Here is a 288358-nt window from a genome sequence, read left to right on the forward strand (position 1 = left end):
ACCAAGAAGTGAGAGATATAGAAGAGCACAAAAAGAAAAGTTCAAGGAAGTCATCAAGTACATGTCTTTCCTATCCAACAACGATAGATGCTAAAAAACCTGAAGAATTTGTTCTCTTCTTTAGGTCTTGGGAGATTGACTTTATGGATTTTAACTAACCTTAGCTGGGTATCTCAACATAACAAGTTTCACATTAAGAGCTGAGCAGTAACCTGCACCCTTTATTGAATATTTATGAAGAATCTGCTGACCAAGTCAGCCACAGCATCCTGTATCTTGTGATGTTCACATTGATTTTCTGTATTTATAGGTACTAGAGAAAAACAAATAAGTCAACTCAAGTGCCCTGGTTACTAGCTCATATCAAATCAGATATACACATACATACAGCAGGTTACTGAAGCAGGTCTAGCTATGTCAGTAATCAGAGAACACGGAGTGTGCCTCCTAACGCTTTGGTCCTGAGCCTGATCCAGAGCTTTAACACTTAAGCATCCCTACCTACTGCTCTAGTGTGGAAATTATCAGGCATCTGTGAACAGTAACCTCAGCTGGAGATGGCAAATGACAACGCAGTAGCAATAAGAAACAGCTTGTTCAGTCATCCATTAGTTGTATCTGACTGGGTGAACACTTGTCTACTCCAGCAGCTGTTTACTTACAAGTCAATGAAAGCATCTGTAACAGCAGTTTTTATGGAAAAGGAGCAGCAGAGAGACTATTCAAGATGGTACTTTTGCTCAAATGTTTCTTATTGCACTCAGAAATCCATTTCTGCCTCACAGTCCAGTTTTACATGACACATCATGCTGAATTAGACATCAAGCACATTAGGTGCGACAGATTTCTTGTGTTCTAAAGTTTCCAAAGAATGAAATGTAATACAGCCTAGGCTTGCTGGCTTAGCAATATAGCTAGGCAATAATTTAACCATACTGACATGTGCATAAAAAATTCAATAATTAGTACCAGTCAGTCCTTCTATCTTTCTTTTTAGAAAAAGACATATAGTTTTTAACCTCCAGAATGCCACTGATTAAGTTACCCTGTTACTTCCCAAAGGTAGCTTCAATTAGAATTCTTCAGAAGTATAAAATGTGGGGCAGATATGAATTCTGCATCCTGGTTCTGCTCAGCTGTTGTGAAACACCACCTGGAGTGCTGTATCCAGCTCTGGGGGTCCCAGCACAGGAAGAACACTGCTGTTGGAGTGAGTCCAGAGTAGGGACACAAAGGTGATTACAGGGATGGAGCACCTTTCCTGTGAGAAAAGGCTGAGAGGATTGAGATTATCAAGCCTCGAGAAGAGAAGGCTTTGGGGTGGCCCAGTTGTGGCCCTCCAGTACCTGAAAGAAGCCAACAAGAAAGAGGGAAAGGGACTTTTACAAGGGCATGTAGTGACAGGACAAGGGAGAGGCGATTCGGACTGACAGAGAGTAGGGAAAAAATCTTTACTGTGAATGTGGTGAGGCACTGGAACAAGTTGCCTAGAGAAGTTTAGGCTGCCCCATTCCTGGAAGTTTTCAAGGCCAGGCTGGATGGGTCTCTGAGCAGCCTAGTGTAGTGAAAGGTGTCCTTGGTCATGGGTCATTGTGGAGGGGCTGGAGGTATATAATCTTCATGTTCTTCTCCAAACCAAACCGCTCTATGATTCTCCACAGAGTTTGTGGAGGAGTTAGCTAAAAAGAAGTACAGTGGGAAGAGAAAGGGAAATCATTAATAATTAAGATTTCAAAGTCAATTAATGAGCTTTAAGCAAATTTACTTTTCACTCTGCCCTTTTAGTCTCCATATTATTTGATTTCTTTGATTACTATAAAATAAAATGAAAAGAAAAACCACATTTTTATTAACATTTTCTGAAATAACTTTGTTAACATAATTCTTCTTTAAAAACCTGTCTTCAGTAGCAATAAGTTTTTATCCAGGCAAACAGATTTATAGTTCTTCTATCAACCTACCTAAAATCTTTACATTAAAAGGAATTCAAAGTTTTTGTTTTGAGAACATTATCTTTGAAAAGAGCTCTGTTTTAACAAGCAAGCAAAAAAGCTTGATCATTGTAGTTTTGTCACTACTTACCAGAAGATGAGAAGCCTGTACAGAATTCCTGTAATGAAATCAATAAAAAGGGGCCAATATATACCCAGTAATTTTAAATAGCCAAGTAGTACACAGACACTTATAATCATCCTCTCTTTTGTGGATCACTTTCATGATGTCTATCTGTCATTAGCAGACATTGCTGGAACATATATAGGCCATAATTTTTGAACAGCCTGAGTGCTCTACAAGTTCTACCAAAAGTAAAAATAAATTTAACAACTGGTCATATCGTCCCTTTTCTGGTTTGCTCTTAGAGATCTGACTAGTTTCTGTGGATCTCATCTTTAAAAAATGGACACAAAGTTTTGCTTTATTAACCAGGTCATTTTGTAGAGACAAAATCAGGACTTGGTGTTACTGTAGGACACAATTACAAAATACCAGGAACAACCTATACAGCACTTGAATTCAAAAGTCCTAGAAAGACAACTTTTTTGGCACTAAGAAATGAGCACTACAGCACATATGCAAACCAGCAGTCTTCTGTACGAGTAACAAATGCATGCAAGCAATCTGATCTTTTTTTCATGTTCCTGATTCTTTTCTCATTACTGTCTCTCTATTTGGTACCCATTCCCAATATTTATTCCTACTTGTAGGCTATTAACTAAGTCAGGGAGGTGACAGACCATAAAGTGAAAGCCCCTCCTCTTCCACAGTATCATAGTCCTAGTCCTTGTCCCATCCATTGTGGCATGGTTTCCTGAGCACTGCTCACCTCAGAAAGATACCAACCAATTCCTTTACTTGATCTTCCTTGTTGCCAGGGTCCAGAAATTACTGTATACCCACCTTTTTATCTTTCCTCCAGTTCATGCTTGTTAACTTTTCTCCCCCATGAAAAGCTGTTGCAACTTGCTACAATTCCTATACTACACCTCTCCTGTGCCTATTTCTCTGCTATGCCTTTCAGTTCTAGGCTAGTTGCTGTCTCCCATAGTTTTTCCACTGGAAAAGCTGCAGTATCAAATGGAAGAGAAGTTGCTATGATATGTGTCTTAAGGACATCAAACAGCAACTAGAGATCCCATCTTTTACCTCTTTTAAGTTTCATAAGTAGAAACAGAAAAATGTGAGCATGGTTATGGAAAATGCTATGCCATTGGTGACATCTCTGATATGAGTTCATCTATTCCTCTGTTTATGAATTCTTTCAGTTACAGGATAATTAGTACACTTCTGGGGTGTTGTGTCTTCTTTGTAAGGAGCATGAAGAAATATCACAGATGTTTTCTAATGAAAAGAATTAGGATTTTATTTTACTTTAATCATCCCTATGTATATTGCCTGTAATATTAAAATATTTTTCAGGATTAAAAAAAAACAAACATCAGAATGGTTTGCAGCAGACAAAGTTTCTCCTTCAGGATGTTTCTGAAACAGATGACATTTGAAACAATTTTGAAAGAGAACAAAGCAATAATGGCTCTAAGTCTTAAATATTTTACCTTCAGACTTTCAAGCTTGTTGCTTCTGCAGGCTTTCAGAGACACTAGGAATGCAGTTTCCCCTAGACAGGAAGAGGATGCCACTAAAAATATGGGATTTGCCAGTGATAAACAGGTTCCTATTAGTTTCTCTTTTGGGGGATAACTAATTCAAAGTTCTTCCTAAAATTAAATGCTCTGTCTGGACTTGGAAGAGGGGAGCAGACTAAAGTATATGTCATGGGGTAAAAAAATTGAGTAGTGTGACTCTAGTGGCTAGAGCCAGGTTGTTTTGTTGGGGTTTTATTTGTTTGTTCGTTGTTTTGTTAATTTGGGTTTTTTTCCATTATTGTTGATTTTTTTTTTTTTAGGCACAGTGGCAGACTTGTATCAGTGATACAGCTATAGAAGCCAAAAATCTCCCATTTTGAAGCTCCTTGTTCCCTTTCTGGCTGGCAGACACTACCTGTTTATTTATGCATAGTGCGTTCCAATGCCCAAAGCCTCATAATCTATTGATAAAAATAGCAAAAGATAGTATTGCTTCAATTTTGATCAAGATTGCAAACAAATCTAACCCAACACAGCATGTTTGTTTCAAGAGAATACCATATCCTAATTCTTGCAAAGATATAATTATGTAAAAACCCTCAATGCATTTTATGTTAGAGCTTATTACTTTATCTTAAGTACTGCCATGATTAAAATTTCATTATCAGCTATCAATTGACCCATCCCTGAACATTTTGTCATATTTAAAAAACATCAACCCTCCTCCAATTCGTCCTCTTCTCTTGAGTTTTGTCAACTGCTGTGTGCCTATTTATAGCTGAAATACCTAATGGGAGTCATTAAAACTTTAACAAATCAAACATTAGCAAAAAAACCACAAAACAGCAATCAAAAAAGCTATAAGCCAACCTCCTCTCTACTCTTTTTTATATAGTTTCCTTTTAAACTCAATAGCAAAGCTGGGACACATACAGGAAATCAATTAATTTGCTACTGACTCTTCGCAGGGATTCATTAGCAGGCAAAGGAAAAGTAGCAGCAGGTATAGGATATGCAATTGCTGCCTGAATCTCTAACAGAGGAATTTGAGCTGACAAAGAAAAATCAGCTTCTAGCTGGGGTTTCCTATGGGGTTTCTGTTCTTGCCTAGTGAACTTTAATAATAGCTAACCAATAGGAAAATAAAGCAGCAGGAGAGGGTATTCCTGTGAGTCAGCTCAATCTCCACTGAAGTGGTAGTCATTGCCTACCTAAATCCCAGACACCACAATGTTCTGGGACTGGGAGGAAAAAAACCAAAATAACAGCAAACTTAAAAAAACAATCCAAGCTGTATAGCATATCCAAAAATTTAGTCATGTCTCATCTCTTCTGTTGCTGAAGCATAGGTAACATCCTGCTACCAAAGTAACTTCCATAAACATGAGTTCTGAGTATTTTAAATTTCTTTCTTTAAGGACAATCTTCAACCCAGACTCAGATTGTTAAATCTTTTGAGAAAACAGAAGAATTCTGAAAAACTTTCAGAGGAATGTACATGCACTTCAGCTGATTCAATCAGCTTCCTCAATGACTCCTAGATAGCTGAAGTCTCCTGTGGCTTTTCTTTAAAATTTGATATAACAAATATGCATTTTCGAGTATGAGATTGGTGTTCAAAGTTGAGATTTTATTAAGCAGAGAAAGTAAAAAAATAAAAAATAAAAAAAAGAAAATCAACTGCCCCTTAGAATGATCATCTTAACACACAGAATAGTTGGTCTTTTTACTTTTGGATTAGAAGTAGTAGACAAAAAAACCACAAAAGAAACTGTTCTCCTGGAAATAGAAATTTGACTGGGTGCATAAAAGGAAAAAGTATTAGACTTAAGAACTATTCAAAATTAGTAGAGACTGGCTTAAGAACATATCCTTCTGAAGCTGCTCAAAAATTTACAGCTGCATCGACACTGGCGATCTTCAAATTGCTGGTACAGGAGGGGATTTTGTGATGAAAAGAGGATATTTTCTCTGCTCCAGGAAAGATATAGGTCTTGTCTAGAAAAGGCTGGGAAAACATATACCAAATATCCTGCTTTGCTATCCAGCAAGCAACAGCTGGCATTATTTTTTCTAAGCTCTCCTCCTTTTTTCATGCAAAAAAGTACAAACAGTGATGGAATATGTGCTATTTAAAATCTAACAGTGCATTGGGATTCAGATTAATATTCTTTTCTTCCTTGCCTAGGAGCATATATAATATTGTGGGTGGTATAGAATTAAGTGACTGACTATTAGTCAGCCTACAATGAAAGGTTATTTCTTCATAATATAGCATTTTATGGCAGCTCCCTACTTCAACTCTGCATCTCAATTGCTTGGTTCACTTCACTAGTCTCTTGTTAGGATGCTCAGGAAGGATACTTGAGCTAAAGTTGCTCTTTGTTTGAATTTATCTTTAGGAAATTTCACAGAATTAATAGAAAGGAGCGCAGCTTCTGAAGAAGGAATCAGCAATTTTCTATATACCCATCCTAGGGTGCTGTATAATTTGTATGTAGACTTAATGACACTGGAGAGGTAGCATCAGTCAAAAATCTTCACTGAAAGAACCTGTTCATTATTCGTGATTGGTTTAATCCAGATAGAACTAGTTATTGCACTACCTTTGTCTCCTACAGTTAGTTTTATACAGTGACTTTATCTGCATTTCTGTTTCCAAAACACACAGGTGCTATTTGTCCTCTTATTGAGGGTCACTAGATAATATTGGTATTCCATTTTTCAATTGTTTTTTCTGGTGAAATTTCTGGTGAAATTTTCCATATTGGCAATATTCTTCAGATAAGGTATTTCAGGAAGCTTAAGACAGAAATCAATCAGTCATGTCTAACAATGAAAATGGGTGCCACTATTTTTCTCATTTAAAAAGTCAAGTCTGTTGAAGTGTGCAGTTTATAGTCTTTAGCATCTCTGCATGTCTGTGCAGACTATAAAATCTGTCCAATGGAAAAATAGAGAGCCCAACAACATTAGCTGTGATATTATCATAGCTTGTATCATAATATATACACATAACAAGAGAGAATTATTACTATTTGCATAACCCTTCATCACTTTTTAGAGTTTTCTGGTCTTTTATTGCTTGGCTTGACAACTTTACTGTCTGAGCATACTGGGTTGGTTTTTTTTCCTAGTAATTACCCCTAATACAAAAAGGATATGGTTTTGAGTTAGCTTGATTTGAACTTAAAACTGTGGAAGAAAATTAACAGGGTTAATCTCGGAGTAATTTTTTTACAGATATATACTCAAAGTCCCATTTCTCTCCATAGCAATATAAAGATGCAGAATTAATGCACTTACAAGAGTCCCACACCAACATTTTCTCCTCAGTGAGGTACACAGTTTTCTGCCTCTTGATCTCCATTCCTTAAAACAAACAAAAAAATCTGTAGTCCTCCACAGTTTTCCTCTTCCATACAGTTTATTGGACTGAAAATCACTCTCCAGTCACTTTATGCTGTATATATACAACCAATTCCTGAAAGTGGAAACTCATAGTTTGTAGATCTTACAAGTGTAAGATTTAACTTGTGTTTTAATGATTTTATTGAAGTTAGTGAATACCAAGCTAGCAATTAGAAGTGTTTATCTGAAAATGTGTGAATTTTCTCCATATACACAAGAAGTCTGCTTTGAAAACTGGGTGTCTTAAGATATCTCAGGCTAAGCCTTAAAATTGGCCTCTTATTTTGAAAGAGCTTGCCTGCAAATAATATCATTCAAAGTCTTTGTTACAGCGTTAATGTCAACACAGTTTTGGAAGTTTAGAATTCAGTGAGTTGGAGCAGTGGAAGACCCAGAAAGACTCATTATAAAACTAGAGATGTTTCTCAGGCATCATGTGCCCTCACCTTTGTGGGTGGCTTACATGAAGAGTAACCAGAAAATATGTTTTTCCGTCTCAGAGAGCAGCAGGGGGTAGAAAAATGGTGAAAGTGAACATCAGATGTATTTTTGAAAGGGAAGATGATAATTGAATAGTACCTCAGGAAGATGAAGCAAGAGATTTAGCAACAAGTTAGTTGGTCAAATTAATTTATCTGCCCAAAGAATAACATGAAAAATAACACTTAAGTACTTAAGTAATTCTAGTTCCCCTGATAAAATACATATCTTGACAAATACTAAATTAAACAATTAATTTATGTAAAACAGGTCTTTTATTTTTCCCCCTAGTGCTCTCATATTTTATTTTATGAGCCCGGTAATATTGTCAAGTGTGTAGTTAATGCAGAGAGATTACACATTTGATCTTAAGTCATATTACAAAACTCATCTAAGAAACTAAGGCCAGGAACACTTTTATATGCCAGGATGCAGGACAGAGCGTGGATTTTAGAGAGCCTCTAGCAGAACACATATATCTGCAATATCTGCAAGTTTGATTTCAGCTCCATGCTTTTCCTATTATAAGGTCAATGATACCAACCAAGTAAATGACTCAGTATGTTTATTTATGAGAGCATTTGACAAGAGAAATAGACCATTAAGTCCACATTGCAATGCACATGTATACAAACCTACCTCAAGTATTACAAAGGCTGTTACAAGGCTGTACAAAAATCTTTGCTGAGGTACCCAGCTCAAGCCGAACAGTTGTGCTTTAGTTGCCACAGACATGAGTGAACTCCTAGCAGCAGATTACTCATGTTACCCATCAGTCAGTCACTTTCCATGAGTTTGAACAAAGGCTCCTGGTTGTTGTCACAGCACTGTTCCACTCTGTAGAGAGCTTTTTGGATAATTAGCTTGCTGAGAAAAGCCACTTCAATGTGATACCGATGGATAAGGATAGGGGAAACAAGCTAGGGATTGTGAAACCAGTGTCCAATCACTGACAAAGGTCATAGTGACCTTCGCTGAAACGGGAAGACGGGGGAGAAAATCGCTTGCCAGAAAATGTAGTTATCCTAGGTAGAGAAGCTAGAAGAATGCAAACATAGAAACAAAATAATCATTAGAGCATAGAAGTAGGTGTGGTTGATCTGTGTTTTAACCAATAATGAGCTCAGCTTTTGCAATATGTATAAGCTTCATTAACACCAATATAAATATGTGTGAGCTTTCAATAAACTTTGGGATTTGCTGTTCATGCATATTGTGTGAGGCATTTCTTCCGCCGTTCACGACACTACTCTGTTAAACTATGCTTTCCTGACTGCTTTCAGATCCAAGAGCTATGCAGCAGGGCAATATGGAATTATAATGATGAGGATATTCTTTGCAAAACTTACTTTCTTCATGCAAACAGATCTGTAATTCAAGCCATAAGCAGTATCTGTCTTCCTCTTCCCAGAGAATTTAACTTTTAATTTTCTTACTGCAGCACATCACTTAAATGCAGAAGTAAATTATTATTTCAAATCCCACACACACTCCACAAAGAACACAGAATCACAAAGAGAAGTACTCAGAACTTCAACAACATCAGATACTTTTTAATCCTTGTTTCCCTTCAGTATATATGTTATGATTCATTTTTAATTACAAGCAACTTATTTTCCACAAGATCCCTGCTTAAATCAGAAACTCAGAAAGGACAGTACATGTTTCCTGGTTGACTAGTCAATATTTTCCTTCCTATTCACCAGTCATTTTTTGACCTTAAATTTTATTTTCTAATTGCCAAGAAGACAGAATTAGTAATTCCCTGAAAAGATTTTTCTATAGTCCTCATTATTCTGGCATCCAAGTACTTCACAAACCTTCCCCCTTGCTGAAAAAACCCAACAAAAACAAACAAACAAAAAAGTAATGGCTACAAAATCTCATGAGATGAAAAAATATCTGTCCTACTTTACAGACCTGGAAATGAGCACAAAATAAATTAAGATGTGTGGAATTTCAGAGTAACAGAATTCAGGCAGGTGTGCATCTGTTCATACACCACTGCACCTTGCCTCTCCATATACAGTCACTTTGAACAGTTTTATCTCCAGCCCTTGCAACAATGTTACCATTACATGAAGATCAGCTTGATTATTCCAACAGACTTTCTGTACAGCAAAATAATTGCACCTGATCATGTCTGACTCCTATGGTTATTTTCCCTGTAAGATTTCGAATAATTAAAGAGAGTCTGACCTTATGGTACAACCTCTCACTGGAAGCACCGGTTTATAATTCCCACCCTAAACTGTACTATTCCCTGCCTCCAAAGACCCGGTAAGCACTAAAAGATCCATCCTGATGGCAAGTTTTCCCTGAATGTTCTAGTAGAAACTCTGTTTTCAAAATTCAAGAAGTACCTTGAGGAAGAAAAAGGAACCAACTTTATTAGTTGGAGGTATTCACCCTTCTCTCTGAGTCTCCTGAAGAAAATGGCCATAAAAGATGGAAGCTAAGTATAGCATAACAAGAGTTTAGAAGCAGCTAAGCATTACTGCTGAATGGCAGGCAGAATCAACACACTGTTTATCAATATTACTAAAGGATTCCTTTTATTCCCCAAAAGGAATAGCCAAAGGCAGTTCTATAGTAAGACCTTATCCCTCTCTGCTTACTCCTAAACAAAGCATGTTTGAGGAGAAGTGAGTTACATCCAGCCTTTTGCTGCCTCAGTGAATAGACAGAAGTCAGGGATGGCACATGCTAGCTAGGTTCTTTCACCAGTTTCCTTCATTTTACAGATATTTTTAGTTTTTCAGCTGCAGTAAGTATGTAGATGCCTTACACCGAATTCATAGATTCACTGTCTGTAAGTAAGGTATCTCACTTCAATTATTTGTACACAATCAAGAGCTATCAGACTCATACACCTTCTTCAGAAGAGAATTAGTCAACATCTAGAACAAAATATTCACTGACTACACAGCCTTTATAGCTAGGCTTCATGCTCCAAGCTCTGAAGACAGAAAAGGTGACTGTGTTAGTTTACTTTCAAAGCATAAGCAATCAGACCATAGGCAAGTCTGAAATATCAGCATCTATATTTCTAGGCAAAAAAAGCCTAGCTAAAAGATGCCAGCATATTCAGCACGACAAAACAAAGTAGCCTTCTTCAATCAATCCAATTATTTAAAAAACTCGTCTAACTCCTAGTCAAATTTTAGCAAATCTTTAGGAGATGCCCACTTTAAAAACCAGTGTTCTTGAGCATTAACCTAGTCACAAACAATTAATTTTCCCCATCTTTTAGGTTAAAACACCTTTGCTTCTGTTCGTCAAGTCAGTCCTCTCTATTGCCCTTGAAATTCAGGATGGAAATGCCAATAACAGTAGATAAATCCTCTAGCCACTGCAATACTAGCAAATATAACAATACCTAGGAGCCTGGACTAGCTAAAGCTAAAGCAAAAGCCTGTTATAAACAGGAGAACAGCACAGGTGTGGCAGTAGCAGAGCTAATGAGCAGCACATGTTTTCAGTTAAAACCCTTAATTTAGAGCCAGGAAAAAAATATCAGGAATGGAGATAACAGTTAATCAATGATCCTGTCAGCTAAGAAATCAAAATCGGAACTCAGTTTTATTGCCAGTGTATTGCTAGGCCAGTACTTACAGGTTTTTTATGAATTCCATGGAGAAAAAATGATGGTTTTAAATTTACATCATCTAGAAAGAATTTCTAAGAGAAACAACAGGATGAAGAAAGTCTTTGAATGGTTGCATAGAGTCATAGTGCTTTACCTGCTACTATATCTTGTTAGCTTATTTTACCTAGAGGCTACAAACAGGATGAGTATAATAGAGACTGAATAAAATTTGTCTTGTATATGCCCATTAATTCTCCTATCTTGGGTTTAACCTGTGCCATTAAATTACATGCCAAAATGATTAGAAGATTATTCATGTGATTGGAAGAGGCTTGGTCTTGTTCCACTGCTGCACAGACAATTATAAGTCCAGCAGATTTCTGCACTCTCACACTACAGCTTCTGATAATGAAGAGAAAGCATGTGGGCAACCCACTGTGGCAGGGAACTTTAAACAGCAATTAATAGGCAATTGCTTCCAGCTTCTTCTTCTGTTTCATCCTCTTAGAGATTGAGAAGAAGGAATGGAGCACAGATTCACAAAGAAACAGGAAAATGTGGAGACAAGACGGAAAAAAAGGGGACAAATAAAATGTGAGAGCCCTCCAAAGCAGGAAGAAGCATCTACACATATATGTCTGTTTGTTTAAAGTATCTCTGTCCTTTCCTGGGGGCTTTCACAGGACAGGTTTTAAAACCTTTTCCTAAGGATGCCAGCATTGCTTCTACAAAGGAACAGGAGATTTTGGAAAACAACCTTTGCATGATGGAAGGAGCATTTTACACCTGGAGACATCCTACTCCTAGGTTCCCTCACTATCACCATGTGGAAAGGACTGCAAAAGTGGAATTGCACCATTGCATAGTCAAACCTCTCCTGTGTTTAAAGAGGCGCCTCAGGAAAGCTCTGCTGAGACAGCCTTGGCTGGGGTCACCCAGCTTGGCAGCGCAGACCCGCTCTGCCTCTGCAGGCATTTGTTGCCTCCTGCTGTCCAGCAGTTGGGACAGCTTCCTAATTTATGGAAGAGTGGCTAATTTCCAAGGTAAACAGGGACAAATTTAGCTTCTAGTGTCAAAGAGGATCACAAATTACAGAAATTAACACCCAAGTCATTATGAGCTACGTGCCCGAGTATTAAATATGATGGTAGAAGAGGTCAAATTACTGCTTTAATGAGTTTCTGGAATGTGGATTCTGCTTGAATGGAGGCTACAGATGCAGTATATGTGAAAGGATTATCTCTCCACTCCCTGATTGCTCAACACTGAGGAGATCCCAGTACATGTCACCATGCCTCTCTGACTGCATTAGCTTTATTAGGAACTAGGCAGAGATATTGGCAGGTCTGCACATTGTTTCATCAGATAACCCATTCTTCATCACTTAAAGAGAGTATTTAAAGCCTACAAAAATTATTTGCATTTCTGTGTCAGAGAAAAGCAGGTGACAAGCTGATGAGAAGCTTATTCTTCATAAATATCCATATGCTTTCTTAATATATTTAGTAGATTTTAAAGGTCCTACATAAGCAAAGGTTGCATTTTCATCAATACTCTAATGCCAAATATGTAGTTGTTCCTTGATTTCTGTCTGAATACTTTTTCTCTTTTGCTAATAATTTCATTAGAAATAGTCTTGGGAGAATCCTCTGGGTTTTTTTTGTTCTGGTCCATAGAAATAAATTGATTTTGTAAAATGGGGCAGAGATGACTGTCTTGCAAGTGTGGCAAATTATTTCTCTAGCTTTAATTTTTACATAAACATATTTTTAGAAAGATGGATTGCTTTTTCTGGGATAGCTTCAAAATATATTAAATGCCATAAATCCTTGTCTGTAGAGATCATATTCAGGAGAGATAGAGTCTAAATGAGTAGATTTTATTAATGCAGAGAAGTTGAAAACAGTCATGACAAAAGATCTTTTAGAAGTGGCTGCAAATGAAATTTTTGTGCAAACTTTTCTCATAACCCCCTTAACCACACATCCAATTCTTATTCAATCCCACTTAGTAAAAATGGAAAGGTTTGCTTTATCCAAAATAAGGCATTTTTCAGATATTAAGCACTCTTGTAGAGTATTAGATGTTTGCTTTTTCTCATCTGGATATTTGCCAGAATACTTCATGCATGTGTTTCTCTAACTAGATAAATAGATCATGACCAATGACTTTAGCTATTAGCCTGAAGATCAATAAAAAGCCACCAGGTAAACAATGAACGTCTGTAGACATTTGTTTTTGTTGTCTGCCAATGTAAGTGTGACTAGTGCATAAATCCTACATACAAGCAAATAATAAATATTATGGCTATGGACTCTAATAAACAAAGACAGTGATAACTATAAGACTTAGTAATTTCAGTCCTGTACACTTTTATTTGATTCTCCCAATGCTCACCTAACTCAGACCATTTTCTTCACCACAATTGCTGGAGGGAATTATAAAATGCAACAACATGCAATTCTGTCTGTTTCAGCACCAGACTCACAATGAAGCTCACAGATCTGATGACCTCAAAAGTTACTTGTGTATGAGATGAAAAGTGTTCCTTTGGTTTTCTGCCATAATAGTGTTAGGTATATGCACACTAAATTCTTTGATCATATGAAATAAGCTATTGGCTCCTTGGTTAATGATAATCATAAGTCCTGCAAAATTTTCTCTGAGCAGAATCTACCTGTTAGATTAGAATTAATCTCAGCAGAATCTCTGAGACTAGCTGCAGAGGCCAACATAAGCTTCTATAGAGTAAAAGATTGCAAGGAATTTTCTTGATTAAAATGAAAATGAATAATTTTGCCAACAACAACAACAGATAAAGGGTATAAAATTTTCTCTCACTTCTAGTTACTTTTCCAGTGTCTTCAAAACACTTCTTCCTTAAATAGTTTATTTTTCCTATTTAGTGCACTTACTAGATTATAATTTTTTATTATTATTATTTATTATGCTGTGCTTTTAAAATGGCTATTTTTAATGCATTAATTGCATTTAAAACAATATTATTAGTTAGCTGGGACAGGATGAACTGCTTTATTTTTCTGTTATTAATTATATTTTCTGTTATGTTCTGCAAATTGCACATTTCAGAATAAATTTTAATTTCACCTCAGGATACCTCTAATATTATCTTAGATTTAAGGTGTGATTTCAACATCAACTCCGTACCTGAAATAAATAAGAACTTTTGGTCTTACTACTACCACCATTGCTACTACTACGAAAATTATTTGGGCCTTATTTTAACTTGTCAGTGCAGCATATTGAGACTTATCTGCATTTGTTCTGCCATGAACTGATGTTAGCTGCAATAACAATCATCTAAAGGTTAAGGCACTACTGCCTAAACTTTTTCAGCTTTACTCTGTGGATATCACACATGGCTAAGGTTTAAGGAACTTAAACAAGAAGTAGGTTTTGTAAATGGGGGCAAGTGAAGGCTGCAGTGCAGCTCTCAAACATTAGCTGTAAACTAATAAACAGAAAATAGCCCTTGGTACAAAAGTTGTAAGAATAAGAGCACATTGACACCTCCAGCAAGGAGCTCCACTTGCTGAAGGGCCTGGAAGGCTGATCCTTTCTGCTTAAGAGAGATGCTGTAGACTTTGGACCCAAAAGCAGTCAGCAGTCAGATTGTATCAGCAATACTCATGATCAACAGAGAAAGGAAGAGAAGCGGCCATCAGGCGGACAGGATGCGAGACCATCCTTAGCAGGGCAAAATAATTTTGAAATGAGGTTAAGCCCACATCTGAAATTTCAGTATTTGTGACTTCTACAAGTGGTTTTAGGTAAGCAGCATATTTTCACGAAAATTAATAGAACCTCAAGAGTGAGTTAATCATCCCAAAGCAGGAATCCTTCACTTACAAATATTCCTGCCTCAAAAGACTGTTGTGGTTTGACACTGGCCCAACACCAGGCACTCACAAGAGTCACTCGCTCACCCTCCGCTAGCACAACTGGGTAGAGGAGAGAAAAAATATTAACAAAGGGTTCATGAGTTAAGATAAGGACAGACCAGGAGAAAAAACTTTAAGGGCAAAAAAGGCTCAACTTAAAGTTGCAAACTGAATTTATTACCAACAGAATCAGAGGAGGATAAGGAGATGTAAAATAACCCCTTAAAACACCTTTTCTCCTCCTGTCCCTTCCTCGTTCCCACTGACAGTACAGGGACATAGGGCATGGGGTTTCTTGGTCAGTTCATCATTGATACTTTCTTCTGCTGCTCTGGGAGAGGAATCCTTCCCCTATGAGGCCATGGGGTCCCTCCCACAGGAGACAGACCTCCGTGAACTTCCCTGGCATGGATCCACTCTCAGGAGCAGCTGCCCTACCGCACCTGCTGCAACGTGAGTCCCTCCCAAGGGCAAACAGTCCTCCCAAAACTGCTGTGGCAGGGTCACTCCTCTATGGGGTGCAGTCCTCCAAGGCCAGGCTCCCCCAGCCTGGAAGCAGGGCCCCTCTCTCCACTGGGTCTCCCACTGAATCACAGCCTCCTCCAGGCATCCACCCACTCTGGCATGAGCGCCTCTTCCACAGGCTCCCACCCGAGCCTGGCCACTGGGAAAAGCTCTCTGTGTCCTCAGTTCAGATAGAAATTTTAAGCTAGCTGTTTCTACATGATTTCATTATCTCAGGGTTTTGGGAAGGAAGGAAACAACATGAGCATTTGCAAGTTTTAGAAATCCTGCAGAAGTTAACAAGCCAGCAGCAGAGCAGAAGTGTGGAGGTGTACTAGGGATGCACAGAAACACACAGTATTTTGCCTAAATCTTATGAAGTGCTGACGTGGGTTTCTCTAGCACTCATGGACTGATTTCACAGTTTATTTATAATGTGAGTTTAGGCCAAATTTATACTGCACTTCAAATAAGCTTCACTATAAGATGAACTCACCAGTTCATTCTGAAAGATAAACTTACCAGTTCTGACTTCAGGTTAAAGTTCCTGGTAGTTACAAATGTTAGAAGCTTTCTTAGTCAAAAGAAATAACATTTGAACTTAGAAAAAGAAAAATATTGGAAATGTTTCTCACATCCTTCCCCAAAAAGCCACCTAACCCATCACTGTTGTGCTACATAAAGAGTAAATTAATATTAGTGACGATATCCAGTTGCATACTTAGATTCCAGCAAACCAGATATGATTGCTCCAGTCCTTGTTCCAATGTTATAGGCAAAGTTCACACAGTGGTTTGGAAATCTTTAGAAAGAAAAGCCACATGGAGAGAAACATTATTACTACTGTTATGCCTTGTTTGGGATGCTTGAGCTCTTTCTGTCAATTCCATTTTTTATTAAAAACCTCAGTTTCGTGTGTATCTAGCACTGAAAAGATACCAAACAATGCGTTTATTATCTGTTATTTATTATCAATGAAAAAATACAGATACCACCTATTTGAGAAAATAATTAGTTGCCTTAAATAACAGTATGAATAACATCTATTCAGAAAAGCCAGTAAAACCACAAAACTTCTGAATATTTTTTCTTTTAAATGCAATCAGAATTAAGTTTTTGTATTACAGACAAAAATACCTTTATTGTCTGACCTTCTAAGTGGCAAGCTTTGTACATTACACCATAATTATGATTCTGGGATGCAAATGATGTGCAGTATTGCCAACTTTCTGCTACTCACAATGTTAATGCTAAATAATAAAGACATCTTTCATAGTAAAGCTAATTTAAAAAAACTTGAAATCAGATGATGATTTCAAAAACTTTATTCAATAAGTATGCAAAAAATGTATGTAATGGGCTATGCCAAAGAAAGAAATTGCTGAACTGAAATGCCCTATCCCCCCAAAAAACAACCAAGAGTAAACATTTGATACTTACAGTCAAACTTATCTATGTATGCCTATGCAGATAGGCCACTTGAATGTGACCTAATTCACATGTTTTATAGACTGAGAAATGGAAGTTTCACTGAGATGCAAATGTTTTACTTCCAGCACCATATTTTCCAGTTTTTCTTCTAAGCACTCTTATGTGAGTTTGGATACTTTGTTCTGATGTGTGTTCATGGGGAAATCAGGGTAAAAAAGTCTATGTATAAAATTACAGGCTTTTTAAAATTTATTTACCGACATCATTAGTAATATAAATGAAATTTCTCTGCACCTACATATTGGCAGCAGCTGCAATTTTTCACCTTTTAAGTGCAGAAGCTAAATGAATAAGCCCACTCAATTTAGCATATAGCTAAAATGCTTCAAGTTGACCCCAGTTCAACCAAGCAGTTTAGTACATGCTAAAATCAATATTCAGCAAAGCATTTAAATACACATTAATCACCAAAGACATAAATAAATTTGAGCATAACTTCTAAGCCTGCATTTGAACACTACCCTTGCAAAGACATTTAGATGCCAAAATATTAATATAATCACCTCCCCAGATTTCCAAAAATGGCTGTCTTGGGAAATTAATTCCCAATTAAATTCTGGAAGTAATTTGCACCTCAGTCATAACAAAGTTACTTACTAGACATCTTGCACTTTACAAAGCTAAGTGAAAGGACCAAAATATAGAGCCTTTACCCTTTTTTTTGTTAAATCATTATTCTCCTTGCAAAAATCTGAATATTTTTTGTAAAGAACAGTGTTCTGCGTACAACAGATATACAGTTGTAATGCCACGAGTCTCAGTTCCTGAGGGAGACTACTGTTTGGCTGTAAGCTGATGAGATTCTTTATAAGGTTTTATAGAAGAGAATGGTGGAGCTCAGATTTTTAATTCCACAAACCTAGCAAGTTGAAAGCTAAGACCTTCCCAAGCAAAAATTTAAGAAAGAAGGGGGGCTTAGTGAATTAGTAAGTGGCAGCTTTGTTAGGTTTATTTGCATTCTGTCAGTAGAATATAAACCTCTCATAATTTAGGAAGGTTTTCCTTTCTTGTAACACCTGTAATTAAACACAAAGTGTTCCTTGGATCTTGTGATGTCCAAAAAGATTCAGTCTTCAAAATTCTCAGTCAAAAAAACAGCACAATATACAACGTGTGGGCATAGCAAGAATCTAGAAGTAATTTTAAAGAATATCTTGTCAAAATGCCTCCTAAGGGGTAAACAGTTCTAAAAAATTTAGAAAGTAATAACTGTCATAGAGAATTCTGTTGAAAAAAATACTATCACTTTCATAAATTAAAAAAAAGGAGGGTGAGGGAAAATAAGAAAATTCAATTCATGATTAAAAATTAGTCAGGGCAAATGTTTTTTTATAGCATTTGTTACAGGAAAATGATTAATCCTTATAGAAAATAAATTTTACAGTAAATGAATTTCTTACCTCCTTCCATCATATGTGGATCTTTTAATTATCTCACATTTCTGAATACTTAGATAAATAATTAGTAGAAAGGTTAAAATTTGTCCCAACCACACAGATAAAACAAATACATTTTAATAGTACCTTGAATAAAAATATGCCAAGAAGAAAACACTGGAGAAACATCTTAAAAGACTAGAAATAATCATAAGTGAAAAAGAGTAAAATGGTTCAAGAGAAAATTGTGACAAGATTTCAAATACTAGACAATCTATATGAATACAGAAACCTGAAGGAAGAGGAGAAAAAGTCATCGATTAAGAGTATTAGGAATAATTGGAAAACAACAGTGGTAACCAAAAACAGAAATGCTGGGAAATGAATTGAGAAGGGTAGGAGTTAGAGGAGTTTTTTTTTAAAATCAACCAACCAAACAAACAAAAAAAAAATAACCACAAACAAACAAACAAAAAAAAAAAACAGAAAAAAAAACCCCAAAAAAAACAAAAAAAAAAAAAAAAAGAGAGAAAATAACACAGAAAAACCCCTCTAAGCACCTTAAGAAAAGAATGCAACATAAAAAAGAGAGAAGAGAGAGAGGATAATGCAGAATATTTAGTAGAGTGAGTAATTGTCTAACAGGAAAAAAACAAAGGAAGTAAATCTCAATTAAACCTGAGCATAATTAATTATTCTGCTTTCCATTTTGTACAAAAGTTCAGTTTAAACTTCTATCCCTTCTCAAAAGCCCAACTAACAATCTGTGTCATGTAAGTGAAACAAGTCTTCATTATTCCCTATAAAAATACTAGAATACACCTGTCAGACGTTGTGTGCAGTGGTTTTCAGAAATTGGTTCTAGGGTATGCTTACAAGCAAAGAAGAACCTTTCTTTTTTTGACATTTTTGTTTTTCAAAAACCATTTAATAATGCAATCAGATTCTAACAGAGGCTCAGAAGTCCATTATACCAACAAGAACACAAGCTGAAGAAGGCACACCAACAAAATCAGAATTAATTTTTTATTTTTTGTACATTTTGTTGTTGCTCCTCTGCGTTGCTTTTGAAGAAGAAAAACAAATGCTTAAATTATGGCTTAGGAGTGTTTACTTCACAGCGTGATGTGTCTGTCACAGAAATTGTGCTTGAAAAAGAGAGAAGTGAGGTTTGAGAGAATAGTGTTTTATACCCATTATGCCCAGCAAGGACTGCTGGATTGGAACATCAGGAAACATCAGGAGGTTATTTTACCTTGTATTGCACAGGCCATGGATTACCAGGGTAACCTACATTACTTGAAATGAACACATCAAACTTTAGGGAATTGAATGGGAATTAGATACCTGTCAGAGGTTCTTTTAAAAATCTCAGTCTGAGAATCAAATCATATGTAACTGTTATAAATAAAGTGAATTACCCCAAAAAGTGACCGTAATTAAAACTGCTGAAAATAATAGTAACATCAATTTTAAAACTTTTTGTTTGCATTTTAACATCACTTGCATTTTTTTGTTTTCAATTCTTGTTCTTTTTTTATCCTTTTTTTCCCCTTCATGTCTGTAGCCTCTCAAGACCAAAAAATCACTGATAAAATCCACTGACTTTGGCCAAGATACTTTTACAGATGGCCACATTCCACTAGGCACTGAGTATGCATGTAATTAATGTTTATTTCTATATTAAGTAGCTTAATATTGAACATCTACTGAAATTCTACTTGCACTAAAATGTTCAGAAATCAACTTGGACTACATACTTAGAACAATGAAATTACCAAACATATTGCCTTTTTTTTTAAGTGATAAATGCTCTTGGCTTGCACTCTATTTCCTACACCTGGGAAGATATATGTCCATTGGTTATCAATTCCTATGAAATTTTCTCTGATGCAGTGCTTTAAAAGAATGGTCACCTACTACTTGTGTTCAAGTAGTTTATATTTCTGGTTTATGTTTCTAGTTGGACTCAGAGGTTACATGGAATGTTTCTGTTTGGATCCGTGCATCTTTCAAAATTGGCACGACTTGAATTATCAGGAATTATAGGATTTGTCTGTAGATATCAACTCTACAAAGTAATTCATATGTTATAAACACTTGATGATGCATTGCAACTATTACAACTATTGCGACACTGACAACTATTCTGTAAGCTGGAAACTGCCTGCACAGAAAAGTTTACACTGTTAGGGTATCACATTTAACCAGGATCTGCAATGTTTCCTAAATTTGTCCTTTTCAATTTTTTTTTCTTCTTCTAAGACCACCTTGTACCCCTTGTAACATCCCTTGAGAATGACCCGATTAAATAACATTATCCCCAAAAATCAGACTAAAATGACAATCTGATTAGTGTATTTTTTAAAATTTTATTTCATTTTATAATATTCACCTGGATTTCTATAGTACTGGAATAATAGTGCCTATTAGAAAGCATGAATTAGAAGTCACAGAAGTTATTAGTAGGCAGTTAATTGGCACATCAACAGTAAAGCTGATTTATTCTGTGAGGATGTTTCCATTTTGACTGCTTCATAAGTCTCAAAAATCCCTACAGAATAAATCAGATTGTTCCCTTGCTGTGGCAACGGAGTTGTATAGATGAAAACAGGTTATCATTCAGCTAGTTAGCTAAAGTGCTTTGTAGCACCATGGACATAACAGAGAACTCATTAAGAGCTGTTTAACTTGCTAGTCCACACTACACATTCTCCTAATCTTGCTGCTAGCAGGATTTGAACTTGCCCAGGTTTTCCTCCCATCAGCTATGTTTTAACATCTGGGTAGCATATCTTACCTGGAGAAATGTTTTTTTTTTTCTTCTATAATGAATGCAGTATCTTTTGAAGAAAAAATGTGTACTAAATAAATGAATAATAGATGGTTTTGGTTTGGGATTCTACTCCCACTTCCTACAAATGTAATTTTTGAAAAAGGAAAGATTTTCAACATAAGTTTGAAACTTAAAGCACAGTTTTTCAGCAAAAATGATGAACTAATCTTCTAACAACAGAAGAATAACATTAGCAGATAGAACAGAAAGCACTTTGGTTATTTAGACTCTTAGTCATAAGCATTCCACTAATCCAAGCACGAGGCATTACAGTGATTCTGTCATTAAAAATTCCCCAGTTTGGGATAACAAACAAAAATATTAGTCTGGTCGTTGTGTTCACGTTCAGCATTGTCATCATCTCTAGAGGGGGTCTGAATGCTTACAGATTTTGTGGAGGCCTTAATGGCAGTGCTGTTGCTGGCCCCTCACCAAGCAAAGAGGAGCTGCCTGCAACAATGGAGGACCTGCTTTTCAACAATACCCTGCCTGAGATGCTTTCAGAAGATGCCATTAAAGGAATTTTGTGTTTTTATATTGTTTTCAAGGCAGAAGAAAATTATTTGATTGAAAGAAAGAGTACTTGCATCTGCTATGGTTCTAAACTTCAACCTCAAGAAGATTTTACAATAAATGATGTATGATACTGGGGTGTGGTGGATTGAGGGGGTGGCAATGAAGCAACAGCATCTCACTAAATGACACCAGCTTTTTATTTAGTAGAAAAATATTTCCATGCAAGACTGAAAGAGACTGTAATTTTGGAGAAAATTTTCTTGTCCAAGGGACACAGTCAAACAATTTTTTTGCTACAAAAATGACGTCTTCAAAAGGCCCTCAGCAATCAGGGCTAAAAAAAGGCTTAGGCACTTGCAGATGTCTCACTACCTGCTCAGTCCATGAAGAATAATGCAAAACCTGGAACTATGTTCATGGATTTACTGTACAGTGTGTGTAACAAATTTGGACCCTTTGCAGAACAATCTCAAAAACAATGGGAAAAACAACCAAGCAGTAAACAGGAAATTTTCTTACACTCAGGTTCCTAAATCAGGATTGCACAGACACAATTTTTTCAATTTAGGATTTTGAGTAAAGGAACATAGCTTGAACTAGTTTTTTTATCTGTTCCAAAATATGGCTGCTCAAAGAACCATTCTGTCAATATTCATGGCACCTGCATTTTACATAATAGTTGAGAGGTTTTAAACACACTCAGGAAGCTGGAAATATGAGACCTAGGCTCTTTTTAGCCTGAGAAGATCCAAAGCCATATTTCCATTTTCAAGTTTAGCTTCTACTAAGTGAGACTCACAGAATTACTTTCCCGATGGCTTCTATCTTTTGGTTTTTTGATGTGAAATTTATAAACTATAATGGGAAGAGGACTCTTGATTTGCCCCATGTTTTATCATTGCATACCTTTTAAAAATATAGCCACTGTGACTTTTTTTGGTGTGGTATGTAAATTTTAAAGGAAGTTTCTTATCTCTGATTTTTAACTTGTGCAGCCTTACTGGCTTTACCTAGAAAATACAAACAGCCAAGGCTCAAAAACTATCAGCTGTATCTGTCTAAACCATACCTGTAAAGTCCTTTCCTTTGTAAAAAAATCAGCAGAGAAAAAAATCAATCTAAAAGCTAAGAATGAACAAGTTTATTAGTTTGTATAAGTGCAACAACAGATAAGAAATCTCTGTTGTGAGATAAAGTGATTGAAAATGAAAAACAAAAATGCAAGCGAGGTAGTAATGGGAAAAATCTTCATTAAAACGGTTAGAGCATGAAGAGTAAGGGTTTCTACTTAAAGAAAAAAATGCATTTAGTTTCTAAGTCATATACTTAACTATAAAGAAACTTTGTAAGGAATTTCCCAATTCACTTTATAGCTACCTGTTTAAAAATAAGAAAGATTATGTTGTAAAACCTATACCAAGATACTTGAAAAAAAAACAATGAATAAAGAAAATATGGTGAAAGATGATACATTTTTCTTCTTACCATGGACTATTTTATGGAAAAAGATTTCCTAACTGTCATGTTTCCTTTAGTTATATATTTGTAATGGTTTAAGAAAATTCATTTGAAGCACACTTCCATTTATGAAAAGTAGTTCTCTATTAATCCTACAAATTATTTTCAGTGTTTGTACACTCTATTAACTTATTAACTTTATATTATAGAACAAAATGTTATATCACAGTGCCAGCAAGACAGATGGATTTGGTAGTTCATGAGAAAATAGAATATATATTTAGGGTGTCCTAAATTTCCCAGCTGAAATTCTAGGGAAAAAAACCTTATTAAAAACTTCCTAATTTGATGTAAAAGAAGAGTAAGATTAAAGTCTTTAGTTCTAAAGTCTTACTTGGGTATTATTTTAAAATAAACCCCAGAAAGATGGATTTATATTCACCAAAAATACACATAATTCTGTGTTTAAAATTCAGTTATAATTCTGCAATCATTAAACTACAGCAGAACTAATCATGAGCTGAAAATGATGCAAGGGATTAAGCACCTCAGTGGATCTGGCTTTAGGAAGGAGACATGTCTCTTTTTTAGAATTACAGTCTCCTTTTAAGCTTCAAATCAACTTCTCTACAGTTTATTTTAGGGTAACTGTTCAGGTAAAACTTTTTTTTCTCTTCAGAAATGAACCAAATAATTTTATGAATTCGTTATTTTAATGACTTTTTAACATTCAGCTCTTTCTTTTTTTTTTCATTTTCACACATTTTAATTTGAAATAACATTGAAATGATGAACCACATTTAATGTGCACAAAAATTCTTCTTAGTCTTGCTACTTGTGTTGATTTGTTGATTTCTATCTAATTTTGGGGTGTTTTTGTTCATTCAGAAAGTCCATCTCTTAAATAGCTTGACTAAATGTGACTAAAAAAGACATGAGCCAAAATGAAATTAGCACCTGAAAAAATTCCTCCAGATCATGGCAGTGAATCGGTAAATCTAATGGAGCTTCAAAGTAAATTAGTAAATATTTTCATTGTACAAGACACCTCTATAAGTATTGAGGCATCAACTCATTAGAACCACATAAAAATTGAGTTTAAATCTTATTAACTCCTTGGCAGATGCCACATCTAATGTCTCTACTCCTGCCAAAACATGAACAGAAAACAAGTTGGGTTTGGACCATAAAAAGCATAAAATACTACACTTAATCCATTATTATTGTGAGTAATTGAAAAATTAAATGGATCAAGATGCACAGTCATGACAATAAAAATGTTTTTTAATATGTTAGTGGAGACATCCATTTGGCAGAAGCAGAGTAGAGATTTTGAGGAAAATAAAGGTAAGATATCTTCCAAGAAAACTGATAATAAAACATTTACATTCCATACTGTTAAAAAGAAAAAAAAATCTAGTAGAATCAGCAGGAAATAGAAATTTGCTTTATCAAATATTATTAGAAGTAAATTGTTTTTTTCCATGACTTGAGTTTTACAAGTATTAAATTTCCTAGATTAGCACTTGGTGAGCATAGTTTTTTATCTTGCACAAGTGAACATTCTTGGTTTGATCTAGTGTACTACCAGTAATGCCTGTAAAGTTTCTTGATCTTGGAAAATTAGAAATGCCGAGTCAGTAGTGTTCTACAGTCAGGTGTAGAACAAACCCAGCACTAAAACTAATCTCAAATATGGGCTAGATTTATCTAAAAATATGCTTAAAGTAATGATTTTCAGTTTAAGAAATTATAGATGTGTGTGTGTGTTTGTGTGTGTAAGAAAAACTTGGGAAATTCATAAATCTTTATTTGGATTCAGGGTATATATATATATAAAATTAATTATTTTTCTATTTATTTATTTACGTAAAACCAGGAACTTAAAATACTAAGAAATTCTCATGGTTGCATATTTAACTACATAAAAGATTTGGTGCTATTGTCTGGATAGAAAGTGTGAGTTTCACATAGCTCTAAACATGTGTAATTTTCTTCTACTGTAAAGATACGGGAGTTCTGTGGAAAATTGTGTACCCTGTAAAAATAAAACTGCTGAAGTTAATCCCTGCCCCAGATGAAAAATGCTCTGTGGTACCACCTACAGTGAAAGTAGAAAATATTCAAAGGAAAAATTAATTTCTCCTCTGTCGCCAAAACATGACATCACATATTATGGACCAAATACTTCAAAAGCATCCAATTTGAAAGATTCAGGGACCCCTCTACTGATTGCACTGGGTTTTGGATTGGGCCCCTAGTATGGCTCATCCTGGTGTGGATGCTCTACTGTGGACTATACATCACACTGTCAGATTTACTCATGCAATTTCAAGTTTACTCAGTGGCAGTGCAGGTGAAAGCACTTCAGAACAGAAATAGAAAGCAATCTCGTAATTCACTGAATACATCATATGGGTAACAGGCCCAAGCCACACTGATTTTGTTTGTGACTTTGTATTTCCTTTTCCAGTTTGCACATTGATATTTACGCTGGATCGTCTTTTAAAATATATATATGAAATATATATAATGTAAGATCAGCATGATAACTTTTATTTAACTGATGTAACTACCAGTTGAATTAATTTTGGTTTTGCAGGGAAAAAATTGAAGGCGATAGATTAATAATTTTGGAATTGCATTGCAAAACCATAACATCCTCATTAAGAACATAATGAAGAACAGACTAGATAACTGAACAATGAGGTGGAAGGAAATTTAGCTCACCTGTCAAACTCAAACTGTTGTGAGCAGTGACACAAAGTTCAGCTGGAGGCTGGTCACTAGTGATGTATTTCAGGGGTTGATACTGGGGCAAATACTGCTTAAATCTTCATTAGCAACCAGGATGCTGGGATAGTGAGTGCTCAGAAAATCTGCAGAGAACACAAAACTGAGAGGAGTGATTGATAACACTACACGGTTATGTAGTATTCAGAAGGACATGGTGAAGCTGAAAACATTAGCAGATGGGAGCCTTATTGAGTCCAACAAAGTGAAAAAGAAAGTCGTACACCATGGATGAATAACTCTATGACTGGGAAGCAGCTCTTAAAAGGACTTGGAGTCAGCATGGACCATTTACTAGAAATACATAAAAGAAGGCCAACAGCATCCTGAGCTTCATTAGGAGAATGAGTGTCACAAGAAGGTGGAGGGAGGTGATCCTTCCTGTCTACCCAGCACTGACCAGGCCAGCAGTGTGTCCAGTTCTGGGTTCCTCCATGTAAGAAAGACATGTTCATACCTGAGCCAGTCCAGGGAAGGATCATGACGTTGAAAAAGGTTTGGAGCACCCGTCATCTGAGAAGTGACTGAAAATGTTGGAATCTTTTAGTTGGAAGACTTGGGGGGACCACATCAATGTGTACAAATATTTTAGCAGGTAGGATGTCAGACACTGAAACAGGCTGCTCAGAGAGGCCTGGAAATATTAAAAAAACCCAACCAGAGCAACTTATTCTATGTCACTCTGCATTGCCCAGGAGAGCTGTGACAGGAGATCTCCTGTGAAGTCTTCCAACCCCAACCTTCCTGTGATTCTGTGGACTTGCTAAGATCAGATAGAGTTTGAAAGGAGCCTTGGTGATTTGTGTCTGGGTTCTTGAACCAAAAGATCATTGAAATAATTAATTTTATTTGCATATTTTATACTACATATAATCCCTCTACTTCAACATCTAAATTCTCTGGGCCAACAACAGATATATTTTAGGTATTTGAGAAGAATACCAAATGAATAAAGGGTGAAATGTTTTACAAAAGAATTGCCATTTTGACTCTAGCACTGCTCTTGATCCCAGCTTTGTCTACAGTCACAAAAATGGCATTGTAGTACTCAGAAAAAATCAGATGAAGACTCCCCAGCTCTTCATATGATACAGACAGCACAAAGAAAATATCACAGTGCATCTGCTCTCTTGGAATTTAATTCTTTAAACACTGACAGTGGAAGAGAGCCCGGCTGGGCTGGGCTGTCCCTGCGGCCCCTGGGAATGGTCAGGGCTGGAGCAGGGAAAAGTGGGAGGAGCAAGGAGTGGCAGAGAAGAGCTACTAGGGACTGACTGCAGTCCCCCATCCTCCATCCCCCTGCTCCAACTTGCTCAGGCTCAAGGAGGGAAATCAGAGATGAAGGAGTGAAGCTGAGCCTTGAAAAGGGATGGGGAATATAGGGAAAAGCGTTTTAGTTCATGTTTGGTTTTCACCATTCAACTTTATTTTTAACTGACAATAAGTTAAATCAATAATCATAAGCCTGAGGTTTGGCCTTTTTGGCCATGACAGTACCATGTTTTTTTTGACAGTACCCTATTTTTACCTGGACCCAGGAGTTTTTCAATGTTAAATTCTTCCCTTGTCCTGTTGAGAATGAGTGACATATCAGCTATCTCAGTGTCTGGCTACCAGCCAATATCAACCCACAAACATTAAAATTACATCTTGAATAAAACTGTGCAGATAGGTGGGCTTGGATGAGGTAAAGTATATTTTCTTCACAGTGTCTGGTATGAGACTGTGTCTTGGATTTCTGCTGAACATAGGGTTGATAATACAGAGATGTTTTTGTTTTGCTGAGCAGGACTTTGACAGAGCCAAGGCCTTTCCTGCTTTTCACACTGTCATGCTCGTGAGGAGATCAGGAGTGCTTGGGAGATTAGGAGGAGACACAACCAGGACAGGTGACCCAAACTGACCGAAGGAATATTCCAGGCTGCATGGCATCATGCTCTGTAAATAAAGGGAGAGAAAGAATGAGGGAGGAAATGACATTTTGGAGTGATGGCATTTGTCTTTCCAAGTTACTGTTACATGTAGGGCCCTGCTCTCCTGGAGATGGCTGAGCACCTGCCTGCCCATGGGAAGAAGTGAACAGTTCTTTGTGTGCATGCACAGCTTTTTCTTTCCTATTAAACTGCTCAATCAGCATCAAATGAGGTAACAAAGGAGTGAATCTTGCTATTTCCCTTTCATCCCTTAACAAATTATATCAGCAAATTGTGTTGAGAAAATTAAGAAATATCAATCCAAAATTCTTTAGCACAGCTTTGCTTGAAAAAATCTTCTTTCCCCAAAGAATTTTTCAGCAAAGAACATATATGTCAAAGTCAGTTTACAGCTTAACCTCAGAAGTGAGATGATGTCTTAGTCTAATTTACCAGCAGGGGAAGGTAACAGAATATACACTAAAGCATCTGAAGACCATGTCTAGTTCAGGGATAGTCCCCACCAGAAGAAACTGTGAACTTAAAATATGGGTAGGTGCAGAAAAATAAAATAGCATAAAGTCTTTCAATACTTCAATAATAACTTGTGTCCCAGGTGAGTCTTCTCATCTCACTAAAGAACAAGAAGATTCATTTAAACTTCTTGCTTTTAGTAAAGGAAACTTTCTGAAAGAGGCCATAATATAAAAATAGCTGGTAAGTAGCTAATGAATCCCTTAAAATGCAGGTAGGAGACATATAATACACACCTTGTAAAGATGCTTCTTGAAAGGTCAGGAGCATATTTATTTTTGAAAGAAGTTTAAAAAGAGCAGTTTAGAAATATACAGATATAAAATATGATTAAAACTAAAAAAGTATTTTTTAAAGTTTAAAAGGTTTTTGGGGTTTTTTTTTCCTGTCCTCTAGGTCCAGAGTTTAACATTTCCTACTTCCTGAGAAGTCATGCAAAACATTTTCTTGCTTTCAAAGCTTACTTCCTCTATGATTAAGCAATCTATTGACTCAAATGTGTGAGACTGAGCACAGGACAATTGGTTTTAGCAACTGTAATTTATCCATTGACCATCTTTATCTAGCAGTGTTTACTGTGAATTGTCGATTGAATTTCATTTATACCAAGTGAAAAGATTGTCTGTGGCAAAATCTTTTTACAAACATGAAAACAGACTAGCAAAGACTGTTAGGGATTTTTTTAGTAGTTTTAGGAGTTTTTTGTCTTTTTTCTTCTTAAATGTGCTTATATGGTATTTTGAAATACAGAATTTGATGGTTTCCATAGTAACATTTTGGGACAGCCAGCCAAGCAGGAAGGCCTTGCTCATCCACCTATGCTTTTAACACAATTCAACCTTCCAAATCACTGGTACAGAATATATACAGATACAGATAGGTGAAATGAAGATAAATGAGTTTGAAAAGGAAAAAAACCAAACTCACAAATAAACCAAAACCAAAGCAATAAAACCCAAACTCAACAAACTCTAGCAGAGCTAGATCCAGATGACAAGTATCCTGTCAGGTAAACAATGTCAAGTAAGCTGAATTATTTTCTCAGTGATATATATTCACCCATCATTTACTAATTGAAAATTGGAAGTACTTCCTTTTTATTTCATGATTCTTGGTAACATATAGACTTATCCTCGGGGAAAGAACAGATGCAAAGAGAATGTTGATCTTAATCAGCATTTAAGTGCTTACATTTGCTTTTTAACTTCATGTTAACACTGGGCAGAAGCTAGCTAGAGCTTCTGTATTTCTATTGGCTTTTTCAAAGTCTCACTTTCAAATGTCTGCTTGTAGCAGAAACTAGGAGCTAATATTTATGGCAGATTTCTTTCCCTACTCTAGCTGCCAGACATCAAACAGAACCTTTAATGCTGATATCAGACTTGCTTCTGAGATTTCCAAATTGATTGCAGACATCCAGAATATTTTTTTGTACTGATTACCTCTGTAGAAACAAAAGCATCTCCAGTTTTACAGTTTCATTTGCAATGTTTTGAATGGTAAACAAGCCTAAAAATAAGAAATAAAAGCAGTGAATTTGTTTTGATGAAAAGAGAGGTTACAATGTTGTTTATGAAATGGAAAGCAAAGTGGCAAAATAAAGTCAGAAGAAAATGAGGCATTTCATGGATAATTGTACAATGCCCAGCTCTAAAGTGGTTTTGTATTAGATTTTACTTTTGTTGTTACCTTCAGTTAATTATTCTAGTAACTTTTTAGCATATAATAGTTAGTTAATTGAATAATTACTTATTCAGTAACCTTTTCAAATCCTGGAAAGAAAATAGCGAGACTAGAAAGGAAAGGCTGAAATGGAAGGCAATATAGTTTAAAAGGAATTTGAAATATGGGAAAAAAAAAACCCTTCTATATATATTTTTTCAGATGCATTTACAAAATTGCAGCATAATCAAATTTCCAGAAATAAAAACAGAAGGGCACCTGTCTGCTTTGGAAAGTACATTGTTGTTCATGTGGTCCTCCTCCATAATAGATTTGAAAGTTATGCAGAATTTTTAAAGGTTCTCCTTTAGAAAAGAAAGTTGAAATGTTTTAAAATCTTGTAGGATTTCTAACTTGAGTTCTGCATTGCTCATCCAAACTTTTTTTTAATTGTTTTTGATTTCACAATGGTAAGATTTCATTCCTCAGTTTTGTAGGCTTATACCATCCAGCTTCTGAACTGTGGATTTCTTCTGTTAGAGTGAACTCCTCTATGGGATGCAATAAAGAGAACTTATGCTATTTACTTTCTTCTTTCTTTCATCCTATTTGTCATAAAAAAAAAAAAGGCAGAATATATCCAAAATAACAGAATTTATTCATTCATTTGTCACTGGTATCAGTCTTTTACCTCATGCACATACACAATGTACCAAATCTAAATCTGCCCAGACTGCACTGCTCCAAAGAACATAGTTTTGAAGAGCTACGCTCACACTTAAATTGCATCTTAGCACATTACTGTAGAACATGAAGAGTGCTCAATCACCTCTATAAACTCATACTCCAACTGTAGAGTGAACACCTCTCTCAGCACTTTTCTAAACTTAGTTTCACTTGGATCAACAAAACCAAGAGCATAGTGTGACTAAGAATAATTTATTTCTATCTCAGAGATTATTATCCTTGTAAGAAAAAAAAATAAAATAAAAAAAAGAAAAAAAGGAGGGGAAAAAACCCAAAAGACAGTGAGAAACTCTATTCAAGGAAGCTTTCTGTCTGGCTACAACATTTTTATGAACTATTGACTGTGCACTAATTTTTAGGTGAGAGTTGTTAAGTCTGAGTGCCTCAGGCCAACTAATTTTCAACAAACTCTCTAGAAAATGTTCATAAATAGAGGTAATGGCTCAAAGATTACTTACTTATTTTCTTCATAAATACGAGCATTATGCCTATGCACTGAATTAGAGGACAAGTTTTTCCCTTGCAGAAAATTTTCTAAAGTACCATGGACAGAGACAGTATTTGCCAGTATTTTAATTTTCAGTGCTGAATAAAAAATTGTAGTAAAATTCTTATAACTTTTAAAATATTTTATCTTTTAATTTATCTTTTATCCAAACACTGCAGTTGTAGGCAGCACTATGTACTGTATTATTACAATATAATAGGCAGTATATTCCCTCTCTGTATGTACATAGATAAGGACAGAGACATATTCAACAACACAAAGCCTCACATGATTAACTGTCAAGATTCATTACCTGCTGCTGATAAAGTCCAGCCTTCATGGGAAGTTTCACTGCTCCTTTACTGCATATTTTTAAGCAATCAAACAGGTCTTCACAACTGACAATGGTCAAAAACCAAAACCACAATAAGCTTCCAGTCCAGGAAGAACAAAATTGGTCAAAACTTAAAATAAAATCCATGGATTTTTAAAGAATTTTTTTTTTCTGCTAATAGTTTTCATGAGCTACCAGAACAAGTCTTTTGTATATCATCTGGGATAAGCACTTGTGGATCAGGTCTTTGGATGTACTTTCATGACTTCTAAGCAATTCCAAAACATTCTGCAATGTTAAATTTCTGACTTCTTTCTGGAGATGTTAGAAATTATGCTGAGGAAGGAGTTCAAAATGTTCCTAAACAGTGCTAAACCCAAGTGAAGAGAGAATATCAACCAAAAAAGCTTATTACATCTCAAAGAATGCAGATGTAAAGCTCCCATGAATTGCTAGAGACATTGAGACAATGCTTACCATTGTTATTCTACCTTATTTTAGACAGAATCACGTTGTTTATCTCAGCAGATAAAAGCCTGAACTTAGAGAATTTTTGTAAGAAAATCTTTACCATCTCATGAACTACCCATTTCACTCATCTTTTTCCTTTATTTGAAATTTAAATTAATTTTAGATTATTTTCTGAGTTCCTTTTCTGACCTGCTCACCTATAATCACAACCTCTATAATACCTTCTAGAAAAAGGGACTTCTTCTGTACTGTGTAACCCTTGATTTCAAATTACTTCCTACTTGCACTGGTTTGGCAAAAGTTTGATCTCAGGATTTGCAGTTCATCAGAGGAAGAAAATAGCCTGTTCTGGGTTTTACTGGGATAGATTTAAATTTCTTCACAGTATGGAGCTCTATTTTAGACTTGTGTTGAAAACAGTGTTGGTAACACATGGATGCTTTAATTGGAGCAGTGATTGCATGGATTGAAGGCCTTTTCTACTTCTCAAACCATCCCACCAGCAAGTAGGCTACAGGTGCACAAAAAGTTGTGAGGAGATCCAGCTGGGACAGCTGACCCCAATGACCAAAGGGGTATTCCATACTGTGTGGCATCATGATCAGTGTACAAAGAGAGAGAAAAAAGAAGGAAGAAGGGGGATGTTCAAAGCGATTCCATTTGTCTTCCAAAGCAACCATGATGCATGATGGAGCCTAACTTTCCTGGAGATGGCTGCACCCCTTCCTGCCCATGGGAAGTGGTGAATGAATCCCCTAGTTTGCTTTACTTTCCCTGTTAAATTGGTTGTATCTCAGCCTATGCGTTCTCTCACTTTTACCCTCTCTATTCATTCCCTTGCCCCACCAAGGGAGTGTGAACAGGCAGCTGTGTGATACTTAGTTAGGGGTTAAACCCTTGCAAGAGCCTTCAACAAGATTCTTGAGCATGTAAAGGAAGTAAATTCCTCAGAGAATTTAACCTTTACAGAAAAATTCTTCAGAGTTCTACTCTGAAGAGCAGGATACTATACCAAGAACATTACATTACAAAATTCATCCCCCTCCAAAATAAACTCCAACTCCCAAACAGAAGATACTATTGGAAAACGTTCTCCTAAACTGAAATATAGAATCTTGGAACATTTAAAGCCTCATTACAGAGGGCAATGTGCACTAAGGTCTCTACTGCAGCTAACGTATATGCAAGCACAACTTCTAAGCTGTCTGGCATAAATTTTAATAATAAGTAGTTGCTGTGGGTAACTGTGCTTTTTAAGCGTTTTCTTTACATTCATAAAGACAATTCCTTGGGACCCTGGGATTAGTACACTTAAAATTGTTTACTAACAGCAATATCATTATGGAGATGGTTGTGGTCCTGTCCTGGACTTTAAAGGATGTAGTTAGAATACACTTGGAGACATGAACATTTAAATGCTTTTCTTATTTCCTAGAAAAATTCCCTAACAACTACACTATTTTATAAAAGTTAAGAATCATACACTTCTCTAACAGTGCCTAAAAGTTAAAACAGATTTAAAACATTTTTATGAGGAAATCAATCATGTCAGTTTATGTTAGAGGTGATTTATTAGCACCTAATACAAACTGAGCTCCAAATTAGAGGGAAAAAATTAACAGAATGGTATTTTTGTATCTCAGTGATATATAAAACTGAAGTGAATGTCAAACACTTTAGTATTGTTCAGGCTGTAGCTGAACAATGTTTCTGAAGCAATATTAGATGTTCTCTGAAAAAGAGCTAGGCTGTTACAAGATACTATAAAATTGTATTGAAATTAAGAGTTTGTGGGATCATAGTTTGAATATCAAGAACTTGAATCATGTCTCAATCTCACTTTAAGCACTAAAAATCTTTACAAACTGTAGAAACCACCTCAGTCGAATCACGGTTCATAATTTATTTACTTAAACTTTTCTTGCCTTTTCGGGAGCTTTAGATTTGACTTTTTAGTTACAGTCACACTGGTAGTCTTCTAATTGGGTCATATTGTCTGAAGTAAGAAATGAAGGTCTAATTATATTGAAAAGATTATAAAAATTTGGTTTCTTTTTCCATAGTAAATGCACTGAGAACCTAATTAAAATGAAAATAATCTGTTTTCAGGATAAAATAGAGAATGTCTTGTGAACCAAAAACATCATTTAGTTAAAATGGAGATTACAAGAGCATGATTTTAAAGATATCATGCTTTTTATTTCTGGAGACCAAAGGTGGAGATTAGATCATATTAAATTGCATAAAAATGTTGCAGTGTTCAGTGCTTTCTCCTGTGTTCAGTCTTTTAATCTGCTCTTAGCCTTAAAGATAGTAATAATGAGAAATGTGATAAACATAAAACTTACTGTTTAAAAATTATACCTTCTTATTCAGTGCATTACTTCTGGGATTATATCTACTCATTTTAATGAAAAAAATAAGCTTTTACTGCTTTTTACTCTTTTTAACACTGAAAAGTTAGAACAGAAAAGAGAAATTTAATCTTGTTCTATAATGGTTATCATAAAAATTGTAAACTGAACTTTAGTCATAAGATTTGCTTTATCAGTTGCTGTACTTCCATCAGGAATGGAGAGAAACATGATACTTGTAAAGTTGACTAAATTGTTCTGATAAAACTAAATGAGGGACCTGATTTGGGGGTTTTTTTGGTTGGTTTTTTTTGGGGGGGGGGTTGGGGGGTTTTTCTTTGTTTGTTTGGTTTTTTTAAATTAAAATACAGCTTAGGAAATAACAAGATTCTTCCAAATCTACTCCACATGTATCACAGAGGAGTATTTTTCACAATACTGTGTACCTTAAGAATATGATGTAAAATCTTTCATGGGTTGAAGATGAAGTGACAGCCAGCAAAAAATCCATGCTGTAGAGAAGGCTACTGAATAATGTTAAGAAAAAAATTAACAAAGCAGCATTCATTAGGTACATTTTGCACTATAATCTAAAAGTTTATGGAAACTTAAAGCACCCTTTTCCTCTCCAGTGAAATGTGTCATTGGTCATGAAAGAAGGACAAAAAAAAAGAGTAAAAATCTGTATCTTTAGCCAAAATATAAAAATCTAAGAGTATGTCATATAATTTCCTCTTTACAAGGGACTTTATATAGGTAGTGATTATTCTATCAAATATTCTGGAATATATAAAAAATTAACCATTTTCATGTAAAAATGTTACATTGATCAGCATTTAGTCTTGTGCTGCATCACAAGGAACTCAGCTAGGGGTATTTTACCAGCATAAGCCTGTAAGTTTACTATGAAAATAGCCAGTTACTTACCCATGTTACTTATACTTACTGAATTTGGGGCAAATATAATACGGAAAAGCCCTAATTTCTTACTGCTCAGAAAGATTTCAAAAGCTTTTGTTATCTGTCTATCTATCTATCTATCTATCTATCTATCTATCTATCTATCCATCTATATCTCCATATCTCTATATCTCTATATCACCTATCTGTATATTCTGTATGTATGTCTTCTATATTTATCATCTGTCTGTCTCTTGTGTATTTCTCCCAATGTTATCTGAGTGCTCAAAAGCATTTAAAACTGTGTCAAATTCATATGTTTGTGTCTTGTCTCATGGTAGTGGTCTTTATTCATCAATCTTACTCAGTTATCATAATTTTGTTTTTTGTGATACACCTACAGATTCTCTTTGAGATATAGGCAGCGATTCACTAGAGACTGTTGGTTCCTATCCTTCACTTAATCAGGGAGGTGCTATTAAGCCAGTCAAGGAGGAGTGATGGCAAAGAGGCAATTTGAACATGCCAAAGAGGCAATTTCATAGAGGGGATTTGATGGAGAAAGACTGAATTAAACACAAAACAAAACAGAAGCAAAAACAACAACCAAAAAAAAAAAACCAAAAACCCACCAAACCCTCACTCACAAACTTGGGGACTTTCAAGAAAGAGGTGGAATTCAAAAAGTATCGACAAGACATTCTTTGAAATGTGGAACAAATGAAGTTGAAGACCCTGAGCAGCTGGGCAGGGAAAACTCTGAAGTGAATCAGAGCAAAAGAGTTTTTTATTTTAATATAAGCAGTGAAAATTTTGATTCTCCTATTTTTTTCTTCATCCATACCTAATCAAATAAATGTCTATACATAGAACAGGCTGTTGTGTTATATACCTATATCACATGCATTCATATTCTTATGCAGGTGTATCTATGCATTCTATGTATATATGCAGTATAACCATTCCCTAACATCAGCACAAAAGTCTAAAAGCAGGGTAATGTGATATTTTGACCATCCCCTAATTCTTTTCTCCATATGTCAATGTAGGACCTTCATGAACTTAGAGAGATGTTACTGCTGGGCCAAGGGGATGAAATGTCTTCCACTGAAGACACTGAGGATAACTCCAAGAGCTCTCTCACATGCTTCAGAGCAGTGCAGAGCAAACCTATAAACCCCAAAACTCCCAAAGGAGTGTTATGTTTTTTCCTTTACAGGTATATAAGTCTTTTTATGTACGCTTTTGGAAAGCAAATTTATTTGTCTAGGAAGAAGTCAACTGGCTGTTCTTTATGACTTGGTAGGCCTTTAGAATGAAGATCTTTTCACCTTCCCAAGTGAAAGAGTGAAGTATTAACCTTATACCAAAAGAAAGACTGTCAGTGACAAAACCACTCCTCCTGACCTTAATTTTCCCCTTCACGCAGATCACCCAGTGCTATCATGTCCCAATTATGCTTCACTTCTAAGATCTGAGAGAATTACAGCACTTGATGACAAGATTACTCTCTGTATTTTTTCTCTAATTAGCATGTATCAAAGTATCCAGAGTCCTTTTGATTTCATATTTTGAGTGATGATAAGTCGGTATTTATTTCTTCTGTACTTTACTGAGGATCTGCACTTCAGGTTGCTAACTGTAGCCACAAGGTTAGTAGTTTCTCCTCATTCACCTCTATCCCTTCTCTCCTTGTTTACAATGAAGGTGATTAGACTGAACACACTTACACAACTCCATTTACCTTCAGTAGTTGAACAAAATGGCTTTATATTTTGTTCAAAGATTGTAGACCATCACTTTCTTCAGGTATGACTGATTAGCAATCTTTTATTTTTGTGTTGTTATCTATGGAAGAAAGGATGGAATAGCACAAATCCTCAATTTGAAATTCCGTTAACAGAGCAGAAGTATCTTCTGATAATTTACCTTTTTTTAAACCAGATGAAAATAAAAAAAAAAATCAACTATTCTCCCTTAGCTTCTTGATTTTAAGTACACTTGGACATACTAAACAACACTTCCAACAGGAATGATAAGGACAACATGGTCCTATGACCGAATATTCAATATTCAATATTTATAAAGGATAGGGTCAAAAGCAAAACTAACTTGAAGTATATCTTCTTGTGCCTGTGCATCTCCCAAAATAAATGCAACTGAGTCAATCCAAAATTATTTATTTTTTTTCTTCTTGAACACTGATCTTCTGTAGATAAAGGAATAAAAAAAAATAAAGTGAATGGCCAGTGGAAGCAAGTTTGGGCAATTTGGGTGGACAATGGAGATGCTGCTCACCATTATAGGGATTCATTTTGCGTGGCCAAAGCTGTTAGATATTAAGCTGGCTGGGTACTGAGGAAGACATCAGAAAAGGCTTTTAAAAATGTCATAGTAGCAAAAGGCAGATCGGAAATACCATTGGAAATTAGCCCTATTCTGTTACTTGACGAGGATGGGCACCTCACAAACAGGGGCACAGACAAAGTAGAGATGTCGAATGCTTCCTTCACCTCAGTCTTCAATACTAGTGATAGCCTATGGGACTCCTGAAACCCTAAACTGGAAGACAATGACAGCAAGAATGATAAATTCCCAGTCAAGCCTGAACTTGTGTGTGATTTTCTGCTGCAGTCTAAGTTTATGAGACCTGATGAGAGTACTCAAAAACCTGGGAGTACTCCCAGGGTACTCAAAAACCTGGTTGCAGTCATTGGAAGAGCTCTCTCAATGATTTTTCAGTGGTCTGGGGAATTTGAAGAGGTTCCAATGACTGGAAACTGGCATATGTCCCAATTTTAAGGAGGGGCAAGATGTTTGGTCCCTGTAACTCCAGGCCTGTTAGTTTCACTTCAGTGACTGTTAAAATCACGGAGAAGGTTATTCTGGGTGATATTGAAAATCAGTGTAGTTATTGGTCACAGCCAGAATGAGTTCATTGGCGACCAGTCCTGCTCAATAAACTTCAATTCTTCTTATGAAAATGTCACCCATCTAGTTGATCTAGGGAAGCCAGTTAATGTCATCTTTTTTGCTTTCCTTCTGAATAAAATTTCAGCATGCAGAGGGATAAACACATCATGAAATGGGTTCTAAAGGTCTTTAGGGCCTATAGAACCTAGTGCTCTTCAATGCTACCTAAATGAGTTGAATGCAGGAAGATACACTAAGTTTGCCAATAAGTTGGAAGGAGCTTCAGACTCCCTGGAAGGTAGAGAGGCTCTACAGAGAGACCTGAACAAATTAGAGGGCTGGGAAATTGAAAAGTGATGGATTCTGCACCTGGGACAGGGTAAACCTGGATGAACATACAGAGCTGGGTGTGAGGACCTGATGCGCGGCACTGCAGAAAGAGACCTGTGGGTCCTGGTCATCAACAAGTTGGATGTGAGTCAGCAGTGTCCTGGCAGCCAGGAGGGACAAGAGTGCCCTGGGGTGCATCAGGTGCAGCATGGTTGACCAGTTGAGGGAGGAGTTGTCCCATTCTACTCTCTCTGGTGCAGCTGCATTTGAAGTATTTTGTGCAGTTTTGGACGCTGCAATATGAGAAAGATATAAAGCTATGGGAGAACATACAAAGGAGGGCTACAGAGATGGTAAAAGGGATAGAGGGGAAGCCATAGGAGGAGTGGCTGAGGTTCTGTCTGGAGGAGAGGAGACTGAGGGGAATTGCAGTCTACAACTTCCTCATGAGGGGAACAGGAGGAGCAGAAACCAATCTCTTCATTCTGAAAAATAGTGACAGTGACATTCTGTAATAGCAGTGAGAGAATCCAAAGGAATGGCCTGAAGTTGTGTCTAGGGATGCTTAAGTTGGACATTTGGAAGAGGTTTCTTCACCCAGAGGGTGAAGTTTGGGCACTGGAACAGATTCCCCAGGGAAGTGGTCACAACGCCAAGCCTGGAGGTGTTCAAGAAACCTTCAAACAATGCTCCCAGGTATAGGGTGTGGCTCTTGGGGTTGTCCTGTGTAGGTCCAGGAGTTGAACTTCAGCGATTCTTGTGGTTCCCTTCCAACTCTAAATGACTCTTTGATTTAAAAGAGAATGTTTTCTTTCTTTTTTGCATCCTTTAACTAACTCCTTTCTCTAATTTTGATTTGAATTAATAAAATATATTTCAGGAAAGACTAAAAGTTCAACATTAAATATAAAAGGACAGCACATTTCAAGATATATTTCAAAATATGTCGTGCCATGTATGACACATTGAAAAGTTTCCAATTTTAATGAAAAGAGGGAAAAATTATGACAGTTTTCATAGTGGAATTTACTACTGTCTGCTACACCACAATGAAGAAAGTAGATAAGGCCATTTAAAAGTAGCTATTAAAATCATCCAGCACCCATAAATGTTGAGCTCTTCATTGAGTTTAAGCCTAAGCAGGCATACAGGAAGTGAAAATTAATTGAGGTTACTAATCACACACTAAAAACCCCTACCATTAACTTGTGAGCACAGAATAAAAAACAGGTTACTGGTTTTGTTTATTTGTGAGACTCTGTGAAGGATGAGTAATTTCCAAAATACTAGAGAATTTAAAAATTAGTTAGAGAGTTGCAAAGAGAGGAAGAAAGATTCTGTAGAATTATAGTCCAGAGAAAAAAATTGCTATGCCTAGAAAAATAGAAGATCTCTTTCTGTAAATAGCTTTTAAACAAAAGAGATATTAGCTGAAGTCATTATGGGTATCTAAAATAATTCAGGTCACAATAATCTACCTTTTTTTTACAATACCATAATATGATGGGTTTTTTTTTAACATGAAAGATGCCATATATCTTGACTTTTATTAGGTTTTTGTCACTGCCTCAGATACATTCTCATAAACAGTCATTGGATGTTTCAAGAACAAACTAGACAAACATCAATCAGCAGTGACAAAGTATAGATCATTCTAGTTTGGACATGGGCTCTTCCTCAGAAGCCACTTTCAAGTCTGTGATCTTAAGTAAAATTGGCTTTCCATATTATTTGCTGTTTACTGTAACTCCACTAGATTCTTACATTATTTATTCTTTAATCATGTGCATTTGAACATCATTACTTCAGCTCCAAAATCCTGATATTTAAAGTCCATGTAAAGACAAAATAAATGTTTTAAATGGTCTTTTAGTTGCTGAGTAAGACAGACACACTGTCCATAGCAATCAGTGGAGTTGGGGATTTTGTTTTGGGGTTCTTTTCTTTGTTTTTTTTTCCTTTAAATTGGCATTAAAAATATTATCTCTTGATATGGGGCTTTAAAAAACACCTACATCAAAAGAGGTACATGAAACTGGAAGAAATATTCTTACACATTAATGAAACATCAAGAAAACATGCTGCATTGATAACATCCAAGTTTCTTACTCATAAAAAAAGGGACAGGACTTCAAAAATTCAGCCATATGTTTAAAACAGAAATCAAAAGTTGTGAGGGAAAGGAAAATGAGAAATCAGACAGCTGGCTTGTCAATTAACATTCATGTTAAAGACAGAATTCTATGATTTTCCATACAAAATGTTAGTTACTTGAAACAACTTGTGGAAAGGGTGTTATGCTTTTGGGGGGAGTGATAAATATATTGGTTTTCCAAACATGGGAAAAGAAGACTAAGAAACTTAAAATTACTCATTTTGACCTTTACTTACAGGAAGAATTTTTGATCATAGAGATTAAATACCTCCTCTTTTGAATGTATGTTTCTTCTGATGAGAGGATGGTAGTTAAAAGACGTGAGTGACGCTTGCAAAAAATCTGCTTTTAAACCTGATTTTATTTTTTGGTCTCAATAACTCTTTTTATATTGAAAAACAGTTTCTTATTTACTTCTATAGCGTGCAACACCTGTAGTTGCCACAAAGAATCAAAAGGGACTTCTGCATGTCCTGCTTGCATGTCTTGCCTTCTTCAAGGAACATTTGAAGTACAGGCCTTTAGAGCCTTTCAAAAAATGTACTTATTGTCAGATTGACTTGCATTGTTTAATTACTACAGGAAGACAGAATATCAGAATATCTGCTTTCTTGTTACTAGGACATAATTATAACTGGATATCTGCAAGGACTATGGCTTTGAAGGAGGCAAAAGTATAGAAGGCTACTCTATTCTACATTTGTTGGGATTGACAACCTGAATGATATTACAAGTTGTATATTCTGTATTGCACAGACTAACAGGACAAAAAACTATGCATGATGGTCTTAAGCTAAAGTGAAAAGGGCATTCCTGATGTACATTTTGGACTATCAAAAGATAGTTCTGCTATGCTAGTAGTGCCAAACTCATATTTTAATTGAGATTGATGTTAAACAAAGGGCTATTCAAAAGAAAAAACCTCCTGGCCTTGATCTGAACCCTTTACCAGGTATGAAAACTTGGAGGACTCCTGATCTCCTTGCCCAAAAGTACAGCCGTCACACTGGCAGGGTAGCTCAGACAAGAAGCACACATCCTGCCAGGTTGTTTTGGGAGTGGGCTGAAGGGCACCAGCAGCCACTGCCTTCTGGATGGGATACACTGCTTGCCAGCAGAGACATATGCTTGTGGTGATTGGCTCAAATCAAAACTGAGGGGTGACAGGCACTGGCGTGCCAGCAGGCAGTGTCATGAGCTGCCTTTGTGACTAAGAGCCAACATGTCCCTGCTGTCCTCTAATCTCAGTATAGGAATAGTACTGGTTCAAGATGTTTGCTGAGCCAGGAGTCAAGATTTTGGCCAATAAGCAATGTAACTTTTCTTCTCACATTGGCCCAAGCTATAAATCCTCATGTCATCTTTCAGGGAGAGAAAAAAAAAAAGAAGAAAATAAGTGTTTCATTCGTGTATTGAAAGCTTTTTATTATTTGTACTTTATTTATCTAAGAATACTTTTGAAGAATATGAATGCTTAAGTTGGCTGAATCTTTACATTTACTAATCTTATGCAGATTGTTGCTTTTTCATTCAGTTTCCTCACTACACAATTTTGTCAGTGCACAGATATTTAAAAGTGTCAGTTCTTTTCTCTTGCAATGTTGGGCTGTTTCAAACTGAATCTTCCGTATAAATAGGAGCTTGTAACAGAACTTTAACTAATGAGCACCAAACTTGCATGTCACTTCTAGAATGTGAAGAAACACAAAGAAGCTAAAAATGCTTTCCCTGGAAGCTAAAAATGACTACTCTTCCATGTCTGTTTCTAAGTAGCTAGTCACTGACAGAGCAGAAAAGGCTGGAGTATTGAATGCAGGGCAAGAGAGCTTACGACTTCTGAAGAGCTGTCACTTTTTTTGTCCTTTTTAGCACAGAGAAAATTATTTCAGCTGTATCTCAAAAAATGTTTAAGAGGAAAAAAACAAAAACAACCACAGAAAAAAAATGCCTAAAGTAAACCAAATATCTAGGGACTACCTAGATTTAAAGTTCTTTAGTATCTGCAATGCAATCTGGTACACAGAGTAAATTTTAACAAATAAGAAGAAATTTCAAAATCTAAGACATTCACAAAATTCATTCCTGACCAAATAAAGATAAATAAGTTTGATAATTTAGCAGATCTGGATGTATCTTTTGTTTGTTTGTTTGTTTGGGTTTTTTAACAGAAAAGAATATAAATGTTACAGAGCATAAATCAGAATGTTAATTCAGTTGTTTTCCACTGGATTCTCTTTCTCTCCTCCCCAATATTTTGCTAGTGGCTGTTTCTTAAGTGCAGTAACAGTAGAAGTCTTACAAACACTTGGAGGTATGATCACTCATCCTAATATTTGAAATGAAAATAACTGACAGACATTTTTATAAAGTTTCCTAAGGAATAAATCACAGGAAAAGAAAAGTTCTTTGCAAAGGCAAAGGATGAAAAATAAATAGATAATAATTTTGTAATCCATTTGTTGGGTAAAAAGTAGAACTCTGTTGTAGTAAACCAGTTTGTTCATTAAATCTCAGATTAAAGGTTTGGAAGGCATAATTTGATATCTCATGATAGTTTAAAAAAATGTGATTGAACTCAGCAAACGCCATCAGCATGGAGAATGCCTTTTGTGACCAAGCAGTAGATCAATGAAAGCATAAATCAGAAGAAAATAAAACCAACAATTTTAATCCACATGTTTTGCAAATGTGATACTAGAAACATTATGAAGAATGACACAGATACTGGAAACCTTGTAGATAAATATACAGAAGCTTCCCGAAATTATATTCATAGTGAGCTTTGTCACTAAAGCAAAAATGTCAAACTTTACTTTGGGCTTTACCAGACAACTTCACCTATTTGTTGTATGTTAAAAATCAATACAACAGTAGTCAACACAAACATATATTTTTAAGGATAAACTTTAGAACAGATTACACATGTCCTAATATGATCAAAATTTCCTATCTGTCCCTGTATTGTCATTATTTGTCACTGCTGTAAAGCGGCAGAAATACTGCCGTAGTAGTAGTACTTGTTGCCTATGCTAAATTGAAATATCCAAACCTGGAACCAGGGTGGATCACAAATGATGTCTGACTGAATTACCACTTACAAGCTATTTAATTTTTTTTAATGTAATCCAAAGGGAAAGTTTCTAGAAGTTCTCTGTGGGCTAGGGAATTGTTAATCAGTCACTAGAAAACATTGAGCAATTTCTCAAATAGATAAATTTTCTGGAATGCAGATTTCAAATGTGCTATGATTTGATTTGGCCTAATCAATCCATAAAAGAGAACTGTTCAAGTACAGGCATCCATGGTAGTGAAAGTCAGTTCCCAGTCTATCATCCCCCTTCTCTACATATGCTTATCCATATAGGTGTGCATGCCTTTCTTTTAATTCTGTGGGATACATTCTAGGATTTTTTTCTCAGCTTCATGCATCAAGAAAGAACTTGTCCTCCACCCTTTTTATCCTTTTGAAAAGGTGCTGAAAACTGGCAGCACATAACTGCCCAAACCTGCTGTCTTTTAATTATATTGCTCCTCAAATGAGCTTAACTCCAGCTTTTAGTAAACTAAACAAGCGCTTCTAAATCCAGATTAAGGTTTGGCTCTGTACAGAGAGGAAAAACAAAGAATGAAAGTTGGTAAAAAAATGCAGAGACACACAAAATCAACAAAGAAAACTGTTCACACTGCATCCATTAATACATGCAGAGTACACATTGTGTACACACAGATACTCTTTGAAGTTGACTTGGCATGTTTCCTTAAATTTTGTCTTGTTTCCACTGTCTTGGTGAGGGAAAACTCAAACAGTGTTTTGTTCTTTTTTTGTTTGTACCTCTGCTAAAGTAAATTTGGAGAGCATAAACCTCACTGGAGTCCCACAGGCGCTAATCAGGTCTTCTAGAACTCTATTCTTATTAATTTCTATTCAGCTCTGATATTGTACACTGCTTAAATGAAAAGTTAGCCAGCAAAGTCAGCAATAGCATGCATCTTAAATCATGAGGGAAAATGATATCAGGTAAACAATTCTTTAGTATACTTATTAGAAGATTAAAAGTTTTGGGGATGAGTTCTGTAAAGTATTTAAAAAGAATTGTTTAGATGAAAGATGGAGAATAATAAGATTGCATTTCCCCATGTAAACAGGATGCAAAGCTTTCTCTTTTTTTCAGCATCTCCAGGACCTCTCAACATTTTGTGCACTTGTTGGTAGAATGAGAAGTGTCTGAAATTACTAGGCAGTTAAGCAGGTTTTCACACAATATTTGTATTCAAAGCTCAGCTTTCTTTTTGCAAGACAAGAAGCAGCAGCATCAGAAGGTCAGTTGTCACAAACATTCCTTTTACAGTATCGCCTAACAACTGTGGACCGTGACTTAAGTACATTTGAGACTGATCTCTTTGAGATACTGACATTTGTTAAAGTAAACCGAAGTTGATACATTTTGTCTGGCAGTGATAACACATCTTTGATTTAAAATTCAATGATTTCCGAAAGAAATTACAAAAGCATTTATTACCTATCAAAAATATATCTTGATTACTAGTAAATAATTTGGCATGACAGTACTCACTAAAGTTAAACATTATTGCAATTAAATGTAAATTTACATTTGTAATAAAATATTAACTTTACCAACTATTTTCCCAATACTTTATTATTCCTTCCTAGTTACAGTTTTTATTACTTTCTTTATACAGTGAAAATAAGCATGATATAAAAATAGCAATCACTTAAGAGCTTCAACATTTCAAAACTCTAATCACTCAGGTATATCACATTCCCAACTTGTGGGTATCCTTTTAGACAAAGTATCTAAAAGAGCTGAAGAGACCTACCAAGCAGTTTTAACTTGTGGGGTACCTATGCAGTCATATTGCTATTTTCTGTTTCTTCCTCTATAAATATTCTACTATGTCCTTTTCAAGTTTTTTTTTAATATCTCAGAAAATTAGTTATACATCTGACAGATCCTCTTGTTGCCTGTTCTCATTGCAATGAAAAAAAGTAAACATAAAATTTTCTAATTATTAGAAAAATGAGAAAACATTAATTTATGATTGGAATACACAGTGAATAAAAGAAAATACTTATGATTTATATAATTCATGTAGTTTGCTAAGAGTGAGAACAAGGAATGTCCAAGCAAAGGTTGTATCTCTTTTCTGTGCTTGACTGCACAGAATGTAATTTTCCCTTATCACCTCAATGAAGTTAAAGCTGACATAGTGGTAAACTCTAACATGATGCTTTAGGCACAACAGGAAGGAAAATTCTAAAAGCAGTGCAAGAGAAGTAAATGTGAGTTTACACAACTCAAACTTGTGAAGTGAATTGAATAAACTTGTGAAGTGACTTGTGATTGATGTTACACACCACCAGAGTGAGCAAAAGAAAATGTAAGAAAAAAATGCTAAGATTTTTTCATAATATCTCATTTTCTTGAGCAAATCAAATGCCATAATCAGAAACTGTATTGACCGGGGAAAAAACATTTTTATCAGAGAATATATAAATTTTTTCATTAACCCACAGAATTTTAATTTTCAGAAAATTTGGGTGTGACTTTATATTGACTTTCTAATTTAATCCAAGTTCATAGAAATACAGGTCATAAACAATCCAGAAAGGTAATTCACTGCTCAAAGAGCTATGTAAGAAAAATAGAGATGAATTTCTCCTTTGCTTTGCATGTCAATGATCATTATTGTCAAATTTACACTACCTTCAAATTAATTGAGAGGAACATAATTTCAAAATCACTGAATTTTGCACCTCTTTGTACAGGGCAATGATTACAGTTTGTGAAACTGTTTTCTTTTATGAGATTTCTAAGATCCAACTCTTTGTTGTAGGTTCTTTCAATATATAAATATGCTGCCTTCTGTAAAAAATTACACTTAGCAACAAAACAGTCTGAGGAACAAATTTTGTTTGCAGTGTTATTCTGACAGCTTGGTCACAATAGAAACTAGAGGGGGTTTCAAGTCCCCAGGGAATGTCTTCTCTCACCTATGGAAAGTTGAAATACTAATGCATGTTCTCTCTGTAGTATAATCTTGACAGGAATTTCACTGAGAAAACAAGAGTTTTTTCTTCTACTGAGGTTCTTAACAAAACAAAGAGTGAAGATATATATTCCTATTCAAACAATAACTCTGAAAAACTATCCTACAGTTCTCCTTAAAAAAAAAAACCCAATCAACCAAAATAACAAACCCTCAAATCCTGTACAGTAGCATTTCTGAAAGGATGTGGCTTGGGTCTTCAATTGCTTGCTTCCTATTTACTCTTTCAAACCTATTTCAGATAGACAATCAGGTGCATAACCTATTTTTTTTTCATCAACCCATCTCTGGATGTGTATATGATTAAGAAAGCAAATTAGGAACTGAATGTCTAAAATGGCATTCAGTTCCTAATGAGTCTAAAATGGACCTTTGCTCTCCTTAAAGAAACCAGCTGAATGAATGGTATAAAGGCATTGGATCTATAATTCTGAGTCAATCTGAAGAATTTGCATAGGACTAAGAAATCAGTACTGCCAGTGCAGTAATGATTTTAGTCTGTATTTGTGATTATTCTCCACAGAGCAAAATATTTGACTATAAATATATAAGAAAGATGGCTTGCAAAATACTTTTATTTAATTGCTGTCATCAATGACATGTTTGCAAATATAATTATTTAAGGTCTTATCTAAGGAAGAAGTTGAACTTGACTTCAGAAAGCAGAAATTATCAAAGCATAGTTGATACTAGATTTTTATATATTCACATAAACCATACTTTTAAAAAGTGTAAATTTATTTTAAAATCTTGCTTGTGTGTAATTTTAATGAATGGATTTCAAATTATCATAAAATATTGAAAATTTCTGAATCCATCAGCAAATTTACTTTCTTAACAGTAAAGCTTTCTCATTATTGATGATGATAACCTATTCCATACCTCAAATGCAGATAATCTGTTCCCTTTGTTTGAAAGACTGTTCTACATATATGCCTCTATTTTAATTTCTGGTCTGAATTTGCAATTATGCTAAGACATGGAATATGATATTAGCACTATTCCTCCTCATAAATCCAAGTCAAAAACTAGTGAGACAAATGAGCAGCACTCAGAAGGCTCTGAAATATCCATAGAGAAGAGGCAAGCTCTCTTGTATGTAATGCTTTATTTATTTTTTGAAGTGGTATAAATCAAATTAAAACAAAGAATAACTTGTAAAAATGTACCCTCAGTTACGATATAAAATATGTTATTAGGTGCTATGTGTGTTCTAAAGCTTGTAAAACAATTTGTTCTAAATCAATTTACTTGGTGGCAAATTATAAAATGAAGTAAATCTTAAGATCCTAAAATTGTTTCATTGAGGTTTTTAAATTAGTGGAAGAAAACCAGAATGATTTGCCAATACACCTCTAGTAAAGGGCAAAATGCTTTATATTGGAAGAATCCAACAGTAGAGAGACAGGGCATTAGACATTAGGTGTAAAAAGGACACTAATGGATGAAGAACAAATTCCATCTGAGTTAGAGCCTCATCAATTAGTTCAACTAGGATGGATCAGGCATCATCCAGAAAAATCCCAATGATAGAAGTAGGACAAATACTTGTTTCTAAAAATGATTGTTTCCCTCTGTCCTCTTAAGGGGAAGAAAAATAAATGAGTAGCTTGAACAGGTCTGCATAGAACAGGTTTCTTTGCAATTTGATATGCATTCTTATGTTTAAAGTTCAAATTAAAACCAATGTGCAGGAGATTAGATGATTGTTGGCAGATTTACTTGTATCAATAGAAAGTCTCAATGATTATTCAACAGCTGATTTATGAATGCCTAAGACTGAATAATTAGTAGAAATCTTTACTCCTCAATGCACATTGCATAAATAGGAAAAAAATCCTATCTTACTTCCTTATGAGAGCTTTTCCATTGACTAAATAATTTCTTGGAGATGTCATCCTTAATGCATCCTCTAAAATGTTATCCTCCCTGTGTTGTGCATTGCCAACTCTTGCAATATGCTTAGAAGTCCCACAGTGATGTAACTTTTTCCTTTTTAATATCAGCAACCGGACTCAAGGGAAGGGATACATGAGAATATTCAGTTACAGTTATTGGGGCAGGGGGAGTGAAGGAGTGAGACATGAAAGTTTTTTTTTTTTTGCTTGCAGAGCTGTTCAGAGAAACCCCCAAAATATCAGTAGCATACATTCAAAACCATTGGAAAATATGTCAGTCAAAAAAGGAACACAGACCCTTTATGCAAAAAATAACAATAAAACTGGCAACTTCACAACTCTGTGTGGATAAACACCTGATTTTTTTTACCAGTCTTGATAGACAGTGTAACAATGGATTTAGTGAGACTGATAAGAAAAGGGTTTTGTGGATTACCTGAGATACCTATGAGTTTGGAAAGTGAATCTTTCTTTTATTCAGGAGAAAGCATAAATTGCAATTTCTCTAAACATGGTGCCTGGGTAAGACTCAGGTGGCCTCTTGCTGAGCCAGAGTACGCCTTCTGACACATTTTGGTGCGGAGGATGTGCTGCCCCTGCTGTGTGGCTGAATCATCCCTGTGACAAGGAGGCACAGAGTCCCCTCCGTGCCTCTGCAGAACAAGAGATGTGTGAGGGCCCAGGAGCAGCAGTGGCCACCAGTGCCAGACAAAATGGCCACTGCTGCACCCAGAGAGCAGCAGCACAGCACGGAGTCACTCTGTTCCAGCTCCACAAGGGGAGCAGACAGCAGCTCCACTAGGGAAGGGGTCAGGTCACTCAAGGAAAGTCTGCAGCCTACAGAGGAGCATGGCCTGGGACAGCCCCTTAGCTCCAGCCCTGAGGAACCTCCCATCCTGTGGCACCTGGGTGCCCTGCTTCCATCTGGCTTCAAGATTTCTTCTGTCCCTGAAAGATGGTGCACAACTAGTTTGACTTGAAACTAGATGAGATTGACTTTCAGTGGAATCTCAGGTTGCTAAATAATTACTGAACTTTGGTTGTCAATAAAAATATGACGCAAGGTTTTGTGCAACAATTTTCCTACAGAGGAAGGATTGTCATGGAAATATTGAATCCTTGGATGCTACAGGCCAAGTTTTACCTTCATCCTCATTCATACCATTTCAAAAATGTATCAGTTACTCTACTGAGTGTGCAATTTTGCTCTGAGTTGTTCAGATAGCATACTTCAGATGATAGATACTTAACCATTCTTCCAATTAAGTTCTAGAAGGGAGTCAGACACTGTCCTTCCATCCTTTCATAAGCACTTAGAGACATAAAATCCATATGCCTTTCACTCACTCTAGTGTTGTACATCACAAGTTTTACACTTCTTTTTACAGTTCCTTTTATACCCAGAACAACCATTTCACTCTGTGTAAAAGCTTGTGGTGTATGTAATGGCAGGATAAACAATTAGAGACTGCGGATGACATATTGTACAAAGGAAGGGAAGAAGCACGGCCTCAATGACTGTGCAGACTAAAGGGAATAATAACAGAGGGAGTGCAGAGAAGAGAAATAAAGGAGGCAAAAACAAGTGCTGGATTTGTTTGGCAGTCTGTTTTCTAAATAGAGTGAACTGACAGAATAAATTGAAAACACAATATTTCCTTTTACTTACTTAAAGCCTGCCTAATGATAGAGAAGCTTACTGTGGCTTAAATTAGACATGTAAACCCAGCATCTCAAAAGTAACCATACACCCAATTTCCTGTGAAATAACTGTTAGATTTTAGTCTCCTTAAGCCTGAGTTCACAAACTGTGAAACAGGGAGAAAATATGAGGCATGAAAAATTTCAATGATCAGTGCTGCATCACTATGATAGTCAAGCTGAACATTTATGTTAATAGATAGTGAGTGTAGAGGGAGGTCTATATAGTCCCTTAAGGGAGCAACTAATACCGAGCTCAAATGGAATTGGCAGGGCTGAACAAAGGCCAGCCAAGGGGAGAAACCAATATGTCTGTCACAGTACATTCCTTCTAGGTCCATGACTTCCAGCATCCACATTTCTGGCAGGATAGGATCCACACAAGTTCATCATAGGAAATCCTGTTAGCAAAATGATAGGCTTGCTTTGCTTCAAGATTGCTTAATTCTTGTTTACAGTTAAATAAGTCCCAGGCTTGGCTACATTCCACTGAAGTGAGATCTAGATAAATAGTGTTATTTTTTACTTAAAAATATTTTATTTTCCCTGTGACAAGGAAAAAAAAAACACTCTATCCCTCTGATTTGAAAACATAGGAAGCAAGATAATTATTATAACATTATTAGAATAGGTGTGTAGCCTGGTTTCCTAAGAAAGTAGTTCTCCCTGAAATCCTTAGGACTTGTTGGTCAATTTTGACCATGTCTAACAGAGATGTAGATGATATGATTTGGTATCATAAAAGTAGAAAACTGCATAGAGAGACTTTTAATAAAGCCTTCAATGAATGGAAGAAAGATGAGTCAAACCAGCTGTTTCTGAGGGACCTTTTTAAAACACATATTTCAAGCATCACTGGTTCTAAATAAACAAACTCTTGACAAACTCTTTCTGTACCCTAGTTTCCATACAGGAATTGTCTGTTATATTAAGCAGACTTGAGTCTTTTTAAACCTTAGAGATCAGTGTAGGAGAAAGCTCTTATAAATACCCAAACCACAGGAAAATTTTAATATAAGTTCATCCTTGTATGCACAACGACGAATCTAACTACAGGACATGAATACTAAATGAATCATTCATAACTTCTGCTCAAATGGAATTACTTTTCTGGTTGTATCTTACTGATGTTTGGTAGTCCTCATCATGCCCTAAGCATTATAGAAAGCACTATGCAAACACAGAACAAAAATCTGTTCCCTTGCCAGAAAACTCACTACCCTGAATAAATGCCTTGCTTTGTCTGAAGGAAATAGGAAAGGGAGTGGGAGAAAGAATGCAAAAGGAGGAGGGGAAATGTTATACATTACTCTGGTTTTTTGCTGTTCTATAAATGATTTTTTTATCTAATTGTCTTTTAGCTGTTTTAAGGTGATAAATATATTTCATTGCAATCAGTTAATTTTCACCTAGTTGTGCTATGACAACAATGATCAGTTCTTGACAGAACCTAATGTACAGCTTTTCTGATGTATAGAACTATAAAATTCAAAATTGACAAATTCATCTCTGGCAGAATTGTGTAAACTTCAACCACAATCCAAATATACTCATGTAAATAGTTGTTTTTAAATAGTCAAAAAAAAAAAGCATTCCACTCTTAAAAAAGAAGAAAATTAGGATTTTGACTGCTTCTTGTGTGAAACAAATTAATTTAGATTAAAATATAAAAATTTTAAAACAGTGTTTAGAAGAACAAAATTTATTTAAGAAATTTACTTGTCCCTCTAAAGATGCCACTGAGTAAAGTGGCAAGAATTATCAGTGTTTAACCAAACACACACATTCATCCCATTAATTTTGAGAACAATTCCAGAGTTATACAAATAGGTTTTAAATTTGCATCACATTGGAAGACATTAATTTTAATACACAGAGGAGGGAAAGCTAAAATTTCAGATTAAATAATTTTAATTATTTTATTTGTTCAAGTTAGGAGCCTCAAAGCTAGTGTCATTGTGACTTTGCTGTTTCTATCCATGTATTTTTTTGCAGAGCCCTAAAGAGATTTCAATTAATCATTCAGGCTCTGGCTACATTAAAGATAACATAGAATTCTTTGAACCAAGAAGACAGTTGTAGTCCATTAGGACAATTATAAAGCTCTGGAAAAAGAACTTTACATCTGGGAAAAATAAACCTCAGTGGGCAGGCAGAGATCTAGCTATGCAGTGTCTTTCTAGAGTTTATTAAAGAAATCCAAAATGTATGATTTCAATAGGGTATGACCATCCAATGGGAATGACCTTGGAATCACTCACCAACTTGTATTTGCCTCTCCATTGTTCTTCCATCAAAGCAGGTAAGAAGCAAAATCAAATAAAAAAAATGGCAACAAATGAAGCAAAACATTTAGTCCTGCTCCTTGCCCTAGCCTCTGATAGAACTCTCTTTCTTAGCAGGAGAAAATGCAGGACCCTGGTCATTTTCCAATTATGTATATTATTATATATACATATAATGGTGAATGAATGGATATATAGTGGTGAATGAATAGATATATACAAAAATTGATGGTCTAACCTCATTTTTTACCAAAAAACCTTTAAAATACTCTTTCTAAAAACTAAAATTGAATAGTTCGGATATTGCTTTGGAATGTTTTGGATGGTTTCAGGGTTTTTCTTAATATTTAAAAAAAAAAAAATTCAAAGCATGAATTTGGGATGTCAGGACTCAGAATGGCAGTTTTTCTTTTATAGCACAAACTCCTAGAAAGTTATTCTGATTTTTAGGAGTAAGTAAAGGACTCAGAAAAATGTCGACAGGTGACTGAACATGATATTTTTCAAAGCTACTTCATTAAAGCTGTGTCAATAAAAATCACAATTTTTTCACTGAAGATTATTGATCCAAAACTCTATACCACCATTTCTGTGCTAATGAAACTGTGATACATACAACAATAAGTGGCAGTGAAATCCCAATAACTTTAGAGAAGCAGTGCTTCAAATTGACACTGGAACTGCTTTCCATTGTGTGGAAATGAATAAGCTGCTATGAAAATGCTCAAATGAAACTTACTGTAGAATATTATTTTTCTCTGTGTCTTTCATTTTCTGGTTAAAAAATACTGCTGCTAAAATAATTAAAATACAAATTTTACTTCAAACTTAGTTTTGAAGCATAGACCAGAAGTTTTATAATTTAAAAGAAGTAATAAAAGAAAAATTTCTGCCTAATTCCATGAATTCTGCTTCAGGACTAAACCAGTATCAGATAAATTAGAAATGTGTACTGCTAAGGAAAAAATTCCAATGGTGTCTTAAATGACATTTTATTTACATTAATAATTTTAGTGGTGTTATTTTTACAAATTGTTATGGTTGGGAGATTTTAGTAATTTCATCTTTTATATATAATCCTTCTCATTTAATGTTCAGAAAAATAAGATTTTAGCCAGGTGCAAGTTAAATATTGAAATAAAAATTAAATTCTTTCCATGAAAATCCATGTTGTCCTATATTTAATTTCATGTTGAATGGGAATGAAAGCAAAATTTAGAACTTTTTGTTTTACAGAAAATATTTGTAACCCATTCCTTTACAAGCTAATGGAAATATTTTACTTTTTACCTTTATAATTCAAAGTGCTACTGCACAGATGTTATTCCAGCAATTTTACAGAACGATTTTAGGTGAAACTGGTTCTTGAAAAATTTTTAATCAAATGAGAATTTTCCATGGGACCTTTATAAACACATATTTCAAGCATCACTGGTTCTATACAAAAGCTTGATAAAGCCCTTTCTGTACTCTATTTTCCATATGGGATTTGTCTCTTACATGAAGCAGAATCACAGATTTCTGTAGAGCTGTGTCATTTTGCATTAAGCAGCTCCTTCCTGGCAGCCATCACAAACATGTGCACACACACCCCTGCAGGTGAGAGTCTGCTTTGTAGGAGGTCTATTTCTAATGCAGAGATTCTGAGGGAGGCAGCACACACAACATCAATTTCATCTTAAGTTTCAGTTTGAAGGATTTTAAAGCCTGCATATTACATTAAAACTGTCAGAAAGTTGCTTCTTCTGGGCCCACAGGTGAGCTAGCAGGTATAGATAAGCAAATAGCAATGAGACATTAGTTCTGAGCGCTTCTGTATGGTCCAAGATTATTCACTCTGATCACTCTGCTTTTTTTTTGTATGATGCAGTTTCCTGCAGGGATTTTGAGATGCAGGTCAAAGTGAGAAAAATCTTTGAAGTATTCAATTTATATGGATGAACCACAGCCAACCAAAATGATTCTTTGACAAGCTGTGTGTAGAATTCATCCTGAAGTGTAAATCATTCCAGAGGGGAAGGATGGATAAACTACTAAATTTTCTTCTTGATATAAAAAATTCAGGGAAAAGGTAGAGAAACAACATTTTAATATAACATGCTCTATCCTTATTTCCTATAAAACTGGGTATCAACACCAAAACCCTGTAGTGGATCTCATAGAATCTACCCATCTATGAAAACAATAATTCCTTTTTATGGAAAAAAACAATGTGAGATCAGCAATGAAATGAAAAAAAATAACTCAGGGTAAATACATAAATTTGAAATGCGCTCAAACTTTTTCAGCTTCAGCATCATTACTAACATAGGTAAAAACACCTAAAAAGTGACCTGTGGTAATCACACACATACCCAGAACATCCTTGGTTTTTTTTTTTTTCCTTCTTAAACCAAGGATTTTTTCTGTCTTAATGCTACAGTAACATCCCTTCACTTACTTTATTAGCATTCCTGAACAGCACTGGGGACTACAGAATGCTGAAAAACTTAAAACACAAATTGGCCAGCAGTGCAGAGATGATTTATAACAGACTTTTAAACTATTTCCAGTAATTCAGCTTAATGGAAGAAAAAGGTATAGATATGCAGTCAGGAAGATAAGTGCTCCTGCTTCTTCTGTGGAATTGGAAACCAGAGAAGAGCTTGAATCAATATGTTTTATTAATCATGTAAGTATCAGAAAAAGGTATATTTTAATATATAGATTTAAACTTGTTTCTATATTTACATTTTCTTTAACTCAAGAAATTAATTAAACGGGAAAAGTGATTGGTAGGAGATGGAGAAATGAGAGTTCAAAGAGTAATAATGAACTGTTGAGATCATCATTCAGAGATGCCACTGATACCAGATATGTTTTAATTAATTGCTTCCGTTTATGTGGTGACATCCAGTGTCTCATTGACAATAAATGGTGACTGATTATGATTAGATGCCATTCTTGCAAAAATTACCTTTAGGAACTGTTATTTTGCAGACTGATTCTAAGGTGTCAGTGCACCAGTGTCTCACAGCTATATTTTATAAACAAGAGACAGTGCTTTCTGGAAATAGAAATTATTATCTCAAATTGAAATTGTTGCAGGTTGGGGGAAAGAGTCCCTCTCTAGTGGAACAGAGAAATAATCTTTCTTTTTTTGCTGGTAACCAAAGCTTTGAGGAATTTACCTAAAATATCTAGTTCTGGATGCTTTTTTTTTTTTTCTTTTTTTTTCTTTTTTTCTTTTTTTTAAATTAAGACTTCTGGGCTGATGTTGGAGTGCTTCTAATATCTTCTGTTCCATTCCAATGAGCAATGACTGAACAATGTCAACATTTTCTGAGCTCAGACAGTGGATGGTTCTGCCTGTTACCTGTGAGTGAGACTGTAGAGCTCCTTATTTTCAGATATGCAAGGAATTAAGAATGCACAATGTGATTTAGACATCAGAGTCTGACTATCAATTAAATTTACCTTTGGAAATAGAGTTCATTAATGCACATTCATATATTTAGACTTTTAGGATGACTGGATGAAATACAGATTATTCATAAAATGCTATTTTCATGTGGTGTTAGTTTCCCAAATCCAATTTCTATTTTATAGTTGATTAATTTTTGATTGTAATAAATGGATCTTGCATTTACTTTAAAAACATAGCTATAAAAATTTGTATTGATCAGTCTCCACTGCTAACAACCAACAGTGAGAATCTCAGCCTAAATAAGTAACCATTCCCTCAGAAATTAGAGAATGAGCAGGGAAGGCAGAAAAGAACAGACTGCTGGGCTCTTAAAGACACGATTTGAAATGTCATTGTTGAGGTTAACCTTGACTTCATCCTTTAACTTCTATGAAAAAGAAAGAATGCATTAAAAATGTAATTAGAATATTATGCACTTGGCTCCATTTTACCCAATGGACTTGGGTAAAATTTTGATGTCCCTTGAGTCAATAACGCCTACTTAATTTCAAGCTATGGTAATAATTTTAATTTATGCAAGTATTCTTAACTACTTACAACAAAGGATGTATACGACAACTGTCAAAGACAAGCAGTCAAATACAGTTCTCCAATTCAGGTTTTCAGACCTGTTATTATTAAAAAACCCCAGCAAATAAACAACAAAAAAACCAAAAAAACCCAAAAAAACCCTACAAAATCCCCTTAAAAACTGTTCTGGTAATTCCCTCTTTTATTAATACAACCGAATTCTTGAAGGTAACATTGATTGTTTGTGTTTGATGATCATGGCATAAATCTTTGGTAAGAATCCACTGAATTATTGATCCAGAGCTGGTATTCTTTGTTATTTTGTTAATATGAACAATAAAGAGCATCAACAATCTTAAGAAAAATTTGTTCTGTCTAGATTTCTTTGGTGCTAACACTGTATATTTAAAGGAATGGGAACTGGATCTTTTCTGTTTGCCCAAAATAATGCATTCTGACAGAAAATATGAATCCATTAAAATAAGTAATTTGAATCCCATGTCTAGATTTAAAAAAAACAAACCTTAATTAGCTCAATAAGGTAAAAGATTGTTGCTTTGAGTTCTCCTTATTAAAATGTTTAAAATTTTAAGTAATGTTTTGAAGTATAACCCAGTAATTAAAACATCTTCTAAATAGATTTTTTAAAATTATTTTAATGACATTTCTTTTAACTGATGTTTCAGATAAAATAATAATGAAGTTCACTATTTTTTATTTATATAACCACTAAGGTTGGTGTACCTGAAATTTCAGAAAAATAAGTTCAGAGAATAGAAAACCTTTTTTGTTAATGCAGCTCTATCTGTAAATTTAAAATTCTACTTAATTCAATTTTAGAACTTCAAATTCTATACGTCTTTTTGTATCACTGGTCAGATTCTTAGCATCCACAAAGGTTCAACAGTACAAGTTGTGTCAAAGTTATGTTCCACATCCTCATAGTCACTTTAAGACTTTGCTTCTGAGATTTATACGGACTTCTGAACACAATAGACAAAGCAAAAGAACTCCACTTCCTTGCTCTGGAATTTATATGGAAAACACATTTGATGAGCAGTTACCTCCACTACTCCATTTACTTCCCACTCCATTATGCAATGCTAGCAGCTGAAGGGAGTAAAGGCAGAAAGCTGGGAAAAGGTGTGAAAGGAAAGTTTTTCTTTTCCCCTTTTTGAAAATAAGTAAACAGCCTCCATTAGACCATAGACAGTAGAAAACTGAGCTTCCATTGTCTCCAGAGCTCTCTTCTCCATGATTTTTCCAGCTTGAGTGAACATTCAGATACTGAGCATTTTCAATGTTTCATAATTTCATAGCAGAAGTGAAATGTGTAGGCCTCTATTTTTTCTCATTTCATTGCTAACCCTCCATAATCTGTTGTCTCTCCATGTACAGTCTATAAGGAGGTCAGGAAAAGCCATTATTGGCTTTTAAAAGCTAGTTGAAAAGTATTAGTTGTTGAAACTTTTTGTATAATGTGAGGGGAAGAAGACATCCTGACTTCCCATGTTTTGTGTCAACATCTGTCAAGCTCTTGAACTACAAAAATGCATGTAAAAAATTACATGAATGCTTATGGCTAACAGATACACATCTTTACCCCTACTTTAATTGAAATTGAAGGAGGACTAACAAGTTATCTCCAACCCAAGTCAAAGATTACCAGTTGATTTGTTCAGAACATTAAACTAACCTATTCAATTTCCTGTTGGTGTTAAAAAAAAAAAAGACATAATAAAATATGAAATTTAAAATTTGCAGCTTATTCAAATAATTCATGGTACCGGATCTCTAACTACTCAAACAAGCCTACTTGCAAACCACTTTTTGGCACTATATATATGCATAAGTAGATTATTTAAGCCATTAAGTCAATCTAAAAGAGGGAGGGAGTAGACGTGTGTTTTCTTGTTCAATGGATCTTACTCACAAATCATCTTTGCATTTAATAATAGCAATATTCTGAGGAAAAGGCCTTTTTAATAAGACTTTGATTTTGTAAATCAACTATAATTTGTATGAAATGCGCATGTCCTTGAATTTCCATTCTTCTTGTGGCAGTAGTCACACAATTTTTAAAAAAGTTGGTTTCCTTGATCATAAAATGATAATGATTCAGAATTGCCACCAAAGTTTTTGAGTCAGAACATTTTGAATTAATTTATATTAACAGCAACAGACTACCTCAACTGCATTTCACAGCAGTCACTGGGATTAAATAATCTTTGACTACAACATCTTGCATCCTCAGTGCTCTTTAGCCTTTACCCATCAGACACACTCTAAAAATCCAAAGCATACATTTTCACATCTATTGAACATCTGGTTAAGTGTTTTTCACAAAGGAAATGCAATTTTTTCTAGCTGGAACTTATGCTGCTACTGCTCTAAGAAAGCAGAAGACTGATACTCATTGTCACATGGCCAAAACACTTGTGTAAGAAAAGCTCTATAAAACAGCTGGTGGTGTAATTTCCTTGGCTATTCATTTTTCAATGTATGATACATTCCTATAACAAGCAAACAAACTAAATAACTCAACAGTAATTAAAACAATGTTAATTATATCTACCAGCAACCTGGCCACCTTCAAATCTTTCCTCAAGCACTAGTGAGTTTACAAATCACAGGATGGTTGAGGTTGGAAGGGATCTCTGGAGATAATCTGTTTCAGCTTGCCTGCTCAAGCAGCGCTGCCAAGAGCCAGTTGTCCAGGACCATGTCCAGACAGCTACTGAAGTCCAGAAATAAATTAGAACATTTCTAGTTTCAGAGGTAGCAGAGGAAGAATCCATGAATTGTGGGTGCTACCAAGGGTGTGAAGAAATCATGGAATAAGGTGATGTTTTTGTGGCATACTTTATGCTACAAAAAAGATGACGTTCACACAAGATTAAATATGTAAAGTGCTATAAAAGTAGATGAGGAGGAGAAAATCTGAGTCTAATAGGGTTAACCCTCTCTGCAAATTTAAAATTTAATTTAAGAGAAAGCCATCACAAAAGTTTCTATGATATTTCTTATCTGCTAGGTTAAAAAAACAAAGATTCAAACCATAAATATATTCTGTAGATGGAATCATAAATAGATTTCCTGGATCTGAAATCACACACACCAATTTTACTATTAACTTTAGCAAAATTACCCCTTTATGTAAAATATTACAAGGTCTTCACTTAAAACATCAGATTTTCTTACATCCGAAAAGAATATTCTTGTCTTGCTATGTGTATGGATATAAACTGGATGGAAAATCAACCTGTCTGTGGTGTAACACCGAGTTCAATGAATTGTTTGGAGTTGTAATTCACAACACATTTTTAGTTAAGTCACTCGTGGAAGACTGGTCGCTCTTCTCTTTGTTTCCCTATCTCAATACCTATGGGGTGCTTCCCTCCTCCTTGCTGCCATCACCTTTACTCCACCAAAACCATAATTGGTTCTGAGACCAATTATGTAATATTCAAAATTAGATTTGGATCTTAAGTCATATAAAAATTATATACAGCTAAAATGAGCTATACCTGTCCATATTTAATTCAAAATGTTGAAATTTTAAATTGCCAATTAAAGACATTAGTGAAAGTCAATACAGCATTATTTTAATGACTCGAAGATAATCCCAGAGCAATCAATTTAGATCAGAATGAGTTTATTGTAAAGTGCCAAAGGTGGGGGAAAAATGCTTCCTTAGCACTACAAAGAAATGATCTCTCAAATGAATAATGCCTGTTCGGAATTTAACTAGATAATGACTTCATTTGCATTTGCTAAGGTGATAAGAAGAATGAAAAGACAGCTCAGAGGGAAATGATGTAAGTGTTAAAAGGTGACATGCAAAAGACACTTACTCAAAGTTCTGGCTTACCAACTGAGTCCATTTTAAAAGGAACACATCTATTAACCCAAGCATCCTGCTGAAAAAAGGGACAAAGCAGAAAAAATATGTAATAGAAAAATACACTACATCACAAGAATCTCTGACATGCACTTCAGAGTGACTGGAGGCTGAACCAATCAGATACATTTCCATTCTTGTTTGTATACAATGAATTTGAAGACTGACTAATAGAACACAAAACTGCTGGGATCTATTTCCATACCTGTTATTGCAGCCTTGCAGAACAGAAATTGTGCTAGTCATGGTCACATCTGCAGAAATAATATTAATTTGAAGCTTGAAAAATAATTTCAGCCATTTGTAGTTGCCCTGGAATTACCGTTCTTTGTATCAAAGGTGAAGATTCATTCTGTTTTCCAGCTTTAGGTTATCACATTTAGTTTTTGAAAGGAAGGTTAAGCACCTGTTTGTCTTCAAGTGTAGAAACTAGATTTTTGAAATACATGAAATTGTGTATGTGCTGTGATCACTTTCACCTCTAAAGCTTTCTAGCTGGTGGGGCATATCCACAAGCACAGTATACTTCTGCTGGTGTTATGTGCTTTGTACTGGTATTTTGTGGACCTGGCTCCACCCTTGAATAGTATGTGAGGAAAATAAGATTTTTCTGAGGATTAGAGTTCTAGTGAATCTGAACCCAATTATTTTTATGGCAAGAGCCTTCCCTGGTTGCAATATTTACAAATACAGTTGTGCTTATTTTTAAATTTGCAAACAGAAAGTACTTATGAGAACTTTGTAGGTTTCAGTTCATTGTCCAAATGTTATTCTGTGTTGTTCTAGCATTTATCAAATTCTAAAACTGGGACAGATTTTTATGCCTTAGGATACCTGTACATATTTTAACATAGGAGCATATTCCCCTTTGTAAGTGAAATAATTTGCCATTTGTGTTGGGTACAGCAAAATTAGTAATAGCTAAGGTGCTAACTCCTTTCTGAAAAGGGGCACCAGCATATGGAAATTAAGAGGTTTTGGAACTGTTGGGGAAAAAAAACAAACCAAAAAGCTCTTGAGTCTCCATGTGAACAAATAGATGCTCCTGAAATGCATTCCACTTCTCACTATCATCCACCCCCAGCCTTCCTCCTTGTCTGCTATCATCATTTAAATAAGATCATAATGATTAGGATAATTTTTTACTCTTATGCTGCTTCTTATTCTTCTCTTCCCCAAGCTCATATTATATTTCAGAAAAGGTATGATATTTATGCTCTTCACATAATGCATTTCTTTTAATCTAAGATCACACTCCTGATTAGTCAAATCATAACCATAGTTTATCATTGCCATTATTATTATTATCATTATCACAAAACAAGACACCAGTTCTTAAATGCTAAAAAACATTGAGGCACCTATTAAAGCAAGGTATTTCTGTTTTGTTTTGTTGGGTTTCTTTTTTCTTTTTCAGACAGAGCATAGGATAAAGGAAAGAAGTAGATATATATATATAGTTAAGTAAAATATTAATATTTTGTCTTTGAAGAAATCTCTCAACAGTCATTGGATATATTTCTAAATCCTTTGACCTCATGATGCAAATATATTTCCTCTGAGGTGTGTATCTCAGAAGGTACTGGAGCTTTTGAGTTTCATTCACTATGTAAGAAACTCTGAGTAGTTACCTTCTATATCCACTTAGATGGTAAAGAAATATTAATGGAGTGTATTAGTTAAAGTGACAATTTTGTCATCTCTTTTATTTCTGAGTTAAATCTGTAAGCAGGGTAAGCAAGAGCATTATTCTGAACACGATGAGAAAAGATGTCCAAGTGTCCTACATATGATGCACCTACCAGTCCTTAGTGAGCCAAGATTAGATGGCCTGAATGAATAGCAAATTGGAAGGCTGGTAATTTCTGCCTCATTTCTGAGTCATTTTTACATTATTCCAGAGCATGCAAACTAAACATTTTATACAGATAATCAAGAAGGCAAAAGAACATTTTTAAGGAGGAGGGGAGGTAAAAACACCTAATTTTTTTTCTACCAAAATGGAAAAAAAAAGATTCAAGAAACTATTCTTACTATTCTTATGGTCAGAAAGTTTTTTTTGGTTTTTGTTTTGTTTTGTTTTGTTTTTGGTTTTTTTTTTTGTGGTTTCATTTGGTTTGGTTTGTGTTTTTGTTGTTATTGTGTTTGGGGGTTTTTTTTGAGATTTTTTGTTGTTTTTTTTTATTATTTTTTGGTTGTTTTTTAATTTATATTTTTTTAAAGAAAGAACATTCATCTAAGACTCATTAGAATCAACAACAAATTTCAAAGTGATGAAAAAAATCAAGCTGAAAGAAATAATAACATGAAACATAAAAAGATGGTTTACACAGTTGAAAGCCAGCCTGGTGGAGAGTGAGACTAATGTCAGCCTGTACTGATCAGAGAAGGAAAGCCAAGGGCATAGCAGGTCCTATCAGAAAGTTACACCATCTGCACATAAAAATAGTATTTTGCAGTGTTTCTTTCTGCAATATCCTTTTCTTCAATAAGGGTACGGTTTTGATCTAACAATATTACCAAATATTGAATTTGCAATGTTTATTAAAATGTGATAATGGGATGTTATAGCATAGAGGAGTCATGGAAGCAGTCTGGTTTATAGTACACATCTACCCATTTCTCTAAATGAAGTTGTCTGATCATGAGGACTTCCCATTGTTTATTTTTTAGTACTGGATGCCATCTGATATATAGGTACATATTGTGCTGATATATATGCTGTGTAAAGTTTGTGACCATCTCAGGTGTCATTTTGATGGGAAAAACAAAAGCTGTATTGGTTTCTGTTTTCTAAAACCCCTTGCTAGGGAAGCACAATGTTGAAGCCTTCTTCTTCCTTAATCTACGTTTCACTTGAGCTCATTTGTCTAAGTTTACTAGCAAGCTGTATACTTTACTCTTTGTTTATTGATATGCAGTTCCACCTCAGAACCTCATTCACTACCTAAGCAAGATAGTGAGAATGTGTTACATGTATTTGTGAGAGACTGAAACACTTTATGGCTTATTTACATGAGAAAGCTGACAAAAAAAATAGTTTTTCCCTTAGCCCCTTTATCTTTGTGGTAAACCCTCAACTCAACACTCAATGGATTTTTTCCTTTTTTTTAATAATTGATCTGTAGTGGGCCAGATTTTTATTTTTCCTCTTTATTGGAACCTGTCAACAGATGAGATAGAGCTGTGTGGAACTATTGAGACTTTCACTGCCATCAAATTGCCTGTATTATCAGTTCATTAACATTTGTTATTTGGGTTTTTTTTAATTGCATGTTGAAAAGACAACTCAGAGGGACTTGTTGGGAGACCAAATATTAGTCAAATCATTTTGCATAATGTTACTGTGATTTTTGCGAAGTTTATTTTGTCTTTTTACAGGAAAAAAAAAAATTCTATGGGAAAACCTTTTACTTCTATTGTATGGATATATAGTTTTGTCTCAACCAAATTTAGCCTGGGAGTGTATACAAATCCCCCATAACCCAGGACCCATATGCCAAATTCACCAAACAAAGTATAAGTGGGCCTGAACAGTGAAACAAATCCTTGTCTCTACAAGGCAGAGTGGTAGAATGGGAAGTGGAGAAGATGGACTGTAAGAACCAGCAGCTGAAACTACCTAATGAAGAGGCAATGTGCTGGAAAGAGAGGAGCCATAGAGATAAATTAGAAGCTGCCCTTTTGAAGTGTTCCCATGTAATAAATTGAATTACAGGAGCATCTGAACCTAAAAAAACCTGGTACATCTCAGAGCTGAGTATGTTTATCTGGGACATGTGTACCTGTTGGGGTTATGCCAAATACAGCTGCCTCAACTGACTCCCAAGGCAATGTGACTTATGAAGAAGTTAGAGATGGTGTTGCCCTATGGCATTCCCATCAGCCATGACCCTGGCCAAAGCAGGGTCTGGAATTCAAGTAAAAAGTCACAGGAAGTTCCCAGTCTGACCTGTATGGGTGTTCACACCAATGTTCAAATATTCAGCTCTATGAGGAATGGGAGGGGCACATTCAGATGGGAAAATGTATTCCCGCTTGAACGTGCGTGATATGGCTGGACTCTGATGTACTACTGAGCTTCCTGCCATGTGTCCTGGGAGGGTTTTACCACATAGTAAAAGATCCAGGGAAAGTAATGGACCCCAAGCACAACCCAAATGGACTGTGCATGGAGTCCAAGCCTTGTCTGAGACTCAAACTGAGAAGCTGGGTTTCATTGTCTTGATCATCAATATGGTTCAGGGTACAACAAAATCATGGTTGAGTCACTTTACTCATATACTAAAAATATAATTACATAGAGAGGGACAACAGTAACTGAAAAGCAGAGAGAGGACAACTGAAGAGCCAGTTCTACCACCTTTGCCCTTTTCAGAATAAGTCTGAATAAATGTGTCTTTCAGCATACTCTAAGTGTCAGTGGAGCTTGATGTCCTGGAAAAATCAGAAGGCAACCTGTAAAGCAAAAATTTGCAATGGACTCAAGGGGAAACCAGTTAGTAGCTTTTTTCACTTTGTAAAAAGCAGGTTTTTAAAACTTTTATTTTGAAATTTTGTTTGGTGTTTTTTGTTGGGTTTTTTTGGGGTTTTTTTTGGAGGCGGGCAGAGGGCTGATTTTAGAGGGCAGGTTTGGTGTGAAATTATCTTTGGTCCAAAATCAACAGCATCAAATGCTTCACTATATTTTCCTATAGGAGTTTCCTTAAAAATAAATATAGGGAAGAACCTATCCATTTCAGACTGTTAAACTGGCTTGACTGGGAAGCATGTGTCATAAATGAGAGTGAAGGTGATGTTGGCAAAATTTGCCACAGTTGACCAATAAATAATTATCTGGGAGATAGAGCACAATATGATGGATCCTCATCATGCATTTTAATTATGGGTTTTAATTGCCTTTTGAATCCTATAAAAGTCAGTGGCCTACAACTCTTTAGCCATTTTATTTCCTATCTGTAAAACTGTGCCAACATTTGTCTAGCTCCTGTCAAACAGTAGAGGACACAGTGTCTTTTACCAGGGGATGAAAAAAATTAAAAAAGCTATTATTAGCATATAATCTTGAGTTTTGTCCTATTAAAAAACTCAACTTGGCAAAAGAGTAACTTAGATTTAACACCTAAGATAAACACAATGAGGATATGAGGATGAGCTAAAAAAAAAAGAAAAATTTGAAATATAAAACTCTATATAATATTGTATATGCAGGTCTCCTTCTAATATTTATTTGTCAGTAATAGAAAAAAACCAAACAACAAAACACAAACAACAAAACCACTGCCCTTTACAGCTGTAAAAAAGAGAAATTAAATATCTTTTTTATTTGATAGACCGTTTGGTACTTTAGATCCAATGGCCCCAAAAATTATTTGTTTATTTAAGGGATTTTTGTTTTTTGAAAGCTCTAGGAAATTAATTTTTTGATGTCAAACATCTAAATTAAACTGACACTTCAAAGATCCTCCAGTTTTACTATGGAATCCCGCAGTTTTACTATGGAACAATTTCTTATTCATTATATGATGAAATACAGTAAGAATTCCTCTGTTTATTAAAAAAAAAGCATGTGTGTGTTTATATAAATTAATCTGTATGGTTTAGAATAACTCTTCCAAAAGCTGATTAAAAATGTTCAGAGGATTTTTCCAGAATTCATTCAAAAACTTAGAATTCAATTTATTAATACTTCCATGAAATGTTATCCCTTATATCTGGAGCTTAGTTGCTGCCCTTTAGTAGCTTGGTCTAACACAGATCTTTCGTTTTGACCCTCAGTGCTTTCTTTCCTCTGAAGTTACCAGCTGTGCTTCTTATCTGCATGTGTCAAATATTCAGCCTGCCTTACTGGAGTAGATGTTAATCATAAATGGAGTTGTTAACTGTGCTGGTGAGGTCAAACTGTCCTCAAGAGGTCATTGAAACTGGAGGAAAGGAGCAAATGAAATAACTGAAGGACAGGCTGTGAGGGTTGGAGTTGTGAAGTCTTTGAAAAGAGAAGGCTCTGGGGAGACCTTTGAGCATTTTCCCATGCCTAACAGGGGCTGACAAGGAAGATGGAGAGGGGCTTTCTACTAGAGCATGCAGTGAAAGGGGTTATGGATTCAAACTGAAAGAGAGTAGGTTTAGCACAGGTATTAGAGGAAATTCTTAATTGTAAGAGTGATGAGGCATTGGAACAGGCTGCCCAGAGAAACTTCCCTGGAAGCTCTCAAAGCCAGGTTGAATCAGATTTTGAGCAGCCTGGTCTAGTGAAAGTTATCCCCCTGGACCTATGGCATGGTTTTATGGTCCCTTTCAACCTAAACCATTCTATTTTGATAACTGTCAGTAACCCTGTGGAAGTGTATTCATCGTTATTAAACACAAACACACAAACAAACAAAAAAACAACCTCCGTTCCCCTCAAAAAAGTTAACATAAAAAGGTGTTTTTCATGACCCATCTTAGAATTTAATGGAAATACTTGGAATTTAAATTCCTGTTGAAGGTGCAGAAGAAAAGAGGACTTCCTGTGTTTCAACAGGAAGTGCAAGAAAAAAATTTCCTTTCCAGAAGCTTTTACAAGGTAGTTTGTTCTCCATGATGTTCATTCTGATTTTAGATTGATGAACTAAAAGAAGTTATGGAGTAAGGCAGAGGACTCACTGCAGTATATAACTGCAGATCGCTCCAGACTGCTCCGTGGCCAGCAGATCTTTTGACAGAAAATCTATTTGCATCTGCTGAGCCCAATCTACAGATAAAGTACTTTAGATTTCAAGCCTTTTTATCTTTCTTTGGATATTCTGCCTTATCTTTTTACTTGTCATGTCACCATTTAATCCACAAGTCAGCAATGACTAAACTAAGGAAATACCTGGGATTTGTTCATATCATCAGTTTTCCAAACCCAGTCCTCTTCCCTTCTCTTCATGCTTGCTCTCACAGTGTGAAACCTCTCATAATCTGTTGCATTGAGAAATTGTATAGGTAATGTCTGGATATTTTAGACAGCTAAATATTTCCCCTTACATGGCACAAAAACAATTTTTTGATAAAAGTTTAGAATTTTTGTAGAGTGATAATATTTTTTAGTTTTGTGTGGTATGTGTGTCCCATTACTCCTAAAAACAAATCCCAGCCAAAATTACTGTAGTCAAATGTACCCATTCTATCTGAAAATGAAATATCTTTTGAAGGAAAATTTTTTTAATAGAAAGTATTATTTTTTAAAATTTAATACATTTAATGGAAAAAAAAAAGATCCCTTTGAGATTATTTCTTTCCTTCTTTTATATAAATTGAAATTTTTGTCCAGTATTTATCTCTCATAGTTTATCATGACACCAAGAGAAAATGCATACAAAATGATTCTCAGTGCAAAATGGAAAGCACAATTGGAAATACAGATAAAGTAGGAATAGAATAATAAAACTAAGTACCTATAGAATATTCCTGTGAAATACCACAAAATAATTTCCCAAACAATATATTTTTGCTATTATTTTCAGCCAAAATATAAGAACAGTAATTTTTCATTTAAGTGCAATCATCTTTCACGTCCAAGCTTTTACTCTAAACAAGTAATTTTTCTCTGAATAAAACATGAAAAGCAGCTAAGAAGTGGTAAAAAGCACACACTCCTCTGATTCTTGGTCTTTTGAATCAACCACTGGTACCTGAAAACCAGGGGCAATAATGTCCATGGTGAGATTACCTTTTGACAGTAGAGAATAGTCACATATCATTTTCCCTTTTAATATAAGGCAACACCCTGGCTGTTTGACCTTTGTTTCCTCAGTTTCTGGTGAATAAATGTTCATACCCATATCCTGTAGATATAATTATATCTTTCTTATATGGACTATCTACATCCAGTACAAATATTAAGTAACTTTTCTTATGACAAAATCATCTATGCTTTATGTATGCTGAGTCAAAACTATATCTCTGGACAGATTAACAGTTGCAAACTTTTATTCCTGGGATCTGCAATAGTCCATGCTGGTCTAGAGGATGAGCATATTTACAGAAATACTCCAGTAATTGAATGGTAAAAACTTTTTGCATTTTTAAAAGCTTAAGTTTCAGCGCTTGTCTTGCAGAGAAAAGCTATCACTCAAATATTTCCTGACCTCCACTGTATGCAAAGGTGAAAGCAAATCTATAACCATAGCCAAAACCCTTATGTTTATTCATAAGTAAACTACTCACAGAATGCTCATTAAATGCAGCCATTACATATTAGGTTGTGATCTCTGGCTCTAGGTTGAAGAGTACATTTTACCTTCCACCCTCCTGTTTTAATTGAACTTAGGAAAAGGATCATAATTTTGTTTAATGTGCTTAAAGTTGAGTAACTGAGAGCATTTCTGAGGCTTGTCAGCACTGAAAAAACATGCACAGTTTTGTCAATTACTGACTGCTAGTATGTCACAAGGAAACCAGCTGCCCCTGTGAACCACAACCTTCTGTCCCAAAAGTGTCTGAGACATTCTGTAAGCAAAGCAGTCTTAAACACAGTCATGGATGTATTTACACAAAGTCACAGACTGTCACTACAGAGAACACAGGAACAGCCTCAAAGACCAGCTTGCATTTCTATTTGCTGCCTCCATGTTTAATTTATCTCCTCTCCTATTTGTGAATGCCTTTTCCTGCAGAGTGCACCTTGGATCATGTACAAGCAGATGCTAATTAGAGGGGTTCTTGTCTCTGCTGTCAGATCCAGGCAATCCTATCTGGCCTTGCAAAGAGGGGCAACTGGGACAGGTCCATATCCATCCCACCAGCACCATGACAGATCATCTGCTAGCAGAGCAGATGGGATTTGTAGATGGCCTGAGTTAAGCTTTATGCTGGCAGTCTGCAGAGGAGACAGAGCCAAAAGACATGCCAAATCCTGACCACAGTCCCAGGTTTGCTTTGTCAGAGAACACAGCAGAGATTAACCTCAGCAGTGTTTTACCTACAAGGATCAAGACAACAGCTGGTAACACACAAGATATGGAATTAATGCAGAAACAAACACACTGAAGCAGTATACCTAGACAGCTTTTCTGGTAAGGGACATTAAAACTAAATCATTACTTAAAGGAAGAAAAATGCATGTTAGCAACAAGCAACAAGCATTATTTGGCTTGACAAGAGAGATTCTTTGCAAGAGCCTTAATGGAGTCTTGTCATTCTGTAAAACAAAGAGTTGTGTTTTGGATGCCTACAGCTCAGCTATTCAGTTTCATCCTTCTTTGAGTGGGTAGTACTTTGAAGCAAAATAGATTTTTTGTTTGCTTGCTTATTTAAAAATCATTGTCAAAATATTCAGAACAGTGTAAAAGTGTTCCCGAAATTGCACATCCACAGGATTGTTCCTACTCCAAAGCAGGTCATAAGTACTCATAAGTGTTTATGCAGTAAAATGTATAATGATCTGTCATTCTGATCTTTTATTTATTAATTTAATATTTGCGTTAAAAAAAATAAATTGACCTCCCTAAGGTATAAATCAATCATTTATTTGGTTGGTTGGTTGGGTTTGTTGTCAGTTTTGTTTTTTTTTGATGTGCTAATGAAATTAAGATATTCAAAGATTTTTTCAGAGCTTACGTAGGATATGCAGGAATCTGTTAGATACTAATGAGATGCAATAAAAGGAAAACCTTGTATTTTTCTTGTGTTTGGTTTTCACTCATAGGTTCACACAGGTACTTTTCATTTTAAAAATATCTATAGGTCTTAATTAACTAAACAGAAACACACCCAATGATATGTCATTGTGTTAGTTTAACCACAATATTTCTAATAACTAGGAAAATACACAGGCAAAAATTATTGGAGTAGTTGAGTGTATTCATGACAGATATGAATTAAAAAAATATTTTATTTATTAAGGAGTCTTGATGTCCTTAGAAAGACATTATCTGATGTTAATGGATACAGTGGAAAGTGTTCTAGAATAAGAGAATATAAATATTTTTACTCTTAGAATGTTTTATCTGTCTTCTACAGAATATGGAATATTGCTTTCCTTACACTGTATTCCCTGATGCATTAAGTAGTTTGCTATTTCCAAGTAATTTCCAATTTCTCTGTTCTGGGGTGTGGCACAGATACACCAAATGAAAACTAAAGGTTTCATTTTGTTAGTTTCTTTATTTTGTGTCTGTGCTTTCTTCCCCAGTGCATATCTTCTTTAACTCTTCCCACGAATACCAAATCAGAAGAGAAGGGTATTTTTTTTATGTTACTTGTTTGTTTAGTCATTATTTATTCTAGCTAAAGGTGTTTCTTTTTAATATGCACCATCTAGAGCTGATTTATTTTTTTTTTCATGCATATCTGTATGCTGTCCTTCTGCTAGCTATTTCTCTGGCTTCATTATCCCACTGAAAGATCAAAAGCAAAATTTTATATGCAAGGGATGTGATACAGAAACATGTTGATCTCACCTCAAGATCACGCCTACCTACTAAAAAAGAGATAAACTGGATCCAAATCTACTATTTTTAACCTGTTTACATACTACCATTCAGACAAGAAAAAAAATACCTATTTTCTTTTCTTAATTCTGAAAACTCACTTTTGTTTTCCTGGTCTTCATGAAAAATGAACCAACATTTAGAAGAACAATCTGTCGTAAACCCAAAATATGAGTCTTGAGTGAAGAGTCCATCCAAGCATATCAAAGGTTGTGTATTTCCATATCCATAGCTTACATTTTTCTACATTAAGCTGCATCAGCAGTTCTACCACTGAGCTATGCAACTGGCCTTCACCTTTAGCACTCCATAACATCTGCTAGTAGCAACAAGTTTCATCATCTGACTATTTCTTTGATATTGAGCAAAGAACCTCCAGGGCATACTCCTGTCGTCTTCACTTGAAAAAAAAATCATTTATTTAAGTCCTTTGTTTCCTATCTTTTAATAAGTTATTTATCCTTGTGGAGACTGGCTCTCTTATCTCATAGCAGCTTAGTTTCTTTAAGAGCCTTTACAGAGGGATTGTGTTGATTGCCTTTGGAAATCAAAGGATGTCATATCAACCTTTGTGCACAGGCTCATTGCTTCCTTCAAAGAACTCCCATAGATTTGGGAGTTCTGTCTGTAAAGAAGACACTAGTTCTATTTTTTTACACTAACTCTTACCAGGTTTTGCAGAAGAAACAAAAGTGACCAACACTTCATTGTGAAGATGCTGGCATCTGCCCTGGAATGCTTTCAAAAATCGGTGCCATATTTACTATCTTCAAGAGGCTGGAAATCAGAATCAGTAACTCACCTGCCACTAATTTCAGTGTCTTCAGGTCTGACAGGAGAACATTGTGGTCCTTATTTACTAGTCTTTAACAAGACAGGAAGTCAAGAGTCAATTACTGGTACATATTTCTTAGGCCATTTCACAGACAGAGTGGAGATGCAGCTGGCAGAGGCTTGGAGGATAACCCTACACCATTCAGCATAGTTTCTGGGAACATTTGAAAAAAATCAAACTCATATCAGCTTTAAACTTTTGTATAGTAAGCTTCTATGGGGCACTTTACTTAATCCTGCATAACAGGCTGCATGAAATTAGCATCGTGTAGTATCATTGGAAAGCTTATTAATAATTTTAAGAGTAGTTTAATGCTAGATCTCAGTGGTAATTCTAATGAGAAACAAGGATAATGTTAATAGAGTTCCACAGGAATCTATTCCTGGCCTTGTTTTATTTTTATCTACAGTTTAAGTAAAAATTTGTAGAATAATAACAATTTTTAATACTGCCAAAATGTGAACTCAAATATCTAGGAAGAAAATCCCACTCCAACAGGTAAAGGTAGAAAACAGCAGCACAACATCAATGAAAAGACTTTAAAAACTAGCTGAAAGTGTTACACTTCAGGTTAACAGCTGAACACAATGTCCAAATAGTCACATCTGAAATTGGAGCTACTTCCTGTGGAAATGTCTGAGAGAAACCCAGCAATTTACTGATTAATTATTTCAGGTTTGACATCAATAATAAAAAAGGGGCCTGTATAACTGGAATTTATTAAAAAATGGCAGAGATGTAAAAAAGTAACATGAGAGACAGAAAAATTGATTTTTAGTGAAAAACTTGGCAAATTCTACTTTCATAGCTTACCCATGAAAAGGTTAAGAGATTTTTTTTTAGCTAAGCCTTGAAGTACCAACCCAGGGAACTTATTTCTGAAAGCAGGTGACTATTTAATTTAGATGCAGGAAAAGAAAATATAATGAAGCACAATAGCTAGAGGCTGATCATAGTCTGACTAGGCAAAATAAAAGGACATATTTTCTCAAGAACATATAACTAATTTTTCATTATTTGAAGGTACTGGATCAAGATCAAATGTCTTTCTATAGCATAGAATCTATGAAATTCAGATAATTTTTACTGTCTTATGCAGAGGTTCATATGGCCCATTTTAGTTTTAAAATGTATACATTTCCAGATATATTGTCTACTTGAAAAAGAAATTATAGCATATGGAAACAGAAGCCTTTAAAGTCACCAATTATACAATTCTAGCAATTATTTTCTTTTTTTTCATTTTCTTTTCCTGCTTTCATACTAGAAGAAAAATTTAAATGAAATCAGTATTGTTTCACTGGAATGTAATTAAGGAAATAAGTAAAATATATATTCTGAATGATTAGAACAACATGTGTTACAGTTCAGATAAAATGCTTTACATAAGGAAAACCTAGTCCTATTTTCATTGCTTGTCTTCTCTACAATTATTTCTGTTTATATCATGCTATTGCCATATGATCCAAACAGGAGAAAATTCTCATTCTGGGTCACAGAAGAGCTCAAAATTAACCCATAGAGAACATAAAGTGCAACACTGTGGCTGTTTTTTATTTGTCTACATTCTTAACAGTGGCTAATAGTTCTTAGGAGCCCTGCCTCAGAAACAAAAAGGTTTTCAAACATTGGAATATTTAGGGAAGTTTCAGGAGATGAAGAAGGCTATTGATAATATGAATTTTATTGGAAAATGTGCACCACTATAGTGCATATTACTTTTTCAAGGGATGTCCTGTTCAAGAATTTTTTTTTGCTGTATCACGAATTTCTATATATATTTAAAACCTCCTTGAGAATTCCATGGAAGAAACTAAGTTACAGGGATAGAGACAACCAATATTTTTTGTAATAAATCTGTGGTTGTTTCAGCCTGCACCAGTGTAGAAGATTTTTTAAATGAAAGCTGAGCTGCTCATTGTTGTGTGTGTATATGTATTCCAAGACTGGATCAACTAGCAACACTGTACAGAACAATGACAGACTTTAATGCTGATAGCTGTTAGATACCATGATATAAAGTGATCCAAAACTCTAAAGCTGTTGTTATGCCTTTCCTGAGCATGCTCTGGCAATGTCATTCATGATAAAGAGATGTCACAGGAGCTGTTCAGGATAAGCACCAGGCAAAACCACATAATGGCAATACAGACCAATAAATAGCAGCTTCCCACTTAGTAATAGCCTCAAACTGGCATGATGCCTTTTAATTAAAATCTTGCATCTTCTGATTTTCCATGGTCTAAAGAAAGTGGCCTTTCACATCCATAACCAGTTGCTCTATTAGTGGATGAATTTGACACACTAGAACAATCGGTGTTTTAACTTTCTCGATCAAACACTTATAGGAAAAAATCTGTCAACAAGAAACATCAACTTTGAAAATTAGAAAGGAGTAAGTCACTTCAACTCCACCCCTAAAAAACAGGAAACACTGGGGAAAAAAGAATTAGCATTTTCATTAGTTTGCCCCAATCTTTTTTCTTGTGTTGACGTTTTTATTTAAGAAAGTTAAAGTTCTCTGTTGATTTTTTTTTAACACATATTTGAGCATTTTCACATGTGCAGATGTGAAAGGTAATTCTGCAAATACATTCAATGAAAATTGGGGTGTGGGCTAAGTGACCTCACCATTGAAGAAGAGCAATAAAGGACAAGATATAAAGAAAAAAATAACTTCAAGATCAATAAGAGTTTGTTGTCTATGAAAATAGGCTATGAAAATAGAGATCTGAAGAATCTTGAAATACACCATTTATTATATAAATGTTCTGGTCAACAGCACAGAAATGGCAGATGTTTTGTGCTTGTGATCTGATAAGTTCTAAACTATGATATCCTTTGGAGCTGAAATAAAAAGCAAAAGGTAGTGGAAAACAAGCTCTCTTTAATTAAAACAGATCTTTGAGAAAAGCATAAATGAAGAGCCCTATGATATCTCATTCTTGTATCAGTCTGTGCTACAGTTTCTATTTTCACAAGCTCCAAAAATTGTGCTCCTTTTTGTAGTTTTATTACTTGGAAAGTTGATAAGGAAACCGCTGTAAGGTTTATACCCAAAATGATAACTACAAATTTATATCTTTCTCCCTTTAATCTGATAGTTTTCTTTCTGTCAATTGTACTACAGGACCTTTTTCTATGAACAATACAAACATGATTTTGGGTTTTCACCAGGTGTCATGGCCTGTAACATGGCAGGCATTGGAATTGCTTCAGCGTAGTTTAGTGCTGGGCAAATGGAGAACATGCAAAGCTCCTTGCTTTTGATACCATACATCACCCTTCACATTTTGCATTCTGGCATAAAATGTTAACCAACCAACAGATGTACCTAGCATTTAATTCGACACTGGTGATAGGATTTGCAATTCTATATACATTGGGCAGATTTTATGTTACAGCATGCTTAAATGTATGTTTAGATTCTGATAAAACTAGTAATTCATATAAACATCAAACTGTTGGAAGATATGGTTAAATATGACCTACCACATATTCCTAATTCAACAGAAATGAAATTAAAAGGTAGGACAACTTGAGTATCCGTTGTCTGTATGATCCAGGACTATTTGCATTAGCTTTGGAGACATCCCACGGACCTGATTTAAATTAAACACCCAGCTTTCACATAACACCATGTAAGCAAGACAAATCTTGACCTCTATTGAACCATTTGTAAAACATTATAATACTTCTCTAAATTGCAGGCTTAAAACAGTGAGACTAATTTACATCTTGGTGCTCCAATATTAGGCCAACAGAAGCCAGAAAAATGTTTGAATATAAATTTGCAATGTAAAAAAAATCTTTTTTATTTTTCTTTTCAGAAAGAAATATTTTTATTACATTGCTCGTCCAGTTCCAAGAAAGAATTAATATTAAATGACAGATACATTTAGCATAACTTTCAAGATTTGACTCTTCTTCCTGTATTTTTCTGACTAAAATGTATCCTTGTTAAAATTTAACTCAGGCATGTGTTTGTACACAGAGTTCACAAAAATAAATAGGTATAAAATAAATAGGTATAAAAATGTGTATTCTAATTGTTCCCTCAGCATGTAGGGTTAGGACTAGATAATAAAATTTCCTTTGCAATTTAAGGTACAGCAAGTGTAAGCAAGGAAGACAACTGCAAAAGTAATTTAAACAAAATCTGCAGTTCTCTAAACAACTATGGAGTGTACACATTAACAACTGCCTCAAGTGGGAGAAACATTGAGTGCTGGAAATGCTGAGAGACTGGCACTATACATTATGTCTGAAAATTACTAAGGGAAAGTTTTGAAGTTAACAAATGAACCCATTTGAAGGGAAATTGGAGCCTATCTATTTCCCCTCAGATGTGGTAATTTAATGGTTTTATAGGGTTCTTGTGTGTATGAGATAGAGAAAGGGGAGGAAAATGTGATCCTTTCAGGGGACTAGGACTTGAAAGATGACAGAGAGGTTTGTACATTAGCTGCAGTTTACTCTCCAAACAAATTTATATAACTGTAAAGAAAGAGTTCTACTTATCTAGTTAGGAAGAAACAAATGCATGTAATAAAATGGTAATTAGTAGATATAATATAATTTGTATTTCATCAAAAATATAACATCTAAATCAATATTTTTAATATTAGTAGGAGGTGTGCCTCTTTCATTTCTGGATAACAACATCATTTTTATTAGTAGAAGAAGGCTCTCTTTAATGTGTGCATCTTAACAATTCCTGTTTTTGCTGAGTTTTTGTTTGTATTTGTAAAGGAAGGGAGTAGAAAGTAAAATCAGTACAATATTAAAGATTTGATTTTGGAAATTACTGTATATTATGCAAATTAATAGAAAATAATTAGGTAGGAAATTAATTTACTTTTCATATTGAAAATGGGCCTAATTCATGGGAAGCCTTCTGAGAAATTATTAGCTTTTATACTAAGCCAGCAGTTCTTTTTTTATATGAATGACATTGCAGAAATAGCCAAAAGCTTTCTTCAACTGAAATGTTAGTTTATGTACAGATACAAGGAATTGAAAACCCTACAGCAGCCAAAATAAAGTGACTTGAGTCAATTCTTTGCTCGCTTAAAACTTACATCAAGGTCCCTAAAATCTGATGAGCTATTTATGTGAAAAAAAGATATGTGATATCTTAGGAGGAGACTGTTCTAGTTGTCTTAATAAAATCTTGTGTTGTATTCTCTAAAATACTATTTGGATATATAAGGATGTAGTTAGGTTTTGGTTCATTTTTTGCCCATTTCCCATGTGGAGCAGAAGTGATTTGGATGTCTGGAAAAGCTTCCAAATTATAGCAAACATATTTACGTCATGTAATGGTTTTGACTGGAGCAGCATTAATCTTGTTTGTAGCAGCCCTAAACTTCAGGTTTGTGACCAACACACTGTTGATAAATGCCAATGTTTTAGCTATTGCTGAACAGTGCTTACCCAGCATCAAGGCTTTTTCCACTTCCCACTCTTCCCCCAACAGTGAGTAGGTTGGGGAAGATAAAAGGCTGAGAGGAAACAGAACTGGGACAGCTGATGTAAATTAACCAAAGGATTAATCCAACAATAAAACCAGCGCTGGTGTTTATTGGAGGTTGACAATGCTCAGAAACTGACTGGGTATGTATTCATCATCTGCTTGTGAGTAATTGCTTTTACATCACTTGGTTTTCTTTTTTTTTGCTTTGTTTAGTCTTTTAAAATAGTAATAATAACAATAATATTAATAACAACAATAAAACTCTGTAACAGTAGAAGTACTTATTTATAGATCATCAAGTAAGACAGTGAGGAAATATCATAAGGATATTGGACTCAACATCTTTTCTGTTACTCCTTTTGCAGGGAAGGTGCAGATGCACAGTCTATTACAGGATGAAGATGATATTGATTGAACTCTTTGAACACTTCTAGAATACTACTATTATTATTAAAGAGGTGGAAAAAGATGCATATCTAATTTGTTGAATTTACATACAACTGTCAGTAAATCATCAGACAATGGGTCAAAATTACAGACATCAGACCAGTTTATTTCAGCTGTAGCACAAACAATTTAAATATGTACCTGGTAAAACTAGGAAGTAGGTGGGCTTTATAATGACTGATATCTGTGGATGTTAGACCGACTAGGAGTGGATGGAGCATTTTCCTCTGTGATTTAGCTTATCTGTAACCATTTGTTATAATAATCTTATGGACACCCCAGCCAGAAAGACCTGATATTGTCTCTGAAATAATTTTAGTGAGCACATACATCATCAGCCACTTAACTGTGTCCTGGCTAGTGACCCTGCACATGAACCAGCAGCAGGACATGGCAGATTCCTGCTGTGCCCGAACCTGACAGCTCTAAATAGGAAATCTGCCAAGCATATCAAGTTAGCGAGTGATTGCTTGCAAGCAAGTGATTAAATTGCAGATTATTTTTATTTGGCAAGAGGAAGAGTAATGAGTCAAAAGTGTTTCTGAGGGATGAGAGAAGTGCAAGCTGGCATATTGTGCTTGATGCAATATGAAGTCACAGGAGCATGATTTAAAGGCAGAATGGGCTGGAATAATTAAACTCCATTTAGAAAAATAGTTTGCTGCTGAAGACTTGAAGGAAATCTCAGCTGCCAAGAGAAGCTTTTGCTGTTTGTGCTTTATCTGCCTGCTTCAAAATGAATCCACTCTGCTCCTTAGTCTCAAAACACAGATATTCTCAAAACACACTCTCAAATGCAGACTTTACAGTGATATATTGCAATGCCTAGTCTTGAATTGTAACTTTTTGAAATAAAGACAAAAATTTATTACTTTAAGGAAAGATTTCTCCCTTCAGTTTTGTAATGAGAAGCAGGGGAGGGAGTTGGAAGAACTTTATTAACTAATATGTAGAGCTAGACAAAAATGTTGATCAAATAAGATTATTATCTAATGGAAATTACTTTCTGTTTCATTACATTTCTCTTTGTGAATATGTTCAGATAGGAATGCTTGATGAAACAGTGAACTTCCATCTAGCATTTTTATGAAATGTCATTAAAAAAACCAGAAAACAGAACTAGTCAGCAAATGAATAGCAAAGATCAAATCAATACAAATCAGAACAAATCAATTACTTGGCTTTCTAATAACAATATCTCAGCAATGTCAATGATGTGATGTGAGATGCTCAGCATGAATGTGACATACTTTTGCAGTGTTTTTCCAGTCCCACTATACAAACCTCCCAGTCATGGTAGCTATGTACTACTTATGACCTAGTTTCCTATTACATGAAGATCTATGAGGTCAACCAGGTTTTTTCCCATCTCAAAGTTCTTTAAGAAACTATCTACTGGCATTCAAACCAACAGATATCCCATTGTCACAATGAAATGTACATCAGGTGACTATTGCTTTTACGTAACTTCAAAAATAAAAGCATACTTGAAATTAAAAAATGAAAAAGCAATTACCTTCCAGTGCAAATTTTAAAATAGACAATATTCTAAAAATAACAGGGCATTTGTTTGCAACCCTTGCCTGCGTTCCAAAGTATTAAGGATTAAAAGAAGTAATCTAATACATCACATGCTGTGAATTATTTATCAGTTTGTAAAAATATATTGTACTATGGACTGGAAATATTTGAATACACTATGTAGCATACATAATATACACACATACATACACTCTCTCTTTTCTTCTCCCAAAAGGAATTTGATTTGTATTCCTTTATGACAAACTAAAATGGATTTCATTGTTTACAATGGTAATTGTTTTGAAATGATCACATACAATCATTTGTTTGGCAGGAAAATGCCCAAAGTACTTTGCTCTCTCTCTGCAGTCACTACCACCACACTCTGCACATAAGAAGGTACACAATGCATTTGTGGGCATATTTGTTTCCAAATAAGGACATAATTTGTAATTCAACTGAAGGACTTACGGGAATTTGAGTATAATGAAATACGACAGAACAAATAGAAAAGTGAATATGTTGGCAACAATCTCTGTTAGTGGATGACTACAAGATTGACTTTCATTTTAAAACACTTCCTTACTCATTCCTGTATAGGTACTACTGTTACAGTTATGTGGAATTAAGCTATTTTAAAATTTCATTCAAAACTATTGAGAGTGGTCTGCATAAAAGTCTGTTGTGCTTCTACCAATTATTTGCACATGCTGCATTGTGAGTATGGGAATAATGCCCAAGCCTTAAGTGAGTCTGAAATTTCATGTTGAGCTGGCTGGCTGTACTGCATTTTTCTTTTTGTTTCCTTTCTACACACAAACACCTTTACTAGTTGGGGTATGTGTGACATGAAGGGAATGGTGCAGCTGAATGTGATGATGTTATTAACATTATCTTGAATGACACATGATAATCCAGCAGTCATACTTAAGAGATACGATCTTTTTTTCATGACACTATCTTATGTCTTTTTTCTAGCAACATTTTTTGGCACAAGACACCCACACAACTATTTCTTCTTCAAGCACCTGCTGAAAGAAATCTACTCCATCTCCCTAGCTATGTCACATATTTACTGCCTCCTAAGAAGCCATGTTTACATGTGAAATATTTGGAAAATAGTCACAGCAAAACCCTCATTTTATCTCAAGGATGTCAAAGCAGCAGTGAAAATACAAATTGAAAATTCGTATTGGCAAAACCCCAGACTCTTCACAAACTGGTGTTTTGTCTTTTCCAGAGAAAGAATTCTAGAGGGTTCATTTTCCCACAGAATATGCTTTTGGAGAAAAAAAAAAAATTAACAAAACAAAACAACAAGAACAGCTAAAAAACCCCAACTAACCAACCAACACACACACACAAAAAATTAGACAACAAAAAAAACACCCTACACAACATTCCACACAACATTTTGTTAGTCTGAAATGTTAAGTTTCCTTGAATTGAAATGCAGTCTTTTATATCTGGATACAGAGAAACATAAGGAATGTTTCAAACATGCAGTAACAGTACTTGGGCTGCCATGTTTCGAGAAAAATCTATTAAGTACAAATATGTTTGGAAATATGCACAGGTTCTGATAGGTAAAAGAAAAAAAAATTTCCATATATACAAAATCCAGCAGTGGAACAGGCTGCTCAGATTGACTGTGTAGTCTCCATTCTTGAAGGTTTACAAGTCCAAACAGGATAAAACCCTGAGCAATCCGGACTGAAATCAATGTTGATGCAGCATTGAGCAGGAGACAAAGTGCCTCACAAAATCCTTTCTAAACCTGAATAAATCTGTGCTCTCTGACACAGAAAACTAAAAGACAGAGACACAAAACTTCCATATACAGACTTGCATTTCTTTCACTCAGGAATGGAGGTTATAATTTAAATGTTCGGTCTATGTTATGGGATGTTCTCTTCTAGCATCATTAAGTCAATACAGAATTACAAAGAAAAACTTAACAACTGGTCTTCTTATAAAATATTTCTTCCTGAAATGTTTGTATGACATAAATTTAAATCTGTTAACTACACATATGTAAAGTAATTACATGTATGTATAATAACGAAATGCATTATTGTACATACCTAATATTTTATCTTGCATATATGCAAACTATGTGTGGTAGTTAATATAAACCTAACATGCCTTAAAAATGTGCTGTAATAATTTGATACTTAGTGACATTATGTTTTCAAAACCCAGATCATATGTCCTTGCAAATAGAATCAGCTGTTTTAGAAAAAACACAATAATTCTTAACATTAGCTCTCATCTTAGAGCAGTGCCAGCTTTCCAGAATTCTGCTCAAGTCTTTCCTGCCTCAGCATTAGCACACACACATACAAATTTAGGCTTAATGTTTATTTTTTTGCCTGCACAGTGCTGGTAGAAACATTAAAGTCCCTCATGCTCTGAAAAGTATAACAGGCCAGATGGAATAGGAGATGGAGACCATGCAGCTGAGCTAGAGCATGAATAAGTAGATCCTGTTTGAACAACTCTGAAAGAACTTATTAATTTCACTTGAGCTAATGTTTTGGAGAGCGCTAACTGTGTCAGGAACAGGATCTAACATGAGATTTGATCTTTTATACATCATTACAAAGAATTTCAGAGGTGTTAGGGATTCCTGTAGGTGAGAGCACCTACTGAGCATATGGAAGTTCTACCTATAGTTACATTTCAGGTCATATACACAGTTTCATTACTATGGATTCAGAAATTGGCAGGAATTTTCAATATATGAGTTTAATTCCAGTCTGAAGAACCTCAGACAAAGGCAAACTATCTACTTCATAAGTAGTTGATATTTTTTAGGTTGCTTTTCCCTTTCTCTTAAATTTTCTCTGTTTTGTAGTGTAAAGCCTACTCACATCCCCATATTTCTCTCAGAACAGACCCTCACAGAATGTTCCCAAAGATTCAACTGACCATGATTCTGCAGATAAATGAGAAGTATATGATCTTTATTTCTTTAAAAGGATGATTCAAGCTAACAGAGTTGATGTTTCCATATGAGGACCACCAAAAAGGAAGTTAATGTGGCTAACTACAGAATGAGGTCACTGCACAGCACAGTCATAAGAATAGCAATACTGTCTTATATTATACCTGACATTGTGGATCCAGTTGTACCATTGAGTAAGGAACTAGCAGAACATTTAAAATACTCTGTAATAAAAAAAAAGTAGTGGTGACAGGAATTGATAGTTACAAGGTTGAAGAGAAGAATAGGTACGCCTAAAAGAGGAAAAATGTTGTACCATAATGCATTAGTATCTGGATAAATGATGTGGAACATCAATGTTATTAATTTTTTTCCAGATTTATAGTAAATAATGCTAAGAAAAAATTAGTCTTACAAAGCTTGAAGAGAATATGTTGTACTTGGTAATGCAGCCTCAGCTGATCTGATAACAGGTAAATCTAAAATCATGTTTGAAAACTAAAAATGAAAATGACATTCACCAGCTAGGCCAGCCTATATTTTGGAAAGCACAAAGAATGAAAAGGCCTTTTGAAAGATGACATATATATTTGACTGAAGATGAGCTGCTGGTGCAGCACAAGGCTATGGTAACAAGGAATGCTGTGAAAGCAAAGAGATGTATAGAGCAGGAAATACTCGATGAAAATGATGACTAGATTTTTCACAAAAGTCACAGATGACAAACATATAGGACACATTTTATGGCTCTTTAGAGGGTTTTGACTGCATGTGTGTCACAGAGCTCCCTTCCTGCCCTTATGGCTACTCCAGGATATAGTGTCTCAGAAACTTCACTCTTTGACTACCTGTGCCAAACCAGCAGAATCTACCATGCTTGGCACATATGCATCCTTGTACCACAAGTATCTGTAAAAAAAGCTGGTTTAAGTGGTGCAGAAAGTGCATATTAGATACTAGCATTACATGCAAAGAGGGAACACAGAACACTACATTTGGCATGTGCAGCACAACACAGCATCCCAGCTACATGATTTTTTTACCTGTATGTTATATAACTGAGCTATGGCTAAGTTTCCTGCCCCCCATATCAGAAATGAGATGAATGGCTGAATGCCTGGGGTCTCCCGTTCACTCTGTGATTTATGCACACTGTGCTGACAGCATATCATGTTTCCCAACCAAACTTTATGACACTGAAGTCCTCTTTGATTCTAGACTTAGCTTTGGAAGTAACTAGTCACATGTAAAATATGCCAAGCTGTATATAACTATTTTCAATTTTATGCACATAAACACTCTTGACTAGTTTGCAGATGTTTGCTCCATACATAATATATTTACTGTCGTTTGTTCATTATGTCTGAGCAACCACCTTCAGTTTAACTCCTGGAAGCGGGATTAATATAAAAGAAATATATATAGAGACTTCTGTACTCTCCTGAACCCCTCCATCCCCCCACTAATAGTCTGATCTTAAAGATCATGTTTATTACGTCCACAATTTTAAAAAGCTACAGACAAATAGAAAACCTCAGTAAAAAAAACCACTATTTGAACAACTTGATGTTTGAAAAAGGTGGTTTGCAGTTTCTGATATATCCAGGGAAAGGGTAAGAGGTGACTTGATTACAGCCTACAATTACTCACAATAAGAAGATTTCTGATTGCAAATAGCCCTTTAATTTAACAAATGAAGCATAACGAGATCCAATATTTGAAGATGGAAGCTGGATGATTGATATTAGACTAGGTGCATATTTTTATCAGTGACTCTAATCAACTATTTGGACTATTTACCTTGGAAAGTACTTGGTTCGTCATCACTGAGAACTTTAAATGAAAATTGTATGTTCCTGAAAGATATGTAATAGCTCAAGCAGAAATTATAGACTTTATGCAGGAAACACTTGAAGGAATTCTGTCTTGTATTATGCTGTAGTTCTGACTAGTTGATTATTATGGCCTCTTCCAGTACTAAAAGTTGAGTGAAATTTAGTTCCATTAAAATCAATATGAATTTTGTGAACTGAAATCAAGATTTTCCTGTCTGAGTTTACACTAGACCACTTTGCACCCTCACTAACGCAATAAAAATACATTCAAATATGAAGAAATCAAATCATATTTAATTGTCTCCAACACTCCTAGGGTGATGAAAAAAGCCTTAAATGTAATACAAATTAGGCATTCCTAACAACTAAAAATTTATACTTTTAGAAACTGGAGTTGAAAGATAGTGCTTAAACTAGTCTCCTACCATGAAGTATGAAGCCCATACTTAAACTTTCCAGGTGTTAAGTGTTGCTGATAATAAGTTAAGGCTGATAAAGCTGTAAATCAATAGAAGGAAGCAACTGCCCCCTCTTTCTTGTGCTTAAAAAACCTGTTGTCTCCCCTGGACAATAAAGAAGCCTTTTTGGAGTATTAAATTGTTCTTTCCTCATTTATAATAAGTGACTCAGCCACTGTGTCAGAAGGCTGTCATAAAAAATGTATGTGGTAGAGCGACATTAATAATTAGATGTATTAGGAAATTTCAATACAAGTTATAGATTTAGGATTTTCGTTACTGCAAGCAAGAAATTATACAGTTAGAAAAAAAGAAAAAAATCAGGGATACAGACAAGCCAATCTCAGTTATACTACATCCCTTATCTTTTGGTATGAAAATAAAAGTATATGCAGTAGACTGAAGAGAATAAAACCCAAATAATTTCATTTCTAAGAGTTATTATACAAAGAAAAATTAAAAGGCAAAGGACTTGCCATTTAAAGAGACCACAGTGCTTAAAAGGATTAGGTATTCTGTCTGGTTTGTGTATTTAGATTTGCAGTAAAGGGAGAGTGGGGCTTGAAATGTTTTATGTTACTAAGTTTACATAGGCTGAATGCCACTGTTAGTGTGGAGCTGGAGCATCAGGTTTATCCATACAACAGGTCACAGGGCAGGGCAGAGTTATTATCTCCCATTCTTGAGGTGAGGACTCATGTGAGAAGAGCCACAAAACCAAATTCCCCAAGGATTTCCACTCCTGACCACCAACTGTATGAAGGTACATCCAGAAGTACCTGTCAGGATGCCAATAGTGTTATGCATCAAAAAACTGAAAAAGAAGCTCTGCCACAGAGGCTGAGATGCCAAACACAGCAATTGTTCAGTGTCAGGACTTGCTGAATATGACTGTCCTTAGAACACAGCATGAATGTCTCACCTCAGCTGCAGGTGCCCTGGAACCAGCAGTGTTGACACATGGAGTGCAGATAAAGAACATCTGATTTAGCCCTCCCTTTCTTTTGTGGTCTGGTAGACAGTAGAGACACAGACAAAGTGGTAGTGTGTCCACCTCCTGCTAAAGGGATGGGGAGCACTGTGGATATCACAGCAATTCGTTCTCAGATGGATTAATGGCCAAATTAATCAGACAGAGAAAAACCAGCTCCCTTATCCAGCTCAAAGGCCATTCATTGGAAGCTCAGCTATTGAACAGATGCATAATGCAGAAGGATGAGGTATATTTTGTGAGAAAAGCAATGTGTGTGTGCCCCTATCTGATAGATTTCAGGGACAGGAATCCTGTGTGGAATGAGGGCCCTGGAGTCTGGGAAAGATAAAATTAATAAACACATCAGTATGGCATTTCCAGCTGCCTATGTACCACCCTGTACAAAGCACATCATCCTGTCTGCAACATCTCCTGTAGCTGCATTCACTTAATCAACCAAGGGAATGTTGCTTTATGTTCAGACTCCTTTTACTTGTTACTTCAGTGCAAAGTTCATAAATCTCTGTCACAGCAAGAATATAAGTGCAGGTTTACTAAATCTGAGGCAGGCGCTCCAGCATCCCAACACATAAAATTTCAATCTTCTTTACAGGCAAAAATAACAGCTTTCATCATGTCCTTTAGGAACAGATTACATGCTAACAGTCCACTGTGAGATTTCTTTTATTGAATTCCCTAATACTCGAAGCACTTTGGTCAAGAAGATAGCAGACTAGACTTTTGTCTCTTTGTGAAGATAAGTCAAATTTTAAAATATAAATAACTTAAAGACATTTGTGTGTATAATCCGGATATCATTCTAAATGTTACATTATTAAAAACCCCTCAAGTAGGAGAGATTAAAAAGTCCTACTGAACTATTACAATGAATATGACTTTCATTTATTATTAAATGGATATTAATAGACTAAAGAGTTGGTAAATACATTTTACATAAAAATCATTTAGTCCTAATAGGGAAAATGGAAAGATTCCATGCTAATTTCTTACTTGAAAAATTCTTCCTTTCACATCTTAGCTGCTTCGCTTCCTTTTACATTGATTTTTGGGTTTCCAGACAATGAGATTATATTTTGAAGCATTCACACAGGAGAGCATAAGGACAAGGCTATAACAAAACAATTAGATTCATACAAATGAGTCTCTAAAGACTTGAGTAAAGCATTATTCTTTGCTCAGAAAGCTATCAAATTTCTTCTTTCACCCATCCATCACATTAGGTGGTGTGGAACAGTTTTAAGAAAGCAGATATAATTTTAGTCCACCAGACAAGAAATAATTCAGACTTTTGAGAACCCTATGTGAAAACACCTTGTTAAGAAGAGAAAAAAATAGTTTCAGTGATGCTGTCAAATGATTCTTAAACAAATCTGTTATGCAGTTGGTCCTGTTAACAACAAAAAATAGACAATGTAACATTAAACATAACAGTAACCTCAATATCAATTACAAGACTAAGGACTCATGACAAACATTTGTTTCAGGATTTTCCGTAATTCAGTACTCATGCACTTGAGCAATAGAAAATGCAGCCAGAATATAAACTATACATAGGAGCTCATCTGGATAAAAATGAGATCCTTAGTTCTTGCACACAAAACTGGACTGTGTGAAGACTCAAATATTTTTATACAAAACCTTAATTTGCCCTTGAAGGCAGAAGATTTCTGGTAGTTCTGCTTTTCCTTGTTCTCTCCCAGAGCCATTAAAGGGAAAAGATGGGGTGGGCAGAAGAAGCTAAGAGGGAAATTGTAAAACTGAGAGAGGTTATTTCCCTAGAACAAAGCCTGTATGAAATATCTGCTTCAAAACCAGAAGATTTCAGACAGACAGGGAACAGAGCATAAAGTGACTACAAGGACAGGAGCCTGCTCTACACTATTTCATATACTGGAAATGCATTAAGCACAGTCCTGAAGAAGTTACCTTAGTAGAGTTTTTTGGGGTTTAGTTTGGGGTTTTTTTTTGCCAATTTACAGCTGTAGATTTCTATACAAACAAACAGGATCAAATGATAATTTTAAAAGAATTGATTTTTTTTTCTTATTGGAGTATTTTACACTAGTCAAATAGTTTTTGTGTTGTTTATTACAATAATAATGAAGTGTATGGATTGAAAAGTATTCAGAGGTCATAGAAATGGTAAGACAAGACATAGGAAACATTCACATTTCCTATATTTCATTATGCCCTCTCTCAGGTGACTGGGTACATTTATGGTGAGGAAACAATACATAAGAAGTAGGATCTCAACAACTGTAGCATCTACCTGGATTCCTAAAAGCAGAAAGGCAGTACCAAAGCTGAAAAGCAGGAATGTAGTTGTACCAGGAATATCCATCGAAGCATAGTCTTGCTCCTCAGCTCCATGAAAAATTAATGTGAAAATTCTATCTCTAATTGTCTTGCACAGATCCTTGGAAAAGTGCACTGAGATGTATATCAGGTGTTTTCACATGTTTTTGAAAGTCACAAATCAAATACTTCAAGGTTTGGGCCTTGTTATTGCCTAGGAATAAAATAAGTAGGAGGCTATATAATACTGGCAAGATCAAGGCAACCCAGGACATGTGTAGGAGCAGAAATGCTGATGTTGGAGGTTATTTGATGTCAAAAGCCCAGGAGGTATTCATTGTTTTCAGACATTTATAGGACTGCTGAATAAGTAAATGGGGACTTGAGAAGCTGGAGTAGGGCTTCAGAAGTCTGTAGGTAGGCTTTACATTATATTTTCATTCCAGCTTGCTAATTTTTCTTTCTATAGCTCAACTTCAATAACTGCAAAAATAGAAGGAGGGACATGACTTGCACTCCCTGATCAAAGAAACTTTGTGTGAGTAGGGCTCATTTATTACAATTACCTCTGCATCACCCTGCCATTTGGTCTTCTGTCTAGGGAAATGTTGGCTGCTTAGCATCAATTTTTGTTTCAGTTTTCTGCTATATCTCAGCACCACCATTACACTGTGCAACTAGTTTTGATGTGTAAGCCAACATATGGCCATTAAACTATTGGCTTCAATTACAAACATAAGGGTTCAGAAGTGTGACTTATTAGCATGAAATTATTAAGTTCCTCTTAGAAAATGTGGCCTCATCTTATCAGTCAAACAAAAATACACACAAAACTAGGCTTACAAGATTTAATTTTCTCAAATGATATCATTTTATTTCATGCATTGCTGTTTTATGGGCACAGTTAAAAACCCTTCCTTTAATAAAAGTGTTATCAAATCTAGATTATTTGATCCTCACACTAAGTGTCTCTTTTGATAGATGCCATACTTTATTTTGTTTTTTTTTTATTTTCTAAAAAAAATAAAGCTTGCAAATCACAGATTCTGAATCTTATTACATATACAAGATGAAGTTTCATGACAATGTGAAGAAAAAAAAAAAAAACCTTTAGAAAGCCCCAACTATTTAGCTATAAATATTACTCTCAGGAAAGGAAATTTGGAAGTACTTTGTTTCTGTGTTGTGGTGAAAACTCACCTAAAGTTTTTCAGTTGCTTGCTTAATGGCGATATACCAAGAATGTTTTTTCCTGTAAGGTCTTGTCATTCTTTCTGTATTCTCTGCAATGAATCTTTCCTGTCAGGTTTACTATTTCCCTTTGCTATTCTCTTTAACATTAGTCATTAAAACACAACTGGGCAAAGTGAGGGGAAACCTACCCTCGGGAAAGACTATTTAGAAAGCACACACCATTCTACCAGAGTAGTTTAAAATGCTGCAGTTATTTTTCCCTGCAAGCTTCCGTGTTTCAGATGATTAAAATAGATTTTTTCAGTATTTGGAGAAAGCAATATATTTCAAAAATAATGGAGAAAGTTCAACAGTACTTTAGAAAACCCTTGAAGCTCAATTCTAAGTTCATAAAATCATAGATAATAGAATGGGAGGGACTAAAACATCACCTAAGTCCTCTGTGTCTCCAAAACTGCATTAGCAATGGTTGCATATTTCTGATAGATGTTGTCCAATCTTCATGTACTTTTGAAAGTATTTGTTACCTTTTCCCATTAAATCACAAGATTTAAAAAACGATCACAATTCAAAAATTAATGTATCAAAAACAATGTATATAAATGTATCAAAATTAATGTATTCAAAAATAATGTATCACACCTTTCTCTATGTGAAATGTTGTTTTTATTTTGATTTATAGCTAATCTTAAGCTCTTCCTCAGTGAATGCATTTAGGAAAATAATTGCCTGTTCCCTCTTCACCGGACACAATGAATTCACATGATGAAGAACATACTAACAAAGATAGTTTGGTGGAAGAGTTACAAGTTAGAAGCAACCTAGCCTGGTGCTCTGAAAAGGAAAAAAGAAAGAAAAATACCTCTTATATTTTTATTTTCTAGTTTTCAAAGAAAACATTTGCATTGTCTGTGACTGAACAAACACTAAAAAAATGGGGCTTGGCATAAATTTTACAGTAGTATGTATTTATGATAGGATTCAAAATAAATTCTAAGAAGAAAAATCACTTGTTTTGATACTAGCAAATTCCAAATCCTTTACAAGCATTTCTGTCTTATAGCAAGACACTTCCTTCTATTTAAAAAATACTTCCCTGAATCAATAATTTTCAATAATGTATCACCAAGAATAGAGGGTTGGTCATACATATGAATGGAAGATGTTTTGTATCAGAAAGAAAATTAAGTGCTGCTTACTTTGCCAGAAATAGCTGCCTCTGCCTTCGCCTCTCCTCCTCGGAAGCAAATTTATTATTGCCATTATTCATTCCTGTATGTTGTCTTAGGGAACACTTTTATGTGGAAATGTCACTTATTTTCAGATGCCAGTAACTTGAATTGCTTTACAATTTCATTAAAAGCCACCATTGCTGCTGGCTGCTCAGCAGACATCTCAGCTAGTAAGCTCTGATGTGCTCTTTACAGCCAAGTTGAGAGGCAGTTTTAACTTGTGCTTTCTACTTGCCCTATAAATAAAACACTTTAAGAGCTAAATGCTCCTGTCTTCTCTTCTTCATTACCAGGCAATGAGTACCTGCCACTTTCAGAGCACTGCAGGACTAAGGACCTTTCCCTTCTTATATTTGTGATATATAAGGTATATATATCAGATATATAAACCTGGCAGGCTGTGGCCATGAGCCTGTACCATGCTCACTTAGGCTTGACGTGTCTCCAGCCCCCCAGACCAACCAGCCTACTCTGGGACACAGAACCCTTTTCCATTCTGCCACACCAGTGTAAAACATTATTTTTTGTCTCTGTTTTAGTGAAAAGGGATGACCAGACATACTTTTGACAGATAGCTTGTTACCTGATTGGTTTCTATGCTAAAATTTATACTAAAATAGACAACATGCTCATTTGGGTTTCAACCTCAATAAAGGTCTTATTAGTTTATATTTGTCATTTTGGAAAGACAAAGACTGTGCCTATTTCCACATGTAATCCAATAGTACACATTCAAGAGTTAGGTTAGACTTCACCCCTAGCTCTACTCAAATAATTATTTTAGGTTATTAATTCATACACTATTGATTTACAGAAAAGGGTATTGACCAAGAGGGAAGAAGACTTCAGGATTATCCAGTATTAATTCCTGTTAGAAATGAAATTGCATTCTTGATGGATTGAAGTTGGGTATAATAGACAAATCAAACACTTCTATTTCTAGATGATGAGGGATGCAGGTGATAAGTCCTGTCAGGAAAATTACCTGAGCAAACGGCAGCCTTGCTAAACTCAATCAGTAGGTTCTTACTCCGATTCTTAAAAGCCTAAGGGTACATGCATACAGGGAAAATAGGAGGCAGTGTGTTTTATTTGTTTGTTTTCTTAATTATTATTTTCTTAATTTTATCACAATTGCTTTAAATAGAAAAATAAAGATTAAAAGGGGTGGAGAGTTTTGGGGTTCTTTTTTTCTCTCTTTAAAGTTCTGTGAACACTATAAGCTGTCAGCAATCCCACTGTGAAAACAAAAAAATCCCGTATCCAGAAAAAAAAATTATTTCCAGATAAAATTATGCAAGATGGACTCATTTTGCAATAAATTATTTCAGCTGTTCTTGCACCTGTCTGAGATAAAATCAATTGATCCTGTGAATCAGCAAACTCTTTCTATGCAGAAACATTGTGTGACTTGGTTGGTCTTCTCTCTATCTGCTAGCTGGTTAAAAGTCTACTAAGCAGCTCAAGTAGTACAAATAAAGAAGGAATCCAGAGTGTTAGCAAAAAAACCTTTATCAGTGGCATACAGCTTGCATTCAGTGTATATAAGCAATGAAAAAAATGGTTGCATGTGTTCATTATACCATAAATTTAATGTATTTGCTTTCTCAGGTTATAAAGAGTATGGTGGCAGATACTGAGAAATGGAAGTGTTAAAGTAGCATCAGTCATTTTCCAATAAATATTATGCCATGCTGTGTCATCCTGGTCTTCCAAAATGTATGTTAAATGGGACAGAGTGAGCAAAAAAATAAAGGGAACAGGGATGAGGACTGTGTTACTAGGAAGGGGACGTTATGGAAAATAGCAATATTAACAACCTGTTCTTACATATATTTCATAATATCATTCTCATTTCTCCTGTTTTATAAATTGCTGACTTGAGCCATGAAATGCTGAAGTGACAATGGCTCAACAACATTCCATTAAGATGTGCATCCAACACAAGTTTAGCAGCTAAATCCATTTTAAGTGACACATTTGTACTGCATGATAAACTGAAAAGAGAACACTGTTAGGGTGCAACTGACAACCCAAGCCATAACCTGAACAAAATCAACAAGGACTGTAAGGACCTTGGGGTTCCAGTGATTTCAAAACCCACAAGTGTCCTTCAGGTATGTAAACAACAAGCAGAAACAGAAGGTAAATATTGGCCTGCTGTTAGACAAGGCAAATTAGTCACTGACAAGGGGGAGCAGCTCTTTGGAAAGTGACCTGGCATGGTCAGAAAAGCTCAGTATGAGTGAACAGTGTGCTGCTGCATCACAGCATTCCAACAGGATGCTGGGCTGCATCAACAAGAGCATCACCAGCAGAGACAGAGAAGTCATTATCCAACTATTCAGTGCTTGTCAGGCCACACCTGGAATAATGTGTTCACTTTTGGTCCCCACTGCTCAAAAAAAGAAGTGGTCTTTTTGGAAAGGGTCCAAAGAAGGACCTCAAAGATGACCAAAGGACTGGGAAGTCTGACATGTGAGATAAGGCTGAGAGAGCTGGGTTTGTTCAGCCTTTAGAAAAGAAGCCTTAGGGTAGATCTTATCACTATGTGCCACTACTTAAAGGGTGACTACAAAGATGGAGACTCCATTTTTACAAGGAGTCATATGGAACAGATGAGGGGCGATGGATTTGAATTACACCTGGGGTAATTCTGATTAGACACAAGAGGACGATTATTCATGGTGAGAACTATCAGCCACGGGAATAATTTCCCCAGGGAAATGGAGGATTGGTTCTCTAATGTGGGATACCCTTCCAGATGGAAGGGTTGTCTTGTCTAGACCATGCTTTTGACAAGAAAGTTTGGAGCAGATGATCCTTGAGGCCCCCTTCCCACCTGGTATTCTATGATTTTATGAAACAGCTCTTTGAGTCAGTGAACTTGATATTTTTAATCACATGCTGTACATTGTCTTTCAGGACAATTTTAAGCCTTAGTGAAGCCGTGTTTTCTGTGACTTTAGGACTATTCCTTTCTGCCAACCTATTTTTAATAAAACATCCATCATTTTGGAAGGCTCCTTGACATGTCTTTGTAAGAATGCCTTTGACATCCCTTTTTAAACTGAACTGTAGATATATTTTATTCATGTTGACATCCCCCTACCTACATACACATTCTAACAACAACTGGCCTCTTTCCACACCTTTTAGTGCAGTTTCTTAGCACCTGCCATTTTTATAGTTGTGCACAAGTTAAGGATTGTCTTTGTTCATTTATATTTGTACACTGCAGGTGAAGATCACCTTACAGTCAGAAATAAAAAATAAGCATGATTATTCTTGGCTTATCGGATACTTCTTTAAGTAAACAAAAATGCACATGAAATAATTGACCCATTTTTCTTCAAGCATATCAGAGCAGACTAGGAACAGCTAGTTGTGAAACAATGTTAACATAAAAGGATAATGAAGATGGATGCAGCACAAACTTTGATTTTGAAGCTGTTCCACAATGTTAACAGTAGAGAAGAGGATCCCTGAAGTTCCCTTTAGATGTTTCTCCAAAGCCAATATACTCAGTAGGCACCATTAAAAGGAAACAGTTTTGCTTGATACAGGAACCTAAAATGGTGCTTTCTGGTGATTATAGCTTGAAATCCTATGTCAAAACCAACAAATATAATATTATATATTCAGTACAATCCAGCTATAAATCAGAAGGGATGTTTGGTTGTAGAGAACATATGCAACATAATCAGCCCCAACGTCTTTTTTTATTTAAAATATTAGGTGTAGATTTGCTAAAAGGTTAAGCACCCGATGAAACTCGAGTGTTTGTATCCACAATACTGAAATATGGAAATTGAAATTTTAACAATGGTGCTTCTTTGCCATGTAACATCTACCACTTATGATGTGCCAGCAAAAAAAAATTCTATCAATATCCTCCTATACCACATACCTTTTTACCACTGAAGAAAAAAACTGGAAAGATATAACATGCCTTAAATCATAAGGAGAATAAGATCGCTTGGCAAATTTTGGAATAATAATAATAATTGGAATTAACTATAAATTTATTCTTTGTAATATATGAAATATTGACATTAGTTAGCATCAAAAAATGTGATAGTGAAATGCAGTTAATATGAGACATCTTGCCCCAATTTTAAAGGAACTCTCTTTAGTATTCCTAAATAAATTCCTGTGGCTATAATATTAAAGAGAGTCTATGTATAACTTATGAGATAGATCACACAGTCTCATTAGAAATCCTTTCATTCTTATTTTGGACTTCCTGCTTACTGTTTTTTTAATTCCATAACATATGTTGCTAAATGTACCTCCTATAGTCATTAAAATTCCTACAGTTATTAAAATTCAACCATGTAGTAGATTTTAATCTATGATTATCCAGACAGAAAATATTAAGAGTCAAGAAAAGAATCTGAATGTCTGTTCTCTGACTTAGATGAGCCCGAGATTCTGAGAGCAGTACCGGGGAAAAAAAAGTACTTTTATCCTTCACAGTGCTGGTCAAAGAACTGAGTCCTTCAATGTGATGTGTATGATGACCTACATCAAAGAAAGTGGGTACAGAAAGCTGATGATTGTTTTTAATCTCCTCAGATTGCTGCTACAGGTCTTAACAATTGCAAGACTAACAAAAAGTTAAAATCAAAAGGCAAAAGTTATAATTTTTCATATTTAATTTTTAAAACTCCAGAGTTTTAATTTTAAAACAACTGAGCTTGTTCCTCAACATTTGACAATTTATTTTGTAATGAAATATCAACAAGAAGGGTAGGAAGAAAATTGTTTTTCTTTAGAAGTAGATCACATGAAAGAATAAAGGAAAAAGTCTTGTACAAAAAATCTACGCAGCAAATTTCTCACTGTTAAAAGAATTCAGGAATATAGAGCATTAGTGATCATGTTCAACAGAATTTCTATTTTAACTGTGAAAAGTTTTAGAAAGTGGCTTAAATAGCAATCTGACTTAAATTTCTGGCAACAGCTGATCCACAGTAGTCATTTCTGCCTACAGGACTAAGAAAACTTTTCAGTACTCTTTTTCTTAAAGAAAGAAAGAAAACAACAATATGAAAAAAACCCAAACCAAATGAGAAGAAAAGTCAGTCTGAGATGGTTAAGTAGAAATAATTGACATGAAAATTTCAGCATCATTTCTATTCAAAAAAAACCATGATAATTTTCCTTTGAAGCTTCAATTTTAGTTTTTGATACCATAAAAGTGTTGTTTATTATAATGATTTCCTGTAATTAATACAGAAAGGTGTTTGTAGTGTGTTTCTCTTTTTTTTTTCTTTTTAAATCAATCAATCCTTTTCTATTGAAATGAATCCTCAAAACAGATTCAATTCATGCCCTGCTAATTAAGAAACAAATTAAGAAAGGACATAGCAGTTATGTGAATATAGAGCAAGAAAAATTATTTGTAATGCTTTCCTCACAAATTTACCTCTCTAAGCCCTAGGAAAAGAGATTGGTATCTCTCATTGGGCATTCCAGGGATGAGAGGTTGCCCTCCCTTGCCCAGGCTTTCCCCGGGGCTGAGGGGCTCAGCCGTGCCCTGCGCTGGGGCCGCTGCAGCCGCTGGCACCGCCTGGGGCCGGCCCGGGCAGCGCTGGGGCACCTCGGCCCCTACAGGTGCAAAAAGCACAAAATAAACACACATTTATTGTCCTGTTCTGCAGGAGATAGGCAATTTTGTAGATGGGTAGATGAAATATTCCTGTATACAGGTTCTCAGAAGAAGAAATCTTGGACCTATTGAAAAAAAAATTGTAAAAAAATAATCTGCATTCAGAATTGCAAAGCGATATTTAGTTTTTCTTTCTTTTAAAGGTAATAAGTTTCTTTTTACTTATTACTCTTATTTCATTATATTACAATATGTTCTCTGTAAAATAACAAAGGCAATGAAGAGACCACATGTCAGAGGAAATCAATAAAGAGGCTCATCACAAAGTCTGTAAATAGAACAAAGTTGTGGGGAAAATATCCCTACCTGAAGAACAAACAGATGCAGCCAGGAACAAAAACAATAGATTTATTAGGATCAACAGTACTACTGCTTGCAATCAATATGCAAATGCAATTTCTGTGCTCAAACAGAAATACTGTGTGGAGCAGAATGCTTATGAACTCATGTGATTAGGCATGGCACGTGAAAAGCTGACCACTTCCATTGCAGGGGCATTAGGAAATGACAGCAGGATATATGCAGGATCCATTCTTGACTCTAAAATCCAGAACATTATCTACATAAAATTAAGCTGAAATTTCAAGGAGTCGGACTCTGATATTCAAACACCATTACTGACACTCACCTCAATAGTAATTTTATCATCTTCCAAGCCATTTGATGGTAATACAATAATATCATTTTTTATTTTCTTCTTCTTTTTTTTTTTCTTCTTCTCTTCCCTGGTGGTTTATTATTGCCAGTATTCACAGAGGCTGAACTTTGCTCTGTAGATATGAAGTCTAAAAGCTTTCATTAAGAATTAAAGAAAAAATAAAGCAAAAAAAGGTTAAGATTATTCTACATCGCAGTGCTTGAGGATTTAACATAAGTGTAGAACATCATGATGCTTATAGAAAAAACTGTGAAGGCTGAAAGCTTAATATCTTTGAACTGACTTAAATAATACACTTACTGAAGGAAGAAGAGGAAAACAACAGATTCTGATTTTCCTTCTGAGAACATACTTCTGTCAGTTGCAGCATAAGATCTAAAACGTCATGTCATATCAGTGATACCCACTTCACCTTCTGTTTCCACAAAGCTTTTCACTCAGGCTTCAGTTGGTGTTTCCCATGAAACACACAAAGTTATTTTTTGTCTGTCTGGCACTGACAAGAGACAATTCAACCTAAGATGTCCAGAGCAGAAATTACAGGGTAGAAAACAAATAGAGCATTTAGAATATTGTATTTTCTTTGGGAACTATAGAAAACCTGCCTAAAACTGAAGGTTATCCACACATTTTTGTAAACTTATTCAACTCAGACAATTTAATCACCTGATGAGCACTTGCCAAGACAGGAGAACACATTTGATATTCCCCTCGTGATGTCTTTGACAGTGCAATCTCTTTTTCCCTTATACCAAGACAGTCCATTGCTCTCTGGGATATTAGGGTCTTCTTCAGTTCTGCATTCATTCCTCTCTGGTTTCTGATGTCTTTTCAATTTTACTGTTGTGTAAATGTTATTTTGAAATCCTCTCAAGCAGAAAGTGCAGCACACAAAGCCTGTAATAACACCATGGCACTATAACTTTGCAATTCCCATAACCATACCTAAGCAGTCCCCTCATCCAAAGGAAAGAATTGTAAAGAAACAAATGCACAAGAAGAATTTATTCATGAAAAATAACGTGTTAAATTTTTATTGAAAGACAGTTTAAGAAATAAAAAAATATAACCTTCTTCCTTTAAAGACAAGAAAAACAGCTGTAAGCATCTAATTCCAAAGAGTTCCATTATCAAGTCAGTTCATTGCTCTGTTCTCAATAATGGCATTAATTATCACAAACCTTAAATGTTCCAGTAACATTCGTCCAGGAACTTAGTATTTATGAAATATAAATATAATTAAAAGGCATATAGGCTATGTTTATAACACAGCTATAAATAATGCTTCATATAAAAATTCTAGAAGTATTTTCTTTTTTGTAGAGTTATCTAAATACCTACTGAGAAAACATATAGAGGAAACAAATATGATAATCTAGTGTAATTTTCATATCTCTTTCTGACAATTTCTATATTATGCCAAATTTGTACTTTGACTAAAGAAGATCACATTATTTAACATAAAAATATAAAAACACTTTGGGGAATAACAGGAGAAATCTGTGTGTTTTGGAGAACATCTTCATTGTCAGTTGTCACAGGCTAACTAATATGTTTGTATGTAAATTATTATTCTTGGACCCATTAGGTCACAGCTGTTCAATAGATATTCAGCTTCTGTGTTTCTGAGGTGAAAAGGAAGCTGTGTGTAGCCAGGAAGCTGTGTGTAGCCAATTTTGACTGATTTATGAATATAAACAAATCACCAGAGATCCCAAAGAATAGACTGTCTCTCCATCCCTACTATAATTTATTAAAAAAAAAAAAAAAGTGTTATTAGGAGGATAGAGAGCAGAAATTTCAAATAACAATGTTTAGCACTGGAAAGCAATATTTAGGCATTGAAATCTATAGATTACATCCAATAAAATACAGATTCTCGTCCACAATTATTTGTATTTCTAGCCCTAAATTGTGAACTCCGATAATTAGTAATTTTAGATGCTGTGTCACAGGAACATAACAGAACAGAACTGCATTTTCAACCTGTCAGACCTGCAGAATTTTATTGCAGCTCAAAGAAATACGGAGGATTGTATTGCAATTGGAGCTAGAAAGGTTCTCACTTTTTAAGACCGAGTGTCTTTGCTGAATAAAAAACCCTACACAGTCGACCTGGTAGCCCATGAATGTATGCAGGACACATTGGCTGGGCTGTCTGGCTTGGAGGAGAGTTCAGCTGTGACCCTGTCTTCCCTCATGTCCTCCTACTGAAAATAAGGGACTAAATTATTTTTGTAACATTGGCCCAACAGCTCCACTCTTCAGAAACACAAAATAATCAATGATCAGGGCACATTTTTAGGAGTAGGAACTTAGTTACAGCTGTTCTGATTTCAAAAGTCATACCCATTTCAAACTGTGCATTTTATTTCTATCAGGTTGTTAGAATTGCAGATCACATACACTGGACTCTGAACTATTTCTTAAATATGTAGTGGGTTGGATGTTAATAATTGTTATTGTCAATTGATCAATCCTATAATAAGAGTAAAAAAAGGCCCTATCTCACTAGGCATACTAAAGGAGAAAAAAAATCTTTTATTTCTCTATTTCCCTAATGAACTTTTTGCAGCAATGACTATATTATGTGATGAAAATTTACACTGGAGCACCCTGAGAGAAAAGGGGGTTAAAATATTTAGAATGTTTGTACTCATTCATAGAGTAAAAACCATAAAATCAGAGCTACCTTAATAAATATTGTGTAAACTCACCTGCTTGTGCATAACAAGCTGGCAATTTGGAATGCTTGCTCCTCTTGAAGCATTTGCACGGTGCATGTATTATAACTTCTTGCTGCAGTACAAGGAACTCTAAATTTCACTATTTTTCCACTTTTATTTTTTAAAACAGAATTAAATGATGCTTTAGAATAAGCAAGTTAGAGTTCATATTCGTAAACATTTCTATGTTTTATTGCCATCCATGTTTCCTGATCTCAACTAGGCAGTAGTTTCCACAATACCTGAATGTCTACAAGGTAAAAAACTATTTTGGAAGGACAAGGCACTGTGTCACATTGCTGTTCCGTGAGGACAAGGAACAGTAAGTCTTCCACCTGCCAACTGGCTTTCAAAGTAAAATTCCCCTGGGGAAGAGGTTAGTGAGGGACATCCCCTATTGCCACAGGAGGCATGCACTTAATTCAGGGTCATTCATTCATCCACTGAAAAGAGGCACAAGAGAGTGGGTGAAAAAAAACCAGGATCTAGCAAACTTGTAGTTTTGGACAGGGATGTCAGAGGGATTTTCACCTCCTTTTGATCCTCTTAATACAGAATATTCCAGGTTTATATTTGAGTTTACTTCCTAGGATCCAAGTCAATTACTTTTATCTATCTCTGTCTTGTAAAGTTCACTACAATTAGTATTACCATATGTGGCAACCAACATTACTACCAACCATGTAAATTACCTGGTAGACCCAAAAGAAGTGAATGGTGTACTACAATAAAAAAAAGAACTTTCCAAAATCAGAAAATAATGACAATAGTTCTCCAACTTCTAATTCTTCACAAAAGCATTCAAACATTATTAAAATTGCTTTCGCTATATGGGGGCTACTGCAACATTTATTCCAGCCACCTTAAACATCCTGAGATTTTTGAAAGAAACTTCCTATTTTTATTATTTTATTCTCAGAATAAGGAAAATACTATGTACAAAATTACCATAGTAATTGGCACAAAATTATCTAGGTCCTTTAGGAGTCTGAATTTCCACTGATCTTGAGGAAAGAATGTAGATACTTTTGAAAACACTGACTAAAATTGTTTTTCCAAAGTCACACAGAATGTCAGAACTAAGGACTCTAGAGTGTTGGCACAATATCTTAACAAGAAGACCATCACATCACTACAAGAACAATCATAATTGCAAATAGATTACAATTCAATTATCTGCAAAATAAAGATTTTACAAAGGAACTGAATTGCAATCAAGTCTACAACATTTTTCTCCCACAACAATCGAGAAAAATGTCATGTGTTTGTATAGAAGTGGAATTTCCCCTTTTAACAGAATACATTATCATTGTCAACTATGTACTTTGGCCAAAACGTTTGAAAGATTTACATAAAGTAACAAAAAAGACAAAAAATATGGAATGTTTATCTGTAAATTAGCTTACTGTGTCAAGGAGATTATGATGAATTATCTACACATAATATTATTCTGCAGGTTTAGGAGAAGGAACACTGAAGCATGAGAAAAGTTGCACTTCTAAATCCAGTTTAAAAGTTATGAAGAAATAGGGCAAAAGCTTTTAAATTGTGGGTGACTCCCTTATGAGGGGAACTGAGGGCCCTGTATGCCAACCAGATCCATCCCACAAGGAAGTAAGAGATATTAGTAGGAGATTCCCTGGACTGGTTTAGCTCTCTGATTATTACCCACTTCTGGTTGCCCAGGTCAGCAGTGACAGTGTTGAGAACTCCTAGGACAATCAAGAAGAACTTCAGAACAACTTTTTGAGGGAACAGGAGCACAGGTGTGTTTTCTCAATCCCTTCAGTAGCAGGGAAGAATGATGAAAGAAACGGAAGAACCCACTGGAAGAATATGTGGCTTAAAGACTGGTGTAATCAATGGAATTTTGGCCTTTTTTTAATCGTGAGGTAGTTTGTATAGCACCAGGCCTGCTATGCAAATGGATGGGTTCATCTGTCTAAAATGGGGAAAGGATCCTATTCCATGAATTGGCAGGGCTGATTGAGAAGGCTTTAAACTAGGTTTGAAGGAGGAAGGAGGTAAGACCAGGCTCACTAGAAATGGGTGGCATTTCAGTGTTGGGGCTGAAATTGGCAGCCCAACTGAAGAGCATCTACACCAATGAACACAGCATGGATAACACACAAGAGGAGCTGGAAGCCATGGTACAGAAGGAAAGCTGTGACACAGTTGCCATCACAGAAACATGGTGGGATGACTCACATGACTACAGTGCTGCAATGGACGGTCACAAGCTCATCAGAAGGGACAGACAAGGAAGAAGAGGCAGTGGGGTGGTTCTGTACATTGGGGAGTTGTTTGAGGGATCCCAAGGACTGTGAAAAAGAGGTTTGAGTTCTGATGGATAAGAATCAGAGGGAAGGACATCAAGGCAGCATCCTGGTGGCCATCTATCACAGACCACTCAAGCAGGATGAAGAGGAAGATGAAGTGTTCCAGGGGTGCCTGGCTGCAGTTTCATGATTGCCAGCCCTTACTCTTATGGGACAATTTAACTTGCAGGATGTCAATTGGAAACTCAACACGCTGGAGATGAAGCAGTTCTAGGCAGATTCTGGAGTGTGGGGAGCTTCCTGACACAGCTGGTGAGTGACCCTGCTGGGGGCTGTGCCCTGCTAGACCTGCTGGTTGAAAACAGAGACGGGCTGGTGGGAGATGTAGGTGGAGGGCATAGCAACCACAAAATGATTGAGTTCTCAATCCTTGCTGAAATAATGAAAGAGTTTAACAAAACCACTGCTTTGGACTTCTGGAGGGTGAACTTTAACCTGCTCAGGGCACTGGTTCAGAGAGTCCCTTAGGAAATCTGAATAACAGAAGGATCTAGCAAGCCTGGAAACACATCAAGAGGGAAATCTTAAAGGTACAGGAACAGGCTGTCCCTGTCTGCCAAAAGATGAGCCTCCAGGTAAGAAAACTGAACTGACTGAACAGGGAGCTTTTTTTGGAACTCAGGGGAAAAAAGAGAGTTTATGACCTTTGGAAAAAGTGACATGCAGCTCCAGAAAACTACAAGGGTCTCTTTAGGTCATGTAGAAAGGAAAATAGAAAAGTTTAAAATTCAGTTAGATCTCAATCTGGGCACTGCTGTGAAAGATAATCATAAGTGGCTTTAAAAATACACCAACAACAGAAGGAGGGTCAAGAAATATCTCCATCCTCTATTAGATGATGGTTGGAACCTTGTCACCTAGGATGAGGAAAAAGCTGACGTGCTTAATGCCTTCTTTACCTCACTCTTCAACAGAAAGCCCAGTTTTCCTCCAGCGAGCTGGTAGACAGGGACAGGGAGCATAATTGAACCCCTGAAATCCAGGAGGAAATAGCTGGTGAACTGCTCAGCCCTTTAGGCACTCACAAGTCTGCGGGATTGGATGTGGTTCATGGCATGACACTGATGGAGTTGATGAAAGAGCTCATCAGGCCTCTCTCCATCATTCATCATCAGTCCTGGCTAGCCAGGGAGGACTGAGAAGACCAGAGGTTGGCTGATGTGATGCCCTCCCACAGGAAGGGTTGGAAGTGGGGTCTGAAGAACTACAGTCCTGAAAGCTTGACCTTAGTGACCAGAAAGGTTATTAACAGATCATCTTTAGTATTGTCATGTGGCAAGCTCAGGACAACCGGGGGATCAGGTCCAGCTTCCATGGATTTAGAAAAATTAATTCCTATTTGACCAACTTGATCTCCTTTTATGACCAGGTGACCCAGCTAGATATAATATGATAGTGTTTATTAGTTTAGTAGATTAAAACTAACTTTGCTTTAAAATGTTGTCCCTACTAAGAATTTTATTATAACAAAAATGTATAATTATTTTAATTATTCTGGGAAGAAAACAAAAAGAAATATTAAAAGAATGCAAATTTTAAAAAAAGAGAGCGAAATAGGACAAGGAGGTGGGATGGAAACCTAAAAAATGCATAATGATGTTTTAAGTGTTACTAATCACGTTCAAATTAGTGCCTGTTAACTTAGCAGGGACATTCACACAATCAACCTTTCCTATAATGAAATTAGAGAAGATGGTGTTTTCTGGCCTTAAGAAAATAAATATTGTTATCCTTATTTGTTCAGTGGTATTCAAATTCCAGCAGCTGGTTTTGTTGAGGGAAACAGGAAACAAATTCTGATCTGAAAAAAATACTTGTAGAACTCATAATTTTCATACAAACACTTACAAAGGATTTCTTCTAAACTGAAAAGACAAATTATAGCAGTAAGCAAGGCAAATCAGCAGTTTTGAATTGTAGTGTTTTGCAAAATTCTCAGGGATAACTTGTAGGGGCAACTGAAATAGATAATGTTTCAGCAGAACACCAGGACCTCCAAATGGGCATAAATCCATTACCTCCCCTGGCTATTTCTGGCTTGCAGTCTTAAGCAGTACTACTACCTGTTGTTTTTTTATTTTTTATTCCTGGTTATAGTTTTTCATGGTGTTCACTAAGCAAAAAATTGTGTTTATTCTTTATTTCTTATCTGAATTCAGTCTGTAAAAAAAATATTCTATCAGTCTGATTTTCATTATAAAACTAATAATAAAATCATTTTTTAGGTTTTTGACTGATTTGTGTTCTTGCTCAAATCACATAAACTGCAATAAATAAACTCTTAAAAAGATGAATATATGTTTCAGAATTTGGCTTCCAGTAGAGGATTTTTTTGATAATGTTACTTCGAACTGATGTAGATAAACTGTTAAATAATTTTACTAATTGTGAAAAAAATGCATATCCCTTTAAGAAAACCACCTTTAAAATGCTAAGTTATTAAATCCAGACAATACCCTGGAACAATCATATTTTTATCATTGTACAAAAAGTTTGTCTTGTCAGCTCTGAAAAATGTTATCATCATGGAGTTTCTCCATGATCCCTTACCTTGTAATTTTATTGTTTGTGAAAAATTGCTTTATATAATCACTTAAAATTATATATTGTCTTGTAGAGAATAAGTCTTCTGTGTAAAATTACTTGCTCAAAACATATGTAGAGTTACGTGCACTTTTTTAAACTGTGTTTTATTTCTCATCACTGCACAGTGAACAAAATTCGCTTTCCACCTAAGGTTATGTTACATGTGGTAGAGGATAAGAATTGTTTGCTAGATTCATCAGTCCTATCATATAGATTTAGAAATAGTACAGTAGAAGGTGGCAGTTTTAAACATACATGGTTAACAGAAAAGTTGGATTCACAACTAGCATTCTATTGTGATGGTGCATAACATGAAAAAAATATAACCAGTTGAGAAAATATTTTTAATTTTAAAACAATCTTAGCTTCCAGTAACATTCTAAGCTTGGTCCATCAAAACTTTCCAACATTGGCCTGTATTTTTTTTTAATATATTTATGTATTGGCCCTTCCAGCTAAAAACAAAACTAAACCAAAGTCCCCCACTCCCCCAGCAAAAACTAACATCCCAAAAATATCCTAAATAATTATTTTCATTTTTTTCATTGTTTGAGTTGGTCCATTCCTCTAAATATTTTATGTTTCAGTGACTTGTTACGTTCTGATGTTATCATATTTTAAATGCATGGCTACAGATATTTAACATCTGAATGGAAAATGGCATATATGGATTCAATAAACAGAGGCACTTCCTGCTCAAAACTAATTTTATTTTATCCTGTAACACTGAAATATTCTGATATAGTACAGACTGAAACTTAGGGATGAGCACAGGTTAACTAAAGGCACAACACAAAACATGCTAAAAAATGCTCATTGACTCTATATTATACACAGATTAAAAATATTGTATTCGTGAGTTCATCAAAGCTATTCAGACCAGCAAAAGATATTAGCAAAAACCCTTTCCTGCTTTCAAAGTAATCAACCAAGATGTGGTACAAATCAACATGTAGTTTGGACTAAATACTTGCTCAAGCACACAGACTCAAGTTTTAGTTGGACTGTCTGGGTCACAGGTTGTAAACACAGGCAGAGCCCCCTTCAGATCCATTCTGGCAGAGTAGCTGTCACATCAGATGAAACATCTGGGAGGGAGAGAAGAGGGTTATGAGCTTCTCCATTTAAGGTTTCCAAGCAGTAGATTGAACCAAGTGACCCGATAGCTATGCTCCTGCTTTTGGGTTTGTATGTATATAAAGCAAGACTTTTACACACAAACAGAAACCAGAGAGCATTGGGAGAAAAAAAGTAGAAAAAGTTGGTTTTAGAGGGAAGAAGAAAATTTAGTATCAGCCAGAAGTAGCAGATGTTATGATGGTTTAAGACAGATCTGTTTCTTCAAAATTCTCCTTGACTCACTTTTATCCCCTTTTGTTTCTCCTTCTATCTCATATCAGGACAACCAAGTTTGCATCCTTCATACTTGTGGTAGTGACAATTCAATTTGCTAGCAATGAAAAACACATCTTGAGACAGATTTGACTACACAGAGTCTTAACCCATCCTTGAAATAGGTGAGGAGCAAAAGGAGAGACTGTGCTTGTCTCTTTTGAGTCTAAAATAATTGATTCAGCTGGGAGAAAGAAATAGGTCACATACTTGGATTTGACAATTCTTTATCAGTCCTATCCACTGATATTAGGAATGTTTTCATTTATTTGTCAGAAAAAAAATATATTCTGTCTCTGGGTTTCATGCCTTGCCTTGGCTTGGGTGTTGTGTAAAACCTTTTGAAGACTCCAGGTAGAGATTCAGTTGAGCATTATGGGTTTATGTTTGTATCATATCAGTTTTGTGAGGATCCCTTCCTCCACACAGAGAATATAAAAGATTCTAATTTTGAAAAGAAGAAGGCAGAAAATGATAGAAACCCTTCCTTACTGCAAAACAGTGAATTTATCAGTGACTCGAATACACTCTCAATGGTCTTTTATGTTTGTTATTTTTCCTCGGTTACCAGGCCCTCACACCCTTCTCCACACACAAAATGTCAGTGTCTGCTTCTTTGACTGTCCATTGAGCATTTGAATAAAGTCACCCTAGGACAGAATGATAACCATTCATCTGACTCTCTGCATGGATTCAAATTTAGGATTATAATGCAGCAATCATCTGCATGGAGTCAATTATTTTAATATTCTCCTCAAGAAAGCTGATAATGGAATCTTTTTTATTTATGTATCTTGAGCAGGACATTTTAGTTTAAGTATCAAAGAAAGATGCCATTGTTAATATTAACCAGAGGCATCTTTATTATTTTATTAAATTTTTGAATTATATTTGCTAGTTCTAATTAGCTGCTTTTATCGTCATAATTTTTAAGGATTTCTATTAGTTCAGGGAGGGAATTTAATTAGAATATGACATTATTTGATACTGCAGGGAGACTTTAGATTCAGTAGTTAAAATTAAATAACATAACCCTAGCCTTTGCAATGTTTTCCAAATTATTTAATTATCCAATTACAGCTTATTTAAGATGTACATGTTATTTACCTTGAGACAGAACTCCCATTGTGGTTTGATTCAGCTGATGGGTTCCAGGTTTGTTCAGACAGTATTTGGACTTTGTGACTTTGGCAATCTTCACTGTTGTCAAATAGGCCTAATAATCTAAATAACAGATCCTACAATGCCCTTACTTTTGTGTATATCCCAGTACTCAAGATTAAATTCAAAGTTTCATATGGTTTCATATGGTTCATGAGCATTTTTACTACACTGCAGTAAAACCTATCTGTTGTCTACCCAACTTGTTTTACTTTCAATCCATCCATTCTTAAGACAATTTTCCAACATCACGGAGAAAATAAATAAAAACAATGTTTGACATTCTACAGTCCTACTTCAGTGAACAATTTAGTGTGCTTTAAAGAGATTGCATTAACTCTCAGCCCTAAAAAGCCCTTAACCACAAAAAAAGTCTATGTTTTTCCTAAAGCTTTCAAATATAGCTCAGTTAAGTAACAAAAGCCAGATGAAAAGCCAGAATCACCCAGTGGGGCAGAAGTCATTGCTTGCGTTATACAAATAGCAAGAGGCCACAGTCTTTCACTCTTTGAACACTCAGAGAATGCACATGTCACTGAGTCCTTATGATAGTTATTCTTTTGTTCTGAAAGGTTTATGAATACACTGTTTTTTTGTAGAGGGAATGTTGCATTGCTTTCCAGTTTCTTTAGGCATGATGCTTCGCTCAAGCATGGCTATAATATTCCTGCAAATCAAAAAAACTCAATGGCCTTTCATAGTAGGCTGAGACTTTGTCCTACGGTTAAATGAGCAACATAACTTGAAGAGAGACAAGGCAAGTAGCTCTCTCCCTGCTCACAAAGGCTTTCTTGATGAAAGAATGAGTGAAAGCTGCAGTTCCTGAATGCTGCTGCTGAAGATGGGCAGTGGGGCATGCAGCTCTAATTATCCTCAACCTACTGTGAGGAATTGCAGCCTGAGGGTGCCATTTCATGTTATTTATAGTTAAGCCTAACTTGTAGTTTGGTTATATCCAGAAAAGGGGATTCCACAGCCACCTCTGGCTTAAAGGCTGAGTACTCTTTATGTACTAACTGTTCCTCATCCCACCTAGGAAGATTCTGCCCCTCAGTGAGCTGTGGGGCTGTCTCTGAAAGCCGTGCTCCTAGCACCAGACTATGACACCCACCTGCAGGGAGATGTCCCAGCCTGGCTGGAGCTGTCCCCAGGACGGGCCTGATGCCTGGGCCTGGGTCTGCCTCGGTGACCCCGGCTGTCCTGCTCCTGGCTGGGGTGCTGGGACAGTCCCTGGCTGGTGAGGCCTGTTATGTACCTAGAAAAATATCTTGATTTTGAAAATCTCTTGACTGTGAAAAAAAATTGCTTGACTGTGAAAAGATTTCAGGGTGCTTGTAAGGCTCTGCTCTGAAATTTCAACCAGTACAGCTGAAAGAGGCAGAAGGAAATAATGGAAATATTTCAACAGATCCAAAAAGAGCACATGAAAACTTATAAAATGAGATTTAAAAACTAAGTTTATTTATATGTTAGTGAGAAAGAAAACAAGGAAATCCTAAGAAAATTTGTGTTTCAGGCAGTAGCCTAAAAAACATTAAATTCAAATTCATTTTAAAAATATAGGCTATAGCTATAGCACTGACCTATAATGCTTTCTCATTTTTTTGAGGTTTGATGTAATGATGAGATCATTCTCATATTTTTGGCCTTTGAACAAAATGAATCTTTCAGTTTTACTTTCTCTGGCCACTCCATTTTGGTGAAAGAAGAAAATTACTACAACTTTCTCATCTGTAAAATGCAGCTCAAGAGCTCCTCACCCTTTTCCTTTGTAAAAAGATGCCATAAAAATTATGGGGTGCAAAATGTTAGTAATAGCAGCACAAAGCTGGAGTTTCACAGGCAAGTTTCTTAAAGCACTCCATTTTTGTGAATATTCAACATTGTTTATTTCCGAGGTAAAACAGAAAGAAACATTTTCCTGCATACATTGCAATCACAATCTGCTATTGTAACCTGCAGTGATATTTGCACTGACACCTGCAAGGGCCTCCCATATCCACTGTGTCCATCTTTGTCTCCCTGTACATGTTCACAACCCAGAGAAACCATGACAAGCAGCTGAAGCTGTACATCTGGAGCTTCACTGACATGAATGGCAGGTTTATGTGCCTGACACATTCCAGAATCACAGTAGGATATCTGAAAAAGTTTCTTTTTTTTTTCCTATCTCAGTACAGGAATAAACAAGAAAAACAGAGAGGAGCTGACCTTGAAGATCATACTCCAACTTGCTCTTTATCACAAAGATCTGAAACAAATAAGTGACAAGGTTTTCCCAGATCTAGTGTTGCAATGTGCCTTATCCTTGGGGTTGTGCTTAAGGCTGCAGTCATACTGATTACAAAGCTTTTGCCCTTATGAGTTTCTCAAAATGGGGGAATGCCTCTCTCATGAGGGAAGATGCAGGAGATTTTTGTTGAAGGTTTGCAGCAGGAGAGCATACTAGCTACATTTCGTGGAGGGAGAGGTTGTAGGATGTGCTTCAGTGATCACCTTTCTTAAAGTCAAAAGAATGAGGTTCTTCTACACTTAGAAAATTAAAAAGAATTAGATGAACTGGGCTGGTCATATGACAAATACCAACTACATGTAAATACACATGCACAAAATGTATACAGGATATGTTTATTTCAACCCTGTACTGCATAGAGCTTCACAGCTGGTGGCAACAGCACAAAGTATCTTTTTACTTTTTCCTTTCAGTTAAAATGCAAGTTGGAGTTTATCTATAATGGAGTAAATACATCCATAGGAAAATTCCTGAGTTGACTGCAATTGCCTCACAGAAGGCAATTGCAAATTTCCTTATTTCTTTCAGTTTTCATTGAAAGTGCTCTGAAAAATACTGTTGCAGAAAAATTAAGTGCAAGTTTCCATGCCTGTATAAATGAATGAACTCAGGTTTTGTGCATATTAATAACTTCTGTTTTATTTTACTGAGATTTTAAAAAGTAAAACGAACATTTATGAGCCCACCAAGAAAGAGAAATGTAGAAGTTACTTTATACATTATAACTAACTGCAACTTGGAGGGGTTAATGATTTAGAACTAGATCTAATAGTCTGTATAAATGCCTACATAGAGAAGGAAATTTTTCATGATTTGTAAGAAATTAGACATGCAGTAAAAATGAATTGTACATTAATTTAAACACCTGCCTTTGACATACTTCTGAGATCGATGTTCTGCTTACTGGCCTTTCCAAACTTCTTTGCAAAGCTAGAACTCAGGCAAAATCATTTCAAGCAGAAATCATTTGCCACAAGAGCTCAGTAAAACATCTTAACAACATAATTTGCTTTATAAAAAAATTCTGCATAAAAAATCTATGACATTTTGGGGTGATGGACCACATTATACAGAAAATAAGTTTGTGAACTGATCTTTTTTCTTATTCTCGCCATGTGGAATTTGTTTCTGATTTGCAATTCTGTAGGGTTATTATGGCAATGACACCAGTTGCAAATATGGAACAGTAATCAAAGATAGCAGTCCTGCAGAATGTCAGGTTAGTCCATTTCTCCCATGTGGGTTGCTCATTGACCCTTTCTCCAGAACTCCAAGTCAACTGCAACTCAAATTGTGATCCAAGATCTTTGGTGCAGGAAGGCAAGGGCAGCTCCATCCCACCTGCAGCAGAGGTAGCATCCAGAAGCAGAGGTAATTCCCACTCTTTCCTCTCTGCTTGCCATGAGAAAGCTAACTGCTTCCCAAACTCTCTTCTTTCTCTTCAAGACAAAAGAAGAGTATTATGTTGCTACATTAAGGACTCAAAGCAATATTTCTGGTACTAAAATACTAGAAAATGCTTAATGACTTTGTTTCCTTCAATATTTCATGCATATTTAAACAACACAAGGCCAAATCTGGTGTGTTGCACAATTTGAAATCAAACTATTAAATCTCTCAGCTATCTTAGCAGATAGCTTAGTAGATTTTTATGAGGTAGAATTAAAACCAGAGTTTATTATATTTATAGCTACAGAACCACAGAATAAGCTCAGTTGGAAGGGACCCATCAGGATCATCGATTCCAAGTCCTACCCAGCATAGCACCATCTCCAAGTGTGACACCATGTACCTGAAGGTATAGCACAAACACCTCTTGAACTCCGTCACGCTTGGTGCTGTGACCACTTCCCTGGTAGCCTGTTCCAGTGCCCAAAGCTCCATTGGCCTGGGAACCTGAAGCCTCAGTTTTCTGCTTTCCCTCTTGCCTAGCAGTTTCTCAGCTATCTGGATTTCCAGAGATTACGAGAAACTCTGGCTCCTGGGAAAGAGCAATACAGCGTGATTAATTCTCCCTCACAAAGAATTACAGCATTTGGCAGTTTTCTTGCAAAGTGGAGTAGAATCAATTTGTTATAATCTCTTTTTATAATCTCTAATAAATATTTCACCTTTTTATTCTGGAGCAGAAACATGTGATGTAAAAATGCACAGCCACTATGAAATATGTTTTGATGTGAATATGTATGAGTCTCTAAAACTGAAGTTTTTTTTCTGGTACTTGTTAGGCACAAATGCCTTCTTAAAGTTAATGGGCACAAACACATTTTATTACACCTAGAGGCTTGTTGTTTTTTGGGTTTTTTTTGTTATGGAAGAAATAAAAATAAAGGTTGGCTCTAGACTCCATATTCTGATTTGGAATTGGAGATGATTAAACAATTTATATTTTGTTATATATAATTTTCTTTATTCTCAAACCCCAGGCATGCTTGAAACACAAACAGCAAAAAAAAGGAGAATTGCATTTCTCACTTTACTAGGCATACAGAAACACACTCATATTATCGTTGGATTCTGGTTCTTTCCTTTAATGAGCATTTTAATAGCTTGCATTTTGAAAGGAAAAAGAAATTTAATTCAGTTTTGTGCAGAACAAGACATTTGTTGTACCCCAGTCCAGCAAAAATACCCCACACTGCAGCCTAACATGCTGTCAAGTTTGTAACTGAATTCGGAGTCATCTCTATTTCCACAAGAATGAGAAAACAGACAAACAAGGTGGTCATAGGACATCCACGTAATGAGTTGTTTCCTATTTGTGCTTTTGTTCAGCACTATTATGGCACTAATACACCGGTTCTGTTTCTGGGAGAAGCTGCAATTCATATTAAAAATTGAATTATTTCACATATAATTTTCAATGGCTTTGTGGGCAGAAATGTCAGAGAAAGGTTTTAGTTTGATCCTAAGAGAAGAAAGACTGTGTGATCAGATTAAAACTCATATTCTGCGTTTCTATCAATATTGAAATGGATTGCAGCATAGCTGTGAAGACTGAGTCTGCTTCAGGCTCAGACTAAGCTCTTAGGTTAGGAAGTAGCAGTTGTTTCAACACAACATTATCTCTCCATGTTAATTTATTTCATTATAGTGATTTATAGGTGATATTGCTTTTGTCTCACCTTGATGGTTTCAAAGACATTATTCACTATCAGACACAGTGCCTTTTGTCCAATTTTCTAAATGTCACTACTAAAAGAAACTATGCAAAACATTTTAATTAATGCTGAATACAATCAAAGTGAAGAGAAAAATGTTCATTGTACTGCTTCAGGAAAAAAAAAAAACCAACAAGTTATATTCAATTAATCTTTCCATGTTCCCGTAACAGTGAATTATAAAAGGTTATTCAAAGAGGGTGATTCCATTTTCATCATTTAGAAGTATCTAATTTTATAATATTTTTACAATATTTTCTCGTCTTTGTGATCTAAGTGTAAAAATTGTGCTTATTTGTTTGCAAGTTCCATATTTTTAGAAGAAAAGTTGAAGGGAAACTATAGTATAGGGAGGAAGTATGAGAGAAAATTCAGGAAGCTAGTCATGCTGGGAATTTTCTAATTACAGTGCTAATAAAGGATTATTGAAATGCTAACATTGTGATAGAGAGACCTTCTGATCTTCATTATCATAATTTTCAGTTCACCTACTATAAATTTTACATAAAGGTGCTGCTAGAATAGTTTATTTTGGTCAGATTATTTTATCTAGGCATTTGTTTGCTAGATTTTCTAGTAATTTATCTGACAGCTCTGGCATTTATGACTCTGTACCTGGGGAAGAATTTCAACATAAGTTTCCCACTACACCAGTGTCAAATTACCTTTATGATGTAACTTTTTATGTTTAGTTCCTATATCCAAACCTATGCTTCTCACTAGAAAATTTTCAGAGCTGTGACTTGAAATGACCCAAATTTACTGTATAAATACACTGAAATGAAAAACCTTGAAGTAGAAGTGCTGCATCCAGTAATCAGAAGGTAATATTTTTCTCCAGACTGTAAAGAGCTTCCATTTTTATTCACTTCACACTTGTAAAATGGAATTCTAAAATATATTACAACCTTGCAACTTTCTCAAAAAATCTTATGTGGAATCTCAGAATCTGCAGATGTAGTAATTATTTTTATTGCCATTATTTGTTCCCTTACGAGAAGAAGTATCTCTTCTAAACTTGGTGTATTAACCTTACAAGTTAGTGCACAAGCTAAAGGTATGATTTCTTTCTCCTTCTTTTTTTTAGTTTGTTTTTTTTACAGCTCCACCTTAGAAACAAGCTCAATGAAGGTCGTATTTGAAGGAATGTTTAGAACTCAACTCATATTTCTTCAGAGAAATTTGAAAATATTTTAGAGGGGGATAGACCAAGTGAATATTCACCTTGAATGAACTTGTGAAGATTGTGCCTTCCTAGCGTTTTACTGAATTTTGAACATGTATAAAACTGTCTCAAACTGAGAAATGGACCAAATGTTATCCTTCCCCACACCTTCTGTAATTCATAATGGTGGAGATGTTAGAGATACAAAAAGTGGTCCTTTAAAACAAAGAAACAAAAAAGAAAAGCCCTGAGGCAAACTTTAAAGGTTAAGCAGCCTTTCTTTCTTCTTTGCTTCATCCTTTGATTGCTAGCTTCTTTATTTATTTGTTTTAACTTCCAAGCTGCTCAGCTGGTGGATGGGCCTCTTAGTGTAGTAGTGATATAAGCCTTCATTCCTGCTTGTAAAAAAGAAATATCCATGGACAATTGAAAATTATCTCTCTGCTGCCATGTCAGTCTCCTAAGACTTCTCATCTGAGAACTGGTATCTGTTTGACAGAGGTATGAAAGTGGTATTTATTGAAGTGTTTAATAATTTCTGCTTGGGAATTATGTATTGTCTCTACACTGCAGGTCCATCCTTCTATGTCTTAGGGTAAATCACCTCTGCATGCAGGAGAAATCCATTCACTTCTTACTCATAATAAATTTTGTCTGTGAAGGAAGACCAAGTCTCAAGCACAATTTAGGCTTCTAAGTTATGCTTCTGTATGTTTACATAATGCAACTGGTATATAAAACTACTTAGAAGAAAAAATCATCTTGCTACTGAGAGGCTGTAAAACCCTTTAGATATGAATTAAATACAGAGAGAATGCCTAGGATAATAAGGATCAACTGAATCTGGGCAGACAATGTGACTCAGAGATACAAAGAGAAAAATAGCTTGGAGCTACTTAATGTGGGGGTCTTAGCCCACACAGAGAAGGCTATTGCCTATGGAACTGAAGGGATAAAGAAAGGAGCAAGATAAAAGAGAAGACACAAAAGGACTGAACTTGTGAGATCCCCCCCAGCACACAGCTTTCCCTGTTAGCAAAGGTGAGTGGCATGTGGAAATGGGCACCAAAGAGACCAAAGCTACCATCATGAATTCCTTTGTTTATATTGACTTCATCAAGCAACTGAAGCTCATGGGGAAAATGGATTCGTACGTTCAGAACAGCAGTTGCCATCTGAAAGGGGAAACATTGCTGAGCTATAAACTCATTCCATACTGCAGACTGGGTACCTGGTGCAGAGATAGGCAATGGAAGTGAAGGCAGGTCACTGCTAGGTATTTAGTGAGACCTCTATTGAATGGATGACAATTTTCTTTTGTTGAGAAGGAACTTACTAGAGATAACTCAGGGCTTTTAATAAGCCATATAAAGTTTCACTCCCACGGTTTTAGATCCTTAGTCCATGTACTCTGAAATATATTCTAGGCTTCATGTTAAAGCATGTACTACACAGAAAAACAATCAATCATTTTCATGCCAATAATTTGCTAAGTAGGATTAGAACTAACCAGTTAAAGATGTGATATTCACAGACATAAGGGTCTGTGTATTCACTGGGAATTGAAATATGTTGCAGCTGGCTTTCACTTACCTAACTAAAAATTGAAGTGTGTCTTACACAGTTCGGACTAAATGTTGAGGGAAGAAGCTAGATTTAAAAAAAAAATAAAAATAATAATTTAAAATAGGAGCAGAATCTAGTAAAAAACAGAGTTCATTTTATTTCAAACATCAATAAAGGAAGATTTTCATTAAATATAGATTACAGGATAGTTTTATTTTAAAAATTTCAACTTTTCTCCTTTGGAATTAAAATAAAGTTAATCGTGTACATTATTTATATTTATATGTGTGAAATATCTGCATATTATTTTAGTCTGCCAGGTAGGGTTCAGGAATGCAAAAATGACTGTATGTGCAATATATTATATAATTTCACATATGAAGAAATTTTCGTATGCATAAATAAAACATTCACTCAGTGAGAAAAGAAATTATATTCTATTGTATTTTGGAAAGAAAGTATTTTAACCTTATTATCTTATTTTATAATGCAATAATTCATACCACAGGGAAAAAACAAAAGCCATACTATAATGTGGATTTTCAAAGAGTTAGTGAGGAGTAGACAAGGCACAAATAGTGAGAACAACAACATGACAAGGAGTTTTGGGAAGGTTTATAGTGGCATCTAGTTTTAAGCATTTATTGTAGAGGAGATAAACTCAACTTATACCTTTAGGGTGTCAATTGCAATACAGTTGGCCAGAATGTTCCCAGATACCTGATTTAAAATGAACTAGGTAAAGATAAAAACAGACAAAGGAATGAGACTGAAGTTAGAAGGCTAGAGGCATAGAACATGACTGAAACACTGCCTGATATTTGTTCAATATTTGTTTGATTGCTATGACAAATGAGATTAAAATTGATGCTTTGCCGGCCAGTGACAATGATATGAAAAAAAAAACCCAACTGTTTCAAAGGAAATATTTGCTATGGTAGTCAATAGCCAGAAAAATCAGTCAAGCCTACAAGAGGAGAAAATAGCACACACATAATGTCATGAAAATTAGTAATGTAATATCAGAAATTGTATTCCTGTGAATTAAATCATTACCTAATTTAGTTTTTTTAATCAATAATTATTCTTTAATAAAAGAAGTCTTTCATATTCTAGAACTTTAAACAAAGTGTTATTATTCTATTCTATAGTTAAACAAGCAGTTTCAGGAAAAGCATTTTGAGTGTTTTCAGACAAATATACACGCTTCTGGGTAACCTGACAACTGAATTCAATGATCTATTAAAGACCATAGGTCTTCTTTTAAAGTAAAACTTAACTGGCAGAAGAACACAGCAAATAGCAAAACTTCCACTAAATTTCTTTCAGAAAATTGCATCTCAGATTCTTTTGGTAACAGGGTGAGGAAAAATGCTACACTCTACACTGTGACTTCATATCTATTATTATAAAGCCTGCCCAAGGTACTCTGAAGGTTCTCTAACAAAAATAATGTGTTAGATTCTCAACAAAAGAATTTTTATGGGTCTATTCATTACCTGATTTAAAGCCTTGCTAAATTAAATGCCCAAATGATATGAAGTTTGTGCTTGCCCATCTCTGTGACGGATGTTTAAATATTATAACCTGTAAGGAAATAAACATATTTTCCTAATTTTGGAATTTACATTTAGCAATATTTTGGTTTTGGGCATTTTCAATAATTTTGTGCTAAGTAATGTTCTTTTCAAGGTGAAGGTGGCAATATCTGGTCTTTTTTCCATGAAATGAGAGCTTGGACCAGACTATGGTAGCATTTTGATGTTCTGCAGAAAACTCCATTACAATGTCTCAGCTTTGCCCTGCTGAACCTGGAGTACTTGCAATAATCAGTGCTCTTCCTAGCCTGTTTAGGTTTTTTTGTTATTGTTGTAGTTGATTTTTTGCTTGGTTGGATTTGGTTTTGGATTTTTTTTTGTGTTTTTTTTTTTTGGGGGGGGGAAGGGGTTGTTTGTTTAAGTTTGGTTTTGGTTTTTTAATTATGAAATAGCAATATTTAGGAAGTAATTTCTGCACTCCTATGTAATCTTTGCAAGCATAGAAAATGTATGTAAAATTATGTAAAGTACTTGTTTGCAGTCACAGTAAAAACTATGAAAACCTCATTTTTCAGGCTGTAGCAGGGATGAAAGCCACAAAATGGTGGCATGGTATCAACTGCAAAATAAGCAACTTGACAGTAGAAATAATAATAATAAAAATTATCAATAATCTTGGTTTTACCCAGAACACTAACAATAAGGAATGTAAAGGTGACTGATCTATTCTATAGCAAGAGAGTCACCAAGGAAAGTTTAGATATTTCCTAAGTGCATTTTGTTGATACTAGGTGCTGAATATAATGTATCTAAAATCCTTTACACATCTTCTTTATTTAATTGATTGATTTATTTACATTGTAAGGAAACAAAGCGGGTGATCTTTTTGTTTGGTTGTTGTTGTTTTTGGGGTTTTTTTTGTCTTTCATGTCTAACAGTAAAAGGAAAGAAATCAACAGAATATTACAGATTTACTTGAGTTTGTCTGGGGACTGAATTTAACACTGTGTTTTTAGAACTTTTTTTGACTTAAAAACCCCTGCTGGCTTTGAGACACCTTCATTTTTTTTGGAAAGTGCTTTATACAGTTGATCAGAAGTTTCCCTCCAGCATGTTAGTTTTTCAAGAAGCTGTTTAAACATCTTCCTTTACACCACACTGGCAACACAGAGGGGATTTAAAATGAAGTAATTTACCTGCAGGTCTAAAACAGATACAAGACAGCTCATAAGCCACTACTCAAGATTCATGAAACCTCAGGATCAGTATCCATTACCCATAAGATTTTTTTCAAATCACACCTAAAGGTATGTTATGCTCTGGTTATTAAAATTATTAGAGAGATACCTCTGCTCCAATTAAGGTGCAAACAAGACTGAAGTCAAGAGTATGGATTTTATTTAACCGTAAATTTGAGGCAGAGAGAAAAATAGAAAGAAATAGAAAAAAAGGGAGAGAGAAAGAGAGTGACAGAGATACAAAGTATAAAATATCACTACTCTCTGGATCCTGAAGGCATTGATCCTCTTCTTCCAGTCTTCTTGGTGGTGAGGGTCCCTCAAAAACATAGAGTCTGTTGGATTAATATACATTCAAGCCAGATGGGAATGCCCAGGTACTTCCCCTGGAGTTGTGTGTGGGGGGGCAAATCTGGCGCTGCCTCTTGCGCCAGACTCTGGATCTGTTGCATCACTTTGTGTCACTATGCAGTGCTCTGGTGCAAGGCCTCAGGAATGAGCAATTTGGGGGATCTCTGATGGATTATGACACCACCTCTGGTGCCCCTCACATGGATGTCCTATATATGTGGCCTTCCTAGGACTGGGGATTCAAGAGCTGAGTTGGTTTGTCTAATGGAGGATGGGTGTCAGCTGCCTCTGACCAGAGGTTATGCCACACACTCCTCCTCACTACTCAGTTTGTGCGGGAGTATGTGCAAACCCAGCCTCAGCAGAGGAGTCTATGGGGTTGGGCTCCCCTACCCCAAACCCAGCCAGGAATGACTTTCAGGACAGCTCCTGGGTTTGGCTTTCTTGTGGTTACATTCTTCTCCTTCAGCCTTGTTTACTTTTCCCTAGACCTAAGATAAACGGATGATAGCATCACCTTTATCTTGTCTCAAGTTCCTTAAACTGCTTAACTCACTTTACAAAGTTCCAGTCAGGAGGTATATTCAGGGAGAGGTGGATGTAGGTGGTCACAGCTTCTTTACGCAGTTTTGCCACAATGGGTAAAAAGTCCTTCAGGACAATGTCTAAGCCATCAACCATAACATTTCACTTTCACAACATATCAGGAAACACAAGAATAATGAGAAAAATACAATCCTTCACTTGTTTGAATGCCTGAAAAAATACTATCAATTATATTCCAAATTCTAATTTTTTGAGTTTCAGAAAAACGTTGGCAAAGGCAAAACAAATAGAAACACTGTAGGCTGTGCTGATTATGGGGTAGAGCTAATTTTCTTCACAGTGATTGGTACAGGGCTGTGTTTTGTATTTTTGTTGAACATGGGATTGATAATACAGAGATTTTGTTGTGGTTGTTGAGCAGGGCTTACAAACAGCAAAGCCTTTTCTGCTTTTTGTAGTGGCATTCTGGAAAGGAAGTTGTGGGGTGCTTGGGAGGTTGGGAGGAGACACAACCAGGACAGATGATCCCAAATGATAAAAGGGATATTTCAGACCATATATCATCATGCTCCATATATAAAAGTGAAAGGAAGAAGAAGGAAGGGGGGATGTTTGGAGTGATGGTATTTGTCTTCCCAGGCCACTGCTGCACCTGATGGGGCCCTGCTCTTCTGGAGATGGCTGAACCATGGCCGCCCATGGGAAATGGGAAATGAATGCCTGGTTTTGCTTTTCCATATTACACTGTCTTTACATCAATCCACGTATTGTCTACCTCTTACCCTTCTGATTCTCTCCCTGATGCCACTAGTGGCAGAGTGAAGGAGCAGCTGAGTGGGCCTTGGTGGGGATAAAACACAACAAAGGCCCATTAACTTTTTACATGAATATACAAGTGACTTGCAGCTTTGGGGGGAAAAAAAGTCAAAACCAAACTTTTATCACAAAATACAAAAACAGATTGATCAAAATACTATATTTTAGTATAGTTCTTACTTTTCTTTACTGAAGTATCCATTATAGTTCTTGCTTTTCTTTACTGAAATACCCATTATCTATAAATAATATATGATGATTTATTTGGATTGCTCCTGAAATTTCAAAAATTAAGTTTCTTTGATATTTTTCTTCTTCATTTACTGATATCTTACTTGAGAGATGGAAACATTTAATAAAAAGATGGAAACATTTAATAATTGTTCAAATATTCATAAAGAATAACATACTAGCCAAACAACTATGCATCATAGTTTAAGTCAGAAAAATATTAACACTAAATGACACTTGACACTGTTTTAATGATCAGAGTTAATTATCAGCCACATTTGAAAATGAAAGAGAATGGAAAAGCTGATGACTTGTTGAATTAAGTTGGATCAGTTCATAAAATCAGTCAACATTCCAGTAAGGGTTGGGCAGCTTGCAAGGGGTTAATATGTTAGCACTTTGAAGTCTAAATTATTTTTAGAAAGTAATATCCATATGGTACCTTGAAGGAAGGCCTAAGCAGTAAACTTTAACTGCTGCCTGAGTCGGCAATCATTTCATAGAGACAAGACACTGCACAAGAAATTGCTCCATAAATAAGATCCCTTACAGAAGAATTAAAATGAAATTCATATTATTGGTCTTCACTAGGAGCCATAAAAAACACAGGACAGCCAGGAAGTGGCACTTGTTTCAAATCACTGTTAGAAGCACCTGAAGGACACTCCTAAAGTCAGCTTGATCAATGATGATTAATGCATTGGTCAAGCTTTCTGTGCAACTGTAATGCATTTGGAAGCCTTGAGGAAATTCATCTGGCAAAAAGAAAATAGGACAGATATGAGATATTCCTACTGCAGAGATTTTTCCAATGACCATTAATCCAGATATGTGGCCTAACTTTCTAAGCAAAGTATCTCTAAATGTGTCATCCCCAAATCTTGTGGGATCTCTCCTCTTCTCATCTCCTTGATACAAGATCTCTGAAATGTGGCCTGTTTTTTGTGGTTTGAAGGGAGATATGTGGTCATACTGTCTGAATGCAACTTATGATGCCCTCTGTCAAATCATGCATTTTGCTAGCAGTGGCAAGAAAGAAACTCCTGTATGATGTTTACATTGGGTCTCTGCTGTGCCTGGATGTGATATTCTGTGATTATGACACAAGGCTGTCAGTACTGGAAAATGTCACAAGAAAGTTTAAAGGTTTGACCTGTAAATCTGATGGGCATGACGGCTGCAGGTAGGTGGAGGTGGGAGGGAGAGAAATTGAAAAGTGTATGTCAGCTATTTGAACGAAGGCTTCTTTATATCATAGAAGAGGCAGGCAGAAAAGAAATAAAATTGCTAGAACCAATGTCAGAAGCCTAAAGTATCCAAACCTGAAAGTAAGAAATGATATATCATTACCTAAAGTGAATTGGATTACTGGAGCCCTTCCACAGAAGTCATGATTTGCTCTCCTTTATAATTTAGCTTTTTTCTTCAGACACTACAAACCATGAGCAAAATATTCTGAAATATTACTCAAATGGCACTTTATGAAAGAGAGTGGTGGATATTCTGCAGGTAGCAGTGACATTGATGGCAATGCATAGCAAAAGAAACCTGAAAATGTTTGAAATTTGTTTAAAATAAAACTTATTTCTAGTTGCTGCTATTTTGAAATATATATTCAGTCAGCTTCATGCCTTTGAAAAGTGACAGAATAATGTCATCAGGACTATCAATCTGCTATTATTGCACACAACAGATATGTGCCTGTCAGCTGCCATAGTTGTGAACTTTAACCACATTCCTTAAGGGAGAGAGGATAGCATTCAAATTGCTTAACTATTTTGTTTCCTGAAGAATATGTTGGGAGGTGTATTGAGAATACAATACCTGATAAAATGGATGACAACAACAATTTTTTTAGGAGCAATGTCTGTCTATTTTTCCATTTGCAGATTATTAGAGAACTCAGCAGCTAGACACAACAGCTCAACCAATTTAAATGTGTTCAAAAATGGTTCACTAAGATGTTTAATTAAAAATTGGTTTGATTTGGTGTTTTCCAATAAGTAAAAATGTACTGTAAGATGTTCATGGGTTTAAACATGTAAACATAATATTCACTAACCATATATCTTTCTGCTTGATTTTTTTTCTTTTTTTTTTTCAAGTGTTTCATTTGAATTCATAGAATCATAGAATGTTTTTGGTAGGAAGGGGCATTAAAGTTTTTCTAGTTCCAATTCTTGTGCCATGGGAAATTCAGGCTCTGGAAGAGCTCTAAAATCCTGCACATAAACTTTTGCTCACAAAGAACTGAAAACATGGATTTCAGCATCCTATGTCTTCCCTGTACTGCAGGTCCTGTTTCTGAATTTAGTAGATAAAGTAAAAAGCAATGAGAAGTCAACTGAATGTTAACATCTTACTCAATGATAAATTGTCTTGGATAGAATTTAAACATACCTTTTAAAGTTTTGTTAAATTAGGACCTAAAATAATTTGGTCTTACTATTAAGTCTGTTAATAAAAACATCAATTAGTGCTATTTCAGCGTAGTCCCTGAAAACTGCTTCATAATTCACACTCTTGAAGAATGCCAGACAGAGTAGGCAGCAATAATTTTCAGTTTCTTTTGCCCTGTAGACTGATTCTGCACTCTTACACAGACTTCTGCAAGGTGCTTGCAGTTGTGTATTAAACAGTCTTGAATCAATAGGCTGGATTTGGACTGACAGCTATGCTATGTATTTCTCCATTAGCTGAGGCTGATTTTAATAGATATATGTACAATAAAAGAAAGCTAAAAACATTAGGAATGCTGCAATTTTATGCCCCATTGAAACACAAACAAAGAATTGTTGTTTACTTAAGTCTTTGTAATGTTGGAATTAAATGTCATTCTGCAACTATATTTCTGTCATTTCACTGATGACACATTAGGACAAGATAGTATCTAAGACTGAAACAAATAACTTAATGATTCAGGGCAAATTTGGTAATTTATATTGAGAGAGTCAAGCTCATTCATGTTCTGAACATTCTTGCAAGATCATTTAATTTCTTGAGAGGAAAACTTTGACATGAATGACAGAGTAGTTAGGATCAAGTATAGATCTCATCATCATGCTTCATTACTTTAAGGCTGGTAAGTACTGTATGAGGTTTCCAAAGTTGGTTTATTTTTCACATTAGTCACAACCATGCTCTTTTCGATATGACAATTAAATAGTCCATTAGTCATTTTATAGGGTATTTATTCACCAGCCAAGAGGAAATTGTTATTCTGCTTTGAGATGAGCTGGGTAATTCCTGACAGATAAAATCAGAAACCTTTTTCACAAATGTGCACGTATCCAGATGCCCACCTTCAATTAATTCCAGCAGCACGGTTTATTACCTTGTCCTTATAGAGTGCTTAAGTACCTGCACAGTAAGTTCCTTTCAGCCCAGTAGCAAATTAGTTACTGGATCACAGAACTTGCCTCTCAGGAAAGGCAGTACGATGTCTAAGGTCAATTAAGTTTAGTTTTAGCATAGCTTACAGATTCACTTTTTAGGTCGCCTAAAATGACACCAATTCACAAAATCAATTCTGATATCTTTAAAGTATTGTTTGAAAGTTGCCTGGCATCCTTTAAAAGAGGTAAAATATTCAAGGTCCTCAGATTTTTGCCTTCTTTGGCCAAGACAAACCCAGCTGTCTATTTGCAAGGTCATAGCTAGCTGATCACAACAAATTAAGCAGACAACTCTGTTGGGGTCTGGAGCATTTCTCTTATGAGGACAGACTGCAGGAGCTGAGGCTGTTAAATCTGGAGAAGAGAAGAATGAGAGGGGATCTCATCAATGAATATAAATATCTCAAAGGCATTTGTCAAGAGTATGGTATCAGACTCTTTTCAATGGTGTCCAGTGACAGCATGAGGAAAAACGGCCACAATGTAAAACACAAGAAATTCCACCTCAACATGAGGAAGAAGTCATTTATATTGAGGGTGGCAGAGCACTGGAACTGGCTGCTCAGTGAGGTCATGAAATCTCCCTTTCTGGAGATACACAAAACCAACCTGGACACATTCCTGTGTAATCTGCTCAAGGTGATTCCGCCTTGGCATGAGGTTTGGACTAGGTTATCCCTAGAGCTCCCTTCCAATCCTAACTGATCTATGATTCTGTGACTTTGTAGGAAGTATCCATTCATACACGTAGACTGTAAATCTGACTGAGGCAGACCATGTTCCAACCTGAAAGCACACAATAACACGTGCGGGGCCTCCTATAGCTACTTCTTTTGCATTGAAAGCCTTTAACTTACTTCATGACTTCAGTGTAACATCAAACATACATGCTAACTCACATGTTTCAATTGTGACTAATGTGTCTGTTTAAACAGTGCTGATCTGAGAGAAAGGGAATGAGGAAAAATAAAATGGCTGCTGTGGAAAAAAGAATACAAAAACTTTACAAATAAAAAATGTTCCAGTAACTTGAATCTTACATGATGCAATTAGGACAGATAAAATAATTCCTTATGATGGGTTGATCTTGGCTGGCTGCCAGTTGTCTCCTCAGCTACTCTCTCACTCCCACTCCTCAACAAAACAAAGGGAGTAAACAATATCGAAAAGCTCAAGAGTCATAATAAAGACAAGGGCACTTATCAAGTACTGTCATGGGCAAAACAGACTTAACACTAGGAAAATTAATCTGACATATTGCCAAGTAAAATAGAGTAGCACAATGAGAAAAGAATGACTAAAACTAAAACACCTTCCTCCCCATAACCTTTTTTCTTCACAGGCTCAACTTCACTCTTCCATTCCTGGTTCCCCTACTTGTTTTCCTGAGAGAGCTGGAGCAGAGTGATGGAGAAGGGAAGCTTGAGGTCATTCCATAGCAGCTCCTCTTTGCTATTCCTTCCTCCTAACACTTTTTGGAAAAATCCAAGGACATGGGCTAGTTATTGACTGTAGCTAATGTGATGTGGTAATGTATGCAATGGAGATGGTTAAAAAGCCAGAGAAGCCTATTTTACTTGGAGATGAGTTTATGCTTTCTTTACCTAGGATAATTATTTATGAAAAGTTCAGAGAAATACTGGAAGAAATATACTTCTCAACAATGGAAACACTTTTGTTCAGTGTTTAAAGGCTGGTCAAGCATTGGAACAGGTTGTAGAAGTGGTTGAGTCACCATCTTTGAAGGTATTAAAAGATGTAAATGTGGCCCTTAAGGACATGGCTTAGTGTCGAACTTGGCAGTAATGGATTAGCAGTTGGACTTGATTGCCTTAGTGGCCTTATCCAACATAAATGTTTTTATGATTGTATGATTAAGAAAGCAGAACAACGTATCTCACCTTAGTCAGGATTCAAAGGTGTTTCTGGTTATTTTAAACCAGATGATGCCCTTGACAGTATTTAATTGGTAGAACTTCCAAAATTATATCCAGGATGTATTTGATAGCAGGATCTAACTCTGCTTTTCCCAGCTGAGAATACAGATATCATATATTCATGTTTGTGATGTCTGTAGGTTCTCATTAAGCCCCTGCTTACTTCCAGGTCTGAACCCAGCACAGAAACCTCATCACATGAGCATTCCCTTACAGTGCTTAGCTGTAGACCAGACACACCACCACTCCCTATGAGAGAAGATACTTTAATCTGATTTTGATATGCTGGCTGGCTGAATTTCTGCCTAGTCACCAGGGGAATAGTTCAAAAAGCTACAAAGTCAGATAGCACTCCTGGAACTGCTGTCAGCCAGTACCTTTGTCTGGGATCCATGAAAACTGCTATGCTAAAGAAGAAATTCAAGATGACCCTGTAATCCCTTCCACTTGAAGAGTGCTGCAAATGGCAGAAACAACACTCAGGAAAGTAAAGAAGTTTTGATAATTTGAGATCCTGGTTTCAGCCCTCCAGCAAAGCTAAGACAACAGGTGCTTTAAAACAACACACCATGCCAGACAGATGTAATATCCCTGAGAACCTGCAATCCACAAATACACTTTTATTAGTAAAACCCATAAGAATAAATCATACCACTAAAACAAAATTATGGATATGTGATTTGTACTTAATGTTAATTTAGTGAATTGGGCCCTTTTAAACATGCATATTTAAATTTGTCTGACTCATTAACCCTAAACTAAATTTTTAAAATATAATATCATAATAAGTTTAAAAATCAGCCATGCCTTATTAGAAGGATGCTCAGTTTCTGAATTAACAGCCCTCTCTTCTTCAAGGTACTAGCAATATTTAGCTGAACTTTTGCCTTGAAACAATCTACAGTAGTTCATATTCATGTTGTGAGAAAATTAGTACATAATTCCACTAGCAGTCACTGGAATTAATCCTCAAAATTTCATCTTAGTGACGTGAAATTCTGTCCTCATGAGTCTGTTGTGTTCCTTGCAGCATTTCATAGATAATTATACTTGATCACTTGATCTACTTTCATGACCTACCGAGTTCCATTCTGTTAACATTTTGGGTTTTTTTTTTCCTTAGACTGTCTGAGTCTCTCCCTGTATTTGCTGCTCCTAGTGTCCTTCTGTCAATCTTCATTTCATATTTTACATGAGCTGCATTCATAAGCTGATGAGCAGAGTTTAGAAAAAACTTAGAAACACATTCAGGATCTTCACATTACTGCTTTGCCCTTGTAGACTAAAGGGTAACATTTGAGAACAGGAACTATAAACAAAGTCAGGAGGAGGGTCTGCCAAATTTATAATGATGTTTTAGCAATGATGCCTGTATCCAAATCCTTTAACAAAATATCAAGAGTAAGCTCTTTATTTTCATCAATGCACCAGTGAAATCAGTGATGAATCCACCCATTACAGCTTGTCCTACAGCCAAGTCTGTTTGCTTGAATCAAACAGAGAGTCGGGTTCCCTGAACTCTGGTCATGCCAATGCTGTGGAATCACTGTGTTAGTTTTGGCTTCATCCCTCAGGGACCATCAGAGATACCATTATTTTAAGCAGCACTTCACTCTTGGGCTAGTCTCTTTAACCATATTAGCTGATTATAGATGGGAACAAAAATGGCAGAACTGAAGACAAATGGATTTTCCTGCATGGCTCATTGTAATGCAGTTCATTTGAATATCTTGCAAGGATGGATGTCAAATAGGTGAAAATATGTAATATAGGGAAATCAAAACTGATTATAAAAGCTGCTGAGGAAATCAGAGTAAGATAGAAGTTGACATGAAAGGTTAATTTAAGCAGTGAGATTGCTTTAAGTCCATTGGTTTAGAATTCATATGTAAGTCCACTGTGCTAAAATAATCTAATAATTGGTTTTCATCTTGTTGCTGTGTGGTCTCTAGTTTGTGCAGACATTGTGAAAATTGCCTTCAGGTAGCTTGGATACCAACCAAAATACCTCTTTTTCTCAGCTTAAGATGGAGCACAAAGCCATTGCATAAACTGTCTGAAAATGGTGCAGCTAAACCATGATGATATCAAGTGCATGCAGCCACACTGAAGAGAACCAGAAAGACTGGAGTTTGGGATGGCAGCACAGTCACCAAGAAATGTCTCCTCCTTTCCTTATAGGTGAGCCTTAGTGGCAGAAAGCACAGTCATGAGGTGAGCACAGAGGGCACAGCTCCTGAGAGTGACACTTCACTACTTGGAAAGTATATCCTACTTGAGGTGCTACTTGATAAACTAAGGTCTTCTAAATCCAAGAGAAATTACAACATGGGCAAATTAATCAATATATTATCTCACTAGCATAAATGTAGTTTTGTTATTTCCATACAGATTTAATCTTTGACTGTACTGTGGACATGCCCTTATTTATTCAGTGGTGACAGTAGTAGCAGAAGTTTTACGTTCGTAAAGTTCCTCTCACAGTCCCACTACTGTAGAAACTTTTGTTATGAGAATTGTGGAACAGCTTTTTTGGAGGTTTGTTTTGGTTTGTTTTGTTTTGTTTTTTTCATTCCAAAGTTTATTGATATTTTGATGGGTTTTTCTTTAAGAATGTCTCATTTTGTGGCTTTGTTATAGATAGAAGATGTGGAGTGGATATTAGATATTAACTTGCCAAAAAGTTGCATTGCTGTGATGGATAGAGGCCAGGGAATATTCTGTTTTAAGCAATTGACTTGATTTGAGGCAAGAAACTGTTCTTTTTTAATAATACTAACAGTGTTATTAGGTTGGACCTGCATTGCCTTAAGTAATATCCATGTGATACTAATTATAAGTAACAAGTCTATAATTACTGGTATCATTAACATTCTGAGTTGAGAGTTTAAAACATACAATGATACCAATACAACTAATAGAATCTGATGTTTCAGAGTACAAACACAATAACAGGTCTTTAATCCAAAGAATTTAACTAGTTAAGAAAAAATGTTATCCTTAAATGCTGTGACAATTTTCTACTTTAAATACTAAGGCTGCAGCAAAATTCATATTCCTTAAGTGCACAATCTAAGTCAAGCACTTTCTTTAATCTGTATTTATTCTGAAACCCATATTCCTCTTAATCCAGTAGCAAAGCCCCCCCAGATTTCAGTGGCTCCAGAATTTTGTTCATATATTGTTTTCCCATTCCTTTTGAAAACTATCAACTCCAGAAGTCCTTGTGCCGTTTCTAAAATTCTAAGTTTATATTTGTTCTCTCTCCACTCTCCTCTATAGTGTCACCATTTAAGTATTGCTGTGTGGTACAGAATGAATGTCAAGTAGTCCCCATTTATAAGGGGTATAGATTTGAAGTGCTAATATGCCAGCTATTGACATTTCTAAAGAATACTACTGATTGATATTCTGCAGCCCAGAAGCATCTTTTAAACACTAGAGGAAAGGGTATACATCAACAGTAGCAGTACTCAAACATAACATTCTGACAACGTGGGATAACAGAGATTATTTCTCCTTCAAGTCAGTGAAAGTTCAGTTTTAAACCTAAGGGTACAGGAGACCTCCGAAGAGTTACTTTCTTAGATTTTAATTTCTCTCACACTGTCCTTTTTTCTACTAGCAGGCAAACATCATCAGCACTGTACATTTTCTGCTGCAGTTATATTGACCCCTAGCATTCTGTATTTGCTAATCTATTGATATTTCCCTTAAGTACTCTCTGAATAACTGTTTTGTCAACCCCATCCTTAAAGGCACACAAAATCCAAACAAATCATCAAATCCAATCAGCAGAACTATGGATAATAACAGAGCTAGTTTCTTCTTGCTGCTAGACTAAGACTGTCATTGCTCCACACCTCCTAAACATAAGACACATATCTGAGAATTGCAGAAAAGATTATTGTAGTAATTTCTTCCTAATCCTGTTTCCTTTCTTCCTATGATGAACTGCCTGGATGCAGCACCTGCCATCACAGACAACCATGTCATATAATCCCTTTCATAAACTTAATCAAGTAATTTAAAAAGTACTTAGGCCTCTTGATCTTGCTATTGCTATTTTGCTGAAAACCATCACAGATCTTTTTGTTAGAATTTGTCTTATATTTTGATCCTTGTTTAATTCAAAGCCATTTTTTTACCCAATTGATCTCTTGCCCAGCATTTTATACTGGTAAATAAGATGAAATGATAAGCATGAAATAGGAAAATAAACTCTTTAAATTAAGAACAGTCAGAGCCATTGTATTCATATTGTGTTATACTAAAGCCTGCTCCTTGAAAACCTGCTGGATAGGATGTCCTCTCTGTTTGTGGGGTCCTGAGATTAGCCTACATATATCTGTCTGTACCATATGGATTTTAAAAGTGTAACCTGTAGAAACACACATGGGACAAGAATCACACATATTTTATACTAAATCAGCTTAGTGGCTTCTGAAGTAGAAATATTTATTCTTGTTCTATAGGAACAACTACACTTAGATTTTCTTGAATCATATCTTATGTTTTCATTGCATTTTTTATAACCATCCTATGAGGAATTAATATATACATATTAATTGAGAATAACTATCTTTTAATAGAATCATTGTTCCCTACTTTTAAAGTACATTATGTCTCTTTTATACAGCTGAATTTTATCTCTTTTCTATTATTCACCTCTTTGAGATTCTCTGTTTACAACTTCACTCTGAGTTGAGGCTTACATTCAGTAAAATGTGTTGCCATCTTATTTTTCTGTCTATTTTATAAGATTTGCCTATCCCTCTCCTTGTTTAAAAATAAGTTTTTATTCATCATCATGTTGAAGGTTTTATGGAAATTCTAATAGATAAGATGACTGCAAAACAGTCCATCTTCTCTAAGAAAGATGTAAGGTCACTCTAATGCTATTTTGCTAACAGTCATGGCAAACATGTCAAGGTTTTTTTCATTTGAGTCAATTCCTAAAATAATTATTTCCTTTTAGATTTATTTTAATTGAATAGCCAAGGTAATTTTAAAAGTCCTGTAGCCGCCTAAGTAATTTTTTTTCATTTCCATTCAAGCAATATAACTACTGAGTATCAATACATTTTTTTTTTCTTCAACCCTTCATTTGTTCCATACTGGCTTCTCAAAAAAAAATCACTATTGTCTAGAAGATAACATAGAATAGAATAGAATGGAATAGAATAAAATAAAACAGAATTTAAAAATTTATTTTGAAAAATACCTCTATGATCATTGGGCTAAGTCATTAACCCAGCACTGCCAAATCTTCCACTAAACTGTCTCCCTGCATGCCATGTCTACACTTCTTTTAAGACCTCCAGCTTGGTGACTCCACCACTTCCCTGGGCAGCATGTTTCAATGTATGACCATCCTTTCCATGAAGAAATTTAATCTAAATTTTATCTAATTTTATTTTATCTTATATTTAAATGAAACTTCTCCTGGATCAACATGACAGTTTCTTCTTGTCCTTTCATTTGCTATATGGGAGAAAAGGCCATCCCCCACCTGGCTACAACCTCTATTTACACAGTTGTAGAGAGCACTAAAGTGTCCCCTCAGCCTCATTTTCTTCAGGCTAAACACCCCCAGCTCCCTCAGCCACTCCTCATCAGACTTGTGCTCCAGACCCTTCACCACCTCTATTGCCCTTCTCTGGACACACTCCAGCACCTCATTGTCCCTCTGGTAGTGAGAGCCCCAGAACCCAACAGAGGATTTGAGTATGGCCTCACAAGTGCTGAAAACAGGGGGATGATAACTGCCCTAGTCCTGCTGGCCACACTGCTTTTGATCCATGCCAAGATGCCACTGGCCTTGGCCACCTGGGCACACACACTAGCTCATGTTCAGCTGACTGTGATGATGCTCAAGATTAACTGCTCCATAACCTTCAAGGTCAGGCTTACAGATTTCTTCTAGATGGGCATCACATTTGTCAACTCAGTCAACTGGAATCTCCCCAGTTAGCCAGGGCTGCAAGTAAATTCTGGTAAGCGGCTCAGTGATCACTTCTGTCAGCTTCCTTGGATGAATCCCATTCATCCCCTCAAAATTGTACATGCCTTCATGGTGCAGCAGGTTGCTGACCTTTTCTGCTTGGATTATAAAGGCTTCATTTTACTCCCTGTCTCTGTCTTCTAGCTCAGGGGCTGGATAACCTGAGAAAAATTTGTCTGACTATTAAAGTCTGAGACAAGGCACTAAGTACCTCAGCCTTTTCTTCATCCTTTCTCAATGTTTCCTCCTCCATCCAATAAAGGATGAAGATTCTCCACGGCCCTCCTTTGGTTGCTGACATATTTGTAGGAAAATTTTTTTATCTGTTATATCAGTAGCCAGATTAGGTTCTAGTTCTTTCACCCTTCTAATTTTCTCTCTACATAACCTCACAAGATCCTTCTGAATAATCCTTCTGAATGAGCCACCCCTTTCTCCAAAAGTCATAAAATAACCTTCAATTTTTTCTTGAATTCAAAACAAAGCTGTCTGTTAAGCCCAGCAAGTCTGCTTTCCCACCAGCTCTTTTTCCGGCACATGCGTCTTTAAGATTTTCTTCTTGAAGAACAGCCAGCCTGGCTGAATTATTTTGCCCTGCAGGACTGCTTTCCAAGGAACTCTGTCAACCAGCCCCCTTAACATGCCAAAGTGTGCCCTCAGGAAATCCAAGGTGACAGTTCTACTGACTCCTGTCCTTACTTCTCAAAGAACCAAAGAACTCTACCATTTCATGATCTCTATGCTCAAGATGGCCTCCAACCATCACATCACCCAGAAGTCTTGTCCTGTTCACAAACCAACAGTCTACTAGGACACCTTCCCCATCTGGCTCACTCAATAGCTGTGTCAGATGTTTTCCCTTCCCTTGAAACCTAAATTCCTCTGAGTTTCAGTAGTTCTGATTTGGAAAAATTCAGTAACAATTCTTTTACAGTTAAGTTGTTAGTATCTAGTCAAGATGATTTCATGATAGCTATTACATACATAATGCTACCAGGGTAAACTTTAATCTGTAGGATAAGGTAGGAATACTATAAATGGTTATCTTACTTAAAAAAAAAAAAAAAAAAAAAGGGCTATAGTCCACTTATTCTTCTACTTGATCTGCTTGTAAAGCTGTTTTATATTTTTCCCATGTTAGAGATATTATCAGCACCTAGTGTTTTATTTAAGTTTTTACAAAGAACTGCATTAGTTTTGATGACCAAGAATATTGAGACAACATTTTTCTAGCACTTTTTTGTCAGCTATATACAGTGGAGAAATAATTACCAATATTGTTGCAATTTTCAGTTGCATTAATCTCTCTAGTAAAATACGAAAGTCTGTATTTATCTTCAACCCTTGAGTCTTGTGAAGAACTCTCAGAAGACCAACAAAATAAAATGGCTTCTCTAATCTTTCTCTAAAGCAGCTTTGATAAAAATAAATTTCTCTTTGCTCCATGCTGTCTGATTCTATTTCTTTACAATTTATCATATCATTAACCAACAATACGATCCTACCTTCCCGGCTTCATTATTCATTCCTGAGTAGCTTTACATAAGCTATAGCTTTAAATAAGGGTGTTGAAGTCATGTTATTAGATACTGTAATCATCAGTAAAAGCACATATATCAATGTTAAGTACACACAGAATGGAAGCTTAGTGGTCAGAACTGGTCAAAATTAATAAAACTTTAAAGGAGTTGTAAGAAAGTAGAGTTTAGGGATGGGAAGGTAAGCATAATCACAGGAAAATAACAATTCAATAATAAAAAAAGTGATGGTCATAAAAGGGTCACTCAAGTACAGCCTATGCAATCCATTAAAAAGAACAAATTCAAAAATTATTTCTATATTGATATGTAGCAGTAGTTTTACAGTTGTAGCTGTTTGTTGCTCACAGACTTTTCCTTAAATCTACCCTCAAATATTTTATAGCCTGGAGTTCATAACAAGAAGTTAGGAAATTAATGGAATTTACCTGACAATACAATAAGTTCTGCATCATAATTTAGACAGGAATTAATAGTATTCTACCACCAAATCATATTTTAATTCAGAACAACCAACATTAAAACAGGAATCACTTGATCAAATGCATTTATTTCTGTGATGCTTAGGCTAATTACCCTAACAACCCAATGACTATCTACAGCATCAGTGTCTCCCAGAGCCTTGGATGGCTCTTCAGACACTTGACATCATTTCAGACCACAAATACAGCCCAGACACACATAAGTTCCAAAACAGATGTTATCAACATTGCATCATCTAATTGTTTAACACCAATAATTTAACCCTCAGCTTGCATTTCCATAACTCAGCTCAGGGCCTGCATTTCCAGGTTCAACTCCTCGATTCTGTTGCCGCCTGCTCTCAACAAGTGCACTTCTGCCATACTTCTGCTGCATCTGCCACTGCTGGCCTGGCATCTCAGGTGGCCTCCTGACTAATGAGGAATGCCAGGGGACAATCTTGCCCCAACTATTCACCTAGGTTCTGGACTAAGATTTTTTAAAGAATACCTACTGCTTTTTTCATTATGCTACCAAAATCAAAATGTTCACTCTAAGTCACCAAGTATTTTCCAGCCTCTAGATAACTTACTGGATGCTCAGGATGTGCTAATGGACATTGCATCATACCTGGTCTAAAATCAACAGCCTAGAAATAATTTGCAGGGCTCTTTTGACTGTAAAATTTATGATTTAGAGGCTAAACCCACAATCTTCACCTTCTCTATGGAGGCACTCAGCAATCTTGCTCAAAACTAACCCATCAACACATCACAGGTTATCCACTCTCCTTAAATAAGAAAGCTAATTCCATCTTGATCTACTTTCAGAAATAATCTGTGCATGGTGCTAAAACATACATTTAAAGGCTAAGAAAAAGCTTTGTAGGCATGCCTATTTAAATTTTCATATTCTTTTCACTTGAAATTTTCTGTTGAGGTAGGCCTTAATCTGGGTCGTAGTCACCTGTGACTTCTGAAAACTTATTCACATATTTTGTGGCCAAGCTCCTTGGTTAGTTACCTTGCTGTACTTGCTGTTTAACTGGATGTTCCAATAAAGCCATAGAATAATTTTCTATAAAATAATATTATACATTATATATTACATATACAATATATATTATATTTAGATCTATGGTTGAAATCCTTTACATGTAAAGAAATGGCAGTAGTGACATTCAGGTTGAAAAGCAGGTGCATCAAATATATTATCACAAACTAGATTATAACATGTGACTTGGTGCCAATAGTGGGCAGTGCGCAGTAGTGATGTCCCTGGACATCAAAGGGAAAATAAGAAAAAGAGATTATATGCCCCACCCTCCAATCCCCCATACTCCATTTTCCACAGAAGAAATAAACTAAAATTTTCTTTCCCTTTCTCCTAAAGAAAATCCCAGTTTTTAAAAACCAACAGAGGCTTCCTCATTTTATTCCAGGATGTACAAATAAGGCCCTTAGTTTCCCCACGTAGTGTTCAGCAAGGGTAATTATCTGAATTTGTACAGGATATGCAAAACATTCTTTTTTTTAATATGGTTAAATTTTCTCTTCTTCTTAGTCATTGCAGCTGCATTTGCAAAGTAAAATAAAGTAATTTCAAAAGGAATGAGAAAACACAAGCTTTTCCCTCCCACTTGTAAGATCAGTTACAGCTTAACTACACTATGCTAGAAAAAATGTCCGAATGACATTTTTCCCATGCAGTACCAATTGTGAACTAATAACTTCTCTGCCAGGAAGTCGGCATACATTTAGGGACACAGGAATTTTTTCTGTATTAAATTAGGCATACTCATAAATTTTAGAAGGAGCAGGCCATATGTTTGAGGATGAAGGAGTACGATGAGTAATTCAGGAAAGACAATATAACTTAGTCTTATTATATTTTTTTCATTTGCTGATTAGCTTAGAGAGCAGGCTTACACTTTGGCCAGATTATATTTGTCTTCGGGCTAATTTGAAGGTATGTAATTGCCTAGCTGGCTTGAGAGCTCAGTACTACAATGGGAGATGAATGTGCTTTTCCTTCAATTTGCATTTTGCAGGAAATGATATAGTTTGTGGTTTGCTTGGGTTTTTTTATTCTTCATGTCAATTTATATGTTACATTTACAGAGAGCTTCAGAATGTTGGTGAATTATTTTTGTGTCAGCTGTTAACTGATCTTTTAGATAGAAGTTATTATCTAAATTACACTGATCTTAAACACTTCTTGTGACACTTTTCTCACATGTGGGGAAAAATATAGCTGAACATATAAGTGAACATATAACTGCTTTATTACAGCAGGAAAAAGAGTGCACAGTGAGTCTTCACATACTTATGATTGACACCATTTAGTGGGTGCTTAGTGCCATATATCCTTTTAAAGTCTCATTCTTCCGCAGAGTTAATGCTCTATTCAAAATTATTGCAAACTCTTTTTATTGCTTAAATATTCAATGGCACCAAAAGTACCTTTGGCTTTTTCATGCCATACACTTATAAGATGAATATGACACTTGAGTCATACTTAAATCTACACTTTAACCATGAAAGATGAAGAAAAGCATGTTAGTTTTGTCAAGATGGTGAATAGTACAGCTGCCTTTGCTTTTTTCCCTTTTTCACACTTGTTTTTTTTTTTCCTTTCATACTTGTCTTTTTTTCCATTTTTCATACTTGTTCTTTGACAAAAATTTAATTAATATTTTTATATAAATTGATATTTATTATATAAACAGAGGGCCCACCCTAAAACACTTTTTCATTGGAAAAAAGCAACAGTAAAACCTTTACAAAATAAAGCCTTCTTTCCAATTTTTTTTCCTTTTTATTCCTTTATGCCACTTATCCATAGCCTGCTGCTTTAAGCCCCACATTACTTACACTGAATTCTTTGAAGTTCCTAAACATTGCATGTGTGTATCACCTGAGCATTCCTATCCTGATAAATTATCTCTATCCTTAATTTCAGTAATGGTCCTACAAATGTCATCAGAGGTCTTTAGAGTACCACCAAAATCCTCATACCTCTCCTCTCCTCTCCTCTCCTCTCCTCTCCTCTCCTCTCCTCTCCTCTCCTCTCCTCTCCTCTCCTCTCCTCTCCTCTCCTCTCCTCTCCTCTCCTCTCCTCTCATTTCAAGGTGTTTCCTTTCATCTATTCTTGTTCACCACACAGGTAACATTTGCAAACATAAATGGATTCAAGTTTAATTCCAGATGCAGTTTAGCATTTGTCATTAATTTCATATAACAGACTCATTTATTCTTAAAATTTATGGTAATTTTGTCATTCAGATTCTGGATGAAGTTAGTGTAACTCTAGAGTAACTGATACAAATTTTAATATTTTCTTTATATTGATAATAAGAACAATAAACCTTTTATGCTAATAATACAATATATAGTCAAAGAGTATTACTAAGTAGCCTGGCAAACTATTTGATTCCTTCAATTTCCATGATTTAAAGGTGGTTTTTTGGCATTTCGTATGGGTCAGGTACTTTATACTATTAATCTTCTGAAATGCTTCTGCAACCTTTACTCCCTGCATGGTTGATATCATTCTTCAGGTTAGCTCACAAGTTTTCGGCACCTTTCTCAGATTACTGAGAATCCATTACTTTTTCAAAATAATTATTTTTAAAATTTAATTGAGGTTCAATTAATAATTTATTTACAATATAGCATGCTCACTTCTAGTATAGGTGAATTCATATATTTCTCCTAGTAACTAGTAAAAGTATATTTATCCCCCTTTAGGTCTTCCTACTTAGTGATTAAATTTATCACTGTCTGCACTTTTTTTCTTCTCCTGCATGTTCTCTTGTGCCAGAGTAACATTATTCCAGCTAATAGCTGACTGTACCTTCACACATCTCCAATAAAGGTGCTTCTAGTGTGCACTTTACTCACTTAGCTTTGACTAAACTCCAAACTTCTTTCAGTGTCTGTTTCTACAAATTCCTGCATATGAGGGTAGATCACTGTATTGCTTTGAGGAGATTGTCCTTAAGAATGAAATCCCTGGGAGGACAAGACCACTCAGGGGAAGCTTCTGGCCAGCTCCCAAGTCTGCTGCCCGGAAGGGTCTTTTTCTGCTACTTATTTACCTCTGTTTACCTCAGAACTTAAATTGTACAATGGCATTTTTGCAGCAGCAAAGAATGCCATCAAACTTAAAATCCATGACCACTTTCCTTTGGCATGAACAGTAGATGCAGCAGGTAAAGTCCTTCACATGATCCAGGACGTGTTATTATTGTAAGGCTATTTTAAAGGAGGCTTGCCCCTCTGTTCTCAAGTGGTAGTCTGTTGCAAATGTTCACAGCCATTGCCCCCTTTTGGCCTCCACTCTGATCACATTATACAAGCTCCCAAATTATCTGTTGCCCATTCCACAGCAGGGTTCTGTACCTTTATGTTGGGCTGACTCTGGCTAGCAGCTAAGTCCCCACCCAGTCACTCACTCACAGGTGGCAGGATAGGAGAGAGGATCAGAAGGGTAAAAGCAAGAAAAACCAGTGGGTTGAGATAAAAGGCAAAGCTGCAAATGCAAGGAGAATGTAAAAAAGAATTCATTCACTACTTCCCATTGTCAGACAGATGTCCACCTATTTCCTAGTTGGGAAAACCAGCAACATAGCCATAAATGTCTCACCTTTCTTCTCCATTCCTTGAGATTTTACTGTTGAGCGTGACATAGCCATAAATGTCTCACCTTTCTTCGCCATTCCTTGAGATTTTACTGTTGATACGGTATGGAATACCCTTTTACACAGTTCAGGTCATTTCTGATGGCTTCATCTGCATCAAAATTCTCATGCATTCCCAGTCTACCCACTGGGGAAGAGTGGAGAAAAGCCTTTGTGCTATGAAACTGCTGTTTAAAAGCAGGTAAAACATTGGCAGGTTATAAACATTTGGAGTCACAATTCTAAAATATAGCACCAGGCAGGCTCTTATGAACCTCTTATACCTCTATCCCAATCAGATTCAGCATATGAGACTACACGAGCTCTGTAACCAGATTTCTCAGATTGTAGCTGTATGGCTCAGCACCAGCACCTATTTTCTCTTTACTTCCCGTGCTGTACATTTTCTACACTGATATTTGAGATATAAATGCAACCATAAGTTGAGGGAGGAATTATGGAAATGTTCCCATCTCCCTCAGCTGGTAAGCAAACTACTTTCTGAAGATGTTCTCATTCCACCTTGCCAGAATCCCAATACAATGCAGTAGCACATCTTCCAATGTCAGGCCGACATTCGATGTGCAGGATGCATCTCTTCCTACTTGAGCCTTCCCCACTAAGAAAACATAACTGGACCCTAATGCCTTTCATTGTGGCACATCTCTCCCCATACCTATATTCCACTCAAGATCTTCCTTGTGGTGTTCCTGTGGATGAGCAATAAATCATTACTTATCATTGTTACATCATACTTAGATAATGTATGTGAACTCCAGTTGTGGATTTTGTGCTAGTCAGTGCATATAAAAAGTTCAAAGCTGAAAGACTGGTTTAAGAGAAGAAAATATGAATAAAGACGGATGGAGAAATAGAAAGAAAAATATAGAGAACAATTATTCACCATGATACAGCCTGATCCATGCACACAGAGCAGCTTGAAACATTGCAAACTCTGTATTTCTTTGTGTGATTTTAGAAGAGTTATGAGAAAATTTTTGAAAGACAATAATACAAAAAAATGCATAGATGGGGCAGCCCCTTCAAAGTGCATGGTGGCATGCATGATAAAAGGAAAGAAATTTCATGGTTGAAATATAGGCATACAGGAACAAGGGTTCCTTTCTATGGCTGAAAGGGGACTGAGAGATGGGCAAACAAGACACTAAGATAGGAATAATAAAGCTGAAGCTTAACTGATTATAGAAGACATATCAGTGAATGGTTCCAGTAGAAGTTTTAATGCCCAGAGTAAAATATCAAGAAATAAAAAATGTTTGCAGCAACATTGTGAGTGAACAAGCATGGAGAAAGTTTTATTTGCTATGGCTGCAGGAAACATTTTAAAAACATTACACAATCAGAAGGAACAGTATGAACAAAAGTTTTAGTTACATGTGTGAAGACAAAAGCCTTTACTGAAGTAATATCACCTTTCTCATCCCTTTCAAATACACTAAAACTTCAAAACAATGTTTGAGGTGAAACAAATGCAGCCTAGAGAGACGGATAGCAATATTTTTAAAGAGATGTGTTGATGTTACATTATCACTAGGTAACTGTTCGGCTGTAGGATAGGAAGTCTATAATTCATGCACATAAACAAAGTACTTTTAGTCACTGTGTGTATTAATATTATGTATTTTATTGATGTCTGATAATCCTACAGTTTGTAGCATTTTGACATATAGTGTAAGATTTAAAAAACCTTGGTGGACTAAATACATAAAGTAGACGTGGTTTTTGTTTGTAAGAATGCAAAATTTGATAATTTCAACTTTGAATTATTTTCAAGAAATATTTCACTAAAGCATTGATAACCAAGTATGTTTTAAAATATTTTTCATATTTCCAAATTCTAGCATCAAGGATCATTTTTTGGGTGAAACATTATGTAGCAGCCTGCAAACTAGCACATTTTTAGTCAGTATTAAAAATTAACATGACTGTCCTTCAAATTAAGTAGGTACATAGTCCTGGGTTCTTCCAAGAAAACTTTAAAATTTTTACTATTATAACTCATTAATAGTAAATATTTTCACTATAGAAAAACCTGGGAAATGACAGAGTTTTGAAAGGTTTGATGCAAAAATAACTACCTACCTATTGGAGGTAGTTGCAAGGGATTACTCCTTTCTATACATTACGATCAACTTCCAGAGTCTTGCACAGCAGAGAGTTTATTTTATTTTTGTAACAATGATGGTTGCTATAGTGGGGAGGCTAGAAGTTCCAGTGTGACTTCTACCTTTTGTGTATATATAGGCTGCTATGGAAGCCCATGCATCAGCAGTCAAGGCTTTTGACTCTTCCACCCCAGAAATCAAGAAACTGAATAAGAGGTAACAAACCCCACAGAGTACTATATGGAATAGAAAGACTTAATAACGTCTCTGTAGACTCTTAAAACCATGGCTATGTGAACGGTGATTTAGAAGCAACCTATCTAAGGAAAACAGAAAATATCCAAGGAAAGTCCAAACTATGAGCTTCCCAGAAGTCAGTGAGCCAGTAAGTATTAGACCTTTGTGAAAAGGGACCTGCACTTATCTGCAGAAATGTAATTTGAAATACTTGTTTTGGTGTGCTTTATCACATTGATGGCTTTTTCAGTAACATTACTGTGTTTATGATCCCTCATGTGACAAGACGCAGAATAGCAAAAAGAAGATGAGGTCTTGGCAACCTAATTCAGAATGTCTGGAGAGTATGAAAACAGCATAAAGCCTCTATTCTAAAGATGATGATTATTTCTGCATTCATAGGCATGGATTTGAATTTAGCTAGCTGGGTAAATATGTTCTGCGCAGATTCTGTATTATGTGTTTTCAATTTAATTTAGGCAGCATTCGGGTGTTGTTACATTTAAGAAAACCTATAAAATATGCTTATGTGCACAAAATTTTTACTTGTGTGTTGGTAAATAGTGTATATTCACTTCCAGCAGCTGCAGAGGCCCCAGCCCAGACAGAAAGGTAATGTTAGCTCTTGCTGAATGAAATTTAGCATTTATAGACCCTGAAGAACAGCCCCTTAATATATTTAATGCATGTCAGTGGAGTTTTGGTGTGGATTTTTAATCGTTTTTAATTTGAAGACTTGTTGTAATATGCTAATACTGGAACAAAATGACAAATGATACCTGTAGCAGCTGCTTTCCTCAGCAGTTGTTCTGAGCTATGGAGATTATTCTGACACACATCACCTCTGTGTCCTCATTTCCACACCCTAGACTAGCAAAATGGTTAGGTGTATATTTGACAATCAGCATCTGCTCAAGTCCTGCTGATTGAACTTGAAAGTTTTCTCTATAAAAGCTGTAGCAAAAATATGATCTGCTTAAGTAACAGTACAAACAGAAATGTTTGGTTTGCTCATATCTCTGAGTACAGACCAATGGCTTTGAGAGTTTCATGTAGGAATCTGAGAGGCACATCTAGGCTGCTTCTGACACCTAGACAACCTAGATTAAATATAAAGTGATTTAGCCCATACAAGATAAAAGAAGACTTATTTAGCTTAATTCAAAGGGGAACTGAGTATGAAAATGTCCTTTACTGAATAGGGACTGATAAAAAACAAACTTCAGAATTAAAAAGAGAGAAATAACACAGATGTCTCCAAGACACTGCAAGGCAGCTGATTATTTGAATTTGGCAAAAAACACTTTAACCTTCTATTTGCACAATCACAATTCACCATTTTAGATTGGTTTTGATAAAGAGGTGGTAACCAGAAAATTTGTTATATGGGTACCATCATCAGGCTGTAGCTAGAGCACTGCTCATCAGCTACTGATTGAAGGGATGCAAGCAAGTGTAATTCTCATGCAATCTTGACCCTCTTGATTGTGTCTCTATTTTGTTTGTGGCACATCTGTGGGGCTGTATAGTAAACTCTCTGGAGAAGGTTTTACTTCAGTTAATATCTATACAACACTCAGAAATATATGTTCTCAGAATAGCTTGGTAGCATAATTTCCAATGTTAATTCTAGGAACAGTGTAGGCAACATTTAAAAAGTTTAATATACAGTTGCTGAACCACTGTATTCCTTGTAACCATGCCCTCTTCTGTTAGATCTACACTACTTTGTACTAGAGATTCATACATGGCATTTTATGAAGTTGCACTTTGCTTTGTCCAGCATTGACTAAGACAGACTGTTCTGCTCCCAATAGTATTTGTAATAGATTTTATTTCAGGAATAGTGAAATTGCTTAAATCCTGGTATTCTCATACGTGACACTGTCTACCATGATATTCTCATAGGCAAGCTCCAGAAGTGTGAGCTGGACAAGTGGATGGTGAAGTGGTTTGAGAACTGGCTGAATGACAAAGCTCAGAGAGTTGTGATCAGTGGAAGTGTCTGGTTTGGAGTTTGTGACTAGTGGTATTGCCTAAGGTTCAGTACTGGGAAAGTGCTGTTTAATGTATTCATCAATGACTTGGATGAAGGGGCAGGTGCTTCCTCAGCAAGTTCACTGATGGCACAAAGCTGGGAGGAGTGGCTGATACCCCAGAGGGCTGTGCAGCCCCTCAGAGGGACAGATCAAAGAGATGGGCAAAGAACAACTGCCTGTAACTCAACAAAGGCAAACACGGGGTCCTGCCCCTGGGGAAGAATAATCATGCCAGGACAGGCTGGGGGCTGACCTGCTGTAGAGCACCTCTGCAGAGAAGGACTTGGGGGTCCTGGCTGACAACCAGCTGTCCACGAGCCAGCAGTGTGTCCCTGTGGCCAGGAGGCCAAAGGTATCCTGGGGTACATTAGGAAGAGCATTGCCAGCAGGTCAATGGTGGTGATCTGGTCCCTCTGCTCAGCCCTGATGAGGCCACCTTTGGAGACCTGTGCCTGGTTCTGGGGTCCTAAGCACAAGAGAGGCAGGAAGCTCTTGGAGAGGGTCCAGCAAAGGACTGTGAAAATTATTAGAGAACAGGAGCATTTCTCTTGCAAGGGAAAGCTGACAGAACTTGGCCTGTTCAGCCTTGAGAAGGGAAAACTGAGAGGGAACCTCTTCAATGTCTATAAGTATCTGAAAGGAGGGTGTCAAGAGGATGGATTCAGGCTCTTCTCAGTGATACCAAGCAACAGGATATGAGGCAACAGGCACAAACTGGAACGCAGGGAGTTCCACTTGAACATGAGGAAGAACTTCTTTTATTTATGGGTGTCAGCGCTAGAACATGGTGCCCAGAGATATTTTGGAGTCTCCTTCTCTGGAGATGCTCAAAGGCCATCTGGACACAACCCTGATTAACATGCTCTAGGAGACCCTGCTCAAGCAGAGAGGCTGAACTGGGTAACCTCTAGTTGTCCCCCCCAACCTTACCCATTCTGTCATTCTGTGGTTCCTGAACAACAGACAAACACCCAACAAAGGCCATGCAGACCCAGCCTCAGTTGCCAGTATTGGAAATTATCCAGGGCAGCACATACTGTGTTGTCAAAGGAGCACCTTTTTCTTGCAGTGGGATTTTCAAAGCTACACTGAGTACATATGACTTTATGAAACATCTTTAAAAAAGCAAAATATCTGCTCCATTCAATTTAGTCAGAAACTCAATGCTCCAAAATTTATTAAATTGTTAGGTTGTGTAAGAAAGAGAGAGAAAGAAATAAGAATCAAAAAACTTCCAGCCTTAAGGTTGCTCCATAGTACTACAAAATATAGAAATATTCTTAGTGTCTGGCTAGTCTAGAACTGATTTAAACTTTTTTTTCTGTCTATTTTGTAGTAAGAATGTATGTGCTAATACTGAATCAACCCAGTATTGCACTCAGATGCAGTAAAATAAGAGCTTCCCCAGGGATGATATGAAATACCTTGTCATGAATGCAAAACTTGCTTATTGGTATAGCCTTGTCTTTTCAGTCAGGAGCTAATTATTGCTCTTGGAATTGAATCATTTCCTCATCTTAGGTAAAATATTCAGCAGTTCATTGTATAAGGTTCTAAAAATTTTGCTACCAGTGTCTACAAATTGATTGTCATAATTATTCAACATCCACCCAAATGTGATGGTTCTTAATACAAAATTTACACAGAAGTAAAGAGAAGAAGCCTAGAGAATGAAATTACTGACTCAAAAATTGATCTCCAAGAAATCAAGAGGATCAAAGTCAGATTAATATTTCATATTCAAATTAAATGTCATGAGCATCAATATGTAAATACTGTTAATAAATCTGTGCATTTCATTTCAAGTTGTGGTATAAGTATTTCTTAGGTTTAACATACTTGATAATTATTTTTAAAAGTACCACTGAAAATATTATTACTACTGTAGCGAAAAAAAAAATCAAATTGTTTTTTTTTTCTGCTCAACTAAGTTTTAAAAATCTCAGTCAACATATAGTTATGAGCATTCTAGTATATGCTGGACTAGTAAAGATGTGCCTTACAATTATGGAGGTCTTGTAATAAATACCTTCTAAAAAAGACATGTTTTGAAAAATAACTGTTTAGTGTACCAATAAAAGCAGTTCAGTAAATGCATATTTGCATATGATAGATCAACTTTTGTCCAGAACTGATCCCCTGAATCTGATAACAGTTGATGCTGTAAATTTACAGGCACGAACCAGAGTTCCATCAAGGGAAAATTGTTGATGCATATTTAAAGGTCCGATTTGACCTCTGCACTTGTTACATTGAGGAGGCAGAACTCTTTCCTGGTCAGAATAAAATCTTCACACTACAGCTTGGGCGTATGTAACCAAAGGGATCATTATGAGCCTATAAGGTAGGTGAAACTTTTATTGTGAAGGAGCGAGTAGAACTGAGGCAATCTAATAAAATTTATCCAAATAAGATAATTCTCCAGATACAGGACACAGAACACCTTTATATTCTGAAAGCAAACCCAATAAAACACAAGTGACTGCTCAATGCTAGAATATTTAACTAAAGCCCATTTAGATATGTGTAATAGAAAAGGAGATAATATAATTTTGTTCAACTCGAGCTACCTCACTGGTTTCCTTTAAACAAAAATACTTCAAGTCTTAGCAAATACCATCACATTTAAAAGTAAAAAATAACAATAGCATATCTGTGCAGAGAATACACAATGATCTTAACTAATGACCAAATAAAAATTAAAAAATAAAAAATATATGACCATTCAAAATTTTGCTAGCCCTGCCTCATACTGTAAACTACAGTTACTATAGTTGAGTAATGCTTGTGTTTGACAGGAAATTAGTTACACACAATGAATGGCAGATGGAAAACAGACCTGAAATGCTGCTCTTAGAAATGGGAAAATAAATTCAGCCATGATGTACTGATATCAAAGTCATTCTTTTGGAAATTTAATGTTAATTCCCTTTTACATTAACAGACTGGCACGAAAACTTTATTAATTCAGAATTATTTTAGCACTTATGCCATCAAATATGTTAGGAGACACAAACAGAAGGATCATTCCTTGGTCAGATAGCTTTGAGCAGTCAGGAAACATCAACTGGACAGTGGGAGCCTACTACATTATTTCTGTTAAATATTAAGATTTTTATATTTTTAATAATGCTTAGTGATTTGTTTCCTCTTCTCCTGAAAATATATTTCTCCAGTGTGGAATAGACAAGCAATGGATACTAGTGCAGATGTTACACTGATGTGTTTGGGTTAGCACGGAGAATTAAAAATTAGTGATAACTGCTTGGACTTTACCAAACAAGACCTCAAATAAATGCATAGTTCCACCTGATTTTCTCAAACTTCCTTGAAATAAAATTTGAAACATCCTACCCCACTGCATTGTCTTAATTTTTCTAAAAATTTCTAAAATTTACTAAAATTTTACTATAAAATTTTGTTGTGCTGCTATTGTTCAATTTTCATAAGGTGTGAAATACAATAAGGTTGAATAAAATATAAAAGCAATAAGAGCAAAGATGAATCACCCAAAATGGCAGGGATGTCTTAAGCCAGATTTTAGTGCCAGAAAAAGTCTGTACATTGTATGGATCAAGGAAGAAAGTTCCTACTGGGGGTCATTTGATGTGTAGACGTCACGTGGTTATCGGTTCCACTCCTACAAGTGATGAATCATAAGATAAAACCAAACAGAAGTTTTCTGGTAAACTGAGGGGGTTTTGCTAAAGGCTAAGGGGGCACTGCTGCCAAAAAATAGGAGGAAGTTGTTTGCCGAGGCTAAGAAGGAGCCATCCCAGAAAATCATCCCTGTATGGAGCCCTAGGGCTCTCGGCTCCTAGGGAAATCTGCCTGAGCCAAGAGAATCCTGTGAAGGAGGAAGAGCGGTGAAGCAAGAAAATGTTCATGGCATTGATTACCTCATATATTTGAGCTATGCCAAAGGTGACATTTTGGCCAAACAAAGACTTTAAAAGAGCATGGATAACTGCTTTCTTTTCTGTATATTTTTTGTATATTCCCAGTGACCAGCTTCCTAGTGTAAGGGAAGCAAAGTGAGGTACAAAACAAAAACAAAGGCACTAGACTGCTTAGTCCACAAGGTCTGTTTTGTCTTGATGGAGTAAGAGAAAGATTTTCGCCTTGTAGAATACATATTTGGCCACAGAGGACAAAACCAGAACTGAAATATATGCAGATGCCTCTCACAAGTCTGATACTGTGGGATTCAAGAAACTCTAATGAACATCCACAGTGGGATCTTTGGCATAACAAATAGGTCATTGAGGATGTTGTCATGGATATCTATGCTGACATGAATTTTGGAAATAGATGTGATGGCAATCAACTAAAAGCAACATATTGTCATTACATCTTCATCTCACTGCAAGACATGTCTAAATGAACTTGATATTCAAAACTGAGCCATTTTAGAAGCAGAGAATGCTCAAGAAGGAGCCAGGAGAGATGAAAGTGTGCTAACATGAGAAGTTGGAAAATTGAAGTTTACACTGTTCTTCAATGTTCTTAAATGTTAAATTGCATCCTGTAAGGATGAGGAATTAGGTATGGGCATTACCTGGTTCATGAAGAAACTTGTCTGTTTTTGATGTCCACATTTTATTGTGCCTGAAAGTAAGTCAGACTACTAGGGAAAGAGTGTGAACATCAAATAAGAAATAAAAATACTTACAATATTATAATTGCTAGTCTTTTGAATTGCTTCTGTTTTTACCAGATAAGGAAATTGGGTTTTGGCAATACCAGGTGCAGATAAGTGAAAATCACATTCAAAGTTTACATTGCAGTTTTTCTTTCTGGTAGATCAAAGTTCTCAGCATTTGGAGATCAATCAGCTACAGTGAAAAGATAAAATATTACCACGGGTTTGTAAAATTTTTGTACCTTTTATGCTTCAAGACAGTATAGAAAATTTACTTTAGGCTAAGTAGAAGATAACGGTGTGGTGAATCAATCAATTCAACATTCCAGTCGAGTGCAAGTAATGCTGCATGTTGGATCATGTGACAAGAGGAATTCACAGGTCAGACTGCACAGTACAGGGAGGGCATGTGGTGGGAAATGTGAATCATGACATGGCATGAGCCAAGGTTCACTTTGGAGACTGCATTCTCTGCTAGCTGCTACACACTGCTTCCCTTTCATGAATTACAGAAAATTTCTCAGTAGGTCAAACTTCTGTGTCTGGAATAGAAGAGGAATTGTAACTGAACTGGAAAAGAATTACCTGAAAATCTTGAAACTCAGCAATATAAAAGAAAACATAGATATGTGAACTGTACATAATGCTGAAGTTAGACAGAACTGAAAATAAGTCTCTGTATGCACAGGCAAAAAAAAAAATCTTGTGTCTTCACTTTTCCCAGTTTATGATACCAAATCATTTTGGTAATTACATTCTGAACAAGTCATCTTTGGGGTGCAAGGAACTGTCCCTTCATTGTTCATTAACAATGGTGCAGGTCAGAGGAAATATACCAAAAAATGCAAAAAATACAGATAACAAAGGTAAATAAAAACCTCGTATGGTTTAATTTAAATTGTCTTAAAATTTGATACAATGAGATTTGTTATAGTTAGAAAATGTTCTATTTTTTTTTGCACACTGAGACCATGGTTCTGTTTGGATGAATACTTCCAAGAAACCTTGGACATTTTCCTGGATTTCCAGTTTCTATAGACATGACCAAGCCACTTTCTCATTTTGCACAATGCTGGCTCATGAAGAAATTCTCACAGAGACTTGACATATCAGACCTGTACAAAACTAATTAAAAAACTAAAGAGCAATTAACAATAACTCAAGCAAAATTTAAAATATATTTTTAGCCTTTACATACGCCTGAACTTTATAGTTCATAGCTCCTGAATTGTGCTGACCTTTCTATAACAGAAAAGGTTTTGTTTTTTTTAATGTAAAGCATGCAGTTTAAATGGAAAATGACCATGAGGAGTTCTTAACATTTTCTTTTCCCTTTCTCTGCTGGGAAAAAGAAAATGTATCACATTCCAGCAGCCACTGAAAAAGAAGGTAAATTATTTTTATAATAGTTTTTCTCTACTTGAGAAAAATATAAAAAACCTGGCTGGTAAAGGAAGCAATACAGAATTGTCCTCTTTTGTTATTGGTCAAATATCTATTTTTTCCTAGGGAATATTGAGAAAAAAACCAAATAAATGGTGATTTTTTTTTGTGTGTGTGTGTAGATATGGCTTGAAAAATATCTTTGAGATGAGCTGAATATCTTTCCCAGCCCCCCACTACTATTGACTAAATCCCCAGTGCCTGTCGTGGGTGCTTTTTTTTTTACATTTAGGAGCTAAGTGTGCTGTTGAAGAGCTGAATACCACCTTATAAGTGTACTCAGTGTTTGTGTACAGGAAGAACTGAAGGTTGACATATTTGTGTCAAGTAACATAAAGCATAATTGGGTTTTCAGGCACAGGCCCTGATAAGACACAGGAAATGAGTTCTGCACAGTGGCACAGACTGTGGTCCACTTCCCCTCAAATGTGGACAGAAAAATGGGTGTCTGTCTGCACCTACTGAAACATAATCATCATAAGCTACTCCACACTTGCTATCTAGAAATTCAGCATACATACAAGACTTTATTGACAGAGACTACATAACAGATTCAGTGCGCTTGCCTCACTGCTTCTCCTGCAGATGTAATCCTTCAGTGCGGCTCATAGTTGTCGTGGGGTGACTTTATGATGCTGAATCGTATCCCCATTTGTCTGTTTAGCGTAGAAATAAGTTTTGCACCTTTAAGACTGGTTCTGAGAGTGAAGCAGGGGTAAAAGGAAGCACACAGTTTGTTTTCAGGAACTGCACTCACTCCTCCTCATTCCTTCTGGGCTGTGTTGTCTTCAGCACAGTCATGTGGGAGAGAGCTCTCCTTTGCTTTTTAGTTAATTTCTCACTAGCTGAGGCAGAGTTTCCTGGACTGTGGTTTTTCTTTTTCTTGGAACTGTTCAAACCTGCTCTGGACTGAAAACCCAGAAAAACACAGGGAGCTCATGCCTATGGCCCACTGGGGCCCAGCACTGGACGGACTGATAAGAGACTGAGTGAGTCGAGCTGCACTCCACAACAAGGACTTTCTGAATTTGCCATCTCTTCAGAACAGCAAGAGATTTTATTGTTTGATAGTATTCATTTAATATACTAAATTTAATATATCAATTAATAATATAATTAATAATATAATTATATGATTATTTATTTTATTTATATTTTAATAACTTGTGTAATTAATATAATTTTATAAAATATTGATATAATATTTATTAGAATGTATTTAATATATTGTAGTTAATATTATTCTTTTTTTATGTTTCTGAATACTTTGCTTGTTAAATAAACTGGGTTTTTTTCCACTTTTCTCCAAATAAATATTTTCCCAGACCAGTAGGGGGAGGGGCTTGAGTCTGCTTTCTGGAGGGACCCTTCTGGAGTTTCCTCCCAAATTTGCCTTAAAGCAGGACAATAGTGAAAGAGGGTTTTCAGATGCTTATTGAATGCTCTGGCTTATAAAATAGCTCGTTTTGTCCCTGTTCCTTGGCTCTGGTTCCTAGAGCCTGCTGCTCAGCTGATGGTGAAGCAGAGAAAGAGATATGTCTCTGCTAACTACAGGTGTTGATATTTGTACCATTATCTGACAGTGGGGCTTTGGCTGATGTGAGAGACTAGCTATGGAACAGGCCACCAGCTGAAGACCAAAGTTCAGGAAGGAAAAGTCAAGGAAAATGAGTATTTTCACTTCACCTCTCCTCTGCCATTTTACAATATCTCCATAAACTCAGCAGAAATTGCAGATGTCTGAAAATATTCTGAGACCAGTGTTGTACTTCTGGGTACAATGAGTACGTATAATTCTTATTGGATGTTTAACCTAGGTAGAGCCTTTTTGCACATGTGCAGAATAGTAGGTCATGGAGTGGCTGATTGAACTGCCAGCTGCCTTTGGCCAGGATGCTGCAGAAAAATAATTTAAAAAATTTTTGGAGAATGTCTCCTGGTGGAAATTTCAGAAAGTCCCTGTCAAAATCCACTGCTAGGTAGTACATGGGTGTTTCATTGTCTGCCTCAATTACCAGCCTGGGTGCAAAATCTTCCTATCCCAGAGATCCCCCTATGCAGCTAGTTACAACTAAAATTAGAATTTCACCTGTACAAGTGTTTGCTGGAGGCTGATTACTGTCTTTTCTTAAGGAGCATTTCAATTATTCAGATGCCTTACTGGCTTACTGTGGAAGCTTCAATTTTTTTCATGAAAAGTGTCATTTAGAATATATGCTATTTATAATTATTTTGTCTGAAGTAAACAAAAAGCATTTCTAAATTTATGCATCTTAAGGTGTTTTATTTTTGTTATGCCTTCTCCAGAACCTTCAGTTGCAAAAGAATTAGAAAGACTAAAGAAAAAAAGGCACAGGATTAATTGCATTTATACATAAAAGGTGCCATTTTTTATTCTGAGATTTGACATTTATGCATTTTAAAAATCAGTCGTTATGTAGAAAAACAGTAGCTTCTCTGCCAATTTTTACTTGAATGAGTTATCATACATGCCAGAGGATAGGAAACTTTATGAACACTTTTTTTTTATGCTGCAGGATGTGTCTTAGAAATTTTGCAAAGATTATGCCATCTGGTTGTCCATTTGCACATTATCAACCATAGAGTTAGGTGGAATAAATGTAGTTTATTCAGACTCACTAGATTCAAACTAAATCAAAAGCTCAATTTGTTTGATCTAGTATAGTAAGATATGTCTGCTGGGATTGATTAAAGTAAAAATACTGAGTGCCACAATCCTAGAGTGTATTTCAACATCAAAGACATTTCATTTAGTTCTTTGAATACAATATGAAGATAACAGATAAAATCATTCTGTAATGCTAAATCCTTCAGACTAAAAATGCCTGTAAATTATTTTACACACATAATAATTCCAGCACACTGGAGTGTCATGGTCTGACAGATTTAGGAATTTTTATTTGAAGTCATTAATAAAATAATGTCCATGACGCAAAAAATACTTTTCAGCATATTTTTTATTAGTACCATAGAATTACAGCACCTATTACCCATGACTGAAAGAGAGTATTTGTTGGAAAAATTATAGATTAATTGTCCAGGAAATATTAATTTCTAAAATACTACTGAAAGTGAAGCAGCTACAACATAACCATTGAAAATCTGATCCATTCTATATTTGACATACTAAATTGTTTTATTTCAAATGTCAAATTCATAATTCTGGAATACTTTCTTCATATGAGCAGCTTTTCAGAACTGGAACTTTCTGAATTAGTTGGGCTTTTAAAAACCTAATGAAGTGGTTCTCAAATTTATCTTTGGAAAGGGTATGTTACTTAGGATGGTATTCACCTCACAAATGCCTAACCACCCAAAAGCTAGTATTGCAACGTGGCTAGATAAATTAAAAAAACATGCAAAAGAAACTCAGAAAATCCACTCACAAAATAGAAATGGGAATTATTGTTTTGGATGCCTTTGAAATTTTGACCTAAAATTTAATTTCTTTTGTTTCTTTTTCAGAGAGTCAAATGTATAAACTATGATTGTGAAAATATTATTTACCTCCTTTTACTTTTAGCAATTCAGGGGATATATACAACTTGAACATCAAAGGTTAAGGGTCTAATTTCTCTTGTGTTTAAAGAGAGGATAATAAAGTCCTGAAACATCTTCTTTCATCCAGCTACCAGATGAGTTTCTATAGGTTGGACTCTACGCTATAATTCTGAAGAATCTTTGCATTATTTTTGGTTTCAACAATTTTTAAATATTGTGTAATCTATTAAAGCCCTCTTTTCACAGAAAGTGTGGAAAGAAAGAGAATGTTTCTCTGCATCACATCTTTGTGGAAAACTGAGAAGTGTGTAAGGCTAAATATGTGCTTAGTACCCAGTGCTTATTTCTTGCATCTATTTTAGGCTTTATGTTGTGATGGTAACTGTCGCAGACATCTTTCATGAAAAATCCTTTCTTAGGATTTTTTTAAAACTGCAGCTTCTCACAAGGAAAAATCCTTTCTTAGGATTTTTCCTTGTGAGAAGCTGCAGTTTCAGCAACCAAAGTAAACAATGGTTATCTGCTGCTGTGGAATGCAACAGGTAGACCTGTGATTGGTCTCCTGTGGATGTTTGGATTTCCTGACCACTCATGGCAGAGCTGGCTCTTGCTCTCTGTCTGAGACACAGATCTTTGTTATTCATTCTTTTCTATTCTTAGCTTAGCTAGCTTTTGAAGAAACCTTTTCCTTTCTATTGCTTTTTAGTATAGTTTTAATGTAACATATATCACAAAATAATAAATCAAGCCTTCTGATCATGGAGTCAAAATTCTCGTCTCTTCTTCATCCTGACAACCCTTGTGACCACGGTCACAGGTAACTATGACAGTTCCGTAGAAAACAGAAACTAGTGACTACTAACTTTACACTCAAAAAATTGAATAATTTTCCTAACTGCATGAACCGCTACATTTGATACATAAACAGTCCATCCCCCTGTGCAGCAAAACAAGCCAGTGGGGAAGAAGACTGGCATGTCTGAACAGAGAGCTTTGGATGGAAAAGATGACTTTTGTCCTTTGGAAGAACAGCTATCACCATTGTGGCAGTACCAGCCTTCGGTTTTTCTGGGTCTGGATTGAAGGCACTTGAGACAGTAATTCGTGTTCGGACTCAACTGTTTATTATATCTTATCAGTAAAATAGTCTCACAACCATGACTTCAGCAGCTTTTCATTAGAAGGCACAAAATGGCTTGTTACAAGGTCTTTTAAGACTAAACTATCTTTTAAGACTAAACTACCTACCTAATTCTTCTCCAATTGAGAACTGACACCCAGATTATTTTCCCTTTTAACCTAATAACTGATCCCAAAGTGCCCACAATACAGATTTTTCTGTCCAATTACAAAATACCACCCAAACCCATGAAGAAGAAGGAAGAAGAAGGAAAGTCAGTGCTCCCCTGGGGGTCAAGACACACCAGAGCAGACAGAGAAATATTCCCAATGCCCTGGGTTTCCACACACCATGATGAATCTTCATCTTTCATTTGATACAGAGAAAATCACAGTGACAAAGAATGAGGAAAAGGCTGAGGTACTTGATTACTTTGACTCAGTCTTCAAGAGTAAGTTGCTGTCAGGGTTCCCAGCTCCCTGAACTGGCAGTCATCCTAGAGAAGAATGAAAAGGTGCAGAACAAAAGTCTCACAATCCAAGGGAAAATGGTTGGAAACTACTACAGCAGTTAGACACACACAGTTCTATGAGACCAGATGGAATATGCACATGGGTACTCAGAACTGGCAAAAGTTCTCAGTGAATTGGTTTCCATAATTTATCAGCAGTCCTATCTAACTGAAGAAGTCTCAGTTGACTGGAGGCTGGAAAATATTATTCCCATCTAGAAGAAGGGCTTGAGGGAAGTTTTGGGAAACTACAGGTCTTTCAGTCTGACCTTGGCTCAGGATAATGCCATGGAGAAGATCACCTGGAGGGCTACGACACAGCATGCACAGGACAAATAGGAGTTCAGGCCCAGGCAGTGTGGATTTATGAAAGACATGTCCTGCTTGCATCCAGTTGGTGGATATTGTTGACCTGGGCTTTAGTGAAGCTTTTGACAATATTTTTGCCTGGAGAAACTGAGTGCTAAAGACTTCAATAGGTGTACACTTTGCTGGGTAAAACCTTGTCTAGATGACAAGGCCCAGAGAGTGGTGGTGAATGGACTGAAATCCAGCTGGTGGCCAGTCACTAGTGGGCCTCCCCAGGGCTCAGTGTTGGGGCCAGTGGTGTGTAATATCTTTACAAATTAACTTAGCAAGGAGATCAAGAAAACCCTCAGTGAGTTTGCAGTCGATGCCACATTGGGCAGGAGTTGATCTGCTGGAGGGTATGAAGGCTCTGCAGAGGGATATGGGCAGGATAGATCTATGGGACAAGCCCAGCTGTATGATGTTAAACAAGGTGAAGTACCCAGTGAAGGACTTCTCTTTGGGTCACAGCCACCCCATGGAGCCCTACAGAGTAGGGACAGAGTAGCTGGAAAGTAGGCTAGGGACAGAGTAGCTGGAAAGTGGTCCAGAGAAAAAAGATCTGTGGGTGTTGTTTGACAGCTGTTTGAACATGAGCCAGTGTGTGCTCAGATGCCAAGAGGGCCAATGGCATCCTGGCCTGTATCACCAATAGTGTTCCCAGCGGGACCAGAGCAGGGATTGTTTCCCTGTACTTGACACTAGTGAGGTACTGGAGGGCATCCAGAGAATGGCAACAGAGCTGGGGAAGGGTCTGGAGCACAAGTCTGATTAGCAGCACCTGAGGGAGCCGGGGGTGCTTAGCCTGAAGAAAAGGAGGCTGAGGGGACATCATATCACTCTCTACCTGAAAAGGTAGGTGGTGGGGCGTGATGGTGGTGGTGGGCGTGGTTGGCTTCTCCCAAGTAGCAAGTAATAAAATAAAAGGAAATGGCCTCAAGTTATTCCAGGAGGGGTTTAGATTGTATATTAAGAAAAAAAATTATTCATAGAAAGGGTGATTAGATGTTGGAATAGGCTTCCCAGGGGAGTGGTTGAGTTACCAGTCCTGGAGGTATTTAAAAGACACATAGATGTGGCACTAAATCATGTCAGGGACACGATTTAGTGGTAGACTTGGCAGTATTAATAGTTGGGCTTGATGACCTTAAGGGTCTTTTCCAACCTAAATTATTATATGGTCCTATGTCAATATTTTTATATGCCACTACTTTCTGAAAACTGCACTTAAGAAACAAAACTGTAGAGAAATATTCCAAGTTTTGGACAGAAAATATTTACTGAGTTTGTTAGTGGTTTAGGACAGGGATGTTTAAAAGCAGATGCCTTTTGAATATAATAATTTCCAATTTTCTATTAAATTGTATGAATGTTAGCCATTAGACATAACCACAACTGCTTTGAAATATGAAAGTATTGAAATACTATTTTAGGGAGGCACTCTTAATAGTATGGGAAATATGTTAATTATGTCTGGCATTGGTTACATTTGAAACTAACTTATTACAATGGTCATATTACAATGCTCTTGTCTCAGTTTATAAGGATTCCCTGCCAATAGGAACAAGAGAACATAGTCTTACACCATGCCAGGGGAGGTTAAAGTTGGACATTAGGAGGAATTTCTTTGCAGAGAGGGAGATTGGACTGGACTGCCCATGAAGGTCATGGAGTCACTGACCCTTATCTAAGGAAAGACTGGATGTGGCACTTAGTGCCATGGTCCAGGTGACATGGTGGTGTCTGGACACAGCTCAGACTCCATGACCTCTGAGGTCTTTTCCTCAACCTAACTGGCTCTGTGATTCTGTGAGTACCCACCTAGCATTGAGCCCACACAGACAGCATGTTTGTACCAACCCAACCTACAGTCTGATTTACACAAAGTTTTATGTCAAATCCTATTTTCAGATTAATCCTTGCTCTTCATGGTGTTGTGTTATTTCACAAAGACAACAGTGCTTTTGAATTTATTAGTCTTAAGAAATGAAGCCTTTCTTTCCACACTCTCCCCTGTTCAAATGAAAATAAATTCAAGTGATGCTGATTCGTCTCTGTCAATGGCTGAGGAAGGGAATGAAAAATCCACTTGCTGACACTTGAATTTATTTAAGACACAGAAGAAATATCCTTATATGCTATTAGCAGTATATCTCTATAAGAATAATTCATCTGAACAGTTTCTCATGGTGAAGTATGCTTTTACATTTTACAGAAGAGGTAATAAAATGATACATCTTTTGTTTTTTATGTCATTTCTCAGAACTTGTAAAATATTTTAATCTAAAATGAACCAACCAACTCTAAACAAGCAAGCAAATAAATTTGCCCACAAGAGAAGAAAATGTTCAAGGTTATTTTAAAATATATATTTTTACTTTTGTAATTCTTCATTTAACTTTAGTCTAGGCTTATGAACAGAGCATTGATCCTGTTTTTGTGAGGCTGTCTTGCGGCGATATCTGTCAGACTCTGCCTTGCATTGGCTGTTCAAGTACAGCCTGCTTGTTGTATGTGAGGCGAGTCAGTTCTGCTGTCTGACATGAAATGGCTTGTATTTCGGGGTTTGAATATGTTGCTTGGATGCTTTGTGGGACACAGCCTAGAAAGGAACAAAGCAAACACTTTGTGCTTTACAGATCTGTGCTTTACAGATCTGTGTGCTGTGTTGTAACTACTTGTTAATGCTCTATAAGAGTAGGTACTTCTTGTTCCAAAGGGAAACAACTGAAGGCTTTAATCTGAAAGACAAAGCAGTGCAGATGTTGAAGACAGCTGATAAAGGCGTCCTGGCTAATGCTGAACTGACCTTGAAAACTTTTCAGTTACCTGCACTGTTATACACTGGTATTAAATAACCTGAAACTGTCCCCCATAAGCCAAATCTTCCTCCATAAACTGGGCAGGAGCAGTCTTGTACATACAGAGGTTGACAATACTGTTGAAGGCTGTACTTCTTTCTGGCACCTGCTAACTCTTACTCTGCCAAGATCAGCAACTACTAGTGTTTGCTGCCATACTTTCTGTGAGCTGCCCTTTAAAAGGGGCTCTTCTCCTTCCTCACAACTTGAGATGATTACAGCTCCCAGTTAAGTGATCTTCCTTGATGCACCACATTAAAATCAGATATGGGTGGGGCTGCTCATTTTTCTGCCTACCTCTCTCAGCTTGCCAGTGAGTATTTTCTGGACTCTTCTAGCACCAAAGGGGTGCAAGTCTTACTGGTCTCACTGCCTTCACAATCAATACAGAGGTTCTCTTTTTGACATTAATTCATGTAGAAGGGAAAGATTAAGCCCACTGAGGAATGTCATGACTAAGCTAACCCACTATAAATACAAAATTCCTATAACTGTAGAAAAAAAATTACAATTTTATAGAATTCTCCACATCCTGAAGTATAAAATTTTGATTCCCATCAAAGGATATTCACTGGAAAAAGTTACCAAGCTTATAATAATTTATCTTAATATACTTAATATATTTTATATCTCTTTTTAGGAAGATGAAGTTGATAAATATGATAGACATTTTGAAGTGTTACATATTTGAATATTGTTTTGTTATGTACACATCATTTCCCTTTAACCACATGGTTCTGAGCCAACACCACAACAATTAGGATCTCAACATGTGGTGACAAAGGACAAATAAGTAAATAATTGAGGTGAAATCATTTTTTTCTAAACGATGATATTTAAAATTTATAATCAGAATCAACAAGGAGCATATCTGGGTATGCAACTGCTCTTCTTGAATACCAAACTGAGTCATATCAGGTGTACTGTATAATACAGCAGATGTCTCACACCTTTAATATAAATAGAGAAAGCACAGTGGACTCTATCCTCTTTGGACTGGAATTCCCAACACTATCTATTGCTAAACAGCTCTATATTAGCTAAGTGAGTTCCATATACATAACATGTGGTTTATTTCAAGATCAATATCCAAGAAAGACAATAGCTTCTTCAAAGGTTAAACAAAACAAGAAAAAAGGTACAAAACTCGATTTGTAAATTAATAAACAAATTAAAGAAAAAGAAAGAAAAAAACACATCACAGCAAAAGACTATGACTGCTAAAATTTGGACATTGTGTCATAAATGTTAAGCAGCTATTATGCAGCTTAAAATAAAAAAATTGCCATGACAGTAAAAAGCAGACTTCCACGCATATGTAATAGGAAGCTGCCTTTCATTAAGAACTGTAATAAACAAGCATGACAATGATCCACACCATAGGCATCATTTAAATGTTTGTCTCATAACATTCCTCATTAGCAAAGAATTTTCATTTACAATTAAAAAGTGTAAGAAGGCTTACTAGTCCTGAATTTACTATCATTCTACTATTTCAGTACCAGAGTTGATAAAGAAGTCTAATATAAAAAAGACAAAGAAAGCTGTCAAACGAATATTTTTCCGTTTTACCAGACGGTGCATGCCTTGCATGTTTAGTGATTTGAATTTTAATAAGAGCAAAGAATATATTTCTAACTACCTGTAAGCTTCAGAATTCTAAAACATATTTGATTTAATATTAATACAGTATGTTTTACCAGATGATTTATTTGATGTACTAAATAATTTATTTAATCCAGTATCTCGCACGAAATACATGACATAGCTACTGTGACAGACAATATATCTAATTCAGTAAGGAAAAATTTTAATTCTACAGCTTCTTTGCTCCTCTGAATTTTCTGAATAAAGATGTATTTTATTGGAGCATTGAGTATTAATTTCAGTTTAAACAATTTCAAATCCAGTATTATGCGTATTAAGAAAAAGTAAACCTATCTCAAGAGTGAAGAGAAAAAAGAGAACATAGTAGTCTTGTAAATGTGCTGGCGTGCAATCCACTTGGCTTCAATATGCTACTCTTGATAAGTGATATTTTTAATTAGGAACATTTCAACAGCTGCTTGTATTCATGAAAATATCAGTAATTTTTAAAGTGCTTTGAATTTATATTCACTTTCTCTTATTGCTCATTAGTTAAAAACAATGTCATGAAGCTGAGGAACAAAAACATTATCATGCATCCATTCACATGTGCTGAATTGGCAAAGATATTTGGTAATTTATCTGTGATCTGAAAACTGTCACCTCAACTGTTTGAAGTATAACTAAGACATAAATGATCCATTTGTAGACATCAGAAATTATGTCAAAAGGCAGATGACAGGTTCTGGCTGCTTTTCAGTAAGATTTTATCAATATATCCTGGTTCTTTGGTGCATTACTTTAGCAAAGTTGCATGGAACGATGCATTTTTAAAGAATTTATATTCTCTAAATTATATTTCTTCCTGAATAACAAAAATTTGCATAACAGATTTTTAAAAAAAAATTGAGATAGTAAGGTGCTGGTCGAGAAACATAAATTTAGAGCATGGAAAACATTCAAGGCAGTAGGAAATGGACTGTAAAGAAATTCTAACTGGGATTAGAAAGTTCAGTTTTGATAAATCACATTCTCCTTTAATGAGGTAGCAAAAAATAAAGCATTTGCTGACTTCTTTTTAAAAGGAGTTTTACTTCAGCCTTTGTGTATTGGCCTGAAATATAGTAACAATACCTTCATGTGTAATTGAGAAAATTGCATCTCAGAATTTTTCAATCACAATTTCTCCTTCAGAACAGCACAATAGTCCAAATATACAGCATCAAATCCTCTCTCCATATAACTCTAAAAAGAATTGGAATTAAGTGGAATGCAAGCTGTTGGATCAATAAATTCATTCCACATCCACAATTGGATACAAGACATTTACTGTATTTTACCTGTGGAACCAGCACATTCAACCTCTGGAGTATATCTGAATTTATTTCTTCCTTCAACTTGATTCCACTAAAAGAAAGGTACATGGAAAGCCTAAGCTTCAGTCTTCATTGATTGGGCTTAAAGATGGAGCACACTCCTAAGAGTGGGTTTGTTGAGGAACTGTTGTTATGCCATCATATTGATATCTATGTAGGTTATACCTAGTGAAGTATCCAATAATAAACACAAAGAAGCAAGATTCAAATCCTCCACTTATATTTTATATAGTGAAAACTGAATGAAATTTTATTCATAATTTATAAGTCAGAGAACTTTTATTAACCTTATAATAGGTTCAAAAAGTAAACAATTTACACAGAAGTCAGGATCTCTCCTGCTGAAGTTGTGTCAAAAAAATTGGATTAAAAAAATTTAATGACTAAAAAAAAATTTTTACAAAAGGGTAAAATCTAGTGCCAAAAGGAGCTCTGAATCTCTGTCATGCTGCCCAGGAAGCTTTCCTAGAAATGCCAAGTCTTGGCTGCCAGTCAGTCTTTTCATTCCGACACATATATTGCACTTCTGTAATTACTAGACCAAATCCTCTCAGGAGAGAAAAGGAGCTGAGTCAGATTTTCCTAATAGCTGAGTGAGTGATTAAATTACTGTACAGAAGAGGGGAAGGGAAATCACAAATGTACCATTGTCTTCTTTCTGCACTTGCTTGCAGGAATATTTAAATACTATCATATTTTAGGCATGAGGTAATACTTTGGCTACTCAATGAAACACTGTTCTGGAGGATGACCATGGAAACCTGAGAAAATTTCATTATAAAAATGAAATATATGAAATCAAGAATTCTTTCTCAATGGTTGTTGGGCAAAGCCTTTTTTATATTCTAGTTTTGGGCACAAGTAACTGAATTGTTATAAAAATCCTACTTAGGCTTCTCTGTTCATTTTCTCCATTAGATCTTGTTAAAGACAGTGATGCAATCAGGCAGCAGCATCTTCCGGTTCATTTAAATATAACTGTAGAAATAATTCTTTAAAACTACTTAGAAAAGGCAGGAAAGCCTCACATATAACAGCTTTTGGAAAATGGTGCTTTTTATAGGCCAGTGGGTTAGCCTGCCAGCTTGCAGTTTCCATCTCATTTAGTGTTATATATTCTTCATGTAACCCTTAATCACAGGCAAATCCACCCAGGCACAGAAACTATCTGATGCTGAAAAAGAATAACATATCCTGCTTAACATGTAAACAAAATCTCCAGAAGATACTCTTAAAAACTTCAGAATTTTTAATAACAATTTTCAAGATTTCAGAAGACTAATGAATGCTTTGAATGTTTGAGTAATGGTTGGCTGACAATGAATGTTACTGAGCTTCCACTTAGTAAGTGAATGATAGTTTTATTTACTTTTATTTCCTGCAATAAAGGAACTGAAATATCTCCATTATTTGGGACAGTAAGAACATACACACAACAACATTGTACAACAATACACATATCTTCTCCTTATTATTTATTAAAAAAAACCTGACAATCCATTTTTCCTCCTTTCAACTAAAAGGGACTTTCTGCATTCAATAATCTCTTCACTAAACATTTGCAAATTGGATGTTTCTATGGACTAGTATAAATGAAATAATCCATTTTACTGTGTAATTGTATTTGATAGGTTATGCTTCACACAGATTTTTCTGTCCTTTAAGCAGTGACTTATACTGTAGAGTTGTTTTTCTGAAATCAATAAGTGAATATGTCAAAAAAATATGACAAAATAATACTTAGCACCAGTAAAGCTTGAAAAAGCTAGCAGATAATGACTAATATATTTATTTCTATGTCAATGCCTGTCTGGAATTAATACATTAAAAATTAAACTTTTTAAATAATAGATACATCAATTTGAAAATAAATGTACTCTGTGTGCTTACTGCTCCTGAGAAAAGGACACTGCTCATTTCTTTCTTTGTATTTTAAGTGTTGCACACTTCTGATGTGGTCTAAGAATTATTTTTTTCTTTACTGAGAGACAGAGACTCCAGCCTCTAGCTGTATAAACTTTTACATTAGCAATGTTAATATTCTGCTACCAAAGCAACTAAGAGAGGATATGCTTTCATTGACATTTCCCTTTGAAGTGAAATCCTAAAGCTTTAATTTTTATTAATGCAAATCCCTGCTAAAAAATACCTTATCTGTGGTCACATATGAGGCACTATAAGATCTAAAGACATCTTTGCTTTCAGACTTCAGTATTAAACAGCTTCTTCCTGCAATCACACCACCTTAGGCTCTGATAATGTTGGCTTTTATAATACAGAATAGGCAGGAACTAACTGCTACTTGAAAAGGAGACTTCCAAATAAAATCCTAAACTTCTGGAAGTTGGTGAAAGAATGATGGAGTGCTTTACAGAATAAGAACCTGCAAAGCACTTAAATTCCAGGAAAACCTCACAAAACAGAAATTTTATAATGGCTGGGATACTGCAAGGTTGACAGAGAAGATAAGGAAATGGTGGTTTCCCAATGAATACATTAGTTGCAAATTCACAATTACATGTCAGAAACTTGTGATGTGTCCTGGCTATTTTTTACTTCTATAAAATAAAAGAAATCCTTCTAATTTCCATATGGTTAAAATAAAAGCATGTAACTGTTATATTTTCAGAAAAATCCTTTTCCCAGGATTACTTCTCCTGGGAATCTGAGAAGACTAAGAGAAAAATGAAAATAATAATTATCTGATTGCTTCTCTCCTGAGTTTTGCTGCTTTGGAATGTGGTTGGAGATTGTTTATCCAACAGGTGGTTGTTTGATTGGTTTCATGTGAATTGTTTTTGCTTAATGAACAATCACAGTCCAGCTGTGTTGGGACTCTGGAAAGGGTCATGAGTTTTCATTATCATTCTTTTTAAACTTCTGTCTCGATCCTTTCTCTATTCTTTAATATAATATAAGTACATAAAATAATAAATTAGCCTTCCAAGAACATGGAGTCAGATTCATCAATTCCTCCTTTGTCCTGGGGACCCCAAAAATACCACAAAAGCAGAGGTCAAAGACCAACAGCTAAATCAACATTATGTAAAGACACAATGCAGTTGTCTAAAGTTGCATTTTGTAGACTAGGGTATAGATGCACTTCCTTCGAGATTCTGTCTGCAATTCTATTTTGTCAGATACAAAAGTTTGCAATTGTTCAGGGCATCTTACCAACATTTTGCAAAAGCCTCTGACCGGCTCACTAATGAGAACTGCTGTTGTTACATTGTTTCTCCACATTTGCCAGTCTAACCTACTAAGCATTCTATTTCTCTGGGACTTTACAAATATTTTAAAATATGAAATATCATATACACATCAAACAATAGAGGCAGATTGAATTTTGGACTCTGGAAATTATGTTTTCTTCCAATTTTATTATATCAGCTGAATTCTGCAATGATCTCTCAGCTGATGTAGACCAGATTAACCCACAGAAGCCTGATCACCCTGAAGGGTGATTGCACATGGCTGGCAGCAACCACCATGTACTTTTCAGTCAGTTTAGAATATGGAAAGACCAAACATTTTCCTGATCTAAAGAACAAAATGGATAAGCCAGTATCTATCCTTCCAGATTAAGAGTTTCCTCTAGCTTGACTATTGCCAGTCTCTGTACTGGAAGCAAGTAAAACTATCACCCACTTGCTCAATGGGAAGTTCAGCAACATAAAGACAAATTAATGCTAACAAATACCTGTTTGTGTAAATTAGTGCTGTAAAACACTAAACTTTTATTCAAAGGATCAGATACATTTAGGCCATCTGAGAGGGCTGGGTCTCTGACAGAACGACATGTTTTATGGTCAGTTGTTGGACACATATATGTGTTTAGTCTCTAACTGAGCTACACAGTTATTCTACATGAAGAAAAGAGAGCAACATGCTTTTTATTCTCTCAAGAGTGATTACAAGGACATTTCCCAGTAAGTTATAGCTTTTCCACAGATGTTGCAGCATTTTGCTCCTCTATGATACACTTTTATACAGTACTTCACAAATGGGAGCTGGAATCTTACAATGTCTAATAAAAAACAAGCTATTTTGAGGAACTTGCTCATGATCTAGTAAGTAGAAACACACTGATCAATATTTCTTTTGTAGGATGTAAAATGTATGCTAAAATTGTCTTCGAAGGAATTGTAATAAATTCAGAATTTTGACAATAACAAAAATCCTCAAGTGACATAGCACATACTATTTCATAAATTACTATTGTTTCTTTTTCCTATTTTTTTATGTATTAATGGAACATGTCTCTTAAACAGTATTGGCTTGATTTTTTTTCTTCATAAAGTATAGGGACTTTCATTTTAGTTAGTGTTGGATCAGGAATGATTGGTCAAATTCTCTTTTTTTTTCAAGAAGAAAAATAAAAGCCAATTTAATTTACCTTATGGGTAAACAGAGATATAAAATTCAACCAAAAAAACCCCAAAACACAACCCAAAGGAAAAAAAATCGAAAACATTGGCATTACTAGAAGCCATGAGCACCCAGCCATGCCTGTAAGGGAAGAGATTCACACACTTGAAATGATCACTGACTGGGGTAGTTCTGCCTTGGCATATTTTCCCAGACTTTTGTGAGATTAATTTTCTGTAGTTCCAGCTTCAGAAATATGCTGTAATGATCCTATTTACAAATTAATCTGCCTCCTGTAAAAACAGAAAGGGTGATTAACAAGAATAGTACCCCTCATCTCTTCCTAAATTAAAAAAAACTCACACACTTGGAAGATTTAGTCAAACTCATTCAAAAGCAAGATATCAATGTCACACCAGATTTATAATAAACACATCTAACAGAAAGGACTTTCTATCCTTGTTTTAACAGCTATTTATGCTGCAGCACTTATCTTGCCACTTCAATTCCTGTCTTGCTAACACGTTGCCTAGCTCTAAGAGCACAGATGTATCGCTGTTCCTTAAAGACCTGTGTCACTACAAACGTTTTCAAATATGGTTTTAGGAGAGGGATTTGACCTTAACACACTTTGCCAATATCATCCATAGTTCAGAGGCTGAAGTTGAAGACTACTTAACCTTCCAGTAACACATGCTGTTCTCACTTCTGGCAATATGTTACAGCCCTGCTTGGTGAACAGTAAATTTTAGAAGAAAGTCCTATTCAAGAGCTGGATATATTTAGCATGCTACTGGGAGCTCTGTCCAAATGATACATTGAGTCATTGGAACAAGCATTACAGAAGCTGATTTAATGGTAAATATAAGTTAACAGTGAAAATACTCCCCAGAAAGACAAAGAGTTACTTTCTACTTTTTTTTTTCCCCTAAGATTACTTTGCAACCCTTGTAGTTCAAAGGTCTAAATGCCTTTTCATAAAATATATGTTATGTATGTCAAAAGCTTTAGTCAGGAAAATACTTGCTGAATTGCCTGCAGTATCTGCAGTGATACCATTCTATTCACTGATAAAATAAGTGACATTGTCACATATGCAGAAAAGCTCTAGGAGAGCAGGTACTTTGTTAAAGTCAACTTCATTTAAATATATGCATTCCTGACATGTGAACTTTGAAATGTGAAAGATATTAACTGTTGTATTATTACTAATTAATATAGTGGGGGTGTTGATTGATGAGAAGCTCAACACAAGACAGCAACATGAACTTGCTGAAAGGCAGCCCTATGTGTCCTGGGCTGCATCCAAAGCAGCGTGGGCAGCAGGGCCAGGGAGGGGATTCTGTCCCTCTGCTCTACTCTGGTGAGACCCCACCTGGAGAGCAGCATCCAGCTCTGGTGTTCCCAGCACAAAAAAAGATTTGTTGGAGCAAGTCCTCCTGAGAGGGGCTATGAAGGTTATCAGGGGGATGGAGCACCTCTCCTGTGAAGGCAGATTGAGAGACTTGGGCTTGTTCAGCAGGGAGAAGGGAAGACTCCAGGAGGAATTTACAGTAGCCTTCCTATCTAAAGGGAAATGTACAAGAAAGCCGAAGGGGGACTTTTCACAAGGATATGTAATGATGGGCAAGGGATGATAGTTTAAACTGAAAGAGAATATACTTAGATTAGGTATTAGGAAGACATTTTCTGTATGAGTGTGATGAGGCACTGGAACACGTTAGTCAGTTAGAGAAGATGTGGTTGCCTCAGGCCAGTCTGGGTGGGCCTCTGAGCAAGCTGGTCTAGTGGAAGGTGCTCCTGCCCACGGCAGAGGAATTGAAACAAGATGATCTTTAAGGTCTGATTGAACCCAAACCATTCTGTGATTCCATGATCTAATACAGCAAGTTAGATCAGACATGCTGCTCAATACCTAACCAAAACAGAAACTTTCAAAAATACCTTCGCATGCCAGTCTGCTTCATGTTGCTATCTAATGTTAATATCTAATGTTAATATCTTTTAAAATATTACTGATGGGCTGTAAGTGTGCATTTTCTAGATAAACGAGAATTTCACCATTTAGACATTTACAATATTATTACTTCTCCATTCTTTGAAATTTGGAAATGTATGTGTGTGGGTGTGTGATATACAGTTTGTCCTTATATCGGAGGAAGATATGATTGAATATCCATGCCCAGTGTCCAGTTAAAAAAAAAAAAAACCCACCTTTAATGACTTGGAATAAAAAAATTGTTTCTTATCTTCTTTTATTGAAAATAAGGTGGGTTCCTATGGGGTTTTTAAAATATTTTTTCCAGCTTTAGTGTTATCAACAAACAAACAAACAAATTCAAATTAATACAGACATTAATTATCAAATTTACATCAATTGCTCTCAGCAGACAAAGATAATTTTGATCACATTTATGCTGAACACTTATGAAGAAACCTAAGAGATTGACAGGAAAGACAGAAAGACAGAATGTAACCTATCATTTTTATAGCCTGGGTTATTTTGCTACCACAAAGAAGAACATATATATGTATTCACTTGTTTTTGAGTATGCAAAATTTGTCTGCATAGATTAGGAAATTAGGATAAAGAATTCACATTTTTTACCCCTTTATGGTTTTATGCTTGATGGCATTGTGGAATTCCAAGCAGAAATTTAAAAGTAAAACCATAGTTAATTGATAAGTCTACATTACTTTTATGATATTATTTCTGTTCCTTAAGAATAAGCAAGAAAATTTTTGAGGAGTTTTTTGTTTAATTTTCTATAGAAGTATCTTGGGTTTTTTTTCCAAGACTTTTTCTCTTGATTATATGTCAAACATTGCTTGTGAAAAGAAATTCAGTTCAAATTGCTAAGTCAGTTTTCCTCTATTCTTACTAAGTATTTTGACTATTTAAACTCAGCTTCCTGAAAACCTGCACAAATCTGAGTAACTGCAAATTCATTTAATTTTTTTCAGGTAAGATTTGGCTAGTGACACTAACCACCATGACTAATAAACCACCATCATGGCAGATTGACTTTACAGTGGTAAGTACTATCTTACCATCATTGTCTCAGACTGCCTGTCTTTGATTTTTATTTGATATGTGTTCCAAGCATTTTCTGCCAGTTTTCTAAACTCATTTTTTACTATAGACGATATTCTTTTAGCTATTTAATCCACAGTTTAAGGTCAAGTTTGAAATTTTACTTGGAGACCTTGTTTATTTTTGCCAGGCCAACTTTGTACTTTAATCACCATTAGCGTATATTAAAAAAAGAAATTAAGAGTTTTGTGAGGAAATAAAGTTTACTGCTAAGATAATTTACAAAATGTTTGCCAAAAACTAAAAAAAACATTTGACTGAACAATTTCAGCTGAGTGAAGTCAAACTTTTGGATCAAATTAATAATTTCATAGAAGTTGAAAGAACTAGAGCTCTTTGACATTTAATCATTGCTTTCCTAATTAAATTTAAATCAGGAAGAGGAATCCAGATTCCTCACTTCTCAGGCAAATATTCAACAAACCAGATTACTCTGATGTTATCCCTCTCATTTAGTAGTATATCTGTTACATTAAGCTGCTTAGAATGTGCTTTGATTCAACTAAATTTTCATTCCTTGGTAAAGATTTTTTTCTATAAAGCACCATCCATCTCACTCAAAGTACTTAGCATATTATGGAATTGCATCCATTTGATGGCTTCAGCTTCCTTTTCATCTTACCTGGTCCAAGAGCCAAATCATGAAAACTAAAGGCCTATTTTCTTGCGTTACTGAGAATTTTCCTGAATTGATTTGCATCTGATATTTTTTCCCTGTTGGTTCTATGTACACATTATCTCTCCAGATTTTCTAATGCTGTATAATCACAAAACCCCCTATGTTTCTCTTTTAAATTTCTATTTATGTCCTCTTATGAAGTGTGCTATGAAGTGTTGTTTTGTTCTGCTTTGCTCTCAAACTCTAACATTTTACTGTCATAGAAGACTAATGATGATTGTAACAAATCTATGTTTGAACCCTTGTAAAATGTCAATTGCTTAGTCAACTGGATTTTTTGGGTTTTTATTGATTTGTCATCAATAATACATGCAAAAACCCATTCCAAAGGTTTCACAATAGCTCATCATGCCTCTTGGAACTCAATGCTGCACAAAATACAGTAACTAATATTCCCATCATATTTTCTCTTATGTCAGTGTTAAAAATGATCCTTCAAAATTTAAAGTTTCCTGAGGTTTAAAAAAATATGTTGTCCTCAATGTAATTAGAAGTTAAAGAACGTTTAACATATTATTAATGACTAATGTTACATAAAAGCAAACATTGCGACCAAGCATTTACTTTTCCTTTCTTGGATCAGCCAACAGAGTTTTGTTTGCATCATGGAATTCTGTGTGACTCTGTGAAATTCTAATATATATGGGTATACACAGGAAGATTGATGTTAAGTTTTAGTCACACTTCTTAGCACATCACTAAGGCTGGATATCATTGAAAGCAGTGAGAGGGTAAAGAAGACAAGAATACTTTGGATAGTCAGTCTTTAATTCCCACTCAGGTGAGAACTTAGACACAAATATTTTAAGCAGGCCAGGGAGGTCACTAGTTTCTTTGGTATTTGTCTTAGTTTCATTGATATTAATAGATCCTAAAGGTGCTGTATATCAGCTCCAAACCTCCCTTGGTGTTTGGTCCCATTGATTCCAGAGGAGGGCTCAAATCTTTACGAAGCTGGAAACTTGCACTTTATTGGTAGGATGTTAAAGATAAATGCTCTTTCATTGATTGAGATTAATCATACAGAAGTTCTATGGATTTTTCTATCTTTTGTGATTATACATAACACTTTGAGATGACCTTAAACCTAGGAGAATCCTACTGTAATCACCTACTTACCACTAGCATGTAAACCAACAAAAAACACTTCACAATCCACAAAATGTGGGGATTTCCTTTCAGAGATGTAATGGGACTAGTGAAATACTTTTGTGATTTACATTGCATTTAAACTCTATCCTCACTACTATATGCCAATCCACTTTAGAATACATATTCCAGTTGAATATTTAAGGGATTTTGAAAATTCATCCCTGTGGGGATGAGAGTTACAGCCAGAACTAGACCTGGGTAAAAATATTTAATAAATGCAGACAAATCCACTGTGTATAGTCCTTTCAAACAAATACCGATTTTATAAATTTGGTTACATGCAATGTTTTGTTCATGTTGATAAGTCAATCAAAAAGAAATGAATCTCAAAACTGAATTTGCTCAATTCAATATACCAGAAAAATCTTGTTTTCTTGTTTAGATAGTCACTGTATTGATGTATCTTTTAATTAAAATGGGACAACCAAACTATTTCATATTTCATCAAAACATTTCAACTTTAAAAGACAAATGGTATAAATGTTTAGTGCATTTTGTTTTCATAGAATCGAAAATGATTTTTAAATAATTCTTTTCCTGAGATATGTTAACTGCTAACAAATCAGAGAGCCTCTTTCTTGCCCAGTTCTCAGTTTAAAGGTATGACTTGTCCCAAGTCTGTCTGAAGGCAGTAAACAGACAATGACCTCTGGCAGGCAGCAACTGTAGTCTATGAAACGCTTTCAATGTTAGTTAAAATAAAACAATATAGTTATTTATCACTTTTTGGTTAATATTTTTTTTTATATTTAAACTCTGACAAACCAAAAGAAGCATTCTAAAAGATTTTCTTGTTGGAACCAGAAGCTGGAGAGCAAAAGAGCTGCATAGGGCTAAAATGAGTAAAATTAATAATGGAAAATGACAATCTATTTCCTGATATCCAGTCAGAATAATAATGCTATTATATGGGAAAAAGATAATTTTAGACTACAGAGTGAATATTTAAGTAAAAATGACTGGGCATTCCTGTTCACAGTTTCACAGCTGGTGACTTATTTTTATGCATGAATTTGTCATTTTATGACACCCACTTATAGAATATGACTTGTCTACCACAGCCCAGAGTATACACAGAAATATTTTTTGGCAGAGTTTCCTACATTAAAACTAAAGAAAAATATCATGACTATAAAGTTTTGGGTTGGGCAGAGAATTCTTCTCTGGCTGATTCTACATGACGATAATTTCCATATAAAAGCAAAGAGATTGCTATTATCTAAATTACCATTTTGTATATATTCAATTGCTCCCACAGCCTTGAAAAGTAGAAGGATGTACTCAGTTTTAGCACCTTTTAAACATTAAATTCATCAGCTGTGATAAGAGCATGACTGGAGATTTGCCACAGACCACTGAAGCATTTAACAGGTATTTCACTAACCTTTCTGCTCCATCTGAACCTGAACAGCCTTCTCACCGTGCAATCAATGAAATGAGCCTGCCCATTCCTAATGACTACTGCAGGGATACACAGTTCTGAGTTCTGAAATACTACAAATGCTAAAATATGCCAAGTTTTACCAGATATCTTTGAAGACACTTGTGGTGTGCCTTTATTTGAGGTTTCATGTTTCTACCTGGCAAATTTTCTGCAGCAAAAAAGTAAAGAGAATCAAAGCTAAGTAATTAAATTATAATTAAAATCATGCATATATCAGTGATGAACTCCAGCATTTTAATTTTTATGATTAAAAAAAAAAAGGGAAACTAAAAGGATTGTAGAAAAACTTTTGAAACATTTAGATAGGAATTCCTTTTGCCATCCATTGATAGCAAGTTCAAAACATTGATAAATAAAATGTCACTAATTTTTTTTCTATACATAAGAAAGCAATTTTTATTCAGTTAGGCTACCTTCTCTTCATTTATATAAGATTTTTCCATGCGCTTAGTTATTTAGGACTCCTTGAGGTAGATGATATAATTTTGCAGAGTTCATGGGAAAGAGAACTTGGTCCTTTTATGATGCAAAACAAGAATGAAGTAGAAGAATGAAGAATGTGCTTTCATATCATTTGATAAAGTACTAGACATGAAAGAGTAAACACCACTTTTAAAGTGGTTAAAGATGATTGCACCTACATCAGGCTTCCCAGCCTATAGGATCATGCAGAGCAAGTCCAGAGGAGGGCCATGAAGACTAGCAGATGGCAGGACCACCTCTCCTGTGGAGACAGCCTGAGAGAGCTGGTGCTGTTCAACCAGGAGAAGGCAAGAGTCCAGAGAGATCTTATAGCAGCCTCCCCATACCTGAAAGAAAGCCAACAAGAAAGACAGAGAGGGACTTTTTACAAAGGCATGTAGTGACAGGACAAGAGGTGCAAGCTTTAAACTGAGGGTAGGTTTAGTTCAGATATTAGGAAGAAATTTTTTACTGTGAGGGTGGGTGAGGCACAGGAACTGACTGCCCAGACAAGTTGTTGCTTGCTCATCCATGGAAGTGTTCAAGGTCATTTTGGATAGGGCTTTGGGCAACCTGGTCAAACCTGGTGATGGAAGGTATCCCTATGTGTACCAGGGAGATTGGAATGAGATGATCTTTAAAGTCCCTTTGAACCCAAACCATTCTATGAGTCTATGATTTAACACTGAGATTGACACTTTGTACTGATTAATCCATACCAGCCTGGGTGATAGTTGTAATATAGAAAGATATGCAGTAACAGCAGTAGAACACATTTTACACTGACTTTATTCCTTAGATGGCAAAGAGGACAATTTAGTACAGAAAAATTGAGCTACAACTTTCTAGTAATTTTAAATTTATTTTATATTTCAAGAAAGCCCAGGATTCTTAAAATTTGACACATTTATTTTCACATCTTTAAAAATTGTGCTATTAACATTTTACAATAGGAGCAAAGTTACAAGGTGTAGTAAAAACTCACAAACATTAAAGCATCAATACAAACAAAAAACATAAAGAAAAACAATAATGAAACCTGATGTTAAACCATTACATAACTTTTGTCAATTTTTCAAGAGTACCTAAATTATTTTTCTAGTTTAATTCAAAGACAGTGTGACTTTGTTTCTCAATGATTAATCACTTTTAAAATTGGAGATTACATCAATGACAAATAATTGAACATGATCTAGAAATTAATCACAATATCTTAGCATTCAAGAGAATCAGCAGATCACTTAGCCCAGTTGTTTTCACACAGCTTGATGTCAGAATTACTGAGGTAAATTGATTCTGCATGTGTTTTTTAGGTTTTTAAAGCATTAGACCATTTTTCACTGTCTCCAACATATCTTTGTTTCTGACCATTGTTACCTTACAGAGTGGTCTCACAGGATCTGTGACCTAGTTCACAGCTTGAAAGAACCCAAACAAACACAGGCAACTCCTCAAAATTGGGACGGTTCTTACCTAGAGCATCACACAAAACATCTGCACCACTAGGCTTATGCATGCACAGACAGTAGAGATTTATAAGCTGTGAGACCTAACTCATCATTCATGAGTGTAAGTTGTGCTCAGAGCCTTCAACAGAAGGTCACTTGTGACATTTATTTGTGGTTCCCAGCTCTGCCTCACTTCTGTTTGTAGAAGCAGCAGCCACAGGTCAGCTCTGTGACCCAAAACAAAGATAAATTAATGTCTCTGAGAGTTTGGCACACATGAGCCAAAATTTCCAAAAGGAAAATGTTTTATCCAGTTCTTCATTCTTACTTCGAGTATTTACCATACTCTTAAAAAAACAGAAGAAAAAAAAAATTTAGTCATATTATGAATGTTGTTGTTTTGTTTTCTCTCCTGGTACTCACTGTACGAGTCAGTAAGTTAATAAATGCCATCCTGATGTGCTCTAATACACCACTGTGATATTTTTAGTGATGTAACTCCTTAGCTTTGCTATCTTTGCAAAATCCCATGTAGATATTTGCCAAGTAGTGTTTACTTTTATGCCCTTTAGCTGAAATTCAAAACATGAGAAAGAATTTTATCATATTTTGTTAATAAATTATTTGGTAGGGGGAAGAAAAGGACAAAACAATAAGAAGTTACTAACAAGTCTAAAAGGTGAGCCAGGGGCCATGTGTTTGTGCAAGTGTAACCAGGTTTGAGAAGGTGGATTTTTCATAACACAGATTAATTATTACATGGATAGTTTGGGAATAGAGTTTATACTTTCCAAATGAGAGCAGCTCTAGCAGAGGCTGGGGCATTGCATGAATAAGCTCTGTGCAAACTGAAACATCTCAGTGCAGAGCTAGCAGTAAGTCCAGCATGAATTCATCCTGTCCACTATCCACTGCTCCTATAAATTAAACTTGTGTTTTAATACAACGTGCATTTTCTATTTCCTTAGTATAGCTGAAAGATTTTTTTTCTGTGCATTTTCTGCTACATGCCACTTTGTTAAACACGTATGGGTTCACAAATGAATATTGCTTTGTCCTTTTCATTCTTTTTATAATTTCTCTTTAATTCCTGGTTTTAATTTTGCTTTTGATTTCCTAAAAGAATTGTTTGTTCAAAAACTCTTGGAGAAAAATAATTGCAGTCTAGCCCAATCCTCTACAACAGACGAGAATTCCCTACAATTTAACTTCCAAACTTGCCTCTTATTCCAAAGTTTCATTTTGAACAAGTTTCACTGCATCTTTCAAAACACCGTGCTTTATAGATTTTTCTTTGAATGTTTAGCTTAATTTTACTTATATTCCTTCACTTTATTCTTCACTTGGATCACTTCTGTTCTAGCATTTAATTATGCACTCTTGTGATTCTTAACACAAAGCCACACTTTCATTTGATATGAACAAACACTTATGATATATCAGTCTAAATCACCATTTTGTGAAGACTTAAATACATTTTTCCTATTAATTCTTCATTTGTCTGTCCTTAAAACACCTCAATAATTTTTTTTGTGTTCTTTAATTTCCCTGTAATTTACATGAGTAGTATTGAATTGCACACATTTATCTCCCTTGTACTTTGCTGGTCAGTCACCTTTACTCTATTAATATTAGGGTAATAGCTGGCATTCTAAAGTATAAACTGAAATTTAAAAAGCAAAGCAAATTTTTGCATGCACATTTATAAATGTTTTCTTTACACATCAGACTTCTCAGTTTCCTAGCTAAGTAACAGTCTAGTACATTTGTACTTTGAAATATCAAGCAACAAAGCTTTCTTTTACTTTGGGGACAGTGGGCTTCATCACCACCATTGACATTTTCAAAACACTTTCTTTTTGTTCCATCTTAATAAAGACATACCATGACCTACATTTGTGCAGCACAGCAGTAGCATATTTCCATGTACATATATTTTTCTACAAACACTTAGACAAACTGTTTATTTGTGGTTTACTTGTGGCCTGCAGAGAACCCTGCAGTGGGTTTTCACTGAATAATCTCAGTCCTGCAGAAAAAAAAAGAAAATGTGCTGTTACCTGGAATGAGGATGAAAAGGGGAAGATAACAACTCTAAAGTCCTCTAAGAGGTAGTGACCACTTTATCTGTTTTTTCCTAGTTTTAAAACCTAAGTTGTCCTCTGTACATGGATTTGACTAGAATTAGATTTGAGAGACAAGAAGGCCAAGGGCAAAACTGGAGAAGAACTGTAAATAGATTCTCAAGGGAAATGAAGGGGTATAAAAATTCTCTGTGCTGTGCTGAGGATTTCTAGTGGTGAAGAGATGAATTCCTTGACTGTGAGTTATATTTGAATTAAGCCTAAGAGAAAGAAAATTTTAGAGCTGTTGTCATGGGGGTCTGGGAAACATTTTCCCAGGACTGATATTTAGGTTATCTTCTGAGGAATAATTTATCTCTGGAGAAAGAGGGTACCCTGGACTCTGGCTCAGCCAAGCTTTATGGCCAGGGCTGAGTTGGACAGTCTGGAGTTTTGAGGGGAATGGGCTTGAACAAGTCTTCTAATGCAATCTAAGGCTTGATGCTTCTGTCTGGGCTGAAGGGCGTTTATTGCAGGTTCGGCTCTTGCCTTGGAGATTAAGGGATCGATCTCCACCAGAAATTTTGTCACCTCATCCCTATCTTCCCTTGTGACTCTCTCCTAAAGGTGACACACAGCAGCTACACAACCAAATGGCAGTAACTGTTATAGTGAAGTGCAGGCTACAGCTTGGTGCACTGTCAACAACATTCCACTTATGTATTTTTTACTCACGTGTAAAGAGTGAGTAGCAGACATCTTGTCCATTCATGGACCTGTATGGTAACTCTCAAGCCAGATTTTTCTTGAGGTGCTCAAGTTCTCAGATTAGTCATGTTCCAGTTTGGGCTGACCCTGAAAAGGAGCAAGAAGGTGACAGCAATAAGGCCCTTTAAAAGGTAGTAGCCTTTTTCTCCCATTTTTCTAGTAAACAGTGACTAGGTAAATTCATTTTGTGGGTAATATCCCGATAATAAACAACTTCAATTCTTCTTTTATGTTTCTTCTTTTTATATTCTTTTATATCTTCTTTATATTATAAGAGCATATATACACATGAATCCACAAAAATCTACTGCCAAAATATGCCCAACCTAAGATGCATTAAAATTGCAATTGTCAATAGGTGTTTAAATTCTCCCACACTTAAGTTCAGATTCTTTCACTGAGCTGAAACAAGGAAGAACATTTTTCTTTTGATGGTGTTAAATATAAGAGAAATTTAAAGATAATTAAGTGGTGCTCTGTAGCACTTCGTACCAGAATACGGTGAAATATTTTTCTTCTCTTTCTGAAACATCAAAAATAACACTCATGAGAGATAAGAGTTCAGTAAATTAATTGTTGGTGTAGGATAACAGGAATCCTAAGAGAGCAAAAATATTTAGCCTTAGCATTGACTGGAAGAGTGTTATTTTATTTTATTTTTTTTGTTATTGTTGGTTTTTTTGTTTGTTTGTGGTTTTGGTTTTTTACTTTAACACATTTAGATAAGCTGGAGTAATATATCTTCAAAATGAAAAATTTGTTTCTAAAGCAACCAGAACTTATTCACTCTTTGCTCCTAATCAATGCTCAAAGGTTAAAGGACTTTCTAACACAATGAAAAAAAATTAAAAGCAAGCACAAATCTATCAGTCCCGTGAAATATTGCATTTATAGGTGCTAATGAATTTATTCTTTTTTTACCATGAATAAAATGCATCTTTTCAGAGCTTGGTTACGATTCCCTAATTAAGAATTCACAAATGTGCCATGTAAACGTACATAATTTATTCCCATCATATTGAAGGTCTGGGAATTTTGCCAGTGAATGAAACACTGTATTCCATAGGAACAATGAAATGAATACTTCTGTGTCTGATATGAGAGATTCGTTCCTTAAACTGACATAGTCATAAATCTAAATTAGAGCAAACTGTGCAGTCAGGTTAATGTCTAATCAGTCTTTCAGCTTGGGACTTCAGAGGCTGAAATGTTGATTACTTAATAATGCAAAGAATAGCCAAACCTTCAAAGGCAGATATAAATGAGCTTTTTTGTCAACCTACTTTCCTCTTTGGAAAACAGAAGCTGGTGTTGCCACTAATCTCTGCTTTTTTATGTGTTCCAGAAGGCAAGTTTGGGACTTTGATGACTTAAGGCAGTTTTTGTCATGTTAGAGTTGCCAACAGCTGCCTTAGTGCAGAGCCAGGGAATGAGGCAGACATAGGACCAGATGGAAGAGTAATCCCAAGGGAATTGACCTTACAAGAAAAATTAAAAAAAAAAAAAAAAAAAAAAAAGAAAAAGAAAATTGTCTCAATATCTCTGGCTTCTGGCAGTATGACCAGAGCACCATGAGCCTGTGTCCTTCCAAAAAATCCCATCAAGGTTCCACATACACTTCAATAGTAATAAGCCCATGTCACACACTGTATTCATTTTTACCTGGAGAATGATATTATGTCACTCTATTTAATGGTGACAGAAAAAGTAGTCAGAGTATAATCTGGAGTTCTGGCTTCTCACACTTTTCCCTTCTTCTGTTTCACATATGCTGTAACAAATTGGCTTTCTGTGCTATGCCCCAAGTGCCTAATGTAAAATAGAATCAAACTTGGGAAATTGACACTGATGTCATGCTCAGGGGCTCAGTTTTTACAATTATCTTAGTATCTGTGACCTCCTTAAAACTGAAGAGGTTCTTGTATGAACTCAAGAAGCTAAATAACAAGGTAACAGTATGGAAATCTGACTTTAATCTGGCAGGGAATGCAAACATATCTGAGATACATCTAAATTTGTCCTGACCACCTTAATTTTACACAAACACTTGCTTCCACTGCTGATCTTTCCAGTATGTAATAATTTGCCTTTAAAGTTTTCACTATCATCCCTCTCCAACGTGTCCATGGATATAAAACTAACAACATGGTTTTGTTGGATAAATTAGTGCACATACCATGAGATTGAAACATTTAATGAAATCCACAGAAAAAGATGCATCTGATTTATGTCTCTGAGGTAAACAACATTTTTTTCTTTTTCTTCCTTGTTTTTTTCCTGAGAGAGAATATAGTTGATATTCTGAGATATTTAAAAAAACATTTTAAAAAATACATTAAAGATGTGGAGAAGTGTTGCAGTGTGATGCCATTTCCTGTTTCACCTATCCCAACCCCCCAGGTGTGCCAACCTCTCCTTTCCCCTTTGCCCTCCTGCTAAGAGCTGTCCCTCAATCTTAACATTCCAGCAGGGTTGTGATGTGATTGGCAGAAGTTCAGAAGATGCCCCTCAGGTCCGGGCTCATTGGCCTGTCCAAGTGTCTTTGTCCCTTGACCCTTCCCCTCCTCACACCTGGTTGGTGGCTCACCTGTCCCTTCCCTCCCCCTGTCCCCCGGGCTTAAAAGGACACAAGACCATGCGGTTGGCATTCTGTTGGGAGCTGTTACAAGATTCAGAGGTCTGTCATCCTGGAATAAAACTCTGGATTAAAACTCTTCGATAGAATCCTCTCCTGTTTCTCTTCACCATCGCCTGAAACTTTTCCACCAGAGGTAAACTGAGTTCCTACTATGCCTGGATTTGTTCCGAGTGCCCAGCTGCAGCATCCAGCCGGCCAAAGGCATCTCTGGGGTGAAACACCACAGCTGCAGCCTTTGGTGCAGCAGCAAGGGTCAGACGAGGCCAGGCACGTCCCACATGGAAATATTGGGATTAATATTCCATAGAGAAGGAAAGGCCTTTTCCCCCCTCAGAGTCTGAAAGTTCAAGGTAGACTTTTCAACCATTTCATTCTGATTAACATATTCCGACTTTTAATTAATTTTAAAACATACTCCCTCTTGCAAATATTATTTAGGGGTTCTGAAATTCATAGAAGATACATGAATATCCCTGGAAGTGTTCAAGAAACAACTGGACATGGCACTTAGTGCTGTGGTTTAGTTTGCATGATTGTATTTGGTCAAAGGTTGGACTCAATGATCTTGGAGGTCTTGTCCAATCTTAATGATTCTGTGATTTTATATGTTAATCCTTGGGATAAAATTCTAAGAATTAGTCAGAGTAAATAACCTATCTCTGCTCTAAAAATTCAAAGTGTATGTTAATGCATCCATGATTTGCCTATTCTGAAGTGAATTCTACTTTAAGAAGTCAACTCTCTCAGAAGTATCTGAGCAAAACAGTGCAGCAACACCTCTTAGTTATGAACACTCAGTGAGAAACTGTCATGAAATAAAGCATAGCTTTCCCAAGAACCTCAGGTTCTCTGTGTTAACTCAGCAGTATACATCTGAAACCAGTTGGGACTACAGAAGGAAGTCAATCACTTTGAACCTCTTCTAGTTTTACAACAGAGTTTTTGTTGTTCTTTAAAGTAAATTCCTCTTAAAAGTGAATGGAGAGTTTGCTTATATTCATCAACAGAATGGTAATTGCAGCAAGAACTGCACAAAGAGTGCTTTGAATTAATGAAATGTGCAAAATTTGTACTTTAGTAGAAATTTACAGCACTCTTTCTGTAAGGCTGTTTGGCAAGACTGCCAGCATGGGTCAAGAAAGATGGAGAAATCGTCTCATTTTAGATTTCAAGTCTGTGTTTCTGCACTCTGGTGTAGATCACTGGTCTATTGAGAGGGGACAGTGAACTGGAATAACCCTCTTTTCTGTAACTGGAAGAGAGGAGGAAAACCTCTCCCAGAACCATCCTGTGTGAAGGTGGGGATTTTAGAAGGAGAAAGGTGAGACATCTCAACCATGGGAGGGATAAATTTGAATTATTAGGTCTTCTAACTGAAAATAAGAAATTTTGCTTAGTGATATCATGGCACATAGTACAGCCATTCATTTCAAAATCTCTTATTCACACCTGATCTTTTCTAAGACAAAGTAAAATTTATCATGTCCTACATTTTACTAGAAAATCTGAACTGGTTTTTTTGGGTTTTTTTTTTCACATCATAGAGATACCTTTTACATACCTGACACCTTTTATTTCAACTTGTTCTTTTGGTTCTTGGTTTGATTAAACTCTATGCATTTTTCATCTTAAAAAGGAATAATGCTACATCCAGTCACCATTTTAAAATTTAAGTTCAAAGCCCAGTGGATAAGACACCAGGATCTCTTCCACCTAGCCTGGTGGTATTTAAAATCTATTTTGACAGCTCCAAAATATTCCAGAAAATTGAAATGTCACCCTCTGTTAGATGGTGCACAGTATTTAACAGCAGTTAGTTTCCAGTGAACTTACATCTAAAGAGAATTATAGAAGTAAATGAAATAAAAATAAGATATTCAAAAATGAAAAAACTTGGTAAGAGAGAAAGTGAAAGAGAAAAAAAATTAAGCCATACAATGCTATTTGGTCTTTTTAATGTTTCTTTTTCCTCTCTGTTTGTTTCAAATCACTAATCAAAACCACTTCCCTACTAGTAGGGCAGAAGAGGAATTTAGTTGTTAGACTATATCTTGAACATCTTGAGATAGATGGTGGGGGAGAACTCCAAATGAACTGTGATTGGGCACCCCCTGTCTCCAACGATGCAATGGAGCTGCCAACAGCCCCAACCTGAGGACTGACCTTCTTGCTGAAAGAGTCAGGATTCTGCATAAAGGTCAGCATGGCAGTCTGGGACAGAACCAGTGCAGATCCAACATGGAAGACTCACACTAAAAGGAGCTTTGTCATTTCCAAGCCACTCGATAGAGGTTACTGGTGTTTAAAAACTCAGTTCAGCATAGTGCAGCATTACAACTGTGATTCAGCAAAGTCAGGGGTGTCAGAAACTACCAGAACTTTAATGAATATTCCAAAACGTAAAAAATTAAAAAACTCAAAACATTGGCAAAGACTGTCAACAAAATAACATCAACTTAATATGTCTAACAGTTCAGGAGAATGATTTAATACTCTGTATTCACAGGAGATTACAAAATCTTCCTTCTCTCAGTCAAAGAGAGCAGACAAAGCTGTAAGAGAATTCAAATGGCTCTCCTTGCCTAACCACAAATGATTTTTGATATCCAGGTTTTCCTCAGTTGCTGGTAATTTTGGTACTAATTGGACATATTTTAAAATCACCTAGTTTTTTGAATAACCCAAACTTCTGCCATTTAAAAATACATTATGAAAAGGAATGCTTATTTATCTAACCTAGTATTAACATTGGCTTCAGAACATTTACAGTCAAAAAGGTTACAAATTAAAAAAATGAATAAATAAATTAAAAAATAAAAATTACATTGTATCTCATCACTTGATATATAAAAGAGTATAGTGAAAGAAAAATTTAGGGAATCACTTGGTCATTTTCCATAGGAGTCAACCATATATTTAAATCCCTTTTATTTCTAGTTTAGATTTCCAGTCTAATGAACAAATAAAATATTTTTAAAAATTAAAATAGAAATGGTACTCATTATCAAGCAGACATAACTATTTATATATCCTCTTCCTACTCCAGTAGATTAACTGATGTCACTGCAGTAGAATAAATAGAAATTATTGTAATCTGAGAAGATTTATAAATGAAAAATCCTAGACTTGTAAAAATGCCATGGTATCTGTGTGATCTGTTTGTGCACAAATATTTTGCATGCTGCAACATTAATACATCTCAGAGACCCCTCTTGTAAAAAAAAATCAGATATGTGGTACTATCTGGTGAAAAGCCAGCAAAAAGATTGTTTATGCTTTCCAATTTAATTGCTTGTAATACTGAATCAATATTAATCATACTAGCTGGCAAATAGGTAAGTGAAATCAAGAAAGTCTACAGTAGAAACAGCAATATAGCATTAAATTCATACAGCTGCAACTTGACAGCAGTGACTGCATATTTGAAAATCCATTTTGCTTCCTCACACATGCATATGGTTACAGCTTGCTTTTCAAATAAATCTGATCAACATTTTGTGGTATTTGAACATTTTCCCATCTGGTGGATTGTTCATAAAACTCATTTTCTCTGATTTAGTGAGGCAAGGAACACACCAGACTGAATGGTTTTAAATTTGTATTTGGAACTTCTGGGTTTTTGCAATTCCTCATATGTCCCATAATACATTCCTAATTTTCCAACAGATTAATTTATGTTTTAAAGCTAATAAGCCAGGTGTCATGGTACTTGACTATTCTTTGCTGTATTATGGTATTTTATTGTGGTCATGCTCACTGGGTCTCTGTGTATTTTATTCCAAAAGTAGAAATTAATTTAATTTTTAGAGGCATTTTACTTCTTTACGATAATGCTCAATCTTCTAAAATGAGTCTGACTATCCCCGAAAGTATTAATTAGTCCACATGTAGCTCTTGCTTTCATGGCACAAAATACTGCTTGTGACTCTAATGATCCAAATTAAGTAATATTTTTTTTAAAATTAAATTAAGGCATTAGTATTTCCTGTACTGATTTTTACTTCAAGAGTCTTATGGTTTAATGACACCCAAAAGCTTGCACAGTGCAGCAATTAAGGCAACATGGGAATATCTTAGTAAATATCTCAACAACACACCTGTGATAAGTTGCAAACACCTCTCTTTCTGATTGCTAGAAAGTATGCTAACACTGTGTAGAAACCAGATATTTAATGTTCACTTCAAACCCTAAATCTGTCCACTGGTTTATAGAAAACATCAAAAAAGATGGAACTTATCATCTTGAAATATCCATATTCACATGGTACATGTTTCTTCTTCTGATCCGAAACATTTTCTTTAGTCTGTGACTGGCCAACCTGAGCTGACAAATATTTTCCTGTCATTGCTTTTGTCCCCAGTAATATTCTTTCCATGAATGTGGTATATTTCTAAATTTCTTCTTGGCTTGACACTGCACAAGACTGACAGTGGTGTCCGTGCTGCCAACCTCTCACGTGGCACTCAGTGATTAGAGCAGATCCAAACAGATATGTGTCCCTCATCTGATGGCCTACACTAGGTGCCACCTTTGCATTATTAAAACATCAGTCATAGTGGAACCCTTATGGTGTGCAGGATTCTGCTGAAGCAAATGAAGTAAAATGGACTTCTTTGTTAAACCAGTAGAAAACATGCTAAGTTTCAGTATTCTCCTGCTGCTTCTCAGCTATTGCTCAATTCTTTGACAGAATTTAAAATGCTTTCCTTATTATGTTATGCAGTATTTAAAACCATCCTCCAATAATGCTGGCAATATTTTCTTTAAAGAAGCATAACCGTCAGACATTTTCAGCTGCTCTACATCAGTCCTGTGTAAAAGACTTCAACATTTTAACAGGAAAAATCTCCCTCCTATTTTTGGGAAATGTTCTCTAATTTACTTATTTATCTTCAGATCAATTAATATTGCTGGTTTTCCATATTTTCACTGAGTATGCCTTTGACTTAATTCATGCAGCAGGCTCCAGCAGGTTGGATGTAGGGTACAGAAGCCTCATAAAATGATAAAAGCTTTTGAATGAAAATGTCCTGCTCAGTTGAAAGCTGCTGGATATATTTAGTTGGTTTTGATAAAAAGTATGACTGTTATCACCCCATGCTTTTAAATGAAAGTGATAATGGCAGCTATGTCCTCTGCTAATCTGGTTGTTGATGGGTTGTATAAAATGTGGTGTGAACACAAAACAGATTGAGTTTCACAGATATTGCAGCTGGGAGAGAGACATAACAAGTATATTACACACAAGCCGCTGTGTCAGACACTCTGTTTCTCAGATCAAGCAACCTGGACATGCACTCCACAAGAATTATAATTACCTAGGGAATTTAAAGGATTAAAGTATTGATGTGTATGGATGCCCTGAAGACTAAAATGTGAGGCAGTTTTTGAATAAGTCTTTTATGTCACTTGGGCACATGCATGTAAGTAATACTTTAGATATCAACAGTCTGTCCCAAAATCTGATTTTTGAGGAGATTTAAGCTTCTAGAAACTGTTAACTTTAAAATCCCAAACTATTGTGCCATTCATTTTATTTCATAGCAACTCTGTGTTCTATTTAAGCACCCTTTTATTTTTCCAAACTTTAATAGGCTGGTGATTGTAGGAAATGTTTAGCTGGAGAACAGTTGAAGGACAGCTACCCTTACATCTTAAATCTTGCTTATGGGGCAAGATAAAGCTTTAAAGAAGAGAAATAAATCCCAAAAAAGGCAATAAAAGGTAATTTAATTAGAGACCTGGCAACAAAAGTATGCTTTTTATGGCATCATCTACTGATAAGTACACTTTCACCTTCCTCTGCATCAGACCTTGCCTGTTTTACATCCAAGAATTTCTTGGCATCACTGAGCAAAACCCTCACATGTTTAATACAGACCAAGGATGAAGGTATCTTAGCAGGATTAAGTATTAGCACATCAAAACCACTTGGAGTATATTTCTTCCATTCATAAAGCAAATTAATGCAGGTAGTCATTATAGAAACAGGTATATTAAAACAGAATCAGGGCCATACATCTAACTTCATTGCAAATCTCAAGGAACATGCCTTTACAGTAATATATTACTTGACGTTCAGCTCCACATATCCATTAGACATTTCTATCTGTCATTCATTCTAAATTAGTAAGGTATACAAAGTGATTTCCTCTTGTGAATTGACATGGTCTGGATCATCACCAAAAACATACAACTACCTCATTGAGTGTCTAATCCATTTTTTCTTGATAATGAGGCTTTGCACTTACATTTCCCCTTATCTTTTCAAAGATTTCCACAAAGTACTTTGCAGTGCTTCCTCTCTACATAGAGGGAAAGGTTAGTTTACTCTTGGGAGATACTGTATGTACAAACTGGACAGGCAGTTAGGTTCCACTGGGGAAAGCTATTTTTTTTTTCCTTCAGGTATTTTTAGAAGTTCTTGTAGCATATGACCAAGGGAGTTTGAGCAAGTATTATAAGCTATGAAATTCTTTCAAAGCTGAAATAAGTAGCTGGTGATAGGAAGATGTCTAGTGAGTAGCAATTGCACCCTGTTTATTTCAACACAAATTGCCTCACCAGGTAGTTTAGAAGAAAACAGGTGCTGACCTCTCACCTTATTTTAGGGAGTAACAGCTTCAAATCCCCAATTAAATGGATTTGTTTGGCACACGGGGCTTTTTGCTAAAAACGCAATATCCAATTCTTCCAAAGGAATGTTGTTTTCATACACTTAGAGATGAAGCATAGGTTGTGCCTAATAGTTCTGAAGGATAAAAACAGATAGAGCAGACAGCCATGTCTGCTCTTTCCCCCATGATCCAGAAACCCTACTGTTTCAATCAGTGCTGGTAGAGATCCTAGTCTCTCCCCCTTCCCAGCCTTCCTTACATCCTAACATCCCCTTTATAGCCTTTTGTTTGGCATTTTTCCACTATCAATCCAGCCAAAAAAATGTTATTATTAAATCAATGGTGTTTAATGTGGCCATCCTCACTTTGGGGTCTGCCAATAGCTGAGTAGGCTGATTGCCTCATTCATTGTCAACATTCCATAACTGAAAAAAACTCCTCAAAGTTCTTGTCCACAAGCCCTTTGAAAAGAAATCGCATTATTCTTATCAAATCCATATTACATCTGACTCTTATTCTTCAATTTAATGACACTTTAAGGCTTCTAATTTCTGAAAAAGTTAGTTATGTGACCACTATCTTAATGCAACACAAGAGATTCCTTTCTTTCTAGTTTGGGACTGAACCCATGGCAATATAAATCTCAATCATAACAATAAAGCAACCATAAAATGTTCAGTACTGTACTGTTTTAAGAAGAAGACCCAAAATGACATTCTTCATGTCCTTCTGGATGATTATCTCTCTAGAACAAGTACTCCATGTCTCCACAGTATGATTGCACAAATATGTATCTGTGGACATGTAGGGTGAGCGTAGAGACATTATCATTAATTACTTCTGAACAGCAGTGAAAGTGCTTCAAGGTTGTCTGCTACCTGCAGACTTCTCAGTTTCTCCATGAAATGTATCACAAGGGAGAGATTTTTGAAGAAATACCAGCATTCAAAATAAAAAACAAATTAATATGATGTATGATTCTAATCTCTGCTTTGCAGATGTTAAAAAAGTAAAAATGAAAGGATAGCTAAAGAGGGCAAATCTGATCAGTTCATAGTGCAAAAGAATTAATATTTGTGTTAAAGAAAAAGTATTGCATAATTTGAGCAGATGGAGTGCTTTGCACACCCCATCTCCATCCCCCAAAACAGATATTGCAAATCTGAAAACTTTCACATTAAACCAAACCTTTTTTAGGCTTCTGCACATAGTCCAAAAGTTGTGTCATATGTGATACTTCCAAAATGCTAAATACAATAAAAGTGCCTTCCATAAAATGCTAAATGCATTGCTATCCTCTGAGGATGCAATCTCAGTTTATGCCGAAGCAAGCATGCTCTAATAATGTAATGATTTTGAAATCTGCTTATAAATAAAGAAATACATTTTGAACTATGGAAATAATTTGGGTGTGTCTTCATTTTACTTTAAAATAAAAATATTTAGCTTTTTTTTTTTTTTGTTCACAGTTTAAACAAATTATGAACACGTGTATGTGCCAACATGGATAGGTGCTGAATTGAAGACAGACCATTCACATTTTTCAAAATATTACAAAATAGCAGGGCAAAGTTTGGGCCCCTCTTTAGCTGGGTCAAGATCTCCACTGTGGAAAAGGAAAAAAAAATACAAAGGATATAATAAATACATTAAAAATGACAAATCACTATAGTAACTACTTAAAATGGAAAATGACAGACTACTAATGTTCTTTCTGAAGGAAAAGGTTAAAGGGGAGACAAAACACATGCTTTGAGTAAGCAGGCAGAATGATGGAAACTCTTTGTCCCTTTGTCAAATGAATATAAAATTAAAAGTGTGTAGAGTAAGAAAAAGCAAAAGATTTCTATCTTCATACACTAGCAGAGACCTTTTCATTTTTCTTTCTGTTGGTTTGTTGTTTTCTTTTTTCCCAATCACAGCTATTACAGAATATGAATAACATTTGTAGATATATCAAATGTGGGCAGTTGTCTGACTTATTTTTCATGTTGAATGAATCTTTACTGTGAGAAAATTTTTTCACCTACTCAACCCCAAGTTAAAAGGGTTTCATCATGTAGACAAACTTTCAGTGGACACTCAAATCCCCAAGTGTGTAAAATACAGGAATCTGAGTTGGATTTCATTGCTTTGTACATTTTGGAAATATTGTACACACCTTAGACATCTCTCTTAGTATAATTCCAGAGGTGATTTAAAAAAAAAATTACAGCTGAAAATGTGGTTGAAAGATAAAACTGTAAGTTAATGCCTGTAAAAAACTGGACTTTGATAATTTCTGCTGATAAGGAATCAGCGCTCAGCAGTTGATATTTCAAATTATATATTATATAATTATATTTAGATTTTCTATTAAATTGTACTCTAACATCCTTTCAAATATAGGAGTACTTTCCACCCATGTGACAGACATGGAAGTCATTCTCTGTCTGAGTGCATACTTGCTAGAGTTTTTAATTTTTTTTTAACCTTGAAAAGGGTATACAGACCTTGGTAATATGAAATGGACCCCTTTATGCCACCAGAACCAAGACAATCTTTACAAAGGATTTAGCATAGCTCTTCTTTTATACTAACTCCTCATCTTTGCTTAGCTGATTTTCTTTGTTTCTGCTTTTAACTATATCAAACACAGGGGAAAATAGGATTTTGACAGATTGAGTAACATTGTAAGAAGCCAGGGTGTTACTGCTAAAGCTTAAACAGGGTGGAAAGGGAATAAGGGTAAAGGCAGCTACAAAGGATTTATACATTAAATAAACCTGTTACAGCAGCTTGTGCTTCCCACACACAGTATAGTGCCAAAAAAAACCACATGCTGCAGGTACAGGTGAAGCCAGACAAAGCCTCAAAAGCATGAGGGTATTTCTGAACGCTTGACTGCAATATTGTTACCCCATAATATATTTCAACATTTTGCTGTACCTTCCTACTCCTCTTCAGGAGTTGTGAACAGTTTGTACATGGAATCAATTGCCAGAAAACAGAAAACTGTTGTGACACAAAGAGGCTGCATTCCAGTTGAGCTACAAACTTCCCTAGAGTTGGTACAGCTGTGAAGGCCCATGCTCAACTCCACTGAATTTCGGCTTGCTGACTGCAGGGTTCTGTAAGGCTGAAGGCTTTGTCACAAAAGGAGACAGGAGCTCCAAGGGCACTGCTGAAACCACCAGCTAAAGACAGAATTACAGCTGTTGTGCTCCGTCGTGGTTTAACCCCAGCCAGCAGCCAAGCCCCACACAGTCGCTTAGTCACTCCCACACCAGCAGGATCAGGGAAAGAATCAGAAAGGCAAATGATAGAAAACTTGTGGGTTGAGATTAAGACGGCTTAATAGGGAAAGGAAAAGCCACACATAAAAGCAAAGCAAAACAAGGAATCATTTCACTGTTTCCCATGGGTAGGCAGCTGTTCAGCCATCTCCAGGAGAGCAGGGCCCCATCACATGGTTAATTCTACCTCAGAGAAAACCAGCACAACTTTCAATGGTGAAGATGTATCTATGCCTTAAAAATAACCTCACTGATAAGTTTTTGGACCACATCAAGCTCCAGAGATTCCAGTGGAATACAGAGGTTCTGTCAGAGCGTCGCAAAAAAATTAGTGGCTTCAGAGTGGGGATGCACAACATCCCACATATTAGAAAAGGAAGGTGGATAAAGCAGGAGACAGGAAACACCTTGCACAGGGATGTGACCTGAAAGAAATTAATCCTATTTCTTCCTTAACTCAAGCAACTTACCAGGGCTGCTGAGGAGTGCCTCCTACTTCTACTGTAAATATTTTGCATCCTCCCATAAAATTAAACTAGGTTTTCTGCTGTAAAAGTTAAGAAGACCCTTTTTTATTTTAAAACTTAATTAAAACAAAATAAAGCATGATATAGTACTCCACCAAGATATGAAGACCTAAAAGTCATGTTTTCCATTTCCTTGAATGAAAATCTAAATCTCAGTCTCTGTCTGTGATGGTGTTCACAGGGGTTTTCAGGTGAGGGAAGAGACAAGAATGTTGACTCCATGTTCAGAAGGCTCGATTTATTATTTTATGATATACATTACATTAAAACTATACTAAAAACAATAGAAGGAAAAGTTTCATCTCAGAAGGCTAGCTAAGCTAAGAATAGAAAGGAAAAGAATGAAAACAAAGGCCTGTGGCTTGGACAGAGAGCAAGAGCCAGCTCTGCCGTGACTGGTCATTAATTCCAAACATCCACACGAGACCAATCACGGATCCACCTGTTGCATTCCACAGCAGCAGATAACCATTGTTTACATTTTGTTTCTGAGGCCTCTCAGCTTCTCAGAAGGAAAAATCCTAAAGAAGGATTTTTAATGAAAAGATGTCTGCGACATCTGTCCTTTCAAGAAAGTTCCTAAACCAAGAGTAATCTCTGCTGCTTGAGAAAAACATCACAGTAAAAGTAATTTAACTTTTACTACTGAAGCTGATCCACATTCTCTGGATTATTTAGACATTTGGAGGGAAAGAGTGACAAAAGTAGAACAAGAAAAAATGTGATTCTTTAGCCTGATGGACATACATCTCTCTTGAGACAGTGGAACTGCAGATTATGGTCCCTGCTCTTACATAATGAGTTATTGGAGCATGTCACATTTCAGCCAGCAAAATCACGAAGACAGCAGGACATTTTATTAGGAAGGAGAAAAAAAAGTTTAATCTCTCAAAGTGCAACATCTGGTGACTATTGCTTATTTTTTCTGATGTAGGATTAATATCATCACACATTCAATATGGGTGCATTTGAACTGTAATCTAATTAGATATTGAAAGTATTCCAGTGTCACTTAGCCAAAATACCAAAATATTGTTTTTGTTTGCAGTCATAAGCTGCTGCATTTACTGACACTGTGTTGTTGTACCAATCTTTCCTTCACCAAGGTCCCATCATTCTGCAGGAAGCAGCAGGAGGGTACTAATCCTCTGCAATAGCACTTCAATTTTCTCATTACAAAAATTGGCTCCATTTTCCTGGCTTAGGCAAACCCAGTGTCGCTCAGACCTTGGGGGCCACAGATTGGGAGCAGCAAGAGCAGCAGAAGTGCCAACTGCAACAGCAGATAGATATTTTAGCAACAGCTGTCTGGTTGTGTATGCTCCTCCTGGATATCAGTTTAAATGCTCCAGCTCAGCCAGCATGAGGTGTTTGCCCCTCAACACACTACAGAGCCAAGAAAGAGTAAGATGGTCTTCAGAATGAAGCAACAAGCAATGTCATAACAGCTCATAGATTGTTAGCATCTTCATATATTCTCAAATGCACTGAAAGAGTAATCAGAGTAATGATAAAACAGTAGTAATATAGGTGCAAAATTATAAACCAAAATCAATTTAAAATCACACCTTGTAGTTGTACCCAGGCCTTTTTACAAAACATGTCAGTTTTTAAGTTTCATAGCATATCTGAGAGGAAAGCAAATTTCACTACGCTGACTGTCACAGTGAGAAAACTGAAACAGAGAAGTCCATCTTTCACGAGAAATTAAATGGCATAAAGCAAAAGACCAGCAAAGTCTCTTAACTAACAGCTTTGTACTATTCTATTAGTTAGTTAATTCCATTCAAGGAACTGAATGGGTCATTTATTCCTTAATTTATACAATTTCATTTTTCCAATTTCAGTATTCACATGCAGCTTTGTGTACAGAAAGAAATTAAAATCAAGAATTCCTATTAAATTGCTCATTAAATTTTGCAAGTCTAGGAAGGTACAGGGCTCCCTCCACCTTGAAGTCTGAGCACTTAACGCATTGAATCTCACATTCATAGAATGGCTTGGTTTGGAAGGGAACATTAAATGTCATCCAGCCCAACTCCTCTTCAAAGACCAGGGACATCTTCAACAAGAGCAGGCTGCTCTGTCCCATCCAACTTGAAGGAATTCAAGGAATTCAACTTGACCTTGAATATTTCCAGAGATGGGACATACATGACATCTCTGTGTAACCTGTCATAGCATTTCATCACCACCTTCTTTTTTTGTAAAAAAACCCTCCAAATTTACTTATATTGAATCTAAATTGAGTCCTCTTTAAGTTTAAAACCATTACCCTTCATCCTGTTGCAACATACCCTGATAAAAAGTTTGTCCTCATCTTTCCTAAAATCCCCCTTTGAGTACTGAAGGGCGGCAATAATATCTCCTCAGAGATTCCTACAGACTGAACAACCCCAATTCTCTCAGCCTGTCCTCACAGAAGTGCTCCATCCCTCTAGCCAACTTTGTGGCCCTCCTCTGAACCCCTCTTGACAGGACTATGTATTTTTTAAATAATAATAATGCATAATTGCACTATATAATTGCACATAATTGCACAATGCAGTGACACTACAGGTAATCATCCATTAGCTTAGATAGTTTTATTTGATTTCTCTTGTCATCTCTAGACCTGCAAAATAAGATTTCAATTAGTAAGAATAATTAATATTTCTCCTTTAGAATAAAACCTGAAGACACATGAAAATAATATATATGTCCCTTGTTAACAAAGAAAAAAATCATGATACTGCTATTTGTTGTCTTGTAATGGCTGTTGGTTTTACCTATGCTTAGCTGCTAGTCTCTGGTCTAGAGACTAAGTCTCTGATCTAGAAGTGGAAATTCTTAAAGGTTCTACATGGACTCAATCCCAAATTTAATAACTTTTGCAATGCTTAACGTTGAAGTATCAGCTTTGTCTGCTAATTTATAACTGAAACATAAGTATTCATAATAACCAATTTCACCTCTTCAGAAAAATGTTGCTTCTCAATCCTTTGTTTTCTAAAACTCTACAAATAACTGTGTTTAAGTTCTACAAGAGCAGCCTAACAGTTGAACTCTAACAATTGGCATAATATATATCTAATAAAATCTCCCACAATTTCTGTATAGGTAAAAAGTAATCAAATACCTTGGAATTTGTCCAAGGTCCAACATTAACACTCTCCTTTCATAAGGGCACTGAGAGTAGTGTTTCTGAATTTCAGTTTTATGTCTCCTTTCAAGCATAAGATACCAATAAATTATAATAATGAACTTATCACTGATTCTTGAAGTTAGTCCACAAAACAGAGATTCTCTGTCACTAATTTCTTCATGAACTTAGCAGTGTTCTTGCCAGAGTTCTTGGCTGGAATTGTTCCTGACATTTAAAAAAAACCCAATAATTAAAAATGAAAAAGTTAATCCTACACGACTCTATGGGAAGAAAATGCCTAGCGATATAATTGATGTAAAACAGGAAACTGAGGTACTTGTAGGACTTTATAGTTTCTCACGCCAGTCATGTTTTATGTGACTGTCATGCAATGCTGACAGACAAGTTTGTTTGAGGTTTTTTTTAAATTTTACAAGTTTAATTTCCCACAACCCCTAATCCCCACCCCCCCACACAAAGATTAAGAATGCTTAGATGACTTCAACTCACTTCCCCTTTTTTCATGTTATCTATAGCATATTTTCAACTGCAAAAAAAAAGAAAAAGAGTAATTCCGAATCAAATTTTGATCTCTATAAGAGAATTTACTGACTTTCCCCTAATCAAAATGGACTTAAAAAAGGCTGTGTGTTTAAAGAAGAAAACAGAAGGGAGAAGTATATTTATTACTTTGGGTTAACATTAATTATAAATTTTCAAGAATGTTGTGGATTTAGAGGCCACTAGAGAATTCCATGAGAAGGATGAAAAGTGTATTTAACCACTTTTTAAAATCAATTTAAAAAAAAAGAATGAAACACTTCTTTCAAAAGTGTATTTCAAGGCTGTTTCTGGTAACAAAAATGTATTTACAGGAATGCTGCTTTCCTGAAAATATTTTCAGAACAGAAACCAAAGTGCTTGAGGGTAAGAACAATAGATCTGCACAAAGACATACAGCTTTCTGATTGAATATTTTGAATTTTTAATTTTGTCCTTCCCTGTTTAATGGAAGACAAGACATAGTACTATATTGTCTTGTGACCAATCCCAATGGTGAACTAAAACTTTAAAATAATTCTGAAATCACAATATCATCATGAAACAGCCTACAAATAACACCTTTTCTGAAATATAGTCATATTAAAACTTCTTAAAATACACTGAGTTACAGTTATGGCTTATTAAAAAGTTTGCCTGATGATAATTCCTTAGCTAAAAACATGGCCTGGAGATGCTTTTGAATAGTTATTAATTATAGGATTTCTTCAAAAACCAAAAGCTAGCATATAGCTCTCTGGATTCACTCAGAAACACTGATATCAAATTATTTTTCTTCTATGTCACTAATGGGATTTTCTTATGCTGCCTTGGGTTCATCTGAATGGCTCTTTAAATTCCAAGCCAGTCCCATCTCATTAACATGAGTGAAGTCATAACACTGCAGAGGTGCAGAAACATAAAATCTTTCTGCATTAAACTTTTAGAGATCTGATATTTCTCTTCTGTCTATCCACCATGGACGAGTTCTTCAGGTTATGGTGATAACATGTCTCAGTTAAGGTATTGTCCTTTTCAGATTTAACTAATTTCAGATTAGTTAAATTTTCAGATTCAACTAAAGTAAAATTAGCCTTATGCATATATATTTAAGGCCATAAATGTGTCTGTGAAAATATATCATCACCCATGTAGTATCCAAGCTACTGCTTTTAACTGGTCATGTCCTAAGGAGACATTTTCCAAACCCAACAGTGTTTTCCTAATGGTGCCCCATAAAGCACTTCCTGTACATGCTGGTAAACCCATGTTTGCCTTTTGCACCAAAAAAAAAAAGTCATTATTAGAATACAGAATTACTGATATGGAGGGAAAATTTCTCTCACCTATCCTTCTTTTCAGTGTGTTTTACTTGCGTTGATAAATATTTGAGGTAATATTATTAAGGAGGAGGACAAAAGCGGGATAATTGTATATGCAAATAGCAAACGAGATGGCATTGAACCCGTACGGTCAGGAGTCAGAGATGCTATTCTAACACAGCTAATTATTAACAGTGCCTGAGACACCCTCACTCTTCCCAGTGTGCTTTCAGACACAAGCCTCTTATCCTCACTCTGTCAACACAGTGACCTTATACCTCCCTCCTGAAATGACAGCGTTAATGGCAGAAATACATAATGTTCATTGGCTAACTTTGTGGAATTAGGAACCTTGCTCTCACATGTGCCAGGATATTTTGCAGTGACTTCTGTCTTCCCTCCCTGTCTGAGGGGATGAAGCTGCTGTGCAATGGCTGCTGCTGTGTAGCTCAGCACCAGGATCCGTCAGCTAGAGACAAGCAGGTTCCTGCATGCATCTCACACGTTGTCATGGAAAATGCACCATGCGGGCAACCTAAAAGAGCAATACAGGGCTGTCTGGCAAAGCAACATTGCTCAGGAAAGGAAAAGTGTTTGAAAATACTGGTATAGCTGGCAGATAGTCAGGCAGGACATGCGTTATTGATCCACAACAGCACATCCATCAATTTAACATGTACATACTGAAAAACAAGCAAAACTTAAACTGATTAGAACCAAGCTCAGAGAGTTGGTTAGGATTAGATTATTGGCTGTTAGTTGGGACTGACATATTTTGCTCCTCTGGCCAAATGATAACAATGTATTTCAGAAATTAATAATATCTGAGAATTTCTCATGCCAACTGAATTAATTTCTGTGAGTCAAGTGAGCCTACCAATGACAGCAGGCAGGGTAATAAAATTTTACTGGAAAACTTTTCTTATTCTCCAGTTCAAATAATGAGGAAACCATTTGACTATTTTGGCTTCCAAGCAATTATGTTTATTTAAAGAAACAGAGCATTACTTAATTATGTATGTGAATACTTGGCATGTATAATTACTACCCAACAGGCAAACTCTGTTTGGGTTTGTTGGAATGCCAATGGGCTTTTATTAGTTCAGCCCATCATTCTGTTGTGAAATGGAAATGAAAAGTGGAAAATATGTTTTCCTTCTCTAGAGATCACTTCAGCTCTTTTTTCTCTTTATTTTATCAGACTTCTTGTTGCTATGGGGGTCTTGAAGGCCTATTATTTAAACACCCTGCAGTCCTAAGGGAAGAAAAGCAAGCTGGTGCTGCAGATGGAAACAGTGTGAATGGAATAAACTATAAGCACCAAAAAATTCCAATGAATGCATCAAAACCTATGCATTATTCTCTTTTGTTTCCAAAATTCATCTAGAATTTTCAACTTTTACCTTTCATTTTTTTCTGAATATAATTCATAGTGCAGTTCAAATATAAATGTACAAAAGAAAAAACAAGTTAGCTGTGCTGGCTCTTCTTGGGTCTCCTTTTGCACAAAGGAAGTTAAATCCAAGTTAATCTATTTCACACAGATATCCTGGATCAGGAATGGAATTCATATTAAATACTCATTGCAGAAATGACATCTCCATAGCTCCTTCAGAAAAAGAAAGGAAAAGATACAAGATACACCTACTTAGCAGTTAAGTACTAGTTTAATCTACAGGTTAAGTCTATTGAAAACTCACATGACAGTAGCTTTTACAACCATTAATCATTATACTAAAAAATAAAATCTGGAAAATTATTATAATAGCCACCAGGATCTTTTTTGTAATTAATTTTTCAAGAATGAAAACTGATAGAGGTTACACATAAGCTTTCTGGAACTTAATTGCAACTGAGAGTATGAGTACTGAGCATATTTTATTAATTTTCTTTTCTTTAGTTGTATACAATAAATTTTTAACATGGCCAAAGAATATCCAAGCACACTAAATAAGATGATGATATTGCACTTCAAGTGAGTCAAATAGACTTCTAATAATTGTGTAAAAGACAATTTCTACAAACTGAACACATAAGAAGAAGCAAAGACATTTCCTTTATTTCTCTGACAGCTTCTACACAAACAGAGAATCAAAGATTATTTTGTAATGACCAAATAATTCCTGATAAACTCTAGACCTAATAGTGACACATTTCTGAAGACCAGGAGAGAAAGCCACAGCATAAATTTGATTTTCTCTGGAAGGGAAGGAGCATATTTTGCATGAGGAAATACTTCACTTCTCATTCACATCATTGTTCTTAACTTCATCTTTTTTCATCTGGTAGCGTATTCAATTCAGCATATACATGACTTCATATACCCAGAAAATGGACCTGCTCTCTCCTCTCCTCTCCTCTCCTCTCCTCTCCTCTCCTCTCCTCTCCTCTCCTCTCCTCTCCTCTCCTCTCCTCTCCTCTCCTCTCCTCTCCTCTCCTCTCCTCTCCTCTCCTCTCCTCTCCTCTCCTCTCCTCTCCTCTCCTCTCCTCTCCTCTCCTCTCCTCTCCTCTCCTCTCCTCTCCTCTCCTCTCCCTCTGATTTTATTATTTTTATTTCCTTTGAGGAACTTGGAAGGTAGTTTTAATTTATCTCAATCTTCTGCTAAGAGACGCTACCTAAAATGCATTCACTGCCCTCAGCTGTGTTGGCTCCCTGTAATAGAGTGCAAAACATTTGTGAAATTTTCTAGAATAATTGTACAAATCCATGCATATGTATAAACCTAAGCACAGGACTTCTAAGGTATTTCATTATTACTGCATCAACAGAGGCAGTACTAATCTCTAATACATGCCTCCATTGACTTCATTTTTGAAGTATTTCAACTCGAAAGGCAGAATAAGCACAGCTTTGCAAGCCCTCTCCTTAAAGTGCTTGAAATGTGGGTGGCCATCAGGACTATGAGAGCAACAAAAATTACGTTTTTGCAACTAACCTAAAAGAGTGGAAGAAGAAAATAACAAGTAGTTTGTGACTGGCCATAATGAATAGCATCTTAGAACTTTTTTGTGATTTTGGCTTTTTGAGGGAAATACAGTCATTGGTAAAATAATACAATAGTGGCTACACAACTACTTACTCCCAGCTACATTCAAACTGAGGCTTCAGCAGTAGGTACAATACTTCCCATCCTACCCACCACATATCCATGTCTACTTTATTCATCATCTCCTGGTACGAAAATGTATTACAGATTTTGTTATGAAGTACCTTATGCACATTTATAGGTGAGCTTGTTCCACTCTGCCCTGACCTACAGAGATCTAAATCTTTACATAATAGTTTTTGGGTTTGATTAAACTGAAGTACATAAATAGCTGCAAAATTCTGTAATCAACATATTGCTCAACTCTTTCCCTGCAGGCAGCGTCCAATTCTGAAGCCTTCTGTGAAGGAAAACTTTCCTGGCTGACTGACAAGTGCTCTGCATGAAATTGCTTCATGGGAGTCGTAAATGCAGTAATCTTGCCCCAGAGCCTCATGCATTATGCTCACAGTACATACCTGTCATTATATGGCACTAAATGCATCAGAATGAACTGATTTCATTAACTTTCCTGGATCTAGATTGGAATGGATAAAATACTCTGAAGCCTTTATCACCAAAGAAATGGTCTTGAAAGCTAATGTTTACACTACAGCTTCACAGTACCAGTGCGTAGGTGCATGGCTCACGAGCTCCCTAATTTATTATTAATTTACTCAGAACTAATTAACACTTGTTTTAATCTAATTCTAACATAGCTTAAGAGAAGCTCTTAATGTCTTCAAAGAAATGTTATTCCAGAAAGCAGGGATGGGGGGTTGAGAGAAGGTCAGTATAGGGATGTTAAAGAGTTGTACACACCAAAATTTTTATATAATTATAACTTAAGGCTGAAGAAAATCCAACAATTTCTCCAAGTCTGCTGAAAGAAAAGTGTTCCAAATATAATTGTAGAACAGTAGGAAGTCTGGACAAAGTATTGCACCATTTATTATCTTACCACTTTGGACACTTTGACAGTAAGGCAGAATTAAAAAGGTCAATAGCAATAGAAGCATAGGTTATTTCATTCAAATTCTGAATTGATAATAAAGGTAAACTCTCTCTCTGGGCAACATGAATCAGCGATACTGCTAAAGTTCTTTCAACCCCTGTCATAAAATACCTTCTTTTCTAAAACTTGAATATCTGTCTGAGTAGAAATTGCATATTGTCCTAAAATAGTTGAATCTTTCAGTACTGTGGCAAATAACATGTACACAAAAAATAACACTTTTTATTAATGCTTCAGAGCCTGTTCTGGTGCAGGGATATTGCAGTTGATATTCCTTTCTGGGAAATTCTTCAAACTGCACAAACTTAAGGGAAAACCATATAATATTCAGATGAATGAAGTGCCATTTTATGTTTATATACTAAGCCATTACTACTTTTTCTAAGCATTAGTGAATTAAAATAGAAATTTAAAAAAAAGTAATGGTAAGTGACAGTAATTGCTCTTAGCTGTATAGATTTGGTGACATCACAGGAAGTATGTGCATGGGAAGTCAAAAGGAATCATAGCATAATGTGTAGGTCAATGATTTTGAAGTAGAAAATCAGAAAGGAAGGCAAAGGACCCATAACGTAGGTTACCAAAAAAACAGAAATAAGAAACTTATGAGTGGCACAACTGCTGATCAAACAAAAGGAAAAAGGCAAAATGATAAAATTATCAAAGGTCTGTATTTCTTCATTTACTATTAAAAAAAGAAAATAACCAAAACTTAAATATAACTGTTTAGAACTGCTATTATCCTGTAGGAAGTATGGGCTTCATTTTAGATGAATTTGATCATGCAGCTTTTTTTTTTTTTTTTTTTGGTAGGCAACACAACGTGGAAACTGTTTATTGTGCCAATACAGATGCCTTTCATTACTCCAGTTTTCTCCTGCCTAGCACAGTAAACCACAATTTTATTTTTAGGATATTCATTTCTGTGGATAAAGATGAGAATAATCTTTAGCCTGTTAATAAGCAGCTCTAGTAGTCCTTACATTCTGCTACTGTTCTTCAGTAATGCTCTTTCTCTTTGCCTCATTATCTGATTCATACAGGTAAATACATAAAGCTTCTAAGAACTACATGATGATCCCTGTAGAGAAATAAAGTTCTTTATGCCAAAACTTTTGAAATGAACACTTAAAATGTTTTGGGCTGTTGGCCTTCTTTATCAATGCCCTAAGTATCAATTTGAAAGGATTTATGACTATCATTTGAATCGTTACCAGTCTCAGTAGTAGTGTATTTATGAGCTAGTTGTGCTGCATTATAACCACTGACTAATAAAAAATGGCACTCATTATCAAGATTCAAAAATGACAGAATAAAATTTTCACTTTTTTTCTTTTCCTTTTCCCACTCTATCATTAAGAAATGAGATGAAACCTGCTGTTATTTGGGTTTGTTGTTGTTGTTGTTGTTTTGTTTTTACATTTCAGAATTTTACTGTGGCAGCTGCTCGTTTCACATAACCATTGTTTCTATTTTCTGTTTCTTCCAATTTTGCTATAACTAAATTTCATTAACACTTTAGGAAATGTGAACATTTTCCTTCCATCTGCTAAATGGCTTTTAAAACTCATTTACTTTGATTCAGTAAACCTGGAAACAGCTGGCAAAAATGATTCTTATTAAGTTCCTCAGTTTCATATTTATAAGATATGTGACTTTCGTATTCTTTCTTAAGTTCTTTAATTGGTTTCTATTTCTCAACTGTACAATTCCTTTCTAAATGCTAATCAACCAGGTGGTCAGATGTTTAGTTATCATTCTGCACATTAACCAGTTTAATGTGTCTCAGTTTGAATGTCTAGAGCTGATGATTCGAACGATGTGCATAAAAACTGTAAGAATGGTTATTTAGTTTTCAGCCATTACTTTCTTCTTCCTCATTCTAATTCTGAACTTGATTGTGATCATTAAATAACCTAAGAAAAGAATGTGAAAAATATGTTCCCTGCTCTGGATGCCTGTATACTAAAATGTTGATATTCTGCAGCCTCTGATGTTCCATCAGGGTGAAAGAATGAGTGATAGAGATTCATTTATGACCTTCTCATTAGCTCTTTCTGCTTACTTTTGGATGTGACAGCCTATGTGCACTACTCATTCACTTTTAGCTTGTTCCAGTTCTACAAGAGGAGGCCTTCTGCAGTCAGAGAAGGACATTAATTTTTTTCTGGAGTGCCAAGTCCAGAAAAGAGTGCCAGCTCCTGGACTTTCAGAGCTGCAGAAGGTATGTCCATGAGTGCAAATCCATTATCATAGAAAATTTTATCCTTTTGAGACATATTCTTGTACCTGATACATCTGCTTAGGGCTGTACTCTGCCACCAGAACTTAAGGTGTGAAAGCAGATTCCCAACAGAATAATGACTTAAAAAAACATCCACGGCCAAAACCTTTAATATCACTTGCCCACTGAGCTCCATACAGCTGTACTAAAACCGCATCACTGTGATGCTTTGTATCAAGCTGTACTTGATGGGCTTTTTCAGCACCAGGAAGATATTTCAAGTTATCATTTTGGGAATATGCTATTAAGGATCAGATGTCCACAGAGCAGTGCCAGGAAATAAGATACTAAAAATAAGGTTTGAGTCACTGGTATTAAAGAAAATTAATCAGTTCTGTGTTTAGATCTTTGACACTTAAGTAAGTACGCTATTTTTTTTCTCCATGAAAATATATTTCTCTTATCTTCTTAACAAACTTAATTTGTGATCAGTTTCAAGCAATAACTGAGTTACAGGGAAAAAAAAATGCAATAAGCATTATCATTTGAATGAACAAATATAAACAAAAAATTTGTCATAAAATTGTGGCAGTGGTGTATGCATCATCATCATTCTCAATCTATTCCCACAGATTCTTTCATTATCTCTGGTAGATGCCATTGGCATGAACTGAGTCAAAGACTTCCAACACTTTTGGGAATCCAGACTGCACAGATAAATCTTCAGTGACTTTCTGCAGATGAGGTTAGCTTCTATGAAATGAGAGAAATATCTGTGTTCCAAAATAACCTTTGAAAAATGTCACTAGACACTCTGGCACATAAGGTTGACTAATTTGAGTGATGTTTCCAAATAAAAGAGTGAAAGACTGAGTGATGTCAGGCTCAAAGGACAAGTTTTGCAATATTTCTAAATAGAGTAGTGATAAACAATTACAACTTTAGCCATTGGAAAAGTTCCACAGACACAATGAAACCTCCCTTTGCTCCACTGAACATGAATCTTCAGATTCTTATGACGTTTTCAGATAGGAAGAATAAATCCTGTTGAAATAATATTTATGTAACATAGACAGTGGTGTCCTACCATATCTATGTTTGAATTATGCACACATGATGTGCATATTCCACCAGAGTAAGGCCTTAAGTCATTAAACAGCAAGATTCAGTCAGTTACCATGAATTCCTAAACATTCATGGACACATCTGTCAACTCATATCCATATCTTTTTGTGTAAGTAATTCTGATACTCTGAAATGTACCACTTAAAATTTCATGCACACAAAGCTGCACAGTGTAGATTTTTAATAGGCTAAGTTACAAATATTACGCCTTTTCTTGTCATAATGAGCTAGAAATACATTTGTCATTAAAAGCTTCATTTAACACTTAGTTGTTGACTAAATGTCGACTGATGGTTGAAAAAAGATTATGTGCATTTCACTGTGCTGCTGTCAGTAAGGCAGTAAGTTTAACCCTGTGGGGAACAAAACAAGTCACAGTGACAGAGGGTGTAAAGCTGGCTGGGTCAGTAGCAGTTTAAAAACTTAGTTTCAAATTTGCATGCAATCTAGGTAACAAGGGGTATCTCTGTTTTTTAACAAAGGACAATAGTAAAGACATGTCTTGTTGGGGGATGTTTTTAGAGTACTTTAGAAGTTGCACTTAATTACAATAATCAATTCATACTCTCATCTCTCAAGTTTAGACTGGCAGTACATGACAGAAACCAGTTGAGGATGGCAGAGAAGAGCATATGGAACAAAAATCTTCTCACATATCCAAAACCAGAAAAACTTCACTGTTCAGGTTTCTGAATACAGGCACTTAGGAGGGCAGAGAGCAGGATATAATCAGAGGCAGTCATACATCTCACAGCTTCTCATTCAGGTTTCCTCTCTCCTCCACAAAGCTTCTCTTTGCCCCCTGAAAAAGCAGGAGTAGTAGCAAGAAGTGTGTGATCCTCCATTCAGTGCAGACCAGCAATGGTTCTCCTTTCCACCCCCAGCTCCAGCGTAAGGAGGGATGTGCTGCTGAGGGCAAAGGTGCCTCACCAAGCTGAGATGTGCCCAGATATGTCTAAGAACCTGCAGCTGCTCATGAAATACAATATACTTGGTGATAGTCCAGGTGACTCAAATGTGGGATTATCTGAGTAAACAGTTCTCAAAGAATATCATACCTTCTAATTTTATGCATTTTAACAAGCAAAGGTCATTTATATTCCTTGCAAGGATTCAAACCATGGTCCTATATTATTAGCCCCTCTTAATACCTTGAGTGTTATCTCTGGGTAAGCAATGCCAAGCATATTATTCGGAGCTAAGTCTGTTGCTCAGAAACTGGGTACACACCAGCAATCCTCCCTCACTGTGTATGGGATGTATGAGATGGGATTCAGGAAGCCTGATAATTTGGGGCCAGAAATCCCTCAGTCTTGTCAAATGCAACCACATGCAGTGAATGCATTTATGAATACACCATTTCCTGTGGTTTTAGTTTCTAAAATAAAATCTAGATTTAGGACTAGATGTGGGGCTTTCTTTCATTTCCATGGGAAATAAAACAAATCGATTTTCAGGTCTGGCAACCAAATTGTAAAAAAAAAAAAACAAAAACCAAAAACCTAATCAGCAAACCCCATATTAAACAAATAAAGATTAAATTGTATTTTTTTAAGGTCTTTACTATGATCTTTGTGTATACTATGAATGCCAGTCTCACACAGCTTTACAGAAGACAAAACCAACAGTCTCTGAGGTAGCAAAGGATATAACAATGCTTGTATTCTTTCTGAATACTGGGAACTTGAGGAGCCAGAAGGCAGAAATTTTCTAGAAAGCTGTCCAAGAGAACAAATGTAGGGCCTTGGAGCATAATTAAGGAAATAACTACTTCTGCTTGACATTTCTCATGAAAGAACGTTATGTCTTATGAATTCAAAACATGCAATTAAACAAAACACATTGCCCCTTCTCTTGTTCCCTGAATTAAGTAATTCAGAAACCATTGCTTTGAATTGTTGGCTGTATTAGCTAGCACAGACATCAAATATTCAGCTGGGAGCCTGTCTGAACACAAATGCTTTAAGCTGCACTCCAAAAGTCAACTATACATAAGAAAAAAAAAACAACTCTTTATAACTGTTACATCTATGATTATGAATAATTCCCTGGCAGTTATTGAAAGAAAATTATACATCAAACCTCCTTCTTTTCCATATTTTGTATGCTTTCAACTGCAAATAAAGGTAAGACACTACATTAAGTTGAGTTTTAGCTGCATTGTATATATCTAGTATGCATTGTTTGTGGAAAACACCTTCATCTTAACTTTGTTAAAGTCAAGTTTTAAATCCAGTGGGACAGATATTTACAAACTGGTATCTATCCTGCTCTGTTTAAAAAATACTTAGAATACAAGGGCTTAATATTATCAATTTTTCAGCATCACTCTCAAGTTAGTTTCCTTATTATTCTTGCTCAAGGTTACAAAATAGTATATGAACAGAAGATGTATAGTAGTTTCACTTCTTATAATGAGAAAATAGTGAAAATGTAAAAAATTTCATTGATGTGATTCTTTTGTAGAAGAAAAAAAAAACAACAAAAAACCAAATAACATATTTTGATGATGATTACTTTTTCTTTCACCTGCAGTTTGATTCATTGATTATGAAATACAGTAATAATAAGAAGAGCAATCTTGGTGAAACACACATTCAGCCTCCTTCACACTTTTGAATCTCCTAAGAACAAGATCTAGAGCACCAGATAGGTGTCTAAGACAGCAAACTTCAGAAGCAGGAGGAATGGATGATGTTTCTTGACATAGCACTTATGAAAATGCACCATTCCAAATTTAAATGTTTTATGATTTTATTAATTCCCTCTCTTTTGAATCCTCTATTTCTTATAAAGGGATTTCTATTCTTTATCTTGTAATCTATAATGAACTTTTACCTTCCGACTAGGCACCAATACCTATATCATGCAGTTTCACGGATATAATAGATACATTCACTGAAAGAAGATTTCAAGCCATACTGTGCTACTGTTGAGGTAAAATTGTAAATTAAAATTGTAGTTTTAGAACAGAACAGGCATTTTTGGTAAATTCAAGCTGAAGAGAGATCATTCTGGTGATTAAAATGATTCTATGCCATTGTTTTTTTGTGTGTATATATATATATATATATATTTATAACTCTTCTCCATACTCAATGGTAAATAAAAACTGGCAAGATTTTAGACAAAACTGAATAAACTTAGGGTTTTCCCCTAAACTAGCAAATGTATGCCTTAGCAGTAAATGTAAATGTGAGTACTGACTTTTTAATTTCCTAAAAATTAATAGACTTCCTCAAGCATTTTGCAGGAACATAATAGTTTTCTGTAAAAAACTCTTAACAAACAACTTAGAACCCTGAGGAGGGGGGCTGTTTGTTTTTTCTTTCTTTGCTCATTTTGCTCTTTGCTGGCTAAAAATAGCACAGAAATTTACAGTTTGAGTGTATTCTTAAAATTAACTATGATATTCACTTTTCCTGACTATTACAAGGGCAAAAGGTGTTTAACTTACCAAATCATGTGTAATGTTAGTTACCATGATCAGGAGGAAGGATATTGTGCCAGCTGTCTAAATTTATCCTTAGCCATGCAAATAATACTCTAGTTTAAATCTATTTTTCCTCTCACTTAAGTGAATTCTCAGGACTTCTCTGCAAGATTAATATTTTAATGTTCAGTCACTGTATGCTCTTTTGTTTTAAGAAACCCTTTGAAGATTAAGATTCTATTGCCTTAGGAAATGTACCAAGAACCAGTCAAGAGCATAAAAAGATGAGCAAAGACAAAGGACACAGCAAGACTTAGTGGTCTCTCTAGCAGAGCAGGTGTCTGCCAGAAACATGAACACAACTCAGTAATTGCAGTACATGGCTGGACCCATTGGTTTCATATTCGCTAAACTTCTAGGTAACAAAAAAATTTCAACTAAATAGAAGCTCACTCAAAAATCTTAACTAAGCATCAACTTCTCTGTTGTTTTGTCCAGCTTCCAAAGGCACTGCAGCACTACCTCTGCACCTACCTGCTGATTGCAGTGCATCGGGCAGTTTTCTCAAATTGGGACCTTCTTGCAGGCAGCTTCAGGATACAGATCAAATGTAAATTGTATGACACTTTGATGCAATTTGCTTATTGGACTGCCAAGAAGCCTTCAAAAGTTTTAGTGAAACTTTTCTGTGAAATTATGCCAGTTCTTGAAAGAATTGAGATAAAGTAGATTTAATTTCCAAAATATTATTTTTTCTTTCTGTCTTACAGGAGGGAAAATTGGTATTTTCTAATTGAGGAGTTATGCACACCAATTAATAAAATACCCTCTTTTTTATCAAGAGCAAGACAGGTATATTATGTTAAATGCAGCTCTACGTCAAATTATTGACCTTGGCCTACATTAACCAGTGTTGCAGCATCTAAAGAACCAACCCAACAAAACACAGAAACTGACCAGAAGTTCTTTTTTGACCTATCTCAGATTCAATGTCAAATGTATTTTCTTTAATTGCCTAATTTTGGGGACATTCGCAATACCATCTTGTTGACAATCACATCTCACTTGAGATTAATAATTTAAAGAAGAAACATTGATGTTTTAAGGTAAATGCTGTTTAAAACACAATGTATTTCACATTGTTTCATAACAAAAAAAATTAATATATCGAAGCCTCTTCCTCAGTCATTACTACATTACATAATTTCTTTTATTTAATAGAGACTTCATTTTCACTAAGCCAGGTATATACAGTACTTTTCAAAAGAGAAACATAATGGAACTACTCAAAATTAAGTGTCTGAAATAAACTACTCAGATGATGTCATTTGTTCACCATATTCTTGCTACTTCAACTGACCGACAATTTAATTAAAATATAGTGTTATAGAAAAAAAAAATGAAGCGTCGTGTAAGTTGTTTTAGTGAATAATTTGGTCATATCTCATTCAATCTAAAGAACAATAAAAGATTATTTTTACTTATATTTGAAATCCTTATTCAATTATATATCCAAGCAAAATCCAGATATCTCAGGACAATATTTTATGCATATGTTAAATAGCTTGTTTGATCCTTTTGTTTACTTACTAAATAAAGATAAATGCCACTATCCTTTGTTTTGTTTTGTTTTGCAATGATCACCAAGTATATCAACTAACATCTGATTTACAACTCACCAATTCACTAGCTTCTCTAACATTTCTTAGAGAGGATCTATTTTTCCTGTTTGACAGTATTGTCAGGAGACTTACCTTAGCCTCTGTGTTTTTATCTGCAGCAGGTAATATATTGTGTTCTACTCCTATTGTAAAAAAAAATAACATTGGCATAGTCAGTAAAATTGGTGAAATTTAATGGCTTCTTCTACAATTACATTATTTTTCTATAGTCTATCATTCAGTTGGTAGCTTTAATCAAACATACAAGGTAATTATAATATATATTTGAAGTTACTCTGAAAACAAAGATTATCCTTTACATGAATAATTTATACCAAATATTACACATACATAAGAATGTGTTTTTCCAATAGCTCTGATACTTAACCCCTTTGCAATTTTTAAACACTTCTACAAATCCAGTGTAAATAATTACTACATAAGAGTGGATTTCAGAATATGTGACAGAGGTAAAAAATGCACACAGTTTCTCCTGCTTTTAATTGATGCTTTAATATTATTGAAAAATGCAATAAAAATTCACTTTCTTGAGCTGATATGAGTGACCATTTAATTTTGTGTCACTGAAAGTTCATATTAAATTTATCTTAAGGTGTTAGATGCATTAATTTGTTAAATCTAAGAATTCAGAAGCATTGAAAATTATCACACATGTGCAACCTCCCAGGAAAATATGTTAATTTTTTTTTACTACTTTAGTAAGACTTCAATTTAATTTCTCAGCAAAGAATCTTGGTGGAAAATACATGCTTTGTTCACATTAAAAACCCCTCTATGCTTTATTGAAAGTTGGCCCTTTTCCACAAAGTGGGCCTTATATTCCAGAACATGTAATGTTGCTGTAGTGTTAAAAAGATTCTGACAAATACATACATACCTGTGTATACATACACATGTATACATATACATATATGCATATATATATGTATACATACACATGTATACATATATAGTTTTTAATATATAAACATGCATACATATATATGCAAATGTTGATATTAAAAATAAAAATAAAAATAAAAAATAAAAATAAAAATAAAAATAAAAATAAAAATAAAAATAAAAATAAAAATAAAGTAATCTTTTACAGTCCTGCTTTTTTGGCATTCATCTCCAAGGTTTTCTTCTGGTCTGGGCTAGTTTTATATGAGGGCTTGCCTACAACTCATGCCAGCTGGTGGTAGAGTAACTCTGGCACAACACTTGGAAAAAAACAGTATATGGTTTACACTAGAGAAAAAACTCAGTATAACATATAACACTGGGTGTAGGAATCAGAGTCTAAGTCTGGTATAGTAGAGCAAACCACCTCATTAAACAGTTACCCAAATCCAAAATACATTTTTACCTAAAAACCAAGGAAATGAAAGGATTTTGTTCCTTATGCTCTTGAATCCAACCCCTAGCCTTTGTTATTTTTTGGTAGCCTGTCTAATGAAAAACAGGCATAAAAGTAGCCCTGACTTGGTTAGCAAGCATGAACTTTTCTTTGCAGTCTTCAAGTAAAACAGAAATTGCTTAGCCAAGCAATTTCTGCCATTTTGTTTCTCACTTAGATTGCATGCTTTAATATCTTTCTTAGTAGTTTTAAAACCCATTTTATCCTTAAAGATCCTGGCATGCTACAATATGTTACTTCAAGGTGACGTCAAATTCTTTCAGCCTGGCACTTTAAAACATAAATTTTTTGCACCTTTCCCATTACTATATTTTTGGGGGATTATTCCTATTACTGCTTAACAACTGAATTTTTTGAGTTTTCCTATGTTAGCTGAAAAAAATCTCACCATCTCTGCAGAGTGTTGAATGTACCAAGTGTCATTGCACTTTTGTGTGGATGCTCTGTCTCCTTTTTTTTCCTTCACAAAAGTTCCCATCTGAAACTGGCAGAGATAGGAAGCTGCACTTATGAACCATGGGGCACCTGGTTGCTACTTGGTACATCTCTTCCTTGCTCTCTTATGACTAACCTTATTTTTCCCCTTTCATGGAATGGATGATGGAGGGTTATAGTTGTAGCATTTAAGTGGAAAGAAATCATTATGAGAGACAACTATTGAAAGGCACACTGTATCTTTGGTACTAAAATTTGGAACCAGCTAGAAACATTGAGCTTGGCGAAGGCAGCCTCAAGCTCACACAAATTCAAACCCTAGAATAATGGAATCAACTTTAAGAAAAAAGCCTACACTTTTTTGGTATACTGTTTCAATATTTTAGATATCACAAGTTATCCATTCCATTTCAAAAAGCAATAGATTCTTGAACTTCCAAGCTCCCTTTCTCAGCTTTAACAGCAATCTTAGGAATGTCAAAGTAGAAGAAATTCCCATCTGCCTAGATTGTGTGAAAGACAGAGGTGGCAATCTGCTGGTATATGCATATGACGTGAGATTCAACAGAAATACAAAGTATTAGTTGAATCTCTATGTGGAAAAAAAAAATATCAGTTTCAGCATTGTTCTCAGCTAGGTTACTAATGGCTGCAAGCAAACAATAATTTGGAAAAAAAATTCTCCATAGAAACTGATTATGGTCAAGACCTAAGATGTGGCAAAAAAGATTTTCAACTCAATATCTTACATAAAGATAAACTTAAAAATTCCCAATTGAGTGAATTAAAGCAAAAGACCTTAAGCTGTAGATGTCTTCATTGTATTACTAGTAGTTTTACTTCTAAAACTAAGGAAGATTTTTCTAAAAGACTTCTAAAAGAGAAACAATAAATCATATTAATTTGGATTCAAGGCTGAAAAATTTAATTCCTAGATGAACATAATGAAACAGACAGGAATTTTTGGTACAAAAAGGTACAAATCACTTTTTACTTTCAGATGCTTCATTCTTCATGTTCATGTGCAAATATACATAGAGTAAATGATTACTTAATAAGGTTAACTCTGATTATTCTTTACATGATTCTGTCATACCTTACTGCTATGTCAGAAATCTACAGTTTCAGAAATCTATAGTGTTCTATAGAACCCTGTATCCACCAAAAAGGAAAAAAAAATCTGTTATCCTTCTTTTCTGCTGTATAATCAGGTTATGGTGCCATTATTGCTGCAGCTAAATTTTCTGTAAAATTTTTTCTGCTGGTTTTTCAGCATTTGTACTATTTGTGTTGGATAACCTGAAGATGAAATAAAGAGCTTGTGATGCTGTCCTGGTTCTGCAAGAAAATTGACAATGCCAGAAAGAGTCTCTCTGTGAGAAAGCCACCCACAAATATTTTTAATAATTCTTAAAACAGATAGACCTTTTCACAGGGAATCAGCATACAGACCATGTGGTCTTAGATTTTCACTTTTAATTCAGAACTTTGAGGTTTATAGGTAGATTTAGTGTAGTGTTGAATAAGAGTTTCAGATGCCTGGCCTCTGCAGGTAGCAGATGAAAAGTTGTGGTTTTAATCTCATAAAAAGTTCTCTGTTCTCATATCCTCTATTGTCTTCAATGGAAAACAAAGTTAGTAGCAGAAAACAAGGAAATAAATACTAAAATATCTTAATTTTGCAAGTGGCTAAACTAAATCTCATGGCCCAGAAAAGGAAATATTTCTCAAGCAGAGACTTCTGAAATCCTTGTCTGTATACAACCTCCAACTTCCATCTTTGCTCTTCAAACAGGCCATTCAGCTGATGATGGATAGTAACTGAAGAGTTCAAAGGACAATTCAAGTTTAAATAGACCTCAAATCAGACCAATATCTTAGGGCTTTAACAAGTCTGATCTTGAGTGTGTTAAGGACTAGAGATAGCACAAACTTGTGACACAACATCTCAGATCACTGTTCCATGGCGGCTACAGCTCAGGCTGCCATTTATTGCCACAACCCAGCATCTCTTTCCAGTGAAGAGTAGATCCATCTGTGTCGCCCTTGGTTGTGCCAACCAGTGTCTGTATCATGAAGTTTTCCTTGTAACTCTTCAGAAATCTCCTTAACTTTCCACATCTCTTTACATTGCCCCTCTGGCTGATGTCAGAGAATCCTGAGTCTTCAACGAGCACCAGTGTCTGTGATCCCAAGACTTCCTAGAGCTATTTAACTTTTCACATTTTTAGCCTGATCCACAAATGTTCACCAGACCATCATCCATTCCATAGAAGCACTCTAGGCTTCTGAGCTAATCTTTTTACCAGAATGCAATTCCCTCGTCTTCTCTCTGCCTGTTTTAGTGGTGGACTAAATAGGCAGTGTTAGGTTGACAGTTGTACTCAATGATCTTAGAGGTCTTTTCCAACCTAAATAATTCTATGATTCTATCACTCTCCCTCTGTCTTCGTGTGCTCTCCCTCTACCCAAACAGGCTGAGGGAGAGCTGCATCCCCTCTCCAGACCTTCTCTGGGCCCAGGATGGTGCTCTGCTGTGGTCCTTCACCACTTGTATGAGGAAGGAGCAGCTCCTGCCCCCTCCCTGTGCATGCTTCTGCACAAACAAAAATGAATTTGTTGGGTACTGCTGGGAGCTGATATCTGGGCTGGCAGGCAGTGCAAGGTGTCTCCCTAGCACTCACTGAATGGGGATTATCACTGACTCTTCAGGAGTCAGCTGAAGACAGAAGGGTAAAGTGTCCTTTGACCACAATATCTGATGGACACTACCAGAAACAGGATTTTTGCTAATAGAAGCAAAAGCCTCTAGGAGCTCTGTAGCAGCTGCACCAGCACAGACCTGCACCACCAGCACACACCCTGAGGCTCCCAGAATTTCCTAGAGGATCTGGAAGCAGAATTCGCAAACTTCTGTGCAAACCACTGTGGCTGCTAGCAACATCTGTTTACATCGCTTATTTACTGAATAAGCTTTCAACAAGGCATGACTAAAGGATGATCAAAATTATCATCTTTTCATCAAAACAGACAGTGCTATAAAAAATAAATTCTTTGGTGGAAACATTGCTTTTTTCCAGTGTTTCAAGATCTAAAGGAAATATTTCTTTTATCTTTTTAACTCCACTGATTTTGACTTCATTTTCAGGTCAAACATTTAGTTCAATAAAATACTTTATGTTAATGATTTTATTCAATAGGATTATTAGATATTTTCTCATAAATAGGATGTGCAGCAACCCTGTAAAAAATTAACTTACTAATGCTGACCTTTTGACACATCTTAATTGAATCTTTTATTACTGTTTCTATTTTGTGAATATTTTATCTGTTGGGCTTGATTTTGAACAAAAGAACATCTTCAAACACTGAACTTTCCTAAGGAAGTCTTCAAGATGCGAGCTTTCCTAGTGACTCTACTACAGAGCATTGATCATCTTCCCAAAAGTACATAACTTGGAGGAAAGGAAGGAAAATACAAAGAATATTGTCAGAGCCAAGAAATCCTCCAGAAAAACAGATAACAAAACAACATTTGCCTATGTACAGAAGTCAATAACTGTATTACAAATTGCACATACAGTGTGCAATACAATGTATTACAAATAAGCACATACAGTGTTTGAACATGGTTAGTGATCCTTTCAGCAGGAAAATACCATTATTTAATTAAAATACAGTTCATCATATTAATGAAAAGTACTATTTTGGTTAATAATTTTGGAAAGGATGTTAAGAACTCAAGGTGTTTTCATGCTGCAAGAATGTGTCCAGAGTATGGACAGACAAGAAAGTAAACAAGGGCAAACCTGCAACTGGTGAAAAACAACATTTTGAAACAAACTAGATTTGTGTAACACTGTCATTTTAGAAAGGTATATTGAACTTCCCAGCAATGGTATTTTCAATGACAGCATACTCTGAGACTTATCTCAAAAAATTCTGCCTTACATTCTTTTCTATATCCCCAATCAGGTTAGCAACTGCAAACAAAAAATCTAAACTATAGCAGGAAGTTTGTTGCCCTCAGATAACCTGTGCAGAAAATAACATTTCTATACCCTAAAAATATTCCCAAGTGACAAAGTATGCATTCACATCAGGAAATTTACATCATAAAGACTATATCATTTAAGCATTCTTATCCTCTCCAAAGGCTTCTAATTCCACCCTCCTAAAATTTTGCTGAAATTACCTTTTCTCCCCTAATGCATTTTGCCATTCCTTTTCAGATATTTCAAGCCTCAGTATGATTTTACAAAAAGTGATTCTCACACTAGTGGCAGATTTTTGCACAAGGAGTTAGAAACAGATCTGTAAAAATGCTGGCTGTATTTTCCTAAAAGTTTGTTTGTTTTTTTTTTTCTCTCTACATCCACTGCCACTACTCTACATACACCTTTTAACACCAGACTTTCATATTCACCTTTTCTTCCCAGTGTTCCTTTTATCCTTTACCAGAAGTGGTAGATCTCAGGTGATATAATAAAGCACTCTTCAAAAATCATTCCTTTTTTTCCTGATTCCACTTATAAATTGATGTCTTGTTCATTTCATACTTGTATAGTTAGCTCTTAAGCAATTCTTTCCTTTACAAGACTCAGACATGGGTTTAATCCTGGACTTCAGGAGAGGTAACTTTGGCCTGCTGGAAAGCAGCTCTGTGGAGAAGGACCTGGGGATTCTGATGGTCTGATGGAAAAGAATCTGTCCTTGCCCCAACAGAGTGTCCTTGTGGCCAAGAAGCTCAGTGGTATCCTGGGGTGCTTTAGGAAGAGCGTTGCCAGCAGGTCAAGGGAGGTGATCCTGTCCTTTGTCTCAGCCCTGGTGAGGACAAATCTGGACTGCTGTGTCCAATTCTGAGCTCCTGGAGAGACATGGAGCTCCTGGAGAGGGTCCAGTGAAGGGCTCTGAAGGTGATTAGAGATCTGGAGCATCTCTCTATGAGGGAGTAGCTTAGCCTGGAGTAGAGAAGAGTGAGAGGGGATCTTACCAATGTATACAAATACCTTAAGGGCAGGGGAAAGAGGATGGGGCCAGGCTCTGCTCAGTGATGCCCAGCAACAGGAAAGGGGTCAACAGGGACAAAATGAAAGACAGCAAGTTCCATCTAAAAGTGAGGAAAACTTCATTACTTTGTGTGTGACCAAGTACTGGAAGAGGTTGTCCAGGCAGGTTTTTGAGTACCCTTCTCTGGGGGTACTTGAAAACCTGCCTGGACATGATTTTGTGCAACCTGCTGGACCTCTTTCATCAGAGGGGTTGAAATAGATAATCTCCAAAAGACTGGTCCAACCTCAACCATTCTGTGAAACAGCTCAGGTCTTTAGCTTGTGTATTAATGACACATATGTATCCTGGAGCATCCATCTTTTGAGGAGACACTGCAGCAGCTGGGCCTATTTAATATGGAGAAGAGAAAACTAAGAGGTGATCTCCTCAGAATGCATAAATATCTCAAAGGCATTTGTCAAAAGGATGGTGCCAGACCCTTTTCAGTGGTGCTCAGAGGCAGGACAATGGCTCTAAACTAAAACACAAGAAGTTCCACCTCAATGTGAGGAAAAACTTCCTTACATTGAGGATCGCAGAGCACGGGAACAGGCTGCCCAAGATGGTCATGGGGTCTCCTTCTCGGGAGACATTCACAACCCACCTGGATGTGCTCCTATATAACCTGCCCTGGTGACCCTGTCTTGGCAAGGGGGTTGAACTACATGGAGTCCAAAGGTCCCTTCCAACCCTATGAATTTTGTAATTCTACAATATTTACTGATTTTAGCAAGTTTGCAACATTGTTAGCAATGGGACTGAACTATTAATGCCAAGTTTTTCACTAGATTACTTTGTACACAACTAAATAGGTATTTTTGAAATGGCAAAACAGTTTTATTTTTTTTCTTTATTAGTGGAAATATCTAATATATATGGAAGGGTCAAGCCCTATTCATGCAGAATGGCAGCAGGAATTGCACGCCTAATGGTGTCTAAAATATCATATTTTTGATATTATAAGTCATAATTCAAGTCTATTAAATTCAGTTGCACTATACATGTAAACAAGAGTTTAGACAGGCTTTTTAATAAACTGAATCTTCTGTTCCCATAATTAAATAAAAATTTGACAAGTGATTTAACATCAACTCTCTTTTTACACTGGAATTGTATCTTTTTTTCTTTTCTACCAAATACTGTGTGGATTTCTAAGTCTACAGAGATCATTATTCAATCCAATTCTCACCCCAGTATCCTTATATTTTTTAAATTTCTGAGACTAAAACAGCAGCTAGTCTCAATTTATCATTTTTCTTATGCTTTCATAAACATAAGAGAAAGTCTATGATTTTCACATATATTTTGTTCAAGCTCTAAGCCAAGATTGAGTCAATTAGAGTGATTTTCTTAGTTAGACATAAATATGTAACAACTCTAATCTCTGTTTAATGACATAAATAGCTTATATTTAGTTCTTCTGAAAATACTTGAGAAGGTTATGCTATACATAAATGTTCTATTTCAATCCTTCTTTCCCATATACCTGCATTTGAGATACATCTTCACTAATGCTGACAAGTTTCACAGACCCCTTTGTGTCAGACACTGTTATGTACCTACAGGAAAAGGAAGGTCCAGGTCCCAGACAATTTGCAATTTGAACATAGGGCAAGAGACTACATGAGGATATGAAATGACAGCAATATATATCAAAACAGTAGAAAAATAATGGCCAGCAAAACAAGCTTTGACCACTTTTAATGGTATAAGTTAGTTCACAGGTTTTAGTAGACATCTGAGAAATTTTCTTATGAGATGCGCTAACCCTGTGGCAGATTAGGGATGAGGGACATCCTTAAAAGCAGTAAGAGGAGCCTTTATCATAAAAATATTCTAACTAGCTGAACTATCTTAGCTTCTTACATCAATTTTTCAGCAAAGTTCAATTTGTCAAAAGCTGTTCTGCAAGTTTGCAATTTGCAGACCTAAGCTTGGTGTAGCAGATGCCAGTCAGAATGAAAACCAAAAATATGTATACATTTGTGCTGCAGAGGGTCACTGACACTTGCTTCTCCTGATGAGCAATGTAACACTGTTTGCCTGTCCAAAGGCCACAGGTCTATTACAGCTGCTGCTACAGGTGAAGTTGTAATCACTGTAGTTTAAAATTTTCAAGGCTCACTTCTGTTCCTGTGCATATTAACCCAAGACCCAAAGACAGCAACTAATATGAGCAACTACTGCTGGTCCTCCTTCAGGAGAGTAGTTGTAGATTTAACTTTCAATGATACCCATGCTTAGGTCCTGAATTTTGTCCAACTAATTTTAGATACACATCAGTCATACTGATAAGGTGATTATGTCTTATCAAACTTCCTTTTTTCCCCTCAGAAGTTTAATGCAACCATTAAAATAAGAGGATAATCCTGTGTTTAGAATAAATCTTTAGTTACATCTAAATTATTATTTCAGTTCATGTTTTTAATTTTTTTTAAATATTGCACAGGTAATTTGGAACAAAGTTTAACAAAGTTCACTTTAGAAATTCATATTCATACACCCCTTTTATACGAATTTCTTCTTTGTGTGAACTTAGAGTGGGGAAAATGGGGTAGAAGTCCATTTTCACTTTTAATTTGCACTGTTAATCTCAAAGGCTTCTGAACTACAAGAGTAGAAGATAAATTTGTGCTGAAATTTTTGAATTTATAAATTAAATTCTGAAAGCAATTATCCACTGTCAAGCTGTGAAGAGCATTCTACAGTATAACTTTTTGACCAGAAATGAAATTAAAATGCTGCCAAACCACTTAAATAGTGTATTCAAGAAGTCTGTGCTCTGTTACAAGACCTACCAAGACAATTTCTGTGAAGTTGGAGATTTGCCTAGGCAACACCCTGCAAAAAGACACAAACCCCCTAGCAACCAAGGAAGGACATAGAGTGTCTCTCAAGGTATGTGTACTTTCAAAAGCCAGGAAAAAAAAAAAAAAAAAGCAGAAACCTCTTCCTTGTAAATAGCAAAGGAGAAATCACAGTGCCAGTCATGTTACATATTGGAAAAGAACAAAACTCTACAAACCTATACTGCAGAACTGAAGGATTCAACATTCATGTTCCCTTAGATAGTGGAGAAAAAAGTATTCACTGCAAAACCCATGCTTGTTTTAGGAAGTCCACCATGTTCAGTGGACATTACATTTCCTACACTTCAGGAAAGGTAGAGTGAAAATGCTTAAATTTTCCATGGCATTTAGACATTGAAAAACTGCCTCCTGCACACAGCCCACCTAGTTCAAGTCCCTAAATTCCTACACCTGGTTGAGGAAGAATAAATACAGGTACCTTGCTGCCTTCAGATGATGATGATACCCAAGGAAGGGATGATGGAGTTAGGTGAAGTTGCAGAAATTTGATACCTCAGGTCTATCTATACCTCTTTGGATTTGTTTGTTTGTTTGAAAGATTTCTGAAGCTTAAACTTCAGCCAGACTGTTGTACTGCACCTCCATATTCAAAAATGCTGGGGAGCAAACATGAGTTTTGGGAGCAAGAAGATTTCTTCTGAACTTTCATGTTACATGCCTTTATGTTTTGTCTTCCATGGTTTTGGTTTTGAAATAAGGGAAGTGGTGTAATGTCTAGCAAGTTGCAGTTTCAAGGATTCTTCTTTTACACCTTTATGATTTGCCTTGAATAAGGTGTACTCAGGGATCCTAAATAGGATCTTCAACCTGTTGTACATCTCAAGATGCACAATGAGGATCACAATATCTCATCCATGGCAAACAGCCCTTATCAATAGAAAATTCTCAGACATCACAAAAATTGTATTTATTACTTGCCTGCATTTTTGTTTGAGTCAGAGGAAAAGAAGACAGCATCTCTCTCCCTCCCTTTCCACCTGCCCCTTAAAAAATTTTTTTCATCACAGGGCAGAATTGTCATATGCACAGCTCAGAAAAGGAAAGTAATTAATCTAAAGTACACTGAATTATTAGTAACCTGGACTGATTGAAAACCTTGTTTTCTAGATTAGTTGTAGCTTCATTTTAACTAAAAAGGCAGCTTAAGTAAAAAAAAAAAGTTTGAGTCAAATAATCTACTAAAATAAAGGTGAAGACAACTCTGCTTTTCCTTAACCCTCCTAATCTTATGTCTATTTCTAGCTTTTCTTTTTATCATGATAAGGGCTTTAAATTATATACTTCTAACACCTTCCTAATTTTCTACTTTTTTCTTTTTAATTTCCTAAAGCCAAAACCGGTTTTGAACCTATCTGGCTTATCTCATTATAACTGTCTGATTGGAATTATCTTCCCTATGGCTTTGCTAAACCCATATATTACTTTGCCTCTGGGAATCTTCAGTCTAGTATCTTCTCTTTTTCTTTTTTTCTTTTTTTTCTTTTTTTTTTTTTTTTTTTTTAACTACCTTATGAAACAGATTTAGGAATGATATTTTCTTATCACCTGAGTACCAAAGTTGGCTTTATCATACATCTCACTGAGTTTGCACACAAATGGCATCTTTACAGGCAACAAGGAATATAAATAAACTTCTTAAGCACTCAAATCTCTTGCATACTAAAGCAAACAGAACATTGTGTGTTTGTTTGTTTTCTAAGTGAATGAAACATCCATAAAATTGACAGCAAATACATGGAGCAGATTTATGCAATTATGGCTTGAATGTCAGACAATAATATAATCTATATTATTTAAATTGGATTAGCACTAATGCCAGTACATTTATCACCCTTTTCCCTTGCGACTTTGTTCAGAAGTTTCAGAAGTCAAGGGAAAGAAATTTGTTGATGTCAATGAACTTTGAATTAGGTTCAGACTGTTACTTGTTTTGTCTGTTTTGGTAACTAAGAAAGCACTTTCTTTTTCAAAGCAATGAGTTATTTCCTTCACAGACTCCATTTCTGCATACTGTCAGCATAAAGACTAAGCAGCTGCCAGCATTTCTCAAACCATAATATTATGCTAATTTCTGACGCAACTGAAAGCAGACTGCATAAACAGAAGTATTTGTGTTGTAGACCAAACAGAAGATTTGTCTTGTTTGTTTGCAAAGATACATTTTTTTCCTCAAGTGACCAGTGTGCTGAATGAGGGCTCTCTTGCCAAAGCTTTATATCCTATATAAGTGGCCAAGATCATCGTAAATAAGTGGCAAGTGTGAGTAAAGTGCTTGTGACAGAGGTATCTGGCCTTTTAGGAATACTAAGTATCCACCTTCTAAAAATCATGGTAGGTTTAAAAGTATCTTTGGTTCGGTCACCAAAAAAACCCCAAACAATCAAACCAAAAACAACAAAGCAATAATAACAAAGCAATAAAATCCTAGTTTTAGACTGGCAAGTTACTATATATTTCTCCAAAAGACAGAATGAATGTCACTAATATTAATTGCCATTCACTATTTACCTTTTTAAGAAATGATAAGCAAAGATCCATCATCTGCATATAAAAGACATGTACATATATTTCTAGAAATGGAAATAACCTGGATAAAATCTTGGAAACATAACTCATATTTTATGGAGCATATCATTGTATTTGGTTGTTTATGAGATGCAGAATGGCATGACAAACGAGGTGTGACACAGCAAGTCAACTTTAAAATAAAACAAAACTCTTCTATTTCTGGATCTGTTGTTTTGGATTATGTCTCAACAAAACAGATCCATAGGAATGGAATGATAAAATATTCAATGCATCTGAAATGTCAAGGGTTGTGGTAGTTCAGCTAGAGTTAAAGCCTGGTAGAGGTAAATATGGCTTTCCAGCTATGGAATGGATTTTAGCTCCTTCCTAACACCTAATTACAGTTTAGTGTACCTTCAAGAAGTTGAAAACAATTACAACCATTTATGGAAACATATTTTCAGTCACTTGCATTCACTGTGTCCTCAGTACTGAAGACTAGGAACTATTCTTGAATGTATTCATTTTGTGGAATCAGGTTGTTTACCAAGAACATACAATAACATTAGAGATGAGAGATATTCAGTTCTTAACTACATAAGTGATATATTAGAGCAAAAAAATATCAGAAACAACCAACTAGCTTTGGATGTTTTAAGTAATGGAATAAATACTGCCTATTATGTTTTTTAAATTCTTATAAGAACCGTGACACAAGTGAATACTCCTCCCAACAATTTTTTACATAAGGATCTCTGATAATGGCATAAGATTCAAGTAATTCAATTGAAATTATGACTAGATTATTATAAAATCAGTTTAGAACTACAATCATGCTGTAAAAAATCTTAGAGTCAGGGTATACTGCATTTGATCTGTGAAGAGTAATCAGGGGTAAGGAATTTTTTTCTCTGCTTTCTTGTTTTATCGTATTCATAAAAGCAAATATAGAACATAACAAATATAAGTATCAAAGCACAGTGCTATTATTCTAATATAAAAACACTACATTTGAAAGCTGCTACTTAATTATTAAAACCAGTTGAATTTCTTAGAAGCTTTTTCTCTGCCCCACTCCTGTGAAAGATGGCTGGGAGTCCTGACTATCATACCTCTCTCTCACCAGTAACAGCAGCATCCTAGGAAGTGCTTAAAAGGATATATATTGTCAGAGGCATTTTGTTGAGGAGGAACCTTGATTTAAGACTGACCATACTGAGAAACTTGAAAACAGATGCCCAAGGTGCACATGGTTTTATGGGTTTCTGGGTTTTGTTTTGAGATTAGGGCAAAACAAGAAAGAATTGTGAGGGGAAAGTCAGATATATATGAAATCTTTGCTGTCCCTTCAATACAAATTCATATTGCAGGCAACATCAGCAATCTTATCTACCAATCTACCTAGAAAACATGAGAAAAATGTATAGAGATCATAGAAATTCCTCTTCTGCAAGAGTGGACAATTACAGAAAAAGGAAATGAGCTCAAGTTGATTCAGGGAAAAATCTCTTTGCATATAAGAAAAAAATATCTTCACCATGAGAACAATTGAATAATGAGTTGAATAGCCCAGAGATGTGATGCAATCTTCCCTGCTGGAAATATCAAAGAGCTGGCTTGACAGAGCCCTGAATAACCTAATCTAAGGTCCTGCTTTCAAAGGAAGATTATGCTACATAATCTCCAGATGTTCCTTCTAGCTTAAAACTCTCTATGATGTTACAAAAGACAACCCTTACTATCATCCAGGTTTTCTAGCTTCTTTGTGGTGGTGTTTTTGTTTTTATATTTCAATAGATGCTAAACTCCCACAGCTACAAGAAACTTCAAATGTAATCTAGACCAGAAGTCTGTTTTAAGGCAGCATCAATGATACCAAACATCACACTGACGGTCAGAAGCACTGTTGCTTAATCTTAAAAGCCTTATTTGACCAATACCTTTCAATTATTACTGTAAGGAAACTGTCATATTCCTTGCACCTAAATTCAAGCTTTCTCCAAAAAGCTCTTGGTGCAATTTTTCTTAATGAGTTTTGAATGTATTTTATAATGTCCTCCCTCTGACTCATCTTCAAAGACAGCAACATCTTCATTCTGCCTTTCCTGATGGATGCTGGCCCTGGATGCTTAAAATAGCAAAGTGCACAGTTCTCTCTATGGAGACAGCTGTCATAAAGGACTTGGTGCATAGTGCTGTCCTCCCCCTGCCTCTTCACTGAAATCATTGGGTATTAAGCACATAAGTGCTACTGTAAAAATCTGCCCTAAATATAGTAATTGTTCAATGCAATGACTGGATTTCTTTGTTAACTCACCTTTTTGTCTGTGGGATACTTGCAAAGGGATATTTTCCTGTAGCAAAATTTCCTTCTTAGTTTTATCTGGGTGTAGTTTAGGCAGTGTCAAAGCTGGCTTATGAAGGCTCTAAAATCTGAAATAAATAATATTTTAATGATAGGGAAACAAAGGGAAACTCAAATGAAAAGTTACTTAAGTTTTGTTTCAAAGCTGTGACCTTTCAAATAATCTGCACACAATTTTTTCTTTTTTTCCATTCTTTTCATTGCCTTTGATTGTGACTAAGTGGAAAGAACCCACTCCAACAGCTCACAGTCATTCATATATATAAACATTATCTAATGTAGTGTTAGCAAGCTGAGGATAGAAATATTGCCATAAAGTACTAAGGGTTGCAAATGAGTTAATGTGCTGTAGAACTGAGCCTGAACACAAATGTAAATCCTTGTAGGCTATTCATAGGTTTAAGCTCAATAACTATTAAAATTATTTCTAGGTATTTTAGCCTATATATAATTGTAGCCTAGTCTAATTTTTACTGTGCCACGCATAAAGGTGCAGAAAGTATGACCTAGATTGAATAGTTCAAAGAGAAAAAAGCACACAAGGGACACACTGATGTTAGCATCCTAATTAGAAAATGAAACAGTTAAGCAGAGATGAAATATTTTTTGTTCCATAATAGAGAAATTGTTCTAAGCATACCTGGCAATGTCATCAATCACCATCTCTTCCATGGAGAAAAAAAATTATTGGCTTATAGTGTTCAAAAATGTCAATGTTTTACCTTACTTAGGAGCAGCATTGGGACATATCTATTAATTTTATTACAGATCAGAAATAGAGGCAGAACAAACTAGATATTTAAATAAGATTAAAGACCCTAGTTAAACTGACAAGAGACAAGAAAAACAGTAAAGAATGACACTGAATATTCCCATATGCCAATGCAAAACATAAAAAAACCTACACAACAATTCATTGGTGTTTTAATCTAACAAAAACTGACTTGTACGATATAAAAATATCTTCAATTTTGAAGGATTACTAAAATACTTCAGAAATGTAGCAACCATGAAAAAAACCACATTTATTAAAGTGGAGAGAGCCACTAGATATGATTTGCTGTATGTTTATCAAATTGTTTGGCATCCTTTAGAACAACTACAGCTTTTCTATAGGAAAAAAATATCCAATGGGTTTCTACTTTGCCTCAGCACATAGCATGCCCTATGGTGAAATAAATATGTTTGAGGTCCATTCCTGCAAACTGATCATATTTAGTGAAAATTTCATTCATATTTGAATGAAACGTGAAATATTACTCTATAACAGAAAATATTTTCCTCCTAAAGCTCCATTAATAATAGATGGGAGAATTATTTCCTAATGCCAATTGGGAAAACATACAAGTAGTATATCATTAATATTGAAGCCTATGGTCCACATACAACACAAGATTAAGCAGAGCAAGACTTGTAGATCAAATCAGGGTAAATATTCAGAGCTGATTGGTTTGCATTTCTTCTGAGATTGTTGCAACAGGTCAAAATCCTAAAACAATTACAGCAAAAAGAGGGAGGAAAAAAAGCAGATGGAAAGAAGGGATGATATTAAATTCAAAAACCCACAGGTTCTTTCTAAGGAGACTACATTGTATCTAAATTCTTTTTGTAGAATTACAAGACCAGTCTTGTATGAGACAGGTCTTGTAGTTCTAAAAAAAAATAAATAAAAATAAATAATATGATAATAATTATTTATAATAAATAAAAATAATAAAATAATGTGTGTTTAATGCCTTTAAGAGGGGAAGCAGAAAATAGGGGACACAGAAAGGTTTCTGAAGAGATTGTTTTCCAAGTCATCTGAGCCACTAAGTATAATAATCAGAATGAAGGAATCTTGTTACATTTTTGAAATCATTGAAATATATACCTATATTCAGATATACACATTGTCCTTCATGAGGTAATAACTTAAGAGGTGGAAAAGGAAAAATGTCAAAGAAGAAAATGCAAATCAGGAGAATATTCAGAAAAAGAAACTTAGGTTTTTCTAGAAAACAAGGAGTAATTGTAACTCTGTAATAAATGCCAGCAATGACTTTTAAGATGTATAATTAGAATCAAACAGTTTGCATGTATTCCCCAAGCATCCCAGCAAAAGATGTGGACCAGAAGCAAGCTCCAACAGTCCTCTGATCAGCCAATGAGTCATGCTATGAAAAAAAAAAAGGAAAAAATGTTCAGATTGCTCAGAGAGGGAAAAGTGGTTAGGGATGAGGAAGAAGGAGAATAAGCCAAGAACAAATGACTTAAATGACTTATTGGTCCCTGTGGAAATTTCTACAAGACCTCCAAATACCACACAGCTGAAAGAGTCTTTAATACCCATTAACATGGTTCCACAATCTCGATACATGGATCAAATCAGAGACCAAGTCTCCCTGAATAGTAAACTTTCTTTATGACTCAATTTTTCTGCTCTTCATATGTGCACTGAGGAAACAAAGCTAATTTCTCTATCTTGGCATCCTGTAATTGTCCAGGAACTGGCGCTCAAAGGTATGTTGGCAAGTTTCATGGAAAATGCTCCCTTCTCACATATCAAGAAATTCATAGAGGGTGAAGATAGACAGTGAGAATGAAACAGAATTTCAGCACCTGACAAAGACAATAAGAACTCTCCCAAAACAACAATGTCTTTTAAGAAGTTTACAGGCAAGTACAGGGACTTGGAAGGAGGTATAATACCTATGCCAGCTTTCAAGAAGAAAACAAACAAACAATAATTTTGTATCTTCTATCAACCTTCTGCTTTATGAATCACCCTTTTTGAAAAAGATTAGAATAATCACTATTAAAAAAAAATCACTGCTTATAAGACCACTGGGAAAAGAAGGCAAAAACATTTTAATTTTATTTTGTCATTCTACCAAAAAATGATTTAAGTTAAGGAGGTTTGGCTCTGTTTTTAATTTAGTACTTTACTTTTGAGTTAATTTAGTATTTTACTTTTGAGTATTTGATAGTTTTGAAATGTCATCATATAAAACTTATCATTGTGGTATACATGCATTAAGCATATAGTATGTAAATTAATTACAGAATCATATTAATATTGCATGCATATTATTCTCATATTACTCATTCATCTCTTTTATTCTGAGTAAGTCATGGTTTCACAGTTACACTTGCTCAATTTGTATTATTTAGTTGTAAAAATAAATCATAGCTATTAAGAATATGTCCTACAGTCCAGGTTTACTACCTATTCCAGTAAAGTTATCACTTGATAGCTGAATAGACTACTTAAAAATACCATGCTATTAAAGAAATTAGGGCACAAGAGAAAAAATATTGCCTTTATTTACATATGAAACTTCACTTGACATTGCTACAAGTTATCTGGAAATAACTAAACGTATCTTTTATTCCTTCTGTCCCTCTTCTCCCTTTATCCTGTTCCAAGCACACTAACATTAATAAAAGTCATTCTATTATTTCACTGGGAGTAGTTCTATAAATACCAGATTGTTACTTGACTTCATGGTATCTAATAAACTCACAGCTACATGGAAATTCCTGGATGCTTCCTGAAAAACTGGTGAGCTTTCATGCACAAACAAGTTATTTTAAAGATCAATTAACCAGCATTTCATAGAGATGTAGTAGACACTGAGTTTATCAACTGAAATTCAAGAACAAGGTAGCTACATTTCTGACCAAAAAAGTCCAGGTACACAACAACAAAGCATGGTTCCAGCCCAGAGGTTTCAGAGAAGGAAAGGAAAGAAATAATATTACAAGCTGTACATCCATAAAGCAACCAGAAAAAAAATCGCTTTCATGGACAAGGTTAAGAACTACATCTTTTATTGAAAATTTTTCACACGTTTTTTCACTTACCAATAGTAAAGCTATTCTTAGCTTTTATCAAAATGTGAAGTACCTGTATTATGAACCCCAAATCTCCTTTCTGAAGTATATTCTAAAGTCTTGTATTTACTGCATATTGCATTTAATCTTTTTCTTCTTTGCTCTCATTGATATTATATCTGTGTGCTAAACTGCACTTAATTCCTAATAAATAGGTCACAAGCTGGAACCAAATAAATTACACCATTCAACCCAACATGTGACCTAGATCACACTGCCAGAATATCCACTAAATCTTGTCCAAAAGGCTGTAAACAATGCCAGTAGTGTCTTTGCATTTCCCTGAGAATCCTAATGTCAAGTAATGATGGTGAGAACCTGTGATAAATCTCATCCTTATTAGCTTTTAAGAACAAATAAATTGCAAATGCATATTCCTAAGGACCTACTAAGTAGTAATCTGTGGCCACACCCTAGCAGATGGACAAGGGTTTGGCAGTAACTTTTGGGGTCTGGTGATCGTTTCAGGTGTCAAACACAGTGTTGTAGTGTAAGAATATCAGATCAGTAGGTTCCAAGCAATTTAAAGGTTTTTTCCTCGCTTCCATCTATTGGCATCCATTTTATTTTTCTTTTCTACTAGTCCAAAGTCATTTTACTCACATTTTTGTCCCTATTTCAGTGCTATCATCCTGAGCGTATGATTTGAATATGAAAACACAATCTCAAAATACCAATAGGGACCTGAATTTTCAGTGAATGCTAAAACAGAAAGTTCAATTCCTTTAACTCCATCAGTACAACTAATTTCTTCTTATTTTTAAAGTTTCAATTTTTTTCTAAAAGAACACTGGTAAAGCAATATTTTGACAAGGCTTCATCACACACATAGAACAATAATGAGCATAGAAAATATTATAATATTGTAATAATAAAACCTTTATCCCCCCAATGTTCTTTCGCTAACAAGAATCAATCACTGATTTATTTTGATTACTGTATTTGTAAAGACAAAATGCATATAAAGTTTGACCCTGGACATCTAAAAAGCCATTTACTCATGAGCAGCAATGTAAATCACCCTATAATTTAGAAATCTTTAAAAATCAGGAGGAAAAGAAACCAAAAAACATTTATTAAATGAGATAGTTGAATCACTAGGGAGCTGGGGAGCTGAATGGTTTCCAGCCTTCATTTAACATGGATGAAGCTTGACACAATGTTGAAACTTTAGCAATCCCAACATAATGAGAAACAAGACTGTCTCATGTTATATTCATGTTATTCTGTTTAATGAAAAAAACTCACACATTAGGAAGCAATCTGCAAGACAGGTACTACTCTCATTTCAGGCTTATTGAGGAGGCTGCAGGTAAAGAAACAATTACTGGCACAATAGGGCTTCTTTTTTTCACAATTTATTTTTCCAGAACTTCACCTGTGAGTGCAGCTTGTACTGAAAAAGAGCAATAAGTAAAAAATATAACCTGATATTATTCATAATGTACAAATGAATTAAAAAAATAAGACAAAATATCTGGATGTTCTTCTAAACTAAAATATCTGAGCAATAGTTTCCATCAGCAATCTGCTGTTTCACATAATATTAAATATTTTTCAGCAAATCTATTTGGTGAATACTTGAGGAATTTTACCCAAGAGTTCAATGTACCTAATGTATTCTAAATTTTTTACCAGTACAATGAAAAGTATTTCATTAAAGGTATGTCAAATATGTTAGACATGCCTGAAATCAGAGCAGGAAAAAGGAGTATTTCTTCTGAAGTTGTCTTCCTTCTCCAAGCCTCTCTGTTCACAGAGCAGCACTCATGTGGTGTATGCTGTGCTTTAATAAAAATGAACTATGGCCTTATTAACAAAAGGAAGAGAACAAATTTTGCTTTAATAAAGAAGGTCATGCATAAGATTCTTCAACAACTGTTTTAGTAATGACACTCTTTATAGTCCTTGCAAAACTAAGCCATTTTGTGGATTTATTATTCTGAAGGGCCTGTTGCTCATGAAAATTAAAAACAATTTCCACTGGTAATAAAAGTCTCCTATAAAAATACATTAGATGTCACTCATATTTCAAGGTAAGAGCCAACATCCAAGTTCCATCACTATCTTACATACACTTCCTTGCTCCTCCTTCTGTGGATTCAGATACCATGCAGTTAGAGACAAGAACCTGAAAAACAGATGTACTTTGTTAATGTTACCCATGATGAAAACCTGTATGAGCCTTTATTGCTAAAGAAAAACACCAGCAAAATCCCAAACATCTCAATTAATTTATGAGCATTTGCATCACCTGCTAAAGGTGGCATTCTATTTTGAGGTAATATTAGTGGGATTCAGTTGCCTGAACACTAGCACTCAAGTTTCTTTTCAGGAATCCTAAAGTAAACTAAAATATCCATCTTAAACTGGAGAGAACTATATTTGCCAGAGGAAACATACATTTTTTTTCTTTTTTTTTTTAAAGAAGGAAATAAGGTTATGTGAAATTGTTTCCTGAATTCAGATGTCTAGCATTGCTTCAGGATAACACACCTGGTCTTCAGTTCTTCTAGAATGGTGCAAGCTGATTGTCATATCTGACAGCTCATTCAGATTGCTCAGGAAGCCAATATCTTTACCTCATAATTTTATCCTTTTTTTATGTCTCCATGAAAAACATATTTTTGAAAATTCTTTGAAAGAGATAAAAAGGAGTTTTGAATTATTTGGAATATTAGCAAGCCAAACACTAAAACTCAGCTGAAATGTATGTCATAAAAAAAGAGAGTATTAAATGGGCATAGATTTCATTACTTCATTCCTTGCAGTTGTGAATAGAGGTTAGATCAGTAATTAGGAAAGAGAAAATAAAACCTTAGGCTGTGCATTTCCAGTCAACTAAAACTGAGAAATTTTCTTCCTTCTGTTCTGTATCTCTCTGAGAAAATGGCTTTCTGAGGAGATCATAATGTTGGTTCTTCCAAGCTGTGCACCTGAAAACAGAATAACAGAATTTTCCATTAGTATTTCATTGCTTTCTTTTTCTTATCTGGGTTTGGGTTTTGTTTTTTCTTTTTTCTTTTTTTTTGGTTTTGTGTTTGGTTTTTGGGGTTTTTTTTGGGTCTCATTAACTTAAATATCAGTACCCTTATAACACCTGTGTACTTTACTAATGTCTAGCTGTAGCACCTACACACCCTTCATGTACCACACTTCACTTACACCTGTATATGTTTTCACAACTTTCCCATTGTTTTCATGGAATTAGAACAGTTGCTGTGAAAATCCTGAATAAGGAAGCCTAAGAAGCATGAAAAAAGCTCCCCTTATGGCATTGAATGGGGTGCAACAAAAGCTTACCGCATGTAAAACCAAAGTAAAGATGGAAGAGAAGCTGATTACTTGGATTTGAAAAATGTGTGCTTATCACTGACAGAGATTACAACTCCTTTATTGTTACTGCAGCTTCATTAACTTCATTGTAGTTGCATCAGAGACTCAGCTATTGTAACACAAAGAACCCACATTTCTTGCTTTTGAAACATTTGGGACTTTTTAAAGGCGTCATTATTTTTTAGCCTACTGTGACTGTCATTTTTGAAGGATGAATCCTTATGGGAATCTACAAGTGATCCATGTACACAACACTGCTTCAGCATGAATCATCCCTAAACTGACAACTCACAGTGCTGTCAAGATTTTAGAGGTTGCTTTCTCACCTTTAGTAATATGTTTAAGTAACTAAGTGAAGCGACTCATCTTTTTATAACTTCATAAAAAACTCCCTGCGTCTTTCTAACATCCTGCAATTTGTAAAAGAAAACACTGATATCGAGATTATCAAAATTCACTACAACATTCCAGGTGCAGCTGAATAGGAGCAAAGTAGATGAGCCACAAGAGCAAAGATATTTCAGTCTTCTGTTAAGGCTGACAGTGAAAAGGAAGCTTGAAGTCAGTGGAAACACAGGATTCTTCAAAAGCTTTCCTATAGGAAGTAAAAATACACAACAACCCTATAACTTCAGAAACAGAATTTGATAATTTAATGGAAAGGTATATGATACATAATTGCAAGACCAATTTCCCATAGTGTGGAACACCTTATATAAGCCACAAGTAGTATTTATTTAAAGCCTCTAGAACAGAAAACAAGTATAATCAATTATTGCGTAAGAACTAATAAGTACAATAAAACCAGAATTCTCTACACCTTTCCTTTTTTCCTCTTCAAGGAATGCACGCTAATTACATAGCCACATAGTTTTCTAAAAGTATTGCAGTAAAAATTGTAGGATATGCATCACATATACGCAGTGGACCTTTTGCAAGTTGTAATTTTGTTCTTTGCTGTTCTGTTTGCAGAGAAAAATCTCCATAAATAAATATTTCCTAGAATAAAATTACATTACAAAAATATTTAGCTCATTTGAATTCAGAATCACATCCTAACACTTCAGGCTTGCAGATGTTTAGTTTTGAAAAGAAGCCATTTACCCATATAGTGTAATCAGTTTACATGTGTTGTTATAGTTCAGTCATTGTTTGAGTTGATGTCTGACATAAATGACTTTCCCCCCTCTGCAACAGCGGTTTTTTTTTTACTATTTATATGATAATACCATCATGACAAGATCATTCACTGCTCATGCAAACCTTTCCTTTCATGATGCTTTGAGAAGCATTTGCATCACTTGCATTTTCCTCTTTTTATGTGAAGATTGAATATCCAGCTGTTACCTAATTAAGTCTGCCACAGGCAAAAATCTGGCTTTATGTACCTGCAGAGAGAATTTCATGGTGTTTTAATGACTAGCTATAGATTGAGCGAAGTGACTCAAGAGGCAATGCAAGAAAAAGCTTAGCTCAAATGAGTGCCAGAGCTGTCAATTTCCAATTAAGAGACTTGTTTGTCTCTCATGACAGTGAACCATCACAAATTACTTGCTTTAGCTCTGCTGGTTAATCTTTTGCCACCTGACAGATGGAAGTAAATCAGTTGACTTATGTTAATCACTTCCAGGAAGTGAGAATATTTAAATCTTGGCACAATTTTGCATCTGTGAAGACAGCATTAGGAGATATCACAACAGCAACCCATTATTTATAGATAAGGTGTCATTTCATGTGTATATCTGTGGGAGCTTGTGGTGGAATGACTGGCAGAGAATATGGGGAAAATGAAAGACATCATTTAGCTTTTTCTCAAAAGCTCTCCACTTGAAGGGAAAACTTCTGATTGTTCCTTTCTTGCATATTTATGTTTTTACAAAGCTGAACAAAATTTTCAGCAAGATCAAGTTGTTATCACATATATATGTAGAAGATATGAGTACAGGTCTCCTGAAGTTTTACCTAGCAACAGTATCTGTGGGTAATAATTAAATAAACCTTTACTAAAAATAATAAGTATGGCATTACCAAAAAAAAATAAACCTGGGATTAATTCTCTGCAGAAAAAGGGAGAATAATTTTCTCTATTATAAAAAAGGCTAAATAATATTTCATATATATAATATATATATAATATAGATGAGATTCATATATAATATTCTCATCTATTAAGGCCTTTGACTTGTAGCTCTAAAAACCAAGCTGATGACATGAGCCTTGAACTAATGCCTGATAACACCTGACAATGTGAGAGCAAAGTGCATTTCAAAGCAATTTTAATATGATTCCCAGTTTGCTTCTGGCAATTTTCCTATTTTAATAAAACTGTATAATAATTTGGAGAACAGCTTGGATTTCCATGGTACCTCATCATTCTCCTAATGACTGCCCTTTCCACAGATTTAATACTACCAAAATTGCAGAGAATTATTTGATGGATATGGGCTTTCAAACACTTTTAGTTAGTTCAAAATCATATATGATATCATGTAATTTAGGATAAAAGGTAATAAGAACATTATTTAAATTCATTCACATTCAAAATTCAAACTTCCACAGTTCAGGGCAGGACTTCATTTGGAAGCAAAAATGCTTCAGGAGAGAAAATAACTTTTCTGGGAAATGCCATCAAGGGGTGCTTAAGAGGTACATTTTTAAATATATAAATAGAAAAATAGCTCTTTAGCTATAAACCACAGTTTGCTACGTAGATTGCAGCCAAGTAACCAGGTGTCATTTTACCTCTGATCATTAGCTTGACCACATGAGCTCATGAAGGATGGTACCGACTGAAACGGCACCATTCCCTTGTATCATCAGCACCTTCCAACTTACACAAACATTTACTCACTCCAGCTCCCTCTCTGACATAAGAAATTGAGCTCCACTTCGTTGAGAGTGCAGGACAGAGGCCCTTGGGCTGGATTAAGATTACACCAATATTAACAAATTCAAAACTGCTCCTGAACTTTTCTAATCTATTTGAAATCACTTATCTTTCTTACCTGGCTCCCTTTGGAGAAGATTCTTTTCTGTGCTGCATGGCTGTCAATGTTTTTCCATGGACTTCAGAAACCCTTGTGCATATAGGGAGTATTATCAGGACTGCTAATTAAAAAGATAGCACTATTGCATTCTGAATTGCATATGAAATTATACTAAGAATTGTTACACTCCCCTCCCCTTCCCCATATTTTTTTCTGGCAAAATATACAACTACCTTCAAAAAGAGTGCATTTTACTCTGGCTCAGAAGTCTAACTTTCTTGTTTTCCTTCTATTTACTTTCAGAATCACACCGGGTTAATTATCATTCATGTTTGCAACAGGCAGCACAAACTCCACTTGAATGGATGGAGGGGAGTCTGCAGTGTTGTTTAAACAAAATAACAGGCCACAGAAAAACATGGTGCTAAATATCACTTCCCAGGTAATTAACTGTGTCTTGAGTGCTCCCCATCAACCTTCTTTCATGTTCTGTTGATATTTTCCTTGCATGCAAAATGTTGTGTCTTTAAAACATAATACGCCAAATTTTGTTTTACATTGCTGTTTACTCACAAAAATACACATATTTATAAAAGGCTGTTCTTTGGCTTTCTGCCTACACAGCTGATTTTTTTTTTCCTGGCATATAGCATATGCAAACTGTAAAAAATCTCACATTCAGAAATTCAGTTAGACGTGAATAGCGAAATCACAAAATAAACTTATTTATGACCTCATTGGCTTTCAAATTGCAAAAATATCTTACTGCTCTATCTAAGCACATACAGCTCATTGTATTCAATCAGCCCATATTAAAAATATGCAGGATGCTACATTTTGAATATGCTTGAGTTGTTCCCCTGAAGTTAAACACAAAATTCCTCAAGTTGTAATAGTTCTTCATAATTTCCTTCTCTAAAATTAAAAGTATTTAATGGTTAAAAGGTGATATATTTTTTGGGGTTTTTTGTCTTCCATGTATCAAAGGTTCTGTCTGCTTCACTATATTTTCCAAAGAAGTTGTGTCGAACTATTACAAACATCCATGTCATGTCCTTAAATTCCAGCTCCAGTACTACAGAGAGCTTAGAAGGAAAGATAATACAAAGATCTACCAATGCTGAGCTTTCAGGTGGGGTCACCAGATGGTATTCTGCTGCATTATTTTCAACTTAGAAATCTGCCTTTTAAAAATTATGTAAGTACAAATCCCAGTGGAATATCTGATTATTATGATTCGTGAGTTATTGGGAGAAAAAAAAAACCTAAACTGAAAACCAGGAAATCTGCCAGACTGAAAGCTGGAAAATGACTGAAATGAAATAAATAAGTAAATAAAATGAAAATGAAAACCACACCTAATTACCATGAATAATGCCATAATAAAACATAATAAAGGGGTTTTTCTATTAGAGTAAAATCACCTTGTGTATTCCATTTTTTTTCTACTTTATTAATACATCTGCTTGAATGTCTGATAGATGTATATACTAATTTTTATAAGTAAGAATTTTGAGTTTTAACTCATTTCTTTTGATATACATATAGCATACTATACCCTTAGGTCATTAGAATGTTAATGTCATAGCAATATGTAAAGGGGGTAAATATATTCTTTAAAAAATAGTGGAAAAAACATGATAATAGGGAAACTATGATATCATTTCAGCTTTATTTTCTCAAAAAAAATTTTTCTTGACTTGACAAAAGTGAATTAAGTATCTTAGAATATAAAATTCACCTATAAGTAATTCTTGGTGAGCAGAAGCTAAAAGTTTCAATATTGACAAGCCTTCTAATATATCTAATTCAAAAGGGATTGAAGCTCAGAAAACACTTTAAAAATATTATTGATAATGCAAATGCAATATTTTATCTTATAAAAAAGAAGTATAGAGACCCATGTATTGGAAGTAGTATACATAAAAATACATATATAAAAAAGATTTATTTATTAAAACATAAAATATAGAAATTGCTTGGAAAACAAAGTTAAAATAATAAATATGGGTTTTCCATGATCTACATTGAGTAAGATTTTTTTTTTATCCCTAGAAAAGAAACTTTGAAATAAAGCAACAAATAATTCATGAAACCAGCAAAATTTGTATTTCCATATTAGATAGGAAATGTAAAGAACACAATAGTAACCACATGAATATACAGCTGGCTCATAGAGTAAGTTTTGGGGGAAAATATTAATTATTTTTAAAATGTATTTTAATCTCTGTCCTTCATTCCTAGCACACATACCAATGCCATTTTTAAAGGAACACTTCTATGATTATTCTAAGAATGCTCTAAGAAATATAAGGTTTGTGTCTCTAGAATCTCCTTCAGCAATCTATTTTAACACTTTGATCTTTAATAATATATTATTTCTGCATGTTTCATCCAAAGATTCCTAAGTAAAATTTAGTCTCAGTACCTCTTGTCCTATTTGTCTTAGTCACCACAGAAACTTCACCAACTGCTTGCATTCAAACTTATATTGCATGTAAGTGCAATATTTGTACTTATTTGAAAAACAGTTAGACAATGGAGGAAAGAAGGAAGGGAGATGGATGGGATCTTCCTTATGATAAATAATAGCAATTTATTCAAAGCAGTCCACATTTATGTTCGTATTAGTAAAATAAATATTTCCACGGACTGCTTCCGGGATATGAAACTTGGTTTCTTTCACAGGTATAGTGTTAGTATAGCTTTCTTAGTTTGGCCAATACAATTTTTGCATTTTCCAAAACAATTGTGAAGGACACAGAAGGAACAATGCCTGGCAAGACTTCTAGATCCAGTCATTCCTTTCTGATATATACGGTATAATGGTGTAATTCAAGCCCTTCTCTGCCAGTTGTTTTTCCTGACAGAGACCCTCTCATATTTGGTTCACTAGAACATGCTCAGCCTGATCACTGCTGAGTCACTGCTTTTTTCAAGGCTTACTGCTTTGAGCTACGCAATTATCCAGGCTTTCATATTAATAGAAGAAATGCTTCAGAAGATTATGATCTTCTGAACTTTGAAATGAGAGCTTTCTTGCGGGATTTAGAAAATGTAATCTGAGACTTGCAAAACACAGCAAAATTAAGAAAGGCATTCTCTTAGTACAGATTCTAATGAATAGAGCATAATTCTAGAGAGAGTGGACATCATTTACAAAACTGTGGTTTCTATCTCCATTTTTTTACATTTTAACATTTAAAATTAAAACTTTCTACTCAAGCAAGTGAAAAAAGAGTTGCTTTATGCTTTATCATTCAATTTTTTTCTTAAATAATATTTACTCCACTAGGTATTTTTGTTCATTTTTTAGAATAATTCTCTATACAAGTTTATCTTCCCCTTCAATTATTATGGCTTTGTTCAGCACATCCCTCTAAATTCTTCCTACACGTATGTCTTAAACTTGAGACTCCTTGTAAATTACTGCAGAAACCAAGAGAGCAATAAAGAAAGAACATTAGAAGTTTCAATCAGGAAAAAGAATATGACTTAATATATATAATAAATTCAAATATTTAAAGGAACCAAGATGTAATTAAAAATATCTATCTTGAAACATTTTCCAATTCCATAAGTATATTTCTTTTATGTTTTTGCATATTAGAGTTTGAAATTTAAGTTGATGAGAAGCTTTCAATTTGATGTGTAAAATAAACTTTTGAGTATTATGTAAGATTCACTTAAAAATAAGAAAATGTTTTATAATTAGGATAAATACGTAAGCAAAGTGATCATTGACATTAAGATTTCTCCATAAGTTGTGAGTGTTTCCTTTTGCAGGAGCACAACATATTTCTTGATGCCAACTTAATTTAATTGGATGCTCTTTGATACTGCAGAGCAACTGAAGTGTTCCTAAAGTGGAAAGCTATATCATAAAAGTACAACTAATATGTTTGAGAAGTTGATTCTAGAAAATATACTTTTATTAAGGGGAGAGAAAGTAAAAAAACCAAACTTTCAGTGTTACTGCATCAGGTTAACAAAATAATAGGAAGTGTAGGTAGGCAGAGGTAATTCAGAATACAAGTAAGCCACCCGCATTAAAACAATCACATCTTTATCAGTTTCCAGAAGTATTTCTAATGAAAAACAGTACCGTTCAAAAGGGAAAACCCCCAATATCTATAAAACACTAAAAAAATTTATTCTGGATTAATATTTGAAGATATCACTATTATATGGAATTGTGGATACAACTATAATTCAGTTCCCAGTGAAAAGGAAATGATGGTAACCTATACAGAAAGAAAAGTAATAAGCATTAGGAAAACACAGCTTTGGGACAAAGTGCTTCTGTCACTAACAAAGGAAAATGTTCAGGTGTGGTTATGCCTCATTTAGTCACGACAGTTAAATTTCATACAATAAGGAGGTATGGTAGACAAAATACAAACCTTGTAGACTTTTAATTAAAGCTACCACTCAGAATACTCCAAATCTGGTATTCATATTGCATAAATGAATAATCAAATATTCAGATTTGCCTGCCATTTGAAAAGAGTTCCAGAGAGTTCATTTCATGATCTTGTGGTGTTGCTGCTGCAGAAGGAAGAAAGTGCAGTCTCGGTTAGTCTCTGCACAGACTGAAGGTCTCCAGTGCAAGCAGAAGCCCAGTTCTAGGAGTTTTTTCACCTGCCAGCAAAATGCAGGTGGAAGGGATGGAATGAGGATGAGGACAAAACTGCATCTTCTAGTCAAAACAGATTCAATAACAAGCACTTATGTCCTCACATCTTCTTCTCAAATTCTGAATTGAAATCTTCAAAGTTACTTCTCAGTTTTGAGTTTCTGGATTCTGCCCCCCTGGAATCAATAACCATCATAGATCTCTGAGCACGTTTTTCACTCTGGTTTGATAAAAAGTACTAATCCCACATGAAGGGAAACTGTATTTTGGGGGGGGTAAGGGGGGGGTTAAGTTTTTGATATTTTTGTTCAGAGAAGCATTATTATCTCCTTGGAAGCTTATGTTCCTTTAGGTGACCATGGTGTTCAGGTTTACAAAATATCCTCAGAGGGAACAGCACAGTGCATGAGGGATCCTGACTGCTTTTAAGCTCCAACAATCAGAGCTCATTATAACTAACATTGCCAAGAAAGCACCCTTATTCTTGAAGGCATAATCCATGGCAGAACTGGATAACCCAACAAATTTCAGAGTTAAGGAGAAGTTCTCTGAAAATAATTTGTACAGAACACTTGACAGCCTTATTGAGGAAGAGCCTTGGTGTGACCTCAGAAAGAAAACATTTTGTATGTAGAAGAGAAACTGTCCCCTTGACTGTGAGTAAAGTCACAACAAAAAAAAAGTATCCAATAGGCAAAACTTAAATTCCTTATCCTTTATGTACAGGAAAATATAAGAGTAGAATGTAAGAAGGGATATTGCACAATACAAGAACAGTCTTACATTTAACCTTGGCCAGGAGATCTAGGAACAGGAAATTTCTTTCTGTTTCTTTTCTGTTTGAAAGCCTATATGTAAAAAAAAAAAAAAAAAAAACAAAAAAGCATTAAAAAACAGTGAAAGTTGTGGAACTAACCCAATGCTCAGTGAATTTAATCAAGTTTAACTCTTCCAATAGGACTGCATCAGCTGGACTTTAAAGTAGTTAAAGTATATATTCTTCAATTAAACAATTGAATTTGTCATATCCCCACAGTGCAAGCCTATATTGACAGCAACTGCCCATAAATTTAATTGAAAGAGGGAACTGTTGTTTTTGGACTTTAAAAAAAGGTGGGGGGTTGGGGGGGAGGCTAGGTATAATAAAATGAGTAAAAAGAAATGGGCACGTATGTATTTGGTTAGGAGTTTCATAAATTACAGGCTTCAGGAAACTCATATTTTATATTCTGTCAGTAGGCTGTGTCAAGCACATAATCAGAGAGCTTCTTCCTTCTCCTTTTATAGTCTTCTCTTGGGTATATACTGTAATTCTCAAGTGCCTCTCTGCAGCTATTCTCTGAAGCAAACAATATATTTATATGTTTATTCCTGTAAAATAATGTGAATATGTGGAGCAAACTTGCTTCTGTCTGCTTCTATCTTCTATCTTCTCTCTAAAAGGATATAACAGAATATATATTTTGGATTTTCTCAATTTTCATTTAATTTTTTAACAATTTCCCTATTTCAGGTGTATCAAGAAGCCTCCTTGAACTCACTGAAATTTAGGAAGGAATGCTAGAGAGAATCAATACCCTTATTTCATCATTTCCCCAGGTTAAAAGCTAAGCATAGGCATGTAATTTATATATTTATTTCCATCTGTATTATAAGAAATATAATATTAATAAAATGAATAAATATGGATAATATGAAATTCTATGAGCAGTATTTCTGAAAACTGAAGAAGGGATATTGACTAGAAGTACAAAAAAAATTTCTGCATGATAGTCTACAAAGAAACACTTTGTAATGTATTCCTCTTTCAATTTAACAACCAGTAACAACCTGTCAAAAGAAGACAGACCAAAAAAAAGGATTTTGAAGAGGTGTGAAAGTTTTATCAAACTTCAACCAGTCTTTTGATTAATTTTAGCATGTATGGATAAGTATTTTTCAAGAACAATATTAAAAATAAGAACTCCCCATAACAGTCCATTCTACTTCCCCTTCACACCAATCCACTTTTTCTATGCCTTTCAAAAAATATTCTCTGCTTTTTACGTAACACCCTTATGCACTTTACAACAGGAGTTTGTGAGCAGTGAGGACTGGTTATTGTTTCTACTTTAAGAAGTGAAATATCTGTGTGCTAGATGAAATAAAGGAAACAAAATGTGTCATAGGACTTCTTTTGCATTTCCTGGTAGCCCAGCCATCATATGAGTGGAAATATATAAAAGTTATCAAAAAAAAGGTTCCAAACTTTCCAAAGATGACTTAATCTTTAATCTTCTGCTACTGCATGTATCTTCCTTCTGCTAACAAACATTCCTGTGTTAGCGGGATATAATATGACCTATGGGCTATATGCTAAGGCCTTTATTTCTATATGGTATGACCTTGGACCAGAAAGATCCTGGAGCAGATCCTTCTGGGAAATAGATATATGGAAAGTAAGGAGGTGATTTTTGACAGCCAACATGGCTTCACCAAAGGCAAATCCTGCCTGATGGATGAATCTAGAGGGCTTCTACAACAGGCTTACAACACTGGTGAATAAAAGAGCAGCTGGTGTCCTCTATGCTGACTAGTACAAACCATTTGACACCACCCCAAATGGCATCCTTGTCTCTACACTGAAGAGAGATGGTATTAATGGGTGGACTGCTTAGTGAATAAGACACTGGATGCTTGCACTGGAGAACTGAGGTCAACAGCTCATGTCCAAGTGGAGCCCAGTGATGAGTGGCATTCCTTGGAGGTCAGTTGTGCAGACCTCTGCTGCTCAACATCCTGTTGGTGACATGGACAGTGGGATTGAGGGCACCCTCAGCAACATCAAGCTGCTTGGGGCCATCAACATGCTGCAGGGAAGGGATGACATGAAGAGGGACCTGGACAGGTTGGAAAGGTGGGCCCATGCAAAACTCATGAGGTTCAATAACACCAAGCACAAGGCCCTGCACTTATTTGGGGGCAATACTGAGCATAAATACAAGTAAGGGGATGAAAGGATTGAGAACAGCCTTTTGGACAATGTCTTGGGAATGCTGGAGGATGAGAAGCTTGACATGACCCAGTAATGTACATTTGCAGCCCAGAAAGCCAGTCCTGGGCTGCATCCAAAGCAGGTGGCCAGCAGGGCAAGGGAGGGGATTCTTCACCCCTGCTCTGGTGAGACCCCCCTTGAAGAACTGCATCCAGATCTGGGACCTCCAATACAAGCAATACATGGACCTGTTGGAGCAAGTCCAGAGGAGGGCTACAAAGATGATCAGTGGGTTGAAGCACCTGTTCTATGAAGACAGGCTGAGAGAGTCAGCATTGCTCAGGGGGAGAAGAGAAGACTTTGGGGAGGCCTTATGGCTTCCTTCCAGTACCTGAAGGGGACATTCAGGAAGGCAGAACAGAACTTTTTCCAAGGGCATGCATTGATAGGACAAGAGGAATGGCTTTAAATTCAAAGGGGATAAGTCCAGAATAGACATTAGATGTTCTGTACTGTGAGGGTCTTGGGCTGTTGTCCAGGGAAGCTGTGGATGCCTCATTCTTGGGGATGTTCAAGGCCAGGTTGGAAGGGGCTTTGAGCAATCTGGTTTAGTGAAAGATGTCCCTGCCCATGGCAAGGACTGGGACTTGATGGTCTTCAAAGAACCTCTCTGAATCCCAAACTATTCTATGATTCTAGAGCAAAATAATAAGTAGCAGCATTAGACACTATTAATAGCTGAATAAACCTACAATCATCTACACATGCTAATTCTCTGCTCTTTCTTGAAATTAAAACTACTAATTTTCCTGTTGAATTGTTTTGCTTGGAAATTCTCTTTGAAGTGCCATTCTTTTTTAATGCCAACAAATTATTTGTTTTTCAAAGGAACAAGTATTTAACTGTTAAAGCTGGTTTGCCACAGTAAAACAAAACAGCTTTAATATATTTGGTCTCACAATTGATAAATAATCCATCTAAACTCAGAACTCTTGAAAATTAAAGCAATCCCTCCTTTGGTGCATTTAATTGTAAAATTTTCTCACACACACAAACTTATGTGCAATTTATGGAAAACTTTGTTTGGCAAAACATACCAAAAACAAGACAGAGGGGCAGGAAATAGAATTATGGTCACACAGAAAAATGTATTTTGTAATAATTTTAAAAAGATTTTGAGAGGAAGTGCCAAAATATTTCAAAGAAAATTAATTTTTTTACTATAGCTGACAAAGTAATATTTATTTGTTTTCTTCTGATTTCCTCACAATACTGATGACTGTGCAGCCTCTTTTTTGATACATTGTGCATACCATGTAATTTCATGTTTCAGAATTACAGCTCTTTTTATTTTAGGCATGATTTTTTGACTTAACTACCTACTTGGATGATCCCAACCATAAGCAGCCCAAGTCAGTATATCAGACGTAAGAAGAAACTAAACAGATTATGCTTCAAGCTGCTTCTGCCACATTTTAGCATTGTATTACATGCCTACTACAGAAATGGTGTTAAGAACATGCAGGAATATTGAAAAAATAACTATTTTCTCTCATTTTAAATGTTTCTGGGAACTACATTGGGCTCCATAATCAGGAGCTGGTGGTTAGGACACTTCCCTGAGTCTCAATAGAGAAATTTGCCTAACAGATTTGCCTAAATAAACTACATATTGGCTAATCTCAACTTCTTCTATGCAAAGCATATAATTTCTCCAGGTTTGATTTTTTTCTAGCCCTACTTTTACAAAGGCAGTTTTGAAGGTTTTTGAGACAAGCATTAGAAATAGATGTTTCTAGATTAAATATATATATTGCTACATTGCCCAAAACTGGATCATAATTGCACTATTTCCAATCACAGGCTGATTTCAGTTTCAGATGAGTGCTACCTAGTTAAGTGTCCAGCTGTGACCTCAGGACTTCTATGCTGGCTGTTGACAGAAGCCAAACCTTCATTAAAAACAAAGTGATTGCAGCAACTGAAGAGTTGCTGCTCTGGTGAAACGAACAGTTCCTGAGTTGCAGAGCTGAAATCTTGTGCCCACCTCCTGTGAGGCCACCTGGCAGTTCTGCCAGAAGCCTGGGTGTCCTTTCAGTCTGTAAGTCAACTTACCCAGTACTGCAGCTGCTCAAATGTAGGGCTACTACATCAGCTCCAGAGTTGGCAGCTGGAAGCACTGGATCCAGGCAATGCAGAAAGCATGGGGGGGCACTTCCCCAGAAAGCTTCCAGCAGTCCAGAAAACTTTCTGGGACCTGGAGGACCATAAAGTTCTGATTTGGTATTTCCTGAGCCAATAACGATCCCAACATGATACAGAAACCATCAACTTTTTTTACCTATGATTTCTGTATTAAGATGAGAAATGTATTTCAGTTAGGGTATTCTGAGAGACATGCTAACAGTGGAAATAAAGCCTCCAAATTAAAAAAAGCTCTCTACACACTTCCTTGAATTTTCACAGCAGTGTCATGCTTCCTATCAAATTGTTATGTGCACATGAGTTTTTTAAAAAAATCACATTGTGCCTCTTTTAAATGCAGCAATAATATTGCTTTTGGCCATTGCCATTTCAAGCACTGAGTCACCACAGTGTTTGGAGCAAGACCTTACCTAAAGAAGAGCACCAAAAACATCTGTATTCCCCAATGTTAACACTAGGCAAGGTACAGTATCATTCTAAACCAATAATTAAGCTAAATGTATACTTCAACACATAGTGTAGGTTTTCTGTTAGCATGCTGGCCTGTTTAATTCGAGTTATACCATGATCATAAAGAATATTTTTGAGGAACAAAGTTACCCACTTTCATTGGGTAAAAAGTTATTGGTAACAGGCTGGTTTACAATAGCAACTTCCAGATGATAACAACTTCCTGTCTTTTAGAATGATTTTTTTTCCTAAAACCAGAGAGAAATAGGAAAAATAAGCTATAAATGTGAGGCAGAAAGAGGCTTGTATCAGATTGTTCCATATTCTTTTCTTATCTTTAGCTGAGGAACAACACTGTTAGATTTGAACTCAAAATATATAAAACCTGGACATAGTTTTTTTTATAGGAGGACAGCTGATGAAAAGCATTATAAGGAGGAGATACCTCTTCTCTTTCTCAAGAGAAGAGGTATCAATCTAGTATGCATGAAAAAAATGTCCCTGGAATAAAGGTATGTAGCTCAATAAACATTTCTAATATAATGTGTTTCTGGTTAAAAGCTGGTTAAAATAACAGAACAATAAAACCAAGCATAACTATTTAAAATACCAAAACAAGTGAAAACTCAATATAAAAAAAGGCATTAAAACTTTCATAGAGTAAAGCTATTTATCTTTATTACTAATATAGAGTGATATAGTTCTTTATTCTTTATTACTAATTCTTCATTCTTTATTACTTATACAGAATGATATACCCTGCCTAAATTCATTAGGTGGGACTACCATTGTGACCAGTCCTGAATTGTTTAGAACTGAGCATGTAACAAGCTGATATGACTGTAAGCATTATTGATTGCTAATTGCATAAGGTTTTGTCATCATAAAGCCTCTCTGATTCAGCACCAGTAGATTAAGGAAGAGCCAATATTTCTTAAAGCTATTTCTCCACAAGGTCACAATAGTGTCCTACTAAGGAACATTGTCACCAAATACCTTTCTCACAGCTGTGCTTTAGACTTGACTAACTTAGTCTGAATTATAGGCATTTGCCTGGGAGAGGTTCCCATATCAGTAAGCAGAGCTGTACATGTTCTACACTTTGCCTGCAACATGTAAAGAGATCTGCACAAATTCATGTAGTAGGTCTGCCTGAGGACTATGGTGAGAGTCACAGCATCCTAACTCCAACTGTGGAGCTTTAACTATCTTGCTCTATGTGAGGGATACCTCTCAGCTCTGGCAGGTTTTACATCAAGCCCTAAGGATTGTAGAATGTGGCTGATGACTGTAATTAGTGTTTATTGTTTGTTGTGTACCAACAGCATGCTTGGAGCAAAAAACAAGATTAAGACAATGACTGCTGTAGAGAGAGGAGAGGCAAAAAACTAAACATAGCAGATAAAGAAATGAAAACAATTACAGATCTATCACGCTGACTTAGAATCCATGCAGTTACAAAAATAATAAAGTTAAATAATAAAATTGCCTGCAGGCAATCTAAAAGGGATTTAATTATTTTTGAATTACCCATCTTGGATGAAAAATCATTTCCAGAACCAGGAGAATTAAACATTCTTTTGACCCTGACATGAACTACATTTTAAAGATTCCTTTTTTTCTTTTTTAATATGTGGCTTTTATGCAGCAGACTTGTGTATCCCTGCTTTATTTATTAAATGTATAACATTGGATCAGTCACTAATTATATTATATGAAACACATTTGTAAATAAAATATGAAGTTGTGATGTATTTAATGATAAATACAATAAACTGTAACCAACCATTAATTGTGAGCTCTGCTACATGGTGCTTATGTGTATCAATGAGTGTGTGTGTAGGAAGCCACTGCAAGACTGACTAAAACTTGGACTAATCCATTCAATTCAGCACCACACAGCACCTGTGTCCTAGGTCTGTCTGTTTTTAAAGGTGGACTGACCTCTATAAATGCACACTGTAGTAAATATACATATAGCTTCCTGTAAGGTCCTGAAGGCAGCTCTTGCTTGCTCCATATCTTCCACATTCAGGCTGCATTTTTCCTTCCTGTAGCTACAACATCCTACCTAGAATCCTAATTTCTTGTTCAAGAGTAGAAGAGTTTCCACATCTCTGCTTTCTTGTGTAGCAAAGACACAATCAGCCTCCCATTGCTGCTCACCTCTGTGCTGATTTCACCCACAATTCTGGTATCACTGACCAATCCAGAACTGAGCAGTCATCAGCTGGGAAAGGAGGAATTTCAAGAATGTTTTTAAGAACATTTGAAGGAATTTAGTGTGTTTCCTAATCAACAGGAATGCTGTTTCAGCCTTAGATCCCTAGAGTGATGCAGACCTTCAAACGTTTTGTATTACAGGAAAAATATCTTTAAAAAGATATTCAGTAGAAATAACCTGTTAATCCATAAAACCAGCCATTTTTCTGTAATGACACAGGAATGTAATTTTAAGACATATATACAATATTCTGTACTTATGCAGGGAGTCTGAGATTAATTTACCTAAACATCTGCTTAACTATTAATAAATGAATGGCTTAATTGTTTACTTTAAAAATAAATGTTTTGAGATGGGCCAGAGCAAGAAAATACTAGCAGAATGGTTTCTTCTGATAGTTCTGATATGTTAGTAATGAAAATTTCTCTGCAAAACACGGATGTCCAATGGTCAAGAATTACAAATTGGCAAGAATATACATCTTCACAGAAAATTAGTTCTTTCAGAGCTGGGCCAAGAGTACAGTAACAGTAGCCTTTCATGATGGCTTCTGGTCAGATCATGGAAGAAAGAGAGATATAAAACCAAAAGATTATATAACATTTTCCAGCTTTTTAAAAACTTAATTTAAAAATCCCCAATCCTTTGTTATTAAAGGTGTAAAGTAAGTTCAGTTCTAATGTTATTAAAAATGATTAATATATCTATGTTAAAACTACTGATTCAAGCCAACTTTATTTCAAGAACACTGAAATATTTTTAAATACTAGATAGAGGAAGTCTTTGAGTTGCCTCTCTATCTCATTCACTACAATTATATTACAATACAATAACATAGTTACATTTAATTACAGTGCATAGCTTCACACAAGAGGAATCAAAAAAAAATTTAAAGACACATGTCCTCTCTGCCTGCAGTAAATACTCTATTGCTAGACAGCTAAATTGCCTGTCAAATATTCTCATGAAGCTTTGATAGGCACTTCTATTTTATGATAGTCTTTTTTTTTTCATTTTACTTGCATTAGAAATAACTTAGCAGAACATGAAACTGCTTTAATGGTCCCTGTCTTTTACCTCACGAAACGGTCTGGCATAAAACTTAAGAGCTCATACTTCCTGCAAGAATTCTGAAAAAAAGTTCTGTTTGTGCCTTTATTTGGATAAATGACCTAAATATATATATATAAAATTATCTTTAAAAATATGCCTTTTAAGGCAGGCAGTATTAGAAATGTCTAAAAAACTGTTAAGGCCTAAATTTCCTTTCTTCATTATTTAACTGAAAAGTTAAATCAACAACAACAGAGTTAAATCAATCAACAACATAGACAATTATAACGAGTTCATAAAGTCCAAATCTGCTAAGTCTAGATGTAAGATTTAAAACATTTTTCCCAGTGATCAGCAGCATCTTCAGCATGAACCTAATCCAGACAAAGAGGAAAATCAGCATTTTATGAATAGCCAAAAGCAGACAGTGTAGGGGTCTGTTCCTTTTGGCTCTCTCTCTTTTAGCCAGGTGACAGCTCCAACTAGGAAAACGAGAAACTAGGAAAGGGAACCATCAATGTAAATCAGAAAGTATTTTCTAAAACTTGTAGTTTTGTCAAACAATCTACACAGACATCTTACCTTCAACTACCTGAAACATTTAATGATTTGCATTTAAAAGAGTATTACCATCAAGGGGAGATGGGTGAAATTAATGCATCCTTCAAAACATTAATCTATTTTTCTATTTGTAGTTGATTCAAGATTAGTTATTGTCAAAAAAATCAATCTAGCTAATGAGCTATTCTTTAAAAATTATTATAATTGCCTAAGAAAGTAATATACTGTTCATATGTAAATGATTTTTCCAGTTAATGAGTAAAACCAGTCAATCAAACAAATCTGCAAAGGGAAAAATTGTTAATAAAAGACTTTTTTTTGGCTGTCCTTTGTTCCTTAATTGCAGGGGGTAAAAAAGCATGGCTATTAATGTATTATTGCCAAAAACTTTCTATTTTATGAACAATTACTATTAAAAAATTAAAATGTAAATAAATTTATCCAGAAGGACACAAATGAAAAAAGATTTTAAATACTGCTTGAAAACAATCTATAAGATTTTGTGTGGAATGACTTTTCATCATTGTATCTTAACATACTTAAACAGCACAGAATGATAAATACACTGAAAAATATACTAATGTTTCCTCCATCATCTCAATGACAAGTAGATATGGAAAATTTTGGTTGAAAAATGTGTTGGGGGTGGTGATCTTTCTACTGAACTTGTAATTGAGCAATAATATAAAAGTGTTACAATGTAGCCCAATTCTCACTTGATGTGTGATTATAATGCCTCTGATAATAAGGGTTAACATCATTTTGCTAAAGCATTTCAAGAGATTAGCAGCCATTTGCATACCAGAACAATTTGTGCAGAGCTTTAGCAAGTGAATACATTCTTTAGGAAATGTAGCAGCAGCTTTTGCATTTTTGTCCATCTCTCTGCAGAATGGCTTTTGCTTTGTTTCTGGAATCAGTGAGAGGTACAATAGGAGGCTACTCCTTGGGCTGCAGTTAAACACAATCCATCATCCTTTACAAATCATGCTGAAGTACTGCCTGAGAAGTCTGAGATTACTTTTACCAATAGAAAGCTGAGTGAAAATCTCATGTTCAAGAAAGCACATGAACCTATCTTTCTTTTTAAACATGTAAACAATGTTATTTAGAAGCCGAAGTTTATTGTGTACTGTACTCAGATTCAAAGAGGTGCTAGAGGCCTTTGGGGAATGGAAATCAGAATATTTTGTTCTTTACACGACTGAAAAGCGTAGTTTTCAAATTGCAATGTGGTTGAATGTCTTCCTTTTGTGCCTATCTTACTATGATAATAGGAATTAAAGAAATAGAGAAAGAAAATGAGATCAGAATAGTTCTGATGCCTTATCTAGCATAATATTTCAGCATGTCAAAGGACATCTGACCTTCTTGTTCATGATCAAATTTTTAGCTGCTGATTTAATAAAAAATCACCTTCTGGCCTCAGAATGAACACTACTTTGCTCATTCAAAGTTTTTCAATTAGTATTCAGCTTATTATCATTGCATATGATCATTACATAGAAATCAACAAATTATTAATTTTTTTTCAGATCTGAACAAAGTAGACCTATTTCTGCCTAAGATTTGCCTAACAGAAACTGCAAGCCTGACACTCTGAATTAATAATGCATCCTCTGTGCATGCTTACTTAATCAAGTGTGTCTGGGAAATAGCTTATTTTCTGTGATAACCTATGAGCCTTAGCAATTTATTATACCTTCCATAGAAGCATGCTTTGCAGCACTTCACATGATATTTTGCCTACGAGTAATATCCTCAATGCATCCAGTATCCAGTTTCCATGTACTTTACAGTGATGCAGTTTATGCAGAAATCTCATGATTTTATTGAATACTCCTGAGCAAGAAAGAAGACTTTTTTGGGGGAAAGTCTAAATACAGATAACTGCAGATGCAGTGGAATCTATCAAAAGCCAACATGGATTCAACAAGGGTGAATCACACCTGATTAATCCAGTGGCCAGCTACAGCAGGACACACCCCTGAGAGCATTTTTCTTTAAATCTCACAGCAAACACAGTACCCTTGCCTAAGCGAAATCAAGGCACACACGCACTTGATGTGAACCCTGATATTAGAAATCATTAATTCTTGTAGAAATTATTCATGGAAATTACTTATTCTTTCATACAGCACTGGATATGCCCTGCAATCTGAGTTATAAATATTAAAACACATATTTTGGAAATTGTAATGGCATACTGCTAATTAGCAGTACTAGCTACAGTCACACTTTCTTGCAGGCATTTCTATGGAGGGAAGGAGGATGAGACTAGTGATATAATAATTTTGAACTGCAGTGTCCAGCTTCAGATTCTGGTTATTTATTGCTCTCTTCATTTATGTGAAATGTAATAATTAAAAAAAAATAGTAAATGCAAGAAATGTGAAGGTGCTAGTAAATGATCACCTGTGATCAGAACTGGGTGGGAGTTTATTAAGCACACTAGTTTTAAAATATTTTCCAATGCAAATCACTCCTAATACTTAAAAATAAATAAATAAAAAACTAAAGCAGGTCCAGTACTGCAAGTACTTCTTCCCTTCCCTTCCCTTCCCTTCCCTTCCCTTCCCTTCCCTTCCCTTCCCTTCCCTTCCCTTCCCTTCCCTTCCCTTCCCTTCCCTTCCCTCTGGTCATTGCATACCGGTCAATGAACAAGTATGTCACAAATAATACAGAAACTGAGATTTAGATATTGTTTCTAGGTTTAGAGGTATAATTATGATTAAATCAGCATCTAGGACGCGTAACTTCTACGAGAGATTTACCTATGTTTGCAACACAGCCTCACATAAATTACAAAATTAAATGATGAATGCTTCCCAGGTTCAGTACTACAAGGGAAAATTTGATACAGAAATAAGATCAGTAATGACCCATTGGATCTTGATCAAAACTGGCTTGTTTTTGTCCACTGGGTTTGGAGTCAAGGCCAAAACACCCTGTGCTTAAAAACTAGTCTCCAACTTCCATCCAGGATCTTTTGTCATAACAGATCACACAAAATAGCCTGTTTTACTTTATTTTAGTCTATTAATGTCCTTCTCATTCCTGCATCAGGGTATTATGGCAGCATTGCAAGTCTAGGCAGATAGAAAAAAAAAATCTCCTTTTTTTAATCAACACTCAAATTCCTATTAAGTGTAACCTAATATCAAGCAGCATGTATTTTATAAGCCTGAAACAGAGATTTAATGTATTACTAATAACATTTCAGGTACTCATTTTCCTTGCAAGCATAACATTTTGTCCTCTTTAAGAAATAAGAACGAGATGGAAATAGAATTTTGTAGGAAGGAAGGAAGGAAGGAAGGATATATTTCTTTGAGTTGATCTTCTACTATATCTTTTGTTCATTTTGAGTTGATTTTCTACTATATCTTTTGTTCATTTTTCCTCTTATGTGAGCTCTCCACCTGGGTAATTTAGAGCTGGAAGTTTTCCACTTTTGCCTCTCAACATAATCAGAATCAGACTTGCAGTTGTCTGGATCTAAAGCATTGATTTAGACACCATGTTAAATAGATGTAACAACCAATCCAACTGTATTTAGAAAGTTATTAGACTGTTTCCTATATTAGCATATGCACACATAAATTATTTTTTATTTCATGGCCAGCAAAATGAGAAGTTTATAAATCACATTTATTAGACACTTCTATAGCCTCAAGTTGATGGGCACAAATTCAATTTTATGTTAACTTGCTTGAACAGTTAGCTCACAATTAAGATCTTGAAGAATTAGACTAGTGGTAATAACAATGTATGAGAATTTGATCTAAATCTTGGGATTTAACAGCAGTCTGTGAATGAGTTTGTATGCAGCTTATCACCACTGGAAACCAGCTCAATATAGTAAAACCAGATCAGAAGGGAAAATTAGTTAGACACTGGATAAATGAAACATTTTTACTTTCCTATTTATTCATGCAGTTTCCAATCTACTGCATTTCAGTTAGAAATTCTCTGCTTCACAAAACAACTAAACAAACACTCCTACATGTACTGAGTACCTTAAAGATCCTTGCAGACTCTGAATGAACCTAAAGAGACTAAATGAGGAAGTCTTTGATATTGCAGCTGTGATTGTTTTATGATCCAGCATTAAAACATTCAGATTAATGACTAAAGACAGAAATACAGAAATGTTTGTCAGAGGAAGAGAACAACTTTGAAATGCAATGTTTCCTTTTCTAAGTTCCCTTTTTAACTGAATGGTTTTGGACATTTTACAAGTAAGAAAAGCATATTTTAATTCTAAGAATGAACAGTTGATAATAAGGCACAAATATAAGTATGCATTTAAAAACATACATAAACCTTGATCCACAATATACTCCCATTATTCTTTGTTCTTGGGTTAACTCACAAATACAGTATTTAAAAAAAGGCCTTAAATATAACCTTGTTCTGGAATTTTTTCTTTCCCACTGCAGCACAATTGTGGGTCTCTGATTGACACATTGATTTATTCCCAGCAAGGGTCCTATAATTAATGTGACCTTTTGATAAGGTGGGAGATATGGGGTGAGACAAGTGCTCTCAGGAGAGCTATTAGCAACTTCTGAGCAATTGCTAATGTTAGAGAGTTATCTTTTTTTAATACAGTTTGGAAGATAATTGACAAACCATGATAATGACTATGTATAGGGAAGGAAGGAGGGTATAAAAGAGGTGCAAGAACTGTTAATTACTCAAAATGAGGTGAGATTTCACCCCTGGATAAACTATGCATTTTGGGCTATGGGCTATTGCAATTAACAATTCCAATAAAATGGAAAGAAAGAAATAGTAGGTCTACATGGGCCAGAAAGAAGAAAAAAGAGTAAAAAACTTTATCTATCTCAAGAAGACTTAACTCTCTGCCTTTACATAGCATAGCAGGTGGTTTTATTTCTTCTTATCAGATGGTATTTGTACCAAGGGAGTTTTCTCATTTCCCTTCCCATCTGGTTCTGCACAAAATGATATAACATAATACTAAGATGACAAAGTCCCACTAATGTTATTTGAACATTAGTTGTATAACTAACCTTTTATTTCATAATCAAGATCCAGCAACCCATTATGAAACCAAAACAAGAATTTGCATTATGATCATTTTTGAAACAAAGGGTAAGAATAAATTGACCTATCAATAATGAAAATCTGACATTTTGCACTCAAAAGGATAAGGCAATAAAAAGAAATGTATATATTTAATGTATGTGTATATACATATTTGAAAACATTTTGTTTACGATTAACAGGAATATATAAATCTACAATGTGAATTACCTCCATGTGTGCAGAACACAGAACAGCAGAAAAACCTGTAGGAGCAGAAGTGAAATGCAAGCAATTGGAGAAAAACGTGAGGAGACTGGTTCCAAACCTGAAGGAAACTGTATGCTATGACTCTAGCTGGGGCAAAATTGATCATCTAAAAAGAAAACAAAAAACTTTCCACCCTCTACTGTGTATGGCTTTTTGAATGTTCTGACTGCCCGTGCAGAGCTTATTTTTTCACATTTGCTTGTTACAGTTTCCCCAAAGGAAATAATTGGACGAAACTTGTCTTTTTGGTTTAACACATCATGATAAAATTATGAGATTGAAGAAATGGCAGAATTTTTCAGCATTTTTCCAACACTAATTTTGCCAGAAGTACTGAGTGGCCAATAGCAAGAGGCAGTAGATTGATTATACACCAGAAACTATCTGGGAAAAAATTCTTTTGAGCAGTGAGCCTTTATGGAGTTGTATGCAAAGCTTAGCCAAAAAAGGATGAAGAAAGGAAAATGTAATGGCAAATAATACAACATTGGACAGAATAAAGTCTGTGATAATTTCAGAACCCATGAAGGAAGAGTGATTCATAAGAATCTCTGATTAATACTTTCATTTTGTAATGATTTGGCAGATTGCACTGAATTTCTGCATTTCAGAAAATTAAAATTGAAGTCATTCTCATAAGTTAAAACTAGCTGTACAAAAAAAAATTGGTATTTTTCTGTAGGGCATCATTTTACTCTTCAATATTTTAGCTAGGGATTTTAGACCTTGTACATTTGTTTTTACTTACTGACATCTTTTCTTTTTAACTGAAGTACTTTTGAACAACATGGCTGTCATGATGTAAATAAGAAGGACGGAAAGAGTGAATGGAAAAAGAGACAGCATAATTATTCTGGAATTGATTTCTAAAAATCTCAGCCTGAGCCTTTCACAATCTTCTGTAACAAGGTCTTCTAATAATCCTGTTTTTAGCACACCTCATCACCTCTCTACCCCGACACAATCGCCTTTTCTTAAGGTCTTATTTAGAGAAAGTGAGGCTGCATCCATCAACACCAACACAAACTGGTAGCTACAATTCCAGCCCTCTGGAACAGGTGAGGCATTCATCAATTGATTATGGAGGCATCAGCTTTGCACCCAGAATACTAAGTTAAAGAAATGTAACAACAGGCAAGAGTTTGAGGAGAACAGCTAAGGAATCTATCAGGGATGTGATCATCTACCTTAGTGCAAAATCCTAAAGATGACTGAATCTATGTACCCACATCAGGCAGATAGAGGGGAGCACAATAAAACACTCAACTTGCCTTGAAAGCAGACAATTAGCATCAGTGCTTCCAAGCAGCCTTTTCCACATGAGCACAACATGAAAGTGGTCCTGTGCCATGGTGCGTCATTATTCCTTTTAACTGCTAGTCAGCACTGCATGCTGGAATGCTGCATCCAAATGCAACACCAGAGATGGGATTAGTACGTGGCAAAATGCCAAATTCAGACACTAATGTGGCCTGCCAGCAGTTGTGTCATGCATGTCTTTTGCAAGCAAACAGGAATGTCAGTCTGTGGCAGGAAAAACCTGTGAAACAGAGCTGTGATTTTCTGCATTTTCTGTGTCTCACCTCAGTTTCTCTTCTGCTGCCTCATCAGTAGCTTCTTTCTTTGAGAAATTTTAGGGAATTTGATTTTAAAGCAAGGGAAAAAATGTTATCAGTCCTTACTTATCACCACATGAATGCCTGAACATATTTTCATTACATATTAGTTTTTCAGTAGAAAGCTAGCACATACTTCCCAAGTGGATGTGGGAAACGGAGATGTGAGAAAAGCTGAGGAAAAGTGTTTTCATATTTTTCTTAGTTTCTCAATATTGAATTCCATTTTACATGTCAATAAATTAAAATATTTTTCCCTGTGTCAAGTATTTCTTCCCCTGATGGTGAGTGGTAAGAGATCCCACTGTATTTATCTTGACCCACAGACTTTTCCATCTTATTTCCTCCTCAGTGCTGTTGGGGGTGGGCAGAGGAAGACAGAGCAGCTGGATGAGCATCTGGCAGCCAGCTAAGATAAACCTACTACAGGCATTAACTAAAAATTATGTGAAAACATCCCCAAATGTGTATGAATAGGTATTTAAACATCACTATTTTTAGATGCTTTCCTTTTTTGTCTCCTGTGTGGAGCCCTTTTTTGGTGCACATTGCATTTATATAAAAATCCTTCTTGGACCTTTTTCCCCTTAATTTTTCTCTGAGATGAGCCTCATTCAGGTAGTTCTTCCTTTTCCCAAAACATACTAAAGTTTCACCCCCTCCTCTAGAAGAATGCTGAGAAGCAGAGGATGGTGAACGCCTCTGCTAAACTCAGCAGGCTGATGCAATGTGCATAGAGTGCAGCTGGAGCCACAAATGGTGAACAGTCAGCATGAGCTTCAGGGACCTTGATGTATGTGCTCCAGATCAGAGTCATCACTCATGGATACTGAAAAGGGTCCAAACCACCAAAATATAAATCAATGCATAACAGCAGTAAACAACTGCTAATGTATCACCAGTGGCTCCTGGAGTCTTGCAGAGAACAAATCACACAGACATTATATGTTGCAACAGAAACCAGTGTGTGAAACAAAGTCGTACCTGTTAGCAGTCACATGTACGCATGCTGCATTAATAAAGGGGAGGGGCCTTCTCTCCTCTTTAATGCTTTAATTACTTTGCTTTCAAGATGAGCTTTTGCAGGGAATAAAGTCTGCATCACTTGATATTTATCATGCTGCATTAAATATACATTTGCACATTAATTATACGCATGTATTAAAACATACATATACAAGCATTAGTGAAATTTCTTGTCTAGATGAGGCCTACAAGTGTCCTGCCTACAATGTAAACCAAACCAAACCAAATCAAAAAAACAAAACCCAAAAAAAGGCAAAGACAATTTAAAAAAAGTTTTAAGAGGAATAGCAGTGTGCATCACTGGTGTTCATTAGTGCTGCTGAGGACTGCCCTGCCAGCACATCCATTTTGCTCTTGGCATTCCTGTGCTGAGGCTGCAGCCTGCTCGGAGCTAGCTGGGGACTCCTTGGGCTGTGCTGTACTGCACAGTGTAGATGTACCCTCAGGGTGTGGGCTGCTAATTCACATTTCCTTATAAATGCTAACCCAGTAATCACCACTCCTGCAATTGTTCCAGAGCAAGAAGTGCACATCCATTCTGCAATATACTTTCTCCCAATTTACCCCATGGCACTCTTAGATGTATCAAAATGTAGTCAGAGCAGAATAACAGAACGTACTGGAAAAGAGGGAAAGATAAAGATTAGGAAAATTTGGGGTTAATATTTCTCAGCTGTTTCTTCTTTCTGGCTTAAATGTTTATTTGCAAAAATTACATTGCATTGTATTTGGGTGAGGACTTTCACCAATAAAACATCCCACCAAATACAGAACAAAATTAAAATACCTGACAGCAAAAGAGTGCAGGTGAAAAAACCAAAAGAAATCAGCTCCTGACCCTTAAATAAATTCACGTTTCTTGAATACACAGCAATTATATTATCATGCTAACACCGTTGTCATTTGTAGTAATGAGAAAACTGTTCTATTTAAAGATCACGAGACATGCACTACAAATGTATGAGAATAAGATTCCTAGGGGATTCATGATTTTAGTTCCTAGTATGCAACACAATTAAAAGGTATTCTCTAGCAATGGGAGACTCACCCTTTTCAAAAAAAGGGCAAAAAAGAAAAAAAAAAAAGTAAATTAAAAGCACTCAGCTGCAGAAATTAAGGTTTAGGTTTAAAGCTTTTATGGAAAAGACTACAGATTTCTGTAATGGATAGTGTAATTCAAATTTAAGGAAAGTGGGACATGGAAAGAGAGATCATCAGAGTTCTATTCCTCCCCATCCTGCCAAGAATATCAACATCTCCTTAAAAAGTATTTGCTTACTCTTAAAAGGTCCTGCACAGCAGTAGTGGTATTAAAATCTTGAGAGAAAAACATGTGGAGTCAAGAGGAAATAAAAGAATATAATTTGATAATTACTTGTCACTTCCAGAATACTTTCAAATAGTAAAGGAAAGGGCATTAGGCTCCCAGAATTGTAGGATCCACCAATGAGTTTTTTGCACAAGCTTTTTTTTACATTCATAATGAGTAACATACTAATTTCTATGTCTGAAAAAACAGCAGCAGACTCTCCTATTTTATTATTGTAAAAAAACAGAAGAGGGGTAGAAAGGGGAAGAGATCACAGAAGAATGTCAAAGGTTTTAAAAGGTTAAGATAGAAGGGAAAAAAAAGGCTTGACAGCATATTATAAGGAAGGGGATAGAAACCAACAAAAAATGCATAAAATCTAGCTCTACTTACAGTTAAGGGCTAAAGCTCAGTTATAAGCACCTGAGTACCTGTCCCTCATCTTTGAGGCACTGCATAGAGCTTCAGAGACTAAAGCTCAAGGAAATTTTCAGTGGAGGATGGCTACCTCACAGTGCATTAAGACCCCTAGAAGGAAAATGTAGGATTTGAAAGAAGGTAGAAAGGGGTAGGATGTTTGCATCTTTTGCTTTGTGGGTAAGGAACATTCAAATCCTCCTTACATATGTACAGTCATAAGCCTTTCACACCAGCATCAAGAGAAAAATCCTAAACTGTTACTCATTTGCAGCAAAACTTATTCAGGGCTCATTTTGAAGTCTTTTCAAAGATTCTTGCTCCAACAGACCTCACATTTCGGGCATGAAAGCTCTGCCTTTTCTCTCCCCTTGCAATCACATATTTGAAAAGGCTGTCACCACCTGGGTATATTGCTCTCCCTCCCACCCTTTTCTGCTCCAATGAACTTATAAATGCATCACTGAGAAACAATGAACTTATAAATGCATCACAGCTTGCTGTGATGTCAGGCTGATATCTTGAATAGGGTGAGAAGATAGCTTAGTGTCTTTCAAAGAGAGATGTCATTGCTCCTCCCAGATCTCATCACCTCACAACTTGTGGCACGGTATGCAAAGTCCAAAGTTAAAGCAGTTGCTAACACAAAAGTTACTCTGAAACACAAACACAGGCAAATTCCACTATCTGAGAACATCCTTAAACACTTTCCTGGGACGCCTAGAAAAACACTATGACATATTCTACTTTGTACTCAGGATAACCAGCTTCTTCTGCTAGCAGTAAGGACTGGGGCTAGAAAGGGACTTTGTTGGTGGGAAATGGAGCATATATAGGCAGGAATGCATTCTGCCTCACAGTGTCTCTAGTGTCACTTAGACATTTTTAACAAGCTGTATTCAGGAGGCAGGCTTAGTAGGTCAGGCTTAATAATGTGGCACATAATTAGGAACAGTTAAGGTTATATTAGAGTATTCCTCTTCATAGGATTCTTATGACCCTCTAATTACATTCTCGCTTGAATGAATTTTAAGAAAAATAATTTCTGTATTCTACTGCATACCTATATAATACTGTGTTCTGATTCATTAAAATGTACTGTGTTAGCTCTTGGCACAGGACCATGCCATTCTTCCAGCTTTTAAAAACAGAGGGCTATGAAAGAAAACTCAGCTTAAAAGGATCTAGAGGGAGCAGCAGGTTGCAGTTCAAATATATGAAAATTCTAGGGTTACGGTACTTGTTAAGGAATTAATTTGCAATCCAGAATAAGAAGACAAATAAACTATCTTGGTTTACTTGTATGCCCCATGCTATTGAAGAAGAACTAGTGAAGAATACATGGAGAGACACCTGAGCAAGCTGTTTAGTAGCCAGCCAGCTAAAGCTCATCCAGTCTAGCAGCAACACATGGCACTGTGACCACATTAGTATTGCTTTGGATCAAAACAGCAGAATTCATTGCACTCCGTGGACATGCTGCCTTTGATCTCTGCTGTTCTGAAGTGGCTTCTAACTTTGTTATAAACACTGGTGTGCCACACTGGATAAGTCACTGAAACACACAGTAACAAAAGCATTCAAGACACTACAGCAGAACACAATGCACTTGCTTTTGGCTAACTCTGTCCAGTTTTTGCTTCTTTCTTGTAATGTTCTCTCCCTGCCCTCTTAAATTCTGTTCTTTTAAAGTCCCTAAGTTTTTCTAGGCAACCTGAGAGACTCTTGGAATGCAGGGAATAGACAACCATACCATACGGGGTGTAATGGTCACCAACACAAGTGAGCTAATGGGTGACATCGAGGCTAGGTCAACACTGCTTGTGCTACAGTTGTCATGCCTTGGTGGAGTTCACAGGGGATATGGGTCAGGCAAAAAGTAAAGTCAGGAACCAGAATTTTAAGAAAACAAAATTCCAGCTATTTAAGGAGTTAGTCACTAAGACCCTCAGGGAAACTGCCCTCAGGGGAAAGGGCTGGCAGAAAAGAGCTGGCAAACCTTTAAGGATGCTTTCTATAAGGTGGAAGAGCTCTTGATCTTCACATGCAAGAAATCAAGAAAGGTAGACAAAAGATTAGTATGGCTAAATTGAGACCCCCTAGTCAAACTAAAGGGCAATAGGGAAATGCACAGACAGCTGAAGCAGGAACTTGTATCCCATGAATAATGTAGGGATGCTGCCCAGTTGTGTATGGATGGGATCAGGAAGGCTGAAGTGCAGCTGAAGCTGAGCTTGGCAAGAGATGCAGAGAATCATAGTAATGGCTCCTACAGGTATGTCAGCCAGAAAAGGAAGGCAGCAGACAGTATACTTCTCTATTGAACACATCTATGAAACCTGTAACAATGGAAGAGAAGAAGGCTGAGGTTCTCAATAACTTTTCTGTCTGTCTTCACTGGAAATCTTTTTGCCCACACCTCTCAGTTGGGATGGACTTCAAGACAGAGACTGAGGGAGCAAGGATCTTCTGACACTAAGGATACATCAGATTTGAAGGCACCTCAGAAACCTCAATATATATAAGCCTATGGAACCCGATGTGATACACCACAGAACCTTAAGGGAATTGGCTGATGTAGTTGCCAAATCTCTCTCAGTGATATTCGAAAGGCCACAGGAGTTAGGTGAAGCCCCAATGACTGTAAAAAGGAAAACATTGCATCCATTTTATAAAAAGTTAGAAAGAAGGACCCCAGGAACTATTAACCTATCAGCTTCTTCTCTGTGCCTGTGAAGATCATGGAACAGAACCTCCTAGAAGCTATTCTAAGGCACATGGAAGACAGGGAGGTGATTCAAGAGAGCTGGCACAGTTACACCAAGGGGAAATCCTGCCTGACCAACCTAGTGGCCTTTTATGATGGAATGTCTGCATCAGGTGACAAAGGAATCATAGAATCATTTAGGTTAGAAAAGACCTTTGAGATTATTGAGTCCAGAAGAACTACTGATTTCTTCTGTCTGGACTTCTGTAAGGCCTTTGTTCCTCACAAAAGCCTTCTCTCTAAATTGGAGATATATGGATTTGATTTATGGACTCTTCAGTGGATAAGGAACAGAATGGTTGATCTTCCTCAGAGAGTTATGGTCAATGGCTTGGTGTCCAAGTGCAGACCAGTGATGGGTCGCATTCCTCAGAAGCTGGTATTGGGACTGGCACTGATTAACATCTTCATCAATGACAGAGGGATCGAGTGCACTCTCACAAGTTTGTAGATGACACCAAGCTGAGTGGTGTGGCTGACATGCCTGAGGGATGGGATGCCATCCATGGGGACCTGGATAAGCTCCTGAGTGAAGAGTAGCCTATGGTAGCTGTTATGTTCAACAGTGACAAATGCAAGATCCTTCACATTCAGGATCCTTAGTATCAATATAGGCTGTGGGATGAAGGAGCTGGGGAAGACTTGGGATTTCTGGCTGATAAGAGGCTAGACACAGGCCAGCAATATGTGCTGGAATCCCAAAAAGCCAACTGTATTTCTGAGCTGCATCAAAAGAGCAGCGTGGCCAGCAGGGCAAGGGATGTGATTCTCTCCCTGTGCTCTGCTCTGGTGAGACCCCACCTGGAGAAACACTTGCAGCTCCAGGGCCCCCAGGGAGCTGGACCTCTTTGAGCAAGTCCAGAGCAGGGCCACAAAGATAGTGAGTGGGCTGGAGAAACACTCCTATGCAGACAGGTTGAGAGAGATTGGGTCGTTCAGCCTGGGGAAGAAAAGGCTCAAAGGAGAATTTTTTGCAGCCTTTTAGGACTTAAAGAAGGCCTGGGAGAATGATGAGATGGATTTTTCAGTTGTGTCTGCTGCAATAGGATGAGATGTCTGGCTGTTCATTAAAAAAGTTAGAGTCACACTTGTTCTACTTGATGATGTTCCTGCTCAGTGCAGGGGAAGTTGGACTAGATGACCTTTAAAGGTCCCTTCCAACCTAAACTATTCTATGAATCTGTGGTGCTAATCAAGTTGCAGAGTTAGTTCATCACTATTGACTTTTCCCACCTCTTACCAACACACTCAGGCTGAAACACAGTTTCTGCCCAGCTAAGCTCAGCTATTCCCATAGAACTGAGCAACCTCTGCCTCCCACCAAGATTTCATCCGACCCAGACTCCTCCTTAAAGGAAAAGAAGTTCTCTGACTAAGAACAAATAGACAATTACCAACCACCACCCCACAAGATATGAAATATTGAAGATTTTATTTATATCAGAGATTAATCTTTTTCATGGTCCCTAAGGAATATGCCCAAGAAGCTTTACTGACAGATTTTCAAGAATGAGGGTGAGAGAAACAATAAGTGTCAAACAGAAAGACGGTGAGAAGGAATAATCTAACACCCCACATTATTCCCAGAGGTTGATGATGATCTTAAAAGTATAGGGCAGATGAATAACAACATTGTATTAAAAAATGCTAGTTTCCTTGAGAACTGAATGCTTCGATATTACCTCATAACAGTGATTTCCATTTCCAACCAGCCAACAATTTTAGCCCCCATTATCTGTTTATTACATTTTTCTAATATGTGATTTTCTACCTTTATATGTGCTCTGACCCTCATAAGATCTCTCCATAAAGGCAATTCCCAATCCTTCTTCAAACTTCTCCATGAAAACTTTTCTTGATGTAAAGCTTATAAATATTTTAGCAATGGCTAAACAGGTGGTAGCTGGCTTCAGATGACCATACAAATATTCTCTTTTTCTTCTCTTGTGGTCTGTGTCTGACTTTCAAAAATTCTCAAAGTAAGGATAATCTTTTAGACAGTTTGCAGACTGTTTATCACAGTGGGGAAGTAATCTCCGGGCTAGAAAAGCAAGGAAACTTTACAATGCAAACAAGTGATAGCCAGCATCACAGAAGCAGGAACTGCTGGGTCAAGCTTCTGGCCTCAGTTCTACCCAGTTAGGCTGCAGAAGGTACATGACATCAGCTGGATGTCAGCCATCACACATTATCATCCCACCCTCTGTAAACACTGCTAGAGGTAATCACTAAATCTCTGCAGAAATGCATAGCAATTTTCTTTGAAACTAATAATCTTTCTACTACTAGCTCCAATTAGATTATCAATAAACACAACTCATAAGATTCTTTTTTCCTACTAAGGATTAGAAATGACTAATTCTAGTAAGATTTGCCTTACTGGAAGTACTAAGCCCCAAACAGCTGGAAATATAATTTTACCAATCTGATAACATTCACAACCTTTGTAGCAGACATTCAATCGGTACTGTTTGAAGAGATTTGCCACCTGAGGATCTGGCTCTGTTGCTGGATTTTGATTTCCTTCCACAGTGTCAACAGCTGAATAAAATTATGAGGAGGGTTAGAACCAAACAGTATCAAGCCCTACTGATAGAAGTGGGGGTTTCTTGGTTTAACTTAAATGAAAAAGCCTGTTACCCTTTTAAACTCTGCAGTGAATTTGCAAATGTAGCGATCCCAAGCAATAAAGTTTATCAAAAGGAATGCAAATGGAAACAATATCACATCATTAGATCTTTAGGTATTAAGTTAATTAGTCTTCAACTCATAGTAACTATAATACAACCATACAGCTCTGCTGCAATAGTTTAATTAAACCAAATACCCACTAGATTTGAAGTCTTCATAAAGATAAAAAGATCAAGGCCATAAAGATTCAAAACTCTAAAAAAATAATAAAATACAGGTGGACAGTGGTTCAAGTCTAAAAGGAGGACACAGGAGAAAGAAGTGACCAATTTTCTGTATCTCTAACCTATGGACCATGGGAAAGTAGCTATCTCTGAAGACGCTAAGTCAATTTATGATCTTGCTTTACTTTTGGATTCCACAAGAAGAATTTCTGCACACTTTTTTTAGAACATGAAGAAATTTTAAATAAAAATACAGCAAATCAAATATATATCAAGAGTAGTGAAAAAATTAAATTACAGACCTTCTTACAGTGAATTCCTTGCTCATTGTGATTTACTGTGTAGCCAACATTTTTCAGCTTTTTAAACAGCACAATTCTTTCACTGTCTTTGCTAGAAAGAGATAAAACCAATATAAATTAAATAAAAATTTCATCCCAATCTATCCAGGCTGAAAGATAACTTGAGACTTCTTAGACTAAGACAGTAAAAAAAAGCAGGCAACTATGGAAGTGGCACAAGTTGGAACTGGGAATCTTGCTTTAAGTATATTGATCAAAAGAGATGTGGCAGCTACAGGGCACAGGCTATTATCTTTTACAGTCTGTTTTGTTTGTTCTTTTAATAGCAAGTGGATAAAAATCCCACTCATAAGCTCCCATATGTTCAGCCAAAGCAGAGAAATATGCTGCATATTGATCTATTTCTGACAATGAGACTTTTATTCTCTACCAAATTCTTACACATTATCCAACTGTTATGAGCTCTTGCAGATACCTAGAGTGATACTTCAGACACAGTCATACAGAACTATTTATATGAGCACAGAGAGCAGTATTAATGAACATATGAACGCCTAGCAACTCTAAGTGTGACTTGAAATTAATTCCCAGGTAGCACACAAAGAGAATTCTTTCCATGCGGTAAGGTTTCTTTTTATTACTACCACCAGAAATCTGCAGCTTATATCTGTAGCTTGTGGAAAGGGAGCTAAAATGATAAATTATCTATTTCAAAATGTTAAAAATATTGACATGTATGACAAACATATCCACTCAACTTCCTTACATTTTTAATACTATACTCCAGAATTGATATGTATTCTTTATACAAACCAGTGGTACAATGTATATGTCACCAGACTACATATGTTCATCTTTCTTAGTATTTTATCTAATATATTTCCTCAGTACATGGTTTTGAATGGTTTTGTTTGGGTTTTGTTTGTTTGCTTGTTTTGGGTAGCTTGGCTTGGTTGTTTTTGGGAGTGGAGTGTGGTTTTTTATACTAGCATTATTTCTCTATAAACCTTACTACACATTTTGTCAAATTCTGCAACTCAGTCTTTGGACTACAACAAAATTAGTAACTTTCTATGGAGGTGTAACTCTCTATTCAGGTAGAAATTGAGTGCATTTATACAAGACCACTGTGTGTTGTACATTCTTGTATTGGCTTGTAAAAGAAGCACTACAAAGGTAGAAAAGACTGTAACCATTTTGAAGGAATTATTGGATGAAGAAGGACAGAAAACATACCAGACTACCCAGACTCCTTAAAGTCTGTATTTAATCTGTTTTAGATTTTGGACTTTGGATGTTTACCTTAAATTTTTCATAAAGACCACATTTCTATACCTGCTAGCTATGCATGGGTTATAAAAGAATAACTTCACTATGCATCTATCTAAATTTTTTTTTTGTTTTATTTTTTTTGAAGATTTTAAAAGCATTGTAAAGTCTATACAATAGATATTGCTTTTAGGAAAATCACTGGACGATTTTGTTGCCTTAAGATTGTGCTCAATAATTCCTTAAGTGTAAAACTAGTGACATTCACAGCTGCATACCATTCTATAAAAAGTAACATTTATTCAAAAAATGAACAATGCAAATGCCCTGTATTCTTCTGGTGCTGTTTTCTGTGGGACCTTTTTTTTTTACTTTTAAGTGTGCTGCCTTTTTGCCTCACTTTTCCCGACTCCTTTTGTCTACCTCTCCCTAAATACCTTCTTTAGAAAAGAAGACAAGGAAAGGCAGATATTTATATCCATTATAGAAAAATACTGACAAATCAGTCTTCCTAGTACACAGAAAAACACTCTTCATTACTACTGATTGTTTGCAGTGTAGTAGTTGACAAAGATATTTGAATAACTTTTTCTCCAAACTCACAAAAAAAAGAAAATCCTCTTGCTTTTTTAAAATGAAATTTAAGCTAAAAAAGAATACTTTTCATTTCTTAACCAGAACTTTAAATTACAAGGATAAGAAGTAAGGAGAAATTCATTATGTTTAACTACTAAGAGAAGTCAGTACTGCATGTAGACTACAGCTCTGCATGCTGATGAATACTTCATCAGATGAACTATCACTTAGCAAGATGGTGAAAGCAATATATCAATTATCAAAAATATCAGTATTCTAATCTGGTGCTTTGCATTATTTAACATTTTCTGACACAAAATATATCTTAACTGCCTTTTCTATTCTGTAGCCATTAATCCCCTGATGTAGAACACAAATGCCAATGACATAGCAAAACACTGCTGAGATTAAGGTTTAAATGAAAATCAATGTTTCAGTTGGCTGAAAAACTAACCTCTCTGATTTGCTGAATGGTAAGACTAAAAATATAGCCATGGTTCTGTTTCATGTACAAAATTTTGTCTTTTATTCTTCCCAGTTATTCCTGATGAAGATCTTATGAGTTGAAAAAGAAAGGTGGGGGGAAAATAAGAAGACACATGAAAATAGTTTTCAGTTTTACTGAAAGATTAGAACATCTCTAGGTCAAGCATCACTTACATTAGCACTACTTGACAAGCTACTTTTTCCAAAACTAAATTACTCATTCAAGCCTTTCTTTTCTTCTTCTCTGAATGTTATTTGGATGCTAAATGGAGGAATTTATTCTTGTGTCCTGGTTAACATTGGGGAATTATTATGAAACTGTCATTATTTTAACTAGCTAAAAGTCTTTCAAATCTCCATGACTGTCACTTACTCCCAATTTTTACATGCTTGATATGACACTTTCTTCACTGCCAAGTGGAAATAGCAAAACTTTTTTAACTTGTAAGAATTTTGGACTCTATGGCTGAAAACCCAGCAATAAATGAGATGCACAAGACCCATCTCCAAACTCTGCAGAAACTTCCTTGTACCATCCCTTACTGAAGATGACCTCTTGCATTTGTACATAAGAGTTCTGTTGGAGTTCGCTTGGTAAAAGGGTGCAAAGTTCTCTATACATACATATGAGAATTTCTCCTCCCCTAAAATTGAGGAAAAAAACCCCAAACTTCATTAGATATCTGTAGATGAAGTCTTTGAGACACGACTGAGATAGTTTAAGATAAAGTCTAGCAGTAAGAATTGGAATCCACACCACACTGGAATAGGAACACCCATGAGTGTCAAATATGATGAGTCAGGGCCACTGGAACTTGTTTTAATCTTGTTGAAGTTCTTCCTCTTCTGATTTCCTCTTTATCACTTTGTTTCTGCAGAAAAATAGAAACAGGAAATATACTCCATGAATACACATGAATTCACTGCAAGCTGAAATATTTAGGTTAATTGGAGGTTAGACTAGCATGAAACAGCTTTCTGTAAGAGTATAACATCAGACTCAGACTATGCTACTTCTGAATGTAGCCTGTGGCATAAATGAGGTCTTTAATTAAAAAGCCACTTGAGCAGATATGTGAATGAGTTGACTTGTAGCAGATCACAGTGAATGTGAATGTTTTGGCACCAGTTTAAACTTTCAGATATAAAAATCTGATGTTGAAATCTTGTTTTTTTTTTTTTTTTTATTAAAAAAAAAAAGATTTCTAGGCCTGCCTGAGGCATTACTTTGATGCTACGAAAAATTTATACAGTATTGTGGACATGCACAGGAAACAGTTGATTTAGACCCCCAAATACTTCCAAAGCCTTATCCCAAGCACTGTCTCCAAGCTTCCATTAGTGCTTTTCCTCTTTTCCTCCTTTTTGTGAGACAGGGACCCATGTAAACTAGCAAGAGAAGTAAGTTTCTGTGTCAAATCCTACTACAAATTCCAGGAGCAACTTAAAAGCAGTGCACCCTGAAACACATCTCATAGATATAGTTCTGAAAAGATTTACCCTGGGATGCCATGCTGGAATGTCCTATGATCATGGACTCCAAATATTTTGCTTCAAATTAAAGTTTGAGTGAACTTCAGTTTATACTTTCCCATTCTAAAAATAATTTCTCTTTCCTTTCTTTTTGGGTAACATGTACTTAATCCTAGTGAAATTTGCATTAAAAAACAGTGAAAAAATCTGGTTTACTTGCTTTCAAACAGTTTCACTTGTTGAGTCAGCATTACATCACTGTTTTAAGAAGAATTTAGGGTACAGACTACTGACTCTCCCACTTTGCAAGTAAAATTATGTGTATTCAGCAGAATTAAAGCTTGCACCAACATATTGCCCCAAAAATCATCAAATTTCCCTCCATCCTCTAAGTTTTGATATGTAATTCTAATACAAGTAATTTCATATGCTTTGAATAATGCAAAGACTGTTTTATCCTTCCCAAACATATGACAGCATATATCAAAAGGTTAATATATATATATTCCATAAACACCATACAGAAAGTACACATTAAATTACATCCTGACCTAAGAAAATCACAAGCAAAAATTCCCTCAAACATTCAGCTGCACTGTCCTATGCAGATCTTCTTGCACAAAAATTACACTGAAGTTCCATAATTTTTAATAAATAATACAGGCAGATAGCACATCAATAAAATACTAAGAGTTATATGTGAAAGACAGACTTATAAATAAAGGCAGATGTTTATGTAGTTACAGCTAACTAGAGAGATACTTGACATAGAAATTATAAGGGGAAAAAAAACCCCTATGCTTTTGTGATAATACAAAAGGGATGAGAAGAAAGGTTGAATATGAGAAAAATATCTTCACTGAAGGAGCGGTTAAGCATTTGAACATGTTTCCCAGTCTAGTCACTCTCCTTGGAAGTGTTCAAAAAATGACTGGTCCTGGTATTTAGTGCTATGGTTTAGTGGGATTGGGGCTATTCAGTCAAAGGCTGGACTTGATGATCTTGGAGGACTTTTCCAACCTTAATGATTCTATGATAAAAAGTACTTCTAGGAATCATTCTGTTAACACTGATATTAGTTGATTTTAAACTAGTGTCTTTATTATGTTTGTTATATTGAATACAAAGAACTTTCTCTCTACAGTGAAGCAATATCTTTCAACTTTTACATTTTGTTGAAATGAAACTTTACTTTGTCTGTAAAGAATTTGTTTATTTTTTTCCCATTACTACAAGGGAGAAGATGAAGTCAGTTATAGAATTTTTTTACTCTTTTTCATATGGGTACTATGGGTGGGTTTATTGAAAGAACCAACTCAGCTTCCTGGGATGTGCTTTCTTATGTAGTCAAGTTTTGATAAATCTCTCACAAGGCAGCTCATTAAGAACAGCTCTCTTTATGTATTGTCCTTGGAAAAAATGCTATCTTGAAATATAAGATTTCTAAATAACAAAGATGGATACTTAACTCCAATATGTGATAATTTAGACCACTATTTTGTTTCTTCTCTGTAAAACTGGAGGTGTAGAGGGAAAAATAAGATTAATGTCAAGGTTTGTTTTCATAAGAATTTACCCTCACATCCTCATGTTCACTCATTCATATATATTTATCTTTATTTTCTGCCCCTACTGTTTTATTTCCAGGCCCCCCAAAACAAGAAATTCTAGTAACTTTTGAAAGGAAAATCACCATCTTTCAGTTAGGAAGCATATGATTTCCCACGCTATGATTTCATATCTCTGGTGTCAGAGATAAGGCCTATTACGTAGTTTCAACTATCCCAATTGTTAATAAAAATGCTGGCCTCAAATTAAAAAAAATCAGAAGGTATTCCAACTCCTTTCTAGACAGCATTTCAAATAGTAATACTATTTCCAATAGTGTTTTCTACTGTCTTTCAAAAATCCTGCTGTTTTGGTGTTCTTAAGCCCATTGGCTTTAAAAATAAAAGGAAAGAAAAAAAAAAAAAGATAATTAAAAAGATATTTGAAGTTGGGTATGTTATGAAACTTGAAATGCACAGATGTAGAATACTGAAGCTGTTGGTGTCATTTTCTCAAAATAAAGCAACAGTTAATACTGGAGTGCTAGAAATACATCCATGGCAAATTATGATGCGGCACTCAAAAAGTTTTTCCTATCAGCTCTTTGCTGGAAACAACACTACACAGTTCAGATTAAACTTGCATGGTCTGCCAGGATCCTGAGGTGAATGTTTTCTTCAGAGTGCTTTGTATTGGGCCTGACCTCCCGCCTGTCAAAAGCAAAAAAAGACTGATGCTTCTCCACTCCTTACTTCAGCTACTTGTACCACCCCAATCTGGCACACAAGAAGAATGGCACAAACTCTTCCATTTATCTTTTTGGGCAACTAATGTGCATTGTCTTCAAGAGGAGATGAAATTGGGTTACAATAACTCATATTTTTTTGCTGTGGACTACTTAGATAACCATACAAGCAACTAAGCCCTGTCAGAGCCTGGAAATGCACCATTCTTCATACTCCTAGTCAATGAAGTCAATTAACATTTACTGATAAGTTTAATATTGCAAATTCCAGAAAAAGTTCTGGGCTGTCTGAAAGCATGTGAGCATGCTAGTAGGGCTGCCCAAACCATGAAGTCCAGGCTATAATGTTTAAGATTAATTAATGTTCCGTTTCCTGCCTTCTGATCATAGTTCTTGACCTTGATATTTTATTAACATATATTTGAGGCAGTTGTGGGTTTGGAATTTTGTTGGCTTTGTTTGGGTTTGGTTTCTTTTTAATAAATGTACATACTCGAAGTAACATACCATATTTCTCTCTGCAATCAGTAATTTTTTTGTACATTAACAACTAACTTCATTAGCATTAAAAATAATATTTTTAATAATAACTTCATGAAAAAAATGTTTTCAACTTGTTCCAAAGAAGTTCACAAGCAATATCACACTATTTCCACTGTTAGGGATCAAAAAAAATAGTAAATATTCCTATTATTTTCAAAAACCCAGGTTTCTATTGGAAAAGAGTACATTTCTTGAAGCGTGACTAAAAAAGCTGATCAGGATTTTTTAGCAATTTATATGACTGGGATGTTTGTATTTCCAGAGTCTTTACTTTCAATTTAAGCTAAGAATTTTTTTATATTTGTGTGTGTGTATTTTGCTTCCTGCTTCCTCATTTCCAACTTGTGATTCCCCTAAGGTGAACAGTGAAAAATGAGTAATTTAAACACATAAATATATCTGAAGTCAGACAATAGAGTATTTACATAATTTGAAACAACAAATGCAATGAGATTATACAGTACATGTATTTTATTTCCACTGAGTAAGGATCATTTTCATTATATTTTTCAAATTTTCCTTTTAGTTATTTTCAGTTTGTCATCACAATAAAATGTTTCTTGAGGAAGTGCATTAACTGTATGAAATGGAAATGTGAAAACCTAGGGGCACAATTTTCTTCTTAATAAATATGGCTGTGCTGCCAATATTGTAGAACTTTTTTGGAGCCAGGAGTATTTCAGTTTTGATCAGTCATGTACTGGATAAAAACTTAAGCTAGCTGATTTCAGCCTAACCTTAGAGATGAGCAGGCATTTTCAAAGACAGTTGCCACTCTGGAGAAATAGGAGTATTTAGCATTTTTCTCTTCCTCTGGTTCAAATCTATCTCTTGCTTTTAGAGTACTGAATTCTTGCACTGTGGATACCTTGGTGAACCTTAGCCTAACAAACTCTATGTATAAGGTTGGCATGCATTTTTATAAGCTGGGCTTTTCCATGTTCCCAACAGCCTTTCCAGCCCCAGGTGTAATAACTTTAGGAATAGAGAATCCCTGTGAATTCCCTGGCTGAAAAAGTGAGGTACTTGGCAGATGATGAGATATATACTAGAACCCTTATGGATTTATTCAATTAAAAAAAATATCATGAGATTCTTACTGAGGTCTGTGAGGGAAAAAAAAAAGAATTCTATTTGGGATAAGCAACAAAATTCTTTAGGTTTAAAATCCTTAATTTATTCAATACATGGTAAAAAGATTCACATTCTTTCTGCAGCACAACTGTTTTATGATCTTAAAAGGACTGCAGAAAAGGCAACACCTGCTTTCTAATTATCTGCAGATCAGATGACCCTGTCTGTTCAGACAGTGGGAAAACTTTGATAAATTCCAGTTAATATCTTAGATGATAAAACAAAAATATAAGTTGGCACTGCAACTTCCTTGCCAGAAACTCTAATTTGAAAGAAACACATACATGTAATAGTTCAGTCCATGGATTTAATCCTGTGGATTTAATTTTGCAAGAACCCTAAAGTGAAAAGCTCCTTTCAAAATCTTCTGATGTGGCTCAAACTCGAGGGAATGAGGGATGTGATGATGTTCACACATTTCAGCAGTGAATGACCTTCATTAGAACTAGGGTCAGGAATTTTATCATAGTCTTGGAGTACATATGTAGTAACACAAAGAACATGAGCAATACCAAAACTAAGGTCTAGTACTGCTCAGAAGTAATTTGAATTCCCACACCCCTATGTTTCCCCTCCACCCATAACTCTAACTGTACTCATTTCAGGAACAGCTTCTGTTAGAGACTATGCAGAGGCTTTATTTAATCAACAAAGTAAACATCAACAGTGTTATTAAGAAAATGAGCATTATCCCTTTATTAGCTGAGGAAATGAGACCCACAGCTTTTGACATTCACAATGTCACCTGCAGCTGAGGACAAGCCTTTGTTACCACATTTTTTTGCTCCTTAAGCTGCCAAGTTATTCACTACTAGTGAAAAAAAGAGAACCCTATGTAGACAGAATAACCAGAATTACCATTGTAGGTGGTCAGTACAACTGCACTGCATAATAAAATCTTACTGATGGGATCCCACATGATTTCACCAATGCTGTTCTTCCATCTCTTTTCTCAAATGAAACCCACCTCAATATTTCTATTTCACTGTCCAAATATTTTCACATAAAGCTCATGTGCTCCCAGAAGAAAGACAGGAGAAAACCACGAGTGTCATATGTTGGTTACACCGTGCTATGTTGTTCTGACAGGCATCCATGCACAAACTGCGAGGTCGTCTGTCAGCTTCTGGCCTGAATGTTGCTTTTGGAAATGAAAGGAAGAGTAGCTGAGACTGGCTGAATATGCAGCCACATCCATGCATTCCTGGGAAGAGAAAAATACAGTAAGTCCTTCCCCCAGCTTCCTGAAACTCTGCTTATATGTTTCACGACAATGACTTGGGCCTTTCCAGTACGGCTGAACCCAAATCTCCACAAAAGTTAGATAGGGTGGGTTTTTTTAAGGAAAAAGTGAAAAAAACCCCCTGTATTTGCCTCAGATATTTCATGGAATAAGAATGACAAAATGCACTCTCATATTGTAGACTGTGCTAAAAACCAGACAGATATGGACTATTTTAATGTATTCACATAGAAATAATGATGTGGGTCTGATTCATCAAGATTTTTTACCAGGCACCTGTCATCTTTCGGTATTGACACTATGAATTAATCCTCCTGCTACTCTTCCAACACCAATAATATTGACTTCCTGCAAATAAAGTCATATGCAATTTATATAATTTTTTCAGGTAATTATATAGGCTGGAAATCCTGTAAGCTGACTCAGAAGGAGCTTTCTGTTTTCTCATCAATTCTGCATGGTGCATGTACAGTTTGGAGAGTGGAACTAGGTGGGTCACGGGAAAATACTCTTGCACAGATCCTTTTCCTCTCTGTTGGACTGCTTCATGCTTTCCTCCTTAACTGACTTGTAAACCCACTCATTAAATAATGCCAGGTTTATGGAAAAACAGGAGGAGCAGAACTAAAAGTAGACACTAAATCACTCCCCCCACCACTACCTCTGGCAATTTATGAGGTTGAGTTTGCATCTGCAGCCAAACTACTGTGTTTCTGCAGCATGTTTCTCACTGTACTTCTGCTCTGCTGAAAGGTGCCTGTGGGATGGATCACTTAGGTTCTAGTACTTTGTTGTCAAAGGGCAATGGAGGGTGAGAAAATAATTGCAATTTTTGAAATAGCTCCAGACAACTTTTTTAAAACATCATCAAAATTCAAACTAACTTCCCTGAAAGATCTGTGTTTACCAAGTGTATTTATCCATTTTCTTGTCTACATCATTTAGTTCCATATCTCATAAACTTCCATTAAGACTTTGGTAAGGGATAAGCAACTTTTTTCTAATGGTGGAGGAGTATTTACAGTAAAGTAAGAGTTACACAATTTCTACACTTGAGTAGTACTAGGTGAGAGAAAATAAACTTTTATGCAAAGGGGAACAGAGGGCAATATTACAAAGAAAAGAGAATATTTTGATAGATTAAAATAACCATTTTAGTACAAAGTGCAGAGAACAGTCCAGAGTAAAATTTTCAGAACTAAGCAGAGTATTTATTTTCATGGTTAGGAAAAAATAAACTAGTAAATACAAAACAATGATGGTAGAAAGAATAATCAAGAAGTGATGAATGATCAAGTCATGATCTTTCCCTTTTATTATTTAAAATAAACTCTTTTTAAAAAACGGATCACAAAAGACATTTCTTTTGCATTCAAATATCAGTATTATTCTATAGTCACAGAGAAAATGTTTGGCTGTTTAACTCCTGATCCAAATTAATAATGTCAGTCCAGGGTCACAATAAAGCCTGTCTTGCCAGCATTTTGTTTAGCTGCAAAATATCTCTTTGACATTGAGAAGACTGACATTTTGTTTTTTTCATTTGATCAAAAAATGTACTTATTATATACTACTATTTTAGAAGACTATATGCTTTTTTAGATTTCAGTAGATTTTCTGTTTGGATTTTGATATTGAATCCTAGTTACATGCTGCTAATTCTTGTTTCAATCAGCAGGCTAAAACTCAGGCCCCAAACTGGTCTGAATGTCAACGTGAAAAATTAGTTAACCAGTCTATTAAAATTTAACAATTAATTTTAATTCATTATATACTGTGTTATATTGTCAATTCTAATGTCATTTTTTGTTTTGAATACAGACAACAGACCAATTTCCAAACTCAATGGAAATCTGACACTTAGTTTTTTCCACTTTTGAACAAAAATTGTCTGAGATGGTTACATAAATTTTCTATGCTTTTTTTTTCCCCAGTCAGCTTAAAATTACCAGTACCTTGAGCACTTAGATCAGTAGGTGATTACAGGAAGATAAGGAAGACAGCACTGCAAGTGATTTCCTGGATCATTACATCCACAGTTCCATTATTACTGGCAGAATTACTCAACAAATAAAACTGATTGTCACACATATATTAGGAATGAGGAAGGGAAAAAGTCCTTAAGTTCAACTTGCAAATATGAAGGCTAATATTTTTAAATGAATCCTGCCTGCATAAGTCTTCAGGAATTTTTCACTTCCTGCAGAGGGATCCAGACCATATTCTAAATTATATGACAGAGCACATTCTCCCCATACAGAAAACTTGCAAAATTTTGCTTACACTTTTAATAATGTTTCAATACATCTTTGAGAGTTTCTATGAGGAAAGTAGTAGGATGGAAATATTAATATATATTTTGGGCCCAGAAAAATTAGGCTATGAGCTCATGTTAGCATACATGTTGAGAATGGGATGTATCCATCTACAGGATTAATTTTTTTCTTTAGAATTTATCTTTTACTGGATCACAGAAGCTTCAAGAACACCCATTATAATGGGATTTGATATTTGAATCAATGGGAGCCCTAGACCATTTACCTTTTTTTAAAACAGCATGAGAGCTATCTGCAGAAAATAAGTTTACATTCCCTTTGTGACTTCTCTGTCCTACCTATGAATTTAAAAGGAAAGTTTATCTTTTTTATTTTATTCTCAGAAATAGGTCACAGTGACTTCTAGAAGGCTTAGCATTAAGGAATCTCTTTTCCTTTAGGAGATACAAATCTTAATGAAGAGAGCCAAAAATGTCTTACTCTTTAGAATAGGTTTATTACTGATTTATCAGTTCATTATCCTCCTAATTTCCCCATTTATAAATCTGATTAACTCTTGGACTATCCTCTTCTCACTGTCTATGAGATATTACATTAAATCCTCTGATGACTTACTAAGATCATTTCCCTGACTTTCCTGAACTCTATAGATATTTTACGTGCCCCGAAGAAAAAAAAAATATAAAAAATACAATAGTATAGATTTGAGGCAAAGGAACTCTCAAGCTATTTAGGACTATTAGTGCTGAAATCTTAAGAAAATCACTTTAAATAACAACAATGTTGGTATATTCCTAGAGATGTTAATATATTGGGCCTGAATCTCCCTCCTCACTATGTTGGTATTAACAGCTATTTAAAGGTAGTGATATCAAAAGGTGTTAAGTCTTCTTCTAATTTCACATCCTCTTTAGTATCTGTATTTCAGGAGTGGAAGAAGGGGAAGAGGAAAAGAGATAATGATAAATTGGTTGATATTTCCTTTCAAGCCCTGCCCCCCACCCTCATCTTCCCCCTTTCCCATTTTACAACGCTATTTGTTAAAACAAAGTCTCTTCTTCTAAGAGAAGATGAAAGGGTAAAATGCTTTGGTGATACAATTCAAGATTATAAGAATTCTTCATCACAACAAGAACAGGCATTATGGCATACTTTGCATGTTTCAGAATTACATCTAGTAGTTCACACAGAGAACTTAGGCTGCTACATTAAGCCTAAACAGCATAAGAAATTAGAGTCTTTTCAATTTATTTAGTTTCACTTCAGGGATGGTAAAGTGCTTTGCTAGCTTTTCCATTTTCACCATTCTGAATAATTAATTGTTTTAAATGCCATTTACATTTTCTGACGTATTTAAGCAATACTTAAAATTTCATAAATAATAAGCATGCATAATTTGTGTTTCAATTACTGAATTTATAATCTCCCTGAATGCTATTCAATGCATTACTAATGTACTTTTGGCCAAAAATTTCTAAATAGATGGCTTTCTAATATATATGATTTCCCCTAGAAGCTCATTTCTCAAGCTTTTCTTTATCCTATAGCTGGAAATAAAAGCAATGTGCTGGCTGCATATATTTAGATTTCAGGATTTATAGCTAATTACATTTATAAAATGCAATTATAGCCATATTTTCCACTCTATAATTACAGAGCAATTGTTAAATATAACTTAAACAGCTTCTATATTTGTTAGAATGGAAATTAGAAATTAAAATTTGAAGTGAATCTGGTATAGTCTACAAATACAATAGTGCTAGTTCCTAATTCTTTCTAGTCAAAGATGACACCTCACCTCACATCTAGTCTGTGGCTCCATTCCACTTAGAGAATTACTGCAAGTAAGACCATAAAAGCCCAATGTTCCTACTGAAGTGTTGTTGTGACACATCCCCACCCAGCAGCCAAGCCCCACGCAGTCACTCACTCACTCACTCACTCACTCACTCACTCACTCACTCACTCACTCACTCACTCCACCAGTGGAATCAAGGAGAGAACTGGAAGACTAAAAGGTAGAAAACACATGAGTTAAAATGAAGACAGTTTAGCAAGGAAAGCAAAAGCTGCACATGCAAGCAAAGCAAAACAAGGCACTCATTCACCACTTGCCATGGGCAGGCAGCTGTTCAGCCATTCCAAAGAAAGCAGGGCCTGCTCACGTGTAACAGTGACTTGAGAAGACAAATGCCATAAATTTAAATGCCCCCCCTTTCCTCTTTCTTTCCCCACATTATATACTACCCATCATTTCATACTGTCTGGAGTATCCCTTTGGTCATTTTGGGTCATTTTTGTCCTGGCTGTGTCTCTTCCCAAGCTCTCAAGCACTCCAATCTTTCTCACCAGAGTGGCACTGCGGAAAGAAGAAAAGGTCTTGGCTCTGTGCAAGCCCTGCTCAGGATAACAAAAACATCTCTGTATTATCAAGCTGGTGTTCAGCACAAATCCAAGACACAGCCTCATACTAGCCACTGTCAAGAAAATTAACTCCAGCCCAGCCTAAACCAGCACACATCGGCTGCAAATGAATAATTTTTTACTAAAATGCTTAAACTGTGAGTTTAACAATAGTTACTCTGGAAGCTGTACTGGCTGTTATTGGTAAAACTAATTGCTTAAATATTCCATTGTTATTTCCTTTTGTTGCACCCCAGGACATAAAGAGAGATGCTGAGGTGGGGATGCCTTGGGAGGCCACACCCCTTTAGGTCAGAGTGAGACAAAAAGGTGCTCTCCCACTGCTCCTTGCAGTAATATATTGATGACCCAAGTTACATCACACCTGTTCTCCTCCCAGTTCTAGAATGCTCCCGCTCTCCCCATTAGTCCCCATTCCTTACTGCTCTTCCTCTGGATCCCAGTTGGTTGCTCCCCTGTATCCTGCCTTGGTACCACCCTTATTCCTTCTACCCATTGGCCCTCAGACCTGGTGCTCCACCTCCCTTGTCCCATATAAAACCCTGAACCCTCCTACGTTTCTTGTTCTTCTGTCCCTGGACCCTTTCCATGTGTTGGCTAATAAACCACTCCTGGAACTCCAAAGAAAGAACCCCTCCTGCCTGCTTTTTCCATCGACCTGCAATCACCATTGGCAGTGCGAGCGTCTAGTGCTCGCTGAGCTATCCCTTTCCTAGAGGAGACACTCTTGGGAAGGTGGTGGTCTCAACAGTGTCTGCTGCACCACCACATCCTTTCCCCTCAAGTAAGTTCAGCCTGCCTTCTTTTTTTTTCCTGGTTTTGAAAAGAAACCATTTTAATGGGGGGACAGCAAGAGACTCAAGGGATCTCTAAGTCCATTATATATCTGTTATAAATATAATAGGACTGACTCAGTAAATTTGCAGAAGCAATAACTTAGAGTAACTACAGCTGTCTTATACTGAGGGAGTCACAGTTAATAATGGCAGAGTCTACAGCAACTTGACCTTGCTTAGGGACTCCATCAGATGGAAATAGAATGAGATCACATGGGGTTTCTACTACTGGGGTGCCTGGAAGAAACAACTCCTGAACACTCTTCATCAGCTTTCTGAACTTAGACTTTTCTTCCTCTTTCCTTTTTTGGGTTTTTTTTGGTTAGGTTTTTTTGGGGGTTTGTGTTTGGTTGGTTGGTTGGGTTTGTTTTTTGGGTTTTTTTGCTGTTGTTTTGGTTTTGTTTGTTTTCTTTTTTAATTATTAAACACTCATACTGGTGTTAGTGAGAAATTGTGAATGTTTATTAGACATCAGTCAGGAATCTCCAGTAATCAGGATCAGGTACGTGAACATTTATAGTGAAAGTACCATCCGATAATTGTAACAGAAGGCCTTTGGCAACTAATACTTAATTGCTCTGGTCTGTTTGAATCTTCAGTGAAAAGTGTTTCCAAGTAATTCTCTCAATTTAAAATAATGTAATTGCTAACAAAGCCATATGCAACCTGCACAGTGAATGGTTCAGTGATTAGTGACTAGAATTTCACTTAGGCAACGATTCATACTGGAAGCTCAAGCTATCAAAATAATTCTGCTTACACTGCTCAGTCTAAGGATCAGGCTTAGGCTGAGGGAATTAATTTGACTTCTGCAAATCAGAGACTAATAGCAATTCTTTTTACTGATGTAATTTATTATTGTCAGATATTCACTTAATTGCAGTTATTTCTTAACAGGAGGCCAAAGGTAGCTTCATTTCAAAAAATAAAACCAACTATTAAAAACAAGCCCCCAAAGCAATCTACCTATCAGATATGTGTTATATTAATATAAGTTAATCTTCGAAGTAAACCTTATCTTATGACTTTTAAATTTAGGAGACCACATCACACACACACACAGAGAATCACACACAGAATCACCAGGCTCGAAGAGACTTTTAAGACCATTGAGTCCAACCCATGCCCCAACACCTCAACTAAACCATGGCACTGTGTGCCTCATCCAATCTTTTTTTAAACATATCCAGGGATGGTGACTCCACCACCTCCCCAGGCAGCCAACTGTGGTACTTTATCACTATTTCTATAAAAAAACTTTTTCCTAACATTGAACTTAAATTTCCCTGTTTATGTAAGCTACCTTATTTTTGCAGTCAATTTAAAACATAACAAAAATGAAAAAAGAAAACCAAGAAAAAAAAAAGCTTTGTATGTTAATATCTCATCATTACCTTGTAGACGACAACAGCATACCCTTCACTCATGTGAGGTATCACAATTATGTGAGTCTGAGAGGGTTTTACTTTTTCCCTTGTTTTGTCTTCGGTGAAAAGTATTGACAATATTGAGAAGCCTCAAAAAAGGAAGTTGTTAAATGATAAATTCTGTACTATACTGTATACTGTAAGAATCCGTGTCTGGGCGGGCTGTTCAGGTCCAATCCGGCCCACATGATCTTACATGGACAAAAGGCAAAAGATGAGAAGCCCTCTTCTCCACATGGGGATAATTGTCCTCAGTTTATTTCCAGGAGACCCACCAGGTGGAAAAGAGACCATATGGAAAAGAGGCCAGGCCTGTTCCCTCTAGGGCTTTTTAAGAACTGGGGAAGGGGGCTGGAGGAGAGGGACTACAGCCAATGGGTACAAGTGATGGGAGGGGCAAGGGGAGGAATTGATCAGGGGAGAGGGAAAAACCATGTAATAAGAGAGGGGAATCCCATGGGAAGGGAAGAACAAACCATGTGATATAACATAAACTATTCAGTGCAATATAAAGACTACTCAGTGCAAATCTCCAATCACCCAGTGCAAAACAACAACTACATAAACTATTTAATGCAATACAACAATATACTGCAACCTTAACCTTCCACATCCAACTAGAAAATATTAACCTCAAGAACAACAATAATAGAGAAAATAACAACAAATCATATGATTGAAGGTCTCATTATTTCAAGTTTATTGGGTTATGTAAAAGAATGTGTTTTCTACAACTGCAATGTAAGTCATCCCTACAAAGAGATAAATTGATATTTGTAAACTAATGAAGGCTACCTAGACAAGCTTTTCACCCTCATGCATTACATCATTACCTTGTGAACATTCAAAAACACAGTTGAACATAAAATTCATACAATTATGTAAACATGACATATCAGAAAAATTAAAGACTATGAGAATCGTTCTGATTACCTATGACAAAATATTTGTTTTGATGTTTTATTTCCATAGATTCCTGGAGTAAATGATGGTTATGGAAGGTGAACAACATACACTGGTACAGTTGGTACAGAAATGTCCCAGATTTTTTTTTTCTCTGTAATATGGAAATACAAATACACCACCCCATGCCTGATAGCTCTCCTCCTAAATTTAATGGAACTTTTCAGACATCTACAATCAACTGAATCCATAAACAGAAATTGCATTATCTTAGCTAGGATACCTAATAATAAATCCCTCATAACAAATATGTACTTGCCAAGCAATGGAAAGTGGTGCTTGAATGAACATTGACTTGAATTACTCATCCTTTAAAGCACAGCAGAGTTTGGGGACAGTACATTGTGTCTGTGTCAGGGTTGTAGCTGGTCCAAAGAGCATTTGAGTCACAGAATGCATTAGAATTTGTATAATTGAAGTGCATGCCTTCCTTGACTCAGCTGTGATGCCTTTAACTACATTTAGCACAGTGACAGGAGCAAGTTCACATGTCCCTGTTCTTCAGCTCCTGGGCAGGCTTGAATGAGAACACACCCAGCTTCTCTGCCTGAACAAAGCTGCCGTGCATAGGTTTATGAGAGACAGCTGAAAGCTATTTCACCCTTCTGCAGTGATGCACCTGTTTAAAACCAAGCAGGACTCACAGTTTACTGATAATGTACTCAGAAGTGCTCTGCCCACCTGTTGCCTTGTTAGGGAAAGTGTTGAGCACACTGGAAAGGAGCTATTCTCCCTTAAGACTCTTAATTATACTTGGTGTTAATTATGAATACAGTTTGTATTCAACATTTCTGTTTCAGTATAAAGTTACATCAGACAAACAACATTCTCTGTCTGGCAGCATCTCAATTATGGTAAAGACAGACTGACAGAGGAAAATAAATGGGTAAGAGCATTAGGCACAAGAAGCAAAACACAGATCAACAAGTCATATTTACATAACTGTCAAATCAGCTTCTGCCAAACAGCTGAGTGAGTTCTTCCTTAAGGAGAAGTTTCTTTTGGTATCTTTCACACAGATCCCTACCCCTGTACAATGTGGTTTAAAAATACCAGGTGCCTTGTACAAGTTGGGGATGTGAACATGCAGAGTAAGTTCCAACTTAGTGAGTGGCACATTTAAAGGCCCAGTTATCTGAAGGAAACCAAATACAATTCGCTGACTCTCTAACTGCAAATAACCTATAGTAATAAGGTTAAAGTGAAGAAAGTGTGCAGAAAATCACATCATGAAAAGCCAGTGTCCATAAAGGAGACAGAGGAGTCCTGCAACTTTATTTGAATAAAGGGAGAGAGTCCACTAGGGCACACACCCACAGGGTTTTCTCTCTCCTGGTTTTGGAGGGCACAGCCTCTTTTTATCCCAAACTCCCAGCAATGTGTTGCCCTGCTCCTTTCCCCATTGGCTGAGGTACTAGGAAGGTACAGCCTTCCCAAACCATCTACCACATATCCTTCCTCGAACCTACTATTTTACCCCAAAGTCCCTAATTTCCCTAAGGCTTGTGCAGACTTCCGTGTCTGTTTTAGGAGCCAAGGTGCCTGGGCTCTGTAACAAACCTGCTGCTTGAAGTTATAGAGACACTAAGACCCATTTCAAAGATGTTAACACCCATCCCTTCACCCATGGAATTGTTTGTAAAGACATTAGCACACATTTTCCCTATCAAAGTCATTACCTACTCATACTGTTCCATGGTGCATGATGTACTGAGGAGAATGAACATTCAATGACCAGATGTTCCCAGCTGGCTTCACTGACCTCACTGGAGGGCACAGCTGAGCCCCTCAGACATGGCAGAGCAAAGTTGATGTGTCCTGGAAGCTCAGAGAATGAGGCAAAGAAGCTGACTCTCAGAACAGTGGGGACAGAGAGCAGCCTTTGTTTTAGATAACAGCTCTCCACAGCTGCATGGATTGGCTGGAGATGGCAGCTCCTCCCTCAGATCAGACCAGTATAGGGAGAATGAACACATCTTCAGCCAGTAGAAAGGACAAAACCCAGACAATCAGCAAAATAATTTGGAGGTAAAGCAACAGGCTTGAGCTGGTTTCAGCCCACATATTCCCTCGTGGCATGTGGGGACACCCAGTGTTGGGAGGGTGAATGTATCACAAAGACTGGCAATGGGAAATACATTAGTATTGTGTTTGAACTGTGTACTACTATTGCTATATTTTGACAAGTGTAACTTGCAAGTGTTGTGTTTTCATTATATATTGTGTCACTCTGCTAAATCAGAAATCCAGTGTAACACAACCTGGGGAGAGCATTTGACTACAGCAGGCTCACTGTCCTACTCTATTTTAATTGGTAGCAAACTGATTTTTTTTTTCCCCTGATTGAGTGTGTTTTGCCCATGACAGTAACTGGTAAGGGATGTCTCTGTCTGTACTTCAATGCATGAGTCTCCTTGTCCTGTTGAGGAGAGCAGCTGAGTGGCAGTCTGGTCCTCCCAGATTAATTCACCACGGGGACCTCCACTGAAACAGACAAGTAACCAACTAATGTTTAGTCTTGACTAATTCAATTTCAGAATCATAAAAAAAAATTCTAGTTGCAAAGAGAACAATATGACTTGTAAACTAATTGTGAGATGAGAGTGTAAACCATTCAGCAAGTATTGTTAAGTGACCTTGTTTTTGCTGTTGAAAATCTATTCCACTGTAAGAATTCCACTTCTTTGTACTTCAATTCATACAAAGGAAAATGCAAATGAGGCTGTAGGAAGACTCTGTACCAACTACAGAAATGAAGACAGTTAACAGTGAAATATCACTGCATTTCTTCCTGCTCAAGACGTAGTAATATTGTATCTGACTACTCAAGATGGGATTATAAATCATGCTGTAGAGATTAACTAACCCTCACAAATCATTCATTGCTTTAGAGCATTTGTCTTCCCATGGATAAGATTCCATAAGTAACAAGACTTACTGGGATATACATGCATTAAAAAGAAAAATGCTTTAATGCACAGGTTGAGGTGAATGTTCACTCTAACACAAAATGACATTAATGCTACAAAATCCATATCAGTCTAACTTACATCTAAAATTCTATTACTACATTATTGATTAATCACTTGAACTTTAAATTTAGTTGAGAATGATCTGAATGATTCAAGTACTTTATCAATTTATTTTAGAATACCTTGCCTGTCAAAATGAAGGGACTGGAAGGTGTTCTTTACTTGAGACATAAAATTCCCTTTTACATAGTTGCCTATGAAAGTACATGGTACAATCTTAAATTTATGTTACAAAACCAATAAGCATTGGAATAACAAGCAGCAATATTTTTGCTGATATTTCAGCAAATTTTTTTTCTGATATTTCAGATATTTCATATTTCTTTCAAAAATATACTTTTTTAGCAAATAATTCTATAATGGTTTGATTTTACTACTGTAACCCACTTTGATGAAAGCCAAAACTTTCTAGTGCACTACTAACTCTCTGCAGAATCCATATTCAGTATTTGCCAAAGCATCCATAGGAGAAGAACATGTACTACCAAACCAAGTTGCAAGTAGCAACTGGAAGTTGTTCTATCTGCTTTTTCCTAACCTATCTGCCAAAAATCTCAGTCGTGGAAAGAATTTCTCTTTAGTATCATATTTTATCTGTCCATTCCTCTAGCTAGTTAGTAAAACATTGTACACCATGGTTTAAAACATTATATTATATATATATTATAATATATATAATTCTAAATATATATACTTCTAAACAGTATGTGGCGCATATTGTTTAGAAGTATATAAATGTTTACTCATACTACATCTCAAATCATGGAGATAAACAAAATAGTTCTCTTACCCTGAACTTTTATTCTATATTAAAATTAGGAAAGTTTAAGTGTATTGATTTCAGTTGGATCCAAATTTGGCCTGATGTGATTCATACAAAGAAGGATTTGTATGGGTTTTACTGGAACTTCCTTTATTGAGGAAAAAAAACCCCCAAGCCCAGCAATCATAACCGAACAAATTTAAACCCAGAAAGTAAGGATAACTAAAGATACAAAAATAATGATACAATTTGAAATACTATGGCATGAAGATAGAAGGAACAAAATATGATTTAAAAATATTCTTGAGGAATGCTTTTTAAAAAGAAAACCAAATGAACAAATAAATACTTATTTGTGTCATGACATCATCTTCTTCCTTTTAGGTACAAATACAAGACTATCGGCCAAGAGACCCTAACCATTCTACCTGAACATCAAGACATTTGATGTTAACCATTCTATCAAAACAACAAGAATTTTTAACTTGATAGTCCATCTGGGTGGGCTTAACTCTTTTATGCTTCCCCTGACTTGTGTAAATTGCATATATTTCTGCTTATAAAAATTATTTGCTATTTTTTTTTTTTTAACGTGAGCGTCATTCTTAGCTTTGCATACAGTAGAAAAGACATTGAACTTTAACTCTTACATTTTTACAAAGATAGGTCTGCAACGTGCACATGTGCAGACACATGTGAAAGCATTTGTTTCTTCTGAGATACTGGATGTATAAACTAAGCAACCTGTAAGATTCACACTCAAATGTGTAACTCTTGATGCCAATTCTTTTCAGACATGTTGTCCATTAAAGGTGGGCAATTTTTCCACCATCTCAACATCTCAGAGTGGAAAATCTTTCAGTCAGATGATCAGGAGGCACTGTAGTTATCTAAATGACCTCACCCCAAAATGTGTTTAAGATCAAACGATGCCTCATATTGATTGAAAAGATTTTTTTTTTAATTTATAGTTATATGACTGACAGAAAGTGAAATTAAGCTATTTAACAATTTACAAACTGTTGGGATAAAGCTTTCTGTTTTCTTGCTAAAATAAATGCATCATTTATATTGTAGATGACTAAATTATTTACCTGAAAAAAACTGTTTCAAATTTATGTTGAATGAATTACACTACATACACTTAAAAAAGTTTTCTTACTGCAGTGTGATACATATGCTCATAAGAGATTCACCTAAGGGAGTCACACTTTGTAAGCTTCAGGGAGAGAGGATTTATTATTTTGCCCTCTAGCAGAAACTTTCGTATGTACTTCTCTAAAAGATCCTACCCCACATGTTCTCACATGTTCTTCCCAATGCACCACAACCAGGACTATTTAAAGATAATGTTTATCTTTTATTGACTGTTTCAAGAGATCATCTAAATTACATGACCAGACTCTAATAATCTTTAGGACAAAACACATACAATGGGTTTTTTTTTTATTTATAAAACAATGTGATGGGAATATGCCAGACATTGCTTTGATTGTATCTGATACATGCTCATAATTTTACTTTCAGTGCAGATTTCATTCTCCTGATTACCAAGTTTAACTAAGGGTGGAGAAAAAAAGAAAAGTTAAATCACTATCCTGAAAACAAGAAAGGGGCAAAAAGTGTTGCCAATGCAAACAAGCATTTAGGAGCTGAGAAATTTGGCACCAGCAATCATCACAGGTGGGACTGAGGTGATTTAATAATTATGTCCCAGGCTCTCATGGGAATACAATCACAAAAATCCATGGGCCTCTAATTGACAACCAAAGCCAGTCAACTTAGTCTACTACCAGTGACTAATTAAATTGAAGAATGCTGATTTCACAAGGATTTTGGAACTTTCTGCAGGATAACGGCAAGATGAGAGTCCGTATTTCACTGAGATAGAAATAGGAAAGCAGCTGCAGTGCTAGGCAACAGAACACAGTGCTAGGCAACAGAACACAGTTTGATGATTTGTGCCCCAATTATGTCTATAGTACCTTCCAAACATGCAGAGAGTTGGAACTTAAAATTTTTCCCACTTTCTGTATTTGATTATTTTTGTCTTAGCAGAAATCAGCGTGTACTGGACAAGAAATATCATCTAAAGCTAAGGCCAGGAAATATGAAAGACGGAAATGAATAGAAAGACTGAAAATAAGCATTAATGTGATTCACTACCATATAATATATTTCTAGCTTGGATATTATGTCAAACATATTTTCTCACACACACACTCACAAAAGGGTACACCAAACATCACAAAAGAGAGATACTTCTTGTGAGGTATCTTTTTGTTGAGATATTTCTCCAGTAGACAGCAACTGGTGAACAGTGCAATCAGTGATTTTAGGAACTTCCTCCCAACGAAAAGGCTGATTATTTGTTGAAAAACTTCAAATGCAGTGATTAAACAACAGGTTTATCTCCTGTAGTTGAATGTAATTCAGGCCCAAATTTCTATAACTGATCCTAAACCTAGCCAATTTTAGGTTAATTGGTTCTTCTGGATAAAGTTATGACAATACTTAAACTCTTTGCAATAATTAATCACCATTTAGTGCTGGGACTTGGTCTGAAAATCGTCCCTTAGTGTATTTTTTCTTGTCTGTCAAGCAGCAATCAGTCCATAACATTAATTCTATGGTAAAAGCAAATTTTGCAATGAAGAATTAAAATACAAGTGTCTTCCATATGTATTGCTGTATAATCAATATTGTAAGCAATGGACCAGAGGGAATATTTTTCCTGCTCAGAATCACAAAATCAGAGTTAGCCTCTAGAGAAGGAGACATTACTATACAGTGGGATTGTAAGCAAGACTAAACATTTATTTTATATATTCCTTTGATATCTTTCTGTTCATAAAGGATACAAGCAGGTAAAGATATATGTTGACTGCAGTTGGTACTGATAAGAGCATGGCCAAACAGAGTTATCCTTCTGTGAAGCTGGCCTGTGCAAACATATGGGCTTCAGTTATTGACACTTGTGCTGAAATGGTAAATCTGCTATTTCGTTTATTGGTTTGATTTTGATAAAGTATTTGTTTAAGCAAGTTTACACAGCTTGGGGATAATTATTTGCTAGGAAATTACATCTCTCCAGACCTTCTATCTTACTTTCATACTTGTCAGCTCTTCCTATCAGCCTACCTTTCAGAGTACTGTTAATTCATATTAAAGTCAACCTATATTTATATTGCAAAAAATTTTTGTTCATAACAATTGTAGAAAATATGTATAAATAAGTGCCTTGCCTAGGATTTTGCTTGTTCTTTACATTAAAACTGTCTAATTGAAGGAGACATATAGTGCTATCTGGAAAGAGTGCTGTTGAAATATTTTTAAATTATAATTATTTTGGTCTCTAGATGAGTTCAAATGTGAATGCCAAGTATTTTACAGAACAAGTTGTTTTTACATTGCTCTGTGGTTGTTAGCTAACTAATCACAGGACAGGAGAACAGTGATTAACAGATATTATATTTAATAAAATGCCAAGTTCATAAGGTTCTTATAATTAAGAACTCCAAAATAATTTCCATTAATTTTATATAGTTCAGAATGACACTGAAATATTATTAATAATAATTTCTTCTGAAAAAAACCAAATAAAAAAGACAATGTGTCTTTCCTTGGGGTTTTTTTACACCATAGAGGACAGAGCAAATTCATTGGCATCTGCAAAATAAGAATGCCACAATCTTTTTTTTCTAAAATAATTCAAGAGAGTAAACAAACAGAAAAAAAACTCTTTTACGATATAAGTTTTGAGGAACCTCCCTCAGAAACCTTGTAGTCAAGTACATGGTACAATAGTTCACCCACTGAAAAATATTGGGGCAAGATCAATGGCAAAAAGACAAATTTTTCAGGGCATTGGAAATACTTGAACATAGGAAACAAAGTATTTAACGTGGAAACTCATTTAAAATGCAAAAAAGTATGAAAATTATATTAATAAAGAAATAAATATGGGGATAATGATTCTAGACACTTTGGAAATTAAACCGTCATACATTTTAATTTACAAGAGAAACAAAACAAGAAATTACTAATAATCTAATCTGTGAAGGTCAAAAATTCTTTAAATAACTACATAAACATAAAAACTTAGTACAGTGTTGGCAACAGTACTAATTTCCTCAAAGAACCCATTTTAAATTAAGATATAGTTGTGCTTTTAAACAAAGTCTTACCTTGCAAAGTAACACCATACTAACAGCAATCACAAATACTTTATCTTCTTGTTCTATAAACTGTTTTATGAGAGCAAGAAGCATTACTTTTCATGAATGCTACTGCTCACATGACTGAAATTTAAGCAGTGTTTTGGGGAAGGTATTAGATTTTATCCAATAAATACTAGTTAAGACCACAGAAATGCTGATCATTCTGTAAAAGCTTGTCTTGTTGTGAAACATTATTGAGGTAAAGGAGGTATAAAGGGAGAACATTTGAAACTTACAGAAATAGGAGTTATTTTTGGTAACATAACTGTATATTCTTTGGTCTTTTATAATTTCATCTTTGATTAGAATGCAGCAACAACTTCAGTTTAAAAAAAAATTTAAAAAGGGGACAAGGTTAAAATGAGCGATGAGTAAACCTTTTCACTTTCATTTATTTATGACACATTTGAGAGAGGAACTCCTACTCTGTAAAAATGAACTCCATTACACATAGCCAAGATGATCATTGCATTTTTGCTGTGTCCTAATTAAAAACATACTAATTTCATTTAGCACGGAAAAAACATCACAAACAACCAGACCAAACCGAAGTGGACCAGGTGAAAATCCCTCAGCAATATTCATAGAATAGATCTTAAAATTTATAATATTTAAATTTAAATGAATTCATCCTTTCAAATACATCTTCATTAATCCATGTTCTTAGCCTGTACTATAACATGTACAAAAAACAAGTGGGAAAATATATAGTGTGTTCATTACTTTGCTAGAACACATGTAACTGGTTTCTGATACTAATGGCTCATCAAACACAGTGCCAGTTGTCCTTTCTTATTCTGCCTATTTGTTTCTATTCCTAATGCTTCTGTTAAACTCTGAATTCCATTTGCAAACTATTTACAATACGTGGTTTGGGAAACTATGGTGTGTGTATATATATATATCAAGGTGGACAATTAGATGCAGTCAAGAGCTGGACAGAGAATTCACTTTAAGTTAAAGAAATAAACAGAAACTCATGCAATTGATTATCTTGTTCAACACAGATCTTAAAATTCCATTTATTAAAAAAAGCACCAATTTGTTTCCTGGATGCAACACAAATAGAGGGACATCCTCAATATTTTTGAGGTGTCCAGAACTTTGGTGTCCAGAACTTAACAAGGAAACATTTTCAGTATGCTCTTTTATACTTTTAAATAAATATATTTGGATTCTGGGTCCCAACACTACATTTCAGAGAACTGATTTTTTGAAGATTAGTTCACATTTTTCTTTCATAAGTTATATGCAGCTGCAATAAGGAAAGTGGTGAACTAGTTTTCAGTTAAATAATCACAGATATACATGCATCTTAAACTGGAGTTTTTTATTGTACTTGGGTTTTGTTGGACCATACTATTTGCTTCCAGGTTGGCAGGTTGTAGCACTTCATTTCACAGTTAGCTCCCTTTTTTTTTTTTCCATTTTTTTTTACCTAGTAAATCTATAGCTTAATTTATTGTAGTTGGCCAACATCTCTACAGCTGGCTAGCCCAATTTCTATTGTCTTTGTTAAGTTAGTTGTTCAGAGATTTTTATCAAGTCAGGCTAAAAGAACCAGAGAATTCAAGTATTTTCAGTTTTCATTAATTCAACAAGAATTGCCTTTCCCTACTAACAGATTTTTCCAGCTTATTTGGCTTACTTGTGAGTTCTGTTATGGGATTTGGAAGGTATCTGTATTGCTTTAAATTCATTTAGTAAACCCCAAGAGAGTTTCAGAGCAAAGCTTCTTAGCAAAGGATTGCAGACTTATTGATGAGACTAAGTTCTGCTAAAACTTTCAAAACGCCTGCAGTTCAATACAATTCAGTTACTCAGAGAATTTAAACTCATTTATTTGACTTAATATTTATCACTTCATTTAAGTTGTGCTATGTAGTATGCAGTGAAGCTGTATATGGACACATAGGAATGTGTAGAGTACCTTCTGGATTACCAAAAGAAAATAAGCTAAACCAGGCAATTGAAGGCGACATAAATATATATACACACACACAATGTTTTAATGTGAGAACTTTTTTTGTGCTATTTAATCAATAGTTTAGACACTAATAACTACAATTGTTTACCTAGAAGCATAATTTTTGGAGAAAACCTAATGCCTTTAAAATAATCTAAAAGGCAAAACCTATATTTTTTCACAAGAAGATGAACAAAAAATTGTAAAACACATGGCATCAATACAATAAAATAGATGGCACCAACCATCTCTCTGTTGGTGTAAAAAAAGTTATGTGGTTACCAACCCTCAAAGTTATATATTTATATTCCACTTTGGGCTTGAGAAGGTCTTTCTCAACTGTGCCCATTACTGAAAAATCATTTTGTATCTCAAGATGCCTTATCCCATATAGATAACTTATGACAGAGAAGTAAATTAAATCCTGATTTTCTAGACCAAAGGCAGTGCAGTAGAAAATCCTTTCTCTCACAGTTGCAGTATAAAACATAATACATCTTAAAAGTTGTCTTGCCCAAACCCAAACCACAGTCCTAAGGAAAGTGACATAAAAGAACCAAAAAAAAAAAGGAGGAAACATCTTATATGCCTAATTTTAAAACTGAAACAATGGTTAAAAATGGTTTGTTTGAAAAGGGTAGGCCAGAAAAAAAAATAAACAAAAACCAACCAACCAAACAAAAAAAACACAAAAACCAAACCAAAAACAAACAAACAAACAATGAATCCCACAAACAGAACAAAAACCGTATGTTGAGTTGATGTTCAAAACTTTTTTATTTCTGGCAAAGACCTACTTTTTCCTGAGGTTCCCATACCTCTGGATATGCCCCATTACTTCAAAGGCCAATGCTTTAATCATAATAACAGAAACAGACACCCTGTCTCCAGGACTAGAGCTCAGACTTGATCTCAGACTTCAGGCTCAGTTTGTCTTCTGCCTCACACAGATCACTGATATTTTGAACCTGAAAATGCAGCTCTGGGTCCTCAATGAAATGAGCAGCTTTTCCTTTGAACCCTGGACTTTGAAAGTCCAGGAAACAGGCACTTTAAACATTTTGTGTGCATGCATTCTGTAGTCCAGATACAGCCAATATTCCCAAAATCTTGCAAGAAGGGCAAAACATGACAGGCCTATCACAAAAAAAAACCCTGACATCTAAACTCAGAGAAAGATATTCACTTTTTAATTATTTTTTTTTTAAATGTAACTCGATAAAATATATATAGTGGTGTCTATACTTAACCCCAGCAAGGGATATTTTGATAAGAGGATGTGACTGAATTTCCTTAAAATTACTGAGGGACTTCGGGACTTGCTGAAA

This window comes from Agelaius phoeniceus, chromosome 1 (genome assembly GCF_051311805.1).
Source record: "Agelaius phoeniceus isolate bAgePho1 chromosome 1, bAgePho1.hap1, whole genome shotgun sequence".
Classification (NCBI taxonomy): Eukaryota; Metazoa; Chordata; class Aves; order Passeriformes; family Icteridae; genus Agelaius; species Agelaius phoeniceus.